We start from the raw sequence: 288,358 nt of genomic DNA, 5'->3' as shown, positions 1-288,358 counted from the left end.
GACTGATTGGTTCCCTTCATGTAGGGACCTAATCACATATGTGGCATGTAGTGTAGTATAGTGTAGATAGTTACATTGCAAGTAGTATAGTGTAGATAGTTACATTGCAAATAGTTAAAATTATAAATGATTTCCTTTATCTAAGACATAGTATTAGTAGTTACAAATGACTTGAAAATATATAAAACTCTATTTAACCAATAAACTAATGGTTATTTCATTTTCTACACTAATTTGATTCACATTTGGATGTGTTATAAAAGTTTTCATACTTTAAAATTATTAAAACTAAATATATCAAACCTATCAAGATAAATGATATTAATAATAAGATAGGGACTTCAAGAATTATTTATACAATAAAATCTTCTTTGCAATCAAAATTCATGATTCTTCCTACTTATAGAATTTGATAAAAAAAAATTCTTTTCATAAATATTCACATACACCCTAGTGAAGTATTGGGCCATCACCTTATGTCTTGAAAACCGACCTTACATGTCATCACATTCATATATCTTCATCCTTGTAAAAAACCCCACAAGCACTTCAAGAACACTTGGATTGATTCGTTCCCTTCATATAGCGACCTTATCACATCTATGTCATGCAGTGTAGTATAGTGCAGATATTACATTGCAAATAGTTAAAATTATAAATAATATCCTTTATCTAAGAAATAGTATTAGTCGTTACAAATGACTTGAAAATATTTAACACTCTATTTAACCAATATAATGATTATTTCATTTTCTACGCTAATTTGATTCACATGTGAATGTGTCATAAAAGTATTCATACCCTTTGAAATTATTAAAACTAGATATATCAAACCTATCAAGATCAATAATATTCAAACATTATTTATACAATAAAATCTTCTTTGGAATCAAGATTCATGACTCTTTCTACTTATAAAAATTGATAATCAAATAAAAAAACACTCTTTTTTCTAAACAATTTTATAATTTTTTTTCCTAATAATCTCTTCTAAAAATCATTTAGATTTTTTTTCTTTTTATATATCTATTAATATATATTTAAATTTGAAATAAAAACATGAAGAATAAAGTTACTCTAAATCTAGCCAAAGTGCTTCCATAAATTAAATGGGCATGGTGATAGTAACTTTTGTCAAATTTATATCATGTAGCAATAATTTGCAATCTAAAATTTTGAATCAAAATCTTAAATTCTATTTCTATAGAAAAATACTCAAGGACATCTGTATTTAGTAACTACTCTAATATCCCCTTATTTGTTATTATCTATTGTAGACCATAATGATAGTCACACATTAGTATATGTTTGGATGATAATGTTTTTTATTATAAAGAAGCCAAAACAAGGGGGCTGACCCGAAGATACAGAAAAAAAAGCACCACCAGCACACACACAGCTGCCTAACGGCAGTCAGCCAATCCCTACTTTAGTCCTCAAAAATAAAAATTATATACCGCTAATGGATAACCCAAGATTGAAAACAATCTCGTACAAAAAGCGCCTTAAGAAGTAGTAAACCGACATATTGTTTAAACTATAATAATTGTTAAAAGTAGCAAGATTACCAAGGAACCTGTAATAACCCACCATAATTAACCCAACAAAATTGACCATTCTTTTTTTTTTTTAATTTAAACATTGTGTTTGATTCAATTGCATACTCTGGGCATCCATCCATTTGGATTAGGCATTCATCCATCCGGGATGAGCATCTAACCATACGGGTTAGGCATCGGTCCATACGAGACATAAGATTTCATCTATCCAATACGGGATAGGCATCTACCCATACGAGGTAGGCATCTATCCAATCGGGATAGGAGGTGCTCTGGCCAGAGACTTAGACTCATCGGGACCATTCGGGTCTTGAGCCACTCACTAAGTACTACACTCTTCTAATAGAAGTGCACCGAGGTCGCCGTCCTTAGGAGTAATTAAATAACATAATACAAGCTTAAATTCTGCCTCAGAATTTGGCTAAAAGCCTCGGGAAGTCAAGTGAATCCATACGGGATTCCTTCCGAGTATGCATTGAATTACTTTTTCCTTTTTATTATACTTATCTTTCAAATTAAGATTCTATTCAATCCTTCTATACCAAGCCTAGACCCCACCCACGAACACCTAAGTACTAGGGACAGCTCCGTCCCAAGACTGCCTACATACCCGTTTCGGCACGGGATCAAGGCATAAAATATGTAGTTCTATTTTCTACTCTATGGTTTGATGTAAACTGATTAGTGGGTACACAACCCTTTCTAGGGTCAATGACCTAGATAGTTTCTCTGCAGTTGCTACCCACAGTGGTAGCGCTTAAGCAAAGGCTCAAGATGGCCTATTGCTTGTGGCCTAAAACAACTAGATCCTAATTCTTATCATAAGCATCACCCTTGGCCAATTGTCAATCAACAACACTTCTTCGAGATTAAATCAATTTCATAAGAGCATTTCACTCATCATCCCTATAGGAGTTTACTATGGTTTAACTCAGCGGATGAAAGATCATTTTAGAATTATCTTATTAAATTATCGATCCAAGGGGGATTACCCGCCCCTTGGATTTTAACTTCCAAGTGCCCCTTATTACTCCCCGATGATTTATAGGGATGATGCCACAGACGTCGTTGATGCAGCTTTATTAGGCATTAAGTGCAGTAGTTCAACATGATGGCATTACCCGTAAGCGTGACCCAGAGGCATTGTATATACCGAATGCTGCTAGGTTTTGATTTTCCAACTTCCTTTATTAGTTTTCTTAACTAAGAAACTTATGAAAACATCATGCTTGAAAACGATTATGACTTGCACATGCAAAATTTAGACATTGCAAAACTTAATAAATTGAAATAACTACTTGATGAATTTCGCGGAATGAAAACCATAACTAAAATTATTTATTATTCAAAACTTGAAATATAACTTGTATAATAATGACAATTATGAAACTTGCATATTAATAATTAAACGTGTAACTTGCATGGAGATGAAAACGTCAATAAATGTAATTAATGTATAAGAAATTGCATGATACAAGAATAGTGTAACTTGCGTGTAAGATTAAGCAATGCATGATTCCCATCACAGAATAATTAATTATGGTCATAGGTTCCAAAAATAGAGATTAGTTTAGACATTTGATTCAAATCATATTAATATACATTAATTGCTTTTAATGAGTCCAAAATGCCAACTAAGTGACCCAACGAATTTAAGTAGTTTTTATAAAATTCCAACTATAAAATTTAACACAATTCGATCTACAAGTAGAGAATTGCTTAAAAGAAAATAATTATTATAAATTTTACTAAGGACAATTATAAAATTTAATTTAAAATTTAGAAAACTGCTAAAAGAATTACATTTCGAAATTACCTAAGTTAAAATTTTATTAAACTAAAATAAAAAAAAAGTTAACAATGTACAAATTGCCACGAATTAAATTTGTAGTGGCATTTTTTGAAAAAAAGGAAAGGGGGCAAGTGGGAGTGGGACCCACGGGTCCCATCACCACTGCGGGTTTGCGGAAGCAGGTCCGTAGTGATGAGGGGACCCTGTGGTCCCCTCCACTACCCTGCGGCCACTACCGTGACAGTGACCGCAGGGGAAGTGGAGGGTACCACTTCCCCAACGGTTACTATAACCGCCTCCACTAGCCTGCACGCCGCCCGATACCCATAAAATCCGAATGACGTGATTTCATATTAAAATTGCTTGCAATGTTTACTATATTCATTTTCGCATGTATATATATATATATATATATATATGGCTTACATTTCCAGAATTTAATGGTATATAAAAAGGAGTATTTTATGAAATAAGAATTTCATAGGAATGAAATCGAGAGATTTGCTTCAAAAATAAATAGATAATTAGATTTCCACAGAGGATTATTCACAGAGAAATATATTTCTCCATTTCAACTAATATTCACAGAGAGAAGTGTATAACCAGATAAAAATATTCATGAAATCAAATGCGAATAAGGAATTATTCATAGAGATGAATAACACAGAGGATTATTCACAGAGAAGTATATTCATCCATTTCAACTAATATTCACAAAGATAAGTATATAACCAGATAAAAATATTCATGAAATCAAATGAGAATGAGTAATTATTCATAGAGATGAATAACATAGAGGATTATTTACAAAGAGAAATGAATACATGATATTTATATCTTATTATCAGGCATTTTCTGTTCATAGGGAAGTAAGATTTTAATGTAAGAAAAGAATTACATTTAAATTTCCAATCCAGTAAATGAAATTAAGAGAAGAAAAGCAAGATCTGATATTTTCTAAAACAAATAATAAAGCTATCCTTCACATGCAAGCAAGATCTGATATTTCTTCTCTAAGGAAAAATTAAACAAATAAATAAGCTATCTTTTCAATATTATCACAAAAGAAAATTTTATAAAGGAAGATCTAGAAGCTATATTTTGGATAATACCATTTTCTCATATGGGAATGTGAAATAACAAGAGGAGAACCTGGCTTATCGAAGTTCGATGTTGAATCCAACCTTCTAGATATCCTCCTTAGATCCTTCCTTGCCACTTGAGAGAAATCTTTCGAACAATAACTTAACAAATCCTACAACGAAAATGAGACTACCAAGAAAATCCTACTACTAAAAACTTGGGAAATTTTCTTCAAAACATAATCAACTCCCTTCTTTGAAACTTGCATACAATTTTATAAGAAAAATCCGTCAATTCCACTATCTAGAGAATTTAATTAAAAAGAGATTCTTTTCCAATATTGGACTCATGCAAATTGATTAAAAACTTAGTGGGGGAGTTACATGCAAGGTGGTGGAGATTCCCCTAGAAGCTTATAATTCTTCCTACAACATGTGCCATAATTGGGAGTGGGAAAATAAATAAAATAAAAATAATGCCTTTGAATTATACTCTCCAAGTGTGTGTGTGTGTGTTGATTATTATTTTTATTCTTTTATAACATTTATTCAATCATTTTTAATAGCTTAACCAAAAAAACATAATAGAATTGCATCAAATCAAAAAGTGATAAAGGAGGGTTGTGACATCCTCCCCCCCTTAATTTGTGCATCATCTCGATGCACTTATTGAACGCATCCAAAAGAGTCTATAGTTCATGATTAGTTAAAACAAAAAAGGAAACAATTGTTGCATCTCCCTAGTATCTTCCCATGTGGCATTCTTCTCATCATACTGGTTCCATTGTACTTTGCATTGATCAACCTCTCTGTTACGCAATTGGCACTTGCACCTCTCCAAGATTTTGAATGGGTCTATCATTATTCCTCCCATTTCCTGGACTTGTAAGGCATCCCAATTCAAAATATGTTTCACGTCAGGTACATACTTTTTAAGAAGAGATACATGGAAGACATCATGGATTCGGCTCAACTGGGGAGGTAAGGCCAACCGGTATGCAACTAGATTAATCCTTTCCAATATTTCAAAGGGTCCAACATAACGAGGTGCAAGCTTGGTCTTTTTTCTTAACCTTATGGAACCCTTGTGTGGCCTAACCCTTAGGAATACTTTCTCTCCCACCTCAAATTCCCTTGGAGTCCTGTTTTTGTCTGCATAACTTTTCTACCTATCTGAGGCTTCCTTCAATCTTTGCCTAATTTCCCTAGTTTTCCTTTCCATTTCCTTCAACATATCTGGTCCAATAATTACTCTATCTTCAAGACTATCCCAACTCAAAGGTGTTCGACATGGTCTACCATACAATGCTTCGAAAGGTGCCATTCCCAAAGATGTTTGATATGTATTATTGTAAGCAAACTCTACTAGAGCTAGGTACTATTGTTCTCAAAGTCTGATTCCCTTTAAAATCCTTATAATGATATGATAAAACTCTATATGGAGAAGAGATATTAAAGAGAAGGAAACTTTCAGGACAACATATGACAAGGTTTGATTAACCTTCTACACTTCGAACTTATCCAAAGTTCAAGCGGGTATACCTTTGTGAACTGAATTCACACTTTTAAAAGATAAATCCACAGTAAACCAGTCTGAAAACCAGTCGATCTTATCACCTTAAAATCAACTGAAACAAAGAAATGAAACTTGTACTCATGTTCAATATTGACCTACAAGATATGTAATAGACAACCTTGATCTACACTAGTGCCTTATCCAAGGTCACAGAGTCATCTAAGTTCAAACAATACTTCCACAATCAAATATCTCTACATATCCCATCAGTTTGGCTTCTGTATATCCCTATACATGCCTAACACACATAAGAATTTATTCATACCAAACTAAACTATGTTCATCAAAATTCAAAGTATCCCACAAAGAATTTACTGGTAGAAATGATTCTTGTGTATTTGATTCCCCTCCTGAAGAGAAAAGCTAAGAAGCATATCTACTGAAAGTTGCCTTACAACCCATATTCAAAAGAAATAACCCTAGATTACTCAGAATGAAATAGTAAACATTTGCAAACATACTTGAAGACAACACAAAGTTTAAACTCAAAACCAATGGTTTGTGTATTGATATTTACTTCTGAAAGTATTACAAAAACATTTGAATATTCTCCATCAAAACTCGAAAAAGGCTCAGATAAATTTCTGCAACGTTTTCTTACAATTCCTTGCAATCCTTTTTTTTACGAGTCCTAGTATCCATTTATAACAATATGGATGCACACATAGCTTCAGAATTTCCTAGGAGAGTTTGTTACAATCATTACTTCTTAAGAAGAAGTTACAAAACCTTTTCCAAATGCGGTTACAAGTCACTTTCAACATCCGCGGCTTCTTCCACTTGTTCTGTTGCAACATTTTCTAACTGCTCCACATCAAGCACTGCATATTTTCTTGTCCATTCCTGATACACCTCATCAGAAAGCCATGAGAAGTTAATCACTTTTGCTTTTGTCTTGGCTAATCTTTTCCAAGAATTCCTCTTTTTATTGGCCTCTGAATTCAGAAAACCATAATGAGATTTGATTTTCTCAATCTCCTCAATTGTTTTGACAAATATGGAGGCATCCTCTAATTTAACAATTCCTTTTATTCTAAGTGACAAATTAGCTTCTAATTCCTTAAGCCATATTTGTTTGTCCTTTAATTGGGTTGGGCTAACAAAACCTCCTGGGAGTAATTCAAAAACTTGATCAGTGTACTCTTTCTTGTACAAGTTGATCTTTCTATCTGCATTATCCACTCCTTCTACCAACTTTACTAAATCCTTTGCCATATCATTGGTAGATTTAATAATAGGGTCATCCCCTGCCTCATCATAGGATACACAAATAAGTTCTATATCCTTCTCTTTGGGTCTCCATTTATCAAAAATAGGCATTAAAACAGCCTTGTCCCCATTTAACTCATTCCACATTTCCAAAATCTTACTCATGTTATTATACATTAATGAAGACCCTATAGTGTCAGCAAAACTTAAAATTGTAGCCCTTACTCTCTCTTCATATTTCTTTGCATATAGGGCCTGAGCTTGTTTTAAATTCTCCAACTCACGGGGAGTGATCTCAATCAACTGAGAAATAGAAGGTGTTGGAGATGGTGGGAATTCAATAATGGGGCTAGTAGGTGGAGGTCTTGCAGGAGAAGAGGAGATCATCAATGTTGAGGACTCACCTTGATGGTATTGTCTTGCCAACTGGCTTTGTAGCTTGGAGATGATGCTATCTTTACCCCTTACCTCTTCCTTGGAACTGTTGTAAGCTTTCAGAATTGTCTCCAACTTAACTTGGAGGTCTGCCTTTTCCTTAGCCTCTCTTTCTGCTACTGCAACACCAAACTTTGCAGTCTCTAGCACAATGCTAGCAGCTTCCACTACCCTAGTGCTCTGCACTCTTTTCACTATCATTCCTCTAAGGTAACTTGACCCTGGGGTGTCCTTATTCCTTTTATTTTCATCTCTTTTAAGAGACCACATGACTAGTGCAGCATTGTCTTTGCTGAAAGTGACTCCCTCCATAGGTTTGGTCTCCTTTCTTACTGCCTCTAAAACCAAGGCATCTGCTATGTCGCATTCAGGAAGAATTAGTACCCTAGCCTGTGCTACCATGTCTCTTCCTTGCTCGGGAGTGATGGTCTTAAACTCATCAACCATTTCTTTCTTTATCTCTTCCTCCACCACAACTGGATCCCTATGAGGCTGCTCACCTTTCCTCTTTTCACACCTAGCATTAAATTTATCAATATTTTGCTTCCACACAAATTGCATGAAAGCTCCTGATGTAACAAAGTTATTATCAGCCAAGAAATCCTCACTGGCTTGCTTGATCTCAAGATCCCACTCCTGGCCTTTGAACTCATTAGTAGTAATGTTCATCTCAGCAGTAAGGGGCTCTTCTGGCATTCCCTCTTCCAATTCATCATATGTGTACGCTATCTCTCCAAGACTACCTAATTGTAACAGTTGCTCAACTGCTTCCTGTTCATCTCCTATATGAATAGGGGATTGAGATGGGGAATACAAGGGTTCATTAGATTGTACTTCCTTTCCCACTCTTTGTTTCTTTGGGCTATCCTGAATGTCAATGACATCATGCATCTTCCTCTTCCCTTTTGAGGTAGAAGGCTCCCCTATTGTTGGCATCAACACACTGTAGTTGGACTTCTTATGTAACATGTAATCACCAAGAGGGATTGCTCTGGCAGATGTAGACCTATTTAGAACTAGTCTTGCTTTCTCAAGGTTATTCTTAATTACAACCTCCCTCTTTTCTTTCAATGTCTGCATCACATCCTCAAAACAAAGAATTAAGAATTTTACCTTCTCTTCAAAGGGGTGAAAGCTAGACAAAGGGTCGTAACTAGTGTCAAATTGGTGCACAAAGTCTAAAGCCTTCTTGTAGGCCACCCACTTTTCTTTCCTCGGCTCTTGCTCATCTAAATCAAACTCATTCCTAATGAGGTCTTCAGGAAACTGGAACTGGTGGGGTCTACCTCTGTATATTGCCCTCTTTCTGAACATGTCATTGAAGAAATCTTCAGGGTCAACACACTGGGATACTGCAATTGACAAATGGTACGGTTGAGGGAAATCTTCAAAATACTTCCAACCTCCTTTAATTATTACAAATTGATGTGTTATGGTAACTGTAGGGAAAATGGTCCCTTTACCTCTACCTGTTAGCTCTACCTCTTGCACACTACCAATTTGCCTGAGGATTTCTGCAATTCCCACTTTAAGAGGGCCCTGATAAGGCAACAAAAATGGAGTGCCTTTGAAACCATATACTCTGAGAACTGTGGAGACAGGGCATAAGTAGATATCACCCCAATTGTGGACAATTTTAATATTCTCAGCAAACTCTTTTGGCCTGATGAATTCCAAAAGAACCTTAGGGACTCTTGGATTCTTTGAACAAATAAGAGTCCTAATCTTAGATGAAAAACACTTATCAAACCTTAAGTAGCTAGCATCTTCTCTGTCCCATGACAACACTGTACTCCATAACTACACTGACATCTTCTCTCCATCTTTCTCTTTCACAATATCCATTCCACTTGCAAAATAGTCACCACCCTTGAATAAAAATAAATGCATGAGGAGGGAGTACAATCCAAAAGGCCTATCCACTTTCCCATTCTGTATTCCTATCAAGCCTTCATGGATGGCATCAGTGATATAGGAAGCATAATCAAAGGTCACTGCCAAAGAAGGATTCAAAATTTGAGCAATCATTAACATGTAATGAGTTGGCATATTTGCCTCAGCATCTTCTCCTAAAATTTGGCAGAGTGACCAGTATAATCCTTTGGCCCTAAGGGTGAACAAATTTAAAGAGAAAGGCTCCTCAGTGTTAGGTCCTACAACTGTTAATCTACCTATCTTCACAAATAATTCTTTAAGAGGCCCATTTCTAAGGTGGTTCCTCTGCACACTGTAAACCTGAGCTAGTGATTTAAAATTAATAGGCTCTAAAAAATTGGTAAATTCACTAAGCCCAAAATAATTTCTGAACTCCTCATTATTTATTTCAATGAGGGTTTTCCCACTTATATCCTTAACACACCTTGTGATTGGGTCATATTTGTGTGCAATCTGAGTTAGGAGATCCACATCCATGAATACTCTAGGGACCACCAATTTGCCTACGTCCAACTCCCAGATACTGTTCATTGGGGCTGGGGAATTTCTCATACCAAGCCCAACCTTAAATAATCCCAACCCAGACAACCCAATTTGAGGGTCTCTTAGCCAATTGCCCTTTTCATACAATCCTTCTCCTATTTTTAGGCGAGGAGCTCTTGGCACTAATTCCTTTACCTTTGCTGCCACATTAGTTGACATTGTCAACTATTCTAGGAAATCATCACAGATAGCCCTCTCCTGGTAATTAACCTTTCTCAAGAATTCTCTTTTAGGTGCCATCTTAAAAAAATATGCAAGCAATTTAATTACTAGCCCCAATTGTTCTGTAACAAATCAAAACCCCAGTTAAAACACACTGTCAATTAATTTCGAAGCAAGAGTACAAGAGAAGCTATTTTTGGCTTGAAGAAATCCGCTCTGCAACTAAATCAATTTGCTCTGCAATCGCTTCTCTGCAACAATTTTTTAAAATGATGCCTTCATTCAATTGATGTGAGATCATATATGGTAGTCGGGTTCTTAACTGCGACATTGATACTGCATGCTTCGGCCATCCTTTTAGAATTGAATTCATAGAAGAATTCAAAAAAAATTCTCCAATGGGTCATAACATGCCTGTATATTTTCTTTTCACTCTTTCACCATTTCGTAGAGCATAACATCCTAGCAATTTCGCCTAATGAAATCGCGCCAGCCATCCGAACAGATGAGACTTGATCGGTCTTTACATTGTTTTAACCTCTTTGCCTTTGCATCTGGCCCTACCTCTTTTTTGCCATTTCGCAAGCTTTATCCCCCGAGCATTTTCCTTTTGCGAAGCTACGCCAAGCATTAGATGGAACTCTAACCGCCTGGTCTTTAACTCCTACCAGGATCGTCAACTTTTTAACTAACCACGCCTCATCTTGACGGCTAACGGTTTTTCACTATTTCGTAGGGGTTAATCTGCTTCCATCTTCAGGCCACAAAACAACGAGAAGTGTCAGATCAATCTTGAGATGACCATCTTTAAAGTGAGACCTTTATCCAGACATTGCTTACCCCACTTATTCACCGGTTAACAAATGCCACGCAACATTCGGCCATTAGCCCTAAAAAACTCTTCGGGTTTAGTTCAGAGTCAACCACGTGTCTTATTTCCTGCATAATTGTCGGTTACACCTTAGCGGGCCCTTAATCACCTTTTGAAACTATGTGTCAATCAACACATCACCATCGAGCTTTACAAGAAACAACAGCTATCGTTCCACATCATGCTGGACAAAACCTCTCTTTCTCTTTCGCCATTTCGCGGGCCTTAATCCTCGGTTGATTTGCAGCCACGAAGCAACGAGAACCCTTGGATCAAAATAGAGTTGATCCTCTTTTACCTTTATGCTTTATCTGTTCTTCTGTTCTTCTGGCCCACTAGCTCTTTCGCTATTTCCCAGACCTTAAAACACTAGCATCTCACCTTCACGAATTCATGCAAACCGTTAGATCATATTAAACTTGCTTGATGCTTAACAACCTACTTGAATCTGACAGACGTGGGTCGTCTGACTCAACTTTATCCACTTGGCGTCTAGTCATTCCCGAACTGACATGTCAACTTTTTATTTGCTAAAAGAAATCAGCGGGATCCACCTCATCCTGACCACCTGTATCTGTCAGGTCACTTCTTATCCCGCAGGATGACTCATCTTCTTGGACCCACCTGTTAGTCCTTAAATCCAATTCACTGAACACTTTAATTTTCATCCACATGTCATTATCTTACTTGCCATCTCAAACAGTTGGACTGCTTACTTGGAATCGCCATGTCATTTTGTTGTTTCGTGAAAGCTATCTTTCGAGCGTCTTTCTCCTGCGAAACTGCGCTAGCCGTTAGATCTTGAGGACCTGCGCATCTGTTATGCTGCTTATGAACCTCTTTTGCTCGGGCCAAAAAACCTTTCGCTATTTCGCAGAGCATAACATGTGAGCATTTCTCAGCCGCGAAACAATGCGAGCCGTCGATTTATTTTAAACTTGATCGCCTTTTAGCTGTGGGAAAGTCTTCGCCGCTGGGTCCCGCCAAACCTTTTCGCCATTTCATGAAAGGTAATTTACTCACTCATTTCGGCTTCGAATCAACACCAACCATTAGATTCAAAGTGAGATGGAGTCTCGTTAAACTTGATCCAATGCACAAAGTCGAACACGCTTTTTCCTTTCGCTATTTTGCATAGCTTAACACACCCATAACTTCGCCTAACGAAATAGCGAAAGTTGTAGATTCATCTGAAAGTTGCACGACACTTACTGAACCTGACAACATTAGAAGAAAAAAAGCATAAGGCGTAGATTTTTACAATTATTTAACGACTGCCTAGGCAAATAACAAAGGGGGGACACTTCACACGACCCCAAGACCCATTACTTAAGTGAATAAAGTAACGTAGGAATAGAAGCCAAAGGGTGTTGATCAGATATTTGAGCAATTAAAAACTAAAAACCCTTAACCCTTAAAGACCTAAAACAGATTTGAAGTAGTTAATAGCATACCTGACTTAAAATTTCAAAAACTTAGCCAATCATGGGAGAAGAAAACCCATTTCTTAAACAGTGATAATAGGTACTCTTCCCATTTCTTCTATTGGTCCATGCAGTACATGTGAAGTAGGTCTTCCAAAATCTGATTTGTCCTTTTTGTTTGACCGTCAGTTTCAGGATGATATGCAGTGCTAAAATTTAGTTGAGTTCCCAGAGCTGATTGAAGAGTTGTCCAAAACCTTGAAGTGAATCTAGCATCTCTATCTGATATGATTTTCTCTGGCATTCCATGCAACCTAAATATTTCCTTAACAAAGCGCCTAGCCAAGGTAGATGCATCATCCATCAGGTTCCCTGGTATAAAGTGTGCCACCTTAGTGAGTTTGTCAATTACCACCATTATTGTATTATGTCTAGAAGGTGACATGGGCAACCCTTGCACAAAATCCATGCTAATAACTTGCCACTTTTGTTGAGGTACATCATGTAACTATAACAATCCAGCTGGATGTATATGTTCTGCCTTTACTCTTTGACACTCCAAACATTTAGCCACATACTTGACTATGTCATTCTTCATCCCTTGCCAAAAGTATAACTTTTTTAAATCTGCATAAAGTTTGTTAACTCCTGGGTGCCCTGAATAAGGGGCATTGTGAGCCTTCGACAAGATTACTTCCCTTAAGTTTCCTTTATTAGGAATATAGATTCTATTATTGAATCTGAGCAACCCATCTTCGTCTAATGTATACCCTTCAATCTTAGGATTGGTTGGATCATGATCTAAAGTCAATTTGACTTGCTCATACCATGGGTCGTGTCCCTGCTCATCCATCACTTGCCTTTTGAAAGAAGTTTTGAATGTTGCTATAGTCATTAAGTGTCTCCTCCTACTCAAAGCATCTGCTACCCTATTTTCCTTGCCCTTAATATATTCAATTTCAAAATCATATTCACTTATAAATTCTAACCACCTTGTTTTTCTGGCATTTAAGTGGGGTTGGGTAAAGATGTACTTTAGTCCTTGGTTATCTGACTTTTGTTAGGGTTTCAAGCAGATTCGAAGCAAATATGAACTAACAATTATATGCAGATTTAAATACAAAAGATAAAGAAATAAAACAAGACATAGATAACACAGAGATTTAACGTGGTTCACCCAGAATGGGTTACATCCACCATACACAGTCGTCCAAACTTTCTTATTATCCAGCAAAAATAGTACATCAACCTTACAATGCCTTAAGCATCCCAGCCGCTTATCACATGCATTTTTAGAGCAAAAACAAAGTCAGCCTTTTTAGGGTTTTATTACAATGTCGGTTTTCATCAACAAAAAAAAAAAAATACCCAAATTTTTTTTTCTTGGGGGCTCCCGCCCCCAAACCCCCGCTTTTCTCGGGGGCTACTACCCTCGAACCCCTGCCCGGGGCCCAGCTCGACCCTGGACCCTAGTAAGGATACGTGTTGAGTGTACAGTACTTTGCTGATCAGTCAGCACATTTCAACAATCTCCCACTTGGAGATTGATCAGGCTCCACATTGAACAATCTCCCACTTGGAGACTGATACTACACAACACCACTATACATGTAACATCCACTGGATAAAACACTAGGACTCGACTGGTATAAATTCCACAATTATCAATCAAGAAGACCAACATAAACTGATGAAGAAATCAGCTTCTCCTGCGGAATTGCCTTCGTGAACATATCGACAGGATTCTCACTTGTGTGAATCTTCTCAAGCCATAACTGACTCTCCTCCAAAACAGTTTAGATGAAGTGGTACCTGAGCTGAATGTGCTTTGCCTTGAATGAAAAGAAGAATTCTTCACAAGATGAATGACACTTTGGCTATCAATATACAATGGGCGATCCTCCTATGTCTGACCCAATTCTGCCAGATAACATTGTAACCAAATCATCTCCTTGTTGGCTTCTGTAGAAGCAATATACTCAGCTTCAGTGGTTGAAAGTGCAACAACCTTTTGTAGCCTAGAAATCCAACTGACTGTAGTTCCCCCTATAGTAAAAACATACCCTGTAGTACTCCTCCATGAATCAATATCACCTGCCAGATCAGAGTCAACAAATCCACTTAGAGCAATATTAGATCCTTTGAAACATAATGCCTTCGTAGTGGTTCCTTTCAAATACGAAAGGATCCATTTCATAGCATTCCAATGTTCCATACCTGGATTACTCATAAACCTGCTCACAACTCCCACTACATGTGCAATATCTGGCCTTGTGCATACCATTGCATACATCAGATTGCCAACAACTGATTAATACGGGATGTTAGACATTTTATTAACCTCTTCCTATGCCTTTGGGCACATCTCCTTAGTCAATTTGAAATGACTAGCCAAAGGTGTACTAACTGCTTTTGCATTCTACATGTTAAATCTTTTCAACACCTTCTTTATATACTCACTTTGGGACAAATTCAAGGTTCTATTTTTCCTGTCTCGTGTAATCCTCATACCGAGAATTTGCTTAGTTTCACTCAAATCCTTCATAGCAAATGACCTGGCTAATTTCTGCTTAAGATTATTTATATGTTGCATGTTAGACCCAGCAACAAGCATGTCATCAACATAAAGCGACAGAATAATATAACTATCATTATCTAATTTCTTAAAATATACACAATGATCAGAATGACATCTATGATAACCGTGTTCAGCCATGAAACTATCAAATTTTAAATACCATTATCAGGGTGCTTGCTTTAGGCCATACAAACTTTTCTTCAACTTGCACACCAAGTTCTCCTTACCTTTGACCTCATATCCCTGTGGTTGCAACATGTAAATTTCCTCCTCCAAATCTCCATGGAGAAAAGCTGTTTTGACATCTAATTGTTCAAGATGTAAATCATCTGCAACCACAAGACTAAGTACAGTTCTAATTGAGGTCATTTTTACAACTGGAGAAAATATTTCATCATAATCTATACCCTTTTTCTGTGCAAAACCTTTTACCACAAGTCTGGCCTTATATCTTTTCTGACCTCCTTTCTCCTCCTTCAGCCTATAAACCCATTTGTTAGGCAAAGCTCTTTTTTCTGCAGGTAAAGGGACTAAGTCCCAAGTCTTATTTTTCATCAAGGAGTCCATCTCCTCTTTCATGCCTAGCTCCCACTGTTGTTTGGCATCCACTTGCATTGCTTCTTCATATTCTTCGGGCTCACCAGAATCAGTTAATAAAATAGAATACAAAGAAGGACAAAATCTTTCAAGGGGTCTATTTGACCTCATAGAATGTCTAACACTTGCAGGAGTTTGTGGGACAATCTGTTGTTGTTGAGCATCAGGTACCTGTGGCATTTCATTTTCAGGAATCTCATCCAACACCACATATTCTTGTTTGTCTTGTTCATGCTTCTTTTCCTGCATTTGTTCTTTATACATAACCTTCTCATTGAATATAACATCTTTACTTCTAATTATTTTCTTATTTTCAAAATCCCATAACCGATAGCCATATTCATCTATCCCATATCCAATGAAGGTACATTTCTGAGATTTAGCATCAAGCTTGGTTATGTTTTCTTTATCAATATGGACAAAAGCTTCACAACCAAAGGTTTTCAGAAAAGATTTATCAAATAGACAACAATATGTACAACATCTGCCCAAAAATGTAAGGGCAATCCAGCATGCAATCTCATGCTCCTCGCATGTTCCATGGTAGTCCTATTCATTCTCTCTAACACACCATTTTCCTGTGGAGTTCCTGGAACTGTCTTCTGCTTTCGAATCTCATTTAAGGAGTAGTAATCTTCAAATTCTTTGCTGCAATACTCACCTCCATTATCTGATCTGAGACACTTCAACTTTTTTCCTATCTCATTCTCAACCAAAGCTTTTCATTTCTTAAAAGTTTCAAAAACATCTGATTTTTGTTTTAGGAAATATACCCATGTTTTTCTGGTTGAGTCATCAATAAAAATAACATAATAACAAGAGCCACCAAGAGATGATACCTGAGCCGGTCCCCATACATCTGAATGCACAAGCTCTAACTTCTCACTCTTCTTCTCTTTCCCAACCTGGAGAAATCTGACTCTTTTTTGTTTACCATAAACACAGTTTTCACAGAACTCTAAATCAATCTTCTTTAGTCCTGGCAATAGATTTTTGGAGTGAAGGATTTTCATCCCTTTCTCACTCATGTTCCCAAGCCTATGGTGCCACATTATCGAATCTATTCTTGCAACATCTATTGTTGTTGTCCTTGCAGTAACTTTATCTGTAGCAGCTAGGGTAGAATAAATGTTACCAGTACACAGATATAATGTGCCTACCTTCGCACCTTTAGCTACTACTAATGATCCTTTACTAACCTTCCAGATACTGTCTGAGAAGGTAACTATGCAACCTTCACTACCTAGTTGCCCTGCAGAAATTAAATTTCTTCTTAAATTAGGAACATGTCTTACCTCCTGTAGAAACCAGTCATTTCCATTCTGCAACTTGATCTTTATCTTTCCTTTTCCAACAATTTGACAAGGCTCATCATCACCCAAATATACCTGTCCAAAATCACCTTGAACATAATCTAGAAAATATTTTCTATGGGGTGTAGCATAAAATGAAGCCCCATAATCTATTACCCAAGAATCATTAACATTATCCAAACATAAGATTAAAGCATCTTGTAAAGTATTACTTGCAATATTAGCTTCCTTACTGTCATTTTCATTTTTGTCTCCTTCTTTGTTTTTCTGAGACCAACAGTCTTTCTTTAGATGACCAGGCTTTTCGCAGTACCAGCAATCTTTCTTTCCTCTAGATTGAGAGCGTCCTTTCTTTGACTTCCCTCATGACTTCTCATTCCCAGGGCCTTTTCCTCTTTCCTTTGATCTTCCTCTGTTGTCCACATTCAAAATACTACCCGATGATGTTGGAGTCTCACTTGTGCTTTTCCTTCGCATTTCCTCGCTTAGGATAACACCAACAATATCATCAAATACCAAAGTATTTTTACCAGAGACAGAGTTACTTACAGCCATAACCAATTTATTCCAACTTTCTAGCAAAGAACATAAAATCAAGAGAGCCCTAACCTCTTCTGCAAAGGTAATTTTTACCGAAGACAGTTGACTAGTAATTGTATTAAATTCATTTAAGTGCTCTGCTACAAATCCACCCTCACTCATTTTCAAATTTAACAAATACTTCATAAGAAATACCTTATTCGAAGCTGAGGGTTTCTCATACAACTTTGCCAATGTCGCCATCAAATCTACAGTCGTTTTTACTTTTGTTATATTGAATGCTACAGATGGTGCAAGGCACAATCGAATGGATCCTAGTGCCTTTCTATCTAAAATGTCCCACTCTTCATCTGACATTGTGGTCACTTTCTTTGCCTTTCCTTCCAATGGCTGCCACAAATCCTTTTGATACAGGTAATCCTCCATCTACATTTTCCATAACTGATAGTTCTGGTCGTTAAACTTTTCGACCTTGAATTTGGAATCTTCCATTGCTCCCACTCAAATCTAAGAGTCCTGCCAATTTACAGAAAACCTCGCCCTGATACCAATTGTTAGGGTTTCAAGCAGATCCAAAGGAAATATGAACTAACAATTATATGCAGATTTAAATACAAAAGATAAAGAAATAAAACAGGACATAGATAACACATAGATTTAACATGGTTCACCCAAAATTGGTTACGTCCACCATACACAACCATCCAAACTTTCTTATTATCCAACAAAAATAGTACATCAACCTTACAATGCCTTAAGCATCCTAGCCACTTATCACATCAGCCTTTTTAGGGTTTTATTACAATGTCGGTTTTCATCAACAAAAAAAAAAAAAACTCCAAAAAAAATTTCTCGGGGGCTGTCACCCCCGAACCCCTGCCCGAGGCCCGGCCCAACCCCGGACCCTAGCAAGGATACGTGCTGAGTGTATAGTACTTTGCTGATCAATCACCACATTTCAACAACTTTAACTCAAAGGGCTTCCCTAATAAGAAGTGTCTCCATTTCTGTAGGGCATGCACAATCACTGCTAACTCTAAGTCGTGGGGTACATAATTAACCTCATGAGTCTTCAACTTCCTGGATTCGTAAGCTACTACCCCTTCATCTTGGACAAGTACTCCTCCTAAACCTTCAATAGAAGCATTAGTTATGACTGTGAAGTGTCCATTCGGATCTAGTACTTTTAGAATGGGTGCTGAAGTTAGTTTTCCATTCAAGATTTGGAATTCCTTATCACTTTGTCCTGTCCACACAAACCTTTTACCCTTCCTCTGTAATGAGGTGATGGGGTTCTCTATCTTAAAGAATCCTTCCACAAACCTCCTATAGTAACCTGCTAGCCCCATAAAGCTTCTTACCTCTGAAACATTTTTAGGGATTAGCCATTCTACTATTGCCTTTATCTTATCTGGATCAACTGCTATTCCTTCCTTTGATATTATATGCCCAAGGTAGTGAATCTTTTCCTCGAAGAAGGCACATTTTGACAATTTTCTATATAACTTATGTTCCCTCAACCTTTGCAAAACAATTTGTAGGTGTACTAAATGTTCCTCCTTATTCCTAGAGTAAATCAATATGTCATCCAGAAATACCAAAACAAATTTGTCCAAGTAGTCATGGAGTACACTATTCATTAGGTTCATAAATGTAGCTGGGGCAATGGTTACACCAAAAGGAACTACTGTGGACTCATAATGCCCATATCTAGTCCTGAAAGCTGTCTTCAGAATGTCCTCCTCCTTAATTCTGAGTTGATGGTATCCTGACCGAAGGTCTATCTTTGAGAAAACTACTGCTCCTTTCATTTGGTCAAAAAGATCCTCTATTTGAGGTAAGGGATACCTATTCTTTATTGTGACCTTGTTCAACATCCTATAGTCGATGCATAGTCTTAAGGTTCCATCCTTCTTCTTAATGAATAAGACTGGCGCTCCCCATGGTGATACACTTGGCCTTATTAATCCCTTAGCTAAGAGTTCCTCTAATTGCATCTTGAGCTCTTGTAATTCAGTTGAGTTCATTCAAGGTGCCCTTGATAATGGTTCAACTCCTGGTAGTACGTCGATAGAAAAGTCAAACTTCCTTTTAGGGGGTAAGCCAAGTAATTCTTCTGGAAATACATCCTTGAATTCTTTTAAGAAAGGGGTATTCTCAAAGGTTGGGGTATTTTCCTCTTTTCCTTCATCAATTTCAACCATATAGATTAGGCCTCCTCTTCTTCTTTCCTTCTTTAATTGCATGGCTGATATGGTTTCTATACTAATGGGGTTAAACTTTCCTTGGATTTTGGCCCTTTTTCCCCCATCATCCAAACATTCAACAAATTTATTATAGCAATCTACATTAACTTGATGCTCTGTTAACCAACTCATTCCAATAATTACATCATACAATCCTAGGGGTGCCACATAGAGGTCTACCCTTGTTTCAAACTCAGGAAATTGTACCCTTGCCCTCGGCAAACACCTAGTTACTTCCCTAGTTACTTTATCCCCATATTGAACTGTCCATGATGACTCCATTTGATTAACTTTTAATACATATTTTCTTACTAATTTAGGTGAGATGAAACATTCAGATGACCCAGTGTCAATTAGAATTGAAATTGTTTGTTCAAATAGTGTACCTGTAGTTTCCACAGGAACATTCTAGTATCTTCCTCTTCGATTCCTAACTGCTGCCTGAATCCTTTGTTGGGGCCCTTGTTGGGGTTGATTGGCCCTAATCTAACCTTGCATCCTGGGACACTCTCTAGCAAAATGGTTTCCCCCACACATGAAGCATCCACCTAGAGGACCCCTCCTACCTTGATTCCTAGGAGGATCATTCCTTGTTTCATTAGCCCTGGGTGGATAAGTTACCCTGTTCTGCTGGTCATTCTTGTTATAGTTGCCTCTGTTATTATTGCCCCTGTTATTATTATTTTCATTCCTCTGATATTGATTAGGAGGTGGCCTTCTTTTGGAAGAATTATTCCTTTGACTTTTGTTGAAGTTAGTGTTCCCCTTGAATTCCTGCTTCCTTTTAAAAGAGTGGTTCCCATTATAGTTTTGCCCTGCTAGTGTTTGAATCTTCCTCTCTTTCCTTAGGGACTTTTCAAGCACTTCGTTCATGTTTTTGGGTCCGTGCATGTCGACCTCTACCCCAATGTTGGTATTTAGTCCCAAAATGAATTTCCTCGCTTGGCCTTCTTCATCTTTCTGGTACATAGGTACATACTTAAGCAATTTGGCGAACTTATCCCAATATTGTTGGACTGATAGGGGCCCTTGATGTAGATTATGGAATTTTGTCACCTTCTCATCAAAGAACAACTGAGGGAGCCACCTCTCTTAGAAGTGGTGAACAAATTGATCCCCAGTGATCGTATCCTTGCTATACCCATTTTGATCCTTGGTGTTGGTCCACCAACTAGCTGCCTCCCCTGTGAGTTGATAGGAACCCCATAAAGCCTTGGTTGTTTCAATAAAATCTCTTAGTTCAAAATACTTTGCCATTTCATTTAACCAATTCTCAGCTCCTTCACCAATTTGCCTCCCATCGAACTTAGGAGGGGTGATTTTCTTTAAGTCCTTGGAGAGTTCCAATATGTTATTTTCTTTCCTATTACCCACCATATTCCCCTGATTGCTACCAGGGTTTCCATTTTCAGTACCACTTCAATTTTCAAAGTCATTCTGCCTTTCCCTAAGGTCCTGCATTGATTGTTCCAAGAAGTTGATTTTATCTCTTTGTTCGGTTAGAAGGTTGATTATAGCCTCGACCCCATCTTCGTTATTTCCTGGGTTATGTTGATCCCCTTCATGGTCTTCCTCATGGTTTTCTTCATGGTTTTCCTCATGGTTTTCTTCCCTTTGACTCCTAGTGGTAGTATGTCTTCCATTACCCCTTCCTCTTCCTCTTCCTCTTCCTCTTCCTCTTCCTCTAGCCATTCTAGGGTTTTACCTGAAAGTTAAATGATGTAGTTAGTTCTTGATTTAGGATTTTAAGGTTTAATTTCTACCATTGTAGAACATTCCCTTAGTTGTGTAAATTGAAGTGAGCACAAGGCCTAGATTTGAACCTTTTCTTTGATACCACATGTAATAACCCACCATAATTAACCCAACAAAATTGACCATTCTTTTTTTTAAAAAAAATTTAATCATTGTGTTTGATTCAATTGCATACTCTGGGCATCCATCCATTTGGATTAGGCATTCATCCATTCGGGATGAGGATCTAACCATACGGGTTAGGCATCGGTCCATATGGGACATAAGATTTCATCTATCCAATATGTGATAGGCATCTACCCATATAGGGTAGGCATCTATCCAATCGGGATAGGAGGTGCTCTGGCCAGAGACTTAGACTCATCGGGACCATTCAGGTCCTGAGCCACTCACTAAGTACTACACTCTTCTAATAGAAGTGCACTGAGGTCGTCGTTCTTAGGAGTAATTAAATAACATAATACAAGCTTGAATTTTGCCTCAGAATTTGGCTTAAAGCCTCGGGAAGTCAAGCGAATCCATACAGGATTCCTTCTGAGTATTCATTGAATTACTTTTTCCTTTTTATTATACTTATCTTTCAAATTAGGATTCTATTCAATCCTTCTATACCAAGCCTAGACCCCACCCACGAACGCCTGAGTACTAGGGACAACTCCATCCCAAGACTGCCTACATACTCATTTCGGCATGGGATCAAGGCGTAAAATATGTAGTTCTATTTTCTACTCTATGGTTTGATGTAAACTGATTAGTGGGTACGTAACCCTTTCGAGGGTCAATGTCCCAGACAGTTTCTCTGTGGTTGCTACCCACGGTGGTAGCACTTAAGCAAAGGCTCAAGATGGCCTATTGCTTGTGGCCTAAAACAACTAGATCCTAATTCTTATCATAAGCGTCACCCTTGGCCAATTGTCATCGACAACACTTCTTCGAGATTAAATCAATTTCATAAGAGCATTTCACTCATCATCCCTATAGGAGTTTACTATGGTTTATCTCAGTGGATGAAAGATCATTTTAGAATTATCTTATTAAATTATCGATCCAAGGGGGATTGCCCGCCCCTTGGATTTTAACTTCCAAGTGCCCCTTATTACTCCCCGATGATTTATAGGGACGATGCCACAGACGTCGTTGATGCAGCTTTATTAGGCGTTAAGTGTAGTAGTTCAACACGACGGCATTACCCGTAAGCGTGACCCAGAGGCACTGTATATACCGAACGCTACTAGGTTTTGATTTTCGAACTTCCTTTATTAGTTTTCTTAACTAAGAAACTTATGAAAACATCATGCTTGAAAACGATTATGACTTGAACATGCAAAATTTAGACATTGCAAAACTTAATAAATTGAAATAACTACTTGATGAATTTCGCGGAATGAAAACCATAACTAAAATTATTTATTATTCAAAACTTTCAATATAACTTGCATAATAATGACAATTATGAAACTTGCATATTAATAATTAAACGTGTAACTTGCATGGAGACGAAAACGTCAATAAATGTAATTAATGTATAAGAAATTGCATGATACAAGAATAGTGTAACTTGCGTGTAAGATTAAGCAATGCATGATTCCCATCACGGAATAATTAATTATGGTCATAGGTTCCAAAAATAGCAACTAGTTTAGACATTTGATTCAAATCATATTAATATACATTAATTTCTTTTAATGAGTCCAAAATGCAAACTAAGTGACCAACGAATTTAAGTAGTTTTTATAAAATTCCAATTATAAAATTTAACACAATTTGATCTACAATTAGAGAATTGCTTAAAAAAGAAAATAATTATTATAAATTTTACTAAGGACAATTATCAAATTTAATTTACAATTTAGAAAATTGCTAATTAATTACATTTCGAAATTACCTAAGTTAAAATTTTATTGAACTAAAATAAATAAAAAAGTTAACAATGTACAAATTGCCATGAACTAAATTTGTAGTGGCATTTTTTGAAAAAAAGGAAAGGGGGCAAGTGGGAGTGGGACCCACGGGTCCCATCATCACTGCAGGTCTGCGGAAGCAGGCCCGCAGTGATGAGGGGACCCCGTGGTCCCCTCCACTACCCTGCGGCCACTGCCGTGATAGTGACCGCAGGGGAAGTGGAGGCTACCACTTCCCCGATGGTTACTATAACCGCCTCCACTAGCCTGCACGCTACCCGATACCCATAAAATCCGAATGACATGATTTCATATTAAAATTGCTTGCAATGTTTACTATATTCATTTTCGCATAATATATATATATATATATATATATATATATATATATATATATATATATATATATATATATATATATATATATATATATATATATATATATATATATATATATATGGCTTACATTTCCAAAATTTAATGGTATATAAAAAGGAGTATTTTATGAAATAAGAATTTCACAGGAATGAAATGGAGAGATTTACTTCAGAAATAAATAGATAATTAGATTATCATAGAGGTAGGAAATTGATTTCACGGGAAGAAAATAGAGAGATTTGCTTTAGCAAATAAAACAGATAATTAGATTTCCACATAGGATTATTCACAGAGAAATATATTTCTCCATTTCAACTAATATTCACAGAGAGAAGTGTATAACTAGATAAAAATATTCATGAAATCAAATGCGAATAAGGAATTATTCATAGAGATGAATAACACAGAGGATTATTCACAGAGAAGTATATTCCTCCATTTCAACTAATATTCACAGAGATAAGTATATAACCAGATAAAAATATTCATGAAATCAAATGAGAATGAGGAATTATTCACAGAGATGAATAACATAGAGGATTATTTACAGAGAGAAATGAATACATGAGATTTATATCTTATTATCAGGCATTTTCTGTTCGTAGGGAAGTAAGATTTTAATGTAAGAAAAGAATTACATTTAAATTTCCAATCCAGTAAATGAAATTGAGAGAAGAAATGCAAGATTTGATATTTTCTAAAACAAATAATAAAGCTATCCTTCACATGCAAGCAAGATCTGATATTTCTTCTCTAAGGAAAAATTAAAAAAATAAATAAGCTATCTTTTCAATATTATCACAAAAGAAAATTTTATAAAGGAAGATCTAGAAGCTATATTTTGGATAATACCCTTTTCTCATATGGGAATGTGAAATAACAAGAGGAGAACCTAGCTTATCGAAGTTCGATGTTGAATCCAACCTTCTAGCTATCCTCCTTAGATCCTTCCTCGCCACTTGAGAGAAATCTTTCAAACAATAACTTAACAAATCCTACAACGAAAATGAGACTACCAAGAAGATCCTACTACTAAAAACTTGGGAAATTTTCTTCAAAACATAATCAACTCCCTTCTTTGAAACTTGCATACAATTTTATAAGAAAAATCCCTCAATTCCACTATCTAAAGAATTTAATTAAAAAAGAGATTCTTTTCCAATATTGGACTCATGCAAATTGATTAAAAACTTAGTGGGGGAGTTACATGCAAGGTGGTGGAGATTCCTCTAAAAGCTTCTAATTCTTCCTACAACATGTGCCATAAATGGGAGTGGAAAAATAAATAAAATAAAAATAATGCCTTTGAATTATACTCTCCAAGTGTGTGTTTGTGTGTTTATTATTATTTTTATTCTTTTATAACATTTATTCAACCATTTTCAATAGCTTAACCAAAAAAACATAATAGAATTGCATCAAATCAAAAAGTGATAAAGGAGGGTTGTGACATAACCAGTCGTTCCAGCGAAAAAAACTATACAAAATGAAAAGTTTAAACCATTAATCGTATTTTTCATCACCCATGTTCTTAGAGAGCATAAGCTCGGTCCATTCATCCGCTAGGAACTAGAATAGTTCCTTAGTGGTGTCGCTTTCCGACCCGTCCTGTTCCACCTTTTCTTGGTGGAGCAAGCACCAAGAGGTAGCCGAAGAGTGCATAACTTTGACGGTGAATTTCCCTATTTTGTTGACATAGGACTCCAGATACTCAAGTTTTTTCGTAACACCATTTAAGTCATCAGAGATAGCATTGCAACCCGTACACTGAACCACCTCTTCCTTCTCCCCACCATCTGTAGCAGTCTGCCCACCTTTAGAATTCCTTCCATCTCCCTCAGAGGTATGTGGTGGGGAAGTGTTAGAAACAAGGACGTGTTCTTAATATCCTCATTGAAAGTCTCCGAGTCGGGGATGCTTGTGCCCAGTTTGGAGGAATCTGAGCCCTCCGTAGCCTCCATTTCCTCCTCGCCCTTTTCACTTTCCGCTTTCTCATAGTCATCCTCTTCCTCATTAGCATAGTTCTTTCTCATGAAGATTTACTTCATCTGGGGCTTGTTAGCAAACCTGTGGGACCTTCACGGGGTGATACCCTCCTCCGCATTTGACTAGACAAGAAGGATTTTAGGCTCCTTCTTGGGTTTCTTGGTGGTGGGTTTCGCAGTAGAGGGGTTGATTTTTTTTTCTCCTCAATTTTGAGGGGGGAGGGCCTTGGTCAGGGGATTGACAAGGCGTCATTGGCTTTTTCAAAGTCTTTTTGAGGTCTTTTTTTGAACCAGCAGAGGGACCCTAGATGGAGGGAGCAGGTTGGACCGAGATGGGCTTAGGGGAATACAGGGCATTGTGAAAATTGTAAAGCCGAAACATCAGCCCCTGGTGGAGGATGGTATAATTACCCTCTTGACTCATGCAGTGGCAGACATCTTTAACAATAGATTCTAAGGCATGTAGGAGAAAGAACGAAAAAGAGATGGTGTCATTGTTGTGAAAGTGATTGAGCAACGGGAAATGGTAATAGTAAATAATGCCATACCCTCCTTCGAGGGTAAAGTATTTCATAATTATCTTGCACACCTAGTCCCACGGGTAGGGTAAGCATTCCCTGTTGAAACCCCCACGCATTTTGGCTGGTTCCTCGCCCTTTTTGAAGAAGCGGTTCATGTTGTTCTCATCCACAACCCTTCTTGTTTTCTTCCACTTCCTGCCCTCCATATAGAGACATGTATCCTAGGCAATAACTTCCTCTTTGATTTCAGACGAAATGTCCCCCATGACCACTCTCCTGTCATTCCATCTATTGACAAACTACATGGAGAGGCTTTCATCAAACCCCATCATGGCTTCCATAAATGGGATGATTCCCCCTTCCTTAGCATACATCCAGAAGCACGGGTCATTACAAAAACAATCGTCAATAGTTTCCAGTTCCACTCGAACTAAATCCCCCCCATGATAGCTTCCTCCAGACTGATGTTGAGATGCAGCGCAGACTTGAAGAAGGATATGCAGAGGGAAAAACCAGAGATAGAGATAAGAGAAATTGACCGAGAATAGCCAAAGTATTGTGTGAGTTGCAATAATTATTTTTTAGTGGTGTTTCCCAAGGCATGTGTCCGCCAGTTCCAGGAAGCATGCGAAGGGACACCTCTTAATTTCTCTGCCAACTTGCAAAGATCGTCATTATGAAGAGATCTTAAGTTCCAGTTATGGTAATAAATGGTGTCCTTTCTTTGATTAATGATTAAAAGTTGGCACTTCAATCCTTCGGCGATGCAGAATTCGGTGTCCCGCCATGTCGGCACTAGACAGAGAGGGTGGGGACCACATGAGGCCAGCTTGGTGTAGCCCACCCAATTTGAATTTAAATTTCCCTCCAGCAGCTTAGCATAGCAGTCGGCCCAACGTGACCCCTTATAAGAAAATATATGGCACATCATTGATTGGTAGAAGCAATTTGTTCTTTCCTAAAAAGGTCCATCTGCTTGTTAGTAAGAGAATCAAGGTGTCTCCAACACCTCGTACCTTTTATCTCTAGACCTATCGCAGCCAAAGAGTCCACCAACGCGTTTCCCTTTCTGTAGATGTGCTGAATTTGAAATTCCTCCAGCCAGACTATCATGGACCAGATGTCCTTGACGACATTCTTGATCATCTAGCTAACCCCTCAAGCTTCGTTAGCTACCTCAATAATCAACTTAGAGTCCCCTTCAATGATCAATCTTTTAGCATTGATACCGAGAGAGAACTTAAGCCCCCAGAAGAGAGCAAGGGCCTTAGCCATGTTTCTCGAGATAGAGTCAAAATTTACCGTGTAGGCCATAACTAGGTTGTCCATGCTGTACTCTCTGATAATTCCACCTCCTGCCGCAAAACCACTGCGAGCAACACCGTCAAAGTTAAGTTTGATCCATGGATGGGGAGGTTTTGACCATCTGGTATTAAGCCTCTCCATCTTTTTTGAATTTTCATATCGAAGGAAGTTGTCTAGCAAATTCCATGTTCTAATCCAGTTGCGATCCAAAACAGTAGAAGCAGATTACGGAGTTTTCCATTTGCAGATTAGAGCGTTCTCTCTGAGGAGCCTCTCAGCTATGTCAGCCACCGTGTCAACCGAGTTGTTGGTACCACAAAAGATCCGATTATTCCTTTCCTTCCAGATATGCCAATAGATGTGGGGAGGTATGAGTCTCCAAAATAGACTGATTGACAAGTGAGCAAAGGGGCACTTCCAATTGCTAATAAATTGCTACAAGTTTTCTAAGAAGGTCCAAGCGAAATTAAATTTCTGCAAAATTTTGTGCTAGACCATAGAAGCGAAGGGGCAATGGATAAAGAGGTGATTTATGCTTTCCTCCACACAATTACACATGACACATATATTGGCTAGCTTAAATCCTCTCCTTTTAACATTATCGATAGTAAGGATCTTCCCAGGAAGGGCCATCCACCAAAAGAAGTTAACTTTAGGGATAAGCTGAGACTTCCAAACTTCTCTCCAGCTGTAGCAATCATTCATGGGGGTAAACAAGAGATTGTAGGCCGATTTGACACTGAAAGTCCCTGAGGGGTTCACAACCTAAACAAGTTTATCAGTGTGAGTGAAACAGGGGATCTTGATTTCTCAAGAAGGGATTGTAACTCTCCAGCCAAATGGGTCCACTGGGGGTTGTTTTCCAGACCATCAGCGAGCCATAACCAGCAGCAAGAGGGAGAGATGTAGTTTATCATGAGAGAGCCTAATGATTCCTTGAGTGTCCTTGAGATAAACTGAAACGGGAGGAGGCAAGGGGTCTGTCGCCAATCCAGTTGTCCTCCCAGAATCTGATCTTCTCACCATAGCCAACTTGCCATTTTAGACCCTGTTTGAGCAGCTTCCTATTCTTTACAATGTTGTTCCATATCTTAGACCCTGAAGGGAGCTCATTGGAGGAAAGGAGAGAGTAGAAGGGAGAGTGATTGAAGCACTTGGCCCTCATAATCTTGCTCCAGTCATTTTTGTCCTTCATAAGGTTCCATCTAATTTTAGTCAAGAAGGCCTTATTCACCTAGGCACTACTTAGAGTTTTTCCGATCCATCTAGCAAGTTTCTTCTGCATTATTTCTAATTGATTCCCGAAAATGGGAGGTGACCTCCTTAATAGTGAGGGGGAGGCCCAAGTAGGAATCAAGGAGATCAGCGGCACAACACCCAAGGATTTGCATAAGTTTACCCTAGAGGTTTCTATCCGTGTTGAAAAAGTAAATTTTTCTCTTGCAATAGTTGATAAGTTGACCAGAAGAAAGGGTGTACTCCTCCAATAGATGTTTCCATTCTTTAGCTTCTATCACAGATGATTGGCCGAAAAGGAAGGTGTCATCAACAAATTGCTGCAAAACCACAGGAGGAAGGGTGGAAGCAGCTTTCACCCCCAAGATTCTTCTGGTCCTGATTAAATTGGAGAAATTCCTAATCAAGACATCAGCTACCATAATAAACAAGTAAGGTGAGAGGGGGTCCCCCTGCCTTAGCCCCTTCCCAGCCTTAAAGAAACCCCAAGGGGTGTCATTGACAATCACCAAATAGTGAACACTTTCCACTGCCACCCTAATAATATTGATGAATATTTCCTAGAAACCCATCTTAGAAAGGACAACATATAGGAACTTCCAATTAACTTTATCATAAGGCTTAGAGATGTCAAGTTTGAGAGCCATACCTGGGTTGCTACTTCTCTCCATGGAGTGGATGACCTCATAGGTAGTAATGATTGCATCAAGAATTTGCCTGCCCGGAACAAAACCTCTTTGAGGGGGGCTGATTCACTTATTAAGAAGGGGTTCAATTCTATTGACAACAACTTAAAGAAAATTTTATATATCGAGTTACACAGGCTGATGGGCCGATAGTCAGTCATAAGATTTGGGTTAGGAACTTTGGGCACCAAAACAATGAAAGTGTTGTTAAATTTCTTCAGGAGGTTACTAGTGCGTATGAATGTGGTAGCTTTAGTTAGATCATACTTCACTATTTCCCAGAAGACTTGAAAGAAAGTAGGGGGAAGCCGTCAGGTCCACAAGCCTTAAAGGTAGCCATAGCAAAAACTGTATCTTTAACTTCCTCTTCAGACACTCAGCTTATTAGCAGCTCATTGTTAGCCTCATTCAGGACTTGAGGGATGAGATTGAGGAGCCTTTTGCTGACCTCAGTAGGTTCACTGGCCCTATCATTTGTGTAGGTATTAGCAAAGTGAAGGGAATCCCATTGACCAATTTCATTATTCCACACCAATTCCTCATTTCTGTTATTGAGAATGGATCAAATAGTGTTCCTCCTTTTGTGCTTTAAAGCCGGTCTATGAAAGAAGGAGGTGTTCCTATCCCCCTCAGTTAGCCATTGGATCCTAGTTCTTTTCTTCCAGTAAATTTCTTCAAGGTGCATGGTTTCTTTCCATTTGTGTCTCCAAACCTCCTCCTCTTTATGTATGTCCATCGAGGAGGTCCCCTTCGCAATGGTCCTCTGGAGGCGGTCCAAATTAGTTTTAGCTTCCTTCTTTCTCTTGAAGATATCCCCAAAGGAAGAAATGCTCCATGCTCTGACCTCCTTTTTAATAATTTCCAACTTTTTAGCAATTCTGAACATAGCCGAGCCTTGAACAGGGGAGTTCCACCAGTTTTGAATGCATTGTTTGAAGTCTAGGTGGGAGTGCCACATGATCTTGTACCTAAAGGGTGAAGGGCCAAGGGTCTGCTTGTCAATCCAAGAGAGGAGGATCAGGGAGTGGTCAGAGATAGTGTGCGGGAGAGACAAGAGCGAGGAATTGATGCCAATGTTCCACTTAGTAGAAATCAGAAACCTATCCAGCCTGACCTGAATTAGATTGGTGCCTTTTTTGTTGTTAGACCAAGTGAAAGGATTCCCATGAAGGTCAAGATCAAGTAACTCATTGTTTCTAATGAAGTTAGCAAAGTCAAGCATGCTCTCACTGTAATCAGTTAGACCTCCTAACTTTTCAAAGGGAAAAAAGGGGGTGTTAAAGTCCCCAGCTAACATAAACAAGTCCTCCCTATTATTAGTCAAGAAGGTAGTGATTTCCTCCCAGATCAGAGCCCAACCATGTCTAGTATTAGGAGCATAAATGTTGAATAAGAACCAAGAGAAGTTATTCAAAGTGAACCTGGTGGTAAGAAAGCTGTGAGAAGAGCCAACCGCAAACCCATTCAACTTTCTCTTATTCCAAAGAGTAGTAGTTCCCCCTGAAGCACCTTTCACCTCTACATAATGAAAGGCAACACCCAGCCATAAACTGTCAACAAGCATAGAAAAATTTTGGTAAGTCATTTTCACATCCTGGATTAGGATAATATCAACTCTATTGGTGAGTATTCTTTTCTTAAGAGAATATTGCTTTTGGGGATTGTTTAAACCCCTTAAGTTCCATGAAAGGAACTTTATTTCTTGCCCTTTTGAGTTGTCTCTAGAGTTGATTGCCTTCTACTAGCAATTTCCCTGGCCATTGCCTTAGTTCTGAGGGTCCTCTCAGAGGGTCTGCCTGGTTTGGGGTCATTTCCCACATCCGCCTTCTTATTTCCTCTAGTTTTTTTTTTTGGTTCCTGCCATTCCCCTTTCTCCTTATCCATCGGTGATGACGGGGCAACGTGGTTCCCATGAGAGAGAGTAGTGATATCCCCAATGGATTTGGTAGCAGACAAAGAAGAGGTCGGGTCCAGACCAATCCCTGTGGTAGGCGAGGCCCCAACACCAGTGCTCCATATACTCCTCCTGCAACTTCCCACTGAGTTGGGTATAAACTGCATGATTATTGGAGAAATGGAATTGCGCCCTTTCTTCTCATTTATACTCACTTTTGCTTTAAGACCTTGTTCTATCTTCGCTTGGGGGATCTCTCCTTCTTCTAGCTCTGGGCCCAAGCATCTCCTCGAGGGGGGAGGAACCTTCTTGGAGCTAGGGGTAACTATCATATTAAGAATACCAGCCAAGAAAGGATAGCCTTCTTCAGAAGTATCTTGAGGACCCACCATCCCCATTAGGTCCTTGGTCTGACCCACAACATTGACAGAAGCCTCAGTGGTATCTTGAGGACCTGCCTTTCCCATCATGTCTTTGGTCTAACCCACAGCATTGACGGAAGCCGAGGGGTTAGGAGGGGTAACATTCTTAGCTATCTCCTCATTGACAATACTCGAGGATGACAACTTCTCCTTCAACTTTTCCTTTGGAGGTTGCAGAGTCGGACAGTCCGCGATAACATGACCATGTTTGCCACACCTTTGACAATACAGGGAGGCATTCTCATCGACAATAGCCTTTGTCTATTTATCCCATTTGGATTTAAGGGCAATGAAGTTAGGGAGGGGGTTGTTTACAACCACATTCACACAAAGGCTAGCATAAACAAGTCTGAACTTCTGCATCATCACATTGTCGACAACAACAAACTGACCAAATGAGTTACCAATCCATCTAAAAATGGTATCATCCCAAAATTCCAGAGGGAGGCTCGAGAGTCTGATCCACACCGGCGCTAGTCTAAGGAGGTCCGCACTTGGGTCAAACCTCGGCTTCCACTTGGAGAGAGTAAGGCAATGTTTACCATAAGACCATGAACCAGACATAATATAGATGAAGTTTTCTTCTGCAGTAAATCTAAAAAGGAAGAGTCCACCTGGCATAGCAAAGACCGAGACACTACCTTTGATTTTCCATCTGGAACCAGCCCATCTTCTGACCATATCTATAGTGGGTCTAAAGGCTAAGAATATTCCTACCAGGTAGAGGTGAAGGGAGGAAGCAATGTTATCCATGATACTATCTGGGAGGCAAATCTCGGGGCCCTCCTCACCTGCAGTAACTTTTGGCTGCAGCATCGAAATCTTTGACTTGGAGTTACCAACAAGGGCATCTTTCCAGGAACTCTCTTGAGTTTCCCCAGGAAAAGGTCCCACAGCCTGAGTATTGGGATCCTTTTTGGGGAAATCCAAGTTGGAGGCCACCAGTGGAAGCTTCTCAAGGCAGGGGGCCTCGTGCAACACCACATTGCAAGCATCAACCACGGGAACCCACCCAACTCCTTGGGGGCGCGCAACACAAGAGCCAGATCCGGAAAAATATGAAGGTTAGTCGGGGGAGGGTCAGGATCCAGGGAGGCCTAACCCTCCCCTGCAGAAATGACAACCATAGCAGGAATTCAAAAAAAAGTTGCAGAGCAGGAAAGTTGTCTATGTTAGGGAAGACAACATGAAAATGGTCAATGTTGTAATATAAGTGTAACTATAATTTAGACTAACTTTTTTTGGTATATTATATCTATTCAATGTCAATTGTTTAGAGTCTTAAAAAAACACACTAGGGATTTTAAAAAAGATAATATTTTAGAAATACATATATTAGAATTAGGTATAAACATTAAGATTGATTATAAAACCATCAATTAAGCAAAAACAATTTAGATAGCCTTATTAAAGCAATATTTTTTTGTATGTGGCATCCTACCTAGATGAAACATATATTATGTTGAAGGTGAAGGAGAACTTTTCTTGCAAATTTATTTCAACCCATCTATTATAAAGACATTACTTGTTTCTATAAAGGATTTATAAGAGATTAGTGTAATTACTCAACCATCATCACTTTAATTGTCACACACTATCTTCTTTGTATAAATTATTTTCTTGTAGTAGTACTTATGTCAAATTTCATTAGAAAAATTATTTCTTTTATTAATATTTTAAATATTTATTTTAATAACATTTTACTTTCCACATGAAATTATATTTGTAATAGTTAAATTAGCATATCAATGCTAAATCCAAATTTTTTGGGCTATTTGTATTAAATTCCATAGTTACAAATAAAATATATGTGTGCTAAGTTTTGTCCCAATCATTGACCTTTATTTATTTGTATTCATTCAAATTAAGTTTTATGTAATGCTACTTATATTTCATTTCACCTTGTTTGTGCATACTTCCATAAAATTATTCCTTGCATTGATATTACCAACTTCTCTCCCTACTTTCAATCTTGCGTCACTTGGAAGGAATCACAATGTACTTAAAATTGAACCTAGAGTTTGGATCTTCAAATTTAAATTCCAAGACTCTACTATTCTTATTAATCATTATGAGAAAACTTGATATACATGTATGTGATTAAGTAATATGTTCTAGTATTTGAAGACATCCATCCATGTAATTAATTAATGGCATTGATAAAAAAATGAATCTTATATGATAATTTAATTTTCTAAGGATAAAATAATTTTATCTTCACTTGAAGCTATAAATCCTATCCAACCATAGCTCTTATAAAAAAAAATTGACATTAGAAACTTTATTTATTCCCTTAAGGTTTCTATAGACATAATTATCCTTACAAACACTTCAAATATTAGAGACCAAAACAAGTAGAATTAGAAACATATATTTTCCTCAATCATATATACAACTTTATTTTAATTTGTTTTGATTTTTTTTAATTAAAATTATAGTGTTTAGAATTAGACTATAGAGATTTTTAGTGTGTTCTAATTTTGAGATGGTTAACATATTATAGCTAGAGTCAAAATTATTGATTTTTTTTTGAGGTAATGAATCAATTCATAAAAAAATGATATTAATTCCAAGTTATGAATGGTTTTCAAGTGAAGCCCCTTTATCTTTTGATATAATTTCTAAAAATATATTCCAATTTTCTTAGCAAACAATTGCTATTGTAGTTATGTGACATGTCCCTTGGATAAGATTACTCACATGATCCCATAAAATTTAAATCTATTTGATGCTTATTTTGAGCTAACCTTATTCAAAATAATAAATATTGTATGTTGACTTAAATATTCTTTTTCTTAAGTTTCATATTTAAATATATTCCCTAGTTCACTTGTTTGAAATAAAAAATCCATTTTAGATGTGATGAATGTGATCATAAAAAAGATGAGATAATGACCAAAAGTGATGATCATAGTCATAATTTTATCCAAAAATTTAGAGAAAGATAATTAATCTATCATCTTCATTTGCATATTTTTCCAATCTATTATTTATTATATTTTAAGTCTTAATTTCATGTTTAATAGTTGTAATCATCTACTAATTCTAGATAGATAGATATTGTTACAAGAAATATTAGGGCTAGTGTTACTTTGGAAAAATAAATAACATTTCTATATAATTCTACATAATCTAGTCAATCCAACTATTTTTTATTCCAAATATAATTTCAAATTATAAATTTTATCAAAGAAATTAGTCACAAAATATCTCTTGTTGATCTCATTAGTATTGATAGTTATTATTTATTTACCTATATTTTAAATTGAAAAATAAAATTTCGAATGACCTTTAAAAAAACACGAGTACTTATGCACCTTAATTCAAGGTTTGTAGTGACATTGGGGATTTATTTTTTTCTATTTTTTGCAATATATTCTTTGAAATGTCAACAATTTAAGAAAATCACATAGCAATCACATGCTTCATTTGACAGCATACAAAATGCCAACATTTCTATCTACATGTTAAAAAATATGTTTTCTATTATTATGTTTTAAAAATGTTAAGAGTGGTCACAAAAGGGGTGATGTTTTATATATGTACATATATCTGCTAGAATCAAATTCCTACAAAAAATTGTGTTTTGCATCTTAATTACATACTATTTTTGTTATAAACGTTGTATCTTTCCATCAAAAGTTAAGCAACATGAAATTAATTTTTAACATAGTAGAAGTTATTCTTCATAGTAGTAATCAGATGCACATTTCTATCCATCACACATGCATCCATATCTTGTAATATGGCTAATGAAAAAAGAGTCAAAATATCATATATTTTTAAATAAATATAAAATACTTAACTGGATAACACCACGATGTATACAATATTTACACCAATGTATTTAATTTTATAATTTTAATAGATCTATTATCTTACTTTACAATGAATAACAAGGCCTTACAATTTTAAGATGCTCAAACTAATTTAAAAGTAGATGACATGCACTACCATCCCTTACAATTTCCTATCTACAAACATATTTGAAGGAGCAAAACACTTAATTGCACATAGAAATTAAAGCATCATTACAGAACAAAATGTTGATATTAATATTCGGGTGTGATTTCAATTGGATTTAACTTGATTGGATCTGGATACAAATGGATGATCTGCATTACAGTCTAGTTAGCTTTTAAAAGTCTTTGAGTTTTCCATGAATAACTAATAACCAACTAACTAATTCTATGGGAAAGCAATTGGCATTTATTTTATTCAACTATTAACGTAAAACTACTCTGATTAATGTAAAATGCCAACATTTCCCCCCTTATTACATTAATTTGAACAAGAGTGGAACATTGCAAGGGTTTTGAACCCAACCCTTCTAGAGACTTTGATGAAGCACCGTCACCAATCCTCCTCACTCACCCAGGAAACACCGAACTGATTGCATCAGTGGATCTCTTGACTATGGGACCTGCAACCATCTCTACAACATGAGAGAACATAAAAGGTTCCCACCCTCAATGCACAATGAGAAAATTTTCCTCCGAAATTCCACATCTCCTCTGAGTGTGTCTAATGCCTCCTCTAGTGTTGCACATGAGATGCCTTTCCTCCAAAAGCCCACATCTCCTTCAAGTGTGTCTAATGCCTCCTCAAGTTCTCTGAAAACAATCCATCCTCTGCTATACAAATCATCAACCAAATGTTTGCACACGAGACACCTTTCTTCTAAAAGTCCATATCTCCTTCGAGTGTGTCTAATGTCTCCTCAAGTGCTTGACAAATCACTGATCAAATGTGAATACACCAAGTGTACCCACAAGAAATCTTGCCCACCTTTGCTCCTTGAAGGGACAAACATTATGTCAAGCCCTCTCTTTTCTTCAGGGACACAAATGTGGTGCTTCTCATGCAGTGAATCATCCCTAAGCAAGAAGCTAGCTTGGGGTGATAAAAAACCTCCTGCCTATATTGCCTCCAACCTCGGATGATCCATGTTACACTTTATCTATTCAATAACTCTTGTGAGTACTTCAATAGCTTGGCATGTGTAACAAAGATAGCCCCGAAAGTACAAGCAATTTTTGATATATATGTAATCATAAAGACAATGACAATCACAGCTAATGATGGACCGATACACTAGTCAGCCTTATATCTTCAATATACAAAATAAAACTTCTCCAAATGAAATGAAGTGGTATCAAATAAACTCAAATCCTCTTACCTTCGAGAAACACAATCATATGTTCTTAGAAAACCATTTGCAACCACCCTTGAAAACACCTTTTTAGCAAATCTAAATCTTTTATTTCTCCTTAACTTATAAAGCCATTTGACTCAAAGAAATATAAAGTAAATCAAAGTTTGACGTTTCAAGATCCCCCAAATCAAAAAAGTCGAGATTATTTTCAAATCCTTCTTTCCCTCAAACTTCTATGTAACTTTTACCTCCTAAACAACTATTAGTTGTGATTAACCCATTCATTTAGATCCAAAACTAAAGCAAGTACCTGATTTAGTTTGGTTTTCATCCATCGCCTCACTATAAGACCTGATATCGAACAACAACTCTTCCCAAAGAGTAAGGTATCAAGGACTTGCATCTTATTATAACCTTTAGAAACATCATACCATTATCGCTTGCATTCCCTATGATTTTATTATTGTGAACGCTTTGTTTAGATATACAGTCCCTTTATGAATTCGGTATTCCAATTTGTTGTGTGAAATCTCTCACTGCTGCATAATATAAAAAAATCCTAAGATATAAGAAACAAACACCCCAAAATAAAATGGAGGAAGAAAGAAGGGCCAGATAACTCCTAGAAGTGATAACATCTTACACTCCTACAAGAGCTCAAAGATGAATATATATTTTCTATGAAGAGTTTGGTGAATATATAAATAATCTATTTTTAAAGAGAAATAACACTAAAGATCTGTGATCTTTCTATTTATAAGATCTCTAATATAATGCAGATGAACTTCAATCAGATTAGGATAATCATATTGATTGTCACAACAGATAATCAATGGTAGCTGAAGGTATCTGAACATATCTGACTTTACAGTGAATAACGAGACTTCAATGTATCTGTCTCAAGTTTTACCTATGCGTCTCTAATTTCAATGTTGAATTCTTATCATCACAAGGAATAACATCATAACATCAAATTTTTCTTTGGAAAACCCACCATAAAATAGACCAGCTTGTGTAATGGAAAAGCGTGAGCTCTACGTTTGTTTGCTAATTGCCAAAGGATGGAGTTGCTACGCAGCTTCATTTATTTAACTACAAAGTATAAATATGACGTATTTATCATTTAAATTGTGAGACCCACATTATTATTATTTTTTAAATCTTTCATACGAGAAGATAAAGGTTTTTGCAATCGGGAAAGTTCAGGAAACTTGGAAAAAAAAGTTAATTTGAATAAGAAAAGGGGGAACTCTCCAGAATGATGTTTCATAGAACTTTCAAAAAGAATTCTATGATGGTTCTTTTATGGGTTTTTGGTATTATATATTCTTCTTTTTAGTCTTATCTTAGCTTCTATTTCACTCTCACCTTATTAAAAACATAGTAGGAGTTTGTTGGTAATGAAATTTCATTATATTTTCGATTCAAAGGTTTTGTTTCAGTTATGATTGAATCCTTGTAAGTGGATGCATAGTTTTAACCTATTATTTATCCATTGAGACCTTTGTTACACAGACAACATCATGGCCTGCTAATTGACCTCATGTACTACACAAATTTCTGCACGAAATAGACCAATTTTTTCCTAATCAACTTTACACACCTCTTGGGCATACCCATTGCACACCAAGGTGCAATTGCTAGTATATAACTATTGAAAAGACAAAAGGAGATTTTTTATATTAACTTGGTAAATAAATATAGGGTTTAGATGACATGGAATAGAATGCTTTTGATTAGATAAAATTAAATAGTATCATTTTTTCATAAATGATAATAAATGAAGAGTACATTAGTTTTATAATTGAAGATTAAATGTCGGTTGATTAAGATACTCAAGTTGATGTGTCTTAGAATTTGGAAATGTACTAAATAGTCCTCTTTGTGGATGAAAATTAAAACAATCCCTTTTCATACGTGTTCAGTTGAATTTGGTGTTCTAGATTAGGTTTGCAAATGTGACCTTGCTTTGTAGCTACAAAGTCAATCTCTATTGGCTTTAGGATTTTATCATGTGAATTCTCTCGAAAGTAGATTGTTAAATGATATTTTTCTATAACACTCTCAAGGGTTTTCTATCAAGTTGAAAATATTTAAATATATTTACAGTTAAGAAGTTGAAAATATTTGGAGAAAGTTCAAGCTAATACCCCTCTTGGGAACCCCCTCTTCCTGGTTGAGTAAAAAAACTTTGAATGGCTTCTAAGGGTAATCTTGGGATGGCATGTGGTGGTAGCATTAAATTATAACATGAATGGGAAATAATTGTAACTTATTTTGGAGGGTTGGGTTTCAAGACAAATAATGAATCTAAATCCTTTGTTGCTTTTTGGGGTATGAATTTGGCTACCTCTCTAGCTATTTGAAATCTACATATTGAAGGTGATTCAAAAAGTATTATTGAATCTATTTGAGGTATTTCTTTACTCGATTAGAAAATATGAGATATGATTTACAATATACAAGGCTTGATCAACAATATGAGAAGGTCAAAGTTCTTCATACTTATTTAGAAGGGAATAAGGTGATAAATGCTCTAGCAAATGAAGGAATTAACTTCTATCATCAAAATTGTTGATATAAGGTTAATGATATCCCTAAATTTAAATGATTCAAAATGATAACATTTGATAAGATTTTGGATAGGAAGGGATCAAGATTCCTTTGATTTATTAGGTAATCTTAGGGATTTGATTTAGATTAATATTAATTTAATTTTTATTATCATCAATTGGAAAACCCATGACAAATGTACCAAATGTGTGGCTCTCAAGAACACTATCTTACTTCATAATGATTTAATTCACACAACACTCTACATGTTTATTGTTATGAAAATAAACTTGAAAATTTAATATAATATTTTTCTGTGATTTCTCTTATTATTGAGAATTAATGACAAAGTTGGTTTCTCTCAAAAGAATGAATGCATTCTTAATAGGATCTCTCTACCATATTCTAATCTCTAGATTGTTTTCTCTATTATGATGTGAATCTAATGATGGGTGGTGAAAGTTTCCAAGAAGAGCCCAACTACCATGAAGAAAATTTAAATGATAAAACCATATGGTATATCTACAAAGGAGGTAGTACTCCTTTTTCGGAATTCTTGAATAGATTTGACCAGATTCTCTCTATCCAATTTGTGAAGAACTAGAATAGAAGCTATATTCAAAAGGGATTTAGCTTCAAGATTATGGAGGAAGCCAATGCTACTACAATGGGGCTCAAAATTGAAGAGAAAAAATGCATAGATCAAGGACAAGGAAAGCATTAGCCATTTTTTTAAATAATTGTGAAGGTATCATCAACTTGAAAATAGTTTCAATAGAGATGAATTTTCCTCACCTTGAAGTTTAGTAAGATGGTTGGTTATGAAGTAATTTACATTAGAGGGTCGATTTAAATGTGTTTTCTATTGTCACTTGATTTTACTCAATCATTCATGACATAAGGTTCTATTAACTTTTCCTTTTTTCACATTGATCTCATTAGAAAACTCTATGGAGGAAGCCAAAAAAATTCACATGAAATACCCTCATAGGCATGTAATTCCCCTTCACTAAGGGATAATTCTTCATTTCTACTATTTTCACTTGGCTTTTATCTCACAAAACCTAATTTATCCCACTTAGTTGATAGTGCCTAAAGAATGTTCCTTGGGAATTGGGTAAAAAACATGTTGCTTACTCAACAAAGGACACCACTATTTCTTTGAATCCTTCCTTGAAAGAGTGGGATTTTCTTGGTAATGGAATTGTTAGCCCAAAAACAGGAGTCTTCCAAAAACTAGTCAATTCAAATGATACTAAAATCGTTTCACTCCTTAGTTGCTACCTCATCTTACAAAGGTGAAGTTGGGGTGGTTCTGGTCTTATGTTCTCTCAAGAATTCCTCAACTCCCCTTGTGAAGAAAAGTAATCAGAGAAAATTTAAAACCTTGGTGACTAAAAATGCTACCAAAAAGTCTTGTAAAAATTAAGAGGTTGAGGAGGGTCATTTTCATGAGGGCCAATTGTTGGGAAGTTTCTTTCAAAACCTACACTATTAAATCTTGTAAAGGGGCAATAATGATTCTTTTCATTAGGAGAGGCTCGCTTTTACAAAGACCATGGTTACAAAATTAAATAGATTGGTAGCCAAACCTCCTAAATTCTAGGAGATATGATTTTCAAGTGGTTACTTGAACCTAGAAAAGGATAAAAGTGGTGAGAGTATGAAGGATATCACCCCTAAACATTATAAGAGTTGGTACATAATTCTCTACACCATGCTATATTTGGTTGGATATTGTAACTACCCAAGATCTAAGAACTTCTATTCATAAAAAGAGAGATCATATATGAGAGAATTTTTCTATTCTATTAAAGGATCCAAATATATAATGATGTGACTAGATTGAGAATAGAAAGGTAACTCCTTTGTAATATAAATTAGGTTTATAAATACGATTGCATAATATTATGACATGTGTCTTAAATTCTTATGAATTGAGACATGAAGTGGTAAATATCTTATTTAATTAGTGTCAATAGGACCTAAGAGATGAACTAGCTAGGTAAAACATCATTTTAATATGGAAACCCCCTTAAGTGCAATATAGGGGGAATGATGCAAGGATGTGTATCAAATACAAAACCATGTTACATGCACAAATGAATTTTCTCTCAAATGGAGGAAAGAAGAAAACCTAGTAGGACAAAAATCCTCCTCAAAAGAGAAAAATTCTCTCAAAGAAGAATGAGAAGAATAAAAACACATCTGAGAAATAAGTCCCCCCATAAGAGAGAAGAAGAGATACTATGCAAATCTCCTCAAAGAAAAATCTCCTACAATGAATGTAGATGCTCATAATTGAATGTTGAAGATGATCGAACCTTATAGAATAGCATTCCTCCCCTTACCTAAAGAAACAAAGCCAATAATATATGCAAGATGTATTCACATTCATGAAAAGAATGTGAGAGAAGAAAACTCAAGAGTCAAGATGTATGGTCTCCAAATTTTTCCCAAGTGTCTCCATGTCGACGTTGAAAGGATCTAGTACCAATTTAGGTGTTCTAAGCTACACTAATAAAGATAAAAATATAGAATCTAGTGGACATGAATGCAAAATAGGATTAAAAGACAAAGATATCTCCTTTGAGGATAAAGCTTCCTCCTCCAAATTCTACACAAAAGCATCCATGCTCATTTCAAATAAAAAAATGAGTGATAATACTACTTTCCAAGATGTATTTGGGTTTACCTTATGTAATAACATTTCTACATTTCTTCCTGTTGATTGGCCTCATTGGGAAATCCAATAAAATAGTTTGATGGAGAACTTGTGTGGAAAAGGCCAGATAAAGGGTGGATCAAGATAAACTTTGATGGTTCTTCCAAAGGCAACTTGGGTCCGTTGAGTGTCAGATGTGTGACAAGGGATGATAGGGGCATTATCCTTGCAATTAGTGCACATAAGATCGAAGAAGGAACAAAAATGAGGCGGAAGATCAAGCGGAAATCTTTGCAATCAACTTGGCTTCTTGAATCTCTGTTACACACCTCCACCCTAAAGGCTTCATGAAAATGTTGCACATTGTGGGCTCACAAGCCTAATTTTCTCTTTCGGTTACAAAATTGACTTCACTATGTGTTCGAACACAATATTACAATGACGGAGAATCGAGAAAAGACAGAACATTAATCCTTTGTTGGCCTCTAAGAAATGTGAATCAAGGTCTGAGCAAATGCGAACTAGCATTTGCACAATTGCAAATTCCTGTGTGGATAAATGCGAATTTTTGTTTGCACAAATGTGAACTCTCATTGACACAAATGTGAATCATTGTCTGCACAAATGCAAATTACTTAAGCACAAAAGAAAAAGGTAGAATATAGAAGTAAGGTTTGGACAAAATCGTTCCAAATTAGGTTGTCATATGACCCCTTAGAACACCATATGACCCCTAACGACACCATATGGTGTTGTTAGGGGTCATACGGTGTCTTAAGGGGTCATATGGTGTCATAAGGGGTCATATGGTGTTCTTTGGCCCCTTAGGACACCATATGTCCCCTAAGACCATCATATGGTGTCCTAAGGGGTCATATGGTATTCAATGACCCCTTCGGACACCATATGACCCCTAACGACAACATATGGTGTCCTAAGGGGTCATATGGTGTCCTTAGGGGTCATATAGTGTTCTATGACCCCTTAAGACACCATATGACCCCTTAGCATATGTCATATGGTGTCATTAGGGGCATATGGTGTCCTAAGGGGTCATATCATATTGTATTCTATGACCCATTAGGACACCATATGACCCCTAACAACACCATATGGTGTCGTTAAGGGTCATATGGTGTCCTAAGGGATCATAAGGTGTGCTAAGGGGTTATATGATGTTCTATGACCCCTTAGGACACTATCTGACCCCTTAGGACACCATATGACCTCTAAGAACACTATATGGTGTCCTAAGGGGTCATATGGTGTTGTTAGGGGTCATATGGTGTCCTAAAGGGTCATATGGTGTTCTATGACCCCTTAGGACACCATATGACCCCTAACGACACCATATGATGTCTTAAGGGGTCATCTGGCATCGTTAGGGGTCATATAGTGTCCTAAAGAGTCATATGGTGTTCTATGACCCCTTAGGACACCATATGACCCCTTAGGACATAATATGGTGTCATATGGGGTCATATGGTGTATTGAGGGCTCATATGGCATCCCAAGGGATCATAGAGCACCATATGACCCCTTAGGACACCATATGTTGTCATTAGGGGTCATATGGTGTCCCAAGGGGTCAAAGAACACCATATGACCTCTTAGGACACTATATGGTGGCATTAGAAATTATATGGTGTATGGGGTCATATGGTGTCCTAAGGGGTCATTGAATACCATATGACCCCTTAGGACACCATATGACCCCTTAGGAAATCATATGACCCCTTAGGACACCATATGGTGATGTTAGGGGTTATATGGTGTCCTAAGGGGTCATTGAATACCATATGACCCCTTAGGACACTATATGACCCCTTTGGACACCATATGGCATATCCTAAGGGTTCATATGGTGTCTCAAGGGGTCATAGAACACCATTTGACCCCTAAGGACACCATATGACCCTTAAGGACACCATATGGTGTTTTTAGGGGTCATATGGTGTCCTAAGGGGTCATAGAATATCATATGACCCCTTAGGACACAATCTGACCCCTAATGACACCATATGACCCCTAACGACACCATATGACCCCTCAGGACACCATATGGTGGTCTTAGGGGTCATATGGTGTCCTAAGGGGTCACAAAACACCGTATGATCCCTTATGACACCATATTACCCCTTAGGACACCATATGACCGCTAACAACACTATATGGTGTCATATGGTGTCCTAAAGGGTCATAGGGTATCCTAATGGGTCATAGAATACCATATGACCCCTAACGATGCCATATGACCCCTTAGGACACCATATGACCCCTAACGACATGATATGGTGTCTTAAGAGGTCATATGGTGTCCTGAGGGGTCATGTGGTGTTCTATGACCCCCTAGACACCATATGACCCCTTTTAACATCCTAGTACATGACATGACAACTTGTGACACCATATGACCCCTCAAGACACAATATGGTGTCGTTAGGGGTCATATGGTATCCTAAGGGGTCATATGGTGTCATTAGGGATCATATGGTGTCTTAAGGGGTCATATGGTATTCTATGACCCATTTGGGCACCATATGACCCCTTAGGACATCATATGACCCCTAACGACACCATGTGACCCCTTAGGCACCATATGACCCCTAATGACACCATATGGTGTCATTATGGGGCATATGGTGTCATAAGGGGTCATAGAATACCATATGACCCCTTAGGACACTATATGGTGTTGTTAGGGGTCATATGGTGTCAGTAAAGGTCATATGTTGTCCTAACGGGTCATATGATGTCCATAGGGGTCATAAAACACCAAATGACTCCTTAGGACACCATATGACCCCTTAGGACACCATATGGTGTCGTTAGGGCTCATACGGTGTTCTAAGAGATCATATGGTATCCTAAGGGGTCATAGAACACCATATGACCCCTTAGGACACCATATGGTGTTGTTAGGGCTCATACGGTGTTCTAAGAGATCATATGGTATCCTAAGGGGTCATAGAACACCATATGACCCCTTAGGACACCATATGACCCTGTAGGAAACCATATGACTTGTAACGACACCATATGTTGTCCTAAGAGGTCATATGGTTTCCTAAGATAGATAGTAATGTTTTCCTAAGGGGTTATATGGCCCACCATGCTCCTGCACATACCTAGATGGGTTATATAGAGATATAAGATACCTAGAGGGGGAGAGAGGCGTGAGAGACCTAGATAGGGTGAGAGAGAGATAGGGTTGAGATAGATGGAGGGGGATAGAGAGAGGTTGGTAATGAGATATGGATGGAGATGTAGAGAGGTGGAGAGGGAATGAGGGAGAAACCTAGAGAGGGTTAGAGAGGGTGTGATGGAAAGCTGATGATGTAGATGGTAAAGAGAGAATAAGAATTAGTAGGGAAGGGAGAGAGAGATGGGATAAGGAGGGAGAGGGAGATAGAGAGGGAGAGAAGAAGAAAATAATGGAGATGCCTATAAATGAGAGGGAGGGATAAGAGGAGAGATGAAAGAATAAAGAGAGAGAAAAGTATGAGGGTATTGAGGGAAAGGTAGAGATGGAGGGACTACAAGACCTAGGGAAGGAGATGATGCAAAGGTGGGGGGAAAGAGAGAAGAGGAGGAGAGTTCAAAAATAAATAGGGGTAAAGGGGGAGGGAGATATAGGGGAAGAGAGAGGGGGAGAACTATATTGGGAAAGAGAGATGAGAGACCTAGATGACAAGAGAGAGGAATGAGATAGATAGAGCGGGGGGGAGAGAGGTGAGTAATGAGACATGATGCAGAGGTAGATAGGTGGAGAAGAAGGAAGTGGTAAACCTAGAGAGGTGAGAGAGAGTTGATGACCTAGAATGTAGAGAGAGAGAATAAAAGAGGAAGAGAGAATAAAAAAGTGGGGGAGAGATATATATGGGGGTATGTATGGATGGGGAGGTAGAGAGGGAGAGGGGAAGAAATGAAGGGAGAGACCTAGAGAAGGGAGGGAGGGAGAAGAGAAGAGATAGAAGAACAAAGAGAGGAGTAAGAGGGGATGGATGGACATGGAGGGAGTGTGAGACTTATGGAAGGAGGAGATAAAGAGGTTAGGGGAGGAAGAGAAAAGGTGGGAGTTCATAAAGGGATAGGGTTAAGGAGGAGGGAGAGAGAGGTAGAGAGGGACATAGAGAATGATAGAGGGGGCATATAGATAGGTGAGAGACCTAGATGGCCAGAGAGGAGTGAGATAGATAGAGGGGGATAAAGAGAGGTGGGTAATGAGACCTATATGCAGAGGTAGATAGGTGGATAGGAAGGGAAGGAGAAACATACAGAGGGGAGATAGGGTGGGATTGAGAGGTGATGACCTAGACAATAAAGATAGAGAATAAGAGAGGAAGAGAGAAGATGAGAGAGTGGGAGAGGGAGATAGAGAGGGAGAGAGGAAGAAAGGAAGGTAGAGACCTGGAGAGGGGAGGGAGGGAGAATAGAAGAGATAGAAGAACAAAGAGATGAGTAAGAGGAGATAGATAGAAAGGTAGACATGGAGGGACTGTGAGACCTAGAGAATGAGGAGATAGAAAGGTTTGGAGAGAGAGAGAGAGATAAGAGAGGGAGAGAGTTCATAAATAGATAGAGGTAAGGAGAAGGGAGAGAAAGGTGGAGAGGGAGGGAGAGAACTAGAGGGTGGACAATTAGATAAGTGAGAAACCTAGAGGGGGAGAGAAAGGTGGGTAATAATATAGGGAGGGAGAGACAGTGAGGTGAATAGTGAGGGAGGGACAACCCTAGATATGGGGAGAGAGAGGATAAAAGGGATAGGTAGTGACCAAGAGAAAGGAGTGGGAGGGGAGAGAAACAATAAGGGAGTGAGAGAGAAGAGAGAGGGAGAGAGTCAAGGATAAAGAAGCAAGAGAGACAAGAGAGGGAGAGAGATAGGTCTAGAGTTTGGAGAAGATAAAGAGAGAGATACATAGCTAAAGAATGCTAATGGGATCATGTTGATTACTGAAATTTGACATGTCGATTATTGAAATTTGACTAAGTCCGAAATTTTATATGATCCTCTATAAACTAGAATCTACATTATAAGTCCTATAGAGCTATACTTAAATTTTATATTTCATGTATATATTCTCCTTCGGGGGTGGATTTAACTTGTGCCAAGATTGAAAAATCTACACTCACAAAAACTTCACATTGGACAATGCAGAACATTTGGCGCTCGCCAAATGCAAAAAATTGACTTTTCACATTTGGCGAGCGCCAAATGTGAAAATTCAAATTTTGAATTTGGTGAGCGCCAAATTTGGTGCGCGTCAAATGTGAAAAAATCAAAATTTTGCATTTGGCGAGCACCAAATAGGGCGACTGCCATATTTGGTGCTCAACAAATAGTTTGATTGGGAGAATACCAACCCTTTGGGTTGGATTTGCCTTGGGCATCCAACCTGTAGGTTTGGACGACCTTTTCATGTCAATGACGCATTTTTATGAAAAAGTAAGAAGTGGCACCTTTTTGGTACCACAACTTGGTGCACTTACCCGGTCTTTTATATAAACATATTCAATCAAGAAGTGAAGAGATGGGAATGTGAATGGTCATGTGACCATTAGACTTCACATTCCTTACAATCTCTCCTTTGAAGACCAACCGACATAGCCATTCACGTGACATTCCCTGCATTCCAAATCGATGCTCATATAGAACCAAACCCATCCAAGACTTTAGTGTCGCCAAACTTTTTTCATGGACAGTGCGAATCAGTCTTCTCCAACTCAGAATGGAGTCAAAAAACCTCATCTCCTAATACTGCCTCCCACGACCTTGCTGCCAAAACCATTGAATCTGCAAACTTGCGTTTAACACCAAAATTAAACAGACTATCTTGCTTCCAGGCTGCGACGGCTACAGATCTCGCCCTCATTGTTATTCTCTCGTTGAAGGCTCTCCTCAGCAATGGCCCGCTGAACCTCTGAGAGAGTATGGGACCGGCGGCCATGGCATTCTCAACTGTTACAATGGTGGTAGCAAATTGAAGTGTTGGGTCGACATCTGCAATATCCCGAATGTGCGCTTCAATGTCACTGTTCTTTGTAGAAGCCTTTGCGCGAGTGTCAAGAAGTTGCGCCTTGGTGAAGCCCTCCATCATTTTGTGCGAGGGCTCCACATTTAACTTGGTCTCTTCTATTTCGTCCCACAATTCTGTCTTCCTCCAGCTACAAGAAAATTGAGGCTCCAAAACACTCTCTAGTTTAATCAGCTTCAGCGTCTCGACCCTCGTCCAATTCTTGGACCGTCTTTTGTGCTTCTTATCATCCTCCTCCGTTTTAGCAGACTGGGGCGGAGGATTCTTTTCTGTGCAGACATACGGAACGATTGACGTTCCAGAAGATATAAAATGAGAAGAATTAACCTCATCGTTATTTTGGTGCGATGGAGAAGAATTTACCATCTCCAGAGCCTTCACCATCATCGTTGTTTTCTGTGTTACATGGAATTATTTTTGCCAATTCTCTTTCGTGAGATGAGGATCTCTCCCCCTCTTTGTAACCGTCTTCGATCTTTCTGCCCTCTTTACGATCCTTCCCATCTCTGTGCCATCTATCATCCTCTGACCTGAGCCTATTGTCATTATCATCGTCATGGGAGTGCCTCTTCATCAAGGCCATGCCATGTGTAGAGCTCTTCGAAGCCACAATTAATCCCACGCTCCCTTACCCTGCTACCTCACTCCAATCTGCACCTTCCTCATCTTGGGAGGCAAAATCAACAACAGATTCAACTGGGTTTCTGATGGCATACTTTCTTTCTCCCTCAATCTTCCAAGTTTCTCCTCTTTTTCAACAACGACTTCTTTTCCAGCATCTTTTTGCCAAGAAATTCCAACCGAGACATCATGGGGTTCAACCTTCACCACATGAATGCCAACAACTTCCTAGCCATTAACAGTTTGGCCAATATGTGCCAAAGATGGCTCAAGAGAGGAATAAATAAGAATCCAAACATCCTTATCTTTAGCTGAATTCTCCTCTTTAGTTGAATTCCCCTCTTTCGTCCAGCCATCCCACCAATGTACATGACGCTTGAAGCACAAAGAAACATGGAATGCAAAATTACCATACAAATTTTGAATTTTACCTTCTTCTTCTTTCGTCTCTGCTCAAGCCAACCACGGCTCTGATACCAATTGTAAAGATTAAAAACGAGCAGAGAAACGAAAACAAAACAGAATAAAAGAATAACAAAAGACAAGACACGATTTATAGTGGTTCGGCAATCGCCTACATCCACTCTCAAGCAGGGAAATCTTGTATATTAACCAATATCCAGTCTCACAGTACATCTTATATGGACTGAACACAGTCCTTTATATAAACATATTCAACCAAGAAGTGAAGAGATGAGGAATGTGAATGGTCATATGACTGTTGAGCTTCACATTCCTTACAAATTCTTCTCATCATAAGAATTTTCAATCAAATAATAACATCGTAACATCAAAATTGTCTTTGGAAAACTCACCATAAAATAGGCCAGGTTGTGTAACAGAAAAGCGTGAGCTCTACGCTTCTTTGCTAATTGCCAAAGGATGGTCTTGCTGCGCAGATTCATTTATTTAACTACAAAGTATAAATATGACATATTTATCAATTAGATTTTGAGACCCACATTATTATTTTTTAAGAAAAATATCATTCAATCTAGAAGTCAAAGCTTTTTGCAATCGAGAAAGTACAGGAAACTTGCAAAAAAGTTAGATCTGAATAAGAAAAGCTTAGATCTCTCCAGAATGATGTTTTATAGATCTTCCAAAAAAAAGAAGAGTTCTATGATGGTTCTCTCATGGGTTTTTGTATCATGTCTTTTTTTTTTCCTCATTTTAACTTCTATTTCGCTCACTTTATTGCAAGCATAGCATGAGTCACTTAGTAATAAAACTTGACTATCTTCTCGGTTCAAAGGTTTTGTTTCAGTTATAATTGGATCCTTGTAAGTGGATGTATAGTTTTAAGCTATCATTTATCCATCGAGACCTTCGTTACACAAACAACATCATGCCCTACCAATTGAACTCATGTACTACACAAATTTATGTAAAAAATAGAGCAGATTTTTTGTAGTACCCCTACCCTAATCAATCTCTAATCTTGGTTTAATCTTGGTTAGTGTATCTTAATATAATGTTATAGTCAGATGTTGATTTAACGCATAGCTATTGATGTGATTTTCACACTAGTTGTATGCAAGATGTTAGTGTACCTAGTTTGTGGTATTAATATCAGGCTAACGTTTTCATTAAATTTTATATATGTATGCATGTATGATTCTTGGTTGCAGGAGATTTCAGGTACAACGCCGCATGAGTGCGAGGTTCGTCTTCACCTGGATTTGCAGGTTTGAGTGCACCTCTTTAATCCTCAGAGTTGGATTAGGTGGTCGTAAGACCCTAGTTGACCTTCGTCGTGCTCAAGTGAGCATCGTCAGCCGTCGTCGGTGTTCCCTTCTTGTTTGGGTTTGCGAGTCGTCTGTTTGGTTGACCCTTCTCGGTTTGCGTGCTTGGTGTGTTTGGATAAATTGATTAATTAGCCCTTAGTAATTATTTTGATTAATTATGTATTTGTGCATTAGAGATTAATGGGCTAAATTAATCGGGATTTCGTTATGCGATTTTCGTTGATATGAATTGCTTATTTTAAATTGGGAGTGAGTTTGATTTAATGACTAATTTTGAACATCAAATGCATTTTGTATATGCTGTTGAAAAGGAAAGTTTTGTATTTTATCGCAATAGATTTAATAGTATTCTGTTGGCTTTTGAAATTTGAAAGGTTAAATTGGATTAATGAGAAAATCAATTTTGAATTGAAAGGCAAGTTTAATTTGTTGTATAGTTAGAAAAGGATTAATTTTGTGAATTATTTTTAAATAAAAATTTTAATTCCAAAAATAGAATTTTTTGGTCAACTCTTCCATATAACCCAAAATTTGGGGAAATTTTGGAGGATGGACATTTTGGAGAAATTTTGGTTAAAAAAAATAAAAAAATTTTGGAGATGAAATTTGGGGGTTTTTGGAGAGGAGGCAGTTTTGCTGGATCTGACAGGTGGGCTCTCCTTCAGCTATTCCAGGATTGCGTATGAAGGTAGGATTCTGAATTGTTTTTCTTGTTGCCAAAAGAAATTACTGTTCTGGTTGAAAGAAATGATTCTGTTATTGAAAAATCAAGTTGATTGTCCATTATGAGTTTGGCTGGAGATTTTAATTGAGGTGTGTTATTCCTCATTGCTATTTGGGTGTTTGAAACCCTCTGTTATTGGAAAGGATGAAAAACCATCAAGAAAATATGTTTTCAAATGCAGTTCGTTTAATTCGAATTTATAATGAATCGAATTTTTTTATCAATTTTGTGGTGGACGTTTGTTGTAGTTCGGACTGTGCGTCGTTTTTTTGTTTAAAAAAAAAAAAATATATTTGTTTTACCCCCCCCTGTGCGTTGTTTCTTTTATAATAAAAACGAGCTGGGCGTTTTGACTTCGAAACCCTTGGTTGGTTTGGGGTTGGAGGGCGGGGAGCGGAGCTCCACCCGCTCCTCCTCCCCTCTCCCCCGCTCGTCCCTCGCGCATGTTCCCTTACCTTCGCTTGCCAAACGCTGTGACTGCGGCTCACGGCGGTGGCCGCAGGGGCCGCGGTGGCCGCAGGGCGCCGCGGCACCTGCGGGCACCACCGTGGCGCCGCCCACGAGTTTTCCCCGCGCCTGCGGCTAGGGTTGGGCGCCCAGCCATCCCAGTTGGGAGGTGGATCCCGCCCTCGCCTCTTGTGTTTTAATGCGTTTTTTTTTCTTAAAACATAGTTTTTAAAAATGGTTTTTTTTTAATGTATTTTTTTTTTATCATTAAAAAAAAATGCATATGAGATTAGTATCATTTTAATGAAAGTTATTTTAATGTTAAGTTTTATTTGTTTCTTGATTATGATTAAGGTGGCATTAATCTTGATTAATGTTAATTTGATATTGATTAGTTTGTAATGGAGTTTATAGATTGATCATTATTCAATTCCATTTCATGATTTATGCATCCCGTCTAATTAAGTTCTACAATGTAATTTCGCAATTGCATATTTTCGATTATATTCTGATTGATCTTGGATTAATAAAATTTAGATCTTACCTTCTAGCTGATTAGAGCATTTGGCTAACTAAGGTAGTATTGTTTAAAAACAAAATAGAGAATAATATGTTATTGGAAAATCATTGAAATACGATGTAATTACTAATTGATGATGTTAAATATTATCGTAGAACATATCATTTGAGTAATTGAGAAGTAAGTGAGATATTTATCGTTGGGTATTTGAATTTAAACGATATGCTTTGGAGATGATTATCTCCATTTAGATTCTCTTTCTACATTTTTATTTCCGTAATCCGTATAATGCATCTGGGCTTGAGAAATAATACGAAACTGTAGAGGTTGGTTTTAGACCAGTATGTTAATGATGTTTTGTTGGAGATTAAATATCTTATTTATTTGATTAATGGTTGTCTGAGTTTAATTAATATGAATTGGTTTAAAAACTCATTATGGCTTAATAGGTCTGTTTGATGCTTTGAACCTTAGAGAGAGTTAGAAAACCAAGAACAACTTATCCCTAGTTGAGGTAGATAACTGTAATCTGATTTAGATCTTGTAGAAAACTTGATTGATGTTTAATGTTTAGATCAATTCGGAAAGATTGCATCTGTTGAATATTGTCTTATCTGTTTATTGCCTTTGCGAGTTTTATTGCTGTATTCACTTTTAATTATGAAATGGCAAGAGTGCTTTGTTTGATAGGACCCTGTCGTATGGCTTGACTTGGGGTACCTGTTTCAGTCCTCGATTCTGAGTTGACTGTTGTATTGTGGTAGTGTCGTTGTTGATCATATCCTCTTTGTGTGAGTCGAATGATGATTTGTGGTTGACCGTTGTTGTTCGGGTCTCTAGTTAGAGTACCGTCAGTAAGTGATCATCCTTGAGTCGTGTTTGACCAGATGATTGTTTCTCTCTTCTTGAACTCCGTTCGTTTGACCATGTGTATTCCTTGGTTCGAGTTCGTCTGAGTATGGTCTAGTGTCGTATGGGAAAGTGGCTTTCGATTGGGGGCCGCGCCCAAAGTGGCTGCTGGGTAACCCATCGAAAGTGAGTCTAATAAGTGATAACCTAAGTAGATTAGAATGTAATCTCTAAGTAAGATAAATGTGCCTCACACATGGGACGAGTGCTATCATAGATTCGACATGCTGTGAGAAGGCCTAAAATGGCAAACCACCATCCTTGTCTTCACGAGAGGATGTGTGGGTCCACATGAGACTTGGATGGGCCGGAAGCTTGGATTAGGTTGCCAGGGTCACCCAGTGTATGGGGCCGGAACCTATGAAGACTTGCCATGGTAACCATACCAGGTTGTGTGATGACACTTGTCCCTACGTTCGCTAGTGTGTTGTCGTTTTGTCCTGTTAGGAGTACCTTTGTGAGTCGTCCCTTTGTCTCTGCCCTTGTGAGTGTCGGTTTCATGTTAGACCTTGGGTGGTGATGGCTCAGTTTTGTGGATGCTCTTCTGGACTTATGTTTTTAGCTTTGATTATGTTCAGCTGGATCCTGTTCTTTTTAGGAATCGTTTATGTAATATTGACCGATGCGGTCGTTTGTATATTGTTTATGTTTCGCCTTGATGGCCGGATTGTAATGGTGTAACCTCTTGTATTCTTAACTTTATTATTTATCAGAGGGGTCTTGCAGTTGAGCAGACCCGAAGATGTAGCCCTTTAGGGGTGAACTCCGAGTTCATTATGGTGTTATGTGATGTATTCTCTTATGTTTCCTTTATTCAGCTTTATCATGTATGATTAGCTTATGCTAGAATGGTTAAGTGGATAAATGGAATTAACTTTAAATGCTTATATTCAGTCCCTTCTTGAATGCCATGTTGATCGAATGCATAAGTGGTTTAGATGAGATTTATCGTAGAGGTATGTATGTAATCGTCTTTTAAAATGCAATAAGTTGGAATATAAAAGAATGTATCTTAGAGTAATGGAATCTATTCAGTTGTGGTTAGAAAATTTAATATGCTTGAAAAGATCTCCTATGTTTATGATGGAATTCTAGTGTGTTAGGATATTAGATGTATGGCTTGTAATTGTAAATGAAAAGCTTGAATGAAGATTATGAATAGATCTTAATGGATGAGTCATTGCTTGTGATTTATATTTCCCTCTTTTGAAAGAAATTATCCTGATTATGAATTATCTTGTTATTAAGATATTCAGCTTTTTGGATTATTTGTGTGAGTTAAGTGAATTGTGAAATTTAAGTAATCTCGTTGGGAAACTCTTTAGGTGTTAGTTGATGTCTTCCGCTATGTAATCTGACTCTTTGATATCTTGTTGTATCTTATTGTGGTGTAACTTTAAAAAAAAAAAATTATTGCACTCTATTCTTGAGTTATGTCTTAATCCCTTCGGGGTTTCCTGGCGGGGCATTACATTTTCCCTAGCCAGCTTGCCACACCTCTTCGGCATGCCCATTGCACACCAAGGTACAATTGCTAGCATATAATTATTGAAAAGAGAAAAATGACATTTTTTGTATTAATTTGGTAACTAAATATAGGATTTAGATGGAATGGAATAGAATGCTTTTGATTTAGATAAAATTAAATAGTAAGTATGATTTTTTTCATAAATGATAATGAATGAATAGTAGAGTTTTATTATTGGATTAATTGTCAATTGATGAAGATATTGAAGTTGATGTGTCTTAGAATTTGGAAATACACTAAATAGTCCTATTTGTGGATGAGAATTAAAACAATCCCTTTTTATTCGTGTTCAATTGAATTTGGTGTTCTAGATTAGGTTTGTAGATGTGACCTTGCTTTGTAGCTACAAAGTCAAACTCTATTGGCTTTAGGATTTTATCTTGTCTATTCTCTCAAAAGTAAATAGCTAAATGATTTTATTGCACTCTCAAGGTTTTTATATCAAGTTGAAAATAATTAAATATTTTAACAATCAACAAATTGAAAATGTTTGGATAAAGTGAATATCACTAGATAACTAGTTCAAATTGACACCTCTTGGGAACCCCCTCTTCATGGTTGCATCAAGTTAAACTTTGATGGGGCTTCTAAGGGTGACCTTGGGATGACAAGTGGTGGTAGCATTATATCATGATATGAAGGGGGACTAATTGTAACTTATTGTGGAGGGTTGGGTTTCAAGACAAATAACAAATATAAAGCCTTTGTTTCTTTTTTGGGTATGAATTTACCTACCTCTCTAGCTATTTGAAATCTACATATTGAAGGTAATTTAAAAATTATTATCGGAGCTATTTTCTATAGTTCTTCATACTTACTGAGAAGAGAATAAGGTGATAAATGCTCTAGACAATGAGGGAATTAAATTGTATCATCAAAATTATTGATATAAGGTTAATGATATCCCTAACTTTATACCTTATATAATTCAAAATGATAACATTTAATAAGATTTTTGACAAGAGGGGGATCAAGATTCATTTTGTTTATTAGGTAATCTTAGGGATTTGATGTACATATATATTGATTTGACAATTGTTACGATTTATAGTGGTTCGGCAATCGCCTACATTCACTCTCAAGCAGGGAAATCTTGTATATTAACCAATATCCAGTCTCACAGTACATCTTACATGGACTGAACATAGTCCTTTATATAAACATATTCAACCAAGAAGTGAAGAGATGAGGAATGTGAATGGTCATATGACTGTTGAGCTTCACATTCCTTACAAATTCTTCTCATCATAAGAATTTTCAATCAAATAATAACATCGTAACATCAAAAGCGTCTTTGGAAAACTCACCATAAAATAGGCCAGGTTGTGTAACAGAAAAGCGTGAGCTCTACGCTTCTTTGCTAATTGCCAAAGAATGGTCTTTCTACGCAGATTCATTTATTTAACTACAAAGTATAAATATGACATATTTATCAATTAGATTTTGAGACCCACATTATTATTTTTTAAGAAAAATATCATTCAATCTAGAAGTCAAAGCTTTTTGCAATCGGGAAAGTACAGGAAACTTGCAAAAAAGGTAGATTTTGAATAAGAAAAGCTTAGATCTCTCCAGAATGACGTTTTATAGATCTTCCAAAAAAAAGAAGAGTTCTATGATGGTTCTCTCATGGGTTTTTGTATCATGTCTTTTTTTTTTCCTCGTTTTAACTTCTATTTCGCTCACTTTATTGCAAGCATAGCATGAGTCTCTTAGTAATAAAACTTGACTATCTTCTCGGTTCAAAGGTTTTGTTTCAGTTATAATTGGATCCTTGTAAGTGGATGTATAGTTTTAAGCTATCATTTATCCATCGAGACCTTCGTTACACAAACAACATCATGCCCTACCAATTGAACTCATGTACTACACAAATTTATGTAAGAAATAGAGCAGATTTTCCCTAGCCAGCTTGCCACACCTCTTCGGCATGCCCATTGCACACCAAGGTACAATTGCTAGCATATAATTATTGAAAAGAGAAAAATGACATTTTTTGTATTAATTTGGTAACTAAATATAGGATTTAGATGGAATGGAATAGAATGCTTTTGATTTAGATAAAATTAAATAGTAAGTATGATTTTTTTCATAAATGATAATGAATGAATAGTAGAGTTTTATTATTGGATTAATTGTCAATTGATGAAGATATTGAAGTTGATGTGTCTTAGAATTTGGAAATACACTAAATAGTCCTATTTGTGGATGAGAATTAAAACAATCCCTTTTTATTCGTGTTCAATTGAATTTGGTGTTCTAGATTAGGTTTGTAGATGTGACCTTGCTTTGTAGCTACAAAGTCAAACTCTATTGGCTTTAGGATTTTATCTTGTTTATTCTCTCAAAAGTAAATTGCTAAATGATTTTATTGCACTCTCAAGGTTTTCATATCAAGTTGAAAATAATTAAATATTTTAACAATCAATAAATTGAAAATGTTTGGATAAAGTGACTATCACTAGATAACTAGTTCAAATTGATACCTCTTGGGAACCCCCTCTTCATGGTTGCATCAAGTTAAACTTTGATGGGGCTTCTAAGGGTGACCTTGGGATGACAAGTGGTGGTAGCATTATATCATGATATGAAGGGGGACTAATTGTAACTTATTGTGGAGGGTTGGGTTTCAAGACAAATAACAAATATAAAGCCTTTGTTTCTTTTTTGGGTATGAATTTACCTACCTCTCTAGCTATTTGAAATCTACATATTGAAGGTAATTTAAAAATTATTATCGAAGCTATTTTCTAGAGTTCTTCATACTTACTGAGAAGAGAATAAGGTGATAAATGCTCTAGACAATGAGGGAATTAAATTGTATCATCAAAATTACTGATATAAGGTTAATGATATCCCTAACTTTATACCTTATATAATTCAAAATGATAACATTTAATAAGATTTTTGACAAGAGGGGGATCAAGATTCATTTTGTTTATTAGGTAATCTTAGGGATTTGATGTACATATATATTCATTTGACAGTTGTTACGATTTATAGTGGTTCGGCAATCGCCTACATCCACTCTCAAGCAGGGAAATCTTGTATATTAACCAATATCCAATCTCACAGTACATCTTACATGGACTGGACACAGTCCTTTATATAAACATATTCAACCAAGAAGTGAAGAGATGAGGAACGTGAATGGTCATAAGACTGTTGAGCTTCACATTCCTTACAAATTCTTCTCATCATAAGAATTTTCAATCAAATAATAACATCGTAACATCAAAAGTGTCTTTGGAAAACTCACCATAAAATAGGCCAGGTTGTGTAACAGAAAAGCGTGAGCTCTACGCCTCTTTGCTAATTGCCAAAGGATGGTCTTGCTGCGCAGATTCATTTATTTAACTACAAAGTATAAATATGACATATTTATCAATTAGATTTTGAGACCCACATTATTATTTTTTAAGAAAAATATGATTCAGTCTAGAAGTCAAAGCTTTTTGCAATCAGGAAAGTACAAGAAACTTGCAAAAAAGTTAGATTTTGAATAAGAAAAGCTTAGATCTCTCTAGAATGATGTTTTATAGATCTTCCAAAAAAAAGAAGAGTTCTATGATGGTTCTCTCATGGGTTTTTGTATCATGTCTTTTTTTTTTCCTCGTTTTAACTTCTATTTCGCTCACTTTATTGCAAGCATAGCATGAGTCTCTTAGTAATAAAACTTGACTATCTTCTCGGTTCAAAGGTTTTGTTTCAGTTATAATTGGATCCTTGTAATTGGATGTATTGTTTTAAGCTATCATTTATCCATCGAGACCTTCGTTACACAAACAACATCATGCCCTACCAATTGAACTCATGTACTACACAAATTTATGTAGAAAATAGAGCAGATTTTCCCTAGCCAGCTTGCCACACCTCTTCGGCATGCCCATTGCACACCAAGGTACAATTGCTAGCATATAATTATTGAAAAGAGAAAAATGACATTTTTTGTATTAATTTGGTAACTAAATATAGGATTTAGATGGAATGGAATAGAATGCTTTTGATTTAGGTAAAATTAAATAGTAAGTATGATTTTTTCCATAAATGATAATGAATGAATAGTAGAGTTTTATTATTGGATTAATTGTCAATTGATGAAGATATTGAAGTTGATGTGTCTTAGAATTTGGAAATACACTAAATATTCCTATTTGTGGATGAGAATTAAAACAATCCCTTTTTATACGTGTTCAATTGAATTTGGTGTTCTAGATTAGGTTTGTAGATGTGACCTTGCTTTGTAGCTACAAAGTCAAACTCTATTGGCTTTAGGATTTTATCTTGTCTATTCTCTCAAAAGTAAATTGCTAAATGATTTTATTGCACTCTCAAGGTTTTTATATCAAGTTGAAAATAATTAAATATTTTAACAATCAACAAATTGAAAATGTTTGGATAAAGTGAATATCACTAGATAACTAGTTCAAATTGACACCTCTTGGGAACCCCCTCTTCATGGTTGCATCAAGTTAAACTTTGATGGGGCTTCTAAGGGTGACCTTGGGATGACAAGTGGTGGTAGCATTATATCATGATATGAAGGGGGACTAATTGTAACTTATTGTGGAGGGTTGGGTTTCAAGACAAATAACAAATATAAAGTCTTTGTTTCTTTTTTGGGTATGAATTTAGCTACCTCTCTAGCTATTTGAAATCTACATATTGAAGGTAATTTAAAAATATTATCGAAGCTATTTTCTATAGTTCTTCATACTTACTGAGAAGAGAATAATGTGATAAATGCTCTAGACAATGAGGGAATTAAATTGTATCATCAAAATTATTGATATAAGGTTAATGATATCCCTAACTTTATACCTTATATAATTCAAAATGATAACATTTAATAAGATTTTTGACAAGAGGGGGATCAAGATTCATTTTGTTTATTAGGTAATCTTAGGGATTTGATGTACATATATATTGATTTGACAATTGTTACGATTTATAGTGGTTCGGCAATCGCCTACATTCACTCTCAAGCAGGGAAATCTTGTATATTAACCAATATCCAGTCTCACAGTACATCTTACATGGACTGAACACAGTCCTTTATATAAACATATTCAACCAAGAAGTGAAGAGATGAGGAATGTGAATGGTCATATGACTGTTGAGCTTCGTATTCCTTACAAATTCTTCTCATCATAAGAATTTTCAATCAAATAATAACATCGTAACATCAAAATTGTCTTTGGAAAACTCACCATAAAATAGGCCAGGTTGTGTAACAGAAAAGCATGAGCTCTACGCTTCTTTGCTAATTGCCAAAGGATGGTCTTGCTGCGCAGATTCATTTATTTAACTACAAAGTATAAATATGACATATTTATCAGTTACATTTTGAGACCCACATTATTATTTTTTAAGAAAAATATGATTCAATCTAGAAGTCAAAGCTTTTTGCAATCGGGAAAGTACAGGAAACTTGCAAAAAAGTTAGATTTTGAATAAGAAAAGCTTAGATCTCTCCAGAATGATGTTTTATAGATCTTCCAAAAAAAAGAAGAGTTCTATGATGGTTCTCTCATGGGTTTTTGTATCATGTCTTTTTTTTTTCCTCGTTTTAACTTCTATTTCGCTCACTTTATTGCAAGCATAGCATGAGTCTCTTAGTAATAAAACTTGACTATCTTCTCGGTTCAAAGGTTTTGTTTCAGTTATAATTGGATCCTTGTAAGTGGATGTATAGTTTTAAGCTATCATTTATCCATCGAGACCTTCGTTACACAAACAACATCATGCCCTACCAATTGAACTCATGTACTACACAAATTGATGTAAAAAATAGAGCAGATTTTCCCTAGCCAGCTTGCCATGTCATGCCCAAAATTTAGGGCAAAAACGGAACAATTTTTTTTTTTAAACATACTAAATTAATTAACAAGTTCACTCTTGCGCCAAACGTTAATGAAATTTCCATTATTAAATTCGAGCTAATTCTGAAAACGAACTAAGCATCGATAAATTGTTAAATTTTAATTGCGGAGAACCTACTGATTTAATTCTATCTCCAAGAGATATCTAGTCAATAGGTTTATTAAGTAAATCAAACTAAAGGAAATAGGAGTGAAAAATTTAATTTATTCTCCCATAAGACTATATAGTCTTTTCAATTCTTTTATATTTTTCTTTATAATTAATCCCAAATAAAAATCAGGATTATATAAATATATACATATATACATATTTGAATATGCATATATTTATATATTTATAATTTAATTACTTATTCAAAATACTCAAAAATTCATATATATACATATATTTATATACCCATATATATATATGGATACATATATATATATTATATATTTTGCATAAATGTCAAATATTTTAATTCTAAATTTAAAAAAAAACATTATATCTTCCTAAATATTGTTTCATACTTCCCCCAACCCTAATTAGGGTTCTAATCTCCCCACTTATATATTATCTAATCTAATTAACTTATTTATTTTTAATAACAACTTGCCCTAGCCCCATTCGGCTAGGGTTTAAACCATATATAATTTTTAACAGCCAATATTTTTGGCTGGGCGGAAGCCCTTGGCGGCCATGGAACCATTTTATTGCAGATCACGGGAGTTTGGGAGGCGGCTGGCCGCTCGCACCACTGTGTGAGCTCACAGTGGCGCTGCGGCACCACTGTGTGCCCACACAGTGGGAGCCGCAAGCGGCTCCACTGTGTGTGCACACAGTGGGCGCCGCGCGGCCGTCCACTGTGCGTACACACAGTGGAGTCCGCGGGGACCCAAAACATATTTTTTTTTTATTATTATTTTTTTAAAATATCAGATTATATATATATATATATATATATATATATATATATATATATATATAAGCTTCTAAATCAATGTTATCTAAAATACAATTTAGAACACTATTCAAAGATACATTATACTTTTTCTGGAATAAAGAAATTCATTGATTTTTTTTTTCTTCTAATAAAATATTCAAATTAAACAACTTTTTCCATTTTAAATACTTAAAATCTTTCAGTATATAAAAACTTCTATTTTGCCTCAAGTAAAAATATAGGTAAAATCTAAATGGAAACAATTCTTTTATTCCTTTCCATAATACAAGAAGCTTTGCATGCAACACAAATTAACTTTTCTTTTTCAAATAAACCAGAAGTAGAAATAACAAGCTTTTCTTTTTATAACATCTCTAAGATATTCTACCAATTTACAGAATGTTTTCTCTGAATAGTCACAACAATAAGACTTTAAGTCTACTTTCACAAATTACAACTCGCTTCTCTTTTCTATGAATGAGGCATATTTCTATAACAACTTTTAACAAACATCTGCAACTGAATTCAAGTATCTTCAATAACAATCTTCTGTATCTCTTTCATGGTTCCTAATCTCTTTCCTCTGAATTTCCTGCATAATAGAAACACAAATATGACCACGGAGTGCTCACCTCCCAACCTAGGCTATCTGGTAGCCACCCCCGAGCTCGGAGAACCATTTCCTAGACGGGTAACAAACAGGCAAACACATAGAAAGCAAAGCATACAGATATTCCAGACATATTCCCAACCTGGCTTTCACAGCACCACACTTCGGTGATGAACATTTTCAAAGGGTGGTAGTGGACCAAATACCTTGAGGAGAACTGCAAGTATGATACAAACAAGAAGCCACCTCATGGCACAATAAAAAATATCAAGAATTCTCAACCCCTTATTCCTTATGCCCCCCAAAGGCATTCTAGCCTTATAACCCTCCTTATGACCCCCATTGCACAAACAGGCCATGCAGCAAGGGTCACACAAAGATCCCTTGTGATCGCTCTCAAAAGAGAGTCTCTCACTCAAGGGCTGTCACTGCTACCACCCTCAAGATCCTCTTCTCTCCCAAGAGTAAGAGATCTTGAGAAAACTCCCAAAACACATCATTTCATAAAACAAAATATCAAAAGATTCTCAAACATAAACTTCCAAGAATACAGATTTCTTACGCCAACAAACTTCCAGACATGAACAAGAAGAAGATATTAAAAGTAAAAATTGAAACCAACCTTAATCTGCCCAAAGGTTATTATGATATCTGATGAAGAGCTGCCCAATCCACAAATCTTTTTCCTTCTACCCTTATTCAAATTCCTCTATTCCATAACATTATTTTTCTTCTAAATTTTCTTTTGTCTCCAAAAATGGAGAGTGGGTGATTACCCTGCTATTCCCAAAAAATCTTCCTTAAGAAGCTCACTCTCTGAGTTCTCACAGGATTCTAAAAAAAACAAAAAGAAGAAAGAAAGCAAAATGCAAAAAGACTCTCCTTCCAAAAGGAAAAATCTTGATTTGATTTAACTTCAATTTTCAATTTTCGCTCAACTCAAAAAAACCAATTTTTAAAGCGTTAAAAAGATCATTATAAAGTAGAAACTTGCCTAAAATTACCCCTAACCCCTAGGTATACCTTATGGGCTTTAGGAAACCCTATTAAACTACCCCTAGGTGTTCATTTAACCCATTTTAAACCCCTCTGAAGTTTATTTTCGGGTCAAACATAAGTTGACCACCCCAAATATTATATTCCCAAAATATTATTGACAACACATTATTTTATTTAAGATTAATTACAATTAAACACTTTCCCACCAAGAGACAAAATAAAAATATTTAAATTTAAATACACACGTGTCAAGTGACACTAATAAAATACTTTTACAAAAATAAAACACGAAATTGTCTCTTGAGGTTTTTACACATTAAAATTTAATTAACACTTAACACTCATGCAACATATACTGTTACGAATAAAATACAACACAAACGGGGTGTTGTCTCTCCAAATAGACAAACCCTGACTTTACGAACATACATAAGTCTAGGTTTGATTCTCCGTAATTTTCCATGGTCACATGGTAAATTTCCTGCGCATCTCAATTTACACATTAGTACTTCCAAATATCCAAATATAATATAATTCAATATAACAATGCACATCATCAGTAGCATACAATTTTCATCTGCACAGATCAAATACAACTTTTACCAAGCAATTTCACATAAGCAATTTTCATCCCAATTCACATAAACTAAACATACATCATAGTTCTATATTCAGAATAAAGTCCTGCAAATTCAATATCGACATCTATCATTGCAATATCATTCTATCTAATAATCATGTAGTGTTCTATCTCAAAAAGCATGTAAGTAAATCATCAAATCATAGCAATGTTATCCAAATCCTGAAATCATATAAGTTCTAAGTCTCAAAATGCATCAAAATAAAGTATCCATAATAGTCTAAAATATAAAATCCACTGAATGTCAGACTGAGTCGAGGTGAGGCCTCACATGCCACACCTCTTCGGCATGCCCATTGCACACCAAGGTACAATTGCTAGCATATAATTATTGAAAAGAGAAAAATGACATTTATTGCATTAATTTGGTAACTAAATATAGGATTTAGATGGAATGGAATAGAATGCTTTTGATTTAGATAAAATTAAATAGTAAGTATGATTTTTTTCATAAATGATAATGAATGAATAGTACAGTTTTATTATTGGATTAATTGTCAATTGATGAAGATATTGAAGTTGATGTGTCTTAGAATTTGGAAATACACTAAATAGTCCTATTTGTGGATGAGAATTAAAACAATCCCTTTTTATACGTGTTCAATTGAATTTGGTGTTCTAGATTAGGTTTGTAGATGTGACCTTGCTTTGTAGCTACAAAGTCAAACTCTATTGGCTTTAGGATTTTATCTTGTCTATTCTCTCAAAAGTAAATTGCTAAATGATTTTATTGCACTCTCAAGGTTTTTATATCAATTTGAAAATAATTAAATATTTTAACAATCAACAAATTGAAAATATTTGGATAAAGTGAATATCACTAGATAACTAGTTCAAATTGACACCTCTTGGGAACCCCCTCTTCATGGTTGCATCAAGTTAAACTTTGATGGGGCTTCTAAGGGTGACCTTGGGATGACAAGTGGTGGTAGCATTATATCATGATATGAAGGGGGACTAATTGTAACTTATTGTGGAGGGTTGGGTTTCAAGACAAATAACAAATATAAAGCCTTTGTTTCTTTTTTGGGTATGAATTTAGCTACCTCTCTAGCTATTTGAAATCTACATATTGAAGGTAATTTAAAAATTATTATCGAAGCTATTTTCTGTAGTTCTTCATACTTACTGAGAAGAGAATAAGGTGATAAATGCTCTAGACAATGAGGGAATTAAATTGTATCATCAAAATTATTGATATAAGGTTAATGATATCCCTAACTTTATACCTTATATAATTCAAAATGATAACATTTAATAAGATTTTTGACAAGAGGGGGATCAAGATTCATTTTGTTTATTAGGTAATCTTAGGGATTTGATGTACATATATATTGATTTGACAGTTGTTACGATTTATAGTGGTTCGGCAATCGCCTACATTCACTCTCAAGCAGGGAAATCTTGTATATTAACCAATATCCAGTCTCACAGTACATCTTACATGGACTGGACACAGTCCTTTATATAAACATATTCAACCAAGAAGTGAAGAGATGAGGAATGTGAATGGTCATAAGACTGTTGAGCTTCACATTCCTTACAAATTCTTCTCATCATAAGAAATTTCAATCAAATAATAACATCGTAACATCAAAAGTGTCTTTGGAAAACTCACCATAAAATAGGCCAGGTTGTGTAACAGAAAAGCATGAGCTCTACGCTTCTTTGCTAATTGCCAAAGCATGGTCTTTCTACGCAGATTCATTTATTTAACTACAAAGTATAAATATGACATATTTATCAATTAGATTTTGAGACCCACATTATTATTTTTTAAGAAAAATATGATTCAATATAGAAGTCAAAGCTTTTTGCAATCGGGAAAGTACAGGAAACTTGCAAAAAAGGTAGATTTTGAATAAGAAAAGCTTAGATCTCTCCAGAATGATGTTTTATAGATCTTCCAAAAAAAAGAAGAGTTCTATGATGGTTCTCTCATGGGTTTTTGTATCATGTCTTTTTTTTTTCCTCGTTTTAACTTCTATTTCGCTCACTTTATTGCAAGCATAGCATGAGTCTCTTAGTAATAAAACTTGACTATCTTCTCGGTTCAAAGGTTTTGTTTCAGTTATAATTGGATCCTTGTAAGTGGATGTATAGTTTTAAGCTATCATTTATCCATCGAGACCTTCGTTACACAAACAACATCATGCCCTACCAATTGAACTCATGTACTACACAAATTTATGTAAAAAATAGAGCAGATTTTCCCTAGCCAGCTTGCCACACCTCTTCGGCATGCCCATTGCACACCAAGGTACAATTGCTAGCATATAATTATTGAAAAGAGAAAAATGACATTTTTTGTATTAATTTGGTAACTAAATATAGGATTTAGATGGAATGGAATAGAATGCTTTTGATTTAGATAAAATTAAATAGTAAGTATGATTTTTTTCATAAATGATAATGAATGAATAGTAGAGTTTTATTATTGGATTAATTGTCAATTGATGAAGATATTGAAGTTGATGTGTCTTAGAATTTGGAAATACACTAAATAGTCCTATTTGTGGATGAGAATTAAAACAATCCCTTTTTATTCGTGTTCAATTGAATTTGGTGTTCTAGATTAGGTTTGTAGATGTGACCTTGCTTTGTAGCTACAAAGTCAAACTCTATTGGCTTTAGGATTTTATCTTGTCTATTCTCTCAAAAGTAAATTGCTAAATGATTTTATTGCACTCTCAAGGTTTTTATATCAAGTTGAAAATAATTAAATATTTTAAGAATCAACAAATTGAAAATGTTTGGATAAAGTGAATATCACTAGATAACTAGTTCAAATTGACACCTCTTGGGAACCCCCTCTTCATGGTTGCATCAAGTTAAACTTTGATGGGGCTTCTAAGGGTGACCTTGGGATGACAAGTGGTGGTAGCATTATATCATGATATGAAGGGGGACTAATTGTAACTTATTGTGGAGGGTTGGGTTTCAAGACAAATAACAAATATAAAGCCTTTGTTTCTTTTTTGGGTATGAATTTACCTACCTCTCTAGCTATTTGAAATCTACATATTGAAGGTAATTTAAAAATTATTATCGAAGCTATTTTCTATAGTTTTTCATACTTACTGAGAAGATAATAAGGTGATAAATGCTCTAGACAATGAGGGAATTAAATTGTATCATCAAAATTATTGATATAAGGTTAATGATATCCCTAACTTTATACCTTATATAATTCAAAATGATAACATTTAATAAGATTTTTGACAAGAGGGGGATCAAGATTCATTTTGTTTATTAGGTAATCTTAGGGATTTGATGTACATATATATTGATTTGACAGTTGTTACGATTTATAGTGGTTCGGCAATCACCTACATCCACTCTCAAGCAGGGAAATCTTGTATATTAACCAATATCCAGTCTCACAGTACATCTTACATGGACTGAACACAATCCTTTATATAAACATATTCAACCAAGAAGTGAAGAGATGAGGAATGTGAATGGTCATATGACTGTTGAGCTTCGCATTCCTTACAAATTCTTCTCATCATAAGAATTTTCAATCAAATAATAACATCGTAACATCAAAAGCGTCTTTGGAAAACTCACCATAAAATAGGCCAGGTTGTGTAACAGAAAAGCGTGAGCTCTACGCTTCTTTGCTAATTGCCAAAGGATGGTCTTTCTGCGCAGATTCATTTATTTAACTACAAATGATAAATATGACATATTTATCAATTAGATTTTGAGACCCACATTATTATTTTTTAAGAAAAATATGATTCAATCTAGAAGTCAAAGCTTTTTGCAATCGGGAAAGTACAGGAAACTTGCAAAAAAGGTAGATTTTGAATAAGAAAAGCTTAGATCTCTCCAGAATGATGTTTTATAGATCTTCCAAAAAAAAGAAGAGTTCTATGATGGTTCTCTCATGGGTTTTTGTATCATGTCTTTTTTTTTTCCTCGTTTTAACTTCTATTTCGCTCACTTTATTGCAAGCATAGCATGAGTCTCTTAGTAATAAAACTTGACTATCTTCTCGGTTCAAAGGTTTTGTTTCAGTTATAATTGGATCCTTGTAAGTGGATGTATAGTTTTAAGCTATCATTTATCCATCGAGACCTTCGTTACACAAACAACATCATGCCCTACCAATTGAACTCATGTACTACACAAATTTATGTAAAAAATAGAGCAGATTTTCCCTAGCCAGCTTGCCACACCTCTTCGGCATGCCCATTGCACACCAAGGTACAATTGCTAGCATATAATTATTGAAAAGAGAAAAATGACATTTTTGTATTAATTTGGTAATTAAATATAGGATTTAGATGGAATGGAATAGAATGCTTTTGATTTAGATAAAATTAAATAGTAAGTATGATTTTTTTCATAAATGATAATGAATGAATAGTAGAGTTTTATTATTGGATTAATTGTCAATTGATGAAGATATTGAAGTTGATGTGTCTTAGAATTTGGAAATACACTAAATAGTCCTATTTGTGGATGAGAATTAAAACAATCCCTTTTTATTCGTGTTCAATTGAATTTGGTGTTCTAGATTAGGTTTGTAGATGTGACCTTGCTTTGTAGCTACAAAGTCAAACTCTATTGGCTTTAGGATTTTATCTTGTCTGTTCTCTCAAAAGTAAATTGCTAAATGATTTTATTGCACTCTCAAGGTTTTTATATCAAGTTGAAAATAATTAAATATTTTAAGAATCAACAAATTGAAAATGTTTGGATAAAGTGAATATCACTAGATAACTAGTTCAAATTGACACCTCTTGGGAACCCCCTCTTCATGGTTGCATCAAGTTAAACTTTGATGGGGCTTCTAAGGGTGACCTTGGGATGACAAGTGGTGGTAGCATTATATCATGATATGAAGGAGGACTAATTGTAACTTATTGTGGAGGGTTGGGTTTCAAGACAAATAACAAATATAAAGCCTTTGTTTCTTTTTTGGGTATGAATTTAGCTACCTCTCTAGCTATTTGAAATCTACATATTGAAGGTAATTTAAAAATTATTATCGAAGCTATTTTCTATAGTTCTTCATACTTACTGAGGAGAGAATAAGGTGATAAATGCTCTAGACAATGAGGGAATTAAATTGTATCATCAAAATTATTGATATAAGGTTAATGATATCCCTAACTTTATACCTTATATAATTCAAAATGATAACATTTAATAAGATTTTTGACAAGAGGGGGATCAAGATTCATTTTGTTTATTAGGTAATCTTAGGGATTTGATTTACATATATATTGATTTGACAGTTGTTACTATCAATTAGCAAACCTGTGAAAGAAATGCCAAATAGGTGGCTCTTGAGTACACTTTGTTACTTCATAATGATGGAATTCACACAACACTCTACATGTTTATTGTTATGAAGATGAAATTTGAAATTTATATAATATTTATGTGTGATTTCTCTTATTATTGCATATTGATGAAAAAGTTGGTTTCTCTCAAAAGAACAAATGCATTCTTAATAGGATATCTCTACCATATTCCAATCTCTAGAATGTTATCTCTATTATGATGTGAATCTAATGATGGGTGGGGGAAGTTTCCAAGAAGAGCCCAACTCCCATGAAAAAAATTTAAATGATAAAACCCTATGGTATACCTACAAAGAAGGAGGTAGTACTCCTTATTTGGAATTATTGAATCGATTTGACCAAATTCTCTCTATCTAATTTATGAAGTACTAGAAGAGAAGTTAGATTCAAATTAGAATTAGCTCCAAGGTTGTGGAGGAAGGGGCTAAAAATTGAAGAGAAAACTCATGGATGAGAAATGTGTTAATCATTTTCTAAATCATTGTGAAGGTGTCATCAACTTGAAAATAGTTTCATAGGGATGAATTTGCCTCACCTTGAGACTAAGACAGTTATGAAGTAATTTAGATTAGAGGGTCGATTTAAATGTATGTTTTATTGTCACTTGATTTTTCATGACATAAGGTTATATTGAGTTTTTCCTTTCCCTATTGACCACATTAGAAAACTCTATGGAGGAAGACAAAAAAATTTCAACTGAAATACACTATTAGGCTTGTAATTCTCCTTCACTAAGGGCTAATTCTTCTTTTATACTAGTTTCACTTGGGTTTTTATCTCAACAAACCTAATTTATCCTACTTAGTTGATAGTGCCCTAAAGAATGTTCCTTAGGAAATGAGAAAAAAATATGTTGCTTACTCAGCAAAGGATACCCTTGTTTCTTTAAATACTCTACACCATGCAATATTTGGTTGGATATGTAGACACCCTAGATCTAGGATCTTCTATTAATGGAAGAAAAAGAGAGATCCTAGATATTAAAAAAATATTCTATTTTATCAAAGGATGCAAATATATAATGATATGAATAGATTGAGAAAAGAAAAGAAACTTCTTCACAATATAAACTAGGTGTTGGAATCAAGAAACGCTGAGAGGTGGGGGGGGGGGGTGAATCAATGTTCTTTAAATTTTAACTTTAATATCTTCTTTCAACCACTGAATGCATTTAATCAAAAGAAAGATGCAAGAACACAAAACAAAAGTGGAGTATGAATCCATCCCTTTCACATATTTCCATTGTAAAAAAGTGGGTCATTGGGCTAGGCAGTATCCGTCTAAGCCAAAGAAGGAATGGAGAAAGAGGAATGAAATTCCTCTCTTAGAGAAGATGGATGCCCTTCCCGCAGAGACTCCTTTGAAATATTTGAGCAATGATTGGGATGGATCTATTAATCCCTCTATTCCTACCCCAATTATGGGGGATGGGGTTCCTACTATCCGTGACCCAAACCCCTCGCCCCTTGAGGAGAATATTGTTGAATCCCCTACTGTGGATACCCCCTGTGAAGAAAAGATTATTATAAATGCTATTGGATATGTCCAAGATATTCCCATTCAAGTGGTTTTTTATATGGATAACTCTATTGAGGCAAAACCCTTGACCTCTCCCATGCTAGAATCATCGCTAGAGGACTTTGGTCCTTTTATTGAGGTCAAACCCAAAAATAGAAGAAGGAACTCCCCTATTGGCCAAAATACTCTAGTCTTAGGGGAGTCTTAACTAGAAACAAACAAAAAGTGGATTGTGGGTCAGATTCAAGTGGGGTGGGGAGGCCACCCAATGTGGTTAGTAGAGATAGGCAAAGTCGGGTTTTCATTGCAGATGAAGCCCGAAGAATGTTACCAAAAATGGGGATGGGATCCCCCTCTCTTACTAAATGACATTTATCTCATGAAATATAAGGGGTTTAAATCACCCCCACAAGCATGACCTGCTATCCAACTTGGTTAGAGATCACAAGCCATATATTTTCCTTGTGCAAGAAACTAGAATGCCTGGTAGCAAAGTGGAAAAAATTAAATTGGTGATCTTTGGAGATTATGGTGTTCACTGTGTGGATGCAGATGGTGCTTCAAGAGGTATCACCACTCTCTGGAATCTAAGACTGCTATGTGGTAAGGTGGTTCTCTCTTCTCCTAATCACATTGCTACTAGATTCTTAACTCTTAAAGATGGATCCTCCTAGTTTATTTCTAACATCTATTCCCCTAATGGGAGATCTGCTAGGAAATCTCTCTAGTCTTTCATTTGCCATGCTAGATCGCTCTTCCCTAATGAGAAATGGGTTCTTCTGGGTGATTTCAACACCCCACTCTTAAATTTGGAGAAATCTGGGGGCATGCTTATCCTTATTGATAGTAGACAAGACTTGGCTGACATGATCAACTCTTTGAGCCTATTGGACCTGGATGTTATTGGTGCTAAGTTCACCTGGTCCAACATACGTAATGGGGAGGATCTCATTGAGGTTAAGCTGGATAGGGGCCTTGTCTCTCCTGATTGGATTCAAAATGCTTCCTATAGACTCCATGCCTAGCCTTGTGTTGGATCAAATCACTTCCCTATTTGCCTTTCGGTGACTCCATTGTCTGGAAGAAAGGCGTACCCCTTCAGATTTTAGAAAATGTGGCTGATGGCCCCTGACATCTAAGATAAAATTATGGAGTGGTGGAATATTGATATCCAGGGTATGGCCATGTTTCATATAGCCAAGAATCTATCCAATGTCAAGTCCAATATTCAACGTTGGAACAAGTCCTCTTTTGGTAATATCTTCAAAATTAAAGATAAGCTCAAACTATATCTTGAGGAGGTTCAAAAGAATACCCAAGTCTTTGGGTTTGATAAAGATGTCTCAAATAAAGAAATTGATATTTTGACTAAATTGCATGATATTATTTCCAAAGAGGAGGAATTCTGGAAACAGAGATCTAGAGCTTTATGGCTTAAAAGTGGTGACAAAAAAACTAAGTTCTTTCATATGATGACTCTTAAGCACAGGGCTGCTAATAGAATAAATAAAATTTAGGTTGGCAAGAGATGGGTTGATAAGCATGAAGAGATTTTCTAGGAAGTCATCGTTTATTTCTCTAATCTCCTTTCGGTGGATGATCCTCTTGACGCTCTAGCCCAAAATGAGATCTTGCAGGAGCTTCCCATCATTGTCTCTTAGGATATGAACTTGGAGCTTAATAGAATCACTTCTCTTGATGAAGTGCATAATGCGGTCTTCTCTTTTGAAGGTAAAAAAGTCCCTAGCCCTGATGGCTTCCCTCTTTTTTTTTTCAAAAATTTTGGCAGATTATTTGCTCTGATGTGGTCGCTACAGCTCAAGAGTTTTTTGGATCCCGCTCTCTCCTAAAGGAATTGAATGCCATCTTATTTGTCCTCATCCCCAAGAAACCTGATTCCTGCTCTTTTCAGGATTTTAGACCTATTAGTCTTTGCAATTCTATTTATAAAATTTTCATTAAAATCCTGGTGCTCAGTCTTAAGAATTTCATCCCTTCTTTAATTTCAATACATCAAAATGGGTCTGTTCCTAGGAGATAGATCCTAGATTCCGTTATTGTGGTGCATGAGAACATCCACTCCTTATCTATCAATAAAAAACCTGGCTTTTTTATGAAATTGGACCTATTGAAAGCTTTTGATAGAGTCAACTAGAGTTTTATTCTCTAAATCCTTAGGGCGTTTGGATTGAGAGATAACTTCATCCAGATTATTGAACAATGTGTGTCCTTCCCCAAATTTTCAGTCTTGACTAATGGATCTGCCTTTGGTTTCTTCTCCATGTCAAGGGGCATTAGACAAGGGGATCCTCTATCTCCTTTCCTTCTAGTTCGGATGAGTGAAGTTGGGACCTCTCGCCAAAATAGATCAAAGATCTTCATAGTCGAATGAAAAGGAGAAGAAGCCACTAGTCATAGCAACAACATCAATTTGTCCCTTACCTTTCCATTTTCTAGACACCTAGGATCTAACAACCTCAATATTAAGACGTGGTCCAACAAATTTACCCACCAAGACTAAGTTCATGTGAGCCATATTTTGATCCACAATACAGCTTGGGATAGAGATGGAGCAAGCGCCAGAATCCCGGTCAACTTTATGTGGTACCAGCAAAATGGCCTTACCCTTAAGCTTAGTTGCAAATAAAGAAGCCCATTACTTGTTGCATTCCACAAATGGAATCTTATTATTGGGGCCCTCACCAACACCAGGTTTGTCAAAGATGGCAGATTTACCATTGGCAGTATTATGCATGGTACCACCATCCCATGTATCATTTGAGGTCACATCCAAGGGATCAGGAACCGATTCAGTGGGGAAAGTCATGGGGGAATCCCCTGGACTCCTAGCACTAGAGCCATTCAAATTCAAACCTGAACCTGCTCCCGCATCAACTCCTGCTCATGCTCCTGGAAAGTGCACCATCTCCCTTGACTATTTCATTTGCTGCTCATTGATAGTGAGTTCATTTGAAACAATTTATGTTGTCCTAAATCTCATAAAGTAGATTGTTATAAACCACCATGTTACTAGATTTAGAGGACTTGTTGATAGGAATGTATTCATGAGAAGAACCATTCAACTTATCTTTCTCATCACTACAAAATGGCAGAGTAACAAGGCTGATTAGTTTTTGGCAAAATGTACATTTAGATGGTTTAGGGTATAGAAACCCATCAAGAGCCTCATCTAGTTCATCCTTACTAAACTCATAATCCGAGCCTCATCTAGGAATGAAAGTCTTGCAAATAAAGATCCGACATTTTTGAAATGAAGAATGTAAACAAAACTTAAAACACATAATGCAATGAATAAAAACTCTTTTTTAAAAAAAAAATTATGCTTTTGAATGAAAAGAAAAATGCAATAGCTAGATCTAACTAAGAAATGAAAATTTAAAGAGGATTGGATTCATGTCAGGTCTACCAAGATGTGATGCATAAAAATGGAACCAAGTAACTTGGACCTAATCTCACTCTCATGCACACAAGTGGAATACGAAAGAGCCTAGGGAGATATCTCACTTTGACTACTTCTTGTAGGGAAGAGACAGTCAAGGAATATCTTGTAGGGTTTCTATTCCTTTGATGTAAATGAGGAGTAGATATGCAAAATGTAATGCAACAATCAACTAAACTATGAGATGATAAACAAAGCACAATAAAATGAAAATGCAAATTTTGTGCAAACTAAAATGGAAAGATAGAAAAGAGAGCTAGAAATGGATTCAGAGGTGCACCTACTGCTGAAACTATTGCAAAATTGGAAGATCCTAGGGCACTGGGCACCCCTGTCCCTCTACTGATAGGAAGTTGATCTTCTGAATCTAATGTCCTAAGGGTCTGATATGCAGATCTCGCACCTGAAATTGCAAAACCCTGGGGACCAAGGTGCCATGCCTTGGTCCTATCCCAGGGTGCCACACCCCTCTCCCTGAGATTTGACATCATATTTTGGCCCTAAGAATGTCTCTATGTCTTCTGTCAGTCCCTAAATTCGTGCATCCACTAGATTCCTGTACCCACACCTGCAACTTGAAAAAGTGTGTCTAGGTGGCTATATAGCATTTTGCCTTAGTCAAATCCCTTGTTTTGGTGATTTCCACATCCACAAATAGCTGATAATGTAACAAAAATGTGTGTGCAAGAATCTTGTGTGTATGAAAGATCATAAATGAATAATAAAGTAAAACTAAAGTTCTACCCTACGCTTTGGAGAACAAACCCTAAATTATTATAAATGTAAATTTCAATGCTAAAATGGATCTAAAGCATGAATACAATGTTAGATAGATTTGATGCCGTGAGTAAACTGAGAGGGGGGGTGAATTAGTTTACCATCAGAAATTAGAACTTATGCATATCAAAACCATTAAATCAGAGCATAAAGAACCAACACAATGAAGAATAGAACATGAAAGAACATTACAGACAACACCAATATTTTGACGTGGAAAACCTAGTAAAGGGAAAAACCATGGTGGAAAACCCTACCCACAATTAGATGAATACTCTACAGTAGTATTGTGAACAATTACAATGGGGTCTACACTTGCAAAAAGGCCAACATCCTAGAGTGCATTCCTCATCACAAAAAGAAGTCTCACTGACTTACAAAAATATCGGACTACAATCCAGAAAGAATGAACTATGAAAGTAGCATCTCCTAATGCTTAATATAGTTCCGGTTAAGCACAAATGTCTACCCTACAATACAAAAACCTTCATCGAATGATATATAATTTATTTGCACCTAAAATTTCCTTTGAAAATGCATACATAACCATCCATCCCATCAATATCCAAATTTCATGAATAAGTCACCTATAAATACAAATCATCAACCTTATTGAAAAGGTCGGCTAAACCCTAAACCCATAAACCCATAATAACAAAAATTATATTACACAGTATCACTGGACCAATATTATGATTTACATTATATAGCATGGACCTAAATCAAGTAACCAAATAATTTCATCCGTCAGAAATTCCGCTAAGACCAAAATCTAACATGCTTCACCAGCCAATAGAAACCCTTAGTGAAGTAACACATAAAGTCTAATCGGATCCAAATAGGATCACCATAATAGCACACCAGTCAATGCAAAGTCACCAAACACTCAGAATATGATCAAGAATCACCTTTAGCATGATAGAAACTAATTCCATAAGCCGGACCAAGATCGTCTGACCAAAATACCAAATATCACATACCGGTAAAACTAATTGGGAAAGCTAGAAGCTAGCCGCTATCGATAAATACCAAAAGAAATAACAACCAAAGTACCAAATCATGAACCAATACAATATAAAAAGAATATAACCATCCAGAGTAAGGATGCAAAACCGATTCCAGAGATCTAATCATACCATATTAGAATCATAGCCAAAACCAAGATGATGACCAAGACTAACCGAGATAGGTCCAACCGGGATAGTCCCCAACTGAGATACAATGTTGATATCAATGACAACACTTAACCAAATCTAGCATATTTCCAACAATCTCTGCCTTTGGCATTGATGGCAACACTGAATGTGAAAAACATCCAAGTGCTAAGGAATGCCAACAATCTCCCTCAAAGATATGATTTATTTTCACATGAATACCTCCTCTCCCCCTTTGACATCAATGACAAAGGACAAATACCAGATCAAATATACCGAACCAAATAGCTGACTACTCCCCCTGAGTAGTAGCATCATCTCATCAACTCGGATTAAAGAAAATATCTGATAAGCTTATCGGATTGATGCATTCCTGCATCTGTAAGTCTCTTTTGGAGGTTTGGTAACCCCCTACTGATCTCTGAGATATCCAAAAGTATCTTTAGGTAATGGTTTAGTTAGAATATCCATAATCTGCTCCTTAGTAGGCACATAAACCAATCTGACTTCCTTTTCTTCCACCTTTTCCTTCAAGAAATTTTACCTTATAGAAATGTGTTTTGATTTGGAATGAAATACCGGATTCTTTAACATATCAATAGCAATAGTATTATCACAGTGAATAACAATAGGCTCATCATAACTTACCCTTATATTTTTTAACATTTGTTTCATCCATAAAATCTGAGTACAGTTGGTAGCAGCAGCTACATAGTCCACTTCACCAGTAGATAATGAATTGCATGATTGTTTCTTTCTAAGCAATGAAACCAACTTATTCCCAAGAAAGAATGTGTTGTTCTCAATTTCTAATCTCCTTATCTTCTCTATAAGAATTTTCAAGCCTCTGTCACATATTGAGAGAACAAGAAAATAGAAGTCCAAGACAACATTTAACAAGGTTTATAGAAAAACCTTCTACACTTCAAGCTTATACTAAGCTTAGGTGGGTATACCATTTGTGAACACTTTTCACAATTATGACAGAAGATTCATAGAAAACTAGTGTCAACTTCTACAAACCCTTATCACCTTAAACATAACTAAACATAAAGGAAAGATTCATAATCATTTTCAGTTTTGATCTCCAAGAAGGTTATAAAACTTAGCAAACTATACCAGTGCCTTATCCCAGGCTTCAGAGTCACCTAAGACTAGATAAGAACTCTAAATAGGAAATCCACATACATTTCATCACTTTGACTTCACCAAATTTATATATGCTTGACATATATAAATTCTACCTTTGTGCTAAACCCAGTTATCAAATTCAAGCAGAATTACTGGTTACTAACAGAAAGATTTTAAGTATATTTTGTGTGTGTGAAAAAGTGGTCTGTAAGCTGCAAGCACAACACTTCAATTAAGTCATTATATGCATGGTTAGTAATCAATAATCAATAAGTAAAAATAACCATAACAAAGCGACTAATTGCCTTCTAAAAGATGCAAGTATAAGGTTACTCTCAGATTGTTATAAGCAATATCAGTGACTAGACTACACCAAGACGAAGGATTTGATCTATATGATATTAACTATATGGATGTGAGATGGATGAATAATTCAAGCAAAAATCAATTCAAACAATAATGGATGTAAGCAATAATGGATGAAAAACGGATGCAAATAATCTATAAAGCACAATAATCTTCAATGACTCCAGAGCGAAATTAGCGTGATAATAATCTCCAAGCGTGTTCTCAAAAATCTCTAGGGTAAATTGGAATGAGAGCTGAACACTGAATTTATAGAGAATTACCAAGAGTAAAGCTCAATTTAGAATTAATTGAAAATAATTGAGAAATTAAGTTTAGTTAACTTTGAGATAGATTCTGATTATAGCTCAATTTAAATGCATTCAAATTAGAAGTCCAAGTTGCATTGGAAATAACAATAAATTAATTCCATATATTTATGATAAAAATAGATAATTCATTTATTTATTCAAGAAAAGAGTCTTTTCAATGCAACTGAACTTCTTTTTCTGAAAAGCTTTGAGTTCCCATTTTAGAGAATAATTCAATAATTCAATTTAATTGCTTTTCTGATTTCAAGTTCTAAATTTGGAAAAAGAAATAATATCTCAAGTTTGATTTCTCTCTCAATTCAATTCTTTTATTTAATTTTTAATTCAACTCTTTGTTTGTGATTAATTCCTCTTTTGTAATAAATTAATTCCTTTTGCATGATTAAATGGCAATTTTATTAATTAATTAAATATGCAAGGATATTTAATAAATTAAAATGGGATAATTGATCAAAATGATGATTAAAGAATCAATAATATGCTCAAGGTTGATTTAAATGCCTTTGGTTAGGACCTTGGTGATGCTGTCGAGATTAGGGGCCCATGGTTTAGATGACCATTTTTAGGGTATTACATTTGCCCCTCTTTGAATTAATGTGTGAGCAACGCGTTGGTTCAAAGAATGTGTGACGTCTAGGAGATGCCAGTTCTAAACTTGAATGATCACGAACTAGATGAAGAGCAAGGTGTTTAGCTTGATTCGAAGCGACAAAGTTGAATGAAGTCTGATTAAAGCGATACTGATCCCAAACTTGATTGAACTGAGGAACGATAGAAACAAAAGATACCGAACTTGAACTTGATTGATCAAGAAGTGGATCTTTCTGATCTAGAACTTGATTGAACTTAGATGCAGTGAGTGATGATAAAAATCGATCTTGAACTTGAATGATAAAGACACAATGAAGATAAACTGTTCAGCTTGATCAAGAAACAAATACTAAACACCTGCTTAGATTGAGTGTGATCAAAGATTCTCTTTAAACTTTTGATTGAGTTTAAACAAATAAACAACTTGATTTGAAGTGATGAAACTGATTGACGTTAAGAGATTAGTTTAGATGAAGGACAAATATTAGCTTGATTTGAAGTGATGAAACTGATATGCCCCTAGCGATTGATTCAATTCAGATGATCGAGAGATCTCAACTTGATCTGAAGCAATGAAGCTGAGATGCCCCTTAGCAATAAGAATTGATTTTCTTTAGTTAAAAAAAAAATTTTGCTCGACTTTTGATGAAGATTTGAAAAATTTCTTGACTTGTGAGATGTGAGGTCATAAGGTCCTGAGTATGCCCCCTTGGGAACAAAATTGAAAGATAGCAAGGGTACATGATAGGCAATTGTGTGGCAATAATAAGTTGTTTGAGCACAAATTGAGTTAGAGGAATATTTGAAGAATTCGACTTTGATTGATGAGTTAAGCGCAGAGTTGATCAAAAAGTTGATGTGTAGAATTGAAATTGATATTCAGATTCATTGTTAAAATTGAGCGCAATTGGAAGAAAAAAATGAGCATTTTGATGAAAAGAGCTCTAAGCAGTCCAAATTGTGATATTGACTAGCAAAGTGATCTCGAATTTTGATTTCGATCCCAAAAAATGGAATCAGAGCAGTCAAATTAGCTAAGGATATAATTTTCATGTCCATTGGAGCAAGTTAACTAATTAGGTTTTTGGCTATATATGGGACGAAAGTGTCATTTTCAAATTATTTTAACCCTCCAAGTTTGAAAACTCAAAAATCCTTCTGCGAAGAAAATGGTGGTCCCTACTTGTTAGCAGATTCAAGTGCCAAAGAAGACATAATCAACCCTGAAACTATGAGCCAGTGGTAAGTGATCAATCTTAAACCTCTCTATGTTTTCAATTTTGATTTTTTTCTGCTTATTTTTCAAGTTTTTCGTATGTGTGGGGTCGCGTTTCACATTTTATCATGCGAGACAAGATCCTGTCTCGTATGAGTAACTGGTAAAATTTATTTTGTCATTTAGGGTCATTAGAATTATCGTTCGGGATGCACCCTCGTATCGTACGACAGGTCTGTTAAAAGACCATTTTGTCGTGTGAAAGCCAATAGTTTGTCGTTTGAGGCTGTTTTGTTGTGTGAGAGCTATTCCTTGCTCGTATGAAATGCTGCTTATCTATGTGTTGTTGTTCGGGAAACAGTGAACATTTTTGAAGGTCTTAACATGAAATTTTGTTTTTGCATTTGAGTTAGTTGGATTTGCGTGATGTTTTACTTCTCTTGTAGGCTCATTTGGAATGTTTTCTGATGCTTCGTTGTTGGGTTTTTGCAGGTTCGATTACCTCTTGTGTTGTTTAGATATGTATATCCTCCTACTATGGCATTAGTGCGAGATTTATCTGAGGTTGAGCAGGCTCATATTGATTTGTGCAGCTTGACTCATTTGTTGAGATTATCCGATATCTATGTGAACCACAGGATGCTCATAGCATTGGTTGAGCGGTTTCATTCAGAGCATAATATGTTTCATCTGCCAGTGGGGGAGTCGAGGATCACTCCTGAGGATGTATACAGGATCCTCTATATCCCTTTTGTTGGGGATAAGGTGGATTATGATTCAAGGCACCTTCGAGGATTGCAGGCAATCAGGCATGTCTTTGGTGATCCTGACATTTTGACGTGGTCCATGAGTTGGGATATTCTTATGAGCAACTACAGTGAGGATTATCCTCTGGCATGCATCCTAGCAGGATTCATAGGTTGTTTTCTTATGCCAGACAGAGGGCAGCAGGGCTTCCAGTGCTGATGGGGTCGGATGCTAGAGAGGTTGATAGAGACCCCTCAGAGACTTGGCTAGGGATCTTGTTTATTGGCCTACATGTATCAAGAGATGCATGAGATCGTGTATAGAGATGGGTGGAGCATCGCTACTAGGGTATATATTTTGCAGGTGTGGGCTTGGGAGCACCTTCCCATTTGTTGGCCCATAGTAGATGACAGTAGAGAGCTTGGGCAACCAATCATTTATAGGTATGCTAGATATATTACATAGCCCCATCTGAGCAAGACAGATTTTTGGAGACGACAGCTCGATGACCTGATAGCTATCGTATGGAGACCATATAGAGGTTTGGAGCCATGGGATGACTGGCAGCTAGTTTGCAAGGACCTATTTGTTACACGCCCACTGATCGGGAGGTCACAGACCATTGTGTTGTGATTCATCATTTCTCGAGTGATGAGGCAGTATGGTTGGCCTTAGGGGATCTTGCAGGAGTACACAGCTTATGCTCGGTATGATGATGAGGAGAGATAGGGATGGTCCCCACAGTTGTCATATACATTGGTGATGTAGGAGCTGATTGGTTTACACTGCTTGAGTTGGGATTATATGGATGACGTAGCAGATGTGGGGGCATTGCCCCAGTATAGAGATTATTTTTAGCAACATCCATTCCCTCGATTCACAGATCTGTGTGAGCAGGCTCCTCGTATTGAGGATATTGAGGATGATTCCCCCATACCAGCACAGGGATAGGGATAGGGCCATAGGCAGGGCCAGAGGTAGGGATAGAGAGCCAAGGCTCTGAGGTGGATAGGTGGTGATCCTAGTGCTAGCAGCTACAGGGTGCCAGATGAGGGTGGACAGTAGTGGGGTGAGGGCGGATCCCTAGGAGGAGTGGGTGTGAGATTGGCTAGGATTGAGGAGGAGTGAGTAGCTCTGAGATAGGTCCGATAGCGGAGGGATGAGCAAGGTGGAGCTACAGGTGGAGGTGGAGGTGAGAAGCCTACAAGAGAGCAGGGGACAGACGCTGGATGGTCGATGAGGGCACGTCTTGCAGAGTTGCAGTCACAGTTGATAGTGGCTCAAACTCAGCTGGCGGAGCGGGACTGACAGCTTGCCGAGGAGAGGGCCGAGCATGATCGCCAGATCGCAGCACTGAGAGTAGAGATGAGAGCAGAGATAGAGCCCTTGTGATAGGAGGTCCTTCACTACACTAGTAGGGCAGCCTACTATGTTGTAGCATATAGTGTTACAGTTCCTGTTGCTCAGCAGGTGATACCCTACTCACAGTATATGGCATGATCAAAGGGAGCGTGGGCACCTTGTCAGGATCCCGAGCATCAGGCTCCTCCTCCTCCACCAAGCAATGAGGGAGAGGGTGCTAGTTATTTTTTTCTTGTTGTAGCCCGGATATTTTTTTGTAGACACACCCATTTTTTGTAGCCTATATGATTCTTGCTCCGATGGGAGTTTGTATATGTCATTTGACATTATTTTGTACTCTTATACTTGACATGATATATATACAAGATCTGATTTGACTTCATCATACTTGTGTTGATTCATTTATGAGATGTCTTTTATATTCTTTATTCTATATGTATGCGTGTCTTTTCAATATGAATGTATGTAATGGAAATGACCATGGATGTCTATTTTTGTTTCTTTTCATATGCAAATAAATGAATGAGTAATGAGTAATATGAGTAATGCAATGTTTCATTTTTTTATGCAATAAGATGAATGCAAATGAGTAAATAATGAAATATATGAATCTATATTAAATGTTATGTATGCAGCTAAACATCTCAAAACACAAGTACTCGATCAAAGAAATGATGATAAATAGACCGCTTAGCGTAAGAAATGATGATGCTTTCAACTCTCATTCAGAAGATAAAGATATTATTATCATACCAAAATCACTCTAAATTCACAAAAATGCAAAATGATATGCAAAACGATATGCAAAATGCATCCTAAACCTAGTCACTAGATTTAAAATACTTAGGACTAATCACTGAGCATAACGAACACAACAGGCAAGTTAGAGTTCCTTTCTTTTTCAATGTGCAATATTAATTATCTTGTCCGCAATGACCCCTTTTTTTGTTCATATCCTTGGACAGATTTCATAGGGACCCAAATTGCATCATAAATAGATTCCCTCAAAATAGACAAATAAATGATATGGACCTCCCTGTAGCATACAAATAAGCAGAGTCGAGGTATGTGAGGGGATTTCACATTGTTGTGAAGGATCTTATCATAGACACCCAGCTAATTTATATGTTTCTAGATCATTGGGATCATTCCTACAAGCAGAAAACAAAGAAAATATTATGCCCCCAATCCTTGCTCCTCTTAGTCACAATAGACTTCCTCGAGTTACTCAGAGGGATAATAATCAAAAACCAATATAAAAGATAGCACACAAAGAAAATTTTCATTCATAGCTCAAACTGTTTAGTGATTGTTTTCCATTATGTTGTTTTGCTTTTTTTTTTACTCAGTGATAAAAACTCTCTGGTAGTTAGGAGACAAGTGACTGACTCGGAGTGGACGACCAGGTTTCACTGACAGAAAGATGACTTGCTTGACACTGCTTAGGATATGTAATGTGCTCTGTTGAGTAGCCTAAGACTAGGATGCTGATCAGTTCAATTCATGAGGGTTCCAACGAACCAGGATGTCACAAAAGTGACTAAAAAATATGTACATGCGAAAGCAAAGATGCATGAAAGTGGGAAATGCCAATGTTGCGTTGATAGATGGAGCACTTGAGTACAAGAGGCACCTGTTTGCCAGGTTTTTACCCACTTGGTAGAGATTCATTTTTTTTACCAAGGTGCCTATTTACTAGGTTTTCACTAGGGCATTTTCTCTCTTTATATATATATATTTTTTTATGATTTTCCCTTTTTTTTTTTTGTATCTTTTTTATTTTTTCATTTTTTTTTTTAGGACTTTTTCCAACTGTACAAGTTGGTGGCACAGAGAATGCTAAGTGAAGAATTTATTCAAGTGGATGGTGTTAATTGGTTCATGGAGCTATTCTCCTTTTGAGTTTGAGAGTTGATAGGCACTAAAGCCGAATACTACAGTAACAATGTAGGGACCCAGCCAGTTGGGTTCAAACTTCCCTTTGTTATCTCAGAACTGTTGATTTTTTGAATTTTCTCTCAGAACTAGGTCACCAACCTAAAATTCTCTTTGTCTAACTTTCTTGTTATATCCTCTGGACATTCTCTTTGTCTACACTCTGAGATGATCAAATGCCACTTGTCGACGCTCATCCAGCAATTTGAGTTCTTGCAATCTAGATATTCTATGATCTTCATCAGTAACAAGACCATGCAAAGAAAATCTTAGAGATGGTATTTCTACTTCAATAGGTAGTACTGCTTTGGACCCATACAAAAAAGAGAAGGCGTAGCCCCAGTAGGTGTTCTGATACTTGTTCTGTAAGCCCATAGTGCAGGATTGAGCTGCAGATGCCAATCCTTCCTAGATTTGTTCACTGTTCTATGCAAAATAGTCAGTAGGTTTTTGTTAGATGCCTCAGCTTGTCCATTACCTTGAGGGTAATATACTGATGACCAGTGTTGCTTTATTTTGAATTTCTCACAAAGCTCGTCCAGATCTTTATTCTTAAACTGTCCTCCATTATCGGTCACGATGGACAAAGGTATCTCATACCTGCAAATGATATAGTTTAGGATGAACAAGGCGACTTGTTTACCGGTTGCTTTAATGAGCGGAACCACCTCTACCCACTTGGTGAAATACTTAGTGGTAGTTATGATGAATTTATGTCCTTTGGATGAAGCAGGATATATCTAACCAATAAGATCAAAGGCCCATTGCTGAAAAGGCCATTTTGTTATAAATGATATGAGGTCCCTTGCGGGGGCATGTATGAGATTTCCATGAAGCTGACATTTCTCACAAGTCTGAGCAAATTGGATGGCATCTTTTTCCATGTCTGGCCAGTAGTAGCCAGCCCATAGTAGTTTCCAAGATAAAGTAAGACCATTCGAATGAGATCCACAAATACCTTCATGGACTTCTGATAATGCATGTTTAGATTCTTCAGTTTCTAGACATCTAAGCAGTGTACCATCCAAACCTTGTGTAAATAAATCGTTAACTATGATACATACCATGAAGCGTTTTGAGTTAGGTTTCTTTTCTCATTTTGAGTATGATTTCCAGGGATAATTTGGTCTTATAGGTAGGAATAAATGTGACTGTATCAGGATGAGTCATGTCCAATAATACAACAGACTATTTGGGTCTTGGGAGAATCATAAGCGAGGTAATATAACTCTTCCACCAGGAAATCAAAGCAAAAAATGGACTCCTGTAGCTCAGGTATAGATGCCAAGGCAGCCATAGCATCTGCTGCTTTGTTTGCGGATCTAGGAATCTATTGGAATGATACAAAAGAAAAATACTTCTTAAGATCATCAACCATTCTCTTGTAAGGCATCAATTTCTCATCTCAAGTTTGATATGTATCATTGATTTGATTAACCACCAGCTGAGAATCTCCATAGATATACAATTCTGCAACCTTCCATTCAATAGCTAGTTTTATCCCATTTACCAAAGCTTCATATTCTGCAATGTTGTTTGTGCAAGGGAATAGAATCTTATAAGACTTTGGGATTGAATACTTCTGAGGAGTAATGAATAATATACCAGCACCTGAACCATTTTGAGTAAAGGACCCATAAAAGAACATTTTCCAAGGTTGTTGAGTAAGGTGCATTATTGATTCATCTGGAAACTCTATGTGTAGCGGTTGAGTGTCCTCAAGTGGAGCTTCAGCAAGTTGATCAGCAATTACATGTCCTTTTATGGCTTTGCATTCCACATATTCAATGTCAAACTCTGTAAGGATCATTACCCATTTCGCTAATCTTCCTGTAAGTGTTGCTTTATTGGGAAGATATTTGAGTGGATCAATTTTGGCCACCAGCTTGACTGAATGTGCTAGCATGTAGTGTCTCAGTTTTTGTGATCCAAAGACTAATGCCAAGCATGCTTTTTCTATTATAGTGTATTTCATTTCATAAGACACCAATGTCCTACTGATGTAATAAATAGCTCATTCCTTTTTGTTGTCATCCTGTTGCACCAGAAGTGCCCCCAGTGATGAATCAGTTGCTGATATATATAAAATTAGTGGTTTGCCCTGAATCGGTGGCATCAATATTGGTGGATTTGACAAGTACTCTTTGATTTGCTAAAGATGTTGTTCACACTGCTGATCCTAGTTGTATATTATTCCTTTTCTCAATACCTTTGTAAAAGGTTGAGCTTTGTCTGCTAACTGAGAAATGAATCATCTGATGGATTGGAGATGCCCCTGTAGACTTCTCATTTGACTGATGTTCTTTGGAGGTGCAATTTCCATTATAGCTTGGACCTTCTCAGGATAAACCTTGATTCCCTTCTTTGAAATGATATAGCCAAGTAGTTTACCAGATGTCACTCTGAATGTACACTTCTTTGGATTTAACCGGAGTTTGAACTTTTCCATTTTGTCGAGTATAGGACCTAACTCTTGAATATGTGTTGATATTTTCATAGTCTTCACTAAGGTGTCATCAACATAATCTTCCATATTCTTATGCATCATGTCATGAAAAATGGTTGTGACTGCTCTTTGATAGGTTGCTCCTGTGTTCTTTAGCCCAAATGACATGATGTTCCAGCAAAAGGTTCCCCATGCATAGGTGAAAGCTATCTTTTCTTGATCTCCCGGGGCTATTTTGATTTGATTGTATCTAGAGAATCCGTCCATTAGTGAGTACATTTCATACCCAGCAGTCATTTCGACTATCATATCAATGTTTGGTAATGGAAAGTCATCCTTTGGACATGCTTTGTTAAGATCTCTGAAGTCATTACAAACTCTGATAGACTTATCTGCCTTTGACACAAGTACTATGTTTGAAATCCATTCGGAATAATCTATAGCTTTGATGAATCCATCTTTGAGTAGCTTTTCTAGTTCAGTCTTGACTAATAGTGCTACATGCAGGTGCATCTTACGGAGTTTTTGCTTAACTAGTTTTACTCCTGGTGTAATTGAAAGATGGTGCATAATGAGATCAAGATCCAAGCCTGGCATATTAGAGTACGTCCATGCAAAGTTTATTTTCTTTTCTAAGAACAGCTGAGTGAACTCCTTCAATTCTTCTGCTGATAGTGATTGAGCTACATGAATGATGTGTGGTGTCTCTTGACTCCCAATGTTCACTGGCTGAGTTGGCTCGATCAATATGGAGGACCTTTCCTAGAAATGACTTGGCAGTATATCAAGTATCTCACCTTCAGGCGCCTCACAGAGGTTTTCACCTTTAGGTACATCCTTTATTTTCTCTTTTTTAGATTCTGATACCACCACAATGTGGTTTTTGCCATTAGATCTTTTATTTTTATTTTTCTTATTTTTGCAACTAAGATACTTGATATCCGCTTCAGTCATATTTTCACTCTGTTCACTGGTGAAAGAGTCTATGGGTTTGACTGCATTGAGATAATAGGCTAACATATAGTCATTGGCAAAAGTAGGTATACTCATGGGCTAGTTTTGTAAAGTACAGTCAATAAACTCGGGATGTACTAAGGATAAATCTTGGATAGGTTCAAGAGCGTTCATGGTATTGTTATCACAACCACGGATCAAAAAGTTGAGTTCTAGAATGACACCTTGTGTAAGTGTCTCGAGACCAGGAAGAGTCAGATCATGATTATTAAAGTTCACGTTAATATTTAGTTGATCTAATCCGATAGACATACTTGTAACATCGTTCACTACGCCAAACTAGACGTCATATCGTGGTTTAATAGTGATAAGATCAATAGACATATTTTTATTGTTTGTATCAGATGATTCAGAATTTGAGGCTGAGTAGACATCGTCTTGAATAAAACTATCATCAGAGTCATTAGAGTCATCGGATGAAGTTTCAGAGTCTTCTTCAGGTGATTTAGTAAGCATATGTATGGTATCAACACCAACATCTTTAATGTTGCAAGTTCCTTCAAGTTGTGGTTCATTTGTCACTTATATCCAACACACCTGTTGACATGATTTTGCTATTTCTGTGATTTGTTGTCATCTACTCCATTTAGCTTCTTCTGGACTAATAACTGGCTCTTGTTCTGTAGCTTCCAACTCTTCTTGTGTAGTGTTATACCTAATTTGTTCTGTTTTAGGATAGGGGTACATAGATGAGAAGCTTTCTGGTACTCTTCCTTCTTTCAATCCTCATTCATAATTTGCTTGTCTCCTTTGTCTAATTTCCTATATTTCCTTCTCTAGTTTTATTTGCATCAGCTCTTGAGCATCATTTATGGCATCGCTAGACTCTTTTGGAGTTTCTGTAGTGGATGTGTCTGAGAGGTGGTCAGGACCCCATTCATACTCGTTTGAATCAGTCTCTGAATCGTCTACTTGCTGCCTGCTAGTATATGTGACTGGAACTTTTAGTGGTGCAAACAAATCTCTGATTCTTACCACTTCATCTCTTATATCCTTAGAGACCTCAACTTCCCATATTATTGTAGCTGATACCATCGAAGCTTGAGCACTGACTATTTCTTCTTTCTTGACTGCTGATTCCTCTTTCTCTTTTCTACACTTTGCTTTTGTTTGTTGAGTGTCTACTTCTTGTACTATTAAAGGCGATATTCTTTTCTACCACTTAGGCTTAGAAACATGTTTTTGATCTGATGTCTTTTTCGGATTGTAACCCAGTCCAACCTTATCATTTGTGGATTTGGTTTGTAGCTGAATTGGTTCAGTAATACCTTCCTTTTATTTTCCCAGAGGACTAGTACCTGAGTACCCCATGTGTTGAATCATTTTGTAGCTAGGACCATATTGGTTTGAGGAAATCTCACAATGTCGTACCTCCTCATTTTGACTATCTTCCTTAAAGAGCCAGTTAAGAACATCATCCTCTTCTATTTCATCCACCATGGAGGTAGAAGACTGTACAAAGAAACCATCATATATGGTATTCAGAGTTGAAGTTTGTGTTCTCATAGCCTCGAATGGCTTGCCCAACTATTTTGGTGATGGAGGAAGAGAAACTAATGAAAGTACCAATTCTATCTTGTAGCCATCCATGTTGGTATTTGTAATCTTCAATCTCTTTTCTAAGTCTTTCATTAATGCTTCTAGATCTGCATTTGGAGAGGCTGCCCTATTATGAGGCACAAAAGTATCTGCACCTTTTGTCAATACATTACAAACGACATTTGTATAAGTACGAATACTGACTTCAGCTCCATTATAAGGAAACTCTAATCATTGATGGTATGTTGATGGTACTGCCTTCATTTCATGAATCCATGGCCTACCCAGTAATATATTATATGACAATGGAATATCAAGAACCTGGAAAAGAACATCTCTCTCTACCGGTCCCACTTTGATTGGTAATGACACCAGGCCTTTAGAAGTCCTTTCTTCTTCATCATAGGCTTTTATTGTTATTTTCTTGCTAATATCAATGACATTTACAGAGAATCCTAGTTGTGTAAGTAGACTGTAAGTACAAATATTCAACCCCAAGCCTCCATCTATCAAAACATGTTTGACTCTCTGTTTGTGGATCATGGCTTCAATATGCAATGGCTGGTTATGTGGATGATTTAGTGAGTTATCATCTTCTTCAGAGAAGGTCAGATAGTGAGGTGAAGTCAGATGACCCACCATAGACTAAAACCAATCAATGTCTAAATCTTTTGGAATGTTGGTGGTGAGCAATGCTTTGTCTAGGAGCAGATGAGAGTTTTAGCAATTCAAAGATTGAGATTTGAGCATTTGTCATTTTTAACTGTTCAACGACACTATATCCAGAAGATGATGATGAAGTTAACCTTTTAAATTTGTCCAAGGTTGATTCTTTTTGTTTGTTTGGCGAGGCTGATGGGTTTGATGTTGCTTGAGATGGGTCGGAAGAACTAGCTCCTTGGAGGGTAACTTTCTTTTGAGAATGGGTGAGAGCTCTTGCATATCATGATTCATTTGGTTTATCTTAAACTATAATCACATTGCAATATTCTGAGTGGGAAGGATCAATCATATTGATAACGTTGTCCTGACTAACATAAGTATAATTTACCTTGGCACCTCCTTTGGTATTTGAAGAATCACCTTGTTCCTAAATAGGAAAAGGGTCTTTAAATGCTTTATGAACTACATTAGTCAGATGATTCCCAATAACAACTTTACCAACGTCTATGAGATCTTGAATCTCATGTTTTAGCTTCATACAATTGTTTATGTTATGACCTTTATTTCGATGGAAGTCACAGTAATCATTTTCTCTCCACCATCTTGGTTTGACATCTGGATCATATGGTTTGGAGTTATCTGGTAGCATTATCAAGTTGTTTGCCAACAGAGTTTTGAAAGAGGATTCATATGATTCTTCAAGAGGAGTAAAATCACGCTTAGGTTTGGAAATCCAAGGCTTTTCTTTGAACCATTCCTTTGTTTTCTTTCACGGATTTTCTGTTGCAGCCTCAATGGCTTTAAGTGCTTGGGTACCACTAGCCAAGTTGAATATTGTGGATTTTGAGTTGGTTTTGACAGTGTCTACTACTCCATCATTAACAACATTCTTGTCATTGTCTTTGCCAAACTTCCAATACTTATTCTTCTCTTTAGAGCTAGATCTTGGTTGTGTTTCTTTCCAATGCATGATATCCCTCTTGTTTATGAGCACATCTTCCATTCGAATGGCATTATCTACCATTTTGCTAAATGATGGGTGTACTTGTATTTGCACACTATACTTCAATTCGAGGACCAAGTTATTGACAAATATATCCATTTTCTCAAAGTTTGGGATAGGTCGAGAATACCTAGAAAACATCTTTCTCCAGCATTGGAGGAAAGTAAGAAGAGGCTCTCCTATTTTTTGTTTAGTATTGCAAAGCTCGATCATAGTCATAGGATGTCGAATGTTGTATGAGTACTTTTGTAAAAATAGTTGGATTAGTTCTTCAAATGTTTTTATTCCTTTGGGTAGACTTGAGAACCATTCCATTTCTTGACCCCCTAAACTCCTCGGGAAAAGGCGCATGAGGCATGTTTGATTGTGCATGAACTCCATACAAGAAGCACAAAACTCTCTAACATGATCTTGAGGATCTGAGGTACCATCATACTTGTCAAATTTTGGGATCTCCACTCATGAAGGAAATGGAGGCATGTGTAGATTCTTGTCAAATGGAAAGGGACATATTGTTTCCAGAGAATATTGTTTTGGGGACTTGTCCTTATTCTTTAGTTCTGAGACTTCCATCCATAAGGCTAGTAATTGTTTGTGTACCATGAGTATAGGTGATTCTTTCTTTTTAGTAATGAGCATCTGAACATCATATCCAGTAGGAAGTTTAGCACCTTGTTTTGCTAGTTCTAAGAAATAGTCTTCCGTTTCTCGGGTCATGATAGCTTTCATCATTTTTCTAAAGTCTTTGTCCTTTTGACAGTCAATGATTTCTTTTTCTGGAGGTTCAACATCTTTGTCAGCCTCACTTAATGATGAGGAATCATTATCATTTGTGGGAATGTTATTATCATCCTTGTTTCCATCATTGTGTTCCGTCTCATATATAAGGGGAGATTTAGGCTCATCAAAAATTGGTTTGCCTGATGACGATGGTATGTCAGTGAGTGGATCCTTTTCGTAAAATGGATTGTCGGTATATGAAAAGGGTATTCATTTTCCTTTGGCTTCTTTCTTACTAGAACTCTTGGTTTGTATAGGAATTTTTATGGATTAGTGCGACCTAAAGTTGTTTGTGATGCAGAGGTCAAGATCAATTTCAGAGCTAGTTGTTCGGTTAATGTATTGTTTGGGAGAAACAACTGAGATTTATTCTGGTTTCAGGAACGATCTATCCTGTATAAGATGTTTATCTAAGTTGATTCTAAGCATAGTGTAAGATTCAGTCTAGTTTCAAGGACAATCTATCCTGTATAAGACGTTTATCTAAGTGACTAACATTTGATAGGTAGTTGATTGAATAGCTGAAAGATGATCGACCAAATTGTGCAACGCAAATGGCAGAGGTACACTGTCTTGATCTGTTTATGCTCAGGAGAATTGATAACCAATATTATGTTCATTGTAAGCTGTTTTTAGGCAAGTTTGACTATTCTATTCTGACAAAACCAGAGACTCGTACGACAGGGTTTTCTGAACCGGATGATAATTTAGCAACTATAGGATGACAAAATTTATGTTTCATACGACTTGTTGTCTCGTACCATATGACAAATGGGTATGTGCAGGATGAAAAAAGACTTAGAGAAGTTTTGTTTCGTATGACACAAGATACAAAACCAGACGACAGATTAAAATGACTCGTATGACACAAAATCAAGCCTAGGACGACAAATCAGAAGACTCATACGAGACAGGATCAGGTGAAGCATGATAAATTATCAGACTCATACGACTGTTCACAAGACAGAGCCTAGAAATTCTGAGTTTTTTCGATTGCTGAGTATGATAACTGAGTATGACCAATTCTGAGATGGACTAATTTTGGACCAGGATACAAAATTTTGACTTAAGATGGACAAGTTTCTAACACAAATAGAGTTTTGACTTAGGATGGACTAATTTCTGACATAGACAGAGTTTCGACTTAAGATGGACAAGTTTCTGACATGGATAGAGTTTCGACTTAGGATGGACTAGTTTCTGACACAGACATAGTTTCGACTTAGGATGGACTAGTTTATGACACAGATAGAGTTTCAACTTAGGATGGACTAGTTTCTAACACGGACAGAGTTTCGACTTAAGATGGACAAGTTTCTGACATAGACAGAGTTTCAACTTGGGATGGACTAGTTTCTGACACGGATAGAGTTTCAACTTAGGATGGACTAGTTTCTGACACGGACAGAGTTTCGACTTAGGATGGACTAGTTTCTGACACAGACAAAATTTCAAATCACTGAGTTGTTTCTTGTCTTCTCCAATTTTTGGTATTTTAGTTTTTGTTTCAGGGATGAAAAACATAGAAAATAAGTAGTATGTATAGTGACTCTAATCACATCATGCAAAACCTAAGGAATTTGGTGAGGAAAGAAAATCTTTGCTTGTAGAATCAGGTACACACCCAATAGCTAATAAGAATATGGCCACTGAGTCTCACGCAATAGATTCTCAACGCCATATTATCCAACTCCAAATGCTAATGGGGGCATGAAATGACAAGTATCTTGGGAGAGTTACTATCTCTCTTGCACAAAGATTATCCCCCTATCGGAGATGAAACAGGTAGCTTCTAATTTTGAATTGGATTTAGTCAGGGATCCATTCGGTGCGTCGAGGTATAAACTCAATTAAGAGGTCTCCCAGCCTTAAAAAACAAGGTTTAATATACCCGAAGGACATAGGAGAGCTATTCCCAAGCACTGCCATTGACTTGATTTTCATCAAATCACATTTATTTTATAGTGGGTTGGAGTACTTGGTGTCCAGTCATTCCCACTTAGGTCGTTCCCCTCACACCAGCCATAACAACTTTAAGAGTTTTTCAACCCCTTGGGAGGGCAGGCCTGCTAAAGATGTACAAATCTCAAACAAAGAAAAAGCCTCAAGGGTCTGGATTTCTGATTGTCTAGAAAAAGACAAGAGTATACTCTCCTACCTCTCAAAATCTTCTAAAAACACAAAAGACAGATTTGTTCTTTAACCAGATAGCAAGTTAGGTTCCTAAAAAATGAATTTAAAGAATACACGATGTTTAGTTGATTCTCCTTAGGCAACCTGCAAATACAACGAATCAGTAGTCATATTGTCTTTGTGTGACAAGCATATTCTTTGAAAAGCGTTATGCAAAAACTGATTAGGCTGTGAAAATTTCTGAGATAGACAAATAAACAGTCAGGGTCAGTCATTAGAATAATCAATAAAAATCATGAAATTTGCCTTTTAACCAGAAAATACAGAGTCGTACGACAGTATACAAACTCGTACGATACAGGATCCTAACTCGTACGAGATAGGATTCCAGTTCGTACAACACCTGTAGTTTGTCGTTTCAGCCTGTGGGAATTGTCGTACGAGATGTACGGACAAAAAAAAATCAAAAAATCCAAAAATTGGAAAATAACAAAAAAAATAAAACAGTCTTGTAGGCCAAAAAATGCAGTCTTCTCCCCCACGGTGGGTGCCAGAAATGTGTGTGTGAAAAAATGGTCCGTAAGCTGCAAGCACAACACTTCAATTAAGTAATTATATGCATGGTTAGTAATCAATAATATGTTGGCAAATGTACACTCCAATGAGACATTGTAGGTGATTGAAGGTTTTGTCATTGATGGCAATCTTACAATCCTATGACACCAGCATACCGACACAGAAGCCGATAGGAATTTTGTTGTTAATATATTTTGTTTATTATTGTAAAATCATTGTAAGCCAATTTGACAAGTTGTAAAATGACTCTTATATAAGAGAGATCATTGTAGAACATTTTGTAATGGACAGAGAATGTAATTAGGCAAAATAAGGTAGACCTATTATGCAAAATTAGGCAAAATAAGGTAGACCTATTATGCAAATTATAGGTTAAGGGTTTATGTAAGAAGCAGAGCAGAAACTGGTACTAGATATGGCATAGTAGATGCCATCTTGAAGCAGTACAAGACATTGGATTTGTATAATCCATTTTGTAAGTCAGTGAGACTTCCCATTTTGTAATTGAGAAGTGAGCTCTAGGCACTTGGCTTTCCTGCATGTGCAGGCCCCTCTTGTAGTAGTAATATTCTCTTATTGGCCAGTAAGTGAATATTGTGGGTCACAAATCCCACCAAGGTTTTTCCCACACCGAGTTTCCTCATTAAAATATTATGTTATGGTGTGTTTTTCATGTGGTTGCTTTTGTCTCTGTTTATTGCATTACTTTCTATTTACTGGTACACAGTATTAATATGCTCTACATGTTTTAAGTTTAGAAAATCTTACAACCAGTTAGATACTGATTCACCCCCCCGCCTCTCAGTATCTATGGGAATCCTAACAATTGGTATCAAAGCCTGGTCCTCTATTTTCAGAATCCTAATAGCTTGAGGAAGATCTTGACATCGGTAGAGATGGAAAACTTGATGAAGCAACATTAAGGAGCTCTCTCAGACTATGATGCAGAAAAAATTGAAAAATATCAAACTTGAAGATGATCTAAAGGTTGCTCAGGATATCATTCAAGTACTTCAAGAAAATATTACTATTTCAAGAAACAAGAGAAGAGAACTTTGCGAAAAGATGCAAAATGAGAATGATGAAAAGGAAACTCTTAGTGATCTGATGAATAAGCTGAAACAAGAAAAAATGACAACAAAGAATGAGATGCATGATATGACTATGAGATTCTGTAAAGAAATTGAAGATAGAAAGAAGAATGAAGAAGACTTGACTAGAAGACTGAATGATGCTGCAAATGAAAACACAAGACTTATTTATGAAAATGATATGTTGAAGACAGATCTGATGCATGCACAGAATGACTCAAATGAACTCATGAGACAAAAAGGTATCTTGGAAGGAGAACTGGCTACTGCAAATCAGCATAAAGAAAAATTCAAGAAAAGCTCAAAGGAACTTGGTGACTTGTTGAAGAATCAGAAACCTAATGGTGACACTAATGGTCTTGGCTTTGAAACTGGTCAAAGCTCCGGTACTGCAAACACACAGGATCATAGCAAACCGGTAAGACAACCTACTGCTTATAAATTCAATGGCAAATGCTTTAACTATCACAAGTATGGTCATAGAGCAAATAAATGTAGATCTAGAAATTATCAGAATACTAGTACACCCACCGGTCAATGTTTTAAATGCAACAAAGTTGGTCATAACTCTGAGAATTGCAAAATGAATGTGAGATGTTATGTTTGTGGAAGATTTGGACACTTATCTAATCAATGTAGAACACAAACCGGCACAGGTTATGGAAAGGCTATTCAGAGAAGTAATGTGACTTGTTATTCATGTAACAAAATTGGGCATATTGTTAAATTTTGAAGAAGCAAGTCCTCAATGATAGACAACAAAGGTCCTAGTTTGAAAGGAAAAGAAAAGGTTGAAGAAGTTAAGAAAGAATTCTCAAAACAATGGATTAGGAAATCAGATCTAAATGGTGTTGGGAATACTCCTCCACCGGTAGAACCAAGTAACACTCCACCAGCAGAATAGAGTAGCACTCCACCGGCAGGAGTCTCTTCATCTAGTTGAAGAAAATTCTTTTGAGGGTTTGGCAATCAATATGAAATATGCTATTATTCCCTTGGTTGATGGTAAGAAGTTGAAATTACTTCTATACCGGCAGATATGTTAAGTAAGTACTTAACTGGCAAGCATTAAATGTGGTAGTTGGAAAAATTGACATTATAAATTAATGTTTTTGGCTCCATTTTACTTCATCGAGCATTCAAACATTAGAAGAGCGCGAAATTTCTAGAGCTAAGGCATTTCGAGCAAAGAGGCAAAGCATTTCAGCAATCAATCTTTCCAAAGGCAGAAAAAGGTATTTATCATGGCATCCTCTTCTGTACCTGAATTCATAGCAAACCATACTGTAGTGGAAGTAATCAAGTGCCCTAGGCTTGTTTTTTAGTTAGTTCCTGAGATAGCTAAAAAGGATGATAGTATTGGTGAATTTTCCCAAATCCCCAAAGGAGTTGTTTTTGCAGAAGACCCTAGAATGTACATCCATTGCCATATAGAAGAACTAGGTGATGAGGAAATCAAGAACATGTACAAGAATGTCATATGTGATGATTCTGGTCATGTGAAACCTGAACACAAAATTCTTGAAACCCTAGGATTCACTGAAATTCTCTACATTCCGGAATTCCCCAAGGAAGTGATAAGGATAGTATTGAGCAGGGTTCATGGTGAATTTTTCTGGCTAGATTCAATTCATAAAATTACCAAGGAGGCTGTGAAAGTTGTAATAGGGTTACCTTCAGGGGGTGAATTAATGTTCTTTAAATTTTAACTTTAATATGTTCTTTCAACCACTGAATGCATTTAATCAAAAGAAAGATGCAAGAACACAAAACAAACAACTACAACACCATAACACCAAGATTTTTATAAGTGGAAACCCGGTTAAGGGAAAAACCATGGTGGGGATGAACCCACAATATATGTATACTCTGCAGAAGTATAAAAATATTACAATTGGGGAATGCACATGCATTCAGGCTCACTGCCTAGAGCTCACTACTCAAGAAAGAGAGGCTCACTATCTACAAATGGATTACAACAAATTACTGAAGTGAATGAACTAGGAATAGTATCTACAAAAGCCTAATAATAGTTTTGGTTAAGAATGTTAAGAACACTTTTCATACTCTGTCTTATCCTACTTTGTTTCACTATTTTGCTATAATTCAGAGCACCAATCTCTAACCTACGCATGTGAAATTGCACACAATTGATCACTAACACTTTTCGCACATCTAAAATGATAAAAAAAATTGCTCTTATATATCTACAACAAGAAATCATATTGGCTACATGTCGGGTCAAGAACATTTTACACTTTATTCAAATGTGTACAAACTGGTGGCAAAATCAGAACTCAAATGCTAATGCAGACCAAAACAATCAAACATCTACACTTTAAGTTCTGATACTAAATGTAAAGAGCTGATGCCAATAGCTAACATGATGAGAGGGGGGGGGGTGAATCATACAAACTTAATCTTCCATTAAATCAACAAATTCAACCTCGGTAACCTATGCTTCAGCAATATAACCAAAAACTGCTAAACATGCAAACTCATAAACACATAATCATCATAACACATATAACATCGGATTTAACATGGAAACCCAAATAGGGAAAAACCATTGTGAGATTTTGAACCCACTAAGAAATATACTCTTCTAGAGTATGCTCGGTTAAAAGAAAATCCTATTAAAGATTACAAACACATTGCTAGATGTGACCCGGTTAAGGGATTTCCCTCAAATCTGATAGGATCTTCACTTTGTTAGAAGTGACCTTGTCAAAGGGTTTCAAACACTCATTTAGAATGTTACCTTGCTAGAGGGTTTACAAATAAGACTGTTAAGTCCACTTGGTTAAGAGATTTCCTGTCACTTACAAAATAAACAACAGTAATATATATCTGCAACTTTACATCTAAAATGCTAAAGCAGATTCCTATTTGCTCAAAACAATCTTGTCATAGGACTTATCTTGTCCCTCTGTTGGGCTCTCTACTCTGTTAATCAAACAGGTCTTCAAGCTTCTGTGCTCGGTAATCACTATGTAGCATCCCTGTGCTTACATTTGCCCGCATACATTGTTTATCAACAATTTCTTATTTATAAACAATTGCTAATTGTTGAATCTCCTTGATCACATTTCCCATGATCAATCATAGCCATCAGATCTTCAAACTTGACTAGGTTCAATGCATCTTTCGATCTGAAAATGTTTTACCTTGCCTCGGAACTTGCATTCCTTTCTTGGAACTTGCACAAGGTTATTGCGGTTCAATTTGTGCTGTAGATCTTCCTGCTGATTTTCCTTTGCCATAGATCCTTAACAAACTTCATGCACGACATACCAATCATTTATACATCTCCAACTAATCATTGTCCTTCATTAAATAATGTTTTTATCCATCCAATGCGCACTGTCATAACTCGATTGCAACTCAGTAAATACTAAACTTTACTCAGTAGACATTTCGCCTTCATTAACCAATATCGATAACCTTAGGGTTTACCGACTAGGTTCTTTGCTCGGTGACATAGTATAGTATTAACCTTACAATCAACAACATATGTAGGATATCAAAACAATCTAAACTTCATGATCTCATCATTGTCTAACTCGGTAATAGTTGCCCATTGAATATCTTATTCCTCCTCTTATTCATCACATTCTTTCTGTGTCTTTTACCGACATCTTAATTCTCTTCAAATCAATCTTCTCAAGATATGGCAACATCATACTGAATCAGATAATCAATTTCTTGACATCAATGACAAAATAATGTTATAAAGATAGTTATCATCCTTTTTCAATTATATCAATAATCTTCAACAACTTTCTCAATATCTCAACAATCTTTCTATTGAAAATGCCAACAATCTCCCCCTTTGGCATTGATGGCAAAACCAACTTTTAAATGGTAATACCAACAAGATATTCAAATTGATTCGGATTCAGATTGTTGTTAGACTTCTCCTGTTATCTTTGAGCTATTAAAATCTTTTGAAGTCTTCTCCCCTTTTGTATTCTTCTCCCCCTTTCATTAGTCTTCCGTTATTTTCAGCATTCAGGATTTTACCATTTAGTCTTCTCCCCCTTTGACAACAATGCCAAAAAGTAAAAGAACTAAATCATGATTTCTTCCTCGGTGAAGTGATTTGCCTTTCTGTGTATCATCTCAGTCTCGGTCAGAGCAACTTGTCTCTATACACTATTTCCAGCACACCTTTAGAAAACCTTCTAAAGTGTGTAAATCAACATCAATCCACACATAATATTTTATAGATTCATCAAATTGATGCTTTCACCAAACTCTGTCAGTGAGTAGAAGATAGGGGTAGGACCCCTAACTTGCTTTTGAGATACTCAAAAGTGTCCCTTGGCAATGGCTTTGTGAAGATGTTTGCTAATTGCTCCTTTGAACTGATATATTCCAGCACAACTTTCTTCTCTTGAACTTCTTCTCTGAGATAATGATACTTTATAGATATATACTTTGTCTTAGAGTGCATTACTAGATTCATTGAAATGTTAATGGCACTAGTATTATCACATAATACAGTTACTGGCTCAGTAATTTTCTCATTTATACCTTCCAATAGTTGTTTGATCCATGTGATATTGGTACAATTCAATGCTGCTACAACATATTCAGCTTCTGCTGTTGACTGTGAGATACATCCTTGTTTCTTGCTAAGCCAACTCACTAGTCTTTTTCCTAAAAAGAAAGCTCCACCACTTGTGCTTTTCCTGTCATCTATGTTGCCTGCCCAATCAGCATTAGTATAAACTTTTAAATCAAAATTATTCCTCTTTTCATATACTAAGCCATAATCTTTAGTGCCTTTCAGGTATCTGAAAATTCTCTTGATTGCTGTCATAAGGGTTTCCTTGGGATCTGCAGAAAATTTTGCAACAATACCTATTGCATGTGCTATATCCGGTCTACTATGAACAACATATTGCAACTTCCCAATCATAGATCAGTAAAGTGTCTCATCAATAGATGTAGATTCATCATTCTTTGATAGTTTATAGTTAGTAGTTATAGGAGTACTTACTGGTTTAGAATTCTCCATTCCAAATTTCTTCAAGATTTCTTTTATGTTCTTGGATTGAGTAATGAAAATCTCATCTTTCATTTGCAGTATCTGTAAACCTATAAAATACTTTATCTCACCGATTAATGACATCTCAAATTCTTTGCACATTTCATTTCCAAAGTTCTTGCATAAGGAGTCATTACCACAAAAAATAATATCATCAACAAATATGGCTGAGATCAGTATTCCATTGTCCTCATCTTTCTTCATATACATATTGTTGTTTTCACTTGTCCTTATAAAACCAATCTTGATTAAGTAAGAGTGCAATCTTTCATACCATGCTCTAGGTGCTTGTTTCAGACTATATAAAGCTTTGTTCAGTTTCCATACCTGATCTTTACTCCTGTCTTCAACAAATCCTTCAGGTTGTTCAATGTAAACTTTTTCTTCTAGTATACCATTCAAAAATGCAGATTTAACATCCATTTGATATACCTTGAAATTTTTGAAAGCAGCATATGCCAACAATGTTCTTACTCCCTCAAGTCTAGCCACAAGTGCAAAAGTCTCACCATAATCTATTCCTTCTTCTTGAGCATAACCTTTGTAAACTAGTCTTGCTTTGTTCCGAATGACCTCACCTTTTTCATTTAGCTTGTTTCTGAAAATCCACTTTGTACCGATTACATTTTTGTCCTTCAATCTTGGGATCAGTGTCCATGTGTCATTCTTCTTGATTTGATCAATCTCTTCTGTCATAGCATTTACCCAATCTTCACTGTTAAATGCCTCTTTCACTATTCTCGGTTCAAATTCAGATATCAGACATGTGTTATGTCTCAGTTTGTTCCTTGTCATCACTGGATCATCCTCATCTCCTATAATCTGACTTGATGCATGATGTCTTCTGACATATTTGGCTAAAATAGGCTCGGTAGGTTCTGTATGATCTTCTTCATCACTCAGTAACTGGACATTATCTTCATTTTCTTCAGCAGCTTTCTCGGTAGGACTTCTCGGTTGAACATAAATAAATTCTTCATAATCTTCTGGTTCTTTGGAATTTCCTTCATCATTTCTTTCTGCAAATTCATCAATTTTCACATTTGCACTTTCCACTATTTTGTTAGATGATTTGATCAGACATTTAAATGCTTTACTTCTAGAAGAATAACCAAGAAATGTTCCTTCTTCACTTTTCTAATCAAACTTTCAATTTTTGTCATCTTTGTGAACATAGTATCTACTTCCAAAGATTTTAAAATAACTTACATTAGGTTTCTTGTCATACCAGATCTCATATGGTGTCTTCATAGTTCCTTTCTTCAGTTGAACTCGGTTAAGGGTGTAAACTGCAGTGCTGATTGCTTCTCTCCAAAATGTTTGAGGTACCCTTTTCTCTATCATCAGGGTTCTGGCACAATCTACAATTGATCTATTTCTTCTCTCGGCTATCCCATTTTGTTGAGGTGTTCTCGGTGCAGATACTTGCCTTTTTATACCATGATCATTGCAGAATAAGTTAAATTCATCAGAAGTGAACTCTCCTCCTCTATTAGATCTAAGACATTTCAGTTGTCTTCCTGTTTCATTTTCAACTCTTGCCTTGTACCATTTAAACATTTGAAAAGCTTCTGATTTTTCTTTTAAAAACATAACTGACATCATCCTTGAGTAATCATCCACAAATAATATGAAATACTTATCACCATAATAACTTTGAACTTTCATGGGACCACAAAGATCAGTGTGTACTAGATCTAAAATTCCTTTAGAAGTGTAGGACTTACTTGTAAAGCTTGATCTCATCATCTTACCCATCTGGCATCCTCGACACATAGCATTCTCAGGTTTTTCCAGACTCGATAGACCTCTTACTCGGTGCTTCTTACTTATTTTGATCAGATTATCAAAATTTACATAACAAAACTTTTTATGCCATAACCAGGTATCATCTATCTTTGCATAAAGACACTTGTTCCGAGTTGAGTCAAGATGAAATGTATCACCTTTTGTTTGTGTCCCGGTAGCAGCTAACTTTCCATGCTTGTCATGAACTTTGACAATTCCTTTTTGAAATTCTATTCGGTATCCTGTATTGTTTAGCTGTGCTACACTCAACAAATTGTATTTCAATCCTTCAACCCAGTATACATCATCACATTTAGCATTGTCAAGAAGTGTTATAGATCCTTTACCTTTCACCGGACATGGTGCATCATTACCAAATCTTACATAGCCTCCATCACAGTCTTCTAATTTAACAAACTTGTGTTTATCACCTGTCATTTGATGTGAGCATCCACTGTCTATGATCCAAGAATCATTATTATTTATGTGAGATATTAGGGCTTTTTCTTCATACCTTTCTTCATCTGATTCATCTTTAATAGCCACATAAACAACTTCCTCAGTACCAATTTCATCAGATTTATCATCGTTGGATTCTTCATCAGCTATTAAGCATGTCTTTCTGTCTCTCCTTCTGAAGTCTTGATGTCCTCTGTATTGGTTGTTTTTCTGCCTGTTATCTCGGTATTCTCTCTTTTCACTAGATTCCTTGTCAGGACAGTTAGAAGCCATATGTCCTATTTTATCACAATTGAAACATTTTAAAGGTAGCTTTCCTTTATACTTACCTTTTCCTCTCGGTAACCTTCTGGCTAATAATGCTTCAAACTCTTCTTGCTTCTTGATTTTCTCATACAATTTGTGCACTTCCTCCATGTTCTTGTGAAATCTTTCACTTGCTCCACTGTGATTCCCTTCAGAGTACTTACTCATTCTATCATTGTAATCATCAGATTCACCAATATGAAAAGAACTGAATGCAGATTCTACTTTATTTATCGAAGACCCATTGTTATCAAAATTACTTAACTCAAATGCATGTAGCTTACCAATAGTAGCATCCAAAGAAACTGGCATGTTAGGTACAAACCTCAATTCATTGATTGCAGAGACTCGAATAGCATAAGCTGGTAGAAGGGTTCTCAACAACTTACTTGTTATATCCGTTTCTTCAATAGTTCCACCTGCTCCTTTAATTTGATTGACAATCTCCTTTAGTCTTGTACTGTATTGGGTTATGTTCTCACCTTCATTTATTCTCATGGATTCAAGTTGTCCTCTTAGACTATCTACTTTTGCTCTTTGGACATGTTCATCACCTCCATACACAGATATAAGCTTAGTCCACATTGCTTTTGCATCATTGCAGCCTTCTAGATCATTAAACTCTAAGTCGGTCAATGCTGATGTTATTTCAATCATAGCTTGAATATGTTCTTGCTTTGCCTTTATCTCTTCCAAGGTCATAGGTTTGGTGCTCAGTGCAATGCAATCATTCTCCAGATAATATGTAGCATATTCTCCTATTCCTGATAAATGCAGCTTCATCCTTTTCTGCCATGTGGAGAAACTTGACTTATTCAGCTTCGATGCATCCCTTTTATACATCTTCAGATCTTTGCCTCAAGTACCTTTAATGGAATTATTAGTGATCTTGAATGGCTTTCTCAACCACATAACCTCATCATGCATGCAACTCAAAACATACCGGACCCATTCATTTTCATCGAATTGCAGGAACTTTAAAAACTGTGAAAAGTTCTTCTCCTCTAGCACCTTAAATTACAGTTTGAGCCTGAAATCTCCACCTAATAGTTTCTTAGAGTATAGATTTAATAGCTACGATCTCCCTAGCTCCTCTATATTTGCATGAATGTAAGCCCTAGTGTCTTCGACATGTAGGACACCATACAGAACTGAAGAGAATGCACCTAGAGGATCTATTTCTATTGATTTGAATGGATTTTTTTTGAACTTGGTACAAGATCTCTTGGTGATAGCTATGACCAACGAAGTGTCCATTTTCAGGAATTGCAACTTGAAAAGTTTCACAGATAGATACCTTTTTCGCCAGATTAGGGTTTCACACAAAAATCTTCTTGCAGCTTCGATCTCTGGGAAATCTGCCTGCAGAGCGCTCTAAACCTCTTTTTCTTCGAGTGAAAAGTGACAAATGAGAGGGTTAAGCTGCCTTTTATCGACCACACGCTTAACTTTTTAGTGCAATAAATGCTTTGGCCTTAAACCTTCTAGATACCATATCTTCACAGATTGTTTCACAAGAATTCATTTGCGGATTTACAATGTCACCCAGTCTCTTCTGGAAATCAATCCAAATAATTTTCAATGGATCAATACAATTTCTATCAGCCTGCTAGATTTAGGCACCAACCTCTAGCAGGGGGATATAAGATTTTCTTGAAAACTCCCTCTAGTCTAGATGCCTTAAATCAATTCGCAAAGGAATTTCCAGCACTAGATTCAAGTGCGGACCCATTCCCAAATTTTGTCTCACTCTTCTTTACCCATGTCTTCTTCATTTGATTCTTCATCTCATCCACTTTTGATTTTCCTTTATCATCTATCTACACACTCTTGTTCTTGTCTGCTAGACCCTTCCTATTCACATTATTGCTTCTACAAAATCTTGCAATGTGACCGGTTTTGTTGCAATTGTAGCACAACATTTCTTTGTCCATCCCTATAATTCCCTTGATTTCCTCTTAATCTGCACTTATTATCAATGTGTCCAAACCTATTACATACATAAAATCTAATGTTCCTTATATTGAAAGAGTTATTCATCATACTTCTGCATTCACTTGATTCATGTCCATACTTATTGCAATTGAAACACTGATCGAAGAAAGATGGACCATTTTGATTCATTCTACTTCTGCATTGACTAGCTTTATGACCAAATTTATTGCAAACAAAGAAATTACCATTGAAATTTTGAGCATTAGTTTATCTTACCGGAGACCTTCTAGCTTTGTTCTTCTGATGTTCTGATTTAGGATTGCTTTGACTAAATCCAGAGCTTTCACCTTTCTCAAATCCAACACCTTGCTTGTTATCTTCCTTCCCCTGGCTTTCAAGAAGCACATCAAGTTTATTTGAGCTAATATTGAACTTCTCCTTGTACTCATTTGTAGTTACAAGTTCATCTCTAAGAATGACAATCTTTCTTTGAAGCTCTTCCTTATGGTGTTTGGATTCTTGCAGTTCAAGCTTCAATTGGCCAATCTCACAATCAAGTTTGCAACATTCATCAGATCTGTCTTTCAAGGACTGATTAAGATTCTCTTCATTCTTCTTTCTTCCCTCAATTTCCTTGGCCAACCCCATCACTCTATATTCCATCTCATGTTTCACGATTGCATTATCCTTTGCAAGTTTCTCACATTCTTATGTCTTCTCCTTCAAGGCTTGACTCAGGTGATCATCTTCCATGCTTTTCCTTTCTTTCTTCTTGAGCTAATCATAGAGTTCCTTTCTCTTTTCCCTAGACTTTTTTAGTTTCTCTTTCAATAACTAAATGAAATTCTCAGTATCCTTAAGGTTTGTCTACAATTCCGAAACTTCAACTTTGGATTGATCAAGATCTTCTAGTGCAACTAGGAGTTGTTGATGAAGACCACCAGAATCCATTGAATCACCTTCTTGGATCTTCCTCAAGCTATTAGACTTCTTTCGAGGAACCAGGATATGATACCAATTGTTGGAATCAAGGAACACTAAGAGGGGGGGTGAATCAGTGTTCTGCAAATTTTAACTTTAATCTGTTCTTTCAACCAATTAATGCATTTAATCAAAATAAAGCTGCAAGGACACAAAACAAACAACCACAACACCATAACACCAAGCTTTTTATACGTGGAAACTTGGTTAAGGGAAAAACCATGGTGGGGATGAACCCACAATATAAGTATACTCTACAGAATAAAATATTGCAATTGGGGAATGCACATGCATTCAAGCACATTGCCTGGAGCTCATTGCTCAAGAAAGAGAGGCTCACTGCCTACAAATGAATCACAACATATTACTGAAGTGATTGAACTGGGAATACCATCTAGAAATGCCTGATAATAGTTTCAGTTAAGCACATTAAGCACATTTTTCATATTGTATCTTATCTTGCTCTGTTTCACTATTTTGCTATAATCCAGAGCACCAATCTCTAACTTGCACACATGAAACTGCACGCAATTGATCACTAACATGTTTGACACATCTAGAATGATCAAAACAATCACTCTTATATATCCACAACAAGAAATCATATCGGCTACATGTTGGGTCAAGAACATTTCACACTTTATTCAAATGTGTACAAACCGGTGGCAAAATCTAAACTCAAATGCCAATGCGGACCAAAATAATTGAACGCACACTACCACTTATGTTGGCTAAACATCCTCGATCACAAAAACAATTGCCAAAATCACTCCACTTAATCTATATAAGGATTTATTCCACAAGATGGTTACTATGCTCTCTCAAACCAAAACCGATGTATCAAATATTCTAACTCACACACCAATTATCATCGGAGGCTAAAATTATGGAATAAGGTACTCTAGACATCCATCTAGCTTCCCTCTGACCCGCAACACAAAATATCAACCTGAAGAAAAATAGTGACTAAAATATCAAACACTATCAGATGCTCTATTCTAAACTCGTCGAACTTAAACCAATCTTCAATTTGACTTCTGGTATGAGAAAATCATTCACTGTGGATGGGTACACTGACTTGGGTTGCCATCAATGGAAACACCAGATGACTTATGCAGTGTCTCTTACCAACACTAGGTTGATAAATATTATTGCATTATATTATGGCGTGTCTTAATATTATGAATTAAGACATAAAGTGGTAAATATCACATGTAATTAGTGTCAATAGGACCTAGATGATGAACTAGCTAGATAAAACATTAGTTTAACATGAAAATCCCCTTAAGTGAAAGGTAGGGAGAACATACAAAATGCAATAATACAAGATACAAGGATAAGTATGAAATACCAAGTCATGCTAGGTACTCATGCACAAATTAATTCTCTCTCAAAAGGAGGAAAGGAGAAAACCTAGTGGGACAAAATCCTCCCCAAAAGAGAGAAAATTTTTATCTCAAAGAAGAATGAGAAGGATAAAATCCCATGTGAGGAAAAATTAACCTCATAATAGAGAAGAAGAGATACTACATAAATCTCCTCAAAGAAGATTTCTCCTAAAATGATTGCAGATGCCCAAAATTAAATGTTGAAGATTATCCAATCTTACAAAACAACACTCCTCCCCTTACTCAAAAAAACAAAGACAATAATATATGTAGGAATTATTCCCGTTCTTGAAAAAAATTTGAGGGTAGAAAACTCAAGATTTATGATCTCCAAATATTTCTCGAATGTCTTCATGTTGATGTTGAAAGACTCCACTAACAAGTTAGGTGCTATAAGCCACACTAATAAAGATAAAATTCTATAATCTAGTGCACATGAATGTGAAATAGGATCCAAAGACAAAGATATCTCCTTTTAGGATAAATATGCCTCCTCCCAATGTTGCATAAAAGAATCCATACTCATGTTAAAGTATGATGAATGATCATGTGGATGATGAACGTGAGGCCGTTTTTGGTTTGAAGCACGTAGATAGTGATAGAGAGCAGATGAGGGCGAAAGCGCAAGAGGGTGGTCTCTCATCAAGGAGTATCTGTGTGACCGTGGGTAGACGGAGCATGCAACGAGAGGAGAAGACCCACATAAGGGTAAGTTGAAACCTGTCTTTTGAAAGGAAGTATTGGATTGGCGCTGGAAGTCTGAAGGGGAAGGAGTCAAAGCAGTAAGTGACATCATAATAGTTTTTGTAAGGAATTTTAATTGTTGATGGTTTGGCCTCTAGGTTTTGTGCTTAGTAGATTGTATCCTATAATGGGTGTTTGTAAGTCAAGGAGTCTATAGTTAGTAAGTTAAACTGACATCTGTGTTCAGGCTATGGTCGTAGATGTATTTTCTCATTTTAGTATTAATATGAAATGTAAGCATTTTACCGATAAAAAAAAACATGTCTACATTTCTTGAATAGACTTATTCCATTAGTACTTTAGGATCTATAGTGAGTCTCAAATCTACATGTTGTATGTCACTTTTCATATTGGTTTCATTTTAATTATATGTTATTTTATCAGCAATATTGTGATTTAAATAGATGTTCATAGATTACAAGAAAAATAAAGATCTAAGTCATTCACTTCTTGGTTACTTCAACATCTTTGGTTCCGAATTTTAACTATATTACTTTATAAAAAATGCTCAAAATGATTGCCAGGAGACTTTATGATTGTAAGATGCTCAAAATGATTGAATTGTAGACAGCATGCACTACCGTTTCTTATGATTCCCTATCTAGAATACATTCATACCACATACTCCAAAACACACCTACATCCCAAATTAAAAAAAATGAGTGATGATAAGACTACTTTCCAACATGCCTTATCTAATGACGTGTCTACGTTTCTATCAGTACCACAGCATCCTCAATGGATCTTAAATCTACATGTTCTCTGTAATTTTAGATTTTAGACTATGTTATTCTGTCAATAATGGAAAAACTGTGGATTGGGAGGTTTTCATAGTTTACATGCAAAACCCAGATCTGGGTCATTCAAAAGAATGGTGAATGATGTATTGGAAGGAGATAATCAAAAGATTTCTATGAGAAAAGCTCCTTGAATAGGAAGAAACATACCTTAGAATGCATTAAATATTAGCGGTGAAGATGTTGAAGCAGCTCCATCTTACAATCTGTCAAGTCTTGTATCATCTCATCTGTGGTTATGAAAGAGAGTTTAGAAGCCCTTGGCAGAGAGTAAGAGGTATCCTCCTCAAGCTTTACCTCTGCATATCTGATTTCAATGTTTAATTCTTCTCATCATAAGAATTTTCAATCAAATAATAACATCGTAACATCGAAATTTTCTTTGGAAAACCCACCAAGTTGTGATGTGTAACGGAAAAGCGTGAGCTCTACGCTTCTTTGCTAATTGCCAAAGGATGGAGTTGCTGCGCAGATTCATTTATTTAACTACAAACTATAAATATGACGAATTTATCACTTAAATTTTCAGACCCACATTATTTTATTTTTTTTCAAAATATCATTCAATTCAGAATGACGTTTCATAGAACTTTCAAAAAGAGTTCTATGATGGTTCTCTAATGGGATTTTGCTATTATATATCCTTCTTTTAAGTCTTATTTCAATTTCTATATTACTCTCACCCTATTGTAAATATAATACGAGTATGTTGGTAATAAAGCTTGATTATCTTCTCAGTTATGATTGGATCTTTGTAAGTGGGTGCATAGTTTTAAGCTATCATTTATCTATTGAGGCATTCGCTGCACAAATAACATCATATGGCCTACCAATTGACCTCATGTAATACACAAATTACTGCAAAAAATAGACCAATTTTTCCTAATCAACTTGCCACACCTCTTTGGCGTACCCATTGCACACCAATGTGCAATTGCTAACATATAATTATTGAATAGAGAAAAGGAGATTTTTTATATTAAATTGGTAAATAAATATAGGGTTTAGATGGAATGGAATAGAATGCTTTTGATTAGATTAAATTAAATAGTATGATTTTTTCATAAATGAAAAGTACATTAGTTTTATTATTGGATTAAATGTCGATTGATGAAGATATTGAAGTTGACGTGCCTTAGATTTTGGAAATGTACTAAATAGTGGACTATTTGTGGATGATAATTAAAACAATCCCTTTTTATACGTGTTCAATTGAGTTTGGTGTTCTAGATTAGGTATGCAGATGTGACCTTGCTTTGTACCTGCAAAGTCAATCTCTATTGGATTTAGGATTTTATCTTGTGAATTCTCTCAAAAGTAGATTTATAAATGATATTTTTCTATCACTCTCAAGATTTTTTTATCAAGTTGAAAATATTTAAATATATATATAGTAAGCAAGTTAAAAATATTTGGATAAAGTGAACAACACTAGATAACTGGTTCAAACTAACACCTCTTGGGAACCACCTCTTCTTGGTTGATTCAAGTTAAACTTCGATGGGGCTTCTAAGGGTAATCTTGGGATGACAAGTGGTGGTAGCATTATATTATAGCATGAAGGGGAACTAATCGTAACTTAGTTTAGAGGGTTGCATTTCAAGACAAATAATGAATCTAAAGCCTTTGTTGCTTTTTTGGGTATGAATTTGGCTACCTCTCTTGCTATTTGAAATCTACATATTGAAGGTGATTCAAAAAAAATTATTCAAGTTATTTGAGGTATTTCTATACCTAATTGGAAAATATGAGATATGATTCACGATATACAAGGTCTGATCAACAATTTGAGAAAGTCAAAGTTTTTCATACTTATTGAGAAGTGAATAAGGTGATAAATTCTCTAGCCAGTGAGAGAATTAACTTGTATCATTAGCATTCTTGATGTAAAGTTAATGATATACCTAATTTCATACCTTCTCTAGAATTAAAAATGATAACATTTAATGATATTTTGGATAGGAAAGGGATCAAGATTCCTTTAGTTTATTAGGTAATCTCAGGCATTTGATTCACACACACACACACACACACACATTGATTTGATGTTTGTTACCATCAATTGGAAAACACATGACAAATATGCTAGTGGATCTTGAGTACACTTTCTTCATAATGATGGAATTCTCACAACATTCTACATGTTTCTTGTTATGAAAAGGAACTTTGAAAATCATATAATATTTATGTTTGATTTCTCTTATTATCGCATATTGATGACAAAGTTGGTTTCCCTCAAAAGAATGTTCATGCATTCTTAATAGGATATCTCTACCATATTCCAATCTCTAGACTATTATCTCTATTATGATGTGAGGGTATGAGTAGGATCATGAGGGGCTAAAAAGTGGTGATTTTCTCACTAAAGTCCCAATTGATAGGTTGATTGAGAAATATCTATAAATTTCAAACGGTATCACATTTTTTGAATCTGAAACATGAGTCACATTCTATGCTTCGCATACTATAGGATTAAAATAAAATTAATTTCATAAAGTTTTGACCAAGTTATGGTGGTCAGACATATGAGATTTTACATTTTTACAAAGTTGTAGTAGAAAAATCATAATTAATTTTTTATTTAAAAAAATCAAAAAATATGTGTCACATCTAGACACGAGTCTTCTAATCATATCCAAAATCTTATAAAAAAATATTATGATTTGATTGTGGTTAGGGTGGTCAGACAGACACCTACTTCTTATCTTTTTTCCTGAAATTTTAGTACTACTGCATTGAAATTTCAAATTTTCGTCAAATAGATTTTTTTTGAGAAAAAAACTAGTAGGTTATAAACTACATTCAATTTTCTATAGATTCTATTTTTACATATTTTTGAAATAATGTTAGTAACTTATTCAAAAATTTTAGGTCAAGTTGCCTAACTCTGTTTTTCTGATTTTCATTGCCACTTAAGGGCCTGTTTGGCCCACTGTGTTCCTGCACATAGCCGTGAATTTATTGATGGGTGGGGAAAGTTGCCAAGAAGAGCCCAACTCCCATAAAGAAATTTTAAACAACAAAACCCTATGGTATATCTACAAAACAGATAATACTCCTTATTCGGAATTTTTGAATAGATTTGACCAAATTCTATTTATCTAGCATGTGAAGTACTAGAATAGAAGCGAGATTAAAATTGGATTTAGCTTTGAGGTTATGGAGGAAGATAATGCTACGTGCTACTACAATGGGGCTCAAAATTGAAGAGAAAAAAATGCATAGATTGAGAAAACTTAAGGATGAGGAATGCATTAATCATTTTCTAAATAATTGTGAAGGTGTCATCAACTTGAAAATAGTTTCAATAGGGATGAATTTGTCTCACCTTGAGACTAAGTAAGATGGTTGGTTATTAATTAATTTACATTAGAGAGTCGATTTAAATGTATTTTTTATTGTCACTTGATTTTACTCAATTATTTGTGATATAAGGTTCTATTAATTTTTCCATTTTTCCTATTGGTCTCATTAGAAAAGTCTATGGAGGAAGCCAAAGAAATTTCACATGAAATACCCTAGTAGGCTTGTAATTCCCCTTCACTAAGGGATAATTCTTCATTTATACTTGTTTCACTTGTCTTTTAATCTCACAAAACCTAATTTATCCTACTTAGTTTATAGTACCCTAAAGAATGTTCCTTAGGAATTGGGAAAAAACATGTTACTTACGCAAACAAGGATACCCATGGGTATGTGCAGGATCATGGTGTGCCAAAACAGGCCCTTAAGTGGCAATGAAATTTCAGAAAATCATAGTTATGCAACTTGACATGATAATTTGAATAAGTTGTGAACATTATTTTTAAAATATGTAAGAAGAGAATATATAGAAAATTGAATGTAGTTTCTAAGCTACTAGTTGTTTTTTGGAAAAAAAAAAATCCTATTTGATGAAAATTTCAAATTTCAATGCAGTGGTACTAAAATTTCAGGAAAAAATAAGAAGTAGACGTATGTCTGACCACCCTAATCACAATCAAATCATAATATTTTTTTATAATATTTATAATATAAGTATTAGACTCATGTCCGGATGTGACACATATTTTTTTTTAATTTTTTATAAAGTAAATAATTATTTATGAATTTTTTACTACAGTTTTTCAGAAATTCAAAAACTCCTACGTCTGACCACCTTAACTTGGTCAAAACCTTATGAAATTTAATTTTTTTTAATTTTTCCCTATAGTAGACAAAGCATAGGATGTGACGCATGTTTCAGATTCAAAAAATGTTATACCGTTTGAAAGTTATGAGTGTTTTTCATTCAGTATATCAATCAGGACTATTGTCAGAATTCAATTAGAAAATAAATAATAATTATTTATTAAAGTCAAAATAAGACAAGCCTTATATTTTTGGAAAGTTGGGAACATCCTTAAAAAACCCTTTTTGTTTTATCAATTTTGGCTACAAAAAAAGTCGTCAGCCACCAGTGTAAAGTTTGGAAAATCAAGGAATACTGAAAAACACATTTTTTCAGTTGACTTTCTAGGCTTGTCACTTCCAGGCCAAATACCAAAGCATTCCCGAGATGAAATTTGAAATTTGAAAATTTGACTACAAAAATCGGATATCCAATTTTAATATATAAATTTGTGGTCCCCAAAAATTTTCCCATTGCCGCATTTTATTTACTGAACTGCCACATTAATGGCAATGGCAGAAATCCGATATCTGATATAGGGTTTTATTAGTCATATTTTAGAGAGAGAGAGAGAAGGAGAGGGAGAGAGGGAGAAAGAGAGAGGAGGAGAGGGAGAGAGAGAGAGAGAGAGGGGGGGAGAGAGGGGGAGAGAGAGAGAGAGAGAGAGAGAGAGAGAGAGAGAGAGAGAGAGAGAGAGAGAGAGAGAGAGAGAGGTGGGGAAGGGAGAGAGATGGAGGGAGGGGAGGGAGGGATGGGAGGGATGGCAGAGAGAGATAAAGAGATTAGTGGAGAGAGAGAGAGAGAGAGAGAGAGAGAGGGATGGGAGGGATGGCAGAGAGAGATAAAGAGATTAGTGGAGAGAGAGAGAGAGAGAGAGAGAGAGAGAGAGAGAGATAGATTAGGGAAGAGAGATAGAGAGAGACAGAGAGACAGAGGGAGAGAGATGGGGATGGGGAAGGGAGAGAGAGAGAGATAGAGAGAGATTAGGGGAGAGAGAGATAGATGGAGAGATTAGGGGAGAGAGAGAGAAGGAGAGAAGGAGAGGGAGAGGGATAGAGAGATTAGGGGGGAGAGAGAGAGAGAGATTAGGGGAGAGGGGGAGAGAGAGAGATTAAGACATCATAGGACATCATGAACCCTTATGACATTAAGACATCATGAACCCTTATGAGATTAGGGGAGAGAGAGAGAGATTAAGACATCATGAACCCTTATGACCTCTTAGGACACCATATGACCCCTAATGACACCATAATGGGTTGCTTTGGGTCATATTGTGTCCTAAGGGGTCGTATGGTGTCCCAAGACACCATACGACCCCTATGGACACCATATGACCCATAACAACACCTTAGGACCCCTTAAGATAGAATATGACCCAAAGCGACCCAATATGGTGTCATTAGGGGTCATATGGTGTCCTAAGAGGTCATAAGGGTTCACGGGACACCATATGACCCCTTAGGATACCATATGACCCCTAACGACATGATTTGGTGTCTTAAGGGGTCCTATGTTGTCCATAGGGGTTATATGATGTCTTGGGACACCATACGACCCATTATGACTCCGTTATGGACACCATATGACTCCTAACGACACCATAGGACCCCTTAAGACACCAAATCATGTCGTTAGGGGGTCATATGGTGTCCTAAGAGGTCGTAGGCCACAATATGACCCCTCAGGACACAATATGACCCAAAGCGACCCAATATGGTGTCATTAGGGGTCACATGGTGTCCTAAGAGGTCATAAGGGTTCATGGGACACCATATGACCCCTTAGGACACCATCTGACCCCTAATGACACCATAGGAACCTCTCCTCCTCCTCCTCTCTCTCTCTCTCTCCCTCTCTCTCTCTCTCTCTCTCTCCCCCTCCTCTCTCTCTCTCTCTCTCTCTCTCTCTCTCTCCCTCTCCTTCTCTCTCTCTTTCTCCCTCTCTCCCTCTCCTTCTCTCTCTCTCTCTCTCTCTCTCTCTCTCTCTCTCTCTCTCTCTCTCTCTCTCTCTCCCTCCCCTCCTCCCTCTCCTCTCTCTCTCTCTCTCTCTCTCTCTCTCCCTCCCTCTCTCTCTCTCTCTCTCTCTCTCTCTCTCTCTCTCTCTCTCTCTCTCTCTCTCTCTCTCCCTCTCCTCTCTCTCTCTCTAAAATATGACTAATAAAATCTGATATCCGATTTAATCAGATATCAGATTTCTGCCATGTGGCAGTTTACTAAATAAATGGTGGCAATGGGAAAATTTTTGGGGACCACATATTTTTGTACTAAAATCGGATATCCGATTTTATCTAATATCCGATTTTAGTACAAAAAACAAGGAAAAAAAGGGTTTGTGGGCCATTTTGTAGATTCCAACGGCCCACAATCTGTATATTCTATTTTTTGTCGAGGATCATGGGTTTTCAAACAGCTAGAGACAAATTTGTGCTTTTGGGAGATTCTTAAAGTGAAAACTTACATTATCAATCACGAAGGAGCATGTGTGGAGTGAAATGGGGAGTAGTAGTCATTGGAAGTCTAAACGCAAAAGAAAACTTTCAAATGACCAAATTGAAGTGTATAGAGAAAGAGATAGAGAATGTCATAGGAGGAGAAGACAAGGTATGTTAAATATTGCTAATGTTACTTCAACTGAAGAGGAAATTGAATTTGAAAATGTGCCACAAGTTATTGAAAATGAAAAATGTAGATTTTGAAAGTGAAATTATTGAAAATTTTGAAAATGTTGAAAGTGATAATGAAAATGCTCAACATGTGGAAAATTTTGACATAGGAGGTGAAAATGTGGAAAACTTTAACATTGAAGGTGGAATTGCTCAACCAAGTGAACCATATGTAACACCTAATTACTTTAGAAATGAAGACCCTCTCATGGATGAAAGACAAATTCCAAATCCAAGACCTTCAAGAACCCCAAAATGGTTATTTGAAATCGATGAGAACATTATTGCGAATATTGAAGGCAAGAGGTCAACAAGAACCGTTCGGTTGTGGGCTACACAACTTTTCAACCAAAAATTTAGCAATAAGACATTGACCGAGCAATGCCAACTCTTTGTTCAATGCTAAAGATGATAAAGATGAGACCATTGCTAAACAAATTGAAGATTCGTATGAACAAGAAGATGGAGAGAATTCTATTATTGCAAAATATCTATTTGACGCTCTCAATTCTATTGGAAAGAATACCAAAGAAAGAGATAAAAGAGCCGCTCAAAGAGTGATTACAACCTCCTTCGTAAGCCATCAATTGAGGAAGGCTCATCAAATGAGACAAACTTGTGTTGATTTTAACATAAACTGTAAAACTTTGGATAGAGCACTTGCACGAAGACAAAGACTTGACGATCCACTTCAACAAGATACATGGGCATCTGGTGGGAGGCTTCCACGTGTTGATAGAAAGTTGACTGACAATGTGAAGGAAGAGATTCAACAATTTTGGCACTCTAATTCTAGAGTGTCAACCAATGTAAAGGATGTTTTGAAATTAATAATCAGCAACCGAGACCGCACACCGCATCCAAACATTTCTTGGAATCAAGCCAAACAATGTTGTACAATTTTTTTGTGAATTACATCCAACTTTGCAAATATCACAAAGGGCCTTTGAATCTTTGAAACCATTTTATTGTGTTCCTCTTAAGATTTGCAATACCTGTTGTTGCAAGTACCATGTGGAGTTTTCAATGTACCATGAACTTTTATGTCATATTCGTTCTATGATGCATACTAATGAGATGTTGCAGGAGTGTGGTGCAATGTTATTTCCATGATAATCAAGAGACTTGCAAGATCTAATTTTTATGCCCTAGAGATGATGGCTGCTATTTCTATAGAAATGATTGTTTGAATGAGAAGTGCTTAGAATGCAGTGGGTTGTCAAAGTTTGTTTCATGTTTTCATGAGGGCAGCGAACACGAGTTTGGAAATAATTATGTTGAGAAAAAAAGATTTGAGACAGTGAAATATACTTTGAAGAGTGGAGGTGAAGGTTCTAGATGCGAATTAGTCTCAAGAGAAGTGAGTATTGCTGAATTTATTTTGGATTTTAAGGAAAATATTTTTCTACAAGTATGCAAGGCACACCCATAGGTCTCAGTGGTTGGATCAACAGTTTAGGATGTGTAAGAACTCTTTCCCGATTGGCACTATTGTATCGGTGGTTGATTTTGCAGAGAACTATACATTGCAACCACAAAATGAGGTATAGTCTTAGTACTACAATTCAGTCCAGATTGCTATTTTTGTTCACATTACATATAGACATGCTCTTGATAGTACAAAAGAGGACATGAAGATAATCAGGGAGTATCATTTTTATATGAGTGATGATAGATCACACTCCTCCGAGTATGTGCAACATTCTTTCGAGAATTTTTTGAGTTCTTGCATGAGAAAGATATTGCAATTGACTGACATATAATATGGTTAGATAACTGTACGAGTCAATTCAAGAATGCCCATATGTTTTATTGGTTGAGTAGAATGCATGTGGAGAGGCGTATACCTCATATTTGGTGTTTTTTTGAGGCAGGGCATGGGAAGGGAGAGCATGATGGAGCAGGTGCATGTTTGAAGAGAGCTCTAGTTAAGGAGCAATTGAGGATTTTAGGTGCAAATTTATCTGATGCACGTTCTATTGTTGATTGGTGTAGTTCAACATTGTCACATGGAGGTACTCTTGATTCAGCAGTGAGTAGATTCTTTTGGTTGGTTGAGGAGGGAACAGTGGGAGATAGATTGGATTGTTAAACAATTAAAGATTCTTCAAAGATACATTCATTTCTCAGCTCAGATGCAAGTACATGGACCATTTGGACATGAGCATTGGCTTGTTTTTGTCTGAGTTGTGTTTGGTGTGATTGGGATCAGTGCGAGTCAAGTGAGTGGGTTGATAAGTGGGTTCCCCACTATCTAACTCCTTTATCTCAAACAATATCCTTGTCAAACGATGACATGGAAAGTTCGCTTGAGTATGATCGTCTATTAGATCTTGTACAGCCAGGACATGTTTTTGCAGTTGTTGCACCACAAGGGAATGAAGAGAGATCAGAATATTGGTTGGCACGATGTGTACAGGGAAAACAAAAGCTAACACACCCAGTGACAGATGATGACGGGTTCACATATCCTACAGGTTCATTTGTTGTTGTGGGAACTTGGTTGCGAACATACATGATTAGAAAGAATGGCATACTTGCATTTGAAGACTATGAGAGACACAAAACCATTATAATGTATTCACACCTTATTATAGCTACAAATGTCAAGTTGTTGAAGCATCAAGCAAAACCAAAGACCAAAGAGCTATGGACAGTGACTACTGCTGATCATGAAGCAATACTGGATACTCTTAAACAAAGAGATGACCCTTCAGGCACACTTGAGTAGTAGGTCTTGAATGGTGCCTTATTTTTTTATCATGCATTTGATTTTGAACAATGATCATTAAACCTTAATGATCAAGTTTGTTATGTGTATATTAAGGATGTGTTAAAAATGCAGGTCTATTGATGAACATTTTTTTTGGCAACACGGTTTTTGCATGCACATAGCAAGTACATGATATAATCGGAAGGGACGTATTTTTCCAACACGACTTATTATCATGCATTTGATGAGTTTTACAATTTTTGATGATATAATTATCGCAAATCCTTTATCCTCATGCAGGTCTTTATTGATGATATACAATAGTACATCACATTATGATTTTTGATGATATACAGGTTCATGCTAGATCATTCGCCGTTGACAAGACCCTCTCTTGGTGATGGTACATATTTTTTTGTGCATTATTGAGATAAAATTTTATGCATAAACATTAAGTCAAGTGAAATATTGCTATTTAGAAATGACCATATCTACCATCGTCTTCAACCATGCAGAGAAATGCAGTGAGAAGGGCTTTAATCAACATGCATCTTTCTTCAAAGTTATGCTTGTATACTTTGCAGAGAAACTGGTAAGTTTCATAATTATACAATCTTGTGCATCTTAAAAATGTTTGAAATGATCTATTTATAATTTGCCAAACTAATTTGTATTAAGTGTTATAATTTGTTTCTTGTAGCACATTCATTCCGCATAAAAAGATTACTTATTTTGGTCTTCATGTATATGCAGACATTGTTGTACGTAAGTTTTTCTCTTAGGACATGAGGATGTCTGATGCAGATGAAGTGGGATGTTGTATTTGTATATGGATGTGAATTGATGTAACATTTTTATGATGATATACCATGTCCATGAGTAAATTGGTTTAGTTATATTGATGATATGTCCATGTATTTGTACATGAGTACATTGGTGTAGTTGTATTGATAATGAAAAAAAAATCATGTTTGCATATCCCTTCATGGATGTCACATGCAAGTGTAATGGTAATTATGTGTATACAATACATGGAAATATTGATGATCATTATGTGTCTACAGTGTAATGCTTGTTTATATATAGTTTTAGCACTCAAGGGACGACGCCGGTAGGGTATGACCCCGAGCATTGGATCGAGTGTGGGGGTCAAAATAGGAGCATGCGTAGGGTAATAATGCCTAACTGGACATGTCAGAGCTGACGGTTCATCATCGCGATGAGCAGAACGAGAAATCGGCCACATGACAACATTCGATTGAGTGAGACTGATGATTTTCTCACCAACAGAAAAATTACTGCCCTAATAAAACCGTAGGGAAACTTGAAAAACCAAGATAGGCTTCTATAGGGACCTCTCTCGTGGCCCCGTAGGTTCAAACAGATCATTCATAGGTGCCACAGATTCTAAGTTAGGGCCAGTCAAAGTTTGATAATTTTGAGCACTTAGGGCGCTCAACAGACGACGCCGGTAGGGTATGACCCCGAGCGTTGGATCAAGTGGGGGGGGAAAATAGGAGCATGCATAAGGTAATAATACCTAACTAGACATGTCAAATTTGACGGTTTGTCATCGTGACGAGCAGAACGAGAAATCGGCCATGCGACAACATTCGATTGAGTGAGACTGGCAATTTTTTCACCAACAGAAAAATTGCTGCCCTAATAAAACCGTAGGGCAACTTGAAAAATCGAGATAGGCTTTTTTAGGGACCCCTCTTGTGGCTCCGAAGGTTCAAACGGATCATTCGAAGGTGCCATGGATTCTGAGTTAGGGCTCTTCAACGTTTGACGATTTTGAGCACTTAGGGCGCTCAAGGGATGATGCTGGTAGGGTATGACCCCGAGCATTGGATTGAGTTGGGGGGGGAAATAGGAGCATGCATAGGGTAATAATGCCTAACTAAACATGTCAGAGCTGACGGTTCATCATCGCGACGAGCAGAACGAGAAATCGGCCACGTGACAACATTCGATTGAGTGAGACTAACGATTTTTTTGCCAATAGAAAAATTGCCGCCCTAATAAAATCGTAGGGCAACTTGAAAAACTGAGATAGGCTTTTTTAGGGACCCCTCTCGTAGCCCCATTGGTTCAAATGGATCATTTGCTGGTGCCATAGATTCTGAGTTAGGGCCCGTCAAAGTTTGACAATTTTGAGCACTTAGGGCGCTCAAGGGACGACGCCGGTAGGATATGACCCCGAGCTTCGGATCGAGTGGGGGGGCAAAATAGGAGCATGCGTTGGGTAATAATGCCTAAATGGACATGTCAGAGCTGACATTTTGTCATCGCGATGAGCAAAATGAGAAATCGGCCACGCGACAACATTCGATTGAGTGAGACTGACGATTTTTTTGCCAATAGAAAAAATGCTGCCTAATAAAACCGTAGGGTAACTTGAAAAATCAAGATAGGCTTTTGTAGGGACCCCTTTCATGGCCCCATAAGTTCAAACAAATCATTCACAGGTGCCATGGAATCTGAGTTAGAGCCCGTCAAAGTTTGACAATTTTGAGCACTTAGGGTGCTCAAGGGACGACGTCGGTAGGGTATGACCCCGAGCGTCGGATCGAGTGGGGGGGGGGGGAATAGGAGCATGTGTAGGGTAATAATGCCTAACTAAACATGTTGGAGCTGACGGTTCATCATTGCGATGAGAAGAACGAGAAATCGGCCACGCGACAACATTCGATTGAGTGAGACTGACGATTTTTTCGCCAACAGAAAAATTGTTGCCCTAATAAAACCATAGGGAACTTGAAAAAATGAGATAGGATTTCGTAGGGACCCCTCTCATGGCCCTGTAGGTTCAAATGGATCATTTGTAGGTGCCACGGATTTCGAGTTAGGGCTCGTCAAAGTTTGACAATTTTGAGCACTTAGGGCGCTCAAGGGACGACACCGGTAGGGTATGACCCCGAGCGTTGGATTGAGTGGGGGGGAAAAATAGGAGCATGCGTAGGGTAATAATACCTAACTGGACATGTCAGAGCCGATGGTTCGTCATCACGACAACCAAAACGAGAAATCGGCCATGCGACAACATTCGATTAAGTGAGACTGATGATTTTTTCACCAACAGAAAAATTGCTGCCCTAATAAAACCATAGGGCAACTTGAAAAACTGAGATAGGATTTTGTAGGGACCCCTCTCATGGCCCCGTAGGTTCAAATGGATCGTTCATAGGTGCCACAGATTCTGAGTTAGGGCTCGTCAACGTTTGACAATTTTGAGCACTTAGGGTGCTCAAGGGATGATGCCGGTAGGGTATGACTCCGAGCGTTGGATCGAGTGGGGGGGGCAAAATAGGAGCATGCATAGGGTAATAATGCCTAACTAGACATGTCAGAGCCAACAGTTCATCATCGCGACGAGAAGAACGAGAAATCGGCCATGCGATACTATTCGATTGAGTGAGACTAACGATTTTTTTGCCAACAGAAAAATTGCTGCCCTAATAAAATCGTAGGGCAACTTGAAAAACCAAGATAGGATTTTGTAGGGACCCCTCTTGTGGCCCCGTAGGTTCAAATGGATCATTTGCTGGTGCCATGGATTCTGAGTTAGGGCCCATCAAAGTTTGACAATTTTGAGTACTTAGGGTGCTCAAGGGACGACGCTGGTAGGGTATGACCCCGAGCGTCGGATCGAGTGGGGGGGAAAAATAGGAGCATGCATAGGGTAATAATGCCTAACTGGACATGTCAGAGCCGATGGTTCATCATCGCGATGAGCAGAACGAGAAATCGGCCACATGACAACATTCGATTGAGTGAGACTGACGATTTTTTTGCCAACAGAAAAATTGCTGCCCTAATAAAACCCCAAGCGTTCGATCGAGGTGGGGGGAAAAATAGGACCATGCATAGGGTAATAATGAATTGTATCAAGTATTGTTCATTAAATGAATTGTATTATATTATTCATTAAATGAATTGTATTGTTCATGAATTGTATTGTTCATTGAATGAATTGTATTGTATTGTTGATTAAATGAATTGTATTGTTCATAAATTATATTGTTCATTAAATGAATTATATTGTTCATTATAAAAACAACACTTATGATGAAATGAAATGAATTGTATTGTTCATTAAATAGCCATTATTAACCATTGTTAATTATTGGAATGAAGATTAAAGATTTCCATGATAACACCACGCACAGATGAGCAACAATTTATATGATCGAATATCAACTTATGTATATATAAAAATGTCAAATGATTACAAATGTATGTCCATACACAAATATGACATAAACACCAACTAAAACAAAATGTATGTCTAAATACATGAATGTATGTCCATATACAAAATATACATGCCAACTAGACATGTAAGCATCCCAAAACTATCTATAACATCCTAAGCTGTTGATGGATCATCAAAATTGATCCTCTTCATCGCACTGCTCGGCTCTGAAGGATCCTGCACAAGAAAAACAAACCATGATTAATATTAGTTATATTATATAATTCACATTCGAAAAGTTAACATAAAATGAACTATATAATTGAACTATTCATGTTTACCTCATCTCCACATTTTCTCTTCAGCTTTGCAGGACTTTTGACGTATGTCTTCGGTAGATGAGGTATGTTTTGAATATTTTGATACACAACCTACATATGTTCAGAAACATGACATTGATACAAGTTAGCATATAATTGTCACTGATAATAACAAATTATATCTACTAATCAAAAAATAAAATAAACACACATCTACTCGAGGCATCGCTTCTTCTTCTTTAGGTATACTAGGTGTATTCATCAAGGATGTGAAGCCAAGAATTCTCTATATATATACACAACAAGTATATGAAACTATCAATCTATGTCTAGACATACATATAATCACTATAAGTTATTTAAACTATTCATTCAATCATATTTGCATTCAATTACCTTTCCCTTGTCTCCAACTGCACTACCAGATCCTAATTCACACTACCCGACAGTCGTGCTGCTTGTGCCCTACAAGAGTAAAATAAGATATACATGCAAGTTACTACATAATCTAATTAATACCAATATAAATGATGAGCATGTATGTACAATAAAATACAAATGACTAGGTGCAATAATATATGTACCGTCAAGCTATCAAGGCCAAATGAAATGGCCGACAAGGTGCCCTCCTGAATCTGTCTCAACTCATCCTCGGTCATCAACTGTTAAATAGACCATGTAAATAAAAATTAGTACTTAATATTATCTAATTTATAAATATTTAATTAAAATATAACATGAGCTGTGAAAATACAAGTCTTACCACTACATCATCAATGTATGATGATGGTGCCTTCTCGCCTCTAGCATGTGAGGACTCCCTAGGGTATCCTCCAGTTTGTGTAATAACATCTGGTGCATCATGCATCTCATGCACCTCATAATCTGCACTGTCCACAGGAGGATCAACGGGCTCTCCAACTGGACCCAAGCATACGTGCCCACACATGACACAACTATGGGGCATGCATATGTGTGGAGCCGAGGATGACGTGTCAATGGCACCAGATGCACCATACCATCAAGAGTAGGCTGAACTACTGACGCAGCCTGAGAAACCAAAAGGCTACTCAAAGAGTGAATAGTCGATATGGTCTATGAAGCCGCCTCACAAATGATATCAGGATGCTGCACTGCAGGTGGGGGATCAACAGGAGGAGGGGGGACATATGGGCCCTGGACTACTCTAACTGCCCCAGGTCTATTTTGGGGCATACCTAAACCTACACCCTGGAAAGGTTGGATGTCAAAGTAGTTCACATGTTTGTTTAAAACAAACTCAGCATACAGTTTTTTAATGAAATAGAAGGGGATATCAAGATTGTTGTTGGGTGGTTTGTCGAAAACCATCCACCAACGATCCCAAAAGTTTTTCACAATCCCACCATTTGTGCACCATTTAATAGAAATTTTTTTTTTTGGGGGATCTACGGGCTGACCAGTATGGGGATTGACAAACAATGAGGCGATTTCGGCTTTGGATATCTCGAGATCCTTGATATCCTTATAAGATAAGCCATCTGCATATTTTTCCCTCATAGATTCTCACCACAAAAGGGCGACATTGTGCTCCTCAGTCATGGTTTCCATACTCTTTATGATTGACGTGAGAGGATCAAACATTGGGTTTAGATGAGGGATCCTACAATATACTTTTGCAATCCCCCTCAATTCATTCAAATTTTGTGCAATCAAATCCTGAATTGAGGGGGGGTTTGGCAAATGAGCGTTTGGTTGTTGCAGTTGTGGTTGGTTAGGGTTTTCATTGTTATCCCCCATTTTTAACCTAAATGAATGTAAACAATTAAATTTAGTTAACAAATTTAAACAATTAGGTATTTGATTTAAAAAAACCTAGTTTTCATATGAAAAAACCATATTTTCAATGAAAAATCAAATAAACATTAACAAAAAATACAAAAAATGAATGAAAATGATTGAAAACGATAAAATTCTTACCTCTCAATCTACTTTTTAGCATTTTTTTGGCAAAACACCGGATATCGGATTTTGATAAAATCACGCGGCCCGTGAGTTAAAAATGACTCACTGGCTATCACTGTCGAAATATAAAAGTCTCAGAAAATCGGATATCCAATTTCTATACTTAAATTATTTTTAAATAACATATATAATATAATATAATAATATATTATATAATATATTATTATATTATATAATACGTATTGTATTATATTATATATATTATAATATATAATATAATATAATATAATATTATATTATATTATATATAATATAATATAATATTATATTATATTATATTATATATAATATAATATTATTATATTATATATAATATAATATTATTATATTATATATAATATAATATTATTATATTATATATAATATAATATTATTATATTATATTCACATACTGCATGCATATGAGCTTGCTTAGCTCAGAGGTTAGAGCGTCGCACTTGTAATGTGATGGTCATCGGTTCGATCTCGATAGCTGGCTCATTTTTATTATTTTCATTTCTTCCATTATCAATGCTAAAATCTATGAAATAAGGAAAAGACTCTTCCATTTCTGATCGCCGGTCCGCCGGGTCTGTCTTGGCATAATCTGTTTGAACTAGAAATGAATGATTGAAACATATCTTTTTTTCTCTCTACAATAGAAACAAAATTGAAAAATAATTTGTTTCTCTATTTCTATATAAAATCATTCCAATATTCGTACTCTTTATATTATTCCTCTTTCCAACATTATTTGTTCATTTCTTGAAATAAGGAGTTTTTTATGTCTTGTTATCACGGACCTCGTTTAAAAATAATAAATCGTCTCAAAACTTTACCAGGATTAAGTAAGAAAACACCCAATAGAACGGAACAGCCTAGTAAAAAAAAACATTCTAAACCTCCTAAACCTTCTAAATATCCTGTCCGTCTAAAAGAAAAACAAAGATTACGTTTTCATTATGGACTTACAGAGCACCAATTACTTCAATATGTTCATATTGCTAGAAGAGCCAAGGGATCAACAAGTCAGGTTCTATTGCAATTACTTGAAATGCGCTTGGATAATATCCTTTTTCGATTGGGTATGGCGCTTACCATTCCTGAAGCCAGACAATTAGTCAACCATAGGCATATCTTGGTCAATGATCGTATAGTAGATATACCAAGTTATCATTGCAAACCCCAAGATTTTATATCTATAAAGGATAAACAAAGGTTGAGAGATAGAATTAATAACAATATAGATATTTTTCAGAAGGATAAGATGAGGGTGCCACCCCATTTAAATCGTATTAAAAAAAGTCACAATATAGTGGATTAGTTCAAAAAATAATAGAAAATAACTGTATCGGTTTGAAGATTAATGAATTATTGGAAGTACAATACTATTCCCGTCGAGTTTAAATTGGGAATGAAAAGAAAGGATTTCTGCACATCTGTCCCTCTATATGTTACATGATAATGTCATTGTTAATAATACATTGATTGACGAATTTTATTTTTAATATTTATTTTTTTCCTTTGCCATACCTTTACTCTTTTTATAGCCATACCAATAATTTGGAAGAGATCTCCCGCAAAGTATTTAGTGCTCATTTTGGTCAATTAGCAATAATATTTATTTGGCTAAGTGGGATGTACTTTCACGACGCTTGCTTCTCCAATTATGAAGCATGGCTAGGCGATCCTACTCACATTAAACCCAGTGCTCAGGTAGTTTGGCCGATAGTAGGCCAAGAAATTTTGAATGGAAATATGGGTGGAGGTTTTCGAGGAATACAAATAACCTCTGGGTCCTTCCAGATTTGGCGAGCATCCGGAATAACTAGTGAATTGCAACTTTACTGCACTGCAATTGGTGCATTGATCTTTGCAGCGTTAATGCTTTTTGCTGGTTGGTTCCATTATCACAAAGCTGCTCCAAAATTGACTTGGTTCCAAGATGTAGAATGCATGTTGAACCACCATTTAGTAGGGTTACTAGGACTTGGCTCTTTATCTTGGGCAGGACACCAAATACACATTTCTTTACCTATTAATCAACTCTTAGATGCTAGAGTGGACCCTAAAGAGATACCACTTCCTCATGAGTTTATTTTAAATCGTGAGCTTTTAGCTCAACTTTATCCCAGTTTTGCTAAGGGATTGACCCCATTTTTTACCCTGAATTGGTCAAAATATTTAGATTTTTTGACTTTTCGCAGAGGACTCAACCCAGTAACGGGGGGTCTATGGCTGATCGATACTGCACACCACCATTTGGCTATTGCATTTCTTTTTCTAATTGTTGGTCATATGTATAGAACCAATTGGGTTATTGGTCATAACCTCAAGGATATTTTGGAAGCTCATAAATGTCCATTTACAGGGGGACATAAAGGTCTTTACGAGATCTTAACTACTTCATGGCATGCTTAATTAGCTCTTAACCTAGCTATGTTAGGGTCTTTAACTATTGTCATAGCTCACCATATGTATTCTATGCCTCCCTATCCATATCTAGCTACTGACTATGGTACCCAACTGTCTCTGTTCAGCACCATATGTGGATTGGTGGATTTCTCATAGTTGGCGCTGTTGCACATGTAGCTATTTTTATGGTAAGAGACTATGATCCGACTACTCAATACAACAATCTTTTAGACCGTGTTCTGAGACATCGTGATGCAATCATATCACACCTCAACTGGGCATGTATTTTCTTAGGTTTCCATAGTTTTGGTCTATATATTCATAATGATACTATGAGTGCTTTAGGACGTCCTAAAGATATGCTTTCAGATACTGCTATATAATTACAACCTATCTTTGCTCAATGGGTACAAAACACTCATGCTTTAGCACCCAGTTTGACAGCTCCTCATGCAACAACAAGCACTAGCTTAACCTGGGGAGGTAGTGATTTGGTAGCAATAGGTGCCAAAGTGGCTTTGTTACCTATTCCATTAGGAACTATGGATTTTTTAGTACACCATATTCATGCATTTACTATCCATGTGATTGTATTAATATTACTGAAAGGTGTTTTATTTGCTCGTAGTTCTCATTTAATACCCGATAAAGCGAATCTTGGTTTTCATTTTCCTTGTGATGGGCCTGGTAGAGGAGGAACATGTCAAGTATCTACCTGGGATCATGTCTTCCTAGGATTATTCTAGATGTACAATGCAATTTCGGTAGTAATATTTCATTTTAGTTGGAAAAAGCAATCTAATGTTTGGGGTAGTATAAGTGACCAGGGAGTGGTAACTCATATTACAAGAGGAAACTTTGCACAGAGTTCCATTACAATTAACGGGTGGCTTCATGACTTTCTATGGGCACAAGCTTCTCAAGTAATCCAATCTTACGATTCTTCATTATCTACCTATGGCCTTTTATTCTTAGGTGCTCATTTCATTTGGGCCTTTAGTTTAATGTTCCTATTTAGTGGCTGTGGATATTGGCAAGAACTTATTGAATCTATTGTTTGGGCTCATAATAAATTAAAATTTGCTCCTACTATCCAGCCAAGAGCCTTGAGTATTGTCCAAGGACGTGCTATAGGAGTAGCTCATTACCTTTTGGGTGGAATCGTCACAACATGGGCGTTCTTCCTAGCAAGAATTATTGCAGTAGGATAATGACTAGGAGGATTTGCAAAGCATTATGGCATCAAGATTTCAAAAGTTCAGCCAAGGCTTGGCCTAGGACCCAACTACTTGTCGTATTTGGTTTGGTATTGCTACTGCACATGACCTTGAGATTCATGATGATATTACCGAAGAGCGTCTTTATCAAAAGATTTTTGCTTCTCACTTTGGTTAGTTAGCTATAATATTTCTGTGGACCTCTAGTAATTTATTCCATGTAGCTTGGCAAGGCAATTTCGAAGCATGGGTCCGCGACCCCTTACATGTAAGACCTATTGCTCATGCAATTTGGGATCCTCATTTTGGTCAACCGGCCGTAGAAGCCTTTACCCGAGGAGGTGCCCTCGGTCCGGTCAATATTGCTTATTCCGGTGTTTATCAGTGGTGGTATACAATTGACTTACGCACTAATGAAGATATTTATAGTGGAGCTCTTTTCTTGCTATTTCTTTCTGCTCTCTTTCTAACAGCGGGTTGGTTGCATCTACAACCTCAATGGAAACCAAGTGTTTCATGGTTTAAAAATGCCGAATCTCGTCTCAATCATCATTTGTCAGGGCTTTTCGGAGTTAGTTCTTTGGCTTGGGCGGGGCATTTAGTTCATGTCGCTATTCTTGAATCAAGAGGAGAATACATAAGATGGGATAATTTTTTAGATGTATTACTGCATCCCGAAGGGTTGGAACCACTTTTTATAGGTCAGTGGAATCTTTATGCTCAAAATCCTGATTCCAGTAGTCATTTATTTGGTACTACTAAAGGGGCGAGAATTGCTATTCTAACTCTTCTCGGGGGATTTCACCCACAAACACAAAGTCTATGGCTAACTAATATCGTGCATCATCATTTAGCTATTGCATTTGTGTTTTTCATTGCTGGTCATATGTATAGAACCAACTTTGGGATTGGACACAATATAAAAGATATTTAAGAAGCACATGTTCCTCCGAAAGGCTTATTAGGACGCGGGCATAAGGGTCTTTACAACACAATCAATAATTCTCTTCACTTTCAATTAGGTCTTTCTCTAGCTTCTTTGGGAGTTGTTACTTCATTGGTAGCTCAACACATGTATTCTTTACCTGCCTATGCATTCATAGCACAAGATTTTACTACCCAAGCTGCATTGTATACTCATCATCAATACATTGCCGGATTCATTATGACAGGGGCATTTGCTCATGGAGCTATATTTCTCATTAGAGATTATAATCCAAAACAGAATAAAGATAATGTATTGGCGAGAATGTTGGAGCATAAGGAAGCCATAATCTCTCATTTGAGTTGGGTTAGTTTATTCCTAGGTTTTCATACCTTGGGACTTTATGTTCATAACAATGTTATGCTTGCTTTTGGTACTCCAGAAAAGCAAATCTTGATTGAACCCATATTTGCTCAATGGATACAATCTGCTCATGGTAAGACCTTATATGGTTTTGATGTACTCTTATCTTTAGCAAATGATCCAACATTCAATGCTGGCAAAAGCTTATGGTTACCCGGTTGGTTGAGTGCTATTAACGATAATAAAAATTCACTGTTCTTAACAATTGGTCCCAAAGAATTTTTGGTTCATCATGCTATTGCTCTAGGTTTGCATACAACTACATTGATTTTAGTAAAAGGTGCTTTAGATGCGCGCGGTTCTAAGCTAATGCCTGATAAGAAAGATTTTGGTTATAGTTTTCCTTGCGATGGTCCGGGACAGGGCGTTACTTGCGATATTTTTGCCTGGGATGCTTTTTATTTAGTAGTTTTCTGGATGTTAAATACCATTGGATGGGTTACTTTCTATTGGCATTGGAAACATATTACCTTATGGCAGAAAAATGTAGCTCAATTTAATGAGTCTTCCACTTATTTAATGGGATGGTTAAGAGATTATCTTTGGTTAAATTCTTCACAACTAATTAATGGATACAATCCTTTTGGTATGAACTTCAAGATATTATAGCTATTCTTGGATTAGATGAATGATCAAAAGACGATCATTTAATTGTGGCAAGAGCAAGAAAAATTGAACGGTTTTTCTCACAACCCTTTTTTGTAGCAGAGGTATTCGCTGGTTCCCCCAATAAATATGTTAGTCTAATAGAGACAATTAGAGGTTTTCAAATGATCCTTTCTGGAGAATTGATGTTCTACCCGAACAGTCTTTTTATTTGGTGGGTAACATTGATGAAGCTACCGCAAAGGCTATGAACTTAAAAGAAATTTAAAGAAACAAAATGAACCTAAACCTTTGTGTAGTCACTCCCAATCGAGTTGTTTGGGATTTAGAAGTTCAAGAAATAATACTAGCTACCAATAATGGTCAAATGGGTGTATTACTCAACCATACTGCACTTGTAACAACTTTGGATATAGGAGTCATGAAGATACAACTCAATGCTCAGTGGTCCACTATGGCTTTGATGGGTGGTTTTGCCACGATAGACAATAATGAAATCACATTATTGGTAAATAATGCAGAAAGAGGTATTGATATTGATCTTCAAGAGGCTCAAGAAAGTTTTAGACTAGCTATAGCTAATCGTGCGCGAGTTGAAGGCAAGAGACAAGCAATCGAAGTTGATGTGGCTCTCAAAAGAGATAGAACACGACTAGAGGTTGTTGATGCTCTTTTGTTCAGATAAAGAAATATTAATTTATGAAATTGGAAGTAAATGGATAATGATCATAAAGAAGTCTTCAACTTGCCTGAGCCAATAACTAGGCACATTTTCATCTATGCCCATACGGTCTGCTATTGCAATTTTTTTCTCATTTTCTTTTGCGCCTAAAATGAAGAAATCTATATTTTTTTTCTATATAAAATGAGAATTGTGGAAAGGTCCTCAGGTCAATCGAAATAAGAAATTGGGTTGCGTCATACATACATAACATGATACAATATCACTTGAAAGAAAAGCCTTTTTGACAATAAAGGCTACAAAATGAGTATTTTGTATTATGCTTGAAAAAGCTCTATTGCGATTTCTCAGGGCAATCCACATTGATACAATGAGAGAAGGGGACCTACCACAATAACAAAATGATCTGAATAATCGACCCATTTTCCAAGTAAATTTTCACAGAATCTTCCTTCTTTACCTTGGATGAAATCTGAGAACAATTTATAAGGTCTATCGTGACTATATCTCCCTGGTTGTGTGCCTATACTGTTATCAAGAAGTAATCCTGAAGGATTCGGAGAGCTTTTTTTTTACAAATAAATAATATATATATACTAATCATTCGTGTTAAAATAGGAAAACTACCCAATCAAGTTTCCATAATGAAGAAAGGGAATACTCGAAAAACAAAAATGTCATCAAAAGAATTGAATGAGACGTCGTATGAGGAGAAATTCTCATGTACGGTTTTGTATAGTGGCAGTAAAGATAACTTTACTGTCAACTTTTCCACTATCACCCCTAAAAAACCAAACTCTGCCTTACGTAAAGTCGCCAGAGTACAATTAACCTCTAAATATGAAATCACTACTTATATACCTGGTATTGACCATAATTTACAAGAACATTCCATAGTATTAGTAAGAGGTGGAAGAGTTAAAAATTTGCCCGGTGTTAAATATCACATAATTCAAGGAATCTTAGATGTTGTCTCAGTAAAAAATCGTAAAAAAGGGTGTTCTAGTGCATTGTATATTCTTATCTAAGATTTGTATCATTTTATGATGATGCCATGTCAATTGCTAAAAACATGTAAAGTTTATGGCTAACCCAATATCGAACGTTTTGTAAGGGGACTAGAGGAGGTTAAAACAAACTAATTTGTAAGGATATTATATGTCTAAGGTTTAATATTGTATTGAATTCATTTCATAAGTTTTCCCTTACTGTAGTGTGTGTTAACATATAAATTGGAAATGTCTTGACCTTTTTGGAACAGGTTCAATTCAAATAGCATCAATTTAAAACACCTTCTTTTTTTTAACTCTTTTTTTAAACCTAAGGACTTAATCGTATAGATATAGAAAATACAAGATTTCTAATCATAGCAAAAGAAAGGAAACAGATATTCAATATGAGAATGAGTAAACATAATTCGAATGCATAAGAATGAATATCTTATATATGCAGATGGAATCATGTGGAAAGTCGTATTCGACGAAAGTCGTATGTACAGTTTGGAGGGAGATCTTTGATACCTTTAGAGATCCACCCTACAATATGGAGTTAAAAAGCCGAAATAAGTAATTATTAGTCTTTATTAAATAAATTAATGAACCTTTTTCACACTCATGTCACGCCAAAGTACTGTAGAAATGAAAATTGAGAAATTTGATCTGATTTATCATAATCGATTAGTTAACATGGTCGTTAATTGTATTCTTAAACATGGAAAAAAATCATTAGCTTATCAAATTTTTTATCAATCTCTAAAAAAGATTCAACAAAAAACAGAGAAAAATCCACTAATTGTTCTACGTCAAGCAATACACAAATTAACTCCCAAATTGATAGTAAAATCAAGATGTGTAAGTGGATCCACTTATCAAGTTCCCATTGAAATAAAAAACAAAGAAGGAAAAATAATTGCTATTCGTTGGTTATTAGAATCATCCAGAAAATGTTCTGGTCGAAATATGCATTTCAAATTGAGTTACGAAATAATGGATGCTGCTAGAGAGAAAGGCAATGCTATACGCAAGAAAGAGGAGATTCATAAAATGGCAGAATCCAATAAAGCTTTTGCACATTACCATTAACCCACTAACTATATAAATAGATCCACAGATTTGTTGCATTTTGGCCAATAAAAGAAAACTTACTTTGACAAAATTTATCCAAATTTTCTTTTATTGGAATGAAAACGAAAGGAAAAGAAGAATGAAAAATAAATCGTAGATAAATGATAATAAGGAGATTATGGATGAATATTCAATCTTATTCATTAGGTTTATAGAAATGTAAATGAAAGAAAATGTTGCTCGAAGATTCATTGAAGTTACTAAATTATGATCCGGACAAAATGAAAAACTCATTTTCAATTAATACTTTTAAATCATTTTTATGAAAGAATTTCATTTGCTTCTCTTCTATGGAAGTTCCATTTTTCCAGAATGTACCCTGATTTTCGGCCTATTCCTTCTTCTAGTGATCAACTTCATTTCTGATCAAAAAAAGACAACTTGGTTTTATTTCATCTCTTTAACAAGTTTAGTGCTAAGCACAACCTTTTTGCTATTTCAATGGAGAGAAGAACCTACAATCAATTTTTTTGGTAATTTCCAAACAAACAATTTTAATAAAATATTTCGGTTTCTAATTTTATTATGTTCCACTTTATGTATTCCTCTATCCGTGGAATACATTCAATGTACAAAAATGGCTGTAACAGAGTTTTTACTAGTTCATATTAACAGCTACTCTAGGAAGAATGTTTTTATGTGGTGCTAATGATTTAACAACTATCTTCGTATCTTTAGAATGTTTAAGTCTATGTTCTTATCTATTATTTGGATATACCAAAAGAGATGTACGGTCTAATGGGGCTATTATAAAATATTTACTTATGGGTGGAACAAGTTCTTCCATTCTTGCTTATGGTCTTTCTTGGCTATATGGTCTATCTGGAGGAGAGATTGAACTTCAAGAAATAGCCAATGGTCTTATAAATACACAAATGTATAACTCTCCAAGAATTTGGATTGCACTTCTATCTATAACGGTAGGAATTGCATTCAAGCTTTCCCTAGTTCCTTTTCATCAATGGACCCCCGATGTATATGAAGGATTTCATCAGGTCGAATAGTTACCATTAACACTAGTTAATTCTCTTTTGAAAAAGAAGACCTACTATATTATATATACTGTTAATCAATTATGTTTTTCATGGCTAGGAGCAGGTCGATATTATGCTCGATCATACATAAACGTAAATGTAACTCGCTATTCAAACGACTATTTAGAGTTCCTAGAGCTCTTTGGACAACTTGGTAAGAAATTTGTTTTTGAACCAATTCAATTACTCTTTCTTGTTCCAAGTGAATGGTTTCATTCTTTAAATTTTCTAATTGTTTCAAATTAATAGAAGCAACATTGATAAGATCATTTTTTTCTTGTTGTATTTGAGAATATCCATTTACCCGAATTTCGCATACTCACCTTTCTACTTCCCGTAAGTGAGCTTGGGCTTGCTCAAGTTGATTAGAAGCTCCTTTACATAGTTCTTTAGAACTCTGAATAGTACTTGATATTTTCTATTTACGGTTATCTAATAGATTACTTAATGAAAGTAGATTATCTATTCATAAGTTGAACGAATGGATAATCTCTTCCCAAACCGAACACAAACCTTTCGATTCATTCGGCTCTCCCGCTCAGCTTTTTTTTTTACTGAGCCTGCCCTTTTTGTTCATATTATGTATAAAAATAAGATCAATCTATCAAAGACCAAAATCTACGAAGGGATCTTTTGCCAAAAGGGATTTTTTATTATCAACAAAGTTGTTTTTTCTTTTTCTTCTTTTTTTCTTTTCATTCATATTTCCTAATTACTTTTTCTTGAATAAATTCGCTTTTGTGTAGGTCGTCGATTCTGCATTTAAACCCAAAAAATTGGATGGGAGATTAGGACTATTTTTTAGTAGATAGATTGAATAATTCCATTGATATGAATGTTATATATCAGATCAACCTCCAACTATGCCTTTGAACCCTTCTCATATTAGCACAACGGTGGAAAGAGTACCCAGTTGTGCTTGGACTTCAAGCAGTTTAGCTTTAACCATTCTAAAGATTTTCTCTTGTTGGTTGGGATTGGTAATAAAATTTCCCAATCAATTAAAAAATGCTATAGTTCTTCCATATTTTTTCCCTTTTAGAAGTAATTCGTTGAGATCATGAACTTTTCTATCTACAAAGTGTAGTTGGTTGGATCCAGCTAGATTATTCAAATATACAACTCGCATACACTCCCTTTCTGAAATAGATCAGTACACCAAGCACCACACTGAGATTTATTATATTTGTTTCTAAAATATTGGTATTTAACCCGAAACCCTCGACAGAGGATAGGGAAATGAAAGAATCAGTTATATTTTTCATACGCCCTCCCCTCATAGACAAGGATACTTTTACAAAGTTTTTTCTCCGACTCGATCCTACTATTATTCAAATTTTGGATAAGTAGATTTCGAGTACTTAGTAAGTCCTAGGTCCCTCATAATGATAAGTAAGGATACAATTATGAAAAAAAAAACTTTGTTCTATCTATCTACTTCTCCGAGTGTCACAAATCTTTCTGACTGAAACAAGTGAAGTATAAGTCCACTATTTTGGATCAGCCCCTCCCCTGTTGGCTGAACAAGAAAATTGATAGAGGGGGGTCTTTCAAATCCTGAAGAATACGGATTTTGGTCTCTGAGATCAAACAAATGGATTAGCAAATAAAACTGCCAGAGCTACAACTAATCCATAAATAGTTAAAGCTTCCATAAAAGCTAAACTTAGCAGTAAGGTGCCTCGTATTTTACCCTCCGCCTCTGGTTGTCTCGCAATACCTTCAACAATATAGCTAGAGATAAAGATGAGTGAATTGGCATTGAACTAATCTTCTGATAAAAAGTAGCGAAGATCAACATTTTTGCTAAAAACAATGAATTTAATGTAGAGTTCATTAGGCCTATTCTATGAGTTAGGCCTAGCTGAATAAATTCAGCTAAATATCGAAAGTAAAGAAGTCTCGGCTGTTCTCTTTTTTCAAAATATTCATAAAAGAAACCAATAGGGGGAGTTAACTTAGATTCAAAGTAAGAGTTTTTTTCTTGTACTAAAAACAATCTATTTTCTCAAAAGGAAATCATCCACTTCAAATTCGTACAAAATTGTTTTTACAATTGAGTGAAATTGACTATAGTCTTTTAAACGCCATTTAATATTTTTGACATACCAAATTTTCAAGAGTGGATTATGAACCTTATATTGACGGACAGACTCGATTTGTTTCCCAAGCTGCTTGGTTTTCAAGATCTATTGATTGTCAGAATTTGACGAGCAAAGAAACAGTTGTTTTTGGTGATACAATGCACGCTGCTTCAATCACTAAGATACTTGTTCGAGAAATGGGGATTCGTGTGAGTTGTGTAGGTACTTATTGCAAACATGATGCGAAATGGTTCAAAGAGAAAATTCAAGGTTTCTGCGATGAAATACTGATCACAGATGATCATGCTGAGGTAGGAGATATGATTGCTCACATGGAACCATCTGCAATATTTGGTACTCAAATGGAGACAAAATCTAAATACTATAGATAAACAAGGGTCAGCCAGTGAGACGATGGGGGATAAGCTTCATCATCAAGAGGGAAATAGCCTAGATCACCAACTAAGGCCCCTAAATGATCGCTGAGTGATGATGGAGGTAGGAGTGCAAAGACAGCCAGGAGGTTCGCCTAGAAGCAGTGATCCTTGAAAGAGTGCGTAATAGCTTACTGCTCGAGCGCTCTTGCACCGAAGATGATCGGGACTAAGCGATCTACCAAAGCTGTGGGATGTAATAAAAAATGCATCGATAGGGGAGCATTCCGCCTCAGAGGGAAGTGTCTGCGCAAGTAGATGTGGACAAAGCGGAAGCGAGAATGTCGGCTTGAGTAACGCAAACATTGATGAGAATCCAATGCCCCGAAAACCTAAGGATTCCTCTGCAAGGTTCGTCCATGGAGGGTGATTCAGGGCCTAAAATTAGGCTGAAAGGTGTAGTTGATGGACAACAGGTTAATATTCCTGCACTACCCTTTGTTGGTCCTGAGGGATGGAGTAGGCTAAGTTAGCCGTCTTTTTGGTTTGCGGTTCAAGGTTAGAAGGTGACCCCGAAAAAGTGGGGTCAGAACGGGGCTGTATTTTTCCAGTTAGTCCATAAGGATCAGACACCCATATTCCAGGGCCATACAAACCCGTTACATGAAATGCTCTGAATCCGAAACAAGCTGCTCCTGAGAGGAATAAATGAGTTCCAAAAATCTTAGGCAAATCTAAAGAAGGTTTTCCTGTACGAGAATCACAAAATACGTCTAGATCCCAATATACCCAAGGCTAGATAGCTCCTAAAAAGCACAAGCCAGAAAACACAATATGTGCCCCAGCCACACCTTCATAACTCAAAATACCTAGATTAGATCCAGTTTCTCCGGTTATACTCCATCCACCCCATGAATCCTTTATTCCTAAACGAGTCATAAAAGGTATAATGAACATACCTTGTCTCCACATTGGATCAAGAATAGGATTGGATGGATCGAAAACTGCTAATTCGTAAAGAGCCTTCGAATCGGCCCATCCAGAAACTAGAGCTGTATGCATTATATGCACAGTGATTAACCGGCCAGGATCATTCAACACGACGGTATGGACACGATACCAAGGCAAACCCATGAAAATACCCCTTTATCAGAAAAAGTAGACACTATGTAACTTTCTCGCATTAGAGACAGATTATGCTATGGAATTATACCTTTCTCTCAAAGGTGAACATCTATCTATTAATAGAACAGTTTCAAAAAATAGAATTGAGAAGCGGATATATTTTATCATTTATATGTATCAATATACAATGTGGTAATTGGTCCCATTTATTTTGTATCAAACAAAGTAAAGTAATTAATTACTTTACAAAACACCCAATGAATTAGGTATTTTACAAAGAAAGGCACATCCGCTTATTTGGTCCTATCACTCATTTTACCTTAGTAAATCAAGGTCTTCTGAAAGAAGCAGAAGGTATGATAAGTGGCTCTGGTTTGGGGAGAGATACAACATTACGAGCCATTGCTCAAAGTGGTATACAATTAAGTTATGTACTTGATGTAACTCCTATGCCACATAACGAATGTAGACCTCCCAAAAGGAGACGTGTATAAGAATTGAATAAATTGAAAGTGAAAGAAAGGATTAAATTATTTATTTGAAATAATATTATGAATCAGAATGAAATAGCAGTCTCAATAAAGATACCAGAATTGAAGTGCGTTGAATCCAGAACAGAGAATAAGCGTTTTCATTATAGTCATTTCACTCTATCTCCACTTCGCAAAGGTCAAGCTAATACAATAGGAAACGCAATAAGAAGATTTTTACTTGGAGAAGTAGAAGGAACATGTATCACACCTGCTAAATTTCACAATATATCAAATGAATATTCCGTAATAATAGGTATTGAAGAATCAATACATGAAATTTTGATGAATCTAATAGAAATTGTACTTCGAAGTGATGCATACGGAATTTGAGAAGGATCTATCCATGTTGTCAGACCAAAAAAGGTACCCGCTTAAGATATCATGTTACCACCTTATGTACTCCTTTATGCTGAGGGCATCCTCTAAGAGCAGGAGATTTTGTTCTATTTTCTATTGGTTGTCTCGCGTTTCTAATAAGTTGTTGAATAGTCGGCACTTTGAATTATATTTGAATTTGAATGGTTTGGATTGATCCTAACCAACTATATAAATGTTGAGATAAATGCTATGCCATTCAATAATTATTTTGTATTTTAATAAAGTAGTTACTACTTTATATGATTAAATAGTTCAATATTCCTATTGATCTATGTCACCTTATAGATAGAATATATATCAATATCAATACATTTTTATTATCAGATAATTTACATTAATTGATCTAATAGATGTAGAATCCAATTTTTTTTCTTTTTTAATTCAATAGAACTCGGTTAGTAAATTGAGTCATAATAAGAAAGACGTAGTTAATGCAACTTATTCAACTAACTTTGTGCAATTAATTTGTACAAAAAAAGTTCTTGTTATTTATAGAATAGATAGAGGCGAAGACGATTTGTCTCCCCTATTTACAGAGAGAGAGTTTAATTAGTAAACAATGTAATATTTAAACATTAATAATAATAGCTACAGAAGAGAGGAAGACTTTTTGTGGATACTTTTTTTAAAAGGGCAAAAAATAGATAGGTATCTATTATACGAAACCAAACATACCAAAAAGAAAATAGGATTTTTAGACCCTATTTAGAACGATACTTCTTTCATTCAATTTTCATTAATTTAAGAATCTCTATTTGTACCCCCCAATTAGATCTTATCTATCTGTATTGTTCCTTTAATTAGCATTTTATCCTATATAAATTGCTAACAATCCCAAATCTCTTTCTTATTGAAAATTAGAAACATAAATTAAAATTCAATTTAAAATCAACTTTTTTAATTTCTGCTTTACCATGGCATCCATGGTTGAATGGTTAAAGCATTTTCAAACTATTTCTTCTCGATGAGCTATAGTAGTGGCTCCTATAAGAGTGACCAGAAGAATTATAGAAATAAGTTCGAATGGAAGGAAAAAATCAATGGATAAATGAGCCCCAATACGTTGAATATTGTTTGTTAAATCTCGTTCTAACATTTGATCTGATTTTTGAGTCAAAGATATTCTAAACCATGATATGTTCAAGATAATAGTAATTAATGAACAAAAAAGACTTGTACAAACTATTGAACTAATTCTATCTCCGACGGTCCAGGGAGGGGCATAATTAGGATATTTCGGATTATTCATCAACATCATGGCAAATAGAATCAAAATATTAACAGCTCCTATGTAGATCAGGATTTGTGCAATAGCTACAAAATCCGCGTTCAATATAATATAGAAAAAGGATATACAAATAAGAACTAGTCCCAATGAAAGAGTGGAATAAATTATATTAGTAAGTAATACTACTCCTATACCTCTAAATATAAGACTTAGCGTTAGAGGAGCCAAAAGAAGATCATATATCGGTTCAGGTCGATTCATTATGTGTACAATAAGTTTGAATATTATTTCCTCCCATTCACTAAATAAAAAGTTACCCCATTTACCTATATGCTATACTAGATTTATAATTTCATTTGATATGGGCACTGATTAATTAATCTATAGATCAATAATAGATTCCGATCAATCACACATGTGAGATTATTAATGGAATATTATTAATTCCCGATTTGTCAAAAAAAAAAAATTTATTTATCAGATACTCTTTGATCGAAGCTCAATCTAAATAATCGTAGAAGTGATTAAAACATAAAATTTATCCGTAGTTTCTTTAGACATACTAAGTTAATATGTTCAGCTTAGAATTGTTTGAATTGTTAAATCTTCAACAACCGATATTGGTAAACGTCCTAAAGCAATATGATCATAATTTAATTCATGATGATCATAGGTTGAAAGTTCATATTCTTCAGTCATTGCCAAACAATTTGTAGGGCAATATTCCACACAATTTCCACAAAAGATACAAATTCCAAAATCAATACTATAATTTTACAATCATTTTTTCCTATTCTGACTTTCCAATCCACAACAGGTAGATTGATCGGGCATACATGGACGCATACTTCACAAGTAATACATTTATCAAATTCAAAGTGGATCCTCCCGCGAAATCGTTCTGATGGAATCAATTTTTCATAGGGATATTGAATAGTAATAGGTAAACGATTCATGTGATATAAGGTAACCATAAAACCTTGACCGATGTATCTCGCAACCTGTATTGCTTGTTCACTATTATTCATAAACCCAATTACCATGGAATCTCTTAAACATTTTTTCAAAATGCTCGTCAATTTAAATCTTGTATTTATTCAATATTAGTTGAATGAAAATTTTGATGTTATCATCCTTTGCTATTTGATTTGTATATTTATTATCTTTATCAAGAATATTGAGTAGCATAAAGAAAGAATGATGCTTTAATTTATCTCTGTAATTGAAGATCTTGTTCAATAATATATTCTTGTTAAGTTCATATAATTCATTCATGCGATAATCCACATCCAAGACAATTTCATTATAGTAACCCTGATTAGGCTTAGTTATTGATAGAGTAAATTGATCCGTTATTTTAAGAACAAATTTTTTCAATTGAAAATCATCATTTAATGTTAATTCTTCTTTATTTTGATCACATGATGAAGAAGATCTTGAAGATAAATTCTGATTTAGAAATCGAATACAATTTAATTGGTTTATCTCTTTTCTGAGATTCCATCCGAGATTTGATAAAATATCATAATTTACAAAAGGATTTTTAAGAAATGTTTTAACCTTCCATAGATCAACTATTCTATTCTTTTCTAATCCCCTAAAATATTGAAAAGCATCTTGCCGCCCTTTCAACAATTTTAATTTTTCATTGGGTTTCTTAGTATAATTAATACTTATAGATGATTCATCTATTGACAAATCATCAAAGAACCCTTTGAAAAATTCTGATTCTGAAAAGGAATAAGATTCTCTTATTCGATCTAATTCTTCTTGTTCCATTTTTTCTTGGAACATTTCTTGCAATATTTTCTTACATTTATCCCTTATTTCCAAAATTGACTTGGTTCCAAGATGTGGAATCCATGTTGAACCACCATTTAGCAGGGTTACTAGGACTTGGCTCTCTATCTTGGGCAGGACACCAAATACATGTTTCTTTACCTATTAATCAACTCTTAGATGCTGGAGTGGACCCTAAAGAGATACCACTTCCTCATGAGTTTATTTTAAATCATGAGCTTTTAGCTCAACTTTATCCCAGTTTCGCTAAGGGATTGACCCCATTTTTCACCCTAAATTGGTCAGAATATTTAGATTTTTTGACTTTTTGCGGAGGACTCAACCCAGTAATGGGGGGTCTGCTACACTGCTGCTCAATAGCCTAGTAAATCAACCCTATTACATAAATTGAATCCTTTTTTTGCCCATGAGAAGATTTGATCGTATCAGCCCGAACTTTCAATAATTGATCTTTATGGTGCTTTTTCCATCAATTGAATTGATTTTATTTTATCCATGGACTATCCAAGCTATATTTACCGATTCATATTTGGGCTCCGATATTCTTTTGACTACAGCTGATAAAAAATCATTGTTTTGGACAATGCATATTTAGAAAGCCTCTTTTTTTTCTTTTCCGTAGTTCTAAACGAATTCATTCTATAGTATAGATAGCCGCACGTAATGATAGATCAAGGTCGTATTATTAAGAGCTTGTGGTAAAGATGGGTTTCGTTCTAATGCTTAGAAATAATATTCCAAAGCCTTAGTATGTTCCCCATTACTTGTGTGGATAAGACCTATATTATATAATATATAACTTCAGTCATAGGGGTCAATTTCCGGTCGCATGGCTTCATAATAATTTTGTAAAGCTTCCGCATATTCCCCTTTGGATTGAGTTGACATTCATTACGGTCGTTCATTCAATTGAAATGATCTCCGCTTCAAAACTGTACATGAGAATTTCACCTCATACGGCTCCTCCTTTTTTTACAGAATAAGGGAAGTAATCCATTAAATGGACAACACAATAGTTTCTTATATTATGAATTAACAGGAACTAGCGTATTTGCCGGGTTGCCCTCCTAAACTAGAAGCTATTATAGATACTATAATAAAACTTCATGAAAAAATAGCTCATGAAATATCTGAAGATAGAAACGAGTTTCAACAAGGAAAGAGGTATTTCACTAGAAATCATAGGTTTGATTTTGGATCCAGTATTCTTATTGAAAATAAGGAGGAGAAGTTTTTTCATCAATCTTATGAATCTCGATTTGAATCGACTTTAGAGATAACTCCCAAAACATTTGAACCCATTTTAGAGATATCATACCCTTTGAAAAATTTGAAGAAAATATGAGAGATTGCTAGCGAATGAATAATCGTTAGTAAAAAGTAACAAGCAGGAAATAAAAAATAAATTTTGAAAATTCCATTAGAAATGTCAAATCCTTATACAGATACTTTGACAATAAATAGTAATCAAATGGAAGGTTGATTATCTGCTTGGCTAGCCAAGCATAAGTTAGCTCATAGACCTTTGGATTTTGATTACCAAGGCACAAAAACATTACAGATCAAAGCCGAGGATTGGGTATCTATAGCCATTGCTCTATATGTTTATGGTTTTAATTATCTTCGTTCTCAGTGTGCTTATGATGTAGCACCAGGGGGTTCCTTAGCTAGTGTATATCATCTTACAAAAATAAACAATAATGTAGATCAACCCGAAGAGGTGTGTATAAAAGTATTTATCCCAAGGGAGGATCCCAAAATCCCGTATGTTCTACGTATTTGGAAAGGTGCTAATTTCTAGGAACGAGAATCTTATGATATGTTTGGAATATTTTATGAAAGTCATCCATGTCTAAAATGTAGATAAAATGCTAATTAAAGGAACAATACAAATAGATAAGATCTAATTGGGGGGTACAAATAGAAATTCTTAAATTAATGAAAATTGAATGAAAGAAGTATCGTTCTAAATAGGGTCTAAAAATCCTATTTTCTTTTTGGTATGTTTGGTTTCGTATAATAGATACCTATCTATTTTTTGCCCTTTTAAAAAAAGTATCCATAAAAAATCTTCCTCTCTTTTGTAGCTATTATTATTAATGTTTAAATATTGCATTGTTTACTAATTAAACTCTCTCTTTGTAAATAGGGGAGACAAATCTTCTTCGCCTCTATCTATTCTATAAATAACAAGAACTTTTTTTGTACAAATTAATTGCACAAAGTTAGTTGAATAAGCTGCATTAACTGCGTCTTTCTTATTATAATTCAATTTGATTATTAATAATCACATTAAGTTTAAATTATATCATTTAGCTTCTAAAATTGTTTTTATAGCTAAAGATTGTTTTAAGTTAGCATTTTATTCTATTTTTTAAATTTTTTTTTAGAAGATAAAAATTAGTTTTTGTATTTACGAAGTTAAATAGATTCCTTTACAAATTTATTACTAATAAGTTGTGTTGTTTTTTACGGGAATATGCAAATAAATGCATCTCCCGTAGAAACCTTCGAGACGAATAAGAATATATTAATGTTCAATAATAGAATAGATCTACATGATCTTGTTTACCGTTGCTTTCGGAGCAGCAAGATTTGAACCCACAACCTCCACCACCCCAAGATGACACACTACCAAACTGCGCTATACTCCGTTATAACGACCAACATTGCATTTTTTTATGAAATGTTCTAGATTGAAAATGGATAGATCATATTGGAAGGGTAAAAAAGAGATTTCAAAGACTAAGAGTGGATTGTTTTTATGAAAATGATCATAATTTTCATTTTCTATTCATAAAGAAAAACTATGACAAAATCATTTGAACCATTCTAAGGAATGTGTTAATAATTCTAACATCATTTGATACATGGAAATATATACTCAATGTTCAGGAATATGATATTTTTCTATGTATCTTCATTGGATTTTTCTTTTATATTTCTTGCATAATTCCCTTATTGTTGGTTAAGTTTTATAGGAACTTCTATCTCATCAAAGTTTTGCAGTATAATTACTCCTGCTTTAACGGAGTAGGAGAAATGATTAGATCTTTTAGAATGCTTAGAAATTTTTCTAATTTAAATTAGTATGGTTCTTGGCTTACATTTATGGACTATATCGAGATGGAATCGGATCCTGATGATATAGGATTATTGCTACTATTGAAAATTTGGTATGTCAAAAATATTAAATGGCGTTTAAAAGACTAGTCAATTTCACTCAATTGTAAAAACAATTTTGTACGAATTTGAAGTGGATGATTTCCTTTTGAGAGAAAATAAATTGTTTTATGATTTCGTTCTACAAGAAGGGGATATGGCAGAATCGGTAGATGCTACAAACTTAAATTTTTTGAGCCTTGGTATGGAAACTTACCAAGTGATAGCATCCAAATCCAGGGAACCCTGGGATATTTTGAATGGGGAATCCTGAGCCAAATCCAATTTATAGAGACAATAGTTTCCTTTCTGAGAAAGAGATAGGTGCAGAGACTCAACGGAAGCTATTCTAATGAATCAACATAATTTGAATTGGATACAATACATTATTTACAGAATGTCTTTTGTATTTTATTTAACACTTGAAAAAGCATTATATATCACCAATAAACAAAAATAACGATTAGAGCTTTAATTGTTCTAGGTTTGTTATGCCTGGCTTCAAATCAAAATTGAAGGATTTTTCCAATTAAGAGCTTCTCTAGAAAGAGACGATTTGCGTTTACTCCCATTTTTGGAAGTAATAATTGGACGAGGATAAAGATAGAGTCCAATTCTACATGTCAATGTCAACAACAATGAAAATTGGAGTAGGAGGAAAATCCGTTGGTTTTATAGATCGTGAGGGTTTGAGTCCCTCTATTCCCATCAAAGAAGTCTATTTTTTTTTCTATTTTTTATTTATTAGGCGTGTTACTAAGAACATAAGAAGTTTTAATTATATGATCAATTTGTGTCTACTTATGTATATATATAGATTCAAAATATTTTATGAATTTCGATCCTAGTGCAACCTTAAGGATATTAACAAGAGTATTGCTGTATGCTACTAATATTCTCAATGCTTTATTGTAATATTTATTTTTAAAAAATTCTTTGTAAAAATATTTGCCAGAAATTACTTTGTACAATAAAATTGAAACCTTTCGAACCATTTTGATGTCAAATGTCGTATGTTTTTTCTCTAAAACATCTATACTAGATAACTTCGTGTTTATAGAATGCCAAGTGCCATTATCAATTAATAGTTCAATTCACTCTTAACTAGTCATTTGCAGAGTTGCTCCACATTCTGCACAAACACCTTTTTGTTCTAGTAAAGATTTCTTATATATAAAGGTCTCACAATTCTCGCACAAAAACCACAAATGCTTAAAACGTTCCGAATTGTATCCATTTTCTACGGGGGTTGTTTCAATATATTCAGAATCCTTGTTTTCATTTTCCTCACATATTTTCCTATATTTTTTCTACATATTGTTAATGTACAACTTTTAACAGATAAAATACAAATTTTGCTTCCTCTTTATTTCGTTTTTATTTATTTTTTTAAGAAAATAAATAAATTGATCCATCTGACTCACTCAACTTAATCGGGAATTAATTCGATCTTATAGTCGTAATTCATTTATTTGTTCAAATAGCATACTATTATATATATAATGGTATTTCATTATACATTTGATTCCTTGAATCAAATTCCGCTTCTAATAAAAAAAGAGAAAAGGAAGTCTCCATCAATTTCTTTCTAATTTGTCCAACGAATTCACGATGATTCATGAAAAATAATGAACAATTGACTATCAAAATAATACTTCATTGTATCAGTCAAATAAAAATACGAATCTCTCTATTCAAATGTATATAAACATATTTTGAAGTAGAAGTAAGAAAGACTTATTCTTTCACACGCGGGTCTATATGAATATGTCTCATACATATGATACCATATACATTTAAATTTTTTGTTATTTATCATATATGAATAGATCTAAATAAAGAAAAATATCTATTTAGATCTATTTAAACAAGGTAGCTTGGCAAGGCAATTTCGAAGCATGGGTCCGCGACCCCTTACATGTAAGACCTATTGCTCATACAATTTGGGATCCTCATTTTGGTCAACTGGCCATAGAAGCCTTTACCCAAGGAGGTGCCCCTTGTCCGATCAATATTGCTTATTCTGGTGTTTATCAGTGGTGGTATACAATTGGCTTACGCACTAATGAAGATCTACGAGAAGATGAGAGAATATATAATTGTATTGAAAATTATGTACAACATATAAAAAGTTCCATAAATTCTAGTTATGAAGGAATTACATGTATAGAGATTCTAAAATAGACTGAATTGATTTCGGTAAATATATATATTGCATTTGTCGACTTGTTTATCGAAAAAATGGCCCAAGAAAAAAAGGAAAAAAAAGATGACGAACAAGAAATTAAGCAATTAAGAAAGGAAGTACAAAATATGCTTGTACAAAGTATGCTTGATTTTGTAAATAGAAAGCTTGTCATTTCTATAGAAAAAGTGGAGAAACCTTATAGAGAACCCAAAATTCTTGTAGAATATATTGCTCTACAACTAAAGGAGAGAGTTGAAATAAGAAAAATAATGAAAAAACCTATTGAACTGGCTGAAAAGGCAGATGTAGAAGGTATTAAAATACAAATTAAAGGGTGTCTTAATGGAATTGAGAGAGCTCAAAAAGAATCAGCTATGCAAGGTACTTATTTCAGCTTTTTAACTCCATATTGTAGGGTGGATCTCTAAAGGTATCAAAGATCTCCCTCCAAACCGTACATACGACTTTCGTCGAATACGGCTTTCCACATGATTCCATCTGCATATATAAGATATTCATTCTTATGCATTCGAATTATGTTTAATCATTCTCATATTGAGTATCCGTTTCCTTTCTTTTGCTATGATTAGAAATCTTGTATTTTCTATATCTATACGATTAAGTCCTTAGGTTAAAAAAAGAGTAAAAAAAAAGGTGTTTTAAATCGATGCTATTTGAATTGAACTTGTTCCAAAAAGGTCAAGACATTTCCAATTTATATGTTAACACACACTATAGTAAGGGAAAACTTATGAAATGAATTTAATACAATATTAAACCTTAGACATATAATATCCTTACAAATGTAGAAGTACAAGCATGAGATTATAAAAAATGGATATCAAAACTATATTTTCCCTAAAAAAATGGAATTCACGAGTAATAGTAATTAATTTTATTCTTTTCTTATATAGATATATATTCTATTTTTTTACATGTATAACCTATGTAGATAGATAGACATAGATCGATACATATAGATCTATGTCTACGTGCATAAACTCTTTTCATACTGGGATTTCATTCTTTTTTCTTTTTTTTTGCACTCAATGAGAATCTTGTATTTCATAAAAATCAGGTGCAATATAGTCTTTACGTAAAGGCCACCCAATCCAACTTTCTGGCATCAATATACGTTTTAGACATGGATGACTTTCATAAAATATTCCAAACATATCATAAGGTTCACGTTCCTAGAAATCAACACCTTTCCAAATACGTAGAATAGACGGGATTCTGCAATCTTCCCTTGGGACAAATAATTTTATACACACCTCTTCGGGTTGATTTGCATTATCGTTTATTTTCATAAGATGATATACACTAGCTAAGGACCCCCCTAGTGCTACATCATAAGCACACTAAGAATGAAGATAATTAAAACCATAAACATATCGAGCAATGACTATAGAGACCCAATCCTCGGCTTTGATCTATAATGTTTCTGTGCCTTAGTAATCAAAACCCAAAGGTCTATGAGCTAACTTATGCTTGGCTAGCCAAGCAGATAATCGACCTTGCATTTGATTACTATTTATTGTCAAAGTATCTGTATAAGGATTTCACATTTCTAATGGAATTTTCAAAATTTATTTTTTATTTCCTGCACATTACTTTTTACTAACGATTATTCATTCGCCAGCAACCTCTCGTATTTTCTTCAAATTTTTCAAAGGGTATGATATCTCTGAAATGGGTTCAGATGTTTTGGGAGTTATCTCTAAAGTCGATTCAAACCGAGATTCATAAGATTGATGAAAAAACTTCTCCTCCTTATTTTCAATAAGAATACTGGATCCAAAATGAAACCTATGTTTTCTAGTGAAATACCTCTTTCCTTGTTGAAACTTGTTTCTATCTTCAGATATTTCTTGAGCTATTTTTTCACGAAGTTTTATTATAGCATCTATAATAGCTTCTGGTTTAGGAGGGCAACTCGACAAATAGATATCCATAGGAATTAACTTATCTACTTCGCGAACGGTACTATAAGAATCTGTACTAAACATTCCTCCTGTAATAGTACAGGCTCCATAGCAATTAAATATTTTGGTTCAGGCATTTGTTCATATAATCTCACTAAAGAAGGAGCCATTTTCATGGTCATGGTTCCGGTTGTTATAAGTAAGTCGGCTTGCCTAGGACTGGATCTTGGCACCAAATCGTAACGATCAAATTCGATAAAACAACAACTAGTACCATAAAGGAGTGGCCATAGACTAGAGAGTCTCGCCCAATTGGATAGATCATTTAGAGTAGTGGAAATCACTGAATTTGAAGTTGTTTGATCAAGCAAAGATGATTCTATAGGATTTATTGCCGGCTTTAGATTTAGATAATTTTCTACTCGCCTTTTATTATTCCGAAATTTGGGAGTTAAGACCATTCCAATGCTCCTTTTCTCCATGCATAAACTAAACCAACAATTAAGATAATCATGAAAATAAAAGCTTCTATAAATGTAAATAGACCCAGAATATCAAAACTCATGGCCCACAGATAGAGGAAGACTATTTCCACATCAAAAACAATGAAAACTAAAACAAACATATAATAACGAATTCTAAATTGGATCCAGGTATCTCACATTGGTTCTATACCTAATTCATAACTAGTGGCTTTCTCCGCCCGTTTACTTATTGGAGCCAAACTTCTTGAAATTGAGAATGCTAGGATCAAAAATTGCATAAGCTTCAGGCAATTTGGCAAAAAAGGGATTATTCAAATGAAAGGCAGCATCGTCTAGACAAATATGGAGGTTGAGGATAACTGGCATTTTGATTCTCTGATGAATAAAAATGATGTAAAGATCCAAAAGTATTTGGCCAATCAATCGAATTTCTTCGGCAAGATTAGACTTTTAGTCTTTGAGTTGGAAGGGATAATTTATTCATAGAATATTTTAACCATTCTGATAGAGAATGACCAATGAATGTATATTCTTGTTTCTTTTTAGGTTCCCCTATAAATATAGATTTGAAGAAATGATCCCTTCGGTTTTTCTATGAATAATTGCATAGCACTAGATAAGAATGAATTAAAATGAAACATTGCGCCAATTGATATTAATTTATTAAAATAAAGCAACAATGGGGCATGGCCAAGCGGTAAGGCAACAGGTTTTGGTCTTGTTATTCTGAAGGATGAGTGAATTGGCATCAAAGTAATCTTCTGATAAAAAGCAGTGAAGATCAGCATTTCTGCTAAAAACAATGAATTTAATTCGGAGTTCATTAGGCCTATTCTATGAGTTAGGCCTAGCTAAATAAATTCAGCTAAATATCGAAAGTAAAGAAGTCTCGGTTGTTCTCTTTTTTCATAATGTTCATGAAAGAAACCAATAGGGGGAGTTAACTTCGATTCAAAGTAAGAGATTTGTTCTTGTACTAAAAACAATCTATTTTCTCTCAAAAGGAAATCATCCACTTCAAATTCATACAAAATTGTTTTTACAATTGAGTGAAATTGACTAGAGTCTTTTAAACGCCATTTAATATTTTTGACATACCAAATTTTCAATAGTAGCAATAATCCTATATCATCAGGATCTAAACCTGGGTGATCTATCCATGACCAGTATGAAGCTTAGGTGAAGCTAAGTAGAGGTCCGAACTGACTGATGTTGAAAAATCAGCAGATGAGTTGTGGTTAGGGGTGAAATGCCACTCGAACCCAGAGCTAGCTATTTCTCCCCGAAATGCATTGAGGCACAACGGTTGACTAGATCTTCTAGGGGTAAAGCACTGTTTCGGTGTGGGCTGCGTGAGCGGTACCAAATGGAGACAAACTCTGAATACTAGAGATAAACAAGGGTCAGCCAGTGAGACGATGGGGGATAAGCTTCATCATCGAGAGGGAAACAGCCCAGATCACCAGCTAAGGCCCCTAAATGATCACTGAGTGATGAAGGAGGTAGGAGTTCAAAGACAGCCAGGAGGTTCGCCTAGAAGTAGTGATCTCTGAAAGAGTGCATAATAGCTTACTGCTCGAGCGCTCTTGCACCAAAGATGACCAGGACTAAGCGATCTGCTGAAGTTGTGGGATGTAATAAAAATGCATCAGTAGGGGAGCGTTCCGCCTCAGAGGGAAGTGTCTGCGCAAGAAAATGTGGATGAAGTGGAAGCGAGAATGTCGGCTTGAGTAATGCAAACATTGGTGAGAATCCAATGCTCTGAAAACCTAAGGATTCCCCTACAAGGTTCCTTCTTTAGACCCCTTCTTTTACTCTGATAGTTTACCCTATTGAAATGTAAGGGAAAAGCATGCATTTTCATACTATGAAAAGGAAAGGATAATTTAAGTAATAAATTTTACTTAGTAATGCTATTACTATTACCTGGATCTCACAGAGCCTAATTCGGATTCGATCATAGAAATAACTCTCTTGGAAGACAACAAAGTGTTTGCCTTTTACCTAGGTTCTAAACTTCCTATTTTTGGAAAGAAAATTGGGACAGAGACACATTTTGATCTGAATCTTTATATGGAAGATCCTAAAATTGATAATAATTATCAATTCTTACATACGTATATACTCATGAATTTTGAGTAAATGAAAACCCACTATGTCATTTTAATAGATTCAATTATTTATTATCTTAAGAATTCCAACTCGTTTCATTTTCTATTTAACGAAAAAAAAATATGGGAGGATTTGATGGATTTATGAAAAAAGAAGCAACAATACTCAAGAGAGAATTGAACAAATTGCAGGAAGATCTAGGGGGTATTAGATACATGACAAAATTGCTCGATATTGTAATAATTCTTGATCAAAAAGGAGAATATACTGCTATTCAGGAATGTAGAACTTTGGGTATTCCAACAATTTGCTTCATGATCAAATTTGTGAGCTTACTTGGATACTGTGCATATGAAAAAAGAAAATGATGAATTAACTACAGATCTTCTTAGTTCTTAGTTATACTTATTCTAATGATACGTCGCTCATCATTTTTATTTCAACTAGTGCTCGAGCTGGATGATCAAATTTGACATGTCCGGTTCTTTCGGGGGATAAGATTCATTCATAAAAATCTACTTATCCCAATAACAAAGAAACCTGACTTAAATGATCGTGTATTAAGGGCTCAATTAGCTAAAGGCATGGGACATAATTATTATGGTGAGCCCGCTTGGCCTAATGATCTCTTATATATTTTTCTAGTAGTACCAAAAATAAGAATTTATAGAAACAGAAGAATAGTCTTATCAAGATTATAATACTTCCTATAAAAAAGAAACAGGTTTACCCGATGCTATTCAAACAGGTGTAGGTGAAATAAATGGCATTTCTGTTGCACTCAGAGTTATGGATTTTCAGTTCATGGGAGGCAGTATGGGCTTAGTAGTGGGTGAAAAAATAACCCGTTTAATACAGTCAAACTCCCTCCACCTAATTGAGAATTTAATTTAGCTGCTCTTTCTAATAAATGAGAATGTAAATAGAAAAAATCTCTTGGATAAGCATCCTGGCTAGGGGGTCTTCTTAATAGAAGAGACATTTGTCGATAAGCTTGTGCTTGTTTGGAAAGATCATCATAAATGATTAATGTATGTTGTTCTTTATACATAAAGTATTCGGCTAAAGCTGCTCCTGTATAAGGAGCAAGATATTGTAATGTAGCAGGAGAATCCGCAGTTTTCGCTACCACAATGGTATACTCCATTGCACCACGTTCTTCAAAGGTATTAACTACCTGAGCTATGGAAGAAGCTTTTTGGCCAATAGCGACATAAACACATATTACATTCTGATTTTTTTTATTTATAATTGTATCTGTAGCTACTGCCGTCTTACCAGTTTGCCTGTCCCCAATAATCAATTCTCGTTGACTGTGTCCTATAGGGATCATATAATCAATAGCAATAAAATCCGTTTGAAGAGGTTCATATATAGAATGTCTTGAAATAATACTTGGGGCGGTATATAATATTGAATGTTGCGCATAACTAGGGAACTCACTGTTTAACAAGTTTGTTCCTGAATCACTCATTATTAAAGATGCACATATTCTTTATATCTCCTCATTCTTCACAATCAATCAATATATTCGAACAGAGGGAAGGGGAAAATGAAGGACTTCGAAAAAGTATGACTTTATTATTGCAATTTTTATTTACATAATTGCATGAATCATCCATAAGATGGAGATTCACTTTTATGCGCCTAAAAATTCATTTCGACCAATTGAACTTTCTCAAATTGTATCTTCTTAAGAACCAAAAATATCTGTGCTAAAACGACAGATGCTAAGAATAATAAAAGACCTTGAACACGTAAAGGATCTTAAAGTACTATTTCTGCATTTTCCTAACCAAATCCACCCACATTAGGGTTATTCGTTAATGACTGATCCGCCTTGATGAATTCGCCTTCTGAAACAAGAAGTTCCGGTCCTAGAGGTACAAATTCAACCACTTGTCGACCATTTGATGGATTATCAATAGTTATTTGATATCCACCCTTTTCTTTACGCACAATTTTACTTACTTGACCCGTTGCTGAAGCGTTATAGACTGTATTGTTGCTTTTGCTCCCATCGGGATAAATTTGTCCTCTTCCTCTATTACCACCTACATATATGGGATATTTCAGGAAGTGAGCTGCTTTATTAGTAGTGGGATTTGGTGAAAGGATGGGAAATACAATTTCACTATATTTTTGACCAGGAACAAGACCTATTATTAGAATATTTTTTTGATTGGGACAATAGTTTTGAAAATAAAGATCACCTATTTTTTCCTTAATCTTAGGATAAATATGATCCGAAGGAGCTAATTCAAAACCTTCGGGTAAAATAAGAACAACTCCTACATTTAAAGTCCCTTTCTTACCATTAGCAAGAACCTGTTTTATTTGCTTATCATAGGGTATTTTAACAACTACTTCAAAAATGATATAGGAAGCATGGACTGTGGAACTTCAATCTCCACAGGTTTTTTAGCCAAATGACAATTGGCACATACAATACGCCCAATTGCTTCTCAAGGATTCTCATAAGCTTGTTGTGCAAAAATGGGATATGCATTTGCAATATATGTGCGAGTCATTATATCTATCATTATTAAGACGGAAATTGAAAAAAGAACAAACTGAATCGATGGGAGGATTGGGATCTTTCCAAAACTATTTCCTTGGTTTTGCATTGATTCATTGAAATAACCATACACGACATCACATATAACATAACAAAAGCATTCATTTGCAAGCAGTAACCAAATTGAATCCCAAACCTATCTTCTCCTCTTATCATTTGCCATGCAGTCAATTGGTTTTTTAATTCTATTTTTTGTTTTTTTGTTTTTTTGATTGGTAATTGGCCGAAGCCTAAATAGCTTTTGACTGGAGCTATGAACCAGTGGGGACACAGTAGGGGGCCCCATCCCCATTACATATCTTTGAATTATTATTATTATCATGCTTGACTAGATTGACCTCAAGACCTTCCCATCCTATGGAAGGCAAAGAGTCACAGCTTAGAGTTCCATTAGATTGACCCCAAGACCTTCCCCATCCTATGGAAGGCCAAGAGTCACAACTTAGATTTCCACTTCAGATGTCCCTATTGGGAGTTGAACTTGGGTCTCCATAGTGAGAACCCAGTGTTTTAGCCAGTTAAGCTCAACCCCTTGGACTATTATTTGAATAAAGAGAACTAAGTCTTAATTAGTGGGGAGTTCCATCTGCTTCAAATTAATGAATAAAATTGCATTGATCTAGGAATGGAGGAAGGGTCTTTTGCTTGGCTTCCTCCATTTACTCAGGAGAGAATGAGGTTTAAGATGTGAGGGAGCTAAAAAAAACAAAAAACAATGTCAAACAATGTAACATGCTACAATTATATAATATAAATAAGGCAAAGTTCAACTCAAAATTAGATCAAATGAATCACAAGTTCGGAAGATAAAAAAGAAATAAAAGGAGATGAAAAGATGAAAATAGCAGTTTATGGAAAAGGCGGAATTGGTAAATCAACCACTAGTTGTAATATTTCAATTGCCCTAGCTAGACATGGTGAAAAAGTGTTACAGATTGGATGTGATCCCAAACATGATAGTACTTTTACTCTGACAAGGATTTTGATACCTACAATTATAGATACTTTGCAGTCCAAAGATTATCATTATGAAGATATTTGGTCTGAAGATGTCATTCATAAAGGTTATGGAGGGGTAGATTGTGTGGAAGCTGGGGGGCCACCTACAGGAGCCGGATGTGGGGGATATGTGGTAGGAGAGACTATGAAATTGTTAAAAGTATTAAATGCATTTTATGAATATGATATAATATTATTTGATGTATTGGGCAATGTGGTTTGTGGAGGTTTTGCTGTTCCATTGAACTATGCAGATTATTGTGTCATTGTTACAGATAATGGATTTGATGCATTATTTGCAGCTAATCGTATTACTGCTTCTATCAGGGAAAAAGCTCATACACATCCACTGTGATTAGCAAGTTTGGTTGGAAATCGTACATCTAAAAGAGATCTTATCAATAATTATGTAGAAGCCTGTCCAATGCCCGTAATAGAAGTGTTACCTCTTATTGAAGATATTCGAGTTTCAAGAGTCAAGGGCAAAACCTTATTTGAAATGGTTGGATCCGAACCATCACTTAACTATGTATGTGAATATTATTTAGACATAGCGGATCAAATATTGTGCCAACCAGAAGGTATTGTGCCAAACGAGATTCCAGATCGGGAATTATTCAGTTTGCTCTCTGTAGTACCCCTACCGTAATCGATCTCTAACCTTGGTTTAATCTTGATTAGTTATCTTAATATAATGATTATTGTCAGATGTTTGATTTAACGCATAGCTATTGATGTGGTTTTCACTCTAGTATATGCTAGTCGGTTAGTGTACCTAGTTCGTGGTATCAACATTGAGCTAACGCTTTCATTAAATTTTATATATGTATGCATGTATGAATCTTGGTTGCAGGAGATTTCAGCTACAACGCTGCAAGAGTGCGAGGTTCGTCTTCACCTGGATGTGCAGGTTTGAGTGTGCCTTTTTAATCCTTAGAGTTGGATTAGGTGGTCGTAAGACCCTAGTCGACCTTAGTCGTGCTCAAGTGAGCATCGTCAGTCATCGTCGGTGATCCCTTCTTGTTTGGGTTTGCGAGTCGTCTGTTGGTTGACTTTCTCGATTTGCGTGCCTGGTGTGTTTGGTTAAAATGATTAATTAGTCCTTAGTAATTATCTTGATTAAATATGCGTTTGTGCATTGATGATTAATGGATTAGATTGATTGAGAATTCGTTATGCGATTTTCGTTGTTAATGAATTGCCTGTTTTAAATTGGGAGTAAATTCGATTTAAATGATTGATTTGGAATATTTAATGCATTTTATATATGCTATTGAAAAAGAAAGTTTGGTATTTAATCGCAATAGAGTTAATTGCATTCTGTTGGATTCTGAATATTGAAAGGTTTAATTGAATTAAATGAGAAAATCGATTTTAATTTGAAAAGCAAGTCATTTTTCTGAAATAATTAGAAAAGTATTAAATTTGGGTATTATTTGTAAATAAAGAATTTTTATTCCAAAAATGGAATTTTTGGGTCAACTCTTCCATATAACCCAAATTTGGGGAAATTTGGAGAGAATGGACATTTTGGAGGAGATTTTGGTTGGAAAGATTTTTGGGGGGCTTTTGGAGAAGAGGCAGGTTGCTGGATCTGGCAGGTGGGCTCTCCTTCAGCCATGCCAGGATTGCGTATGAAGGTAGGGTTTATCCAAATTGTTCTTCCTTGTTGTTGTGAAAATGGTTGCTTGTTGCCAAAATCCAATCTTTGATTTGCTTCCAGTTTTAAATTGGATTTGTGGGTTTAAATCCATGCTTTAGTGGTGTTCTTCAAGCAGATTTTATGGCTGTATCATTGTGCTTATATGAATTCTTTTGCCATACCTGGTTTTGTTAATAAAAAACAATAGAATTTTTGGAGGTGTATTGTTCCTCCCAACTGGTTGGGTGTTTGAACTCTTGTTGTTTTTGGAAGAATGTATTTCACCAAAGAAATGGAATGCCAAAACCCAGTTCGTATTAACCAAACTTTTTATATCGAATTTATATTCATGATGAATTTGTGATGGGCGTTCTTGTTGTTTGTTCCGAACTGTGCTAAAGAAATATATTTTTATTTTTTGGAGCTGGGCGTTTGTTTTTTTTATCGGGACTGTGCGTTGTTTTATTTTAAAACCATGTTTTGGGGTTGGAGGGCGGGGAGCGGAGCTCCACCCGCTCCTCCTCCCCTCTCCCCCGCACGTCCTCCCCTTCTCCCCGCTCGTTCCCTCTGGGTTTTCCCCACCCCTAGCGTTGGAAACTCCGGCCGCGGCACTGCGGTGGCCGCAGGTCGGCGGTGGCCACAGGTCGGCGGTGGCCGCAGGGCGCCGCGGAGCCTGCGAGCACCGCAGCAGCGCCGCCGCTCAGGTAATACCCTGCGGCGAGGGTTAGGGCACGACCACCCTCGCCCAAATAAAACGCGTTCCTTTTTATTTAGTTTTAAGATGTTTTTTTTTGTTATGCATTTTTTTTTTGTATAAAAAAAAAAATAATAAAGATGCATATAATATTCTTTTATTATTTTTATGCTAAGCTTAAATTCGTTGCTTAATTATGATTAAAGGGCATATCATGATAAAGGTTAACTTGATATTGATTAATTATATAATGGAGCTTATAGGTGAATTAATCATTCAGTTTCATTTCATGATTTGTGCACCCCGTCTAATTAAGTTCTTCAACTGTGTTTCGCAATTGGATATTATTGATTATATTCTGATTGAACTTGTTCTAGTAAATTTATACCTTACCTTCTAGCTGATTAGGGAAGATGGCTATTTGATGTAGTATTGTTTAAAAATAATAGAGAAATAATATGTTATTGGAAAATCGTTGGAATACGATGTAAATTCTACTTAATGATGTTTTGTTGGAGATTAAATAGCTTATTTTAGTTGATTAATGGTTGTCTGAGATTTATTAATATGAATTGGTTAAAAACTCTTTATGTCTTAATTTGCCTGTTCGATGCTTTGAACCTTAGGAGTTAGAAAACCAAGAACAACTCATCCCTAGTTGAGGTAGATAACTGTTATCTAGTATAGATCTTGTAGAAAACTTGATCGACTTGTAATGATTAAATCAATTTGAGGAAATTTTGTCCTTTCTGATTATTGCCTTGTGAGTTTTATTTCTGTATTCGCCTTTATTTATGAAATGGCATGTTTTGCTTTGTTTAGTAGGACCCTGTCTGTCGTATGGCTTGACTTGGGGTGCTTGTTCAGTCCTCAATTCTGAGTTGACTGTTGTATTGTGGTAGTGTCATTTTGATCATATCCTCCTTGTGTGTGAGTCAAATGATGATTCGTGGTTGACCGTTGTTGGTCGGGTCTCTAGTTAGAGTACCGTCAGTAAGTGATTACCCTTGAGTCGTGTTTGACCAGATGATTGTTCTCCCTTCTTGAACTCCGTTCGTCTGACCATGTCTATTCCTTGGTTTTGAGTTCGTCTGAGTTAGTCTAGTGTCGTATGGGAAAGTGGCTTTCGATTGGGGGCCGCGCCCAAAGTGGCTGCTGGGTAACCCGTCGAAAGTGAGTCTAATAAGTGATAACCTAAGTAGATTAGAAAATAATCTCTAAATAAGATAATGTGCCTCACACATGGGACGAGTGCTATCATAGATTCGACATGCTGTGAGAAGGCCTGAAATGGCAAACTACCATCCTTGTCATCACGAGAGGATGTGTGGGTCCACACGAGGCTTGGATGGGCCGGAAGCTTGGATTAGGTTGCCAGGGTGACCCAGTGTATGGGGCCGGGACCTATGAAGACTTGCCATGGTATCCATACCAGGTTGTGTGATGACACTTGTCCCTACGTTCGCTAGTGTGTTGTCGTTTTGTCCTGTTAGGAGTATCTTTGTGAGTCGTCCTTTTGTCTCTGCCCTTGTGAGTGTCAGTTTCGTGATAGACCTTGGGTGGTGATGGCTCAGTCTTGTGGATGCTCTTCTGGACTTATGTTTTTAGCTTTGATTATGTTCGGCTGGATCCTGTTCTTTTCAAGGATCGTTTATGTATTAATGGACCGATGTGGTCGCTTGTATATTGTTTGTATTTCGCCTTGATGGCTGGATTGTAATTGGTGTAACCTCTTGTATTCTTAACCTTATTATTTATCAGAGGGGTCTTGCAGTTGAGCAGACCCGGAGATGTAGCCCTTTAGGGGTGAACTCCGAGATCATTATGGTGTTATGTGATGTATTCTCTTATGTTTCCTTTATTCAGCTTTATCATGTATGTTTAGCTTATGTTAGAATGGTTAAGTGGATAAATGGAATTAACTATAAATGCTTATATTCAGTTCTTTATTGAATGCCATGTTGATCGAATGCGTAAGTGGTTTAGATGAGATTGATCGTAGATGCTAGCATGCAATCGTCTTTTAAAATGCAATAAGTTGGAATATGAATGAATGTAACTTAGAGTAGTGAATTATACTCAGTTGTTGTTAAGGAATTTAAATATGCTTGGAAAGTTCTCTTATGTTATTGTGAATTCCTAGTGTATTAGAATGTTAGATGTATAGTTTGTAATTTTAAATGAAAAGCTTGAATGAGGATTATGAATGGATCTTAATGATGAATCCTTGCTTGTGTTTTATATTTCCGTCTTTTGAAAGAAATTATCCTGATTATGAATTATCTCGTTGTTAAGATAATTAGCTTATTGGATTAATTGTGTGAGTTAAATGGATTGTGATATTTAAGTAATCTCGTTGGGAAACTCTTTAGGAGTTAGTTGAAGTCTTCCGCTATGTAATCTGAATCTTGATATCGTGTTGCATCTTGTGTTGTAACTTTAAAAAAAATAAATTTTGCACTCTATTCTTGTGTTATGGCTTTATCCCTTCGGGGTTTCCTGGCGGGGCATTACATTTGGTATCAGAGCCCATGTTGCAAACATTGGGATCTCTGGTGTCGCGTGTGCCCTCTATTTGGTGTGAGGTGTATCGACCTTATGTGTATGCTTGTCCTCCTTTTGCTTGTGAGTGATTGAGCAGACCTTAGCTGGTGTGTAACGTGTGTGTGTTCACACCTTGTTTTCGCCTTCTTGATGTTGGTGTTTGAGTGCTTATATGTGCATTGTATGTTATTTTGTAGAAAATTAAATGATCATCACTATTCTTCTCTCTTTCTTTCTGGAAATTAAAATGATTAGGATAAGAGTAAATATCTTTGATTCAAATTTCCTTGTTTGCAAGAGAGAAAAAAAAAGGGTGTGACTTCTTGAACCCTTGTGTGAGCCTTATGTCGCTTATGTTTTTAGATTATTAAAGGGCTATGGGTTTAAAAATTTATTTTGGGTGAATGGGAGAAAACTGTATGTGTGCGTTTAAGAATTCTCCATGTGTATCTTGTAGGAGTAGCATGATTAAATTCTACCTTAGTAAGGTGCATTTTTATGCGAATAGATGAATTATGTGAAACTGCTTGATTGGTAGAAGAAGTATTAAAAAGAGCATGCTATTGTAGTTTCGAGAGAATATTAATGTGTTTTCCGAAAGATTGTTTTATGTGTTTCATTAAACCAGTTTGATTGAAGATTTATTTTAGCAAATGCTCCATCGAACTCGCTGTTGGGTATATGTAATTACCTTAATGCATTTAGAAAGTGCAACTGAAAAGCTTGTTTGATGTGCATGCATTAATGTGTTATTTGGGGTAATAGCTCTTTGCTTATCTTTGATCGTAATGTGATCTTCCCTAATAGGTTGCAAATTATGACATGTGTCTATATTGTATTGTTATTAAGTGAGTGTTCTTAAGAGGTCTTGCATTATCGAAAAAATTGTTTCTCTTGATCTCTGCCTTGTTTGGAATACTAGAACCTCCTGTTGCAACCATAATTATTGGAAATGTTTTGTTAGGCTGATTGTCATCCTTCTAATCGGTAGCAAAATGAAAACCGTGCAATTAAATGATAGGCTTATAGTGAGAAAATGTATAATGTGGCGTGATCTAGTTTGATCTTGCGTTTCTTGTAGGAAACAGTTTGATTATCAAACTCTCTTTCCCTTCTCTTTGCCTAATCATAAGATTTTTAGAAATGGTATTAAAGAATGCATTGATTTAATAGGATGTTTATAAAACATGTGAAATTGTGTGTTTGCTTTTGGCTTCATAGTGATAGATGAAAGTCTTAAGCTTTAGAAATGAATTTGCTTAGCTAGTAATTTAATTATGAATGCTTAGTGAGATTCGAGAAAGATATAGGAATGATGTTAATTCCTTATATAATTGTGAATTGTTAATGAATTCAGTACTTGTATCTAGAGTAAACTTGATTCAGTTATTTATATAGAAAGCATAATTGGAATCTTCCTTGTATAGATGTTAGCGTACTGAAAAGTACTCCCCGTAAATGTGACTAAACCAGTGCTGGTGTATTTGTGTGTATTGTAAGAAACCAGTGCTTATTATGTGTGCCCATGGATTGGTGAAGTAATCAACCATGGAGGATATGTTGCTTATGAGTATGGGAAACCATACTGTTTATGTAATGTTGTTTATTTGTTTCCCTGCTGAGTACCAAACCTCGGGTTGTGGGTAACTCAGTATGTTAAGGGGTAGTATTCGAAGCGACCGTTCCTTGAATAGTATGGATTGGCGTACGAGTAATGTCGGCGCGAAGCGACTTTAGCTTCTCTACTTCGAGGAATGATATAGTTGTACTACTAAACTGTATCAAAGGTGTACTCAATACTTTCCCTTTTGATGAATCTATTTATAGGTTTATGTGTGCCAGCCTTATTCCTATCCTTTATTTTGAGCATATAGATGGCAGTTTTTGAGCATATTGTTGGATTCTATTGGAGCATCTATTGCCTTGTCTTCATGAGAGGCGTGTTATTGTTCTTACATAAGTTGCCAACTGACCAGTGTTGGTAGACTTGTGGGTAGAACTTAGCCATGTATACCTCTGGCTTACAGCGAGTATCCTTCTAGATACGTCGCTATGCAGGATGTGACTTGCGCGTGCTTTTTCCGCGAGGTGCACTACCATGCGGGATACGTCCATTGTGTGTTTTCTCCACTTGGGGTATTGCCATGCCACGTGACGACGTGATGCGGGGTGATGTCGAGGTGCACACCGCCATGCCATGTGGATAGTGTGACTATGTCGCACCACATGATGAGCTACTGCAATAGCTAGTCAGTTGTTCCTTCCTTCCTCGTTGGTGGCTAGATGCTAGTCACACAGTGATGTTATGTGCAGTTGTGATATTCTTTATATTTCTTTGGGGATCAGCAGTTTATTTTACTTTGACTTTGAAGGTTTAGCCACGATCTTGTGATCTTTTGCACTTTGATTTGGTGTTGAAATTCTGGATTATTTTCTTGCCTTACTGTTGGAATTGATGATTTATTATCTTTATTCATCTGTACTTTGGTGGCTAAACTGGTTTATCCTTATTGTTTTCGGATGCTGGTCTTGTGTCGAGATGTGAAATTCCTCTCCAAGGACGTATGATACGGAATTGGTAGAGTGTGTGCGAGGAAGTTGATATAGGGAACCTTGAGGATGGGGGTATGTGAGGCTGTGATGCAGCTAGTATCCACTACCTACCTATGTGTGGTGACTATCTCTTGGAGGCTAAACACCATACACAACAAGGGATATTCACAAAGGTCTTGTATGGAAGGTAGCACCGCTATGGTGTGCCTAGCACCATCGAGCCTTTGAGTGAGATATTGGATTCTTCTGATCATATTGTTGTTATGAGATCAAGCATAGAGATGCTGATCGTGCATGTTATCCTTGACTGAGCATTAGACATGCTCACATGTGGCCTTTCTGTTATGCATTCCAGTTATGTGGATGGTTATTATTTGTATCATGGAGTAAATTGTGTTAGCTTGTCACTATGTTATGGGACATAGTCTTTGGAAAGGTTTTCTTATGCCTGGCAAGTGTAAACAATTGAGTTATTTACGTTGCTCTTATTTCATGAAAGCTAATTTGGTTGTAGAAATTGATATTTTGAGCTAGTTCTATGATTTAAAGTTTATGATAAAGATGGATTGGTAAAGGAAATTGATCATGATGGCATGTTTCTTGTCATTTTTGGGTCGATGATTATGGTAAGTGTTGTTTACCTCTTTGTAATGCTTTAATTTGGTGTAATGAAAGGAAGAAAATTCTTGTTTCTTTGCTATGAATGTGGATAATTCCTCGAATATTTTAAGGAATGTATGGTTTTAGGTGTATCTGGCCAATGGATAATGGCGTTTGTAAAGAACTTTGCAATAATATTTCATTTATTTATGGAAAGATTTCTATGTGCAATTTGATCTTTGTTGAATGAGTTTCAGGGCTGATGCATACGACATGTTCTCTGTCTAGCCTTACGACTTCCAGGAGTAAGTCGGAACCTAGGGGGGGAGAATGTAGTACCCCTGCCGTAATCGATTTCTAACCTTGGTTTAATCTTGATTAGTTATCTTAATATAATGATTATTGTCAGATGTTTGATTTAACGCATAGCTATTGATGTGGTTTTCACTCTAGTATATGCTAGTCGGTTAGTGTACCTAGTTCGTGGTATCAACATTGAGCTAACGCTTTCATTAAATTTTATATATGTATGCATGTATGAATCTTGGTTGCAAGAGATTTCAGGTACAACACTGCAAGAGTGCGAGGTTCGTCTTCACCTGGATGTGCAGGTTTGAGTGTGCCTTTTTAATCCTTAGAGTTGGATTAGGTGGTCGTAAGACCCTAGTCGACCTTAGTCGTGCTCAAGTGAGCATCGTCAGTTGTCGTCGGTGATCCCTTCTTGTTTGGGTTTGCGAGTCGTCTGTTGGTTGACTTTCTCAATTTGCGTGCCTGGTGTGTTTGGTTAAAATGATTAATTAGTCCTTAGTAATTATCTTGATTAAATATGCGTTTGTGCATTGATGATTAATGGATTAGATTGATTGAGAATTCGTTATGCGATTTTCGTTGTTAATGAATTGCCTGTTTTAAATTGGGAGTAAATTCGATTTAAATGATTGATTTGGAATATTTAATGCATTTTATATATGCTATTGAAAAAGAAAGTTTGGTATTTAATCGCAATAGAGTTAATTGCATTCTGTTGGATTCTGAATATTGAAAGGTTTAATTGAATTAAATGAGAAAATCGATTTTAATTTGAAAAGCAAGTCATTTTTCTGAAATAATTAGAAAAGTATTAAATTTGGGTATTATTTGTAAATAAAGAATTTTTATTCCAAAAATGGAATTTTTGGGTCAACTCTTCCATATAACCCAAATTTGGGGAAATTTGGAGAGAATGGACATTTTGGAGGAGATTTTGGTTGGAAAGATTTTTGGGGGGCTTTTGGAGAAGAGGCAGGTTGCTGGATCTGGCAGGTGGGCTCTCCTTCAGCCATGCCAGGATTGCGTATGAAGGTAGGGTTTATCCAAATTGTTCTTCCTTGTTGTTGTGAAAATGGTTGCTTGTTGCCAAAATCCAATCTTTGATTTGCTTCCAGTTTTAAATTGGATTTGTGGGTTTAAATCCATGCTTTAGTGGTGTTCTTCAAGCAGATTTTATGGCTGTATCATTGTGCTTATATGAATTCTTTTGCCATACCTGGTTTTGTTAATAAAAAACAATAGAATTTTTGGAGGTGTATTGTTCCTCCCAACTGGTTGGGTGTTTGAACTCTTGTTGTTTTTGGAAGAATGTATTTCACCAAAGAAATGGAATGCCAAAACCCAGTTCGTATTAACCAAACTTTTTATATCGAATTTATATTCATGATGAATTTGTGATGGGCGTTCTTGTTGTTTGTTCCGAACTGTGCTAAAGAAATATATTTTTATTTTTTGGAGCTGGGCGTTTGTTTTTTTTATCGGGACTGTGCGTTGTTTTATTTTAAAACCATGTTTTGGGGTTGGAGGGCGGGGAGCGGAGCTCCACCCGCTCCTCCTCCCCTCTCCCCCGCACGTCCCCCCCTTCTCCCCGCTCGTTCCCTCTGGGTTTTCCCCACCCCTAGCGTTGGAAACTCCGGCCGCGGCACTGCGGTGGCCGCAGGTCGGCGGTGGCCGCAGGGCGCCGCGGAGCCTGCGGGCACCGCAGCGGCGCCGCCGCTCAGGTAATACCCTGCGGCGAGGGTTAGGGCACGACCGCCCTCGCCCAAATAAAACGCGTTCCTTTTTATTTAGTTTTAAGATGTTTTTTTTTGTTATGCATTTTTTTTTTGTATAAAAAAAAAAATAATAAAGATGCATATAATATTTTTTTATTATTTTTATGCTAAGCTTAAATTCGTTGCTTAATTATGATTAAAGGGCATATCATGATAAAGGTTAACTTGATATTGATTAATTATATAATGGAGCTTATAGGTGAATTAATCATTCAATTTCATTTCATGATTTGTGTAGTACCCCGTTTTGATCGGACTTATTAGACTATCTTTGTGTTGCAGTTTACTATTCAGTGACACTTTATTGCTCGTCATTTTTGCAGACGTATTTGATACTATTTCATGTTTATCTGGATATTGGATGCATGAGTTATCTTCAATATTTCAGTATTGGTGATTTCTAGTATTTCATGGATTATTGCTCGTACTGACATCTTACTTTATCTAGGCGATGTGTCATATATATGTTGCGTGTTTGCTATTGTATTGGATGCAAGGGGACGATTTTCCTTCACTCGTTTCGATGAGACAGGGAACATCGCGATTCTCCTTCATCGGTGTGTGTGCTGTGTATTCTATATCTATATGCATGTATGTGTGTGCTTCGGTGATGCAGGATATTGCAGGTACAAGTACCGGGTAGGTACGGGGTATCGTCTCCACCTGGCTTCACAGGTCTGAGCGTGCCTTATATGTCCGATGGGAGTGGAGGAGATAGCTTTTGACCCTAGTCCTTACCTCAGTCTATTATTGTGAGTGCCATCAGTCGGTCGTTCATCCCTTTTGTTCGAATTTCGAGTCTTTTTGCTTTCCTCGATTTGCATGCCATAGTGGTTCGGTTATTTATTTAAAGTATAAGTTGTCATTATTTGTCGGCTTGAGCGATTTATTTCTTATTATGCCTTATGTCCTGAATCAAGCGTAATTGATTAGTTTATTAGATTTTTAAAATTTTAGTTGCTTATATTGGCAAAGTAATCGTGTTTAGATCCAACGAAAGAAATAGAATAAATTAGTTAATTGCTTTTAATATATGCAAATGAAGCTAACTCATTGTTTTCCTATTTAGTAGAAAAGTTGATTTAATTGCTATTTATGAAAAATGTAATTTTCAAAAAGAGGGAATTTTCATTTATTTGTTTTGAGGAATATGAAAAAGAAAAGAAAAGAAAGTCAATTGTGGGATTTTAATGTTTTTTTTAAAATAGAAATTTTGGCAACCTAGAAAATTAGGTTAAGGAGATTTTTCTTACTACATCATTTTGGAGGAGATTTTGGGGGTTATGCTTATTTTGGAGGAGGAGAAAGAAATTTTGGAAAAATTGCTTGAAGGGTGGTTTTGGGTGTGAACTAGCTGGGATTCCTGCTGAAGCATACCATTCCTGCTTTGAAATCATAGAGGTTGGTTGAATCCTTGTTTATTTCAACAAAAAAATCCTTGCTTTCTTTCCATTTTCTGTTATTTGTTTAAAAGCTTGATTTATGAATTTTGGATGTTGAGTGTTTGTTTGTCATGGGTTTGTGGAAGAAGGATTCTATCAATTTGTAATCAAAATTCCAAACTTAAGCTTTCTCCATGTTGTTTCATAACTTAATTTTTGTTGTTTCATCTTTGCTTATGCAAGAAATTTCTTGGTTTATTATGCTGTTTGTAATTGGAAATTTTGTTGGGTTTTAGTAGTGTTATGCTGGCAAAATTTTGCCAAGCATTCATAAAATACCTCTCCCTGGTAATTTCCAGTTTAAAAATGATGGTCATGAGTTAAATTTTCTTGTTCATGCTTGTTGGGAGCAAATAAATTCAATTGGAGTTTGGGGATTAAGTTTATTCCCATTTAATTAAATTTTTAGAGCAAACTGGGCTGATTTGAATGAAATTTTATTGCCCCTGTTTTGTCTCAGAAGATTTGTAATTGCTGGTAAAATTGGCATTACCAATGATTCTTTCAATTTGTTTTTTTTGGTTGTATGTTTGTCAAAATTATGGTGGCTGGGAAATTAATTGTTAATTTTGTTTTAACAGAGGGTTTCACCTCTGTCTCTGTTATTAGTCTCTTTCATTTTGTCTCAGACATTTTTTTAAAAAAACGAAATTTAAATTGTTATTAAAACCAAAAAAAAATTGAAAGCAAAAATTAAATGTTAGTGGTGTTTGGGATTGGGGGCGGTGGCGGGGAGCTGGGCTCAACCCAGCCACGCTACTCCCCTCTCCCTGCAACCTCGCTGCTTTCCTCAAGACTGAGGAATGCAGCAAGCGCTGCATTCCCCAGTCTGGGAACAACAGCTTGCTGCGTGGGTGCTTGGGGGCCCCACGTTGGGGTTTTAAAATTGTTTTTTTTTAATATTTTTTTTTGTTAGTTTTAAAAAAAGAAAATAATATTATAAATTGTTAGTGGTTTAAATAAAATTCATTAGTGTTATTTTGTGTTAATATTAAGTGATAATATATTGTTATTTAAACAATAATAACAATATGTTATTATTTAATATTAAATAATAATAATATGTTAATTGTAGTTTGTAATGATGTTGAGATTAATTAATAATTTTTCAATTTTAGTGATGAGGATTATTTGCCTGGTATTGTGAAAATAAATAAAATGATTTAGAGGTTAGTATTAATGTTGGAATTAAGGAAAGTTTAGGTTAAATTTGATATCAGTGTTGTTATCCAAGTATTGAAAAATAATCGTATGATGATTGTATTCGACAAATAGTTGTTTTTTGGAATTATTTTATAATAGCTTGTATACATTTGTTAATTTGATTTAAATGTTGACTGCTCAAAGAAAGATTGCTTGTGGTGTTTTTATATTGCAGTCTAGTTGTTTTAATGTCGTCGCATTATGTTTAAAATTGTCACTATGTTGTCGATGTTTACCCTTGGTCAGGTGTTGATGTTCAAACCTTGAGGAAGTGAGCTATTATGTGTTATGTCCTTAATGGCCAACTCTGGATTTGTGACTGTGAGTCCTCCACCTGTGTTATGTCTGGATAATTTATGGTTGTTAGTCCACCATAGAGTTCTCATAGATAGTCTTATCCAGTTAGTGACCTAGTAGAGAGAGTGGCTTTCGGGCGGGGGCCGCACCCAAAGTGGATGGCAGGATAACCCCTCGAAAGTCAACTATTAAGTGATAACATAATAATTTGATTAGGGGGTGGGTAGTTATTAATTTAATTAAGATAATGCACCCCGTACATGGTTGAGTGCTTGTATAGGCTCAAGGTGTTTGGGAAGGCCTGGAATGGAAAACCTACCACCTTGTCCTCACGAAAGGATGGTAGGGTCCGCATGATGCTTAGATGGAGCCGGGGGTTCGGGAGAGGTTACCAGGATAACCCATGATGGGGGCCGGGACCTATGGAGACCTACCTAGGGTAACCATCTTAAGCCATGTGATGACACTCTGTCTCTAGGGTCGCTAGTGTTTTGTGAGTCGAGTCACTTGTGTACTGCGGAGTCATGTGTACTGTTGTACTTTTCTTGCTTGCTTGAGGGTCGTCTGCTATCTCCTAGCATGGTGGGGTGGTTCCATTATGGGATCACATGGTCGGGTGGTAGTGCCACTTCCCATCGGATATCTTGTTCCTACCTTCATGCGAGGATTGGCTTCGCCGGTGCATCTTGGTTCTTGCTTCGTGTAGCACTCATGTTCTTGATGTTGTACCTTGAGGCCCGTGTGGTCATTGTATCAACAACTTGTAACCTTTGTATTTTATTGTTCTATGGAAGCCATGTAATTTATGGAATATTGTAATTTAAGTCATGGGATGTATATTGTTTCAATTATCTTTCCTATTATGTATAAATGAATCTTTGGAAGTATGTATGTTGTAATTCTTTAAGCCTATCTTTGGAGATCAATTTATGAATATGAGCTATTTAATCGTTATTGGCTTTCTCTAATTTTAGATGGATGATTGGATTAATATTGTGGTGTGGTTTTATTTAGAAGTAATCTTCGTTGGTAACCCTTTAGGATGTAAATGTTAGTCTTCCGCTTATGTTAATTATTGAGCAAAGTTTTGATTATTTCCTTTAATCTTTAAAAAAAATTTATTGCGCCTTTTAGTTGCCTTGTTGTGTTGCTATCCTTTAGGGTTCCTGGCGGGGCATTACATTTGGTATCAGAGCCCATGTTTCAACATTGGGTACTCTGGGATTGTAGTGAGCCCATTCAGTTTGACCTTGTGTGTAGATCTTAGTGTTTGGATTTCCCTTGCTGTATCCTTGTCATTGATCTGAACCATTTTCTCTTTTGCATTTTTGGTCATGGTTAGGAAAGCTAGGGGAGTTGGCCGTGTTGGTGGCTGCAATAGAGGTAGAGGTGGGAGACGGGGCCAAGGTTTAGACCGCCATAGTCCTTCACCACCTCCTGCGCATGTGAGTGTGGAGTAGGATCAGTCAGTGCATCAGGAATTACCGCATGTGGAAGAGCAGGTTCCCGAAAGGGAAGAGCTGAGGCAGATGTTTCAGGAAGTTCTAGCTAGGCTAGGCCCCAGGCTTGAAGGTGAGCAGCCCATCCATGCTCAGGTTGGGGAGTCGTATCAGTATGTTTCAGAGGAGAGAGAGAGAGAGAGGTCTCCTAGGAGGAGAGAGGTTCCAGTTGGTCATGATTCAGCTCCCTCGAGTCACATCAAGGATCTTTTGAGGACCAACCCTCCTTTCTTCGATGGTCGAGGCACAGGTCTCGAGGCAGAGACTTGGTTGATTAGTTTGGATAGGTGTTTCGCTATGTTCCCATACAGTAGCAACACCCGAGCGAGATGTGCGATCATGCGTCTCGATGATTTTGCTTCTATATGGTGGAAGTTAGAGGAGGAGAAGATTGGTCTGAATATCAATACTGTTTCTTGGGAGATCTTCTTAGAGAGGTTCAGAGCACGGTTTCTCTCACCACAGTGGAGACAGACTCGGGCAGATGAGTTCTATTCATTGCGACAGTTTGGTATGTCAGTTGACCAGTTCGAGCATAGATTCTATGAGCTGAAGCAGTATGCCGGGATTGGCAACGATGAGACTATGCTCGTACAACATTTCTTGAGAGGTCTTAACGACCGCATTAGTGGAGGGGTTAGAGTTTTTGAGCCAGTTTCAGTGGAGGCAGCGGTGGCGAAAGCCAGATTGGTTGAGCAGAACCTTATCCGTGCGCATGGTGGACAGGCAGGAGTTCAGATAGGGAGTGTTCCTTCCAGTGGGAACAGAGCTCGTGGGAATCAGTCCCAGTCAGCGGCACCATTCAGGACTCCTCAAGCACCCGCTAAGGGTGGACAGCAGCAGCAGCAGAAGCAACCACAACAGCAACCACAGCAGCAGAAACCGAAACAGTCTCAGGGCCAGCAGGGTGGCAACCCTCCTCATAGAAGAAACAGGAACTGGCGGAGGAGCAAACAGGGTTTTCCAGGACAGTCTTCTCAGAGTGCATCACAGGCCCCTAGTAGGGGAAGCTTTCAGCAGTCCAGTGGGCCGACTGGAGGTAGAGGACCAGGTAGAGGAGCTTGCTACTCTTGTGGGCAGTATGGTCATATAGCCGTGCAGTGTCCTCAGCGTATCCACCAGACAGGGAATCAGGGGCCAGTTGCATCAGAGCCTACAGTAGGGGATGCTGGTAGGTCCCACAAAGTGTTTGCAGCGGTTGATAACCGCCAGGCTGAGCATCAGGGGACAGTTATTGAGGCCGCAGGTGTGTTGTGTGGTATCCCTATCTCAGTGCTTTTTGACTCCGGTGCATCGGATTCTTTTATTTCTTCGTCCATTGTGGAGCGGTGTGGACTCACGTCTGCTAGGCAGGCGGATAGGTGACAGGTAGAGTTGGCTACCGGGGTGCGCATGTTCGTAGATGCCTTTGTTCCTAGTTGTGAGTTGGATCTAGGTCCCTTTGTGACTTTTGTTGACCTTCGTGTCATTCCCTTGGGATCCTATGGAGTAGTGTTGGGGATGGATTGGTTATCATCTCACAGTGCTCATGTGGACTGTTGTCAGAAGACAGTAGAGTGTTTAGATGACCATGGCAGGAAAGTGGGGATCATTGGAGTTCAGAGATCGATATCCTTACGTATGATTTCCGCTATGCAACTTAAGCGGTGTATGCGTAGAGGATGTCAGCTTTTTGCAGTAACTCTTGAGGATATGGATGAGGGAGAGAGTCGAGAAATCGCTCTTGATGGTCACCCTATTCTTCGAGAGTTTGCTGATGTGTTTCCTTTGGAGATTCCTGGTATGCCTCCGAAGTGAGACATAGATTTCCGTATTGATTTGGTTCCTGGTGCAGAACCTATTTTGAGAGCTCCATATCGGATGACTACTCAAGAGTTGAGTGAGTTGAAGTTGCAGGTGGAGGAATTGTTGACCAAGGGATTCATTCGTCCTAGTGTCTCTCCTTGGGGTGCGCCTGTTATCTTCGTAAAGAAAAAAGATGGTTCTCTTCGGTTATGCATTGATTACCGATAGCTGAATAAGGTAACCATCCGGAATCGATATCCATTGCCTCGTATTGATGATCTTTTCGATCAGGTGAAGGGAGCCATGGTGTTCTCTAAGATTGATCTAAAATCTGGGTACCATCAGTTGCGCATTCATGATGCAGACATTCATAAGACAGCGTTTCGCACTCGTTATGGTCACTATGAGTTCACAGTAGTACCATTTGGGTTGACAAACACACCTTCAGTTTTCATGTGCCTCATGAATGGGGTTTTCCGTGCATACCTGGATCATTTTGTCCTTGTGTTCTTGGATGATATATTGATTTATTCTAGATCTATGGAAGAGCATGAGGGTCACCTGCGTCTAGTTTTGCAGTGTTTGAGGGAGAATCAGCTTTATGCCAATTTGGCGAAGTGTGATTTCTTCCAGACTGAGGTGAAATATCTTGGTCATGTGGTTTCAGGAGAGGGTGTATCTGTGGATCCTTCAAAGATCCAAGCCATAGTGGATTGGCCAGCGCCGACCAATGTTTCAGAGGTTCGGAGCTTTATGGGTTTGGCCGGATATTACCGTCGCTTTGTTAAGGATTTTTCCCATATAGGTCACCTGATTACTTCTCTTCAGAGGAAAGGGAAGAAGTTTGTTTGGTCAGAGCAGTGTGAGTCAGCGTTTCGTGCCTTGAAGGAACTCCTTGTCAGTGCTTCGATTTTGGCAGTCCCTGATCCATCCAGAGAGTTTATGGTATGCACAGATGCCTCTTTAGAAGGTATAGGTGCGGTGCTTATGCATGATGGACGTGTGGTTGCCTATGAGTCTCGCAAACTCAAGGACCACGAGTTGAACTATCCAGTTCATGATTTGGAGTTGGCAGCTGTAGTGCATGCATTGGTTAGGTGGCATCACTTCCTGTTAGGGCGTCGGTTTGAGCTGCATAGTGATCACCGCAGTTTGCAATATATCTTCACGTAGCCGAACTTGAATGCTCGACAGCGAAGGTGGATGGAATTCCTCTGCGAGTATGATTTTGAGGTTCGATATATTCAGGGGAAGGAGAATGTAGTGGCTGATGCCTTGAGTCGTAGGCAGCATGAAGTTTCAGCTTTGTCCCTTGGAGTGGACTTGAGACAGAGAATTCTTGGAGTTCTTCCTCAGGACTCTTGGTATCAGGATGTTAGAGCCGTGTTGGAGTCCGGAAGGCCCTTAGAGGGTAGATTCGCTGGGTATAGTCTTGAGGCGGATGGCATTCTACGTCATCTTGGTCGGATCTACGTACCTCCTTTGGAGGGTCTTTGCACTTTGATCATGACTGAGGCCCATCGTGCACCTTATTCGGCACATCCAGGTGTCAAGAAGATGCATGCAGATCTTAGACAGATTTATCATTGGGCTGGTATGAAACGTGACATTGCCGATTTTGTGTCGAAGTGTTTGGAATGTCAGCGAGTGAAGGCGGAACATCAGCACCCAGCAGGGCTTTTACAGCCTAATTTAGTACCGGATTGGAAATGGGACATCATTTCCATGGATTTCATTGTTGGGTTGCCTGTTTCTTCACGTCGTCATGATGCCATCATGGTCATTGTTGACAGGTTGACGAAGGTTGCTCATTTTGTTCCTATCCGAGCTTCCTATACAGCAGCAGTGGTGGCTCGTGTATTCTTGGAAGATGTGGTGAGATTCCATGGGATTCCGAGGCGGATAATCTCTGATAGAGATCCAGTCTTTACCTCAGCATTGTGGACCTCACTTCAGCATGCTTTGGGAACTCAGTTGAACTTCAGTTCAGCTTATCACCCAGAGACAGATGGTCAGACTGAGCGTGTGAATCAGGTTTTAGAGGACATGCTTCGCATGTATGTTATGGACCAGCAGTCGCGTTGGGAGGATTATATTTATCTTGTGGAGTTTGCTTATAACAACGGATATCATAGCTCCATAGGTATGTCTCCCTTTCAGGCATTGTATGGCCGTCCTTGTCGTACTCCGTTGAGTTGGGATCGGTTAGAGGACAGGGTGCTCATAGGCCCGAATATCCTTCGAGAGATGGAGCAGCAGGTAGAGTGGATTCGTGAGCATTTGGTAGCTGCACAGGATAGGCAGAAGAAGTATGCAGATGCTCACAGGGTAGATCGTCAGTTTTCTGTTGGCGACCATGTATTCTTGAGAGTGCGTCCGCGTAAGAGTCTGATCCATTATGGAAAGGGTTCTAAGTTGGCACCTCGTTTTGTTGGCCCATTTGAGATCCTTGAGAGGATAGGACCTGTTGCCTACCGTCTTGCTTTGCCACCGAGTCTATCCTGCATCCACGATGTCTTTCATGTTTCAGTTCTTTGACCTTATCACCCAGATGTGACTCATGTTCTTGATTGGAACGCTTTGCAGGTCGAGGACGGGCAGCTTTCTATGGAGCCCGTGCGCATTCTTCAGCGTCGGGATTTGAACCTCAGGGGACGCAACATCGACCAGGTAAGGGTCCTATGGGACCCAAATGATGAGACCTCGGCAACATGGGAGGATGCAGCGAAGATGAGAGAGCTCTATCCTTATCTGTTTTAGGCTTCCAGGAGTAAGCCTAGTTTTGTGGGGGAGAATGTAGTACCCCGTTTTGATCGGACTTATTAGACTATCTTTGTGTTGTAGTTTACTATTCAGTGAGACTTTATTGCTCGTCATTTTTGCAGATGTATTTGATACTATTTCATGTTTATCTGGATATTGGATGCATGAGTTATCTTCAGTATTTCAGTATTGGTGATTTCTAGTATTTCATGGATTATTGCTCGTACTGACATCTTACTTTATCTAGGCGATGTGTCATATATATGTTGCGTGTTTGCTATTGTATTGGATGCAAGGGGACGATTTTCCTTCACTCGTTTTGATGAGACAGGGAACGTCGCGATTCTCCTTCATCGGTGTGTGTGCCGTGTATTCTATATCTATATGCATGTATGTGTGTGCTTCGGTGATGCAGGATATTGCAGGTACAAGTACCGGGTAGGTACGGGGTATCGTCTCCACCTGGCTTCACAGGTCTGAGCGTGCCTTATATGTCCGATGGGAGTGGAGGAGATAGCTTTTGACCCTAGTCCTTACCTCAGTCTATTATTGTGAGTGCCATCAGTCGGCCGTTCATCCCTTTTGTTCAAATTTCGAGTCTTTTTGCTTTCCTCGATTTGCGTGCCATAGTGGTTCGGTTATTTATTTAAAGTATAAGTTGTCATTATTTGTCAACTTGAGCGATTTATTTCTTATTATGCCTTATGTCCTGAATCAAGCGTAATTGATTAGTTTATTAGATTTTTAAAATTTTAGTTGCTTATATTGGCAAAGTAATCGTGTTTAGATCCAACGAAAGAAATAGAATAAATTAGTTAATTGCTTTTAATATATGCAAATGAAGCTAACTCATTGTTTTCCTATTTAGTAGAAAAGTTGATTTAATTGCTATTTATGAAAAATGTAATTTTCAAAAAGAGGGAATTTTCATTTATTTGTTTTGAGGAATATGAAAAAGAAAAGAAAAGAAAGTCAATTGTGGGATTTTAATGTTTTTTTTAAAATAGAAATTTTGGCAACCTAGAAAATTAGGTTAAGGAGATTTTTCTTACTACATCATTTTGGAGGAGATTTTGGGGGTTATGCTTATTTTGGAGGAGGAGAAAGAAATTTTGGAAAAATTGCTTGAAGGGTGGTTTTGGGTGTGAACTAGCTGGGATTCCTGCTGAAGCATACCATTCTTGCTTGGAAATCATAGAGGTTGGTTGAATCCTTGTTTATTTCAACAAAAAAATCCTTGCTTTCTTTCCATTTTCTGTTATTTGTTTAAAAGCTTGATTTATGAATTTTGGATGTTGAGTGTTTGTTTGTCATGGGTTTGTGGAAGAAGGATTCTATCAATTTGTAATCAAAATTCCAAACTTAAGCTTTCTCCATGTTGTTTCATAACTTAATTTTTGTTGTTTCATCTTTGCTTATGCAAGAAATTTCTTGGTTTATTATGCTGTTTGTAATTGGAAATTTTGTTGGGTTTTAGTAGTGTTATGCTGGCAAAATTTTGCCAAGCATTCATAAAATACCTCTCCCTGGTAATTTCCAGTTTAAAAATGATGGTCATGAGTTAAATTTTCTTGTTCATGCTTGTTGGGAGCAAATAAATTCAATTGGAGTTTGGGGATTAAGTTTATTCCCATTTAATTAAATTTTTAGAGCAAACTGGGCTGATTTGAATGAAATTTTATTGCCCCTGTTTTGTCTCAGAAGATTTGTAATTGCTGGTAAAATTGGCATTACCAGTGATTCTTTCAATTTGTTTTTTTTGGTTGTATGTTTGTCAAAATTATGGTGGCTGGGAAATTAATTGTTAATTTTTTTTTAACAGAGGGTTTCACCTCTGTCTCTGTTATTAGTCTCTTTCATTTTGTCTCAGACGTTTTTTTAAAAAAACGAAATTTAAATTGTTATTAAAACCAAAAAAAAATTGAAAGCAAAAATTAAATGTTAGTGGTGTTTGGGATTGGGGGCGGTGGCGGGGAGCTGGGCTCAACCCAGCCACGCTACTCCCCTCTCCCTGCAACCTCGCTGCTTTCCTCAAGACTGAGGAATGCAGCAAGCGCTGCATTCCCCAGTCTGGGAACAGCAGCTTGCTGCGTGGGTGCTTGGGGGCCCCACGTTGGGGTTTTAAAATTGTTTTTTTTTAATATTTTTTTTTGTTAGTTTTAAAAAAAGAAAATAATATTATAAATTGTTAGTGGTTTAAATAAAATTCATTAGTGTTATTTTGTGTTAATATTAAGTGATAATATATTGTTATTTAAACAATAATAACAATATGTTATTATTTAATATTAAATAATAATAATATGTTAATTGTAGTTTGTAATGATGTTGAGATTAATTAATAATTTTTCAATTTTAGTGATGAGGATTATTTGCCTGGTATTGTGAAAATAAATAAAATGATTTAGAGGTTAGTATTAATGTTGGAATTAAGGAAAGTTTAGGTTAAATTTGATATCAGTGTTGTTATCCAAGTATTGAAAAATAATCGTATGATGATTGTATTCGACAAATAGTTGTTTTTTGGAATTATTTTATAATAGCTTGTATACATTTGTTAATTTGATTTAAATGTTGACTGCTCAAAGAAAGATTGCTTGTGGTGTTTTTATATTGCAGTCTAGTTGTTTTAATGTCGTCGCATTATGTTTAAAATTGTCACTATGTTGTCGATGTTTACCCTTGGTCAGGTGTCAATGTTCAAACCTTGAGGAAGTGAGCTATTATGTGTTATGTCCTTAATGGCCAACTCTGGATTTGTGACTGTGAGTCCTCCACCTGTGTTATGTCTGGATAATTTATGGTTGTTAGTCCACCATAGAGTTCTCATAGATAGTCTTATCCAATTAGTGACCTAGTAGAGAGAGTGGCTTTCGGGCGGGGGCCGCACCCAAAGTGGATGGCAGGATAACCCCTCGAAAGTCAACTATTAAGTGATAACATAATAATTTGATTAGGGGGTGGGTAGTTATTAATTTAATTAAGATAATGCACCTCGTACACGGTTGAGTGCTTGTATAGGCTCAAGGTGTTTGGGAAGGCCTGGAATGGCAAACCTACCACCTTGTCCTCACGAAAGGATGGTAGGGTCCGCATGATGCTTAGATGGAGCCGGGGGTTCGGGAGAGGTTACCAGGATAACCCATGATGGGGGTCGGGACCTATGGAGACCTACCTAGGGTAACCATCTTAAGCCATGTGATGACACTCTCTCTCTAGGGTTGCTAGTGTTTTGTGAGTCGAGTCACTTGTGTACTGCGGAGTCATGTGTACTGTTGTACTTTTCTTGCTTGCTTGAGGGTCGTCTGCTATCTCCTAGCACAGTGGGGTGGTTCCATTATGGGATCCAATGGTCGGGTGGTAGTGCCACTTCCCATTGGATATCTTGTTCCTACCTTCATGCGAGGATTGGATTCGTCGGTGCATCTTGGTTCTTGCTTCGTGTAGCACTCATGTTCTTGATGTTGTACCTTGAGGCCCGTGTGGTCATTGTATCAACAACTTGTAACCTTTGTATTTTATTGTTCTATGGAAGCCATGTAATTTATGGAATATTGTAATTTAAGTCATGGGATGTATATTGTTTCAATTATCTTTCCTATTATGTATAAATGAATCTTTGGAAGTATGTATGTTGTAATTCTTTAAGCCTATCTTTGGAGATCAATTTATGAATATGAGCTATTTAATCGTTATTGGCTTTCTCTAATTTTAGATGGATGATTGGATTAATATTGTGATGTGGTTTTTTTTAGAAGTAATCTTCGTTGGTAACCCTTTAGGATGTAAATGTTAGTCTTCCGCTTATGTTAATTATTGAGCAAAGTTTTGATTATTTCCTTTAATCTTTAAAAAAAAGTTATTGCGCCTTTTAGTTGCCTTGTTGTGTTGCTATCCTTTAGGGTTCCTGGCGGGGCATTACAATTTGTGCACCCCGTCTAATTAAGTTCTTCAACTGTGTTTCGCAATTGGATATTATCGATTATATTCTGATTGAACTTGTTCTAGTAAATTTATACCTTACCTTCTAGCTGATTAGGGAAGATGGCTATTTGATGTAGTATTGTTTAAAAATAATAGAGAAATAATATGTTATTGGAAAATCGTTGGAATACGATGTAAATTCTACTTAATGATGTTTTGTTGGAGATTAAATAGCTTATTTTAGTTGATTAATGGTTGTCTGAGATTTATTAATATGAATTGGTTAAAAACTCTTTATGGCTTAATTTGCCTGTTCGATGCTTTGAACCTTAGGAGTTAGAAAACCAAGAACAACTCATCCCTAGTTGAGGTAGATAACTGTTATCTAGTATAGATCTTGTAGAAAACTTGATCGACTTGTAATGATTAAATCAATTTGAGGAAATTTTGTCCTTTCTGATTATTGCCTTGTGAGTTTTATTTCTGTATTCGCCTTTATTTATGAAATGGCATGTTTTGCTTTGTTTAGTAGGACCCTGTCTGTCGTATGGCTTGACTTGGGGTGCCTGTTCAGTCCTCGATTCCGAGTTGACTGTTGTATTGTGGTAGTGTCATTTTGATCATATCCTCCTTGTGTGTGAGTCGAATGATGATTCGTGGTTGACCGTTGTTGGTCGGGTCTCTAGTTAGAGTACCGTCAGTAAGTGATTACCCTTGAGTCGTGTTTGACCAGATGATTGTTCTCCCTTCTTGAACTCCGTTCATCTGACCATGTCTATTCCTTGGTTTTGAGTTCGTCTGAGTTAGTCTAGTGTCGTATGGGAAAGTGGCTTTCGATTGGGGGCCGCGCCCAAAGTGGCTGCTGGGTAACCCGTCGAAAGTGAGTCTAATAAGTGATAACCTAAGTAGATTAGAAAATAATCTCTAAATAAGATAATGTGCCTCACACATGGGACGAGTGCTATCATAGATTCGACATGCTGTGAGAAGGCCTGAAATGGCAAACTACCATCCTTGTCATCACGAGAGGATGTGTGGGTCCACACGAGGCTTGGATGGGCCGGAAGCTTGGATTAGGTTGCCAGGGTGACCCAGTGTATGGGGTCGGGACCTATGAAGACTTGCCATGGTATCCATACCAGGTTGTGTGATGACACTTGTCCCTACGTTCGCTAGTGTGTTGTCGTTTTGTCCTGTTAGGAGTATCTTTGTGAGTCGTCCTTTTGTCTCTGCCCTTGTGAGTGTCAGTTTCGTGATAGACCTTGGGTGGTGATGGCTCAGTCTTGTGGATGCTCTTCTGGACTTATGTTTTTAGCTTTGATTATGTTCGGCTGGATCCTGTTCTTTTCAAGGATCATTTATGTATTAATGGACCGATGTGGTCGCTTGTATATTGTTTGTATTTCTCCTTGATGGATGGATTGTAATTGGTGTAACCTCTTGTATTCTTAACCTTATTATTTATCAGAGGGGTCTTGCAGTTGAGCAGACCCAGAGATGTAGCCCTTTAGGGGTGAACTCCGAGATCATTATGGTGTTATGTGATGTATTCTCTTATGTTTCCTTTATTCAGCTTTATCATGTATGTTTAGCTTATGTTAGAATGGTTAAGTGGATAAATGGAATTAACTATAAATGCTTATATTCAGTTCTTTATTGAATGCCATGTTGATCGAATGCGTAAGTGGTTTAGATGAGATTGATCGTAGATGCTAGCATGCAATCGTCTTTTAAAATGCAATAAGTTGGAATATGAATAAATGTAACTTAGAGTAGTGAATTATACTCAGTTGTTGTTAAGGAATTTAAATATGCTTGGAAAGTTCTCTTATGTTATTGTGAATTCCTAGTGTATTAGAATGTTAGATGTATAGTTTGTAATTTTAAATGAAAAGCTTGAATGAGGATTATGAATGGATCTTAATGATGAATCCTTGCTTGTGTTTTATATTTCCGTCTTTTGAAAGAAATTATCCTGATTATGACTTATCTCGTTGTTAAGATAATTAACTTATTGGATTAATTGTGTGAGTTAAATGGATTGTGATATTTAAGTAATCTCGTTGGGAAACTCTTTAGGAGTTAGTTGAAGTCTTCCGCTATGTAATCTGAATCTTGATATCGTGTTGCATCTTGTGTTGTAACTTTAAAAAAAATAAATTTTGCACTCTATTCTTGTGTTATGGCTTTATCCCTTCGGGGTTTCCTGGCAGGGCATTACACTCTCTGACCTTTATCTCAATCCTATTGATGAGGGGAAACATAAAAATAATAAGGAAAATTTACTTGGATTTACGACAATTTAATCAACATAGTTATAATCATTTATGTCAGTGAAAATTTATGAAACTCTCACTGTCGAATGTGAGATAGGTAATTATGATACTTTTTGTCCAATTAGTTGTGTATCTTGGTTATATCAAAAGATTGAAGGTCATTTTCTGTTTTTTAATTTTAAGTAAGAAGGAGGATTAGAAAAATAGAAAATTATTTCCCCCCTCTATCTGGAACTTTGGGGGGTTCTCAGAAGAAAATAGCAAAAAAAATTATCCCTAAGGTCGAAACCAAAAGGAATGTATAAACCAATGCTTCCATAGATTCGATCGTAGTTTATAATTAATAGAGATAGCTTTCGTACTAATTACAACATTTTCCATAAAAAAAAGTGGAATCAAAATCTTTTGATTCCTGAGATGCCATTTCTCACTATTGCATTAACGAACGAAGCAATACCATATTATACCACTTGTCTTTTAGTAGTTGGATCTCCCAGTTTTTGGAATGCCCCAAATTCTACTTGAGCATCCAAATCTGGATCAATACCGGCAAAAACATCTCTGAATAGAGTTCTAGCACCATGCCAAATATGTCCAAAAAAGAAAAGAAGAGAAAATATAGCATGCCCAAAACTAAACCAACCCCTTGGGCTACTCTGAAAAACACCATCCGATTTCAAAGTAGCACGATCTAACTCAAAAATTTCACCTAATTGTGTGCGTCTAGCATATTTTTTGACTATAGTAGGATCACCAAAACTAACTCCATCAAGTTCACCACCATAGAACTCAATAGTTACACCTACTTGTTCAACACTATATTTTGATTCTGCTCTCCTAAAAGGAACATCGACTTTCACAATTCCTTCTTCATCTACTAGAACGACTAGAAATGTTTCGAAAAAGGTAAGCATACGATGTACAAAAAGCTCATGTCCATTTTTATCTTTGAAAATAGGGTGTCCTAACCAACCAACAATAATTCCATCTCCATTGTCCATTGCACTCGCCCTGAATAACCCCCCTTTAGCTGGATTATTCCCAAGGTAATCATAAAAAGAAAGTTTTTCGGGAATTTTTGACCAAGCTTCTGATAGACTCAGATTTTCAGCCAGACCGGCATGAACTCGTTGATCTATTTCTTCTTGTAAGTATCCCTGATCCCACTGGTAATGAGTAGGACCAAATAATTTGATCGGAGTGGTTACGGAACCATACCACATTGTTCTGGCCACAATGAAAGCTGCAAAAAACACAACAACAATACTACTGGAGAGGACAGTTCCAATATTCCCCATATGTAATCCTTTGTATAAATGTTGGGGAGGACAAACACTGAGATGGAATAGACTTACTAATACACTCAATATACTTGCCGCAATATGATGAGAATCTATTCCTCCCGGAACAAAAGGATCAAAACCTTCAGCCCCCCATGCCGGATTTATAGGCTGCTATTTTCCAGTTAGTCCATAAGGATCAGACACCCATATTCCAGGGCCATACAAACCCATTACATGAAATGCTCCAAATCCAAAACAAGCTACTCCTGAGAGGAATAAATGAATTCCAAAAATCTTAGGCAAATCTAAAGAAGGTTTTCCTATACGAGAATCACAGAATACGTCTAGATCCCAATATACCCAATGCCAAATAGCTGCTAAAAAGCACAAGCCAGAAAACACAATATGTGCCCCGACCACACCTTCATAACTCCAAATACCTGGATTAGATCCGGATTCTCCAATTATACTCTGTCCACCCCATGAATCCTTTATTCCTAAATGAGTCATAAAAGGTATAACGAACACACCTTGTCTCCACATTGGATCAAGAATAGGATCAGATAGATTGAAAAATGCTGATTCGTAAAGAGCCATCGAACCAGTCCATCCAGAAACTAGAGCTGTATGCATTATATGCACAGTGATCAACCGACTAGGATCATTCAACACGACGGTATGGACATGATACCAAGGCAAACCCATGAAAATACCCCTCTATCTGAAAAAGTAGACACTATGTAACTTTCTCGCATTAGAGACATATTATGCTATGGAATTATACCTTTTTCTCAAAGGTGAACATCTATCTATTAATAGAACAGTTTCAAAAAATATAATTGAGAAGCGGATATATTTTATCATTTATATGTATCAATATACAATGTGGTAATTGGTCCCATTTGTTTTGTATCAAACAAAATAAAGTAATTAATTACTTTACAAAACACCCAATGAATTAGGTATTTTACGAAGAAAGGCACGTCCGCTTATTTGGTCCTATCACTGATTTGATCTTATAATCTATCTTTGTAATAGAAAAAAAAAAAGACTATTTATATAATAATATTATATTATATTATATATTATAATATATATAATATAATACAATACGTATTATATAATATAATAATATATTATATAATACATATTATATAATATATTATTATATTATATTATATTATATTATATTATATAATATTATATTATATATAATATATAATATAATATAATATATAGTATAATATAATATAATATAATATAATATAATATAATATAATATAATATAATATAATATAATATAATATTATATATAATATAATATAATATTGTATTATATAATATGTATTATATAATATGTAACATATAATATATTTTTTAAATTAAAATTACAAATAAAAATTGGATATCCGATTTTATCGGATATTCGATTTGCATAGGTAATTACCAGGCCAAGCAAAAAGTCAACACGGATTTTCGCGTTTTTAGGCGAGTGAGGAAGGCTATTTTTTTCACATCGCCACTTTTTGGCCCCCCTTGATCCTGCACTAACCCCCATGTTTCTTTGAATCCTTCCTTAAAAGACAAGGATTTTATTGGTAAAGGAACCATTATCCCAAGAAAGAGAGTCATCCAAAAAATAGTCACTCCAAATGCTACAAAAATCCTTTGGATCCTCAGTTGTTACCTCCTGAAATTGGGGTGGTTGTGGTCTTATGTTCTCTCAAGCATTCTCCAACTCCCCCTGTGAAGGAAAAGGATAAGAGGAAATTTAAAACCTTTGTGACTGAAAATGGTGCAAAAAAGTCTTGTAAAAATAAAGAGGTTGAGGAAGGTCATTTTCTTAAGGGACAATTTGTTGGGAAGTTTCTTTTTAAACCTACACCAATTAAATTATGCAAAGGGGAAACAATGATGTTTTTCCTTAGGAGAGGCTCACCAATACAAAGAACATGGTTAAAAAAATAAATATATGGTAGCCAAACCTCTAAAGCTGCAGGATAAATAATTTTCAAGTGGTTCCTTAAACCTAGAAAAGGATAAAAGTGGTGAGAGTATGAAGGATATCATGCTTAAAATTGTAAGAGTTAGCATAAAATAAACTACACCATTAAATATTTGGTTGATTATTGTAGTCAACCAAAATCTAGGTAGTTATATTCATGAAAGGAAAAGAAAGATCAGAAAGGAGATCATTATTATATTTTTATCAAATGATGCAAATTACATAATGATATGACTAGATTGAGAATAGAAATGGATCTCCTTCATAATATAAATTAGGTTGATAAATATGATTGTATAATATTATAACATATGCCCTAATCTTATGAATTGAGACATAAAGTGGTAAATATCATATGTAATTAGTGTCAATAGGACCTAAGTGATGAACTAGCTAGGCAAAACATCATTTTAACATGAAACCCCCTTTAATTGCAAAGTAGGGAGAATGTGCAAGATGCAATGATACAAGGTACAAGGATGGGTATCAAATACAAAGTCATGCTAGCTACCCATGCACAAAAGAATTATGTCTCAAATGGAGGAAAGGAGAAAACCTAGCAGGACATAAATCCTCCCCAAAAGAGAGAAACAAATTCTCTCAAAGAAGAACGAGAAGGATAAAACCCCATGTGAGCTAAAAGTCCTCTCATAAGAGAGAAGGGATACTATGAAAATCCCCTCAAAGAAAAGTACCCTAAAATGATTGTAGATGTCCAAAACTAAATAATAAAGATTATCCAATCTTATAAAACAACATTCCTCTTGCTACCAGAAGAAAAAAATCCAATAATATATGTTGTATTCCCATTCTTGAAAAGAATATGGGGGAAGAAAAATCAAGATGTATGGTCTCCAAATTTTTATCAAGTGTCTCCATGTTGATGTTGAAAGGATCCACTAACAAGTTAGGTGTTCCCTCACAACAACTAAATAAGAACCAACTACATTAAAGATAAGATGAATGCTATTAATGTTGTCTCCCAAATCTAAAACTTAGTATTTTACAAAAAAACCTAATATATATCAGGTATTCATCTCAACTAGCCATATCTAGAAGATAATTTATGTCTTGTACTAAATCTTAAGTAGCTATGAATGTGGTTGCATAAACATAATCAAATGCAATAGTAGATGAATGAGATCTGGTATATCTCTACATACCTCCCCTCACTCCCTCCCTACCTCTAGTTTTATACATAACTCTCCCACCTTACCTCCCTCTCTCTCATCCATTCCATATCTACTTCTATCTATCTTTGCTCTCCCTCTCTCTATATACTTCTCCCTCCTTCCCTCCCTGCCTATATTTTTCTATATGCATCTCCTTCCCACCCTCTCTCTCCCCTTCCAACCCTCCTTCCCTCTCTACTTCTCTCTAGCTTGGAACCTATCTACCTATCCATCCCTCACTCCTTCCCTAGTTCCCTCTCTACCTATTCATCTCTCTCTAATTCTCTCCATCTCCCCTCACCATCTATCTACCATATCACATTTTATCTCCCTTCTCCATCTCTCTATGAAATAATGTTGGTAACTTATTCAAATTTTTATGTCAAGTTGCCTAACTCTATTTTTCTGATTTTCATTTCCATTAAGGGCTTGTTTGGCCCACCGTGATCCTACACATAACCTTGAATTTATTGATGGGTGGGGAAAGTTTCCAAGAAGAGCCCAACTCCCATAAAGAAATTTTAAACAACAAAACCCTATGGTATATCTACAAAATAGATAATACTCCTTATTCGGAATTCTTGAATAGATTTGATTCTATCTATCTAGCATGTGAAGTACTAGAATAGAAGCGAGATTAAAATTGGATTTAGCTCCAAGGTTATGGAGGAAGCTGATGCTACGTTCTACTACAATGGGGCCCAAAATTGAAGAGAAAAAAATGCATAGATTGAGAAAACTTAAGGATGAGGAATGCATTAATCATTTTCTAAATAATTATGAAGGTGTCATCAACTTGAAAATAGTTTCAATAGGGATGAATTTGTCTCACCTTGAGACTAAGTAAGATGGTTGGTTATTAATTAATTTACATTAGAGGGTCGATTTAAATGTATTTTTTATTATCACTTGATTTTACTCAATTATTTGTGATATAAGGTTCTATTAATTTTTCCCTTTTTCCTATTGGTCTCATTAGAAAAGTCTATGGAGGAAGCCAAGAAATTTCACATGAAATACCCTAGTAGGATTGTAATTCCCCTTCACTAAGGGATAATTATTCATTCTTTTAATCTCACAAAACCTAATTTATCCTACTTATTTGATAGTTCCCTAAAGAATGTTCCTTAGGAATTGGCAAAAAACATGTTACTTATGCAAACAAGGATACCCATGTTTCTTTGAATCCTTCCTTAAAAGACAAGGATTTTATTGGTAAAGGAACCATTATCCCAAGAAAGAGTCATCCAAAAAATAGTCACTCAAAATGCTACAAAAATAGTTTGGCTCCTTAGTTGTTACCTCCTGAAGTTGGGGTGGTTGTGGTTTATGTTCTCTCAAGCATTCTCCAACTCCCCTTGTGAAGAAAAGGGATAAGAGGAAATTTAAAACCTTTGTGACTGAAAATGGTGCAAAAAAGTCTTGTAAAAATAAAGAGGTTGAGGAAGGTCATTTTCCTAAGGGCTAATTTGTTGGGAAGTTTCTTTTCAAACCTACACCAATTAAATTATGCAAAGAGGAAATAATGATGTTTTTCATTGGTAGCCAAACCTCCAAAGTTGTAGGATAAATAATTTTCAAGTGGTTCCTTAAACCTAGAAAATGATAAAAGTGATGAGAGTATGAAGGATATCATGCTTAAAATTGTAAGAGTTAGCATAAAATATTCTACACCATGCAATATTTGGTTGAATATTGTAGTCACCCAAAATCTAGGTACTTATATTCATGAAAGGAAAAGAAAGATCAGATATGAGATCATTATTATATTCTATCAAATGATGCAAATTACATAATGATATGACTAGATTGAGAATAGAAAGGGAACTCCTTCGTAATATAAATTAGGTTGATAAATATGATTGCATAATATTATGACATGTGTCTTAATCTTAAGAATTGAGACATAAAGTGGTAAATATCATATGTAATTAGTGTCAATAGGACCTAAGTGATGAAATAGCTAGGTAAAACATTATTTTAACATGAAAACCCCTTTAAATGCAATCACTAGTACATTCGGGGCTAATTTCTGATGACCTATCGTCAGAATTTTGACTACTTTTCGTCGGACTATCGACAAATGAAGCCTTCAAAAACTCATCGTCGGACTTTCCTACGATGCCATTTAATGTCAAAATTCTGATGACATCATGAACTCTTTCGATAGCGGCCATGATCGCTTCTCTGGCCAAAAATGTCATCAGATGGACGTCAAAATTCTGACGCTCCCCATGAATATGTATCAACGACCATCCGACAAGAAAGTGTCATCGGACATACAACATCCTCATCGGATGTTTCTTCAGTTGGCGTCACAATTCCGATGGCTGCCAGAAACTTTGCATCGACGAGGATGTTGTTGGTCCGACAGTTTGGCCGTCGGTGCAAATTTTAGTTGCTGTCAAAATTCCGACGGATATTTATTTAAAAAAATAAAAGAATATGCATATGAGGGGCACTGGTTTCAAGCTAATATGAGGGGCACCATGGTTGAGATGGTCCAACTCCTAAGAGGATTGTATGAACCACTAAGTACTAGTAAACCTATTAAAAATGAGATCAAAGGGAGCACCTCTGGTGCTGATAGGGAATTAGCTAATCCAAATACAAGAGCCTTTAAAGCTAATTTTCTGGAAAAGGAAGGGACAACACCAATGGAAGAAGAGCAACCCAATCAGGGAGATGAAATGACAAGACTTCATGATAAATACAATGCCCTAAGTGCTGGCATATGAAGAGACACTTCCTTTACAAAATAGTATGAGATGAAGACAAGGAATGGGCATAGGAGGAGAAGATGTGATGAGCAGCCCTAAAAGGACATTCAACACTACTTTGGAAAGATCACCATTCCCACCTTTACTGTATCTGATAGCTCTTCAGCAAGAGCTTGGTTGCAAAAATTGGATGCATATTTGCTTTTGAATCCTAATTTTGAAGAAGAGGCCATCAAGTTTTCCAACTTGCATCTTGAGGGGATGACTCACAAATGATGATATCATGGCATGATGGCCCAAGGGAAAGGTTCAATCACTACCTTAGAAGATTTCAGCAAGACATTGATAAAGCGGTTCGATAGAAAGGATAGAGAAATTCATTTCAAAAAGCTAGCACAATTGAATCAAGAGGGCATAGATAAATAGAGAATACATAAGATTTTGAAGGAGTGGCGAGACTAAACCAAACTTAGAATTGCAAAACCTAAGGGCTAGACCTATTGTCTCAGGGGCTCATCACAAATGGCCTTGCCTATGTGAAGGCGCAGAGACTTCGTAGTTCTTGAAACTATTTAAAACCCATCTAACATGATGGTATATAAAGGAGTGGGTATGCAACCCTTTCTAGGGTCCCTTTACCCCAAACAATTTTCTCATTGGCTACCACCCACTTAGGTGAAATAGAGACGATGACCTAGCTAAAACAAAAGTTCCATCTATAACCCATAAACCAATGTTGATTGTAAAAAAGTGATAAAATTAAAACCAGTCTATATGCTTCATTAATGGATTATCTCTAACACACTTATGTGATCTCCCAAGAGTTATAAACACAATTTTGATTCTTACAACTCTCACGATAAGAATGACTCTTAAATCATACAATTTTCAAGTGATATAAAGTACATGATTATGCTCATATTTATAAAACATGATCATTAACCAATACTAGTTACCCCCTAATGAATACCCCACTTAATTTGCATCATGGAATCATATAATAATGTTGATAATCAAAACAAGATCAATATAATATACCTAAATTTGACATCATTTCAATCATCTAGTAGGAAGCAATGGTCCTAAAACCATCATAATAAATCAACATATGACATTAGGAATCTGGTACTTAGAAACCTCAAGAAGAATGAGAATTATTAAGGATCTCAAACTTGGAATAAAAGCTTATTATAATAAAGACAAAGAATGATAATGTGTCAAGATTTAATAATAATTAATTGCTATGACTTTAAATATTAGTCCAATCGAATGTGAACTATTGTGTACTTAGCTTTCTTGCTCAAAATAAAAAATCAACATTGTTTGAGAGCATATTAAATGTGGTTTCGGTTCTCAGTAGATAATAGAATTTTAACCAGAAGTATGGAAGGTTATATAGCAATAGTGCCACTAATTGTCATAACATCTTAAGTAAAAACACAGGGAGGGTGCTTAAGCAATGGTGTCTATGATCAAGCTAATATTTAATGGTTGCTAGAAATGCTCGTCGAGTAGCACTAACCAATTTCAAGATATATGGCAATGTGATATGATTCTCAATTCTTAGAGACCATTATATATTTTTCAGACAACTAGGGAATTAATTAGTTTAACCCACACATTTAGTCTAACTCCACTCTATATAATTTGTTTTTCAGCCATGACCATTTCAAACATTCTTCCAGTCATGTCCAACTAGTAATACACAATATTTTAGTCTCGTTTTGTTGATAAATTATGGGCTAGGACCCATATGATCCAATGTTGTAATAAACACACTTTCCATTAATAACTAGAACAGGTACTAATAAATTGATTATCTTAAAGGCTTAGTTTTATTTTATTTTATTTTTTTAATTATACATGAGTAGCTTGTGATATTGATAGAGAATAAGGTTTTTTAGACAAGGCCTACCTCATAAATTTGAAGGGGTCACCTAATGACAGCTCCAAAGTCCTCTTTTGTTTGAAATCTTTGAATATGGACCTGAAAGCTACACCAACACTAGATGAAACTCTCAATTTAACCACCCCTAAAACTCATAGCTGTTGCCACCTCATGAAACATTACGATTGCAAGATAAGCATAGGATGGGTTTGTTAAAAAGGCTTTAGAATCTTTCAAGAAAATGTTATTGGCAAGTATAAAACCAGATTCAACAACCCTTGCCAACATCGTTCCTATGTCCTGACAGACATGTATGCAAAACATGGAAGCATAGGTAGGGAAATGTGATCTGTTAAGCCGATGCCCCTAGAGGAAAGTCGACTCTTGAAATTCACTATAAGCCATTAATCTCCTTCCCCTACATTTCTCTACTTTTATCCCCTCAAATTAAGAAGACCATACTGAGTTATAGAGTGCCCATCCCTTGCATGCTCATTGTCAATCTCCTTAGTCCTTGGCCTGAAAACTCCCCCTATCCCAATCGTGGGACTCCATGCCTCATAAATGCCTTCTATCTTCCCAGTGGAATCGAGGAAATTGATTTCCTTAAATGCCTATTTATTTCATTCTCTCTTAGTTGTCCATCACTCTTACATTAACCTTATTTCAACCTTATCTACTCCATGGTGTGTCAACATAACAACCTATGTGTAGCAAGCATTTAGTCTTTACTTATTTTGACAAGACCATCACCTATGTAGGCGTTGGACTGTAATAAATTTATGGCCTATCTAAGACCATGAGCAGCTAAAATGTAATGGCACATTGGTGTGCTCCACCCTTGTACCTAATAAGGTGTAATGTTTACACAGTCATGAAGTCTTGACTTGAGAAGAGTCATATCTCTATTCCCCATCATTAAATTTGACTAACTCTACATCTTCATCATCTTTAAATATATACTCTACCTCATTATATATATATATATATATATATATATATATATATATATATATATATATATATATATATATATATATATATATATATATATATATATATATATATATATATATATATATATATATATATATATATATATATATATATATATATATATATATATATATATATATATATATATATATAGTATTCTTATTTTGTCATATCTTATATATCCCTAAAAATATGAGTTAGAATAATATAACTTATACTATATAATCATTTATAAATTATAATATTGAAACAATTAGTTGAGTGCATAATCAAGGTCATATATCATGTTATATTTGATAGATCACTACATGATCATTCTATTAATTTGTTCATAATTTTTTCATGCCCTCCTAATAATATACTCACTAATTAATAATTATCTAGTGAGGACTTATAGGCTATAAAGCCTATCTAGTTTTGATGCCAAGTCTTTTATAGTAAGAAGAGATTATCACATAACTTTGCCACATGATTTATATGTTTATGGTTATCTAACTTTAAACTACTCTATTTATTGAATTTCTCGATAATGTAATATCATTACAACTCTAATGTCCCAATCTACTTGTATATATTTTCATAAAACAATGAACAACCCAACCATAGCTATTAATAAGATTTCCCCATAAATGCATGCAAAATGTATCATCATTAATAGGATAACTGACTTGCATTTAGTAAGAGACCTCAATGAGTGGAGTTTCATGCTGAAAAGAGTACTTGCAATGAAGATATTGAAATCGACGAGACATTATGCATTCAAAAATCCACAAGGAAGATCTAATATTTATGAATGAATTTGCAAATCAATCTAAGTTACATGTTTGATATCTTACTTATATCATGGCAACATAAAATGTATATATGCACTCAACATACCTCTTTGCTTGTTTATTTGAGAATTTGCTAGGAATTAATAGGTGAATGATACATTGATCTACACATGAATCACTTGTACTTTCCTGATACTTTCATCCCTTGGTCAAGGCCGCGTACCCCCTAACACTTGAAGATTGTTTCCACCCTCTTGATTACTTGAAGTCCATGCTCAAATCACACTAAATCACAATAGTTAGTAGAAAATAGTGACCATAACCAAGGAAGCCCAAATTTACTCATACTCAACATAATAAAAAGTAACTAAATCATCTGGACCATTATTCATAACATAACCCATTTTCACATCATGGAAGGCCAAAATTACAAGGATTGCGCTTCTTCAAAGGAGCCATTGTTCAGAGCCACCAAACTATCAACAAGAGTAGAAGCTATTAGGCTCATACAATTTTAGGACATATAAAGAGTCACCTTAAAAAACCCACACTAATTGCAAAAGATCAAAAGCTTTCCTAGAACAAAAGTACAATATAACATAAGGATGGCGATAGACTATCAAATAGAAGAATGATCTCCTTATCCTTAACTACTCCCAAAATATTAATTATCATATAGAAAATATATATTAAAAAATATTTAACATCTAAAATATAATGTTGTTATTCTTTTCCTTTGTCAATTTTGTTCCATTAAATCTTTTTTCTAATAGTCTTTTAAAAATAGTGAACCATACCATCATTAGAAATGAGGCAGATGTTGATTTTAAATTTTAAAATAAAAAGTGGTGAGTATGATCAATGATGCTAAGGTTCTATTCATATTGTGTAACAAGGCACAATAGGCTAGGGATAGGAAATATTGACTTGCTACTCTTCAATTTCATATGGTAGTTTAATATATATTGTGGAATTTTTTACACTGTACATCTTAATATATATTGTATTAAATGTCTCTTTGTGGGACTACATGCCCACCATCCATCCTCTCTTTTATACATGACAATGCATTTCTTTTCATTGACCAAAGGCGGAGAAAAATATTTCATCGAAAGGATATCTTAATCGATTCTCGTTGAATCAGAAGCGAGAAAAAAAATTAAAAGTTGTTGAACTATAATCTTCACAATTTTGTCATCACGAGTCCAAAATATGAAACGAGGAGGACAAAGATAAATAGTGTGATGAGGATCAAAGCCATCCAATCTAGGAGGCATAATATGAAACTCTTTCTAAACCAATGCTAAGGGCTATTATGATTTGAAGGTTCTCTTAAATCCTCACATTTTGTTGTCACATAAGAGAAATGTGAAACAGAACTGGGAAGAGCAGATTCAAAGTCTTAGAATGAGGTCGATATATATATATGGATGGTAATATTTGAAAGGATATATGAAGGCCATGGTAGAAGAGAATATTTACTTCACACTAAGTGAAGTTATGGAGGTAGTTGCCATGGATGTAAAGTGGGGAGTGTAAAGGAGTCTTTGGATTCATGAAGAACATTAAGGAGAAAAGGTTAGTTATATCAAGGAAAAATAAAGGAAAAGGAAAGTGATAAAGAAGGGAGGAAGAAAATAGGGAAGAAAGTGAGGAAATAAAGAGGGAGATCTAATTTATTTTGGTATGTAGCCTCTACTACTCTTTTTCTTGTTGAATGATTTTGCAATATTTTGAGAAGACTACAAGGCATGAAGTAATGCTCATAAGGCATGGAGGAGTTATGTAAAGAACAAACCATACATATGAATACATGCAAGGCATGAATCATACATGTAAACCATGAAGTAATACATAAATACACATAATGTACAAGCATATATGAGAAAGGTTCTCATGGAGTGGACATGCTGAAGACATATCGATCATGAAGCATACAAGAGAGAGGTATTCATGGAATAGACATCTGAAAACATATCATTCATGAAGTAACAAAATACTAAAGAAAATGTCAAGTAATAAAAACACTTACAAGGATGAGGCATATTCATAAATTTTGCAGTCCGCCATGGATATCAACACTAGAAGCAACTCAAACTATTAGTGTACATACAAGACAATATGGGAGTTCATTATACCCAACAACTTGTGGTGTTGTTGTTCATGTTGGCTCTATTGGACCCTACAATTAAGATTAACTGTGCAACATAATGAAATATTGAAAAGTGTGTTATCTTATTGAGCTTCGCTTGGTTTTGAGAATAGTTTAATATTCTCTACTTAATAGGTCCAACCACGTGAAGGTGGAAGCTCATTTGGCCCCTCCCCCCTAACATCACTCTAAATTCCTCGTTAACATCTAACATTCATTCATTCATTATTTCTACCATTAATAAAATATAACATTCATTCATTAATATCACATAACGTTCATTAACACATAACATTGATTAACATTAATCAACACACAACATTCATTAATATTAATTAACACATATCATTCATAACCATTCATTAGCACATAATTACATTCATTAACACATAAAAATTAGTCATTATCAAATAAGGTAGATTACAATCATTTCTTTTTTTGTTTTTTCTTTGAATCTATGAAAAGACTAAATGGAACATCATTTTGTTCATCATTTCCCCATCTTCAGTTGTTCTGCCCTTTGCTCATGATCTTGATGTATGCCTAGTCCTATACTGAGGACGAGGACACTGAAGCGAAGGGGGGTCCTCTACAATAACAAAGAAATGGGTTAAATTCAAAACATTTTTTATTATTGTTACAAGTATTTCATTAATTTAGAGAACATAACTATTGTGCTCTTTACCTGATGGGGCCACATCATTTTGTCTAGCCTCAACCTCAACATGTTGAACACCCTCTAGATCCTCTGGAGTTGAAATACTAAAGGTTACATTAATGTTGAACACCAATTACAATTAAATTTGTTTAAAGGACTAACAGTGGTCCTCTTTACCTGATTGGGGAACATCACGTTCTTGATGTTGTGTACCCGGATCATGCTCCACTTGGTCACCACTGTTTTACATGCTCTAAAATATTAACAAAAAAGGTTACATTAATTACTACTCTAATTACAAATTAAGATGTTTAATTGTATTAATAATTACATAAATAAATTTGAATAGAAAATGAATACCTCCACTACTGAGATTCACATCCAAACCTTCATGTGCAGGTGGTGTTTCATGATTAGCAGGATACATTCCAATGTCATGCACATTTTTATCATTGCTTGCTTATTTAAAACAAATATAGTCACTTTATGTTGGAACTCAACATCAATTAGATTATTGGTAAAGTATTCAATTTGAAACAATTTTCCTTTAGCTTATTTACCTATGTGGCGGATGCACTAGAATCTTGTGTTTTCCCACTCAATTCTTGTAGCTGATCAGCCACGACTGTATAGCCTTGCTAGTAGGAAATTCTCTTGTCATCTTCTGTGGGCGCTCTATTGAATTCAAATCCCTGCATTTTTGCTTGGTATCATGAATTTTGCTTGCATTGTTTGATAAAAAAAAACCGTTTGCAATTTATAAATATTTTGATGCGATATTTCATTTACAGATACTTACAATTCATGCGGCAAGTTTCATATAACCACCAAAACCGAGTTTGTATTGCCCGTACTTTTCTTGTCTTGCCTTGGTTGCCTTTGATGTGTCACTCAGTCTATGAAAAGTTTGAAATATATTATATTATATAAATATAAAGAGTAATTAATTAGTACATAATTACATTCTTAATAGTATCCCATACCTTATTTTGGCATCTGGTGGTGTATTTCCTTTTTTCCTTTCAATTCTCTCCTTGGCATCCAAAATCAGGTCCTTCCACTCCCTCTCTGGAATCATGGGGGACACTCGTACTTTACGTTCTTCTCTAAATGGATCCTGTATTGGTCCCTCACATCCTTTAGATATGTGCCAGCTTTTTCAAGGAGCTTGGTTTTGTGAAAGGTGTCATTTCCAAACCACTCAACCATATGGTTTGTCAATTCATCTTTTAACCTTTTTTCTTGTTCATTCCACCTTTTAAACAAAAAACAAACCTGTTAGATTCATAAATGAAGTGAAGCTACATTTATTATAGTTCAATAAATAGATCAAAGGAAAACTATTCTAGCAATGATATGAAATCAAAATAGTGGATTAGGGTTAGTTCACATATGATGTTCCACCTTTTACGTATGGTGGGCCCAAATATCTTCAATGCAATGTCACTAAGATTTTTATAAAAAATATCATTTCCTGCAAAAAATTCATGGGATCATTAGTCCAAAATGAGTGATCAGAAAGTAAATTACAATTAGACTATATATAATAATAATTTTAAAGTACATGGAACCTTTTGTATCTTTAAGGGAATCATTTCTTCATCACTCACCACCAATATGGCCTGCAACGTTCCCGTACTAACAATACGAGAAGATCTAGGAAATGATGGTATGTTATTAGCAGTAGTCACCTCTGGTGCATCCTCATGTGCCTATCCTGCTGTATAAAATAAATCCACTATGAAATGTCCCCAAGAAAGAATGCTTGAAGGGAAATAAACACATAACAAAAGATAGAGAAAAAGAGGGATCTACCAACAGTGGGTGGGTCAATATGATGTGCAGTAGAGGATGTCTGCATGCTACATGTTGCCGACATTGCAGTCGGTAATACAGGTGAGGCTAATCTCTAATGAGGCACCGACAACATTTGCACAGGAACATTGATAGCACCTGAAGAATAATACATTAAATATATGAAAAGTGCAAGAATTGTAAACAAGGATGAACCTTTATTATGAACATTGACAGTATCAAGTATGACGTATTTTGGATACTAAAAGTGACAAGCCAAGAAAATCGTCATCAACTGAACTACCCGCAACACCCTGATCATGGCCACCAATTTCATGAGGATGCATAAATTGCTATAAAAACAACACGTACATATTTTAGTTAATGACATAAAAGAGTATAAAATATAAACCATTAATGAACTTTTGTTATAATTAATTTTTTTATTACTACTTACTTGCAAGTTGTCTACTGTCCAAATCAATTTTGGCACCCTCTCTCATATCTCATCAGTCTGAGGCTCCATGGATGCCAAAGCAACAATCTCTCTACTAATTTTTCTAATAGACCTTTTTTATCAATTCCATGGGGTTTGTGGAATTTCCAGGCTCATCATCGCTTAATCCTATTGAGTCCACATCCCTAGAGAGGTGCTCAGGTACTACAGCTCCCTTTCCCTTTCCCCGAACATCTGTTTGTGACAAGAATATCATTAACAATTATAAAATTAGAATAAAACACTCAAAAAAAGAACATAATAATGTAACAGTTTGCTTATATCTAATTTGTTCAATTACAATGAGGTTTACCTGCTTGGTAGAAGTGTCGCGACCTACATCCATGTCTGTGTTATGTGATGGAACCATGCCGCCCTGTGATGAAAATATATAAAAAAATATTAGCAAAACTAAACCAATAGACTTAGAAAAAACACTTCTTAATAAAATGGTATATTGGAGTCATTAATTGGAGGTTGGTTAATTTAAATGGTATATAGTATGTACCACCCCCATGATAGTAACTTTGTTTGTATCTATACGATTCAAAATATAATCAATTAGCAGCTCTTCCCCTACACTTATTGATTTTATCGCACTTACAAATACATGATTTCCCTTGCAGGCCTCAAATATGCAATTGATTTGTTTATTAGTTGACCCAAGTCACGTACTATTTATAAAACTTGCAATATTCCCTGTTGCTTTTGGCCTTCCATCAATGTATACAACCACTCATTTACTTTGGTCATTATCTTTCTGTTGTATATAATTTTCTGACAGTGCATATCTACACATACTTTTTTTATATCGAACAATCTGCATCCAATTATTGTAATTGTAACAAGGTCTGACCAACTCCATCAATTCAGCAACTTTGTTGTAACAGACCTTTATGTCGTCCATGGAAAATAGGCCCAAACCATGTAACGATGAAGGTGCTATGCGATATATCCTATCATTAACACAAAAAATGGTGTTTATTGGAGGAAGTTCCTTGGGTACCCATTGTTTTTGTAGATGTTTGTACCTCAAGAGCACCTCAATGTCGCATTTGGTCTCATCATCATAAGAACATGACCCCCCTTGAGCAAGAAAAAATTTCATGTGTTTATTGAATTTTCTTCTAATCTTTTGACCTCTAGTTGATCTCCCTATTGTAGATCTACTACATGTCTCACTTTCATTTTCTATTCTTGCATTTCCCTCACTCGAGGAAGACACATCTGACAAATACCTATTTGGTGGTACCTGCACTCCATCAAATGAGAGAGATATTTTGCAAATGAGGGTAATGTTGATGAAGAAGTCGGCCCTAAAGTTGATGTTGAGATTAAATTTGAATAAGTCCAACTGGGGCCTTGAGTGTTGATAACTATATTAGATTTGTTGCTAATGTCTAGGTTTGAAAAACTAAGGAAGTTTGTTTATCAAGTAATTTTAAAAAAATAAACTGTTTCTATAGGGTGTATTGACTTATACCTGTCGATCCATGCGACTATGCAGGATCCTCGTCAAAGGGGTTCAGGTTCCTGCACATGTAATTCAATTATCTTATGTTAGCTAAAAATTACATAGTACACAACATGAACAACATGAAATTTGTAGACAAAAATGTTGGCATTTTGATGATGTTTTGATTGTCATTAATAGACACACACTTTCTTGATGTATGAGTTATGCTCAACCAGTAATTGTTCCAACTGGTACTGTGTATTATTGAATGTATAGTCTTTAGACTATCGATATTTTGCAGAAGATGGTTTACTGGTCACAAATTGACTGAAGATCCCAAGCGGTATGAAGACCCCAAGTGGTTTGAGGATCTCAAGCGGTACAAAGGACCCAAGCGGTAGTTAACTTTTGATCAGAACACTACGATCTTCCAGTCTTCATTTTTGACAACTAGTAATTGGTATATTGTATTAACTGGTATATATCTGTGATGAGTTACCAACCGGTATTACTGTAATGTGTGATGAGTTATCATCCACCAATACTTTGGTGGTGTGTTTGTGTTGTGTTACCAAATGTGTCTAGATGCATTGTACTTAGGAACTTGTAGTCTAATTCTATTGGACCGACATGGAATCAGATTCCTTTATAAGGACATTATGTCTAGGGTTTGCATTTGTGAGATATAGAATAGAAAAGGTTATGTGTGATCATTGAAGAGAAGATTAGATCTGTGTGAAGAGATAGAGTGTGGAGATATAGAAGACTAAAGTAATGTTGAAAAACATTAACAATGAGCTGTCAAGGATCTAATTAAGCATATTGTGCTATTATCTAGATCATTCACTTGTTGATTACTAATATCTTTGACAAGTCTAAAACCCTTAATCGGGTAGGCCCAGCAAAGCCTTTGTAAATCCTCTAACAAGGTGGTTCACAACTATGGATCTGAAATTCTTTAACAAGGTAGCCTTTAACAGGACTTATCTCCTAATAGAGATCTAGATTCCTAACAGGATCTATTCTGTTGAAGAACATTGTATGACCTTAACTGGTCTGGTTACTATTCTACAGATAGTTACTTGTGAGTTTTTGCTCACTATGGTTTTTCCCATTTGGGTTTCCACGTCAAATATCTTGTGTTATGGTGATTGTGCTTTTGTGGGTGAATGCTTTGTTTGCTATTTGGTTTGCACTTATCTTAACCAATTTATTAATGAATTTGTTGCACCGATTATCTGCCAAACTGTTTAAAAGATTGATTACAATATCTATTGGTATACTAATTCACCCCCCTCTTAGTATTCATCAATTGGTATCAGAGCCAACCTTTCTATAAGTCTAACCACTTGGAAGGAGATATGGGGGAATACAGTGTGAGGGAACTTACTCATCATCTCACTCAGACTGAGAGAGCCTATGATGAACTCAAAGTCAATTATAAAGCCTCTTTGGCCAAGAGAAGAAAGCATGCTGAAAAACTGATGGAACTTACTCAAAATAGCTCTTTTGATGAAGCAGACATGGATGCCCTAGTTGAAGAAGTTGAAAAACTGAATGAATCAAAAGCCAACCTGAGAAGGGAGTTGGAAGGATTGACTATCAGAATATGTCAGGAGCTTGAGAATAGAAGGAAAGCTGAAGATTTGGTAAAAGACAAAGATCATGAGATTTCTAAGCTGAAGCAAGAAATTAGTACCCTTACCGCTCATCTCCAGGAGAGTAAAGTGGAAAAAAAAGAAATGCAAGGTTAACTAAACATGGCCATTTCTGAGAATGCAATCTTGATGGAATCCAATACTGCTATTTCCAAGGAACTTACTAAGTCAAAGGAGATACTTGCCAAAATCAATCAGAGTACTGCTAAGCTAGAGCAAAAGTTAGAATCGGCAAAGCCAGTAAAGAATACCATTGGACTTGGTTTCTCTAGATATGGGGAAGGTGAGACCGATGGAACAAAAGCTGAAGCATCAAAGAAGCAACCAACATCCAAAGGAAAAGGTAAGCAAAAATTTAAACCTGTTTTCTTTAATTGTCTCAAAGAGGGACAAAATGCCAATGTGTGTAGAAGCAAGGCCTACAACAATTTTCCTTATTTTCAAAACAATGTGCCTAGATCCAATAGATTCAATGGAAACTGTTATGCATGCAACAAGTTTGGGCATAAAGCATTTGAATGCAGGTTGGTTTTGCAACAACACTAGGAGATATTCTCCAAGGACTCAAGGAGTCATCCCGAAACCTTTTGTGAACCCAAATCCAACTGGTACAATACCTATGACCATCGTTCAGGTGGTTATCAAGTGGCTACTAGTTGGAGAGCAACTTGTTTGATCTGTCATGGTAACAGTCACACTGCTGCAACATGCAGAAGGAAGAATGGAAGTATGAATAACGGACCATGGAGAACACTTGGAATGGTATGCTATCATTGCAACAAAATGGGACACACTGCCAGAACTTGCAGACTGAGAAAGAACCTATCAGGTGATATACTGATCACTCCAGAAGGGAAGATTGATATTGAAACCGTTTAGGTGGAAATGGATAAAACTTGGAAAAAGAAATCAGAAGAAGTGTCATAGGATGAACCTCTTTCTCCACCTAGTGTGGAAGTCTCTGAACCAACAAACTGAGCTTCAGAAAAGATTAGGGGGAACATATCGGTGAAATATTTTGAACCCCCGGTTTATATCAGTAAAGACCCTTACCAATATATGTTACTTGTTAGTCAGCAGAAGATCTGAAGCAGTAAAAGGCAAAATTGGGGTTTGTACCCTACCAGTGATGCATTTATTATGGTCGGTGAGAGTTTGTTTAAAAGGGTTTTCGTCGTCATTTTCACTTATCTATTTACAAAAGAAGAATCTTCAAGAGCAGAGCAACCAGAACAATTTGTTTGGCATTTGGAGAAATCATGTGTGAAATCTTGCAATCATATTCAAGCAATCAGTGAAGAACACTAAGCGGCAAACTAGCAACCGAAGTGGTGTACTGTGCGCGATATTGGAAAACCTAAATTTCAGATTGTGAAGGTATTTTCCAAAAATTCTTTCTTATCATTTGGTTATGACTTCTGCATTGCATTCTAGTTCTAGTGCACCTTAAGATACACCTAAGTTTCTTCAAAAGAAAATGAGATACAATGCCCTATCTCAAATTCCCACCGGAGTTATTGTCGAGGGAGATATTTCAGGGTATATAGATTGTAAGTTGGAAGACCTAGGATCCCTAGTAATTCACTCCCAGCTAATTCTGTTCTATGGAGAAGACAAGAAGATCAAACTAGAGTATAGCATCCTCGAGAAGATGAAACTACACAATGTAGTATACTTTCTGGAAGAATTTACAGAAGAACATATTCGCATTATCCTCAGCAGAGTGCATGGTGACAAGATGTATTTAGAGTGGACCCATGACATCACACCGGAAGTGATTCATGTCATCATCAGATTTTGGAATGTTGGAGAAGTACCAGTTCTACTGAATGGCACCAAAACTAAAATGACACAACTCACCGATTCTGTGAGTGACCAACGGGCAATGACCGTCAACACCATTTTTGATGATCTAGTAAAATTTGCTTGCATGGTGATTGGTTACAGGATATTTTATGCCTACAGAATGAATATTGTCCCTATTGGTGTGGTGAATGCTGCTTACAGGATGATCAAGGAAGATACTAAATATGACCTATGTACCTGCTTACAGAAGTAATTATTGGTGAATCTGAAATCCATCAAACGGGACAAATCACTGAGGTTCAAGTTTGGCCAGCTTCTGGTCAGTCTACTCTTCTATTTTCAAGGTTATTTCCCTGGAGTTGGTGATGTTCAATGGTCTACTAACCTATCAGTTTTTAGATAGATTAAGGAGAGTCTACAAGCAGTGGGAACTGCATATCCTGAGGTTCTAAATAAGTATTTTGATGAATTCAAATGAAAGATGAACCAAAGAATGAGGATATCTGGTGATATTGTGAAGAAGTATGAAGATGACATCTTCTTCATAATAAGGATAGATGACTGCATAATGGAAGTTGTGGAACCTAGAAAGGAAGTAGTTGGCCCTATGGGGTGTGAAGTGGTGAATGACATATTGATCGGGTATGCCTCTACCCTACTTGCCTCACCACTGGATGAAAAGAAGAAAAGAACTGGTACCTACTTGGAGAGGGTCACACCGATTGAGGAACTGAAGCATAAAAAGGACAAAGCAGTGCCATCGATATCTACACCGGTTACATCTACTAGTCCGAAAGTGACCAAGCGGTCACCAGCCAAAAAGAAACTTGAGATTATTCTGGCAAAAGTATTCAAGAGGAAGTAGAAATCTAGGAATCACTCACCAGAGTCAGAGGACACTGAACCGAAGGTTGAAACAAAGAAGTCAAGGAAATCAAGAAAAAAGTTGAAGTCTACTGGTAATGTACCAACAAATTCTACATCGGTAAATATAGATATTACCTCTTATAAACCAATGACACATTGTCAGAGGACAATAAAGAATATTAGGAGGAAAGTGCTTGATGACTTTAATGATAGTGAGAAAGAGGAGGTAGAATGGGAGGTCATTAAATATTTATGTGTTAATGATCGGTCGCCTTCTAAGATTAAATCTATTACTCCAAATTCTTTGTATAATTCTTTGGATAATAAATGGCTCATTGCCATTGAGAGAGAACAAGATATTTGGAAGAAATTTTTTGCATAGTAGTTTCCTGATGCTTCAAATTCTGAGTTATTTGAAATTATGGATAAGAACAAAGGAATCTTCTTTATGAGAAGGAGGCAAATCAGGTTACTAGAAGGTAAAACTTCTGAAGTAGAAAAGGATACACACATACATGTTAAAGCTGTTGTCAAAATACACCAAGTATCTGAAGCCACTAGGAAGGCTGATCAAGAACCTGACCTATCCTTAGGCAAACTAGATGAGGTATTTGATAGTCAAGGTGAAATAGTGATAGAACAAATTGACCCTATTGATGTTGATGCATTAGATAATGAGGATGTCACTCCTGACAAAGAAAAACCTGAGAAAGAGAAACAGAACAAAGAGAAAGCAGAGAAAGAACAAGAGGAAAAAGCAAGGCAAGAAGAAAACAAGAGAAAAGAGGAAAAGAAAAAGCAAGAAGAAGATAAGAGAAAAGAAGAAGAGAAGAAGAGAGAAGAAGATAAGAGAAAAGAAGAAGAGAAGAAGAAAGAAGAAGACACAAGGAAGGAAGAAGAAAGGAAGAAGGAAGAAGAGAAGAAAAAGTAGGAAGAGGATAAGAAGAAGGAAGAAATGGAGAAGAAACAAGAAGAGGAGAAAAATAAAGAGTTAGAGAAGAAGAAAGAAGAAGAAAAGAAAAGAGTGGAAGAGGAGAAGGAAGCAGAGAAGAGAAAATAAGTGGAGATCAAGACCAAAGAAGGAGGGTAGACTCCTAAGGCAACCGGTGATCAAACCAAGAAAGTTGATTCCACCAGTCCTATTGATCTAACTCTTGCATGTCTAACTCAATCAGCAGATGAGTCTAAGCTACTTCGAGGCATCAAACTTGCACAGGAGAGACTAGAAGAATTGCGGAAGAAGAAAGAACAGGATTTCATACAAATTGCAGTTGACACCCTTACCAGTCTAATTCTCGGTACTAACCTCCCTAGTACCGACTCCTCTCTATCCAAGCTCAAACTTCTTTGTACCATATTAGAGGACGAGGTACAATGCTTGGAAGATTTTTCTCAAGCAACTGCAAGTAAGAACCATGAAAAGGCACTTAATATTGCCTTAGTCAAGCAAATGAATGAACTCAGGACACAACTACTGAAGCATAAGGATAATATCAGTGTTGCTATGGGTGAAGGTAAATTACTTCTGAGTAAAATCTATCAACCCCATCTATTTTGTGAAGATGTGCTCAAACAGAAAGCTCAACTCCAATTGGATTTACAGGAATACATCAACAACTTCAAGATGCCCTATAATTTATTCATTGCCTATGGACAAACTATTCATCATTTTCAGCATCAGACTACCAAGATGGACTTAGAGACCAGCAACTAGACTCAAGATTTGCAAGAGCTTCAACCTCTTCTATTACCTAAACTACAGGTTCTTCAGAGATGTTTTCTCAACTTGGAAGCTATCACGGTAACTCAAGAGATGAGTACCATTGATGCAATGGAAGAACTGGCATTCCAGATGAAGACTGAAAGTGAGATTGCTACCTTGCTACTTGAGTCATGGACATTGGACATGAATATTTTTGTGCATAACTTTAAATCTGTTTTTGATAAATCTCATTCCTTATTGTCATGAACATCTACTCTGTGTTATTTTGTAAAAAGGATAGTTTGCATTACTTTGTCATTTTTGGCAAAGGGGGAGTAGTGTACATTAAAATTTTGTTGAATGTTTATGCACTTACTTGTAATTTTTGCAAAAGGGGTAGTGTATATTCTTAGGGGGAGTGATTTCGATGATGGCATTTTTTTTTGTGTTTGTAAAACACTTACATGTCAAAAAATTTCTAAGTGTTGCCATCGATGCCAAAGGGGGAGATTGTTGGCATTTTGATGATGTTTTGATTGTCATTGATAGACACACACTTTCTTGATGTATGAGTTATGCTCAACCGGTAATTGTTCCAACCGATATTGTGTATTATTGAATGTATAGTCTTTAGACTATCGGTATTTTGTAGAAGATGGTTTACTGGTCACAAAGTGACTGAAGATCCCAAGCGGTATGAAGACCCGAAGCAGTTTGAGGATCTCAAGAGGTACGAAGGACCCAAGCGGTAGTTAACTTTTGATAGGAACACTACGATCTTCCAGTCTTCATTTTTGACAACCGGTAATTGGTATATTGTATTAACCAATATATATTTATGATGAGTTACCAACTGGTATTACTGTAATGTGTGATGAGTTAACATCCACCAACACTTTGGTGGTGTGTTTGTGTTATGCTACCAAATGTGTCTAGATGCACTGTACCTAGGAACTTGTAGTCTAATTCTATTGGACCGACATGAAATCAGATTCCTTTATAAGGACATCATGTCTAGGGTTTGCATGTGTGAGATATAGAATAGAAAAGGTTATGTGCGATCATTGAAGAGAAGATTAGGTTTGTGTGAAGAGATAGAGTGTGGAGATATAGAAGACTGAAGTAATGCTAAAAAGCATTAACAATGAGCTATCAAGGGTCTAATTAAGAATACTGTGCTATTATCTAGATCATTCACTTGTTGATTACTAATATCTTCGACAAGTCTGAAACCCTTAACCAGGTAGGCCCAGCAAAGCCTTTGTAAATCCTCTAACAAGGTGGTTCACAACTGTGGATCTAAAATCCTTTAACAAGGTAGTCTTTAACAAGACTTATCTCCTAACAAAGATCTAGATTCCTAATAGGATCTGTTCTAGTGAAGAACATTGTATGACCTTAACTGGTCTGACCTTAACCGATCTGGTTACTATTCTGCAGATAGTTACTTGTGAGTTTCTGCTCACCATGGTTTTTCCCATTTGGGTTTCCACGTCAAATATCTTGTGTTATGGTGATTGTTCTTTTATGGGTGAATGCTTTGTTTGCTATTTGGTTTGAACTTATCTTAACCGGTTTATTAGTGAATCTATTGCACCGGTTATCTGCCAAACTATTTAAAATATTGATTACAGTATCTATTGGTATACTAATTCACCCCCCCTTTTAGTATTCATCAAAAAAGAGTATTAAATAAAAAAATATGTTGTCATATTAATCATTGTAAATTTTTTAACTCCTTACCTTTACTTTATGTAGACTATGCAGGATCCTCAACTAAAGGGTTGACGATGTTTGTAGTCAATGACCTATTCCCACCAAGGGTGACAGAATCACATGGAGACTATACATGAAATCAACACTATCAATTCAGAATCATAAGCTTTACATTTGTAAGTTGATAAACAATAAATACATATGTATCATAAGAATCATAAGCATCACATGATGTATCATCATATATGTAATTGAGCATCATAACTAGCATCACATATGTGTCATCATAAACATGTAATCCATCACATATGTATCATAAATCACCATCCATCACATAGGTAATAAACAATCCACATTCTATAAATAAACACAAAGTTCAAAAAATGTCATATGTATCATCATAAACATGTAATCCATCACATATTTATTTTAAATCAACATCCATCACATAGATAATAAACAATCCAAATTCCATAAATAAACACAAAGTTTTAAAACTGTCACATAAATAGTCACTCTCGCTATCTCCATCTCCTCGGGGTGGCATAGTTCTACTATAAGGACCTGCTAGAGGTCATGGAACATGGATTAAAAAGATTAAAAGGTGCATCATGAATTAATTATGTAATGGCATTAGAATTCAAAACATAATGAATTAATTATGTAACCATATAATTCAAAAAAAATTCTATCAAGAAATCAATATTAAATCATCATCATCATCATCATCATCATCATCATCATCATCATCATCATCATCATCATCATCATCATCATCATCATCATCATCACCATCACCATCACCATCACCATCACCATCACCATCACCATCACCATCAACACCATCATCATCATCATCATCATCATCATCATCATCATCATCATCATCATCATCATCATCATCATCATCATCATCATCATCATCAACTTCTTCTTCATCATCATCGAGTCATCGAGTAACTGTCAATTGTGATCATCATCTACATCATCTTCTACTTCTTCAGTATATTCTTCTTCCATCACATTATACTTTATTGGCCTTCCTCTTGGATCATGTCTAACAACAAATGACCAACCCGGTTTATGTGGAACCTTTGAGTAAAATACCTGCTCACATTGGCTTGGAAGAACATAGGGATCATCCCCAACTGGTTCAAATGACCTTGTATTAACCATTGTAAAACCATTATCATGTTCAATAACAGCTCTATCATGATCATTTTTATTCAATCGTAGCCTGTACCATTTGATGACGAACAAAATTAATTTGAAGGAATTAAAGTCGCACTCAAGTATATCATCCAAAATTTCATAGTATCAATTTTGAGACTCTTGAGGATGTATGTCATTTCTTGATGAAATATTTGTCACCTCAAAGACTACAATTATCCTAGAATCACAAGTTTTCTTCATGTCGTCCAACTTTTTGATGTGAAATTTATGACCATTGCAGCACATAGTGTTGTGGTGTTTGACCTACGATATGTCAAACATGTAAAAATTATTGCATCGTGAGTTGATAAACATATGGGTGATTAATAAATTTATACGTACCTGTTTATCTCTTAAACCATATGCTAAATCAATTTCCCTTTGCGTAATAATGAAATCTCCATTACGATGAGCTTCTTTAACCAATGAAGCCACACCTTCTAATGTTAATGTGCGAGAAGAATGTTGACAACATTAAATCCATACCATCATCCAATCAAGATTGTTTGCAATATACAATTGTAGTGCATCCCACTCTCAACCAACTGTACAAAAAATAAACAGACGTCTTACAACCGATTTATTTTGAAGATTAAGAATTAATTAACTACAATAACATCTTATAATTACCTCCGACTTTCCTCAATCTACCTTTCCTTGTCAATTACTCCCTTTCAAATTTGTTAATGGGGTTGGGATCCCAAATGCGATCCACGTGGATCTTTGCTACAAACTTAGGAAGATATTCAGAAATGTATACCATAGTCTAGTATACCATATATCCCTCCACTATAGAACCCTCAGGATGTGCTCTTTGTCAAACCAAAGCCTTCAAAAATTTCAAGTTCCTATCAACCATTCACATTGACCTAGTGTGTATAGGTCCACACAATTCAATCTCCTCAACTTGGTGTATGAGGTAGTGTTCTTGTGCATTGAAAAAAGATGAAGGTAGACACTTTTGCATTTCACACATTAGATGAAGAATTTTTCTTTTCCAATATTTAATATCTTCTTTATGGATTTCTTTACATGACAACCACCTACAAGATATTCAAGACGCAAAAAAATATATTACATAACAAGTAAAACAAATCACAAATATAATATCTATACAATGAACTGAACAAATATCACTACTTACCTCATGTATTTTCCAATATCATATATGAATTGCTTGACATTATTGTTGAAGTCGTCTGGGAGAGATAGAGGTAGAACGTACTGCAACAATTATAAAATTATCTTTTCAATTTTTTCTAACATAATAGAATGAAAAGTACATGCATAGTATACAAATATATAGGAAAAACACAAGAACATGAATTACCTTAATGAAGGTAGCCAATCATGCATTTTCATCCTTGGTCCAAATTCACTTTTCTTTGATATGAGATTGTTTATGTTCGCAGCAAATCCTGTGTGAAATCAAATTTTTCGTATGACTTCTTTTATAGCATTACTTTGTTGGTCTGTTAATAACCAAGGAAGGTCACTTATATTAATCTAGTCTCCATGGCTATTTGATTAAATGCCATTTTTCATTGCATGATTGGAATCTTGAATGTCACTACAAATTTTGACAATTTTTTCTTTGTCATGCCTTCCATCCAATATTTTTCATGTCTCTGTTATATTCTTTCCAATATGCATAGTATCAAACAAATGCATAATTTGTAATTTCTCATAGTAGGGCAACCTACTAAATTGTTGGGGATAACTTTTTAGTCCCTTAGGAAGGTGGTCATTTATGCCTTGACGACCTTCACGATCATCAATCACATCATCAGTAAACAAAACACAATAGAAAATATGTTTTATGACATAAACCATTAGATGGAATGGCATTACCTTGATGATTAATTCTATTATATTCCAACTTCCACAGGTGAGGTGTCATTCTTCGTGGCTTTGATGTATTCTCTTCTTTCCCATTGAAAAGATTTTTTTCAGTATTTTGATACTTATGATTTTTGTGGAGAAAGTGCTTATACTCATCAAACACCTGCTTTCCTAAACTTTTTGAATGACGAGATTTCATCTATGGACCACAAACTGGACATGCAAATTTTCCCTTTGTTTGAAGACCTACAAGATAATGTATAATTGGATTAAATATGTTAATTTTTTTTAATTATAATTATCATGCACAACTTGAACACTATAACATACCACAAAAATATGTTAGCCCTGGGGCATCATGTATTGTCCATACAAGCATCGCATGGAATTGAAATTTTCTTTGTCCTATTGTTCTAGATATGTCATAAATAGTGACTCCATTCCATAACTCTAGCAACTCATCGATAAGAGGCTCAATATATACATTTATATCTTTAACTTGATACTTACCTAATCGAATAAAGAAAAATATTACATAATTATTATGACCATTTTACTCCAATATTTATAATTAAATGTAGATGACTATTAAATGATAAAATACTTGGAACAATCAATGCCAACATTATGTGATCCCTCTTTATTGACATCCGAGGAGGAATGTTATTGTTGATAAAAAAAAATAGGCCACACTGAGTAAACAGATCTTAGCTTTCCAAATGGATTGACACCGTCTACTGCCAATGAAAGCCTAAGATTATGAGGTTCTTCTTTAAAGTGTGGCCACTTTTCCTCTATGCCCATAAATGTATTCAAATAATGTCATCTCGACTTCTATTGCATGCATGGTAATCCATAAATTGTGCCAAGCTAGTGCACTTGAATAATCGTTGCATACGTGGAATAATGGGAATATAGCGAAGAACCTTGTGAGGAATCCTTTTTGTTATTTGATATGTTCGATATCTACTGATATGACATTCAGGTCATTCATTTTGAAATTCATATTATTTCTGATTTATAATATGATTATTGGGACAAGCATCTATTGCTTGACACTCCATTCCAATATCTTTCATAATGGCAGATAATTCTTAGTATGGGCGAGGTAGAATATTTGATGGTGGTAATAAAAACTCACCTATCAATCTACAGAAAAAAAAAATATAATTTGTTATTATAAAGAATATTAATGGTATAGTATGATTCACCATTTATTAACTATAATGACATATATGACATACCTTAATATACGTGAGATTGTTATGTTGGATAAACCATTCATAACCTTCAAGTTCACCAACAACAATACAGTAGAGAGAAGAGTTGTCTGAGAGCCTTCATAAAGGGCCTCAGATGCCTTCTCAAGTTGAAGGATATCATGAACAACATCAAGGTCATCTTCATCATCATGATCAGCTACACCAATACTAAATGTGTCATGGATCAATGTATTTGTACGATCATCTTCAATTGTGTTTTGTGGCTCATGATTAGCATCTTCCATGGGATCATTATCTTCAGCTTTGATATTCACACCTCCATGTTCCTCCACTTAGAAAACCATATTCTCTGGTTTGTGTTGATCCATATCATGTGCTCCGGGGTGCTTGACCTATATAAAATTGATAAACATAAATAAACCATGATCATGATCTCATCATCAAGTGATTTCTTATGTATATAAATTGTTAAAACGATATAATGAAAAACTTACCAATGGATGATAATCATGTCCACCTTCAATGTGACCATGAAACCTACAATGTTTCTTAGTTGTTTTGATTAGAAGTCTTCTGGCCTTTAACCCCTTACAAATTTTGTAGGGACAACAATATTTTCCATCACCTTTTCTTTTCAAGTTAGACCACAATCTAGCAATTGTCTCCTTATTTTGTTGTTCATTGATATTGTCTGACATGGTTTTTCTTCATAGGAAAAAAAAATCGGGCTATAGAACTAGCTACATAGAAGTTGAAATGTTAGTTATGAAATCACATTTCTGTATAATATACCAAATTAAATTACTTGAACATAGTAATAATGCAAATTGAACCAAAACCATTTAACTCTTCTTTTTCATCTCAAAACATATCTAATGGCTTTGTGGTGATTTAGAGCAGGTGATATGTCCATTGAGAGTCATAGACCCAAGCTATAGAGAGTCATAGACCCAAGTTAGTCTAAAAGGAAAGTAACTATCCATTCCCATGATCATGCATACTTACATGACTAATTCTACCCTTGTGTATGCTAAACATTGGAGAGACCTTATTTGACTTGCCTAATCAATGTGGTTGCTGTCCTAATATGAAATACTGAGCTCTACCCTTGCCTCTGCATCAAACTTCTCACATCATGTTTCTTCACCAAAACACACTATTCCCAATCTTCCTCAATACCCTCATTGGAGGGGCATGTATAATGGTTTCAACATACAAAGTCAATGATCATACACTTCATTCTTCTAGACACCCTTGGATACATTACTTGGCTTCTAGGCTTGGTAAAACTAATATGAATTGAGCTAAAACCATGAGTATAGGGTTAGGTTTCATGGCAACTGATCATAATTTGTGAAGATAGGGTTCACACCCAAGTGTTGGCTCTCAACAATGCCACACTTCCAAAATTGTCAGTCTCAAGACATCTCCTATTGGGTCAACACTCATTGATGGCCACAAGGCCAAATCAATGTATCTACACTTCAAACTCCTTACTCTAGGCTTGGAGGACCCTACAACAAGTCTATTAATTTTACCATTAAATTATTTTTTTATGGATGAGGATCTATATTATCATTTTCAAAATAGTGTTATGCATATTCAAAAAAAGAAAGGTAAGTGGAAAGAGTGACATCCTATTGTGATGTATTCACACATCGCCCCATTGCAAATAGGGACCCCCACTTTTTCGTTGTCTTGGTTATTTGTCTTAGCTTAGTTGGTTTTTATCGAGTCTTTGTTGTTAACCTTTTGTTCGTAGTTTCTCAGGAGTTGGCCAAGTCTTTCTCTTTGAAATGAAGTGAGGTTTAACATTCCCTTTGCCCAGCCAAGGCATAATCCCTTCCATTTCTATTGATCCTATCAGTGGGTTTCCAAACCCAATCACTCCCATTTCCATTTCCTCCCATTTCCACCTCCCCTAACACTTTTCACTTCCATTTACCATACCTTCTAACTCACCTACCTTCCTATCCTCTATCCTTTATCCACCTTTCATACCCCATGCCTTAACCTCCTTCACATCTTAACTTAAACCTACCCTTCCATCTTACACCCTCACCTCCCTCCACTAACTTCCTTTCCACCTTACCCCTACCCCTATTCTATCCTAGCATCTCCCTTCCCCTCATACCTTATATCTCACACTCCCCTCCACAATACCTACCCCTTTACCCCTTTATTCCCCTAAAATCACCTATTCTAACCCACATCCCATAAGTCTTACTTCCTTTATTTCCCTAAGATTACCTCTACCACACACCTATTAACCTACCCTTTCCATCTTATCACCTACCCCCATCCTAGCCTACCCATATCATATCCCTATCCTAACCTACCACCCCACCCCCTTACCCTTTTTCCTTTCCCCTTATAACTCCCATTATAACCTACATCCCCTTTACCCTTTCATTACCCCCTTATACCTCCCACTCCACTTTATTCCCCAACATATCCTATCTCCAACCCCTTCTACCTCCCACATCCTAAACCTCTTTCCCCCCCATGTATATCCTTCTTCCATAATTTATATACCTTATGTCCCCCTTTACCCACACATCCCATTCCCTCCTCTTTCTCCACATAGCAGCTACCCTTAACATTTCCTACCACTCCGCCCCTCATATTTCTCTCCACCATATCATATCATCCTTTTGGGCAAGAGCACTTAGCACAAGATGGCCACCGTGAAGCCAATTTAGTAATATGTCAAGGTTTTTGAGTTTGGTTATGAATAAGGTCTTAGAATACCATATTTCATGTAATAAATTTAATTAAGACCATTAGATGGTGTATTGAGTCCTAGTGGGGGTCATGATGATCAGTATTATCAAAATTGTCACTATGTTGCAAATATGTCTCAATGGGTCAAATGTGATTTTTAATGATATGTAAAGGTATGATAGACCTATTTTAACCTATTTCTATCATTTTGAGTCATAGTGGTCTTGGGTTGAGTCTAGGAACAATTTTTGACAAAGTTGCTAATATTTTCAACATTGCTAAAGCAATGTTTTGTGCATTTTATGAGCAATTAGGTGTTAGTTTGTTGAGAAAAGTTTAAAAGGTGGTTCTAACCATTGAGGAAGGATTTTGATTTGTTTAATAAGGCACTCTCCACTACCAAGGGTTGTTTTAGCATTGTAACTAAGCACAATTAATGAATATCTCAGTTTGACCCTGCAATTTTGGAGTTCTTTAACGTTGCAAACTACTATATTGGATTTTGGAATTAATTATCATATTATTTTTCTACAAAAATCTCTTGAATGTGTTATAGGGGTCAATCCTCTTCAATATATCTTTGGTTTCATCTTGTTTCGTTCTATATTGCAAAAGTTATAGCCAAATTGGTGAAAACTGTCAAAAACCTAGTCTAGGGTAACCCGAGGCAAACTAAAATTCATTAGGGGTCATTTGCATGTTGATAAATTAATTTAAAGGTATGGTATGACCCATAAAATCATGTATTTTTTTTTCTTAATCATTGTAGGGTCTCATGAGGATTTTGGCATGTGCAAATATGTGGAAGGTGTTGATTTTTGTGTCTTAATCTGAGAACACAGTGTATGCATGGAGTTTGGATGGTGTAATTGACTCAAGGGTCCTTGAATGGTCTTGTTAAGGGATTGGGGAATTTTTGAGGGAGTTATAAACATAATCCAAGTGTTTGGTGATCAAAAAATCCCATCAATCTACAAGGGTGTACGACTATCCTAAACCTTGCATTGACTGTCACAATTTGACAGCTAGTTGAGTTAGTCCATTAGCAAGATTGGGAAGGAGTTTGGTATTGAGTTTGGTATTGGTGGAAGGTTTAAGGAGGTACACTATCATCATAATTAATGTTAGAGAGTGTTGTGAAGAATAATGGCCATGAAAGGAGTGACTGTCCTAAGTGCTTGAGACTGTCACAAAAAGTGAGTGTTGCAGCAGTGAATCTTCCTTTGACCTTTGGGTGGTTGGGAGGGTAAAGACCCATGGTGGTATATGCTGAGTGGTCCTTGTAAGAGTGTCCAAAAGTAAATTATTTTTTGGATATCTAATGCATTTTGTGAGTTGAGTAACAGGGTTGATTAGAAGACCCAGTTGAAGGAGGATTTGTGTGAATAAGGGTTGAGGGGGTTGGTGGTGATTGAATGTTGGAGAGTTGGATTGTGACTTAGACATGTTTATTTGTCCTATTTTAGTGTGATTAAATGGTTGGGTGAGGGTTGGTGAGTATGGGTGTGTTTTGGGGTATTGAATCCTTTTGAGTAACTTGTGGCCCTGTGAGGGGTCTTGTGAGTCAGTGAAGGGTTGAGACCTAATTGAATAGGTGAGTTGGGAGAAATATCTCCCTAGTTGTTTGAGTTTATTGGATTCTCTGCATCACCATGCCTTTTCTCTATCAATCTATTCAAAATTCCACCCAAAGATTCAATCTTGTCAAAGTTCAAAATAAATTTCCTTGTTTTCCTTACTATCTTGCATCAACTTTCATATCACTAGGTAGTCTTTTCCTTAGAAGTATCATCTTTCATGGTAGGATACCATCTCAGTCCCTTGAGTTAAGTTATCTTACCTTTAGAATTGATCATTTCCTAGGAAGACATACCTCCCAAGGTAAAAATGATACAAGATAACAAAGTGTTCATGTGGCTAGCTTGTTCAAGGGGAAAATGTCACTAATCAAGTTGAAATGTCGATTTCTCAATCTGCCTAAGCTAAAAGGTTAAAATAAATTGCAAAAGATAGAACAAGGGTACGAGAAAATGAATCATCAGTATTACCTAAACCCACATTATCAACAAAATCTATAAATAAACTTGTATGTAAATAATTTATCATGCCAAAATCACCAATTCTAACATGAAAATGAGACCAAGGAAAGCTCTAGAACAACTACTACTATTCATTCACATGTTCATTATTAACCTCAATCACCACAAATTGATTATAACAAAGAAGATGTTTCATAAATGTAAATATTAATTCAAGACTAAGGAAAATGAAAGAAATAGAAGAATACCAAGCAATCAAAAAAGACTACCAATACCGTTGCAAACTATGAACTTCATTTTCATTAATTATTCAAAATATACCCGCAAAGCACAAGTATTCAATCTACAGCCTCTTGCTAAATGTCTTTTGAAAGAAAACAAATTAAGTAGTGTTACTAAACTTGGACCTTAAATAATCAATTCTTAGAACCTCAAAATGAAATTTGAAATTACATTTATAGGGAAAAATTTTCCTCAAAATTAGAGATTAAAATCCACCGAAAACCTTATCCAACTTAGAGATACAATCAACATACAAGATACTAGCCTATAATTGAATTAAGAACTATAAGTTGACTCATGAAAATGAAATATAAGTCAGAAGGAACTTAGAATATGGAGTCAAAGAAGCATGAAGAACAAGAAAAAGAGGATCTATCTAGGCCCCCACCCCCAAGATGACTCCTCCAAAATTTAAACTTAGGTGCACAAGAAACAAGATGAATAATAAAGGCCAAAGTAGGTTGTAACTACCATGAACCCATTCATCCAAAGTGATGAGAATCTAGATGGTCCTAAGTGGCTACAATTCAAATTTGAAAAGATAAAGAAGAGAGTATTGAAGAAAGTAAGTTTGCAAAAGATGATCATTGAGGTTGAGGCCACAAGGAAGCCAAAGAAGGCAATGACTTTGTATGCCACCTAAAACTATGCAAAAGGAGAGATAATTGCCAATACCCTAAACTAGAGAAGATTTAGTAGAAACTGCCAATACCCTAAACTAGGGTAACCCAAGATAGTAAGAAAATGGTTTGGGGGTCATATAGACTAGCTTTATGTTGTATGTTAATTACAAATCATGACCCCGACACCAAGATTTATAAGAGATTGGAAATTATTAAAGGCCAAACATACCCATTGACCTAGAGCAAATATGAATCCATTTGCCTAGCTATTGCCCACCTAGAAATTGCAATCGCCCTCAACAATTAATCACTAATGTTGTAGTGTTTTATTTTACTCTAATGATATCTTTCATGATGAAAATGTGGTTAATAATTTTTGGCATGCGATGTGCTATTAATCTACCTCTCGATTTGAGCATTTAAATAGTCATTTCTTTAGTTTCTAGATCAGGATTAGAATCCTATGTTGTACCACACACTTCTCTAGGTTTCCAAACATTGGTTGAGAGCATGGGCTAGAATAGAGACAAACACAAAGTGATAAGCTGTGTGGTTGGATATTTTTAGTCCACCCCTTCTAGGTTGGGATTGTGCTTAACCGAACACAATTGTATCTTCCTAAGGCTGCAATTCTTTAACAAAGATTGATGAGGTGTAATGGGGACAATAGAAGGAAAGCTACCACCCCACAAACAATTCCAAAGAGTCATTATCCATTCTAATAGTCTTTGCAATGATCATTGCTACAAGCTAGGTGGAAGGATCAAAAGACTTCCATACATCTCATTGTGGCAAGATTCTTCACTAGTCGATTCTCATTTGTCTTCCTTGAAGAGCGATAAAGGGGGAAGCCCAAAGCTAGGACTGAGAAGAATTTGTAGCTACTTGCATAGGCTTTGGTGAAATGCAAGGTTCTAACAACAATCCTAGAATAATGAAATTTTGAAGAAGGGCTTCCTTTGCGTTAGCTTCCGGGTTGGGTGTGTTAGGTTGGCTGGCAAGAGAAAGAAAGGCTTGCCCGAACAACACTAAATGAAGGTTGTGAATCACTTGAATAATATTCATTCCCATTTTTTTCTTGTGCGTTGGTTTGATCTCCATCGATTCAGCAGCCAGAGGCAAACACCGCCCTATATATTAGCTCGTACAATAATGATCAATCAACACGTATACGGGAGGAAGGGATTGCTCCGAAAAACTTGAACACTCACTCCTCAATCATAGATCTATGGTTTTATGAGGAGTGTATTCCTATAGGGATTACGCATTCAGGGAACCACACCTTTTACCAGGAGCCATTCGGCCTGAGATTGGATAATCAATATGAATACGAGATTGACCAATTTGCATCTAAAACTTGGGCAATTAACCACCACATGTCTCATTTAATAACATCTTTTGCATAAAAAATGAAGCTCTCATACTCCAAGAGTTGCTTCCACAATTGGTCAATATCCCACAAGAATGCAGGCATAGCTAGCATGTATAAAAGCAAAATTTGTAGAATCTCTTGAAAGGAATCTCTTGAATGGTGTAATTTTTTTTATGATGAAATTAAGGCAAAGAATCTACCTCCTACGCAGGATTTCAATGCACAAATTCCTTCGACGTGGGTTTGATCTTGTTGGGGGTTGAAGTCAATGCGGACGCCTGTGCGGGATTGCAATGCATAAATGACTTGCCCTCTTTTTTTTTTTTTAAGTAATGCTCGTTGTCGTCAGAATTGTGACAAACGTGGGCACTTTTTTGAAAAAAAAATCATTACTAATGCCTTCTCCATCAAAACCAAATGTCAAATTATCATCGGAATTCCGATGAATTTGGGCATTTTTTCAAAAAAAAATCAAATTTGGTCACAATATACCTTCTCTGTCGGAAACCTCCATCAGAAATCTAGACCAAATGTATTAGTGAATTTAGGGATAATGTGAAACATGCAATGACACAAGATACAAGGATGGGTATCAAATACAAATTCATGCTAGCTACCCATGCACAAAGGAATTCTATCTCAAATGGAGGAAAGGAGAAAACCTAGTGGGACATAAATCCTTCCCAAAAGAGAGAAAAAAATTCTCTCAAATAAGAAAAGAAGGATAAAACCCCATGTGAGCTAAAAGTCCTCTCATAAGAGAGAAGGGATACTATGCAAATCCCCTCAAAGAAAATTCTTCTAAAATGATTGTTGATGTCCAAAACTAAATATTAAAGATTATCCAATCTTATAAAACAACATTCCTCCCACTACCTGAAGAAAAAAATCCAATAATATATGTTGTATTTCCATTCTTGAAAAGAATATGAGGGAAGAAAACTCAAGATGTATGGTCTCCAAATTTTTCTCAAGTTTCTCCATGTTGATGTTGAAAGACTCCACTAACAAGTTAGGTGTTCCCTCACAACAACTGAATAAGAACCAACTACATTAAAGATAAGATGAATGCTATCAATGTTGTATCCCAAATCTAAAACTTAGTACTTTAAAAAAAAACCTAATATATATCAGGTATTCATCTCAACCAGCCATATCTAGAAGATAATTTATGTCTTGTACTAAATCTTAAGTAGCTATGAATGTGGCTGCATAAACATAATCAAATGCAATAGTAGATGAATGAGATCTGGTATATCTCTACATACCACCCCTCAATCCCTCCCTACCTCTATTTTTATACATAACTCTCCCACCTTACCTCCCTCTCTCTCATCCATTCCATATCTACTTATGTATATCTTCACTCTCCCTCTCTCTATATACTTCTCCCTCCTTCCCTCCCTACCTATATTTTCTACATGCATCTCCTTCCCACCCTCTCTCTCCCCTTCCAACCCTCCTTCCCTCTCTACTTCTCTCTAGCTTGGAACGCTATCTACGTATCCATCCCTCACTCCTTCCCTCCTTCCCTCTCTACCTATGCATCTCTCTCTAATTCTCTCAGTCTCCTCTCTCCATCTATCTACCATATCACAGTTTATCTCCCTTCTCCATTTCTCTACCTACCTCTCCCTCACTTCCTCTCTACTTGTATCTCCCTTAACTATCTACCACCTTGCCTCCATACTATTTTTTGAGGCTTCTAATTCCAATTGAGTTTTGGTGTTGGTCTAATAGCTTTCCTAATTCAAGGATAGTTATCCAATTTGAGCAACCCTTCATGGACTAGAAGCTACATTTAATTTTGAACCATGGAAATGTACCTGAAATGAGTTAGCATTGTATGTGCACTATGGGATTATATAAGATATTATATTGATGAGTATATTAAATTAATTGAAAACAATAAACAAAACTAAAAATATAACAATGCTAAAAACAAATCTAACTATATAGTAGTGGCTATAGGAAACTGTGTAATTAAGCATGGTAGTTTGTTGTGGGTTTTGCTACTATAACTATCAAAGGTTCAAAATACCATAAGTGGCCCTTTCTTAGACAATTTGAAATATTATTAAAGTGATAAAAACTTCATACACAAGTAACTTTCTCCATTTAGAAAATACAATATGTTGCTTCTATTAAAATTATTTTTGTTGCAGATCTACTGCTATAAAATGATGACTCTCTAATCCTAATTGCCATATACTATTTAATATCCTTTTCTTGATTACAAATTCAAATATATAATTTAAATGAATCTCTAAAAACCATCTAATATGTGTCTCATCATCCCTTTAAACAAGGAAGAAACTTATTCTAAGTGACTACAAAACAATGAATAAGAAGAAAAGTCCTATTACAACTTGTCTTCTGACTGATTGGAAAAAGAGTTTGTTTGCACTCTTTTATTACAAAGATTATTTTATTGATATTTGTTGGTGTTCATAAATATATTACAATTCATATACAACCACCTTTCAAGTTGAAACTCGAATTACAATAAATGAAAGAGGTTTGATTAAGTTTGTTGCCTTTCATGTTGCCACACCAGTTTTATCTCAGACAACTTCTGGTGAATGGTGCTCCTTTATTACTGTGAATGTCTTCAAATGGTTTAATGGGTTTTTCACTTCCTTTTCATATTTATAAATCATTTTGAAAATATAAATTTTGTTAAGAAATGAGGGAGATATGCTTGTTTTTTAGAAACTAGCTTTAGACTTTTTTTGCACTTCCAGTCAACATCTTCGTGGTGACAACTGTCAACTTGTTTCTTCTTCTTGCCAGTTGCATGAATGACTTAAATATCCACAAACAACATGTTATTTAAATTTAATAATCACCATTCATATAATAATTTATTACTATTTAGTCATCAACTAACTAAAAATATAAATATTTATTAATCACTATTTATCATAATCAATGCTTCATGGAAATAAGCTAAAGTCAATAAATGTGTTGGAATGAAATTATTAAAATGGAATAAAGTGACATAAATAATGGAATAAATATGACAATTTATAGGAATTTATGTTAGGAATTGCATGCATAAAATATAAATTATATGCAAATAAAGATTAAACAGAGGAATGAAAAACACAAAAATAATAACAGTGAGGAGATAAATTTTAACATGGTTCACCCAAACTTGGGTGACACCCACCAAACAGAGAGTAAATTATTATTGTCTAGCAAATCAAATAGATTACAACTAGCAATCTCTTGCAACTCAATACCACTGCAAATGCTACATAAAAATTCTCTATTGAAAACCCTAACCCTTAGCCATTTTATCAAGACATATGTCGGTTACAAAAAATAGGGTTAGAATATGTCAAGAAATAGAAAAATAACTCCTGACACCTTTATAAAATAATAAAAGTCATTTAGGGAGTGTGCTAGGGGTGTTGTCCCTTGACCATGCCTTGGGGGCGTTGCTTTCAAACCACCGTAAAACATTTGGGGGCAAACTACAACAATAGAAGGGGAAAATTTAAACTTCAAGTCAGATTAGGCTCCATAAAACAACGCACTACTCTCTATATCACCTCTCTCTCCTTCCCTAACTCTCTCTCCCCCTTCTCTCAACATTTATTTGTGTTTCCACTCTCTCTTTACATACCTCTCCCTTCATTCCTTCCTCACACTTCTATCTATCTCACCTTTCTCTACATATTTATCCCTCCCCCTTATCTCTCCTCTTCATCTCTCTCTCTTTCTCTACATGGCTCTCTCTCCATTACCATCCTCTCTCTCTACCTACTTCTCCCTCTACTCTATTTATTTGTCTATCTCACCTCTCTCTCCACCTACATCTCTCTTTGTATCTCTACTTATCTTTAACTCACATCTACCTCTTTCCCTCCCTCACTCCTTCCCTCTCCACTTCTCTTTCACTCACTCTATACTTATTTTTCTACCCTTCACTCTCTACTTCTCTCTAACTACTATCTATCGACATACCTCTTCATCCCTCCCTCCTTCTCTCCTTCCCTCTTCGCTTCTCTCTCTCACTCTCTCCCCATCTCTACTTATTGCAGTCTCCCCTCTCTCTCTCTCTACATATATCTCCTTCCCTCTCCCTCCCTCCTTCCCTTGACACTTCTCTCTATCTCAAATCCCTTTATCCCTCATTTCCCTCCCTACCAATCCCTCTCTCACTGTCCTTTACTCTCTAGTTATCTCTATCTCCCCTTTTCCTCTCTTTACATAACTCTTCCTCTCTTCCTTCTTCCATATCTATCACTAATTTCTTCTCTCTCTCTTCTTCTCTCTACTCTCTATCTCATAGAGTGGGAGGGAGGGAGAGGAGAGATATAGATAAGTAGAGAGAGAAATGGAGGTAGGGATGGAGAGGTATATATAGAGAGATAGGGAGATAAAGACAAGAAGAGAGGGAGAGAGATACAAAGAGAGGATAGAGATAGGTGAGATAGAAGGAAGTGGTGAGGTAAGAGGGGAAGAAGAGAGATAGGTAGGTAGGAAGAGCTATGTGTGTACCTCTCTCTACCTACATCTCTCTCCCTCCATGCCATTTTATCTACTTATATCTCTCTCTCTCTCCTTTACTCTCTACTTATCTTTATCTCCCCTTTCCTTCTCTCTACATACCCCTCCCCCCTCTCTCCCTTTCTCTTTATCCCTTCCTCCTTTTATTTCTACTTCTCTTGATCTCACAAAGAGAGAATATAAAGATAAGTGTAAAGGGAAGGAGAGAGAGAAACAAAGGTATGGAGGGAGAGGTATGTAGAGAGAGGGTTATAGATATAAGTAGAGAGAGGGAGAAAGAGGGGGGAGAGAAAAGTGGAGAGGAAAAAAGGGAGGGAAAGGGAAGATAGAGATAAATAGATAGGGGAGGAGTGAGAGAAACATAGAGGGAAGAAGGGAGGGAGAAAGAGAGAGAGAGAGAGAGGGAAAGGGATAATAAGATATAGAGAGAGAAATAGAGGTAGAGAGGGAGAAATGGGGAGGAATGTAGAGAGAGGGAGAGGGGAGGTAAAGATAAGTAGAGGTAGAGTGTGTGAGAAAGGTAGAGAGAGGTAGAGGATAGATAGAGAATAGAGAGTGAAGTTGAGAGAGGTAGAGATATAGGTATAGAGCTTGGGGAGAGATGGGATAGTGAGATAGAGAGAGTTAGATAGGGGACATGGATAATGATATAGGAGAGAGATAGGTCTAGAGCTTTGGAGAGATAAAGAGAGTGAGATAATGGTGATAGGAGCCTACTAATTACTGAAATTTGAATAGCTCTAAACATTATAAAATCTAGAGCTTGGGTTAGAGAGGAGAGAGTGAGATAGAAAGAGGTAGAGAGAGGAGAGAGAGAATGATAGGGAGAGAGATAGGTCTACAGATCAAGACATACAAATAGAGTGATTTAGATAGAGGGAATGATGATATGAGATTGTTGATTATAAATAAATATAAATTACTTCATTAGATAATATCATCGTATATAAGTAAGGAGTGCAATAGAATGAGTAGGAGTAAGAGAAGGAGTGCTTCTAAGGTTTTGGGTTGAGGCTTTGCAAGGAAGGAGGGTGAGGATGAACGGGATTTAGAGGATGATGGTGATGGTTGTTCTTTGGCTTTTGCATGGATGTTGGCTTGTTGTTTCTTTGCACAAAAAAACATTATGTTGTAGATTTGTGCGATGGTTGGCTTGTAGAGGGCTCATTATGGCTTTGCATGGTGGAAGGTATGTTGTGGCCTCTTATGACAGACAACATGCTACCTTTTTTTAATTTTGTGAGTGGAGCTCTTGCCAAAGTTTCATTCTTGGAAGGATCTACTATTGGTGATGCTATTTTGGGGTGTGAGGGTTTTATGTTTTTGGCAGAGAGTTTGTTAGTGGGCATACTATATTTTTGTAGATATTGGGTTTTCCCTATTTGGGGTTTGTTCTTGGCTACTATTTCTAAGCCTGTTTGGGAGTCTAAGTGCTCTTATGCAATATTTCTCCTTTATTGTATCCTTTTTTGAAGTCTTCTATTTTGGTTGTCATATTTTGGGCTTTTTCTTCTTTGGAGGAGGTTAATATTTTAGTGTCTCTCCTCATCCTTTGATCAATGCTTTATATGCTCTATGGCGAGTGGATTTGCAATTCAATTTCTAGTGGAGATTTATTTTGGGCTTGAATTTTGTTGAGTGGACAAATGCCTTTTGCTAAAAGCTATGTTGGTGGGTGGGGCCCAAGAATTTAAGTTTTTTGTCAATGGGTGGTACTTTCACAATCTTGTTCTCTTCCCTTTCTCCTAGCTCGGGTTCCTTTGCACTGACTTTGGCTATTCCTATTGATGGAGCCTCCTTTGTTGTTTTTGGTGTGATCTCTTCTCCTTAACTTAGGATTGTCAAATTTGATGATTGTTGGTGGATGGATGCTTGTTGTTGTGGTGTTCGTGGGGAAGAGATTGAGTTATTTGGCATTGGTAGGTGGAGCTTTAACAAACTTTCTCTTTCCTTCCTTAGCTCCTAGCTTGGGTTGTTCTATCCTAGTTTTGGTTATTTTGGTGGGCTTTACTTTTAGATTTGTGGTTGTTTCATGTGCCTTGATGGCTCTTGTTGGATGGATGTTGGTTGTTGAGGTGTTGGGTGGGGAAGGGTTTATGGTTTTTTGGTGTTGGCAGGAAGATATTTGATGAACTTGCTTTCTTTCTTTCCCTATCTCTAAGCAAGGGCTCTTTTGTCTTAGCTTTGGCTCTCTTGTGCCTTGTTTTGGTGGGGGATTTTTTCCCTAGGCTTCTTGTCTTGTTATGGTGGCTAGTTTTTAATGGCCCATTCTACTATGTAGCTTTGGTTAGGATTTTTTGCTGATAAGGGATTTTTTGGCTCCTTTATTGTGGTTCTTCTCTAAGGGGGCCCTTGCTACCATGTCTAGTTCACATATACCTCTAAGGTTTGTTTTGTTCTGTTGAACACTAGATGTCACTAAGATGGGGGTGAATAAGTGATTTCCAAACTTTTCCCTTTTCTATCCTATGTGTGTATACCGGTTAACAAATCTAACATAAAGTAGACATACTGCTTAGATGGGAGACTAACACAAATTCAATCACACATAAAAGGGACATCACATAACACCAGATGTATGAGGAAAACCCAATATGGGAAAAACCTTGGTGAGAAGTGTTGGTGTTTTTTAGTGGATGATAATGGGTGAAGGGTGATGCTTATGATAGGAAATAGGACCTAGTTGTATTAGGCCACAAGCAATACGCCACCTTGAGCCCTCTTCTTAGAGCTACCTGTTGAACACAATGTACCACTAAGAGGGGGGTGAATCAATGGTTCCTAAACTCTTTTCCTTTTTAAAGAAACTCCAGAATATCGGTTGTTTTTTTAAGCACTAAACAATCAAACCAGTAAAGCAAATGAGGAAACCAAAGAAGATAAATACACAAATGCAACCCACAACACCAGATGTATGAAGAAAACCCAATATGGGAAAAACATCGATGAGAAATGCTGCTAGAGACTACTACTCCAATCCAACCTCACTAGTGAAATACTGAATTACAAAGATTTAGGGCACCTACCCAAGGAGCACCAACCCCTTCTGATTTATGGCACCAACCCTTGCACCAAGCTCCAACTTGGTGATGTATATTGAAATATAGTTTAGATACAGTTATAGCTTCTTGTTGCAAATGAATTCTATAACTCTTGATCAAATAGGTCTTTGCTGATTAACAGTCTTCTCTCTCACACTACCAGTTAACAAATAGCTTTCTTTGATTCTTGGCCTCTCTTCTCTCTCTCTCTCTCTCTCTCTCTCTCTCTCTCTCTCTCTCAGAGCCTCACAACACACTGTGTCACACTAGGATGCCTCCTTGCTCAACCACACCTCACTGGTTTGCTCAACCACACCTCACCAGTTTGCTCAACTATTGGACCTGCTAGAGTGATACCAGTACTCTATCACTGCTAGTTAAACCCTCTTGTCGATTTTCTTATTAGCTCACTCTGCAACTTTCTTAGAATAAATTCTAAGTGAGATGATCCTTCTCTGTACTCAATCTCTCTTCACTCTTCTTCTTCTCCACAAGCATCAACCTTTTCTATTTTGAGCTCATGTATTTATAATCATGGATTCCCGCCAAGAATGCATTCAAACACTGTCATGTTAGGTTTTCCTTCTCCAACTTGATCCAAATCTGATTTGATTTGATATGTTTTTCTAGGGATAAGATCTTCACAACATCGATCAATCGCCAACAAAGCTTCGCATTCCAATGTGTGTTTTCTAAATCTGGAGGTCTACATCATGCTTTTTTGCTTTTCTCTATCATTTTCCATTAATGGCTTTGTTGTTTCCTTCACCAAATAAGTACGAAGATCAAATCTTCTTGTAGGATTAGTTCAATTGCTTTGCTAGCTTGCCTTCCTCAAGCCACAATCCTCTAGCATCCTCTGTGACTTGTGGGTTCCTCATAAAAGTCGACCTGCTTGCAAATTTGTTACATTGATGCACACTCCACCAACCTATGCAATACCTCTACCTATCATCTAGTTGTCATGCTTTTCAACACCCACCTTTGCTTGGATTCCTATGTCAGTTTGACATAATTTGTCGACCAAGGTTGACTATCAATTTAGTTTATCTTACCGGTATGATCATCAAACATCCTCATTATTCTATTCACCAATTGTTGTGCCTTCATAACACACAAACAACCTTCATCCTAGTTTATGCCTTACCAATAAGCCTTCTTTACCGGTAGATAACACAAGTCACATTTACCAGTAGCCTTCCTTCTGTCTTCCACTTTTGATACCAGTCACCATTGATTACTTACTGGTGACTTGGCCAAACCAGTTGACATCAATGACAACTTAATGCCAAATTGCCAACAATCTCCCCCTTTGGCATTGATGTCAACTTACTACAAGATACTTCATACCGGTACATTTCTCCCCCTTTGACACAATGACAAAGGGTACTGTACACTCCTCCTTAGACTGCTACCAGTTATTGCAGTCGGTACTGAGAAGTGGTTCAAGAGTTATAGATGTTACTATGAACTCCCCCCGAACCATATAAATCCTTCCTTTCTCAAGTGCATAAGACAGATGACACAACTCCCAACTTGAGTCTTAAGTACTCAAAAGTGCTTACCAGTAATGGTTTGGTGAAAATGTCCGCTACTTGTTCTTTAGTAGGAACATAATCCATCCCTATTTCCTATCCTTCAACCTTCTCTATGAGAAACTGATACTTGATGGCTATATGCTTTGTCCTAGAATGCATCACCAGATTCTTTGATATGTTGATAGCACTCGAATTATCACACCAGATGAATATAGGATTAGTGGTGTCCACCTATATGTCTTTGAGGGTCTGCTTCATCCAAAGCACTTGAGAGCATCATGTAGCAGCAACAAAGTATTATGCTTCAGCAGTTGATAGAGAGACTGAGTCCTACTTCTTTCTATACCATGAGACCAACCGGTCACCTAAGAATAATGCACCACCACTTGTTCTCTTTTAGTCATGAATGCAACCTACCTAATCAACATTAGTGTATGCTTCCAAGATGAATTCCCCTTGTTTAGGGTACCACAATCCATAACTATGTTCCTTGTAGCTACCTAGAGATTCTTCTTACAACATTCATATGTGACTGCTTAGGTGCAGCTTGAAATCTGGCCACCATGCACACTGCCTGTACTATATCTAGTCTAGAAGCGGTTAGATGCAATAGACTGCCTATCATGGATCTATACAAAGTCTGATCCACCATCGGTGATTCATCATTGCTACTTAATTTACTTCCAGTCACCATGGGAGTACTTGCCGGTTTGCAATCCTCCAGTTGAAATTTCTTCAACATATCCTTTACATACTTGGTTTGTGAGATAAATATTCCCTTATCTTGTTGTAATATCTGCAAACCAAGGAAGTATGTCAATTCACCAAGCATTGACATCACAAATTGTAACTACATCTGATCAGCAAATTCTTTGCAAAGGGTGTCCTTATTGCCTCCAAAGATAATGGCATCTGCATACCCAACCACAATAATTATATGGTTTCCATCTTTCTTTATGTATAAATTATTGTCAGTACTCCCCTTTTTGAATCCCTTCTCCTTTAGGTACTGATCTAATCTTGAATACCATGCTCTAGGAGCTTTCTTTAAACCATATAGGGCCTTCTTCAACTAGTACACAAATGTTTCATCATCATATAGCAGAAACCCTTCTAGTTTCTCCATGAACACTTCTTCTTCCAAATTTCCATTTAGGAAGGCAAATTTTACATCCATCTGATATACTTTATATCCCTTGTAGGCAAAGAAGCCTAGAAACATTATAATTGCTTCTAATCTATCTACCAGTGCAAATTTTTCTTCAAAGTCAATTCCCTCTACCTAAGAGTATCCTTTTCACACTAGTCTAGCTTTATGCCTAACAATTTTACCTTCTTCATTCATCTTATTTCGATAGACCCATTTAGTGCCAATGATGTTCTTGTCTTCCGGTCTAGTGACTAATTCCCAACTCTTGTTCTTCTCAATCTGTTGCAGTTCTTCTTCCATGCCATCCATCCATTCTTGTCTTTTGCTAGCCTCATTGAATGTTTTAGGTTCTACTTCATTCATGAGGCAGAAGTTGACTTGTTTATCATTATGGGCAAGTCTTCTTCTAGTTTGCACACTGTCGATCTTATTTCCTAGAATTTTCTCTTCCAATTGATTCAACTGCACATACCAGTTGGGAGCCTTCTTGGATGCTTCTTTTGGTTCATTGTCTGACTGAGCTTCCTCATCTTCATCACTGGAATCATCATATTGGTTTACCTGTAGTTGACTTTGTGCATATCCTCATCAATTTTTAACATGCACACCCTCAATGACTCTTCTTAGTCTTTTGTTGTAGCATTGGTAGGCCTTGCTATTAGATGAGTAACCAAGGAAGATTCCTTCATCACTCCTGTAGTCAAAACTACCTAGACCATCCATATCTCTTTTGATAAAATACTTACTTCCAAATACTTTGAAGTATTTGATTGATGGCTTTCGGTCATACCACAACTCATAAGGTGTCATTCTGTTGTTTGTTCTTAATTGAACTTAGTTCAAAGTATATGCAGCAGTATGAACAACTTCCTTCCAATATGTGTCTGGAAGACTAGCCTCATTTAACATGGTTCTGACCATCTCCTTAACTATCTTGTTCTTCCTTTCTACCACACCATTTTACTGTGGTGTTCTAGGGGCTGAGTATTGCCTTCTAATTCCATGTTTTTCAAAGTAATCTTCAAATTCATTTGATGTAAACTCTCCACCCCGGTCTAATCTTAGACATTTTACCTTGCACCCAGTTTCTTTCTCCACCATCTTCCTAAAGATCTTGAATTTGTCAAATGCTTGTGACTTATCTTGCAGGAAGGTGACACATATCATTCTTGAGTAATCATCAATAAAGAGCATAAAATATATTTCACTAGAAAGAGCTCTTGTCCTAGTTGGACCACACAGATCTGTATGCATAATTTCAAGTGGTCTGGAGGTGTTGTGCTCTTTTGTCCTGAAACTCACCTTAGTTTGCTTTCCTTTCACAAATTCATCACAAAATGTTCTTACCAGTTTGCTGATAGGTAGAATATTCCTGACACACCCCTTTCTACTCACTGCAACTAAGTTATCAAAGTTTATGTGGCCTAATCTTCAGTGCCACAACCAGCTTTCATGAAACATGTCCTATCATGCATTGGAACTCATAGCATTCCTTCAAGTTGTAAACATTTCCATCTATTATTTTTCCTTATGCCACAACCTGACCGGTATTGTCTTTCTTTATTTGGCAACCGGTTGAGTCAAAGGTAAATTTATAACCTTTGTCACACATCTGACTCACACTCAGCAAATTGTGCTTTAGGCCTTCCACATAATATAAATCATGTTCCTTCAATTTTCCATCAATACTTAGAGTACCTTTTCCCTTTATTTTGTTGGATGTGTTGCCTTTGAATCTTACTGAGCCACCATTCTAGTCTTCAAGTTTGAAAAAATTCTTTTTATCACCAGTTATGTGGTTGGAACAACCACTATCTACAACCCATATATTTTTTTCCTTTTAGCATGTAAGGCAGTCTACACTATCAGACTTGATTCCGCCTTTTCTTTTTCTTTCTCAACCCATACCGGTTTGGTTTCCTTCTTCTTGTCAGATGTTATTTTGTGCTCTGGTTCAACTACCAGTTCTTGATCAGGATTTGTCTTCTACTTGATCTTCCTATTTTTATAAAAACTTGCTATGTATCCAAACTCTTGACAGTTATAGCATTTCACATTTTCTTTTAAAGATAAATCCTTAAAATTATTGTAGGACACCGGTTTATTCTTCCTACATTCAAAACTCCTATGACAATATCCATTGCACTCATAATAGACAACATTCATATCCTAGAGTGCATTAAAAGGATTTCTACTTTCATAACTCATAGAGGACTTATTGGTTAATCTACAGTTAGCTATTCTATGCCCAAATTTGTTACACTGGTAATAGTAACCATGAAAGTTTGAAACATACAGGTTAGGTTGCCTTGGTCCCGCAAAGGACTACCTCATCGAGGATCTTCCCTTCATGTTGTTGACTTTGGTGAATCCTTCATGGTCAACTCTTGCATTTGTACTTGTATTTGCATGTCGGTAGAGTGAATGTGGCCTCTGGTTCATTGCTTGTGTATAGTGGTTTGTTTGGCGATTTCCAACATCATCTGCATATGTCTTTTTACCTGTATCCTTGCTTATAGTGAATGTCTTCTTCTCTTCAACTTCATTTGAAGAGGAGAATTTTATTTCTCTATTGGACGTGTCTTTGTTGTTTGAACTTTGACCTTCTTCAAAGCCTAAGCTACTGGTATCTTTGGATTTCTTTTGTTTGCTCAATATCTTATCTAAGGCTTCGGTGATGCCTTCATATTTGCTCCTCACTTTTATTTATTCCTTACTTTCTTCAAGCTCCTTTCTGAGCTTCACTATTTATTCTTCCATATCTTGATGCTCCTTTTCCTTCTTCATTAGATTAGAGGATGTAACTTAACATATCCTCTTGGTTTCTTCCAGCTGTAGTTTCAAGTTAGATATAACTTGACTAGACTCATCCATGGATTGCTTCAAGAGACCTTGTTCATCTACTACAACATGCTTGACCTTCTTGAGTTCTCTTCTTGTTTTGCTTAGTTCCTTAAGAGCACTTATAAGCTCTCCTTCTAAATCCACTTCAACCTCAATATCCTCTTCTTCCTCATCTTCATCAATTGGTTCATCAAGTTCCATAAAGAGATTAACTTTTCTGTCATTCTCATGGTAGTCATCTTTTGATGCACTTTCTTCATCTATGGTATCATCCTCAATAGTATAGAGGTTGTTCTTCTTCTAGTAGTCTCTTCTTCCTTGTCGGTAGACATTTCTTTTTTCATATTTTCCAGTTGATCTGCTAAACCCTCTTGACTCATCTCCATCGGTTTCATTATAAGGACATTTTATAGCAAAGTGTCCAACTTTACCACAGTTGAAACATTTGAGTGATAGCTTTCCTTTATACTTGTGGGATCCTTTTTTGATCTTTTTGACAAATTTTTCTACCTCTGTATCAGAGTCTTCAATGGATCCTTTATGAGCAGCTACTTCTTTGCCCTTTTGGGTGAATGGTGCCTCTTTCCTTAAGGAAGCATCACTGCCTGTTCTCATCTCATAGGCTGTTAGTGAGCCAAATAGCTCATCCATTTTAAAGATCTTTAGATCCTTGGCTTCTTCTATGGTAGACACCTTTGTATCATAATTAGGTGTAAGGGACCTAAGTACCTTCTTGACAAGGATCTCATCTGCAATTTCTTCCCCAAGTCCTTTGATGGTATTCATAGTTTCATCAAATCTATGAAGATAGTTTGCAATCTTTTCATCATCCTTCATCTTGATGCCTTCAATTTGGCCCCTTAGTGCTTTCAGCTTGGCCTCTTTGACTTTTGCATCTCCTTCAAATAACCTATGCATTTTATCCCAAGTCTCCTTGGTCGATGCACAATGCATGACCTTGACAAACTCATTATCAAACAACCCACTCAAAATAGCATGTTTGGCCTTTGCATTGTTCTCATACTCCTTCTTGGTATCTGGATTAGTGGGAGGAACACTAGGAACATCATACCCATTCTTGACAAACATCCACATATCAAAACCAAGGGAGGAAATATAGGTCTCCATTTTTCTACTCCAGAAGGCATAGTTGAATCCATAAAAAATGGGGCTTTTGAGGAAGCAAACTCATTTCTTTCCATTGTGTTCTAAGTCAAGAATATACCCAAGGTTTATAAATAACTAGGAACCTAGGCTCTGATACCAATTGTTAAACACAATGTACCACTGAGAGGGGGGTGAATCAGTGGTTCCTAAACTCTTTTCCTTTTTAAAGAAACTCCAGAATACACGTTGTTTTCTTAAGCACTAAACAATCAAACCAGTAAAGAAAATGAGGAAACCAAAGAAGACAAATACACAAATGAAACCCACAACACCATATGTATGAGGAAAACCCAATATGGGAAAAACCTCGATGAGAAATGTTGTTGGAGACTACTGTTCCAATCCAGCCTCACTAGTGAAACACTGAATTACAAAGATTTAGGGAACCAACCCAAGGAGCACCAACCCCTTCTAATTTAAGGCACCAACCCAAGGAGCACCAACCCTTGCACCAAGCTCCAACTTGGTGATGTATATTAAAATATAGTTTAGATATAGCTATAGCTTCTTGTTGCAAATGAATTCTGCAACTCTTGATCAAATAGGTCTTTGTTGATTAACAGTCTTCTTTCTCACACTACCGGTTAACAAATAGATTTCTTTGATTCTTGGCATCTCTTATCTCTCTCTCTCACATCCTCAAAACAAATTGTGTCACCCTGGGATGCCTCCTTTCTCAACCACACCTCACCAGTTTGCTCATCTGTTTGATCTGCTACAGTGATACCGGTACTCTATCACTGTCGGTTAAACCCTCTGACCGATTTGCTTTTTAGCTCACTCTGCAACTTTCTTAGAATAAATTCTAAGTGATATGATCCTTCTCTGCACTCAAGCTCTCTTCACTCTTCTTCTTCTTCTCCACAAGCATAAACCTTTTCTGTTTCAAGCTCATGTATTTATAATCATGGATTCCCACCAAGAACTCATTCAAACACTGCCACGTTGTTTTCTTAAGCACTAAACAATCAAACCAGTAAAGAAAATGAGGAAACCAAAGAAGACAAATACACAAATGAAACCCACAACACCATATGTATGAGGAAAACCCAATATGGGAAAAACCTCGATGAGAAATGTTGTTGGAGACTACTGTTCCAATCCAGCCTCACTAGTGAAACACTGAATTACAAAGATTTAGGGAACCAACCCAAGGAGCACCAACCCCTTCTAATTTAAGGCACCAACCCAAGGAGCACCAACCCTTGCACCAAGCTCCAACTTGGTGATGTATATTAAAATATAGTTTAGATATAGCTATAGCTTCTTGTTGCAAATGAATTCTGCAACTCTTGATCAAATAGGTCTTTGTTGATTAACAGTCTTCTTTCTCACACTACCGGTTAACAAATAGATTTCTTTGATTCTTGGCATCTCTTATCTCTCTCTCTCACATCCTCAAAACACATTGTGTCACCCTGGGATGCCTCATTTCTCAACCACACCTCACCAGTTTGCTCATCTGTTCGACCTGCTACAATGATACCGGTACTCTATCACTGTCGGTTAAACCCTCTTACCGATTTGCTTGTTAGCTCACTCTGCAACTTTCTTAGAATAAATTCTAAGTGATATGATCCTTCTCTGCACTCAAGCTCTCTTCACTCTTCTTCTTCTTCTCCACAAGCATAAACCTTTTCTGTTTCAAGCTCATGTATTTATAATCATGGATTCCCACCAAGAACTCATTCAAACACTGCCACGTTGTTTTCTTAAGCACTAAACAATCAAACCAGTAAAGAAAATGAGGAAACCAAAGAAGACAAATACACAAATGAAACCCACAACACCATATGTATGAGGAAAACCCAATATGGGAAAAACCTCGATGAGAAATGTTGTTGGAGACTACTGTTCCAATCCAGCCTCACTAGTGAAACACTGAATTACAAAGATTTAGGGAACCAACCCAAGGAGCACCAACCCCTTCTAATTTAAGGCACCAACCCAAGGAGCACCAACCCTTGCACCAAGCTCCAACTTGGTGATGTATATTAAAATATAGTTTAGATATAGCTATAGCTTCTTGTTGCAAATGAATTCTGCAACTCTTGATCAAATAGGTCTTTGTTGATTAACAGTCTTCTTTCTCACACTACCGGTTAACAAATAGATTTCTTTGATTCTTGGCATCTCTTATCTCTCTCTCTCACATCCTCAAAACACATTGTGTCACCCTGGGATGCCTCCTTTCTCAACCACACCTCACCAGTTTGCTCATCTGTTCGACCTGCTACAGTGATACCGGTACTCTATCACTGTCGATTAAACCCTCTTACCGATTTGCTTGTTAGCTCACTCTGCAACTTTCTTAGAATAAATTCTAAGTGATATGATCCTTCTCTGCACTCAATCTCTCTTCACTCTTCTTCTTCTTCTCCACAAGCATAAACCTTTTCTGTTTCAAGCTCATGTATTTATAATCATGGATTCCCACCAAGAACTCATTCAAACACTGCCATGTTAGGTTTTCCTTCTGCAACTCGATCTGAATCTGTTTTGATTTGATATGTTTCTCCAGGGATAAGATCTTCATGAAATCAATCAATCACCAACAAATCTTTGCATTCCGATGTGTGTTTTCTAAATATGGAGGTCTACATCATGTTTTTATGTTTTTCTCTATCATTCACTATTAATGGCTTTGTTGTTTCCTTCACCAAATAGGTACAAAGATCAAATCTTCTTGCAGGATCAGTTTAGTTTCTTTGCCAACTTTCCTTCCTCAAGCTTCAATCCTCTGGCATCCTCCATGACTTGCAGGTTCCTCATAAAAGCCAACCTGCTTGCAGATTTGTTACATCAATGCACACTCCACCTAACATCCAGTTGTCATGCTTGTCAACACCCACCTTTGCTTGGATTCCTATGTCAGTTTGACATACTTTTTTGACCAAGGTTGACTACAGGTTTAGTTTATATTACCGGTATGACCATCAAACATCTTCTCCGTTTTGTTCACTGGTTGTTGTGCCTTCATAACACATAAACAACCTTCATCCTGGTTTATGCCTTACCAGTAGGCCTTCTTTACCAATAGATAACACAAGTCACATTTACCAATAGCCTTCCTTTTGTCTTACACTTCTTATACCGGTCACCATTACTTACTTACTAGTGACTTGGCCAAACCAATTGACATCAATGACAACTTAATGCCAAATTGCAAACACTACCATCATGGGTAGTAACTGCAAAGAAACTATCTGGGACATTGACCCTACAAAGGGTTGTGTACCTACCAAAATAGTTTACATTATACCATAGTTAGACACTAGAACTACATACTTTATGCCTTGATCTCGTGCTAAAATAGGTATGTAGGCAGTCTAGGGATGAAGTTATCTCTAGTACTCAAGCGTTCAAGGATGGGGTCTAGGATTTGGGTCAAAGGCGAGTAGATGGATTTTTGAAGTCCCTTGGTCTCTAAATAAAAGGGTATAGTATTTCTAATTGGAAGACTAAATAAACTTCAACGCATAATCGAAAGGAATCTCGTATGGATTCGCTTGACTTCTTGAGGCTTCAAGCCAAATTTCAAGGTGGAACTCAAGATTATATTACTTTATTTTATTTACTCCTAAGGACGGTGACCTCGGTGCACTCCTAGTAGAGGAGTGTAGTCTTTAGAGAGTGACTCAAGACCCAGATGGTCCCGATGGGTTTAAGTCTCTGGCCAGAGCACTTTCTATCCTGAATTGGATAGATGCTTACCCTTCTTGGGTAGATGCCTATCCCGAATTTGATAAATGAAACATCTTGTCCCATATGGATAGATGCCTAACCCATTTGGTTAGATGCCTATCTCGGTTGGATGGATACCTATCCCATTTGGACAGAAGAAACCTGAGTATGCAATTGAATCAAACATAATTAAGAATAAATAAATAAATTAGTCAAAATTTTGGGTTAAGTAGATTGGGTTATTACACATGTACGCTAGGAACCATCGAAGAACATCCCAATGGAAGAAGGCATCAAAACACTCGACCATGTGGAACCAAGTAGGAACTACCTCTCACTCTAGGCTATGACATGGGGTTACAACTCACACTCAAGACCTAGGCTGACACCTAAAAACCAAGGGACTCAACATGACAACCACAAGATAGCATCCAAGAATAATGAATCAAATCACATCACAAGGCTTTTCACAAATCAATAAACTCCTAGAGACATAAACAACCACAAGGGTATAAGGATCATGGACACGTGTAGGGAAAGAGTGTCATCACATGCTATCCTCACAAAGAAGGGGCTACGGGACACCTTGATAGACATGTGGAGCCATCTCAATCTATGAGAAATTAAGGGAATTTGTTTTACCATCGCAATGGTCTTCCCAATCCCATCTTGAGTCTCTGCTCAAGGGCTATGAGCGGGGCACAACAATAACTATTCATTACCTTGATTATGTGAATCCTAATTACCCAATCCCACTAATCAAATTATTATGGTTTTCACTTTCAATTAACATAAACTCTTCATGTGGTCCCATGACAAGTCTAGACCCTAAGCATCCTCTCTAATAACTTCTTAGAGCCTATGGCTCACGACCCCAGTCCTACACATGAAAGAGACCACTCTCCCTATCCATGGACCAATAATTTAGGGTGAACATGAATCACAAAAACATCATAATAACATCATGAAGGCTCAATAAGAGATGAATCCAAAATCACAATATAACTAATACAATACTGAAGCACATATGAACCATAAAGCCAACACACAAAGCAAGAACCTTCACCAATCAAATCTTAACAATAAACAAGAGTAAGGCATGCACTCCTCTTACTAAAACATAACCAAACACATCCTCAATAGTGAGGCACAATCCTCTCACTGGAGTTCACATAAACCATCCCGCAACAACAAGGCATTCTCCCTCTTGCTGGAGCTAATCAAACCTATACACATATCCCTCAACAGTAAGGCACAAATCATCTTACCGGAGCTCAAACAAACATAAAATAATTAAAATAACACCTTAAACACTTCTGAGAAACTTAGAGAAATTGCAAAAAGTCTCTGGTAAAAGCCCAAAATCTAGAAAAGCAACCACAATGAACCAAACTATGAAAACTGATAAAACCAAGTAGTTTAGCGCATCCAAAACCCAAATTAGCACATTTGAAATATAGATTAGCATATCTGATATCAATATTAGCACATATGAAACCTATTTTTGTGCATATGATATATACTTTATCACATTCGACAGAATAGTGCATATGGTGCCCAGAATAATGCATATGAAATGGTGAACCCAAAAAAGTAGAAAATAGAAAGATTAAAATACGACCAACTCAGAAAGACATCAAGTCATAAAAATTGAATCTTAAAACCACCCACAAAGATTCAATAACCTTACAAGAACAATAATCAAGATAAATTGGTTCTAAGAATTGATTCATAGGCTCAAAATCCAATCCAATTTACCACGAAGACTTCTAGCAACACTCAGAGAGAAAAATCCCAAAACAGACTAATGAAATCATGAATTGAGTGTGCAATCACTCCTAAAACTCATAAGGAATTGATAAAAAAACAAACCAATTAAACTCTATCAATAGACTCAAGGCAATGCATTCAACCATCCTAGTAAGCACAATTTGCACACAGAACCGTTCACAACAAATTCTCAGACAATTAAAACAATATAAATAAAACAAAGGAAACATATAAAACCAATTCTCCAAACTTTCAATTACCTATATATATACCATTATTCCATTCCATATACAAATTTACTTCTCCCATTCCCACATACAAAATACAAACATAGAGAAGACACTCTTTTCCAAAAATTAAATTACAAGAGGTTAAGATCCTCCAACCTAGGTCTAGAAGTGATGGTAATGACAATCAAAGAAGTGCAATCAATCCAATCCAACTCCAACAATCCAATTCCAATTTCAAAGCAATCAAAATCTAAAATCTTCAAGCAATATTTGTAGAGATGGCAACCCTGACAACGCACAATAAAAACCAATAAATAGAAAAAATTAAATCAAAACTATAGAAATGCACCAGCCAATCAAAATATTCTTAAAAACCATATAATATACCTACCATGCATAAAATCGAGGTAAGCAATATTTAATAATATTATTTACTTACCCCCCATAAAATTAACCAATCAGATAAAAGGGTAGGTAAACTATATAATATATCATATTTAATATTTTAATCACTCAATCAATAATAAAAGAGGATTGATACATCAAAAGCATAAAATAGGCTTTATGGGTGAATAAAATATAAAAGGTCAATAATTTAATTATAAATAATTATAAAAGCCTCAACCATATAAATTAATTAAAATAATCCAAAAGGTCCAAATAAATAATAGACAATAAATCAAAACCAATTAATAAATAACAAATTAAATAAATAAAAGCTAATAGAATAAAATCCAATTAAATATAAAATCAACCAACATAAGAAAACATTAATAAACAATAAATAATTAAAAATAACCAATAAACAATAAATCAATTAATTAAATAAATCAGGCTCAATAAACATTAATCAAGTCAATACAAATAAATATTAAATAATCATCCAAATAATCAAATAATCAAATAATCAAACTATAAAATTAATCAACTATAGTATTAATACTATATCATTTAAATATTAATTAAATATTACTCACATACTCACAACACCTCAAGCAACCCGACATAGGGTCGAACATTGACACAAGACTCTAACCACCAACATGCACCATGACACAACTAACAAGGTGAACAACTTAAACCTAGAGTGTAAGAGGGAAAATCATGCCATCTCGGACAACTTGCCATTGGGATAAGACACACTCATACCTGTGAGACCAAGTGGAGTCGATGTCTAGTACCTACAATTCTGCATCCACCACTAAACACAATACAACATATATGCAACACATATACATCATAAATGATTAGGCAAGTGATAGAGAATCACGTCATATCGTGCTCGCAATGAATGGTATGACATCGTCCCTATCACGAAGACACTAGAAGATAATCACAATCATTGTAGAATCAACTCAGTCATCATAATCATACAGTAGGATTAGCGTAATCATAATATCATCAAATTCCCATAAGAAATATGATCCATCATGAATAATGAACACATATAAATCATCAAATATAGGTCCATCATCAATATAGTCTAAGGTATATCAATCATTCACATAAGTCATCAAATAGCATATGTCCACATCAAGTATCTAGCATCATCAATAACATCTGAGATGGAAATAGATTCATAAGAAATCATCAAAGCATCAGCCACATGTCTAAATAAGTCCATCGATGCATAAATCAAAATGCAAGTCTAGGAGGGACACTACAACCCCCTCAAAATATTTCTCAATTGCATAGGTTAGAAGGAAAAATTTAGGCTATTCGTAGGTTTGTCTCGCAACTTATAGATTAGACTTTTCCTTTTAATTGATTGCTTAAGAAAGATGCTACCTTTCAATGGAATGAGGATTGTCAAAAAGCTTTCAAGGATTTAAAAACTTATTTGGCTAACCCTCCTATCTTGCAACTTGTTATTCCCACTCAACCTTTCCTTCTTTATACTACTGCTTCTTCTCATGCTTTCACAACTTTATTGGCACAACATTATGGTGATGGTAAAGAATGTTTGGTTTATTATATAAGCTGCACTTTACTTGATTATGAAGTCTAATATACTATGATAGAAAGTCAATGTCTTGCTCTTTTTTTTGCAACTAAGAAGTTGAGACATTATCTTTCGAATGCTAAGACACATGTTATCATCAAATTTGATCCTTTAAAACATCTCTTTTCTAAAACCGATCTTTCAAGATGCTTAGTGAAATGGGTTATGATGTTAACTGAATTTGACCTCAAATTTGTTTCTTAAAAGGCAATTAAAGGACAAGATTTAACCGACCATTTGGCTAATTCTCCTTCTCCTCTTACCTTACCTAATCAAGAGTCCTTCCCTGATAACTTTGTCCTTCCTATTGATATTAATAAGACTTGGGAGTTGTATGTTGATGGATCTAAGTGTTGAACTAGTTTAGGCATTTTCATTTTAACACTGCCTTCAGGAAAACCAATCCCTTTATCCTATCATCTCAATTTCCTCTATACTAACAATATCACTGAATATGAAGCCCTTATTACTGGTTTAAAAGTGGCTTTATCTCTTAATGTTCAACATTTGCATATATATGGTGATTCATAGTTGATTATAAGACAAGTTATGGGAATTTATTAGGCTAAACAAGATAAACTATCACAATATCATACATTGGCCTTATCATTGTTAGAGAAGTTCACTCCTTATACCATAGAACCTATCCATCGAAAGGACAATTGACATGTGGATGCGATGGAAAGAACAACTTCCCTCATATCCCTTGAAGATCCTACCATGGATTATTAGTTCATTATTCATAATGTTTCTTCTCCTGTTATTATAATAGTCCTAATGGCATGGCTTGTTGTTATGCTTTAGCTGATGAATGGTATTCTCATATCTCGCAATATTTTACTGATGGTACTTTTCCAGATTCTACAAGTAAGAAAACCAGAGATAGAATTCATAAGCTTGCTACACAATACATTATTCTTTTCAATGTCCTTTATAGAAGAGGTTATAATGGTCTTCTTCTTCATTGTCTCAACAAAACTGAGACCCCCATTTCTCTTGAGGAGGTACATTTAGGTGCTTGGAGGGGGTATTTTCAAGGTAAATCTTTGGTTCAATGATTGCTCTGAATGGGATACTATTGGCCAGCTATGGAAAAAGATTCCTTATCCTTTGTCAAAAAGTGTCATCAGTGTCAGCAACATAACAATTTGATTCACGCTCCTACACATGAACTTAGGTCGCAAGTGGGCTCTTTGCCCTTTTCCTTGTGGGTTTTGGATCTTATTGGTAAAATTTCCCCTCCTTCTTCACAAGGACATACTTTCATTCTCACTACCACAGATTATTTTACAAAGTGGGTAAAATCCATTCCTCTTCGATCCACTAATACTGATGTAATCTGCCTATTTTTCCTAGATAACCTTATCTCTCAATTTGGTATACCTTCCACTTTGATTTCTAAAAATGGTACCTCATTTAAGAACAAAGATGTGAAGAAGTTCCTTGAGAAATATCACATTCAACATCATTTTTCTACATGATACTATCCTCAATCAAATGGTCAAGCAAAGGCTTATAATATGATCATTGATGTAGGAGCACCAAATTAGTTCAAACCGACACCTTGGATTTGATCCCAGTGAGACATCGATCCCAGTATTGGTGTGCTCTTACTGGTTGGTTTTGCAGTGTATGGAATCGAGTTTCAGGTGATTCCCGTGACTTTCAGATCATTGAGAGATATTGTTTTGAGTCTCGTTTGATGTTCTCAGAGGATCACATGAAGTTTTATGCACTTGAAGATGTTCTTGGTGATTTGGGCCAACATGTTATCATTTACACATTTCATCATGAACTGGTTGGTCTTTGGCCGAATTGATCGAGTTGTTATTGCTTACGGATGGTATAAAGGGAAAGTTTAGAGATTCATTTCAGAAGACAGAGGACAAAGAGGTCAAAGAAACTAGACCGAGCAAAGATGTAGTTTTTGAAGAGATTCTGGTTTGGGGAGACTGAAGTTTGAATCAGTGCATAATAGTATAGACTGTTACTGAAGTCCTATTTGTCGATCAGAAGATCTACGGATCTTAGATTTGTGTTTCATGGAATGTTTTGTAATCTTGGGCTGCAGTCTAGCATGTGTAGCCTTTGAAGTCTTATGCAATTCTTTGACTAATTGTAATAATGGATTTATTTGTTACTGATTATTTCTTGTGTTGCTTCTACCGGTTAGGGTTGCTTACTGGTTATATCTTGTAATCTGTTACTGGTTGCCAATATCTTGCATAGTTTTTTGTGTTATGTTGGTATCCTTCATGGTGATTTGTGTTATGAGATGCAAGGCAAGGATGTCCTTCATTGGATCTCCCTACCTTGACAATGTTAATAACAAATCGATCAAGTCATCCAAAGACTAATCGCTTCATGATGAAACGTGTAAACGATAACATGTTGGCCCAAATCACCAAGAACATCTTCAAGTGCATAAAAATTCACGTGGTCCTCCGCAAACATCAAACAAAGACTCAAAACAACATTGCTCAATGATCCACAAGTCACGAGAATCACCCACAACCTGATTCCATACACTGCAAAACCAACTGGTAAGAGCACACTAATACCGGGATCGATGTCTCACCGGGATCAAATCCAAGGTGTCAGTTTGAACTAATCTGGTGCTCCTACATCAATCATTGAGAAAATTCTTCGTAAGACTATAAATAAGCATGGTAAGGATTGGCATACCAATTGAACTATGCTCTTTGGGTCTATTGAACAAGTGTTCGCATAGCTACAGGTACCACTCCTTATAATCTTGTTTTTGGTCCTGACGCAATTATGCCTTTAGAGTTAGAGATTCATTCACTAATAAGATCTCTTAAGGGGATAATTGATGATGACTCTTATAGAGAAAAATGTCTTCAACAACTTGAAATGCTTGATGAACAATGCATACATTCTCTTGAGAATATCCAATCTTATCAAAAGACTTTCCAACAAAGCTATAACAACAAGGTTATTCAACGTTCTTTCTCTATTGGTGACTTGGTGCTTTATGAGAATCAACATGATGTGAATGCTTTGCTGGAAGAAAAAGGAAATTTTAGCCCAAATTGGCTTGGACCATACCTCATCACTGATGTCTACAGATCAGGTGCTTACAAAAATTTAAATATCAAAGGAACGCCTCTTAAGGAACCCACAAGTACTATGCATCTTTGTAGATATTATGCTTAGCAATTTTCCTTCCTTTCATCCTAATTGAGTGATATGTTAACATGTCTTCATTAAAGCATATGGAATTAGATAATTGTTATTTAATATGTAGTACTTCATTCTTGACAAACATGTTTGGTTTTGGCTATCTTGAATTCATTTTGTAATTTCTTAGGAATTTACATTTTGTTATGCTAGTTTATCATTCAATTTTCTTCATGTATTGTGTAGATTATGTAGTGTCCACCCTTGACTTGACTTGTCTTGACTAGAGTTGACTTTTATTCCATGCGTGATAGACTTATCTTGACTATTTATGATGATTTGGATGATGATTATTCATGTGTTTTAGTTATGCATTGTGATGATAGATATTTTTATTTTTTAAAACAAAAGTGGCAAGCCACTAATATATATATATATAGATAAGAAAAATGATTCAAGAGCTCAATAGGGAAAGAATCAGGAATAAAACCCTATATCCTTGCTCAGATACAATGTAAAAAGTAAAAGGGGCTATGAGAAGAAGCCCCTCGAATCCAAAGAGATAGATAAGGTATGCCCGTAGAATGAGCCTCTTAGGGGCCAAAATTGGAATAACAGGTCGGGACGGGACCAGAGGAAACCATACAAACCGACCCCCACAACTGGTTGCCGTGCAAACTGAGAAGTGGGAATCTGGTTGTCAGAACACTGAAGAGCTACCACGACTAGTTTTTGGTTATGTTGTACCGATACTTTGATACCAGTCTATTGACTTCATGACCAGTTCATAAAAAAGAAGTCTCCAATACCGGTGCTAGTCGATAAGCTAAGAGGATGACTCCTCTACTGGTCCTAGTATACCAATGGAAATAAATGCAAGAGCCAACACCGGAAAGCAAGGGGTAGTCAATTTTTTTTGGGTCATACCAGTTGTCGTAAGATTTTCCACCCGTCCAAAAATAGCATATTCTAATTAGCAAAAAACAAAATCAGAATAATTTTACTCGACCATGGTGGCATCTTCCTGGGTCTGAATTACAGGGGCATTGAAGGTAGGCAAAGATGGGGTAGTCCATCCCATGACTTCATCCTGCACTGGTACATTGAGGTCTAGAAACCTATCTGTAGCCCAGCCCCTTTCCACAGATTGCGAAATTGGCACACAGGGGTCAACATTGTCTATTTCCAGGATCTCCATTAGATCCCCAACTTTAATTTTGACTATGTGCACAATGTGGTCATTCAATTATCTGTTGAATTGATACAGGCCATTCTTCACATGGTAGAATTTTTTCCATTCGAGGGCATGTTTTATTAGGTCATAGAGTACCATGTAAGCATAGCTAGATTGAATAAATTGGCATGGAAAGAGGCCCCCAAGAAGGGCCGACCCTTAGCATAGATTATATTTTGCTAGGGCTTCATGGAATGAGGCCGAAGCAAGTACATCTTGTCTTACCAACTTGAAGAACACTAATTAAAGCAAAGGGATAGATTGCAAGAGATCCAAAGCATTTGATAGAAAGGAACTGAGAAGTTGGTAGGGATATAGGATCCTTTTGGCTTGAGGGGATAACAACTCCTCACCGATGAAGTCTTTGACAACTCTTCTCAATTGCAGAATGTGTAGAAGAAAAAGTTGGTTGAGGTCCCTGTCATTGATGTGTCCATGAAAAGCCGCTGAAGGTTCTGAAATTTGCACTAAAACTAGGTCATTCCATGGCATATACTCCTAGTGTATTTGCCTGCATCCTCCACAAGAGTCATTCTCCATATTGCAGAGCACTAAGATACTTCAAAAATTTAAAATTTTTGAAAATTTCCGCTAAGAGCTGTGTGTATATGAGTAGGCTGGTTCCATTGATAAACAAAAATTACCATCTCAAAATGCAATAAATGATCGGACTTTAGGATCTTGTTTGCGATTCTTGCATTAATTTTGTGACTGTAATGTAGTCGAGGGGGTGTGTGAGACGCCTAAATCTGTTTTGCCCCATGTGAAGTGACATTATGGAAATCCCCTGGTACATCGCATTAAAGTTCCGTACATGCCATATACAAAATGCATTTAAAAGCATAAATGTGAGTGTCCTGTCAGCCTTCTTGTTCACAGGCACCAGTTGAATGATTACATGGGATTATTTAATAGGAAGTAGCTTGTGATAAGAGTGTTGTACTTTCCTTCTGTACTAAATCAAGCAATTTAGGAAAAGAAGATAGTTTAGTAGGAGTTGCAACTGACTCCACTAAAATTCCATCGCAGCCCATCTTTGCTAACATGTCAGCAACGGAATTGCCCTCTCTTAGTGTGTGACTAATAATGTAGTCCGAGAAAGTGTTGAGAAGATCCAAGGTGTGCTTCAGAACATAAGATAGCTGCCAGGTCTTGGATCTTCTTGAGGTAATGGAGTTGATAATAACTAATGAATCACCTTCTATGTGTATATTAGAGAAGCCACACTTCCTTGCTAACACCAGACCGACTAGTAAGGCATTTGCCTCCGCCAAGTTATTCATATCCGAAGGGATGGATGAAGATTGGAAAGCACACATTTTGCCAAATTGATCTCGAATGCAAACTCCAATTCCCGACTTCCCTAGGTTTCCACGGGAAGAGTCGTCAAAGTTGATCTTAAAGAAATTAGGTGCTAGGGGTACCCATTTTATGGATGACCTGTCTCTCACATGAATTGAGGACCAGTTCGGGGGAATCCCTATTGGCAAAATAATACCGTGCCAAAGTTTTACAATTGCCTTATCCTTGGGTAAATGACTGGATGTCCTTGGAATTAGTGAGAGAAGAATTAATGATTTCTGTATTCGAATTTTCCAATTTTATCAAAACTTGATCCAAAGATGAGGGTGTTTTTTTGAAGATTCTTTTATTCCTCTCCCACTAAATGGCCCAAATAATGTGAGCAGGAGCACATTTCCAAATGCCTGAGAAGGTTGATGTAGAAAATAAAAGAGGCCAAGAGTTAAACATATCCCACAGTGATTTCGGAAAGGGCAACATAACTTGGAGTTTATTCATGATGAAGAACCAACATTGGGAGGCAAAGGAGCAGTGTAGAAATAAATGATCAATTGATTCTTCCTCTAAGTCACAAAATACACAATTGAAATCTTGTGTAATGCCTAGTTTTACTAATCTCTCTGCAGTTAGGATTCTTTTGTTTAGAGTTAGCCACACAAAACACCCCGCTTTTGGTAAAAAAATGTCATTCCAACAGAAAGAGTATGCCCAACTACTTACCTTGCTGCTGCAACCCTGTTGTAGGGCATTGTAACCTTCTTTAATCGAATATTGCCCTGATTTTGAAGCTTCCCAAAATAACACATCATCTCTGTTAGACATGATAATTGTCCTATTCAATAAAACATTAGCCAATGAGGAAGATTGCTAGATGGATATTGGGAGAAGAGTGGGATCTTTCCAGATTATTTTCCTTGAAAATATTTCTACAGCAAACACATAGTCACTCAATTTTGTACCCCAATGAGTTATAGTTGTGTTCATAATGTCTTCCATGCTATCCAAATGAGAAATAGGAGGATGCCCACACCATGAGTCTGTCTAGAAGTTAGCACTGAGACCATTTTTGATTTCCCTTGAAACATACTTGGATATTAGATTCCATGAATCCATCATGAAGTTCCAAGTAGCAGACCCCTTTGGAGGGTCTAAAATTGTCAACACTCTTGATGGTTGAGTGTTGTCCAAATATTTAGCTTGCATAATCTGGCACCATTTAGAGACAGGGTTAGTGTACATTTTCCAAATTAGTTTCCCTCCAAAGGCCTTGTTGCGATGCTTCAAATTGTGAAGTCCCACTCCCCCTTGGGATTTTTGGCATGACATATTTTCCAAAGAGGTTAAGGGGATTTTCCTTTCATTCGTCATATTACTATTCCATAGGAAATCTCTAACGAGTTTCTGCAATTGGTGGATGACGGATGAGGGAGCTTTGAGGACAGACATGTAATAGTTTGGTATTATTGTTAGCACTGACTTGATAAGAAGGATTCTTCCTGATAGTGAAAGCCACCTTACTTTCCAAGCTAAGATTCGCACCTGGATTCTACCAATGACAACAGACCAATAAGACGATTTGTTTGATCCCATAAAAAAGGGGATGCCAAGGTAGGAGGATGGCAATTGGTCCATTGAGAAGCCCAAGGTCTTGCATATTCTTATTGACAAGATTGAAGGTGTGTTGAAAATGAAAATCTTAGACTTGGCAGCATTTATTTTCTGACTCGAAGCAGAAGAATAGATATCCAGCATTTGCTTGATGAGCTTGGCTTCTTTTAGAGAAGACTTACCAAATAACAATGTATCATCAGCAAAAAGAGAGTGAGTTACTGTTACTCAAGTACCTGGAAGAGTGACACCAAGCCAAAGCCCTTTTGAATATTGAAAATTGATGTATCTGCTCAAGGTATCTGCGATGAGAATGAAGAGAAAAGGTGACAAAGGGTCGCCTTGTCTTATTCCCTGTGTACCCTGAAAAAACCCCGAGGGATAACCATTTATCAGAATAAAAAAATGCGCTCCTGAGATGCAAGTTTTGATCCATTTGCACCATTTGTTTGAGAAGCTGAATTTATACGATGTTGATACTATCATTATTGATCATGTGATTTGATGGATACTATATGCTTACTATTTGATAGATTATCGAAAGATTATATTGATCATGGATTTGATGTTGATTATGACTACACTAACCTTATTTCATGATTACATTTTATGAGATTCTTATGAGATTTATTTGACTATTGTTTGATTGTCTTCATGATAGAGACGATTTCACATCACTCATTGCGAGCGGGATGTGTCGTCGTGACTCTCTATCACTTGCCTGTTATGATATATATGTGTATGTTGTATTATTGTTTTGTGGTTGCAGGTACCAAACGTCGACTCCACCTAGATTCACAAGTCTAAGCGTGTCTTTAATTTCAATGGCTTATGTGGTTCGGAGATGACATGAGTTCCCTTCACATACTGTAGGTCTAAGATGTTCACCATGTGTCGTTAGCATCTTGGCGTAATTCACCACATCGGTTAGTGAGTTTGATCTTTTCAGTATTGTGAGTATGTTTAGAGATGGTTGATTTATTTGATTATGTTTAAATTAATTATGTGATCCTTGATGTGTGATTTTATAATTAATAATGCTTATTTTAATGTATTTAATTTATTGGCTTTGAGTATTTAATTATTTGATATTTTATGGTTATTTATTTTCTGTGATTTTAATATTTATTTAGTATTTATTGTTTAATCTTTATTGAGGTTTGATCATTTGTTTTATATTTAATTATTTATTTATTCATTTAATGTTTATGGTTTAATTATTTATTTGGTATTTAATGTTATTTATCTATTATTGATTTATTGTTTAATCGACACTTATTTACTTATTGTTTATTGTTTAATAGTGCTTTTATATTTTAATGTTGATTAATATTTATTGGTGGCTTTTAATTTATTATTGAGCCTTGGTTATTTTATATTTATTTATTTATTTAGTCGGCTTTGATTTTATTAGCCTTGACAACTTGTATTTAATTATTTAATTGGTTTTGTTTTAAATGGCCCTTAGATATTTAATAGGGCATGATCATTATTGTTTGTGCATTGGTAATCAATACTTTATAATATCTTTTTACATTTCTCTTGTTACTTGGTAAATAATATTTTATATAATTTTAGCTATTTCTCTCATTACAAGAGTAAATGAGTTTATTATATTTCCCACCTACCATTAAATGGTATTGGCTTGATTATTTATGAGATTATATTTAATTAATAACCCATAGTTTATTATATATGGGCTTGGTTCTATTTATACATTGGTAAATAATATTTGCAATATTCTATTTATACATGTGAATAAGTTTTATATTATTCTCTACCTACCATTTATTCTTATTGGTTGTGAATGTGTTGGGGAAATAAAATATAATATATGATGGGTAGGTAAGATATATTGTTTTAAGGATTATTTTGATTGGCCGGTTTGAGGCTAGGGTTTTGGATTGAAATTCTTTTTATTTGGTACCCTGAGCTTTGTGTTGGGTTACCATTCTTGAAATTTTTTCTACAATATTTGGATTTCATTTTTTTTGTTTTGGCTTGGATTTTTGGAGCTTGTGGTTTGGATTTGGATTTGGAGCTCTTCGTCATATTTCTTCCATAACTTCTATTTCCAACTCTTGTCTCTCGTAAAGATTTATATTTCTTTGTATTCTCCGTGTCTGTAGAAATTGTTATTTGTGGGTTTATATGGGGGAAAAAATTATTATATAGTTTGGACTATAGTTTTGGAGCATACCCATGCCTTAAGTTGCGATCCACGACCGGGTGAGCTAAAGTCGAAGCCCGACTTTGAGATATTTGATTTCAGTACTTAATTTATTTTCTATGATTTTTAATTTAAGTTTGAAACTTAGTCATTTTTTTGTATTTTTTGTTCTCTGGAATGAATGTGCTAAAAGATTGTGCAAACCCACTAAAAGGCTTAATGTATGCACTAATCTGTTTAACAAATGTGCTACTACAGTGAACAAATGTGCTAGAACATAGGACAAATGCACTTCAAAAATTGATAAACTTGCTAAAAGAATTGACGTATGCGCTAAAACAGTGAACATATGCTCTAAACTATCTTTTTTCAATATCTTTCTAGTTTGTCATTTTTTATATCATTTTTTAGATTTAGATTTCATACCAGAGGCCTTTTGGATGTTTTATGATGATTTCTAGATGATGCATTTTCTCTATTTGATGAATCTTTTATGGTTTTCGCTTATATGTTGTTGTAGAAATCTTTTTGGATTTATGCCTCTATCATGTTGAGAAGCCATGGCAAAGAGAGTTGTTTATTGTGCTCAGTCCAACAAGTTTATGTGCCTTGTTGTTGATACTTATTTCATTTGATGAGTAGACTTGATTATCTTGTTCATGTATTTCTATGCTATGAGGCTCCTTGATGTTTATTTGGCTTTATGACCTTTGGATGACCATGTATGTATATTTTTGTATGATGGTAATGATTTCAGATTTAATTGTTTATATGAGCCTTTTATTGAATTTATTGTTTGGGCCATGTTAGGGGGAGGGGGATTTCATGTGATGACCTAAGTCAAGAGAGATAGGTGGTTAAGTTGATAAGCCTTTCATCTAGACTAACAAGGCACATGGAGGTTTTTCCTTATTATTAAACAAGTGATAACATTAATAATAAAATTATGGGTTTGGGAAATTTTATTAATCAAGATAATTAATATTTTGGACCGCATGACTTGATCCTAGAGAGGATGTTTTAGGATGGGCATGGGAAGGCCACTGCAGTGGTAAGTCATACTCTCTTGGTTCTCTCATAGGGAAAATGGCTCCACATGTCTATTGGGTGATGTTATGTCGTAGTGTCATTTGGAAATGTTTGGAGGATAGCATGTGATGACACTCCACAACTACATGTGTTCCCTTGATGATTTATGTTTATGCCTTATTGGTTGCTTATATATCTTGTTGGGTTGTACGAGTTTATTCTTGCTATGTTGTGGTTGGTTCTTGCATGAGAGTCCACGTGAGGTTTAGTCTCTTTGGTTATAGGTGCCAGCTTAGGTTTAGAGTGTGTGTTGGGACCTTGTGTCATCTCTTGGCATGAGGGGTGGTTCCTTAGGTTCTACATGGTCGGTTGGTTGGTGCTTTTTATCCATTGGGATGTTCTCTTGGAATCTTCGTGCTTGGATGTGGATTCTTCTTTATGATGGCTTATGGATGTACCTTGTAGCAAATTTATGTAATGGATATCTTAGCTCTATGTAATGAAATATCTCGTATGTAGTATATGGGATCATGTATTAGGATGAGCTAGGCTCATGATGTATTATTACGTAATTGAAAATTAGATTGTAGATGATATTTGGAATTTTGTCATAGTTTGTAAAAGTGGCTATGAGATATTGGAGATGTATGTGTATATGGAACGAGATCATTTCATGTTCTTGGAATTTGAAATGGATTTATATTTGAAATCGATATGACTTGTATTATAGTTTATTTATATTAGTTTAAATGGAATTCTATGGTTATTGTATAGGATGAAATCTAATGTGTGAAGGATTCTTTAAGGAATGAAATGTGATTAATGTAAGAAACGAGGATGTTAGATAATATTAATTAGGTTTAGATAATGATTTCATTATGTGGATAGCATTTATGATGGATAATTAAGAAAGCATTAGGAATCTTCCATTATGCATTTGGGATTAATTTTTAAGGAAATAATCTAGCTCTCATTAGTTGATGTGGGATAAGTCTTTTGATTCTAGTAAGTGAATAATTGTGGATGTATCTATTGTGTCATATGTGTAGTTGTATTTGAAAAGAGAACTATTGTTATTGGAATTCATGGATTTGCTTTTGGTGCTATGTGTATGTTAAGATGTTAAGAAGGAACTATGAATGTCAAAAGATCCTATTGCTAATAGGTAAAACATGATAGAGGAAACATATATGTCCATGTGAGAATTTGAATATAAAAGAATTTAGGAATAATAGGTAATGATGCTCTAGAATGAAGCTAATAGGAGATGGTTAGATTTGTTTAGTAAGGGAATGCATATCATGCTAGATAGCTAGTAAATCACTTTTATATGATTAATGCCATGTACTTATATTGAAAGAAATGGATTTCTATTGTTATATGTTTGTAAGTTAATAAATGAATTCTATGATTGAAGGAATTATTGTGATGATGTGCTTGTTCATACTTAAGTAAAGAAATAAGGAAATTAGTTTATCATGTTGGTTAAAGAATGATCTATAGCTTATAAATTATGAGTAGATAATCATAATAGATTATATGAGATCATGTTTTGATTAAGTAAAAGTAGGTTTTTGAAAAGAACCCGAACCTTTTATAAATCAGGAAATATAGAAATAACTAGAAAACATCGTGCCTGATCACTTAAAAAGTTAAAATAGATCCCAACCTAACAAAAAGGGATCACTACCTTTAAAACATAACATTACATTAAAACACCAGGAAAAGACAACATCTGAAAAGAAGAACGATAGTAAAAAGACAAAAAACAAGACAACTGCAGAGACAGATATAGAGACAGCTATATGCTTTTCATAATATCCTCAGCTTGGACAACCATCAGCTTCATGTTGTCCACCAAAGTCTTTAACTCCTCTAGCTCACGACCTTTGATGTCGCCCTTGATCCTAGTATTGGCTCTGGTTCTCTTCTCATGGCCTTTTTTGTCTAGTTGTTCCTTATCAACATCCTTTTCAGTATTTCTCTCAAATCTATTGATCCATATGTTCATATTATCCACTGAAGCTTTAAGGATCTGGAAGTTTTGTTCTGCAATCTTCTTAATAGTGGGTTCCATCTTATCAATTCTGCTACCCAGATTGTTCATAGTAGTGTCCATTTCTTTCCCCTCCTTATTTTCTTCCATCTCTTTAACTTTTTTTTCAGTGGCAATTATTTTACCCACCATTCTTTCAATAGCTTTCGCGTTATTAATAGAAACTGCCAATTCTTTAACATTTTTCATCAGGGGTTTCTTTCCCACCATAGCTCTTTTGACAGTCAGCATATCTTTATTCAAGCTACCAATATCCTACACCACCGTACCAATAGTCTCACTAAAACCCTTTATAGTCACATTCTCACCAACATAGTCACTAATCTTGCCACTTTTGTCTTCTTGCTCCTCTTTCTGCATATCTTGGGCATTCAAACCCTCAATGTTGTTTGTGACCTGATTCTTCTCCCCCTCCTTACTATGTCCCTCATCCTTTTTATTCTCCTCTACTTCTTCTTCAGAATCAATCAGGATTTGGTTGATTTCTTTATTGTTTTCCTTACTTGTCTTCTTCCTCTGCATTTGCTTTCCAGTAACTTTCCCTTTCTTCTTTTTGATAAATTTCCCTTCAAAGGATTCGGCCTCAGACTTTGAAATTTCTGAATCCACCACAATCCTTTTCCTCTTAGCCTTATTTTTGCCTTTTTTGCTAGTCTCCTTCGAGTCGCCCTCAGTCTCTGAATCAAAGTTGAAGCCACTAGCTTCACTCTCCATGTCCTCATTTCTAGCATATTTTCCTTTTATAGGTTTTTCAATCCTCTTCCCTTTAAGCACTTTATAGACCAGAGCCATAAGACCCTGGTGTAGGGCATGGTCACCTTTAGGATCTTTTTGAATCTCCTTGATAGTGTGGTCCATAGAGCAGGCCAGGTAATATGGCAAGCTCACCTTTTCCTTATGGTGAAAATGGTTGAGAAAAACAAAATGGTGACCATATGCTCTAGTAAACCTACCATCCAAAGTGATATAAGTAATAGTAGCAAATAAAATAAACCTCCATGGCCTGCATATCCTTTTCAGGGAATGATAGGAATTGTCAACTTTATCCATTTTCTTTCTCTCATCATCCATTATAGGGAATTTGTCTACAACTTTATCAGAGATGCTACGACCCCTATAAAATTTCATGCCCTTTGTGATCATCCCCATAGCTTCAGCAATTATATCCTCATCTACAGTCATCATCTGGGACCCGACCAAGATTTTACCACTCTTCCAGTTCTTGATAAAATGTTTGGTGACTGTAGGATCTTTCCCACTAAGCCTCTCCATAAACACACTTAAACCCCCCTCCTGAAGGATATCCCACACTTCCCTGTTCTTCCTCCAATCCGAGCAGGAGGTAGGTTTGAACCTTTTTTTATTTCCTCCCTTTTTTCCTTCACTGTCTCTGAATTTCCTTCTCTCAGCTACTAATCTTCTTCTCTAGTTTATGTGGATGCCCTGATAAAATACCTAGAATCTGTGCCAAACAATAATGAAAAGACACGTGAATAAATACTTATTACCTTCGTAATAATCTTGCTTTGAAAAAAGAGGAGGGGGCATTTACAAATTATATTTGATGGTGCCACATAGCCTCATCTGGATACAGTCTAGATCAAGCACAAATTTCATATCACATGCGAGCTCACTCTCTCCATAACTAGTAATAATATCTTCTATTTGGCAAGCTAGGTTGGCCACCCAGTTTGCACATGAGTTTGCTTCCCTATACACGTGTAAAAACACACATTTCAAATTCCTCATTAATTTTCCTTTCTGCCTTAATAGCATTGCTAATTGTCCAAGAAGGAGGGAACTTCTTATTCAAACAATTTATTATATTTAATGAATCTCCTTCACACTAGACTTTAGTGCATTTGGCTTCCTTAGCCAGGACCATCCCATGGTAAGCAGCCATAGCTTCAGCTACATGATTTGTTTGATTACCAATGGGTATACTTTTTATAATTTTGCATCTTCCCCATTCGTCCCTAAGGACCACCCCACATCCTGCTATCCTAGGATTGCCCTTTGATACACCATCAAAGTTTATTTGCATCCATCTATTGGGAGGGCTTTCCCATATCACTCCCTCTCTAGGATCATTCTAAAAGTGTTCACAAACTTTTAGTCTTCACTTTTTGAAAATAGCTTGATCATCCCTGTCTTGAGGTTCTGCAATACCACCTATTATATTCATATTTTCCACTATATTTCTTTTAATTTTCTCAAACACGATTTGAGCCTTAGACACCTTCTATCTGAAGACTCTTTCGTTCCTCTCTTTCCATATACCCCAACACATATGGGGCAGAGCTACTTTCCACAACAAAGTAGTAAATTTGTTCTTTGAAGGATGGTACCAAGAATTAAAAACCTCTTGAATTGACTCTGGGAAACTCCAGCTGATTTTGAATTGATTTAGACATCTTCCCCAAACCTCAACAGAAAAAGGGCAGTGAAAGAGAAAATGGTTGATGGTCTCCTCATTCCGCAAGCAAAGAAAACAAACACTTGGCATACACATACCTCTTTTTTTGAGGTTATCAATAGTTAGAATTTTATCTTGAAGGGTTGTCCAGAAAAAAAATATTAATCTTAGGGGTAAGGCCTTTCACCCAGGCCTTGGCCCAGCAAGGACTCTCCATATTAGAATACTTATGATAGTAGAGAGAAGACATATTGAATTTACCATTTGCAGTGAGTTTCCATATTAATTGATCTTCTTCTTCCACCACCACCATGGAGTTCATAGTTTTGTTCAGACTTCCCAAGGTCTCATCCACCTGAGATAAATCCTTCCACTGTCCATCTTGCCAATAGTCACCCGCCATTGATCCATATCTTTCCTTGCACTGGTTCTGTAATCTGCTCCACTCTAGGATTTCAGTTAGAGGGGACTCGAGCAACCAGGAATCTTCCCAGAATTTGATGAGATTCCCATTCCCCATCTTCCATTTTGCTCCTCTAACAATTAAATCTCTTTTTCTAGTGACATTTTTCCAAATATAGGAACCGATTGGGATATCTTTTGCTTTGAGGAAACTTTGAAGAGTGAGACATTGCCTTTTATACTTATTGTCCCAAATCTATTTCCATTCTCCTTGATTTTAATACCCTCTCCAGTTCTTCTTTGCCATAAGGTATTCATTCATGTCTCTAATTCTTCTAAGACCCAGACCTCCCTTTCTTATTGGCTTATAGACCTTGTCCCATGCAATCAGATTCATTCTCTTTTTCTCCTCAACCCATGTCCACAAAAATGTTCTTTGGATCTTTTCAATAACCTCCACATACTTGGCAGGAATTCTGAAGAGGCTCATGGCATAAAGAGGGATACTTTGTAGAGTTGAATTAAACAATTGAACCTTACCAGCTTGGCTAAGAAGAGAGCCCCTCCAGCCAGCTATCTTTTATGGAATTTATCAACCAAAGTTCCCCAGAAAGCGTCAGGAGGATCTTGACCTAAGGGAAGCCCCAAGTAAGATGCAGGAAGACTCCCAAATTGACATCCCAAGATATTACTTATCTTGATCTTTCTTCTCTCCAGAGTGTTGATAAAATAAACAAAGATTTTAGACCAGTTAATTATTTGCCCAGAAGCAGAACCATAACTATCCAGAGCTTTCTTTAAACTTCTAGAATCCTACACTGTAGCCTTCCCCATAATTATAGAGTCATCCACAAACTACTGGTGGGAATAGACCTGATCCACTGATGAAGGCTTCAACCTACAAAACTCCCCCTTCTCGACCAACTTACCTATACCTCTCCCCAGACATTCCGCCATAATTATAAAAATAACGGGAGAAAGAGGATCTCCCTGCCCGAGTCCCCTTGAGGACTTGAAAATGTATGAGATCCTTTTAGTATAGGGAATGGTTATGGATTTTAGGATCATTAGAATTGGTTGATAAATGGACTAAGTAATGGATTGGGTTGCATTGAAAGAATAGTATAGCATGCTGGCATAGAAGATAGTGAGATGTCTATCATGGAATTTAGGAAATAGTGTCTTTTACATTGGTAATAGAAAGCTTAAGTGTTGCAATGATTAAGAGTATTTGTGTTGCTTAAGTCGGTAGTAAGTAATGACGTTGAGATACCCTAGGGAGATGGTAGTGATGTTATGTTTAATTTTTTGCTTACGTAATTGGTTTATGAATGTATGTGATATGTTTCATGTACTTAGTAATTAGATGTTAATGGATGTACTTCATCGATGATGTTATGTGTTGCATTATATGTTATTTAATTTTTTTTATCTCCATTAGAATGTTAGTTGCTTAATTTCTCTAGGGTATTTTGGTGGGCATAACAGATTACATCATGTTCTTTTTAATTAAGATATACTTTAGTTAGATCAAATTAGCCATGTACTTTAACATAATTACATTACATCATCACTTCTAGTATTTAATCAAACACTTAGTTTGTTTAGTTAAATCACACATGTATCAATTTAATCTTGGAATTATTGAGAAATCAATCACATGAGTATTAAAATAGACATACATGTAAATTTTCCAAATATAACAGTAAGTTTTCCCTACAAAATATACATATAATCCCACTAGTATAAAATGTGGTATCCATATCACCAACTCTATGGATGGTGGTTGTTTGAGCCCTCTGGCCCCTGCCACGGTTGTCCCATGGGTATGTGTCAATGGATAGATGTGGAACATGAGTGACTCCTCGATGAGCTCCTTTGATCTCGATCTGTTATAATGTTCCTAATGCCCCTATACATCCTTGACTCCACTTGGGCCTCTGTGAGATCACGCTATAGTTGATCCCTCTCCTCTCATCTAGGAAAGCTCCAACTCTACCCTAACTGCATCAAAAACATCCTCATGCCGCCCAACACTCTGTTGTGATCTACATGTGATCTAAGAAGACTGTGGAATGTGTGATGAAGTGATAAGGTTACCAAGCATGTGATGGATAAAGTCATGACACCCCTATACACTAGTTGGAGAGAGAGAGAGAGAGAGAGAGAGTCATACATATATATATATAATCAAATAATTAAATTCAAATCTAATTCCTTAAACAAATCCTTACCTGGATCCCCCTCCTTCCAAGTAGGATCAGATGAGGTAGGAGCCTGAACTACTATAGTTTGTGGCATCGATGATGATAACCTACATAGTCTCAAGCTAGGCCTTTGTAGGGTTGTGTCCTCCTCATCTCATGTCACATCTTATCCCCTATACTCGCTTGGTGAAGGTTCAACAACTCTAATTCCATATCCTAGATGATCAGGAATGTTCTCTTGCTCTTGATCGTCCTCTTACTCCTTCTCATCCTCCTAATCATGTACATAATCATCTCCATCAGTAGGCTCTTCAGATTCCTCCTCTCCTATGTCATCACTATATGAATCCACTAGTCTCACCCAAGGAATAGGATTCCCTCTTGGGTAGGTCCTCTCCCACCATCTCACATAGTTGTGTTGTTGAAGCAGTCACCAGTTAGGAGGGGCCTCAGAGAGATCAATCCAGACCGATAAGAAAGAGTAAACACAATGGAAACAAAAAGATGTGATGGAGGAAATGCAGAACAGATTGATTTATATCATGAAAACTAATTACAACCAACCGATACCAACTGGGTTACAAAAACCAGCTCACAAGCCTGCGAAAACATACTCAAAGTATAGGAAAAGGTCACAATTGAGACCTTCAATCTTAAGATATATCTTCTACGCCCAGTCTAACTACTTGATTTTTACATTCTAATGCTCAATTACAATGATTTACATGATCCAAGTGGATGTGGTCGGCCCAAAAAGGGATCAAAACCCGAAGAACAAGACCTAATGTGTAAAACCAACAAGGTCGGCCTCCACCAAGAGATTCCTCCAGAAAATCTAAAGGATGAAGTGTAGATCATGGGAAAAGGTTGGCCATACACCAAGAAACATTTAAATCATTTCTTAGGGCTCCGCAAGCTATGGAAGGGTTCCAGTAGATCACCAATGCAAATAGGTCCAGGCAACCGGTAACAGGAAATTATCAACCAGTAATAGGAAACTATCATGGAAACCGATAGCGAACTTGCTGAAAAATGATCCAAATGCTCCGTGTTTTGGGAATAAGGAAGATGATCAAGTCTTCAAGTATAATACAACTCTACAAGATCCGATGAGCCAAATCTGGGACACATGGAAAGGAATGTTGAAACTGCAAACAAAAAGAAAAATAGAAAGGAAAATATTTTTGGTTGATACAAGATTGCTATGAATTGGGGATGCTCCTACATCAGTTGTACCCCAGTGTTATCCTAGAGTGAGAGAGAAAAAATATATCCCCCCTCCTCCTAATCATCATCTGTAATCTCTACATCATGTGTAGTGGTTATAGGTCTAGCTCCTAGTGTCAGGACACTGCGAGAGTGTCGAATGTAGATCAGAATTGTTGTAGGACACCCCTTCTCTAAACCAAACTACCTCATCACTCTATCAAAATAGAAGGGAATGATGATGTATCTATGAAAACCCTCTAGAATTTGGTCTCACTACATGTATCAAAGCTATACATGTTGAACCAACCAAACACCCATCTATTTGTAAGGTCTTCATACGATATCATATGACCGCAAATGATCAATCATAACTTCAATATAATAAATCACCACTCTGCCAAGATCTCATGCATGGATATGCATGAGCCCATGGCTCATAAATATCAACATCCATTGGGAACCCCACTGGACTCATACAAATAATATGCTTAAACATCTAGATCTAGACTAGGTTACAAGTCATCAAAATCTTCCCCTCAAAATATAGATAATCTCCCAAGTCATCATAAATGTGTGCTAGCATATTGTGTCCCCATGCAAACACAATATGGTGCTCCTCCATCTCGCAAATGGCATATGTTAGTACTCTATGCATATGATTGCCTTTCTCATCAAGACAAATGGCCAATTCTACCATGGCAATCATCAGTCTCCTCACTAATGAGATAGCACTCATTGGATGAAGTAGCCATTGGATGAGTATCCAACTTCTTGTCTCTCCGGGTGTGGGTTTGTTGATACAATATATCTGCTCTCTTCTTCACTCTTCTAATGAGCAATGTGACTGATATATCATATTCCTCCCTCTCACCAGTAATCATAGGATGTGGTATGCATCCTCCAACATAACTGTTCTGTAATGCCCCACCAGGAAACCCTGAAGGGATTAAGCTAAAACACACTAATGGAGTGCAATAAATTTTTATTTTTTTTAAAGTTAAACACAACCTAATGATACAACGAGATATCAAAGAACAAATTATACAGTGAAAGACATCAACTAACACCTAAAGAGTTTCCCAACGCAGTTACTTTATTCCAAATTTAACTTAACTCAAGACAAGATAATACTTATACAAAGAATAATTTCTTTCATTAAGACTAAATCATAGGTAACATATAAATGCATCCATTAAGGTTAAAATATAGCTAATATCAAGATTGAAAATGTAAATAACCCAAATTAAGTTCATCCATTAGAATTACAATTTAATCATACCTTCTGTTCATATTTTTCTTATTAAAATTTATGTCACAGATCTAATTAATAACACACTTGAATTTCACCATAACTAACGAGATCTTTCCATGCATACTTAATTTCCTAAATATATTCCATTATTCCAAACTACATTCTTTCATGATCCAATTTACTGCATTTAAAAGACATGCATTTACAATTAATTTCATCTAACCCACTTCATACATTCTAACATAATGCCATTCATGCATGCTAAAACTGAAAAAGAAAACATAAGTACAAAAGCAACACATAACACCAAAGTGATCTCGGAGTTCACCCCTAGAGGGCTACATCTCTGGGTCTACTCAACTGCAAAACCCCTCTGTTCATTTAAATTAGTTAAGGGTACATAAGTTCCACATCATTTACATTCCTTCCATTGAGGTGAATCATACCAATAAACAACCGACCACATTGGTCAATAATTACATCAATGATCCCTACATGGAAAGGGATCCAATTGAACACGTTTAAATTGATACAAGGTCCATTGCCCGAAAATACTCTAACTAGAGACCTGACCCACTATGGTCAACCACAAGTCAACACTTGACATTCACATATAGAACAAGACCAGTCAAAGCACCATCACAAGGCAACAACCAAACTAGAAACAGAAGACATAAATAGGTACCCCAAATCATCCAACAACAGGGTCCAAACAAATATATCAACATAGGACACAATGACAACTCAACCAAAATTGCAATAAAATTAAACTTGACTGATAACACCATCTACACAAGATCCTATTATAGGCAATCTTTTCTTTAAACAATCAAGAACATAATTAAATAGATTTTTTCAGGAGACAAGGAAATACAACTATATTAATAAATTCATCTTGTCATTTGTCCTATAAAGTTAAATAAATTCACATACGAATTAAACTCCTAATATATTTCCAATAAGAATATCGAATTTAAAATTATAAGCTTTTTTTCTTTTTTTAAAAATTACAAAATTCTAAATTCTTTATTCATATAACAAAAATCTTTAAATTGACAAATAAAAATTAAACAACTATATATATATATATATACATATATATCTATTTAAATATACATCTATATATTGCCACATTATAATTATTTTAATATTATTTATTTTTTATTATTATTATTTTTTATTAAAAAAAAAAAAACTAAATAACAAATAAAATAATAAATAAAATTTAAAAAAATTAAAAATTACATTTAAACTCTAACATATATATATATATATATATATATATATATATATATATATATATATATATATATATATATATATATAATTTAATTAACCCAAATAAATTTAATGTATAAATAAATTTATTTTCTTAAGGTAATAAAAGCCATTTCATAGAGATTCCATAATTAAACAAAACTGTCGTAACTAAAAATGATTCGAGAGAAGTTAATTTCTCAAATAAATACCCTTTTTCACCAATCTGCAATTCTCCATGCATCATAAAATCTTGACAAATTTTCTATAATAATTTTCCTAATTTTCCCAAAATTACATTCTTCCCATAAACTAGAAATACACATCAGGCATGAATTTTTAAAACAAAACTCGAATTCACCAGAAGAGTGTTTTGGGTTTGAAAATAATTTACACACACATCATTCAGAGAGAAATGGAAGAAATAGAATTATTTTCTAAAAATCAACAATCAAAGAAGCCACCCAACCTGGTATTGCTTTCCTGGAAGAATTCTGTAGAAGAGCCCTAATCTTTTCCACAAGCTTCCAATAAATTTCTGTGTATCTAAAATAAAGACCTATTCCCTATTTAAACTAAAATTCTAGGTTCAATAGCTTTTCTCAAAAACCTAAATTTAGAATAAAAGTAATTTTATTTTATTTTCTAATTTTATAACAAAAGACAAGCTAACATGCAATATTAAAAATCATTATTCTTTCTTTTCTTTTCTCATGCAAATTAATTAATTTTCTAAATAAAGAATTAAAACAATACTTTAATTCCAATTAATTCTTTTATTCATTTTTTTTTTTTAAATTTATTCTTTTATTTATTTATTTAAAATTCTAGGAACAATAAATATAATTAATCTAATTTATTTTTCCACTAAAATTTAAATAAAAATATATTTCTAATATCATGCAGCTTACAACTTAATTTAATTAATTAATTAATGGAATTATCTCATAGTGGAATTGTTTATGCATTGAGATTATTAATTTAATTAATTAAAAGAAATGCTTTTCTCCCTCATTTAATTTTTAATTAACAAAGCTAATAGTTGCATTTCATAATATTAATGAGGGTAAAATATTTTTAATTAAATTAAATTTTCAAAATCAACCTTACACACTATATAAAATAAATATGAATAAAACTCACTTTTCTGAACAAAATTGATTTTCTTAAATAATTAAAATTAATCTTTCTATTCCTAAAAGCAAAAGAGATAAAATTATTTCTATTTCGAATAAATTTAAATCTTTCCTTTTTAAAATGCATAAATTGAATAAATTCGTTATTTAAAATTAACCATTAAATTAAACTCACTACCAACATAAATAGGGTGATCTTTTTAATTAATGATTAATCACATAAAAGAAACCTATTTATTTTAATTCCTCAATTACTAATGCGTAAATGAACACATTAAATCAAAATAAATACTTAGGGTTAAATACTCTATTTACCACATGCCAAGCGCGCAAACCAAGTAAGCCAACCAATTACCCGACCCGGAAACCCAAATGAAAAGAAAACTGACGGAACACAAGCGACGCTCATTTGAGTATGACTAGGGTAAACTAAAGGTTTTATGACCACCTAACCCAAATTCTAAGGACGAAAGAGGTATACTCAACCTTGCGAATCTAGGTGAAGACGAACCTTACACCTAGGCGGTATTGTAACTGCAATCTCCTGCAACCAAGAGTCAGACAAGCATACATACATACATACATATATATATATATATAGACAAGCATACATATATATATATATATATATATATATATATATATATAACAAAGAAGTTAGCTTGAGATTAATAACAAGAATCAGGAGGAGAGTTTAAACTTACAGAAGAATCAATGCGACAACACATTAACAGATACGCACAATAATCATAATATCTGACTAAACATTACCTCATGGTAATTCAACCATTCAAGATTGCCACATAAAAAATTCAACCAAGGTCAAATTGATTTTATAAAGTTGTCTAGGGTAGGGGTACTACATCCTCCCCCCCAACCTCCGACTTACTCCCAGAAGTTGTAAGGCTAAATGGAAATCATGCAACACGTATTAGCACTGAAACTCATTTCACAACTATTAATTTGCATATATAAATATTTTCTCAACAATTGAACATTATTTCTAAATCCTCTACAAATGTCATTATCTTTTCTCAAGATATATCTAAAACCATACACTTCTTAAAATATTCTAGGAATTATCCACAATCATAGCAGAGAAACAAGAATTTTCTTCCTTTCATTACACCAAATTAAAGCATTAAAAGAGGTAAGCAACAATTAATATACTCATCTATCAAACATGACAAGAAAAACATGCCATCATGATCAATTTCTTTTACCAATACATCTTTTTTCATTAAACTTTATCACATAGAACTAGCTTCAAATATCAAATTCTACAACCAAGTTAACTTTCATGAAATAAGAGAAACATAAATAACTCAATTGTTTACACTTGCCAGGCATATAAAAATCTTTCCAAAGACTATGTCCCATAACATAGTGACAAGTTAACACAATTTACTCCATGATTACACATAATAATCATCCACATAACTGGAATGCACAACACAAAAGGCCACATGTGAACATGTCTAATGCTCAGTCAAAGATAACATGCATGATCAGCATCTCTATGTCTGATCTCAGAATAATAATATGATCATAAATATCCAACATCTCACTCAAAGGCTTGATGGTGCTAGGACACACCATAGCGGTGCTACCTTCCATACAAGACCTTCATGAACATCCCTTGTTGAGTAAGGTGGTTAGCCTCCAAGAGATAGTCACCACACATAGGTAGGTAGTGGATACTAGCTGCATCATAGCCTCACATACCCCCATCCTCAAGGTTCCTTACGTCTACTTCCTCGTACACACTCAACCAAGACCGTCTCATACATCCTTGGAGAGGAATTTCACATTTAAACACAAGACCAGCATACGAAAACAATAAGGACAAATCGGTTTAGCCACCAAAGTATAGAAGAATAAAGATAATAAATCACCAATTCCAACAGTAACACAATAAAATAATCCAGAATTTGCAACACCAAATCAAGTATGTAAAAGATCACAAGATTATGGCTTAACCTTCAAAGTCAAAATAAAATAAATTGCTAGCCCACAAGGAAATAAAATTAAAAGAAAAAATATCACAATTGCACATAACATCACTATGTGACTAGAATCTAGCCACCAACGAGGAAGGAAGGAACAATTGTCTAGCTAGCGCAGTAGCTCATCATGTGGTACGACATAGTCACACTACCCACATGGCATGGCAGTGTGCACCTCGACATCACCCTGCATCACGTCATCACGCGACATGGCTCTACCCTAAAAACTATCGATAGGCTGCATGGAAATGTCTACTACATCCCGCATCGTGTCTCAACATGGCATAGCAATACTCCAAGCGGCAAGGACACATAATGGACGTATCTCGCATGACAACGTACCTCGCAGAAAAGGGCATGTGCAGGTCACACCCCGCATCGTGTCTCAACACGGCATAACAATACTCCAAGCGGCAAGGACACACAATGGACGTATCCCGCATGGCAATGTACCTTGTAGAAAAGGGCACGCGTAGGTCACACCCCGCATCGTGTCTCAACATGGCATGGCAATACTCCAAGCGGCAAGGACATGCAATGGACGTATCCCACATGGAAATGTACCTCACGGAAAAGGACACATGCAGGTCACACCCTGCATAGTGACGTACCTCTCAGAATACTCGTCGTAAGCCAGAGGTATACATGGCTAAGGTCCATCCACATGTTTACCAATGTTGGACAATTGGCAGCTCATGTGAAAAATAATATACCTTTCATGGAGACAAGGCAAAATAACATACCTTTCATGAAGACAAGGCAAAATAACATACCTTTCATGGAGACAAGGCAAAATAACATACCTTTCATGAAGACAAGGAAAAATATCCTCCAATAAAACCATCATTTTGGTCAAGAACTAACACCAATATGCTCAAATATAAGGATACGAATAGGCTGGCACACATGAACCTTATAAATCGGTTCATCACAAGAGAAATTATTGAGTACACCTATAATACAGTTTCATTACAAAACTATATTTTTCCTCGAAATAGAGAAGCTAAAGTCACTTCGCGTTGATATTACTCGTACGTCGTTCCATACTATTCAAGGAATGGTGACTTCTAATACTACCCCTTCACATACTGACTTATCTACAATCCCGTGGGTTGGCTGTCAGTAAGGAAACAAATAAACAACATCACATAAACAACATGGTTTCCCATACTCATAAGTAAACATATCCTCCATGGTTGATTACTTCACCATCCCATGGGCACACATAGCAAGCACGGGTTTCTTACAATACACAAGGAAAGCACTATTACTGGTTTAGTCACATTTACGGGGAGTACTTTTTGATATGCTATCATCTACTCAAGAAATATTTTACCTATGCTTTCCACATGAATCACTGAAATAAAGTTTACTCTAGATACCAGTACTGAAATTTTTTAACAATTCACCATTACATAAGGAAATAACATCATTCTGATAAATTTTATAAATCCATTAAGCATTCACAACCACATTACTAACTATGAAAATTTTGTTATGAAGCTCAAGACTTTCATCTTTCCATAAAAAGCCAAAAATGCAAAAAGTAAAATTTCACATGTTTTATAAACACTCTATTTAAATCAGTACATTCTTTAATAGAATTACATTAATACACTCTTGAAGCTACTATAACATGTTCCCTTTTGATACTTCTTTTACAACCAAAGTAGTTTCACAAAATCAACTATTCACATATTAATGCACCTTAATTAAGATAGAATTTATTTATATTACTCCTACGAAACACATGGAGAATTCTTTAATGTAACATACAATTTTTTATTTTTTTTATTTTTTTTAATATCCAATATGCACTTTCAAACCAAAGCCCTTTTATAATCTAAAACCACATAAACGTTATAAGACTCACACAAGGGCTCAAGAAAATGCAACCTTTCTCTTGCAATAAGAAAACTCACATAAGAGATAAATACATATATAACAAAAACATTTAATTTATAGAGAGAGAGAAGATGAAGGATGATAATCATTCATTTTACTACAAAATAAGCATTCTATATTTACCATTCAAGTCCTTCAAGTGGACAACACTAAAGTAGATCATATTCTTAAACACGCACATTTCATACTTTAAGATTCAAGACAACACTAACCAACCCAAATGGATTAGTCAAAATAGTACAACAATCAATAAGGAAGGTACATATGACTCTCCTTCAGAATAAGAGAAATCGTAAACCAAGACCTCAATAAAAAGACAAAGCACATATAATCACTCCAAAGCACTAATATCAAGAAGGTGAAGACAGGGTGTGAACACACACGTTACACACAAGTTAAGGTCTGCTCAATCACACTCATACAACAAGGAGGACAAGCATACACATAAGGTCGATACACCACACACCAACTAAGGGCACAAGAGAAACCAAAGATCCCAGTGTTTTCAACTTGGGCTTTGATACCAAATGTAATGCCCCGCTAGGAAACCTCGAAGGGATTAAGCTAAAACACATGAATGGAGTGCAATAATTTTTACTTTTTTTAAAAGTTAAACACAACCTAATGATACAACGAGATATCAAAGAACAAATTATACAGCGGAAGACATCAACTAACACCTAAAGAGTTTCCCAATACGGTTACTTTATTCCAAATTTAACTTAACTCAAGACAAGATAATACTTATACAAAGAATGATTTCTTTCATTAAGACTAAATCATAGGTAACATATGAATACATCCATTAAGGTTAAAATATAGCTAATATCAAGATTGAAAATGTAAATAACCCAAATGAAGTTCATCCATTAGAATTACAATTTAATCATACCTTTCATTCATATTTTTCTTATTAAAATTTAAGTCACGGATCTAGTTAATAACACACTTGAATTTCACCATAACTAACGAGATCTTTCCATGCATACTTAATTTCCTAAATATATTCCATTATTCCAAACTACATTCTTTCATGATCCAATTTACTGCATTTAAAAGACATGCATTTACAATTAATTTCATCTAACCCACTTCATACATTCTAACATAATGCCATTCATACATGCTAAAAATGAAAAAGAAAACATAAGTACAAAAGCAACACATAACACCAAAGTGATCTCGGAGTTCACCCCTAAAGGGCTACATCTTTGGGTCTGCTCAACTACAAGACCCCTCTGTTCATTTAAATTAGTTAAGGGTACATAAGTTCCACATCATTTACATTCCTTCCACCGAGGCAAATCATACCAATAAACAACCGACCACATCGGTCAATAATTACATCAATGATCCCTACATAGAAATGGATCCAATTGACCACATTTAAACTGATACAAGGTCCACTGCCCGAAAATACTCTAACTAGAGACTTGACCCGCTATGGTCAACCACAAGTCAACACTTGACATTCACATATAGAACAAGATTAGTCAAAACACCATCACAAGGCAACAACCAAACTAGAAATAGAAGACATAAATAGGTACCCCAAATCATCCAACGATAGGGTCCAAACAAATATATCAACACAGGACACAATGACAACTCAACCAGAATTGCAATAAAATTAAACTTGACTGATAACACCATCTACACAAGATCCTATTACAGGCAATATTTTCTTTAAACAATCAAGAACATAATTAAATAGATTTTTCCAGAAGACAAGGAAATACAACTATATTAATAAATCCATCTTGTCATTTGTCCAATAAAGTTAAATAAGTTCACATATGAATTAAACTCCTAATATATTTCCAATAAGAATATCAAATTTAAAATTATAAGCTCTTTTTCTCTTTTTTAAAATTACAAAATTCTAAATTCTTTATTCATTTAACAAAAATCTTTAAATTGACAAATAAAAAATAAACAACTATATATATATATATATATATATATATATATATATATATATATATATATATTTAAATATACATCTATATATTGCCACATTATAATTATTTTAATATTATTTATTTTTTATTTTTTTTATTAAAAAAAAAAACTAAATAACAAATAAAATAATAAATAAAATTTAAAAAAATTAAAAATTACATTTAAACTCTAACATATGCATACATACATACATACATATATATATATATATATATATATATATATATATATATATATATATATATATATATATATATATATATATATATATATATATATATATATATATATATATATAATTTAATTAACCCAAATAAATTTAATGTATAATTAAATTTATTTTCTTAAGGTAATAAAAACCATTTCATAGAGATTCCATAAATAAACAAAACTGTCGTAACTAAAAATCAAACGAGAGAAGTTAATTTCTCAGATAAATACCCTTTTTCACCAATCTTGCAATTCTCCATGCATCATAAAATCTTCACAAATTTTCTATAATAATTTTACTAATTTTCCCAAAATTACATTCTTCCCATAAACTAGAAATATACATCAGGTATGAATTTTTAAAACAAAACTCGAATTCACCAGAAGAGAGTTTTGGGTTTGACAATAATTTACACACACATCATTCAGAGAGAAATGGAAGAAATAGAATTATTTTCTAAAAATCAACAATCAAAGAAGCCACCCAACCTGGTATTGCTTTCCTGGAAGAATTTTGTAGAAGAGCCCTAATCTTTTCCACAAGCTTCCAATAAATTTCTTCACCTAAATCCTTGACCTGTTTCCTATGTATCTAAAATAAAGACCTATTCCCTATTTAAACTAAAATTCTCGGTTCAATAGCTTTTCTCAAAAACCTAAATTTAGAATAAAAGTAATTTTATTTTATTTTCTAATTTTATAACAAAAGACAAGCTAACATGCAATATTAAAAATCATTATTCTTTCTTTTCTTTTCTCATGCAAATTAATTAATTTTCTAAATAAAGAATTAAAACAATATTTTAATTCTAATTAATTCTTTTATTCATTTTTTTTTTTTTAAATTTATTCTTTTATTTATTTATTTAAAATTCTAGGAATAATAAATATAATTAATCTAATTTATTTTTCCACTAAAATTTAAATAAAAATATATTTCTAATATCATGCAGCTTACAACTTAATTTAATTAATTAATCAATGGAATTATCTCATAGTTGAATTGTTTATGCATTGAGATTATTAATTTAGTTAATTAAAAGAAATGCTTTTCTCCCTCGTTTAATTTTTAATTAACAAAGCTAATAGTTGCATTTCATAATATTAATAAGGGTAAAATATTTTTAATTAAATTAAATTCTCAAAATCAACCTTACACACTATATATAATAAATATGAATAAAACTCACTTTTTTGAACAAATTGATTTTCTTAAATAATTAAAATTAATCTTTCTATTCCTAAAAGCAAAAGAGATAAAATTATTTCTATTTCGAATAAATTTAAATCTTTCCTTTTTAAAATGCATAAATTGAATAAATTCGTTATTTAAAATTAACCATTAAATTAAACTCACTACCAACATAAATAGGGTGACCTTTTTAATTAATGATTAATCACATAAAAGAAACCTATTTATTTTAATTCCTCAATTACTAATGCGTAAATGAACACATTAAATCAAAATAAATACTTAGGGTTAAATACTCTATTTACCACATGCCAAGCGCGCAAACCAAGTAAGCCAACCAATTACCCGACCCGGAAACCCAAATGAAAAGAAAACTGACAGAACACAAGCGACGCTCATTTGAGTATGACTAGGGTAAACTAAAGGTTTTACAACCACCTAACCCAAATTCTAAGGATGAAAGAGGTATACTCAACCCTGCGAATCCAGGTGAAGACGAACCTTACACCTAGGCGGTATTGTACCTGCAATCTCCTGCAACCAAGAGTCAAACAAGCACACACACACACACACACACACACACACACACACACACAAACACACACACATATATATATTTAATGAAGAAGTTAGCTGAAGATTAATAACAAGAATCAGGAGGAGAGTTTAAACTTACATAAGAATCAATGCGACAACACATTAACAGATACGCATAGTAATCATAATATCTGACTAAACATTACCTCATGGTAATTCAACCATTCAAGATTGCCACATAAAAAAAGTCAACCAAGGTCAAACAGATTTTACAAAGTTGTCTAGGGTAGGGTACTACATGTTCTCTCCCCAATATGAAGGAATAATGTGGATGTATCTGAGTCCCACCTCTCCATCAAGGCCATCAACATTGGCCCATGAAACTTGATAGCAGGCATGCAACATACCCACCACAAGCCTACTACATGAAGAAGTCTCTACTACTCTTATGTCAGGTGTGGAATTTGGCTATGTAAATCGCTATATGTGTGCCTTGAGGTATGTTCTAACAAATATGGTAACTCCTGCAATAATCAAACATCATGTATTACTATCCTGAACATCAAAGATATCAAAATCATCAAAAATATATCCTAACCCCATGAGTGCCACTTGGTGCCCCTTTTCTAGGGACATGGCACCTTAATGGGACCATGATACCAAGAGGGGACCATGACATCTATAGGGGACCATGGTGCTCTGATGGGACCATGGCACCCTTAGGGGACCAGAGCACCCAGATGGGACCATGGCGCCTTGTTGGGAGAATGGTACCCATTTTCGGTGGCTCTTGTCAGAATTAGGATTTTGATAGTTAATCTACCAGAAAAAAACACAACAAATTACTAGGATGTAGTTTTGTGGGCCTACCTTGTCTAGTGGAACATCCTCTATTACTGTTTGCCTCAGATTCTCCATTTGAGTAGGCACTTCATCTCCTCAACATGGCATTTTCTACAATGTGGGCTCCTCCTCTGCACTACAAGACAAAAAGGTGAGTAAGAAAAATTAATAGTGTCACTTTTACTATTTAAGGTAACCTCTTCTCTAAACCCTAGTTCTACATTTTGCACTTAATCTTTTGCATCTTAAGCTAGAGAACTCTGATTTTTTCATTGTTGGCTATGTTAGAATTGTGTTTCACTCCTCTTCCTTACCAAATGATTCTCCTTTAGTTTTGATCTTGTATCAAACCTTATTGTGGGCATTTTTCATCAATTTCCTTCACAATTCAATGTAGTAAACATGATACCCTATTTCAACATACTAATTTGTAAGCCAAAATAGGGGGGCATATAGCTACCATCATATTTCATCACTCTTAGTAAGAATTTTAGGTGATTTTGTGATTTCAACTAGCAATGTTGTTTTGTAGGATGTGGTTCCTAATGTTATACTACATATACCACTGGGGACTTCGTTTGACATCTTATGGACATATCCTTTTTCCCATGAATGTTTATTTTTCTATACTTTTTCTTGCATATGCACGTAGTGCTATATGATCACTAAAGTGGGGGATAAATGTAGCATTGTAAATTGTACACCCTTAATTAAGGTTGTCCAATTCCATGTTTAGGTTAGCACCATCCTTAGCGTGTCCCATTGCATCTTGAATTTATAAGGATTCTTTAGGAATTTAATTATTAATTTAATTAAATCTGAATTCTTCTCTCAATAATTCACACATCATAAAATTCGGCCCTTAACCCTTGGTGTGCCCCTTTTTATTTTATCTTAATTTAATCCTAATAATATCTTGATTTCAATATTCAAAGCATATTTTCACATATCTATACATCTTGGATTGACCTACCGTACTAGATTTGACTTTAGAATGATGATATCTTGCATCCCTAGAAACTAAAAAAAAGTTGGTTGGACCAGGTAGTATACTACCTGGTCTTCAATTTTTTTTCCCAAATTTAGAGAGCTTAATTTGGTGATCTTATATTGTTCAAATCCCTTTTGGTGTCAATTTTTATCAATTCTAAGTCTTCCTTTTATCAAATTTAAAATCAAGGTTTCATATATAAAGTCTTTCTTTCCCTCATTTGAGGATACTAATCTAGCAATTTTTTAAAGGAGATCCTTGTGAAGTGAAAGGGAAGCTTTGTATGAAGTCTAAAGTCTGAAAATTCATCTATCACTCAAGTCTTCTTCAACATTTTCATCAATTATGGAAGCTTTAGGAGATATTGAAGAATGATAAGGGAATCACTGACTGTTGATTCACTTGTACCTCTTCCTTAGGATTTGGTATGATTTCATGTTGTTTTCATATCTCTATATTGAGTTTTAGATATACATCATATTAGTTCTTATATTTACATTATTTCTTTAGATTTTCATTGAATTTGTGATTTGAAGCATTTACATTACACCCATTTTAGGGTTTTTCTCAAAACATAGGGTAGAACTCTAGTTTGTAGTTAGCTCTTAGGAATCTTACAAACACATGAGATTCTAGGGCACACACACATTTTCAATACAATATCAGATATTTGTGGAGGTTTAAATCACAAAAACAAGGGGTTTGACTAAGGAAATACCCTATACAATCACAAACACACCATTTTCCATCTTCTAGGTGCAGTTACAGGTTTCCGTCAAAGCGAGCAATTTTCTGATACAGAGCATCATGAAAAACCCTTCAAGAACCCCAAATCAACATGGAGTTCCAATCTCAACACAACATCTTCACTTTTATTAGAGGCATAATCTGATCATAATCATCATTCTACAGTCCAAAACAATATTATTATCAAATCATTACACATATATACAATCAGCAACTTGCTTCATAGCACTATCTCATTCTCCTAATTCAAGGTCATGTTTGTAGATCAATGTTTAATACTAGAATTAGGCCTCAAATCCTATGGGCCTACAATAGCCATCATTCACCATTACCTTCACACACTTCAAGAGGTCACCATGCTATCCATCAACAAATATTTCGCAAACATCAAGAATCATTCAACAAACTATCCTTCATTAAGTTTAAACAGTCAAAACTGCAATTTCTTACTGTATAGAACTCTGTTGCTAATAACTTTTAAAAAAAACATTTTCTTTCCAATCTCTCCAGTGGAGATTTAGATAACTAGGTTTACAAAAACATATCCAAAATATAGCTACATCCAATAGTTAATTTGAAAGTTATACCCCCCGTACCAAGACCATTCTGATTGTTACAAACAAAACAAGAAATGTGCATGCCCAATCCGCCTAGGGCATCAAATTACTCACACAATATAAAACCATTCAATACCAAAACAAAAGGGTCTGAAAGTTCTCTGAATATAATTCAAGGTGAACCAAGAATAACTTTTTTTTAGCAGGTAGAAACCAAGTTATGAACAAACCCTTGTCAACTATTCTGTAATAGAGGGTTTCATGACAGTTTTAAGAAACTTCATTATATCTTTCTCCATCTTCCACGAATGAATCCCTCACTAGATACAAAATAGAGGTAATTCACCATACTTCATGTCCAAATATATTTTATTGGTTTTCCAATCCATTTACATATAAAGAAATGCACAAAAACATTCAATAACGTGACTGAGACAACAAATGGTATAAAACTTTAATAAAACAGCATATCCGTTTACTTAATTCATCAAAACCAAATACATACAATTGTTCCTCATGACAAAGGCTTCCTTCCCTGACCATCCACTAATCACACATGAGGAATTACAATCATCTTTATGCACCAACTTCATATTTGTCACCATTCCGCAGAGATGGATGACAGTTAGAGGTTTTCTTGAAGGTATAACCTCTCAAGCACTTCCTCCAACGTAATCACCATCTTCAAATCTGACCATTACAAACATTTAAATAATGCTCTTGATAGTTATAACTGCCCCAACTTCCTTTTAGGACTGAACACATGACTTTTACAACCTTTTGTGCAACTTTTAAAATGTTGCATTTTACAACTTTTTATGAACCCTCCTAACACATCAAAATGGACTAGAAATGACCAGTTACAATATTTTTACCCTTCCATGGGCACATTTGCAAGATTTGACCCTTATGACTAATTCAGGACCTTATTAGGACAACTTTAAAAACTTATTACAATTGGCTTGCATAGCCTTATACATTAAACCAAATGGACTCAAAATGACCACAAAAATTCAAATATGAATGAAATGACTCAATTCATGACCCTTAAACTTCTGGATTGCCTTTGTGCTAGGTGCTCATGCACCATTTTTAGGAGATCTCAACATACAAGCACTGACCCAACATCTGAATTTGGACCTGGATCTCAGGGACCAAGGTGTCCCACACCCTGGTCCTCCTTAGTTGGCTTCATATTTCACTAGTTCAACTCAGTCGGACTCAAAATTCATTATTCCAGTTTGCAGCTTCTCATTGTCTTTGAGACCAAGTCATACAATGACCTAGTCTTGTCAAATCAAGCTCAATTTTATATCATAGGTGCACATTAGATACTTGTTCCCATATCTATACTTTTTGTCTCAATTCTATTATTTATCAGTCTATTATTGTTGATGTTCTATTTACTTTCACTCATCTTATTAGTGTAGTCTTGCATTCTCTCATATTAAGTACATTCCCTTTCATATCAACGAAGGAATAGAAACCCAAAAAGTGTCCCTTGACTCTCTTTCATAAGAGTTAGTCAAAGATGATCAGTCCTTTAAGTGCTTTTGTATTCCAATGTTTGGATGGAAGTGGGATTAAGTCCTAAAACTACCTGATTCCATTTTTACCCAAAATTGCAGATACATTGATATTGAACCTACACTTTAATGCAAATGTTGTAAGTGATGTAGTAATAATCAATGTAGAAAGAGATGTTTGTTAGATCTAGTGGTCACTGTGATGATAAAATTCCTACTAATATGGTTAATTAATGAAATAATCATGGCTATGTTCTATGGATGTTGGATGGAAATTGATGATATCACATCATTTGAATAGATGAGAATTCATGTGATGTTAGAATTCCCTTCTAATGAATTTAAGATTTTGGTTTTTTATGTGAATATGAAGATGCCTAGTTACAATGTGAAAATGTCTTGATTGTGCTAATTAGGAGGTGGTTATTTAATATTGATGGAATGTGTTATTAAGAGTAGAGTTTTTTAAACCATGTTTATTATATGATCTCCTTTGGGAAATGAACTATGATCTAGGATAATGATTTCTATGTTTGTATCCTAATTATGTTTATTTTGGTTTATCTTGGCTTTAGTAGCACGTTGTTTATTAGAAGTAGGCTTACTTGGTTGATTTATCAAAGGTTGCTAATGTATATGTAACGATGATAGTAGGGTTTAGTGCTAATGGTTTCTTGATGTTTTATATGGGATGAAGTGTTATGATTATGATGGGGTATGAAGTATGAATATATATTTCAAGTAATTCTATTGGAGCATTGATTATAATGCTATTGTAAGATATACATATCGTTATATGCATTGCGTAGGTATTTTGTGTTTGGGTGATGCAAGTACCAGGCATTGACTCCACCTAGCTTCATAGGTCTAAGCATGCCTAAACAATCCCCGATTGTGGTAATGGAGATAGAATTAAGGCCCACATTGACTAAGCCCTAGCCATTGTCCCATATTAGGAAAATCACCTTTGGTCTTGAGATTACCTGTTCAAATTGCCATAGGCAATGTTCGTATCCTTGAGTCAGTTTGCTTTGGTGATGTGGCCAATGATGTTCTCTATCTTGGCCATGTTCATGTGCATTCATGTGTTGCATATTTTATAATACTTATGAGGTGGTAATATCATTTATGGTGTTAGTATTTATGACTATTATTATTAATATTATCAATATTATATTATTATGTGATATTAATGGTTTATATTAATATTATGATATTTTGTGATTTATGAGCATATTAATATGTGTAAATGCATTTATTGTGGCAGAGTGATGATTAATTAATATTTTCACTTGAGTAGTTATTTTGGAGAGGGATAAATTTTATGCATTGGTTATTGATATTTATTTATTATTGATGGGAGTTGGTTGCATTTTATGTGAAGTTTAATTAATAGATTTTATATTTATTTGTATAGTTTTTTGGGGGAGTTGGTTGTGAGTTCTTGTACATGTTTGTGTGAGGATATTTATTATATTATGATTATTTTTTTAGAGGAGAGGGCTAGTTATTGCTGGAGTTTTTTTGGAGAGAATATTTTGAGAATGAATTTGTGAGTTTTGGAGAGTGTTTTTGGATGGATTTGCTTGCTTGTGGAGAGAATATTTTGGAGAGATTTTGGGAGATTGGATTTGTGTGTTGGTAGAGGGTTTTTCTGGAGGATTATTGATGCATTTTGTCTTTCTTTCTAGTTGGAAACTCCTTGTTATTTGTGGATTGATTTCCTTCTTTCTCCTTGTTTTTGTGGGATTCGAGGTAGCATTTATTACCCTCTTTGTTTAGTATTTGTATATTCTTTGATTTTATTTGAAATAAAAAAAATTGTGTTTAGTACCTTTCTTTTCAATTTGGAAATGGTTATAATTTCTAGTTATGAATGTAAAGTTATATGTTGAAATGCTATCATTTTCTTTGTGCAAATTGGGGATTGTTTGAGATTTTGTTGTCTTGTTTTCTATGTATGGTTGTTGGGGCTGATTTGGTTGAGTTTTTGAAAGGTAATCAAACCTATCTCAAATGGGTTGTTTCCTTATTATTATTTTTGGAGTAATTTGGTTACTCGATTGAGTGCCCAAAATCACCCCTATTCAAATACATAGGGTTGTATGCAACTACATAGTTTCAGGCTTCAACTGTATAGTGTTGGGATGAAAATGTTCAGGTCTGGGTAGAAAATGTGCAACATTAACCTACAAATGCATAAGAATTGGGCTATAGTGCATAATTCTTTGTTTGATCTTGTTTCAGTTCCTGGAGCGTCCTAGAGGCTCTGTTGGTGTAAATTATGTCTCATAATTACACTTTACTTAAGTTGACTTAGGCTAATGCATTTCATAGTAGTTTGGATATGATACACTTAGGGAAGTGTGCACATAGGGATGATGCATGTAGGATAAATTCCATCTTTTGTGGTCTTATCTTGTTGTTATATTCCACCTTCAGTGGGTGATCCACCTCTTGTGGAATATTTTATTATTTCTCCTACCTACCCTCAGTTGCCCTTGTTTCTCATTGAGCTACATGTCATGATTGTGTCCTAACATATCCATATGGCCTTACCTTTATAAGCAGATTCATCTTCATTGTATGTAATTTTTTATGATCCAGTTGATAGTATTTGCATCTTGATTAGAATACACTTTATTCTTATCAATATCTTGTCTCTCTTTTGTGCTATTCATAGTTCTCTATATCTTGGCTATATTTGAATTTGTTTTACATAAAATCAAAGCCACTAGGGCTTCATTGAGTAGTATATTTGGAGATATTTTAGACCATTTGATTTTCAAATTTGAGGAGTTGTACATTTTGGGGGCATCCTATGGCGATTTCGATCTCATCGTTGAGTCTGGGAGGCCATTTCCATGAATTTTGAGTATAAATCTGCCTATATTTGGTGAAAACCAATTTTTGGACCTTGGAGGAAAAATTTACCCTATTTGGGTAGTACGATATGATTCTTCAAAAAAAAACTTTAAAAATTATTTTTTTATTTATTTGCGAAATTTCAGAAAAAATACATTCATATTTATTTTATCATTTTCATAGTTTTTTATTTTTGTTTGTAAAAAAAGTTTTTATTAAATTAAAAAAAAAAAGGTCAAAAAAAAATATTTTATGGGAGGATTAACCCCCACTCTCCCCCCCCCCGATTTTGTAGGGGCAATACTTTTTTGGCTATTGCCCCTTCTCCCAGATCCTATTGGCTGGTTCCTCCACCTGAGGCCCAGCCTACTCTGCTTTGGTCTCTGTTGCTTCTCTATGTCTGCGCTTCCAGCCACTCTTTGCCCGATCTTCGGCTCCCTTGACTTTCTCAGTGTTGCTTCCTCCACCAGTCCCCAGCCAAGGCCACTGCCACCCACACCCACCCCACCGTGGTCATGCTTTAGTCATCAACAACTACCTAGTCCGTCGGGCCCTTCCAACTCTCCATGCGGCATTCAACTATTCAACCACGCAATCTTTCCTAGTTGGACATGTAGTAAAATCTCATTTTATAGTGATTGCACACTCAGCGCACATGCATCCTACCATAGTGACATGTGGCTAGTTTAGATTTTCCCATGCAACATTTTTACCACCTTGTAGGACACATTGCGAGCTCCCATTGGTCTGTACATGCACAGTCATCGTATGGCTTGCCATGAGGGTATACATAGTCAACAAGCCAAGTCACTAGCCATGTCACCGACCATACATGCCATGTGTACTTTCATATTGCCACATCATCAGTCGTACACTACCATGTGTCTACCAGTTCATTCGCTATATGACATGTGTCTGCCTCTGATTCGACCACATCATCATTTTCATATGGTATGACACACAACAAGGGTTTTGTCGATGATGGCCAGATAGGCATCAAATTTAAGCCTATAAAATGTTGATGTATGTTGGAATCAATGAACACTGAGAGGGGGGGGTGAATCAATGTTTTGTAATTTGTAAACTTATCAATCTGATTCATAAACCACTAGCTGCATAAGAAGGAAAGCAAAGTGTAGAAACATAAAGTAAACAACCACACAACCATAACACCAAGATTTTTAAGTGGAAACCTGAAAAGGGGAAAACCATGGTGGGATTGAGTACCCATAATATTATTATAATGGCCAGTAGTAAAAAAATATTACAAAAGGGGAATGTACTTGCATTTAGGCACACTACCTAGAGCTCACTACTCAATTACAAAAGGGCTACAACCCAGAGGAAGGCTCACTGCCTTACAAACTATTACAAAATGTTTACAATGATAAATGAACTAAAGTATAGCATCTAACTATGCCAAAATACAGTTTCGATTAGGCTCAGATTGTCTCCTGCAACTGATCTGTCATTCTGCTCTGTTATTTTGCCCTGTCACATACCAAAGCAACAAAATCTTCACCAAAATTACAAATTCACTCACATAGACTTCCTTCACTCTTTAACACACACTTAAAATGATCAACCAAATCAATCTTATATATCTGCATCAACAAAAAGAATCATTTACTAAGTCAGCTTCCAAAAACTGCATAACATGCAACATGAAACGTGTAACACCAAGTTGGCTCATTCCGATCATAAATCCAAATGCAGACCAAAACAAGATGATAAAATGCTTCCCATAAGTCAGCCCAATCACCTCAAACATGAAACTAATTACTGAAATTAACCCAATGATTCCGCAGCACACGTTACACCAGAATAGCTCTGCCCTGACTGAATTGCCAAATACCAAAGCTCTAAATTTGCACACAATTCAACACCAGATATCAAGATCATGAGATAATCTATCTCAAACCTTGAATCAACTGTCTTGATCACCGCAGCCTAAAATACATCACCAAAATCAAGATGTGAACCATGATCTCATGCTCTACTGGTTACTGAGTTCCACCTTCCAGACTTATGCCTATGAACAAAATGGCTTCCGGTAAACCAAATCTATGCATACCAGATGTGATCTGCAAACTAAGTTGCCATCAATGACAACCCCTAAATATCTATCATGCACCAATCACCGGAATATTGTCTCTTGCCAACAATCTCCCCCTTTGGCATTGGTGGCAACACTATGAAAAATGAATTGTACACTCAAGACTGCAAAAATTCAAAAATTTCAAACTCACAAAGAATATACAAGCTCCCCCTCAGAATTTACACCATTTTTCACTCTGTTATCTCTCCCTTTGACAACAATGCCAAACATAGGAATCCGCCAAAAATTCTATACAAGGATATGTACAACTACTTCATAAAAACTTGAAGATGTCTATAAAATTTTTTCTAAGGGATATAAAATGATTATCCCATGCTTTCTTCAAGCTCTCCAAAGTGCTTATCATCCCACTGAAAAGGTAGGCATGCATTTATGCTCCCTGTATATCTGTCAGAATAGGCTTATCTAGTGTATCCTTAGCATACTGCATGCTACTCATCAAATAATCTATCTGCGTAGTAATAAGACTCCTCACTTCTGACACTCTACCCAAAACTCTTTCCTTTTCTTGGTTTAGATTCTTGATCTTATTCAATACACTCAAAACTTGGGGTTCAAAATTGCTAGTTGGAACTGATTGTGGTGCGTATGACTGTAATATGCTCCCTAGATGGCCTTCACATTCCCTTATTTTCTTGTCAATGTCTATAGTAAACTTGGGAAAAATCATAAATGACTTGTATATATTACCTCCATCAATTGCATCCTGAATACATTTTAGTGTAGTAACTAAATTGACTCTAGCATCTTCAAAAATTGTTTTAATTTTATTGCATTGAATTGATTCAAAACTTTGATGTTTGTTGCCTTCTCTAAAGACAAAAAATGGGAACCAACAACATTTAGCAAACCCTTGAGCTTATCGAAGGGATCCAATGTATCTAGTTTGAAAGATGGTGTGATTTTCTCCAACATATCTCCTACCAATGATATTACCTCTTTGTCAACAAAATGGGACTTAAGCAAGTCCTTACTATCTTTGGCTTGAGTGAGAGTTGCCAATTTTAGTGCTTGAATGGGAGATAAGGATATCAGGTCTATAGGTCCTTGACCAAAATCATCTGAATTGGTAGCAATTTGTTTCTCTTTGGCAGGTATAGTGTCTCTTGCCACTATTGTCGAGGTTAGATCTGCCTTCTCCTCTCCTTTCTCCTTACCAGCAACTTCTACACTCACATCCTTCTCACCTTTCTCACCATCATCCTCATCCTTATCCACATTCACTATCTCCTCAATTGCTTTCTCTGACACTACTTCAATTACTGGAGGTCCTTGTACAACTTCACCAGAGGTATCTTTTGCACCATCAATATTCTCAGCTATGGTTTGATCATTAGACTGACCTTCCAGAATGACTTTCTCAAGTGATTGATCCTTTTTCTTATCAGGGATAACGACATGTATTTCTGGAACAGATGTGTCTTGAGATGGTTCTTCCGGATTCACATCCTCTTTGATCTATCAAAAACTGTCTCAAAATTGTTTCAGTCTCCTTTGTCACCTCATCTATCTTCCCTAGCATAATCTTATTCACCGTATTCTTGCTTCTGAATCTATCTTTGGCAACCCTCAATAATCTAATAACTTTGTCCTTAGAAATGACTGGGGATAGATTTACTCGTACATATTCCTTTATTCTTTCATCCTCTAAGCTAGATGTATGCCTTCTCGCATCGAAAATGTCATACAAGCTTTTAGGAATCATAGATAAAAGTTCTATCAATACCTTTCTATAAACATCCATATATTCAACAACAACTTCTTCAATTTCCCTTTGATCTTTATCATCAAAATTTTCCTAATATATAGGCACATTTTTTAGATTTTCAACCTTAAGAATTTCATCAATTAACTCTTTCAAGTTCAGTGGGGGCACAATTTCAAATGTACCTTCAATTTTACCAGATTTCAGAGCTGCATCTATCTCAGACTTTTGTTTCTTTCTTGTTTTGGCCTTTTTGGATGATTCACTTTCTACTCTTGGCTTCTTTGATTGTTGAGCCCCCCTGGATTGTGGCTTCTTCACTACTCTAGCATAGATGGTTGTCTTCTTCACTTCTTTCACTGATTCATCAAATTCTATCTCTACATCCTCAGCAATGGCAACAAAATACACTCTTTGGGGTTTCTTCTTCTTCCTCTTCTCCGCCCCACTAGTTGACGATGTTGATTGTGATTTGGGTGGAGGAATGGGCTTCTACACACCAAAAGTAGGTGTGGACTGAGATTTTCTTGGCTTTTCCTACTTTGGAGGAGTGGGAACAAGTTTAGTCTTCTTGGGCTTTGTCATATCCTCCTCCTTCGGTATATTTTATTCTCGAGCCCTTTTTATAGCATCCTTGGATATACCCATTTGTTCTACTAGCTCCTCTACCTCCTTCCTAGCTTTCCTCTTCTTGGCAGGTCCGGTAAAATTTTTGTGCAAATCAAGATCTTTATCCTTGCAGGTACTAAACCTTTCCTCCTTATCATCCACCAGTTGACTCAACAAATGTTGAGAATATGCATCAAGTATGGTGGCATCCACCTCATACCCCATGGGCATGATCCAGATAGTCATTGGCTCAACTACCTCCATGTGACATTGGTCCTTGTCAACCATGAAGCAAATGGTTTTCTCATACTTCTCAACAATCTCTTTAGGAATCCTTTCCCTACTTTGCATTATGGATTGAAAGGATTTAAAATAGCCCTATAAAGCAAATTTATGTGCAACAGTATCACCTAAACTATGCAATCCTTCCTTTATTTGAATAGCCATTGGTTTATCATAAGCCCACTGAATCTTTTCCAATACCGGGGATCCCATTTAGGAAATACAGTGCCAAGAAAACAATCAAGGAACCGAATTTGAATACATGTTTCTTGTCTTTCTTAGTCTTCTTGAGATTGCTCAATAGCTCACTGAGAAGAACTGAACAAAGATCATACCTCTTGCCTTCCTTTAGCATCTCATAGGCTGCAAATATAGTTGTGTCGGATACAGAATTCAGCCTGCTGGATTGATACACCTTATATCTAGTCACCGTTGAGGCAAATCTAACATCATGCTCTATGATATCACTATTAGCCATTGACCGGTTATTATGTTGAGATCCGGTAACCTTTGTCACTGTTGTATTTTGAACTTTCCTCAATTTAAGGACCTCATCAGTTGCATTTAAATAGGTAACCATTTCAACAACTTACTTGGTGATCTTGTGAGGTCGGTCCAGCCACATGAACTCATCATGGATTCAACTCAAAATGTATCGGACCCATTCGGGTTCATCGAACATCAGGAAATGAATGAATTGGATGAAACCCTTGTCATGCAATGACTTGAATTCTGGTTTCAAATTTCCAATAGCATCCATCATATGCTTGGTGTAAAGTGAGAGCATATCTGCATTCCCAAGCTCTTCAATGTTGCAGTGGATGTATGCCCTAATGTCTTTTTTATGAAGTATATCATATGGTACAGAGGAAAATGCACCTTCTGGATCATCTTCAATAGATTTGAATGGGTGCCTCTTGAATACGGCCCTAGCTCTTTCATTAATTTTGACCACCAATACAGTAGCAACACCAAATGCAGATGTAGATGCCATTTTTAAATAAGGGTATGGAAAGATAGCTCGCAAACAAAAAATACCTTTTTGAATCACAACCGGATGCTCGAATTTGCTTACTGATCGCTACAGGCTCGAATTTCACTACTAAATCTTTTTCACTCTACTGCTCTACTCTTTTCTCTCATTCACATTGTGATGAATGAGATATTGAAATGCCTTTTTATCCACTGAAAAGCTAATTTTAAGTTGTAATAAATGCACAACCCTAAAGGCTTTCAGATGCTCTGTTTTTCATGAATTCACTAACTGGAATCTCAAACCGCCATGAAATCTTCTGGATAACAATTGCACAGCTGATCTGTTCGCATATATGCAGAGTTTGATGACATGATGGGATTGTATGTTGTCATTGATGTTAATATGCAGAAGTATGAACTGGTATATTGAAGTAAGCAAACTGGCAAGTGAACCGGTGTGATGGTATGAACCAGTATATGCAAAAGTGAACCGGTATGTTGGAGTGTGAATCGGTATATGCAAAGTTTGTATCAGGGTTTCATTTGATATGACTACCGGTTGGTAGTCTCAGCTTCAGGGTTTCTAGTTGATGCATTCCAAGTCTGTGTGATTCGACCGATGACATCCTGTGATGAGTTAGCATTGAAATGAAGATTAGATCGTGTTGCCACATTAGCCTTGTGCGCCTGAAGGATCTCCTTGAGGATCTTGCATGAAGAAGATAAATTCTATCTACCTCGAGAATGTGCAAAATCTTAGTAAATGATGGACAGCGCGTGATGGGTTATCAGCTTCCAAAAGCAGTGAAGAACAAATGATGGAGAACGTCTTGATATTTGTTCAAGATTGTGTTACCCTATGTAATGTGTTTAAATGGCCAAGATTGGACCGATTGTATTGTTAACCTAGATTCTTAGGGTTTTAGGTTTTGGCCACCGACCTAATTGTTGTCTATAAGGTCGATGATGATTTTCATTTGAAGTTGTTGGAAAATGAATGTATGTGAGGTGATTCTTGCCAGACCAAAGGAGTAAGCAGAGATTTGCAAAGTTTGATTGTAGATGTAAATAAACTGAAGCGGATCTGCCTTGGCATTAAGTGTTGTTATCAGATCATTGTATTACCTATTGATTTCTAACCATTTTAGTAGATGGAAAATCCCTTTACCGGGTAGCTTTTACAGGATTTTTGTAAATCCTTTAACAAGATGACTCAAAATCATTGAGTTCTTCAAATCCTCTTACAAGGTAACCTTTAACAGTGTTTTAACCTCTAACCGAGTATTTAGCCATCCCTTAACCGGGTGATCCCTAGCAGGATCGGTTCCTAGCAGAACCAGTTGTAAAGTCTTTAACCGGTAACAAAGAAAACTTCAGAAGAGTTCAAGAACAACTTGTGGGTATTCATCCCCACCATGGTTTTTCCCAATTGGGTTTCCACATGAAAAATCAGTGTGTTATGTGTGATGCTTTTTCATGTGATGTTTTAGTGTTTTCTATTAAGCGGTATTGCAAGCTAATCCAATGGTCATTGTATTTCTGATGTTTTACTTGCTTAAGCACATGGGTGAAGTTGAGATGATATATTAGGTTTTGAGAAGATCTAGATGTTACTGGTTTATGTCTTTTACAGTCATACTATGTTTTACCGGTAGTGCCTTGATTTAGATTGGTGGTATTGTTTACCAATTAGTGCAGTCTTTGTAGTTTAAGTTGTTTAAGAAGTTTTTATCCATACTGATTCACCCCCCCTCTCAGTATCTATTGGGTATTTACTGTTCAACGTTATTCATCAATTGGTATCAGAGCATCCTCCAGTTCCTCTGTGTTATAAGCTTAACCGCTTGAGGAAAGGATCCTATTCTAATGATGAAGAGGGAAGGTCCTAAGTTCAACAGAGATAACTTTAAGATATGGAAGGACAAAATGAAGATCTACATTAAAAGCATGGGTGCTCAACACTGGAACTATGTTGATAATACTTATGTTGTCCCTACTGGTACTCTCACCGATGATCAAAGAAGAGAAATTCAGGAGAATGGACAAGTCATGGAAGCTCTTATCAACAATCTATCTGATATTGATTTTATAGATGTTCAAGACAAAGACAGTCCCAAAGATGTATGGGATACTCTAGAGACTATCTATAGTGGTGATGAGCATGTGAAGAAAGCTAAGGAAGAGAGCCTTAGGGGAAAATTTGAAGACATGCAGATGGTTGAAGGAGAGACCATTCAACAATATGGGATAAGAATTAAAACTATTGTAGCAGACATCAAGAGTGTAGGAGGCAAAATAGACGATCCCACCATTGTTAGCAAAGTTTGGAGATCCTTATTACCGGTCTATGCAATAAGGGTTGCTGCTATTCAGGAGTTGAGATCTATTGACAAGACAAAGGTATCCCTTGACTCCATCATTGCTATGTTGACCACATATGAGCTAAACAGTTATGATGGCAGTGTTCAAAAGATTGAATCAGCCTTTAGAGCATCTACTGCACTATCTAGAAAGGGAAAAGAGGTTGGTACCAGCTATGAACCCAGACAAAATAGAGATATGGATGATGAGGAGATCCTCATGGAATTTGAAGCTCTTCTTGCCAAGAGACTTCCTGATGGAACTAGAAAATACAGAGGTAATCTCCCTTTAAAATGTTTTTCTTGCAATAGGATAGGACACATTGTTGTCAACTGTCCTAATAGTGATAATAAGGACAAACCGGAGAAGTTTAAAATGTTCAAAGGAGGAAATAGGAGAAACTGTCTTGTTGCAGTCGATGAAGGTGTCACTGATGATGAATCAAAAGATGAAGAAAGTGAAGACATAGTGTTTGTAGTCGTTAAGGAAGATGTGTCAGACAAGAAGGCTCTTGTCTCCTACTTTGATAATTCTAATGAGTGGATTATTGATAGTGGATGTTCTCACCATATGACTAGTGACTGGAGGAAGTTTCTATCTCCGGAAGAGTATGATGGAGGTGTAGTCTGATTTGGTAATGGTGCACCATGTATGGTAAAAGGAAAAGGGTCCATCTCTCTAAATGGAAAAAGAAGTGTTGATAATGTGTATTGGGTAGAAGGTCTCAGGCATAACCTTTTGAGTGTTGCCCACCTGAATGATAAAGGACTCACTCTAGAATTCAAAGATGGAGTGTGCAAAATAAAAGGAAAGAGTGGTGAACTAATGGCCACCGGTATGCAGACCAAAGGTAACTTATTTCAGTTAAATATAAATATTAGTCAATGTCTAATGGCTAAGTTTGATGATAGTTGGATATGGCATAGGAGACTCTGCCATGTAAATTTTGATAATATTGTGAAGGCTAGTAAGATTAAGGCAGTTAGAGGATTGTCTGTGCTGAACAAACTGAAGAATCCTTTGTGCAGAGAATGTCAACTAGGGAAAATGTCTTCTTCAACCTTCAAAGGTAAATCTTTCACAACAGATAATTTACTTGATCTTGTGCACACTGATTTGTGTGGTCCTATGAAAACAAGGAGTGTTCAGGGAGATAGGTACTTTATGATTCTTACTGATGATTTCTCAAGAATGATGTGGGTCACATTCTTGAACGACAAGTCTGAAGCTTTTGGAAAGTTTAAAGCCTTCATAGCACTAGTTGAAAAGGAAAGCGGTAAGAGAATTAAATGCCTTAGAACCGACCAAGGAGGTGAGTTCACTTCTGGTGAATTCAATAAGTAGTGTGAAGAGAATGAAATCAAGAGGCAATTGTCTACCCCCTGGACTCCACAACAGAATGGCCTAGCAGAAAGGAACAACCAGACTATAGTTGAAGTTGCCAGAACGATGCTGATTCAAGGGAAGGTTACTCACACTTTTTGGAGAGAAGCGGTGAGCACTGCAGTCTACACTATGAACCGGGTACTCATCAAGAAAGGTAAGGATAAAACTCCTTATGAATATTGGACCGGTAAGACTCTAGTAGTAAGCTACTTTAGAGTGTTTGGTAGCAAGTGTTATATCAAGAGAAGTGAATACCAGAGCAAGTTTGATGCAAAATGTGATGAGGGAATATTCCTAGGGTATTCCACCAAGAGAAAAGCTCTCAAGTGTTTTTAACAATAGGACTTAGAGAATTGTTGAAAGTATCAATGATAGAGTTGATGAAACCTTTGAGAAACCTGAGGAAACCAACAATGAGTGAGCGGTAGATGAACCGGATGTAACCTTCCGGGAACTGGTTGCAAAACAACCAAGTACAAGTAACAGTGCTCCTACACCAGTAGATGCTGATAAAGATGAGGATGAAGAGGAAAATCAAGAGGAATCAGTTAAGATCATTCCTAGGTATGTAAAGTTGCATCATGATCTAAAGAAGATCATAGGGGATAAGGATGCAGGAATACTTAAAGAAGAAAGGTCAGAGAGAATTCTTGCATTATTTCTGAATTTGAGCACAAAACATTTAAAGAGGCACACAAAGATGAAGACTGGATTAAGGCTATGGAAGAGGAACTTGACCAGATAGAAAAGAATGGTACATGGTCTTTGGTACCCAGGCCTGAGTACAAAAATGTTATTGGCACAAATGGATTTTTAGAAAAAAGTTGAATGAAGATGGCACAGTGGTAGGAAACAAAGCAAGATTGGTATGTAAGGGATATGATCAAGAAGAAGGAGAAGACTATGGAGAAACCTTTTCTCCAATAGCTAGATTGGAAGGAGTTCGAATGCTACTTGCATATGCAACCTTCAAGGGATTCAAAATGTATCAGATGGATGTAAAATCTACATTCCTGAATGGAATACTTGAAGAGGAAGTGTGTATAGAGCAACTAGATGGGTTTGCCCTATCAGAAGATAGTGATATGGTGTGTAGGATACATAAAGCCCTGTATGGATTGAAGCAAGCACCTAGAGCATGGTATGAATGTTTACACTCCCATCTTGTGAAGATTGAATTTGAAAGAACAAGTGAAGATAGCAATATCTATCTGAAGATAGAAGGAGATCAGATTCTAATTTGTGAAGTGTTTGTTGATGACATAATTTTTGGTGGAGATGTCAAGATGAGCCATGTGTTTGTAGATGAAATGAAGAAGGAATTCAAGATGTCACTAATCGAAGAGATTAAGTTCTTTATTGGACTACAAATTTAACAAATGAAAGATGGTGTCTTTGTCACTCAGTCCAAGTATGTCAAAGAGGTGTTGAAAACCTTTGGCATGGAAGACAGCAAACCAGTTGGTACATCGATGATGACCAGTTGTAAATTGTCAAAAGAAGATGACTCAGCGTTGGTGAATGAGAAGGAATACCAGTCAATGATTGGTAAGTTGCACTATGTAGTACACAACAAATCAGACATTGCACATGCAGTGGGCATTGCTACACGTTTCTAGAAAAGTCCAAGAGAATCCCACTTGGTAGCAGTCAAATGGATTCTTAGATATCTGAAGGGAACTATAGATTATGGATTCTGGTATCCATACAATAATGATTTCAATCTCAAAGTGTTTACTAATGCTGACTGGGCTGGTAATGTGGACGACCAGAAGAGCACAACCAATGGTGCATTCTTTCTTGGTAGTAGACTAGTCTCATGGATGAGCAAGAAGCAGAGTTGTATCTCTTAGTCTACAGCAGAAGCAGAATATGTAGCAGCATTTATGAATTGTACTTAGACAATTTGGATGAAGCATGTATTAAGTGGTTTCAAAGTCCCTGTATCTGAACTGGTGAGTATATTTTGTGATAACACAAGTGCAATTAATATTTCCAAGAATCCAGTATTGCATGCTAGAACCAAGCACTTCGAGCACAAGTATTATTTCTCAAGGGAGAAAGTTCAGAACAAAGAGGTTGTATTGTAACATGTTTCCAGTAAAGAACAGTTAGCAGATATATTCACCAAGCCTCTATCGAAGGCTACATTTACCTATTTAAGAGGTGAATTAGGGGTGTTGCCCCTTCAAGAGGTGAACTAAAGGTATGTGTTCCACATCAGTTAGGTATTGCATTGTCAAATCTTTTTTAGGATTGATGTGTTGAAGGATGCTACTCCTCAGGGGGAGCAGCATAGTAGATCATGGATGTTTGTGCCTCCACTTTGGCATTGTTGTCAAAGGGGGAGAAGATGTGAAGCAGAGAATATATCTGCAGTATTGAAGACATATTATATGGAAGAAGATGTAGAGATTGTTAGGCCCAATATGGAAGAAGATGTTTTCCCACCAATATCTTTACTGCTATGCATAAACCAAAAACTACTGTAACATAACATAAAGCTAAAACAAATGAGTAACAATCATACATGATTCAATC

At 35.9% G+C, this 288,358-nt stretch overlaps 3 protein-coding genes and 7 pseudogenes across 3 annotated transcripts; 7 read left to right on the top strand and 3 right to left on the bottom strand.

Moving 5' to 3' along the window:
* The first annotated feature begins 73,307 nt into the window (after positions 1–73,307).
* Positions 73,308–128,141, top strand: LOC131036309 (photosystem I P700 chlorophyll a apoprotein A1-like; annotated as a pseudogene).
* A 25-nt stretch (positions 128,142–128,166) lies between these two features.
* Positions 128,167–130,104, top strand: LOC131036310 (photosystem I P700 chlorophyll a apoprotein A2-like; annotated as a pseudogene).
* A 364-nt stretch (positions 130,105–130,468) lies between these two features.
* Positions 130,469–130,786, top strand: LOC131036311 (ATP synthase epsilon chain, chloroplastic-like). Its single transcript, XM_057968162.2, has one exon. It carries the CDS (start codon positions 130,469–130,471, stop codon positions 130,784–130,786), a length of 318 nt encoding a protein of 105 aa, XP_057824145.2.
* A 1,610-nt stretch (positions 130,787–132,396) lies between these two features.
* Positions 132,397–132,864, top strand: LOC131036307 (small ribosomal subunit protein uS7c-like). Its single transcript, XM_059209128.1, has one exon. It carries the CDS (start codon positions 132,397–132,399, stop codon positions 132,862–132,864), a length of 468 nt encoding a protein of 155 aa, XP_059065111.1.
* Positions 132,865–133,168: 304 nt separating this feature from the next.
* LOC131036312 (NAD(P)H-quinone oxidoreductase subunit 2 A, chloroplastic-like) lies at positions 133,169–136,631 on the top strand (annotated as a pseudogene).
* Positions 136,632–136,875: 244 nt separating this feature from the next.
* Positions 136,876–137,532, bottom strand: LOC131036313 (photosystem II CP47 reaction center protein-like). Its single transcript, XM_059208793.1, has 2 exons — positions 137,268–137,532; positions 136,876–137,147 (listed from the first exon to the last, which is right to left on the bottom strand). The coding sequence occupies exons 1-2, from the start codon at positions 137,530–137,532 to the stop codon at positions 136,876–136,878; spliced, it is 537 nt and encodes a 178-aa protein (XP_059064776.1).
* Positions 137,533–138,074: 542 nt separating this feature from the next.
* Positions 138,075–147,240, top strand: LOC131856853 (small ribosomal subunit protein uS3c-like; annotated as a pseudogene).
* Positions 147,241–152,905: 5,665 nt separating this feature from the next.
* LOC131036315 (cytochrome f-like) lies at positions 152,906–153,961 on the bottom strand (annotated as a pseudogene).
* A 786-nt stretch (positions 153,962–154,747) lies between these two features.
* Positions 154,748–180,247, top strand: LOC131036333 (light-independent protochlorophyllide reductase iron-sulfur ATP-binding protein-like; annotated as a pseudogene).
* A 254-nt stretch (positions 180,248–180,501) lies between these two features.
* On the bottom strand, positions 180,502–182,208 carry LOC131036305 (photosystem II CP47 reaction center protein-like; annotated as a pseudogene).
* Between the last annotated feature and the right edge of the window lie 106,150 nt (positions 182,209–288,358).

The sequence above is a fragment of the Cryptomeria japonica genome, chromosome 7 (genome assembly GCF_030272615.1).
Source record: "Cryptomeria japonica chromosome 7, Sugi_1.0, whole genome shotgun sequence".
NCBI classification, from domain to species: domain Eukaryota; kingdom Viridiplantae; phylum Streptophyta; class Pinopsida; order Cupressales; family Cupressaceae; genus Cryptomeria; species Cryptomeria japonica.
This window is presented reverse-complemented; position numbering and strand designations above follow the sequence as displayed.

Excerpts from the sequence above, each read along its gene's own strand:
- LOC131036311 (XM_057968162.2), top strand. The coding sequence starts at position 130,469 with ATGGGTGTATTACTCAACCATACTGCACTTGTAACAACTTTGGATATA.
- LOC131036307 (XM_059209128.1), top strand. The coding sequence starts at position 132,397 with ATGTCACGCCAAAGTACTGTAGAAATGAAAATTGAGAAATTTGATCTG.
- LOC131036313 (XM_059208793.1), bottom strand. The coding sequence starts at position 137,532 with ATGGGTTTGCCTTGGTATCGTGTCCATACCGTCGTGTTGAATGATCCT. Across the intron at positions 137,148-137,267 it reads AGAAACTGGATCTAATCTAG|GAAAACCTTCTTTAGATTTG; the intron begins GTATTTTGAGTT and ends ATTCTCGTACAG.